This window comes from Chiloscyllium punctatum, chromosome 5 (genome assembly GCF_047496795.1).
Source record: "Chiloscyllium punctatum isolate Juve2018m chromosome 5, sChiPun1.3, whole genome shotgun sequence".
NCBI lineage: Eukaryota > Metazoa > Chordata > Chondrichthyes > Orectolobiformes > Hemiscylliidae > Chiloscyllium > Chiloscyllium punctatum.
Genome location: NC_092743.1, coordinates 107,191,088 through 107,434,880, shown reverse-complemented (window position 1 = coordinate 107,434,880; position 243,793 = coordinate 107,191,088). Strand labels below are relative to the sequence as shown.

At 42.0% G+C, this 243,793-nt stretch overlaps 1 protein-coding gene across 1 annotated transcript; it reads right to left on the bottom strand.

Annotated features, from left to right (window-relative positions):
* Nucleotides 1–9,150: 9,150 nt before the first annotated feature.
* LOC140476804 (fibrocystin-L-like) lies at nucleotides 9,151–242,278 on the bottom strand. Its single transcript, XM_072569598.1, has 79 exons — nucleotides 242,257–242,278; nucleotides 241,564–241,650; nucleotides 241,345–241,489; nucleotides 239,517–239,598; nucleotides 238,979–239,036; nucleotides 234,592–234,685; nucleotides 233,649–233,702; nucleotides 230,760–230,833; nucleotides 230,626–230,668; nucleotides 229,300–229,370; nucleotides 214,736–214,846; nucleotides 213,910–213,999; nucleotides 209,772–210,028; nucleotides 209,051–209,133; nucleotides 204,883–205,039; nucleotides 203,443–203,578; nucleotides 196,559–196,702; nucleotides 195,805–195,962; nucleotides 188,205–188,318; nucleotides 186,221–186,352; nucleotides 184,662–184,783; nucleotides 181,715–181,878; nucleotides 180,236–180,408; nucleotides 178,895–179,042; nucleotides 177,449–177,603; nucleotides 176,679–176,801; nucleotides 173,140–173,245; nucleotides 171,293–171,412; nucleotides 169,697–169,861; nucleotides 164,998–165,119; nucleotides 163,854–163,986; nucleotides 154,613–154,787; nucleotides 152,617–152,759; nucleotides 151,195–151,299; nucleotides 150,389–150,577; nucleotides 147,984–148,154; nucleotides 145,911–146,137; nucleotides 132,913–133,900; nucleotides 129,520–129,768; nucleotides 128,310–128,459; nucleotides 124,833–125,007; nucleotides 122,710–122,866; nucleotides 121,841–121,997; nucleotides 118,134–118,213; nucleotides 116,881–117,010; nucleotides 114,996–115,125; nucleotides 110,055–110,296; nucleotides 104,876–105,012; nucleotides 98,738–99,767; nucleotides 92,434–92,625; nucleotides 82,872–83,023; nucleotides 81,291–81,453; nucleotides 79,698–79,851; nucleotides 79,153–79,241; nucleotides 76,493–76,644; nucleotides 71,656–71,785; nucleotides 69,231–69,349; nucleotides 68,387–68,516; nucleotides 66,545–66,718; nucleotides 65,157–65,260; nucleotides 62,157–62,283; nucleotides 57,519–57,616; nucleotides 55,434–55,524; nucleotides 49,153–49,301; nucleotides 46,899–47,021; nucleotides 41,358–41,439; nucleotides 39,706–39,822; nucleotides 37,872–38,037; nucleotides 34,394–34,626; nucleotides 32,717–32,884; nucleotides 29,133–29,290; nucleotides 26,545–26,680; nucleotides 25,495–25,863; nucleotides 16,728–16,879; nucleotides 13,022–13,168; nucleotides 12,667–12,820; nucleotides 11,734–11,943; nucleotides 10,866–11,003; nucleotides 9,151–10,091 (listed from the first exon to the last, which is right to left on the bottom strand). Exons 1-78 carry the CDS (start codon nucleotides 242,276–242,278, stop codon nucleotides 10,888–10,890), a joined length of 12,633 nt encoding a protein of 4,210 aa, XP_072425699.1. The 3' UTR covers nucleotides 9,151–10,091; nucleotides 10,866–10,887.
* Between the last annotated feature and the right edge of the window lie 1,515 nt (nucleotides 242,279–243,793).

Sequence of the window (243,793 nt, the reverse complement as noted above, 5' to 3'; positions counted from 1 at the left end):
ATCCAAAGATGTGCAGGTTAGGTGGATTGGCCATGCTAAAGTGCTCATAGTGTCCAGGCTAGCTGGACTAGCCATGGGAAATGCAAGGATACAGGGACAGAGTAGTGGGGTGGGTCTGGGTGGGATGTTGTCTGGAGGGTCGGTGTGGACTCAATGGGCCAACAGTTTTCACACTGTTGGTATTCTGTAATTCTACCAATGGCATAGCTTTGAGGTGAAAGCAGAAAGATTTAAAAGGGATCTGAGGGGCATGTTTTTCACCCAGAGGGTGGTGCGTGTATGGAATGAGCTGCCAGAGGAAATGGTGGAGGCTGGTACAATTACAGCATTTAAAAGGCATCTGGATGGGTATTTGAATAGGGAGGGTTTGGAGGGATATGGGCCAAATGCTGGCAAATGGAGAATGAGATAAATTGAGAATGCCTGGTTGGCATGGACAAGTTTGTCTGAAAGGTCTGGTTCCATGCTGGATATCTCTATACTATCTCCTTTTCCCGAAACAACTCCTTTAGCTCCAAATACTCCCTCATTCTCTGTCTCTCCATTCCCCAATCCCAACTCTCTCCCCTTCTCCAATCCCCCCAACTCTCTACCCCCCCACTCCAATTCGCCATAAATCTCTCTCCCTTTCCAATTCCTGCTATTCTATCCAAGTACACTCCTTTCTTCAATTTCCCTCCACCCCCCTCTCCTAAGCCCTTCTTCTCTTTAAACTAGACCCCATCTCTCTCTCTCTCTCTGAACTCACCTCTCTAAACCCCTCTTGACTCACAGTCACCTCTCTCTACCTCACACACAATGTGCACACAACCTTTACGACCCACCGACATCCTTCGAACAGTGAACCAAACTACAGCAAATCATAACATTAAACCACAATTAAATCTAGGTTGCAAACACATAATCTATTTGAAAGTGATGTGGAGGTGCCAGGATGGGGCTAGTGTGGACAAAATCAGAAGTCGGACAACACCATGTTATGGTCCAACAAGTTTATTTGAAATCACAAGCTTTTGGAGTGTTTTCCCTTTATCAAGTGAAGTGAGAGAAAAGCACACAAGCACAGAATTTATAGGCAGCATGATAAATGGGCAGGGAGATCAAAAGATCATACACCTGTGTGAGTGGAGTGTCGATTGTTCAAATAATAGGTCTCTGCAGGCGATCAAATGTGTCAGTGTGAGTGAAGTGTCAGCAGCTGAATAACAAGCGAAGGGATAACCTAAAATCCAATTAAATGAGGCAGAGAGGTAATTACAAAAACAAATCAGGTGATGCTGGAGACCAAATGACTCAAATAGCTCAATAGGTATGAGTCGCATGCTGAGAGTCTAACCAAAGCGATAAGTTGTCCAAAACTGTACAAACTAGTTAAGGTAGAAAGTTCATAACAATTTATCAAGATAATAGTGTCAAGCAGGACAGTAAGGAAGATTTCACAGATATGGAATGGAGTGGTAGGGTCACATAGTGTGACATGAACCCAAGATCATGTTGATGGTGTCTTCATGGGTATGGAGCTTGGCTATCGGTGGTTCTGCGTTGTTGTGTATCTCGAAGGCTGCCTTGGGGGGACCACTTACCTGAAGATCGGAGGTTGAATGTCCTTGACCGCTCCAGTATTCCCTGACTGGGAGGGTTGCGTGGTGTCCATTCATCTGTTGTCATACTGTCTGCATGGTCTCACCATATATCATGCCTCGTGGCATCCATGCCTACAGCGTATGAGACAGACAACATTGGCCAAATCACATGAGTATCTGCCGTGTATAGGGTGGACAGTGTTCCCATGTGTGATGGTAGTATCCATGTCGTTGACAATAAATATCCAGCCTTCAGGAGAGCATCGACCACAACACCAACACAATCTTGCCATGGCAACCTCCGTAAGACATCTGAGGTCATCAATATGGACAGTACCATCACATGTGGGAATACCATCCACCATATACATGGCAAATACTCATAGACAAACCTTTGATCCCAGGAATTGGCCAAGTAAACCATCTCTGAACTGCATCCGATCTAAGTTTATCCCTGCTTAATAAGGACATTAAAACTGCACGCGATGCTTTCAAATCTTCCCTTATAATTGGCCCATTCTGATGATTTAAAATTGTCCCTTTCTCACTGACTTACAATCAGAGCAAAACAGTCTGTGGTGATAATTTCAGTATCTCTAATATCATTAGAAAATGGAAGTTTCTAGCTCATAACAGCAATGAGAATCACAGCGACAGCTATCCCAATTGTAAAATGGTGAATTCAGTGCCTGTATTAATCTTTTAAAGGTACAATGCCAATGCTGACTGATCTGGGAGCATCCCTTCCTTCCCCTCAACCCTCAGCAGTATCACAACTGTTGTCTCCCTTTTCCTTGACCCTGTTCCTACCTATATCACTGTAAAGAATTAATCAATTGGTTCGGTTGCAGTTAGAATACTGTGCCCACTTTCAGACACCTTTTTTTGAATAGGATTAAAGAGTATGCTAAGGGCATGAATACAAATATCCTTTATTGTCACTTGTTCTCCAGTACAGAAGTACAGTGAATTTACTTTTACAATGGCTGCCTTTTAATGGTGTCATCTTAGGTATAACTTCCTGGGTACAACTCTTGCAGAGTGAGAAAATAGTTTTGTTATATAAAAGAGGGATAAAAGGGAAGCAGTAGCATTGCTTAGTGTGTGAGAATGTGTTAGAAATGAAGTAGTTATAAAATTTTGAGAAGGATTTACATTACAGTCCAGCTCAGTATGTGGCACCCAGCCCAAGTCCAACAACTGTCCCATATTGCTCTAGCCTCCAGTCAGCTCCTCACAGGGACACAACAGCAACAAGGTAACTCACGCTGTATTTGGATTCACTTTACCTTGCACTGCTCTGGGACTTGGCATGCCCCACATGCTACTCCGGGACTCAGGATTCCCTAACTGCCATCGCCCCCCCCACCCCCCCACCCCCCCCCACCACCCCCACCACCACCCCCCCACCCCCCCCCCCCCACCCCACCCCATCAAAATCAAAATCAATTTGATTTTCTCTGGTACTATTAGCTAGAATAAAACATCTGCCATGTCTGTAATTAACTCAAAAATAACTCATTTGTTAGAAGTTGATATTTTCTAATCAACCAGTTCCGAGATGTGAAAACATACCTCTAGAGCAGATGGCTCTGGAAGTCAAGCCTCTTGGTCCAGAGGTAGGGACTATCACTGTGCCATAAGGGTCCTATTTATTAGAAGTAAACTTATTCTTCAAATAAGTGGCACAACCGGTGAGCAATTAAATGACTATATACAATTAGAGTCAAGCATATCATCACATGACAGACAAAACAGGGTGGCACGGTGGCTCAGTGGTTAGCACTGCTGCCTCACAGCACCATGGACCCAGGTTCAATTGCAGCCTCGGGTAACTGTCTGTGTGGAGTTTGCACATTCTCCTCGTGTCTGTGTGGGTTTCCGCCCACCGTCCAATGATGTGCAGGTCTGGTGAATTGGCCATGTTAAATTACCCATAGTGTTAGGTGCATTAGTCAGAGGGGAAGTGGGTCTGTGTGGGTTACTCTTTGGAGGGTTGGTGTGGACTGATTGGGCCGAAGGGCCTGTTTCCACACTGTAGGGAATCTAATCTTAAAAAAAAGACAATGAAATTTTATTGAGATTATTTTGGGCTTTTAAAAATGGTGAAAGGGAATTACCTCTGGACCAAGGGTCCAAACTCAAAGGATTTTGGTCCAGTGACCCTTCCTCAGAACTGATGGTAGCTAGGATAATGTGGGTTTATATACAGAAGACAGGGTGGGGCAAGGGGTAAGGAGTAAACAATAGTTGCCCAAAGAGAGAAAAGAACAGCTGATCAGAAAAAGGAATCAATAATGTTTTGGATGGGAGGGTGAATAGTGTGTGTGTGTCAGGAGGGGGGAGGGTGTGGGTGTAGGGAGCTAAGAAATGGGGAATTCAGGCCCTAAAATTATTGAACTGAATATTGAGTCCAAAGGGCTGCAGGATCCCCAAGTGGAAAATGAGATTTTGTTCTATACCAGCTTACTCTGAGCTTCACTGGAGCACTACAGCAAGTCTGAGACAGAGATGTTGCAAGCTGGAAGAGAGGGGCTGAAGGCAGAAATGCCAGAGATAGGTCAGATTCAACTGAGGGCCCTGTTGATGATGTTGCTGGGATATTCTCGGTTGAGGAAGAAGGTGGACTTTTTGGAGGCTCCCTTGTTGGAGTTGACCTCATCAGAACATATGTGACGGAGATGGAGGAACTGGGAGAATAGAATGGAGTATTTACAGGAAACAGGATGGGAGGATGTATAGTCCAGATCGCTGTGGGAGTCAGTGGGTTTATAGTGGATATTAATGACCAGGTGAAAGTGAGGGCAGGGTGAAAATTGAAAACGAAATCAATGAACACTTCCAATTCCAGATGAGAAAGGGAAGCAGCGCTGATGATGTGGATATATCGGAGAAAGGGTTGTGTTTAGGGGCCAGAATAGGACTGGAACAAGGAATGTTCCACGTACCCCATGAAGAGACAGGCATAACCGGGCCCATGCAAGTGCCCATGGTCACCCCTCTGACCTGGAGAAAATGAGAAGAGTTAAAAGAGAATTTGTTGAGGGGGTGAGGGTGAGCTTGGCCAAGTGGATGAGGATGGTGGTGGGTGGAAGCAGTTGAGGCCTTTGCTCCAGGAAGAAACAGAGATTCCTGAAATCATCCTGGTGGGGATGGACGTGTGAAGGAATTGCACATCATTTGGATACAGAACTGGCTCAAAGGCAGAAAACCGAGGGTAGTGGTGGAGGGTTGTTTTTCAGACTGGAGGCCTGTGACCAGTGGAGTGCCACAAGGATCGGTGCTGGGTCCACTATGTTTCATTATTTATATAAATGATTTGGATGTGAGCATAAGAGGCATTGTTAGTAAGTTTGCTGATGACACCAAAATTGGAGGTGTAGTGGACAGCGAAGAGGGTTACCTCAGATTACAACAGGATCTTGATCAGATGGGCCAATGGGCTGATGGAGTTTAATTTTGATAAATGTGAGGTGCCACATTTTGGGAAAGCAAATCTTAGCAGGATTTATACAATTAATGGTAAGGTCCCATGCAGTGTTGCTGAACAAAGAGACATTGAAGTGCAGGTTCATAGCTCCTTGAAAGTGGAGTCTCAGGTGGATAGGATGGTGAAGAAGGCATTTGATATGCTTTCCTTTATTTGTCAGAGTATTGAGTACAGATTTGGGAGGTCATGTTGCGGCTATACTGGACTTTGGTTAGACCACTGCTGGAATATTGCATGCAATTCTGGTCTCCTTCCTATCAGAAAGATGTTGAAAAGATTTACAAGGATGCTGTCAGGGTTGGAGGATTTGAGCTATAGGGAGAGGTTGAATAGTCTAGGGCTGTTTTCTCTGGTACATCAGAGGCTGAGGGGTGACCTTATAGAAGTTTATAAAATCATGAGGGGCATGGATAGGATAAATAGACAAGATCTTTTCCCTGGGGTTCCTCTTGTCCTTACCTACCATCCCATCAGCATCCACATACAGAAGATCATCAGCCCCCATTTCTGCCATTTCCAGTGAGGTGTCACCACCAGACATATATTTCCCTACCCTCCCTTGTTTGCTTTCCACAGACAGTGTTCTCTCCGGGACACCCCAATCCACTCTTCCTTCACTCCCAATATCCCCATCGTACCTTCCCCTGCAACCATCAAACATGTATCACCTGCCCATTGATCTCCTTCCTCCTCAGTATCCAAGGGCCCAAAATATCTTCCAGGTGAAGCAGCACTTTATCTGCACTTCTCACAATTAGTCTACTGCACTCACTGTTCACAATGCAGCCTCCTTTACATTGGGACAACGAAGTGTAGACTGGGTGACCACTTCGCAGAACATCTATGTTCTGCCCATAAAAAAGACCCCGAGCTTCCAGATGCCTGCCACTTTAACACACAACCCTGTTCACTGGCCAACATCTCTGTCTCAGATTTGCTGCACTACTCCAGCAAAACTCAGTGCAAGCTGGAAGAACAACACCTCACTTACCACTTGGAGATCCTGCAGCCCTCTGGACTCAATATCAAGTTCAATAATTTTAGGGCCTGAACTCCCCCATAACTTAGCTGTCTGCCACACACACCAGGCCTTATTAACACATAATCTGCCAAAAACACTACTATTGTTAGCCACTAACAGACTCCATTAACAGCTATTCACCCTCCTAGCCAGAGCATTATCGACTCCTTTGTCTGTCCAGCTGTTCTTCTCTCTCTTTGGGCTCTATTCCCACCTTAACCCCTGCTCCAACCCTATCCGCTGCATATAAATTGACATTTTCCTGGCTACCATCAGTTCTAAGGGGCACCAGACTGGAAACGTTAATTTTGATTTCTCTTCACGGATGCTGCCAGACCTCATGATCAGTGCTGCTTTATTATAGCTAACGATCATATCTCCTTGGGCTTTAAAAGTTGTAAGTTTTGAGATTTTACTCATTCCTGTGAAATTCGCAAATTGAACAATTCCCTGAAGTGAATTTTACCATGAAATGTAAATGAGAAATTCAAGGTACTTTCTCAAGATTGTTAAGGTGCAAACCCCTAATATTTTACTAAATTGTGAATGAACCCTGACAGGAAAAGCTGTTTGTGCAATGAATTGCATTTTGCATTTCAGCAGGTTTTCTAGTTTTCTGTTTTAACAGTTAATTCCACTGGATCCAGGGATTTGTAAGATTTCCTTGTAGAGTGTTCTAAAGTAAGTATTGCCTCAATTAACAAATGACTATTTTCTAGACATTAATGAGGCCAAATTCGTCTGGGAATTAATCTAAATAACCCATGAAATTTTTATAATTACCTTTAATGACTTGCCCTGCTATTTTTGTATGTGGATCAATTACAGTTTTAAAATGGAGCCATTTATCATTTTATTTTTACATAGAACCTAACAGTGCAACCCTTCAGCCCTCAATGTTGCGCCAACCTGTGAAACCCGTCTGAAGCCCATCTAACCTACACTATTCCATTCTCATCCATATGCCTAACCAATGATCATTTAAATGCCCTTAATGTTGGCGAGTCTACTACTGTTGCAGGCAGTACGTTCCACGCCACCAATTACTCTCTGAGTAAAGAAACTACCTCTGACATCTGTCCTATAACTATCATCCTGCAACTTAAAGCTATGTCCCCTCATGTTAGTCATTGCCATCTGAGGAAAAAGGCTCTCACTGTCCAAAATATCTAACCCTCTGATTATCTTATATGTCTCAAATAAGTCACCTCTCAACCTTCTTCTCTCTAATGAAAACAGCCTCAAGTCCCTCAGCCTTTCCTCATAAGACCTTCCCTCCATACTTGGCAACATCATAATAAATGTCCTTTGAACCCTTTCCAAAGCTTCCACATTCTTCCTATAATGTGGTGACCAGAACTGTATGCAACACACCCAAGTGTGGCACCAGAGTTTTACACAGCTGCAGCATGACCTCATGGTTCCAAAACTCAATCCCTCCACATAAAAGCTAATACACCACATGCCTCTTAACCCTAAATTTTGATAAAATAACTTCAGTAAAAGAAAAGTTAGTTAATTTGTGTGTGCCTGATATTTTATTGAAGAAAAATGACACTAGGATTTTTGTTGATGTGTAGAATACAAGGCCACGTACTACCATTCTGTCCATATCTTGTTGACTGCATGCTCCTTTCCTTTCAAAGCCAAGACTAACTGCAATAATGTAAACTGAAAAAGGAAGTTGCCAGGACATACAGACCTACTGAACATCCTGTATACTGCGGTATAGTTTGGTCTGTGGGATTTTCTGCAAACATGCATGCAGTCTTTTATTTATTCCATTATGCTTTATTGCAGTGATGTTATAAGTGCAGATCTATTCTCCAGTGAACCCAGGCTGTACATAATTTTCATGAAGTTTGAAGCTGATCCAAATATTAGTAGATTGCTCTTTTTTTTGCCAAACAAATTGTTTGTGACAACCGTTGGTGAAAACAGACTGCATTTACTCATTTGTTGCATGTCGGTGACTGAGAACAGACTGTTGCTACATATCTCCCTGTTCTACATCCTAACCTTTGATGTAGCTGCCTGCACGCCAGATGTGGTTTAACGTCTGACAAGATTTGCACTCAGTCTATGGATGCCAAAAATTTCTGCTTTACTGAAGTTACCTACTTCCTGTCCTCTAAATTCAGTTTGCAAACTAGATTTTTAGGAAGTCCAAAAAATTAGAGATAATTAGAGTCAGACAAGAAACATTTAACAGCTTGTGAGTAAGGTGTGACATGCTCAAGGCCCTGGTATGAGACTTTAAGGTGGAAACGTCTGATTCTGTGCTGAGTGCTGTCTGTGAAAACCTTTGTGGTTCCCTTTTGTTTGTGTAGGCTGGTGCTAGTTTTGAACATTTGTTGGGCAAATTACACAGAACCTCATTTACTGTGTTTTCTTTATTCTTACATGGAATGTGGATGTGTCTGGCATTTGTTGTCCATTTCTAACTGCCCTTAAACTGAGTGAATTGCTTAGCTATCTGAGGGGCAATTAAGAGTTGACTGTGGGTCTGGAGTTACGTGGAGGCATGAAACCATGCAAGGATGGTAGATTTCCCTCCTCAAGAGACATTAATAAACCAGATGGTTTTTACAACAATTAATAAGTTGTCACAGTCACCATTACTGAGATCAGTTTTTCATTCCAGATGTACTAATTAAATCTAAATCCCACTAGCTGCCATGATGCGATTTGAACCCATGCCCCAGAGTTAGCCTGGTTATCAGGATTACTAGTCTTTAACAGTGACTATCATAATGCCATGGTCTCCCCTAATCATCTGGTGCAGTTTCTCCCTAATTCTTTTGATAAAAAGATGAGCAGACCATGTGCACCAACCTCAGTCTGCTGGCAGAGTTGGGGGTAGAGCAAAGGAGTTTGTTCAAACTTTCATCACAAGTGCATTGATTCTACAGCCCATGAGACTGACTGACTTTATTTAAAGGCAGCCCTGAATATTAGTAAGCATAAACTCAAGTTATTTATGACCGAATAATGCAATTGATTAAGAATTCTTGCAAAATAAATGCCAAACTCAAAACATTTTAATTGGTATTGTATACTGAAACAGATCATTGTATTTTAATTGAACACAGCCATTCAATGTCATTGTAAACCAAAAATCAAACATTAGCAAAAATGTAAATCAGACCAACATCACTGTCTATCATTGACTTTAGTTGTCTGTGCATCCTCCACATGATGCAAAGTAATGTAATTTGTAAGGATGGACAGTTAACTATTAATTAGTGAGAATTGTGTGTGGACTTACGCTCCTTGTTATGTAACTGTTAGATTAAAGCAGAGAGGTAAACAAAATATTTGAGATTGGGAGAATTGCAACAGTAAAGTACTGGATATAGTTTGGGTATTTAAGGAAATCAACTAAGATTATTCAATATGTAAGCCATGTGCGAACTGGGGAATCCAAATATAACTAATTGGACTTCTGATTAATTATGGATTTCTGAATAATTAAACAGAATCATAGACACCATCATTCATGCCATGTGTTATATGACACACAATTATCAAAATCAATGTGACTTTTGACCTTTCTGTATGTTGATTGGGAAATGAACAGTCAAGTATGTGTTGAGCCAAATATTTACTGAATGATGAGGAATGCCTTCAAATGTCAACATGTGAATGATATGTACCTGGATTGTGCATTGTAATATGTACATTTTTCATTAAAATTAGAGCATTCATCTAAAACGATATCTCTTCTCCCCTTGCCAGCTCCCAACAGCTGCCCCAGCTGGTTCTTAATTTTGATTAAAAACATCGAGAAAATTTGCAGGAGAGTGACTGCCACAATGGTCAGTAAGTTATGAAGACACACACTTGGCAAAGACTAGTTTCATTGGATGATAAATCTGAAGGTTAACCTAATAGAAATCTCACTATTGTGTTGGGTTATAATCAACTTGCCCCGAAAATAAAAGACTGTTAGATTTCATTTGTTGCTTCATTTTCACTCAATTCTGGTTGCTTTCATCTGCAAAAGAATTGAACAGATTCAATTCAGATATTGAATATACTATTTAAATTGATATATGAAATACTGAAACTCAGACTTTAGTATCTTCCTATTAGATACAATCTCCCCAATCAGGTTTACTTGTGGGACTGCCCTATTTTTTTGCTCCATCAACTTCACTCTAATTTCTAGGTTCCCCCACAAAGGATAATGCTGTCCACATCTAGCATCAAGCCCCCCTCAGAATTTGAGATTGGGTGCAGTAAAGTACTGATATAGTTTTGGGTACTTAAGGAGATAAATTAAGGCCATTCAACATATAAGCCATGTGAGAACTGGGGAATTCAAATATAACCGATTGGATTTCTGAGTAATTAAACAGAATCATAGACACCATAATTCGTGCCATGTGTTATATGCCATAGAATTATTCTTCTTTCAGCCCAACCTGAAATATTCCTTATAAGACAACCCCTCCCTCCTCCAAGAATCAGGGGAGTAAATCGTCCATGAACTGCCTCTCAATAACAATCCAACTCCTCAAGATCATAATCTTCCAGGTGACAATCGGTGATGCACCAGGGAGTATAGGGGAACTGGAAAAGATCCCTGTGATTAAGATGGGACAACAGGGCAGACAGGATTCTCTGGTTCAGCTGAAGTTGGGATGAATTAAGGCTTAAAACATTTCACTTGGATATTGGGTGGCTAAAATAGTCAGTGATGAAGTGCTAAGTCTTAACAGTTTATTTTCTTTGTTCAACTGCAACTCGTGTAATGGAGGACATTTACCATGTTTCATGCTTTAAGCTGGTCAGTTTTGCACTGGTGGGAGGTTATGGTCTGGTTTATGACCAGCAACTGTGTCGGCTTGTTTCTTCTCTTGTGTCTCAGGCATGCCAGACACTTGAGTCTTCCTCGTGTTGCCAGCTGCGAGTAAACAGTAAAGCAGTGTGAAAATTCAAAGTCGTGAGCTGGACCATCAACCTTTACTGACCCTCTCTACAGCCCTGGCTGAAGTCACTTTATGTCAATGCATCTCTGCCAGAGCAACTCTGTGTGAGAAACCATTCAGGGGATGAATTAACAACTGGGAGGTGCCCATGCAGAGTGGATTAATATTGTGTGAAACTTATTCACTTATGTCCCTTGCAAAATATACTAAAATGAACCCCCTTTTCAAATGCCCCTCCTCCCACCACACCCTCCAGCACTGATGCCATTGACAAGATGCACTGCAGCAACTTACCTATCCTCCTTTGCGAGCAGCTCCCAAGATTGTCTCTCTAAGTGTTAGAGGTCACAAGGTCAGCCATGGTATTGAAACACTGCCACTTCTAAGCCACACACCCAGCTCAGTTGAAACTTTCTTCGTTGTTGTGACATCAAAGTTATGTAACTCCTTACCTAATACCACTGTTGGTGTCCCTACACTAGACCTACATTGGTTCAAGAAGGCAGCTCACCACTACCACCTCGAGAGCAATTAGGGATGAACAATAAATGCAGTGAAGCCCATATCCTGTGGTGAATGAATGAACGTAAATAGATCACTGCTCTGCCCTAAAATATATCACGTGAACGACAAAAGTCTGCTGTTGATTAACTAAATATAAAGGAATGAAAAAGTATTTCAGTGACAGCTAATTCCTATACCCACCTGTTAATTTCCAGGTTATGCCAGCAACGAGGAGGATGAGCACAAGGCCTCCCACAATGGAGCCACCAATGATGCCCTGTGAATTACTGAGAGCCAAGGATGGGCTGGGGCCTGAGGGATTCCCAGGGCTGTCATTTATTTGTTTCACCGAGAAGGTGCCAGAATAAGTTTTAATCGACCTCAGTTCGAATACTAGTTTGTAGCTGGTACCTGTGACATAATAAAAAAAAAACAGACCAACTGTTTTGGAGCGATATTATCATTTACATAAAATTTGTACAGCACAGAAACAAACCATTTTATTGTCTATGGCATAATGCTCTGATAAATTCTCTGTCCATTTGGAAAAGTAAGTGTTGTGTTAAACAATTCAAATCCTGATTCAATGCACTGAATGAATGTCTGAAAACCTGGGTACAACAAGGAGACTAGTCCAACTTTCAATCAGTGACCCCCCCCCCCCCACCATGCCTGTTCTCCCTTTTGACTGGGATCCCCACTGTTCATTCCAATAGGGCCCTCACCATTCTTTGCTCAAACATGGATATGACCCTTTTTACCCATCCTTCACCATGACCACCCCACCCACCTTTCCCTGGAATCAACAGTGGTGGAATGGGATAGTCAAGTGGTTAAAATAATCTTCCTAATGTGAAAATCCTGCACAACTCCTGACACCTCCCCCCTCCCCGCTTCCCCACTCCGCTCCACTTCACCCTACAGTCAGTAATGTTGTGGGAGGGTGTTGTTGCCTATCTCAATCTGACATAATTTCACTGTCCACGCCAGAAATCTTACAAATGCAGAGAAACAATATGAATGGTCACAGAGTCGGTATGAAACATACTATGTCTAGAAGTTAGAGTTTTACTTTAATTTGGAAACTCTGTACACAATGATGATGTGAGGACCCAAGCTGCAGATTCCACTTACCATTTGTGTTGATGGAAAGGTCTGTGTAGTTTGCCCAACAGCCTTTGAACAAGATACTCGTTGTCCCATTAAGTCCAGTAACAGTCACATTCTGAGAATTCAGGAGAACAGCAACCAACTCCCATGAGGTAACACCCACTGACACACAGTTACCCTGGAACACAGAACAGGGCCATCACATACTGCACTGCGACACTGTACCACAATACTGTGCAGCAGAATGCCACACACAATAGTTTGAACAATGGAGCTATCATTCAGATTTATGTGGCTCACCCACTTTCAAGAACAATTCTTTAAAAAAAATGGCTAATCAATAATGCAAGTTAAGCTTCTCAAATGAAACCAAACTTACAGCATCATCCACCGCCTTCACGCTGGGCTGTTGATTCAACAGTTGCCCGGTTTGTCCAGCAACTGGCTCTCTGACCACAACGAGACCAGTCACAGCAGCCACGTGGTTGGTTCTCACTTCTCTGTTCAGCACTGGTTTTGAAGTCATCTACAGCAACAGAAGCAATAACAGCCTGCGTTTATACTGAGTCTCTGACTGTAAATCCTCCCAAGGTATTTCACAGGAATGTTAAATAGAGTTGGACACCAAGTTAACATAATCAGACATTAGAACATGTCACCAAAAGCTTTGTCGAGTAAGTCAGTTTTAAGGGGCACCTTAAAGGAAGTAGAGTTTTAAAAAGGGAATTCCAGACCCTGTGGTCTGCATGTTGAAGGCAGACATCAGCTGTGGCCTAGTTAAAACCAGGAATGCTTAAGAGGACACGATCAGAAAGTGCAGGTATCTCAAAACCATGAGTTTGGAGGACATTACAGAGATAAGGAGTGATGAGGATTTGAAAACAGGTTTGAGAATTTTAAAAATTAAAATGTTGCTGAACAAATGTAGTTCAGTAAGTGGGTTGGGGGCTGGTGTAGGAAGATGGGTGAATGGAATTTAGGATTAGGATTAGGATTCGGACAGCAGAGTTTTGTCTAATTTCAGGTTTACATCTGGTATGAGACAAGCCAGGGGTGTGTTAGACTAGTCAAGTCTAGAGGTAACAAGGACAAGAATGAGGTTTACACATGATGGGATAAGATAGGGACTTATTCAGAATTTTGCCAAGAAAATTAATTGGTTAATCACAATTGGATTTATTGCAACAAAGACAGTGTTGGAACATATCCATCACTGCTGATGGTTGTGAATCATTGCTGTTATTAAATACGTCTTCCTCTATCAGAACTCACAGCCAGTGATCTTCTAGTGGCGAGTGCTTTTGATACAAGAGAGGAGGTTATCTCCTGTTCAAGTACACTGATTGTGGAAAGGCATCAAGTATATTCATTCATTGTTCAAATAATACATCATTTTGCAACCTCCATTTTGGATGTTGGGGCTGGCACTCACAAAGGCCGTGAATCACCATGATGATTCCAACCAGAATTTGATTGTCATTTATATGAAAGATAGCTGCACCATTTAATGTTTGTTAAATGTCAGGAAAGAACGTCAGCCCTTTTCAATATCGGCGAACATGTAGATAAGATGGGGTCAGGTGGAAATAGGCAGCTTCTGACAATTGGTATTGTAAACTGAGACAGATTTCCAGGGGTGCTGAGCCACTGTACTAATGATGATGCTTTCAATAAGTCCTAAAATTTGTGGAAATCAGAGCAACTAGGAAGAAGTTAAAAGAGAATACTCATCAGATAAAACATGAAACTAACAACATTAGAACAAATGTCTGCCTTTCCTTTCTTATTAGAGACAAAAGAACTGCAAATACTGGAATTCAAGGTAGATAGGCAGGAGGCTGGAAGAACACAGCAAGTCAGGCAGCATCAGGAGGTGGAGAAGTCAATGTTTGGTTGTAACCCTTCTTCAGAACTGGGGGTGGGTATACAAGGAGCTTCAGATAAAGGCAGAGTGGGGGGAGAGGTGAGGTAGGGATGGGTGAATACAGGTAGAGGGTACGACCTGGTTGGTCAATGGGAGGGTCTCAGAAGGGAGGTTATTGGAAATTGGAGAACACAATGTTGAGTCTTCGGCCAAAGGCTGCCCAGGCGGAGGACGGGGTGTTATTCCTCCAATTTGCGGTCTGACTCACTGTGGCAATAGAGGAGCCCAAGGATGGTCATATCAGAAAGGGAATGGGAAGGGGAATTAAAATGGGTGGTGACTGGGAGGTCAGGTCGGCCCCTGCAGGCCCAGTTGAAATGCTTGGCAAAATGTGCCCTGAGTTTACGTTTGGTCTCTCCGATGTAGAGAAGGCTGCATTGGGAGCACTGGGATACAGTAAACTGAGGCAGAGCGGAGAAAAGCACACTATTCAAAATAGGCAGACATTTGGGATGCTTGGGAGTGGAATGTCTCCTCATCCGAGCAGATGCACGGAGGCATTGGGAGAACGGGATGGAGTTCTTGCAGGAGGTGTAGTCCAGATAGTTATGGGATTTTGTGGGTTTACAGTAAATGTCTGCCTGGAGACTGTCACCACAGATAGAAATGGAGAGGTCAAGAATTGGGAGGGAGGTGTCTGAAATGGACCAAGTGAATTTGAGAGCAGGGTGAAAGTTGTGAGTGAAGCCAATGACCTGCTCCCATTCAGCCTGGGTGCAGGATGCTGCACTGATATAGTCATCAATGTAATAGCGGAAGCGTTGGTCACAGTGCCTGTGTAGGTACTGAAGAGGGACTGTTCGACGTGGCCGACAAAGAGGCAGGCGTAGACAGATTTGAGACTTCTCTTTGTGAATAATCTTTTCACGTGTATCTTCCATTATGCAAATTTGCTGAAATTCTTTGAACTCAGCATTTGTGCCATAAAGTCTTATTGCTTTACCTGTCACTCCCAAGTATCATAAGGAGTTTACCAAGTATGTAATACATTACAAGCATAGTATACTCATTTTAGACTATGTAGTCTTGATTATAATATTTCACAGCCTACGTGCCTTTTCAGAACACATATTGTTGAGTAAAGCAATTACATGGAAACGAGGCATTTGGCCTAACCAATCTGTGCTCTTCACATGAGCTCTATCTAACTTCCATATACCTTAATAGTTCTATCTGCTGTTAAATACCGTTTTTTGTGCCCTTCAAACATCCAAAGATATAAAGTCACTGAAACCATCTCCAGAAAGAGATAACAAATACCTGAGGGTACTCTTGTGCAGTTGCTAAATAGACAGCCAAACTTGGATTCTTACAAAGATGCAGATTATTTATTTTACATCTTTCACATGGAATGAATTCCTGGGCATGGTTCTGCCTATTACAAAGGCTGATTTCATCAGTGATATTTGGAGAAGTCTTTTTCTCCACTTTGAGGAATTCAGGCAGAAGTTTGAAAAGCAGCCACAACTTATGAAAAGGGTAAATACCAAGATTCACATCTACATAAATGCCTCCAAAACCAGTTTCAGTTCTCAGTTTTCTAACCAGGCGCAGAGTGTTTCTGATATGAAAGAAACTGGGACGGTGGGGGCGCGGGTGCATGGTGGTGGGTAACCTTTTTACTGAGACAGTTGCGATCAAACCAACCATGTACATTAGCCATTTCAATCCAGATGAGCTGGTGTTCAATTTCTAAACTGGATTTCAACCTCAAAATTTTGTTCCTATCTAAATGGCCAGAGGTCTGGGGCATCTGAACCGACATGCTCACTCAGTATTAAAGGGTGGATTTCTTCCAGGTTGTTCATTTTGGTGAGGGGTCAGAGCCATGGATTTAGTGTTGGGGCAACGTGAACTCCTTAACTAAAATTTGTGAAAGCACATTTATAAACTCATTGACAAACCTTAGTGCAAATGTAAGTAAAAATATTCATTATCACACTTTCAGGAAGTAAGTAGGGTGGTCATAATTGAAATATAACCTTGTAAACTAGGTCATAGACATGTTATTCCCAGTTACTGGTAAATATGGGGTGGAGGGGAGAAGATGTTTTTTTTATCCTGCCTGTTTATATAGCTAATTGCATTTTTTGCTGTGATTTTATTTCCACTAGAACAGTGTATATTTGTTGACAGAAATGAAATTCAGACAAAGTGTTACCTGAGCCCACTCTGCATCATCTGGAGGTGGCACTGGACTGGAAAGATCCATTGTAGAGATTGTAAAGGCCAGGGAAGCACTCAGGTTTCCAGTGAGCATGGCCTCACCAAGATTGCTGGCTATTTCCTCCAGATCAGAGAACTTCAGTGTGCCTGAATAATGTGAAATTTACACACATCAGGTCAGTGGACCAAGCTTTCCACAAATCTCTGAACATTTTCACAAGATTAATTCAGCATTTCACATGAAGAGTGACTGGTAGACAAACTGGGACCCAGGGAAATTGCACTTGCACTCAATCATCATTGAGTGGAGTGGCGAGAGGGGAGGGAAATTTCTGCAGACTCCTGACTTCAATGGGAGAACAGTTTAACCAGTGTCAAAATGGCTGACATGAATTCTTCTTTCAAAGAATAGTGAAAGTCTGGAACTAATTCCTTCAAAAGAGTGTGAATGCAGGAGGCCAAATTAAAGGATTGAGACTTCTTTCTTTCTACAGATGCTGCCAGACCTCCCGAGTTTCTCCAGCAATTTCTGTCTTTGTTGTGATCAAGAGATTTTTGTTGGACAATATAATTTGGATGAAAGGTGGAAAAATGGAACTGTGGTACAAATCCAATTAAATGGTGAATAATGTCTGAAAGGCTGAATGGTTTCCTCTTTGTATTTTCCATCTTTTTCCATATCACAATTAAGGGTGTGTGCTGCAGGAAACTATCAAAAGCATTAAATGTACACTGAGTGCTAGAGAATTGCTACACCAGTGATAGTTATACCCTCAGGAAATTAAAAGGGGGAAAGTTTCTATACAAGACAGATGCGTCAACACAATAAGCATGACAAAGGATGTGACAGTGTAATGGGGATGTCACTGGACTAATAATCCTGAACTCCAAACTAGTGTTCTGGGCACTTGGGGTCAAATCCAAATGCACATACTGAAAATTCAATTAAATAAATTTTGGAATTTATAAATGCAAGTCCAAAAACAACCATGTAACCATTGCTGATTCTCATAATTCACTGGTTCACTTCAGGGAAGAACATCTGCCATGTTTATGTGGTTTGACTTACATGTGACTCCTGATCCACAGTAATGTGGTTAATTATGTCCAATGAAATGGTCCAGCTTGACCTTCAGTCACATAAAACTGTTCTGAGTAATGAAATAAAATTGACCACTGACACTGCCATTGTCAATGACCTACACAACCCTGCTGACACTGTGAAGACCACATTCCCAACATCTGTGGAATTAAGCAATTCTATAACCAATGCATCGGATCTAAACTCTTTGGTCCTGCCATATTTAGTCATAAATGGTGGTGCCAAAATTGGGTCGGCTGTCCTACAGACAAGCAGAAGCTTGACATAGTTATACCTTCCAAATAATGCCGCAGGCACCTGCATCACCATTCCACATTATGTTCTTTCCCACCAGCAGGACACAGCAGATGTAACAGCACAGTGGTATACAGTAGAAGTGGAAGCCCTCAACATAAGGTCCAGACCACATGAAATATCATGGCATCAGGTCAAACATGAGGAAGGAAACAAGCACCACTTTAATCTAGACTCTGGTTTCCAGCATCTGCAGTCTTTGTTTTTACCTTATTATCACCAACTGCTCACCCACCATGCCCCAGCTCAGCTGGTAAATTGGTACTCCTCCACATTGAACACTACCTGGAGGAAACACTAAGAGTGGCAAGGGCACAGAATTTAATGTCCATCACCAAGTGCTTGTTATCTCCACTACTGACTGAGCTAACTGTGTCCTAAAAGTCTCATCTAGAGAGAAGGTTGAAAGAAGACTTAATTGAGACATATAAGATAATCAGAGAGTTAGATAGGGTGAACAATGCGAGCCTTTTCCCTCATATGGTGATGGCTAACACGAGGGAACATAGCTTTAAATTGAGGGGTGATAGATATAGGACAGAAGTGAGAGGCAGTTTCTTTACTCAGAGAGTAGTAGGGGCATGGAACGCACTGTCTGCAATAATTGTAGACTCACCAACTTTAAGAGCATTTAAATGGTCATTGGATAAACATATGGATGAAAATGGAATAGTATAGGTTAGATGGGCTTCAGATTGGTTCCACAGGTCGGCGCAACATCGAGGGCCAAAGGGCCTGTACTGCGCTGTAATGTTCTATGTTCACATTGAAGATACCCTTTATTATGTTAGGTGGCATCATCTATGTATTAATAGACATAGACTTTGAAGAGATCTAGCAACTCAAAACTGTGCATCCAGATGTAGGGTCTTGGCACTAGAAAAGTTGGATTCAATGACAATCTATATTTGAATGGCCTGGCATGTTACCCACTCATCCATTACCATCAAGCCAGGAGTTTAACAATCCTGGTTCAGTGGAGAGTGCACGAGGGCATGTGAGGGGGAGTACCAGAGAGACCTAACAATTTAGTGTCAACCAGGTGAAAAAACAACACAGGACAATTTACATGTTAAACACCAGAAACAGCTGCAAAAACAGGGTTAAACAATTCTACAAACAATGGATCAGATCTAAGCTCTGCAGTCCTACCATATTTAGTTATGAATGATGGTGGATAATTAAACCACAAATACCCCCATTCTCAAAGGAGCCTAGCACATGAGTGCAAATGATTTCAGTATTTGTGAACATATTTAGCCAGAAGTGCTAAGGCGATGATCATCTTGGTCCCCTTCAGAGGTCCCCAGCATCATGTGATATCAAGATACAGCTAAAAACTGGATACTGCAGGGTCTTTGAGTCTTTGACATAATTCCAGAAGTTGCTTCTGAAGACCTGTATTCCAGAACTTGCTGCAACCCTAGTGAAACTGTTCCAGTACAGGTACAAAACTAGAATTTACCCAATAATGTTGAAAGGTGTCCGCGAAATGTAAGACAAATCTAACCTGACCAATTACCATCCATCACATGTACAGTGATGGGAAGGATAGTCGACAGTGCTATGGAGAAGCACCTGAATAAGAGTAAGCTGCCCAGTTTGAGTCCCACCAAGGCCTCTGAGCTCCTGACATCATGACATCAAAACAATGACAAAAGAGCTGATTTCCTGAGGTGAGGTGAGAGTAACTGCCTTTGAGATCAAGGCTGCACATGACCAATTGTGGCATCAAGGAGCCCCAGAAAAACTGGAGTAAATGGGAATTGAGGGAAAGCTCTCTGTGGTTACAGTCATAACTAGTTCACAGGAAGATTGTTGTAGTTGTTGGAGGCCAGGTATCTCAGCTCTACAACTTCTCTGCAGGTGTTCCTCAGGGTAGTGTCCTAGGCCTAACCATTCACAGCTGCTTCATCAATGACCTTCCTTCCTTTAGAAGGTCACAAGTGGGTATGTTTGTTGATGATTGCACAATGTTCAGCACCGTTTCTAACCTGTCAGATACTGAAGCAGTCCCTGTCCAAATGCAGAATTACCTGGTCAATATCCTGATTTGAACTGATAATTAGCAAGTAGCATTTGTGCTAACAAGTGCCAGGCAACAGTGAGGACTGCAGATGTTGGAGATCAGAGTCTAGATTAGAGTGGTGCTGGAAAAGCACAGCAGGTCAGGCAGCATCCAAGGAGCAGGAAAATCGACATTTCGGGCAAAAGCCCTTCATCGGGAATCCTGCAAGAATCCTCTACCTTCAAGTACCCCTCCAAGTGACATTTCTTCTTGACTTGATATTATATTGCCATTCCCTCATAGTCGATGGGTGAAAATCTGAAACTCCCTTCCCAACAGCATTGATCATGGGTGTCCCTATGCCCCCAGGGGTGCAGTGTCTCAGTAACGTGACCCACTATCATCTTTGGAAGAACAATTAGGGATTGCCAATAAATGCTAGCCTTGGCAGCCATGTCTTCATTCTATGCCTGAATAATAATTAAAAAGGAACCAGAAAATGGTCTGGCATTTTTGAGCACTTAATGTTATGATGCTGTTGCTGTAAGAGGCGCAATTTGTTCTGGTTTCTTTTGAGACAGATTAAACAAGAGATGACGAGCAGCCTGTCGTAACATAAAGACCTTGTGAGGCCTTGGGGTATTCTTTTAAAGTTGAAACAATTCAAGCAGCAGATTGGAAGCAGCTCTAACAGACCAGGATTTCTAGTCTTTTTTTTAAGCTTTAAATTCAACAAAATGATTTTTTTCCCATTCTCTCGGTTACAGCAAGAAAGTAAGGTTTCTTTTCCTACTACAGGCTTTGCATGTGAGAAAATCTGAATTCTGAATTTTCCTTTTTGCCAAGGGGTGTGTTTCTGGGATGTTACTATATTGGAACAGTTCATTAGCAATAGTTACTGTATCTATAATTGCGTTAAGTTTTCCAATAGACTTAAGTTATTTAAGTTCTTCTTCCTTTTGTTGCATTTTAACTGGAGAGTTTGAATAAATTGCATTTTTACTTAACATTGAATAGTTTGACCAGCTGAATTACATCTGGAACACTGCACTTTACATTTGCCTTTGAAATAAGAAAACGTTAGGTCGAGGCTTAAAATATTTTGAGGGGGTCTGGTCTGGGCCATAAAAATGTACAAAGTATGATACTGAAGGTCAGAAGGTTAAATTGTAAGGAAAATATTCATAACTCTACTTTGTCTGAGACCTGCTAGATGATTTTAGAAAGTTATAAATATTTGATATGCTTTGATTATGTGAGCCACAAAGAAACTAGTTCTGCTGGTGGAGGGAGTCAAAAAGATGGTGAGTAACATTTAGGCCCAGTTCATTCAGGGTGATATCTAGAAGCAATTCTTCACTAAATGGAAATTGAAGATGTGGAATCCCAGAACATGTGAGGACAGAAATGATTTTGGGATTTCAGGACTAGGATTGATATTTTTTAATGAATTCAGAATATCTGGGGATACAACGTTATGACTGGGTAAATCAATGAGTCTACGCACCAACATATATTTTAATATCTTTACCACTTGTCTGACTGTTTAAGAAAATCAGATCAGTTTCATTAGAATAGAGGAGATTCAATGATAATTTGATGGAGTTTTGAGAAGATTTGGAGCTCATGTTGTGGTTCTGGATGTAGGTTTGCTCACTGAGCTGGAAGGTTCACAGAGAGCCACAAAACGACATGATCCTCTCTCACTAGTATCCTTACATACAGATGAGGAAGGACACTACTTTGACCGGGACAACACATTTTAAGACAAGCCAAATAGAGACACACACGAGAATTCCTAGAAGTATGGCATTCTAACCAGAACTCTATCAACAAACACATTGACTTGGATCCCATTTACCAACCCCTAAGAAAAAGAACTGGAAGTGACATCGCCACAGGAAATGATGTCACCAACCCAAAGAAACCCAAACATATAAATAGAAAGCAGGAATTATCAACAGTACTTTACCCAGAGGCCCACTGAAGATGTTACCTAGAAGGATGACGAAACATCTGGAAATGAACGTTCCAGCCATGAAGAATTGGCAGAGGATAAAAATAAACAAACTGTTTCCAGTGATTATAAGTACAGACTAAGGGAGAAATAAATAATAAAACTGAATGCAGGAGATATAGGGTCTGGAAGAGGGATTTATTTACAGAGAGGGTTAGGTTCTGTGAAATCACCATTGGTGTAAGTTGTTAAATGAGACACTATTTAAGAATAGATCTGATTGGTGGCCAAAGGAAAGTGGATAGAAGAATACAGGGGCACAATGGAAAACTGTAATTAGGATTTTGTGTTGAGGACGATAAACACCAACTGTGACTAATTGGGCTGATGGTCTGCTTCACTGTTGTAAGAATGTGCTGCTGGAGTAGGTTGTAATTAACATCTAAAGACAAGAGCCAATTTTTTTTATGTTAAGAAAATCTTGATCTCCAGGTGCCCAGCAATGGATGAGAAGGTGGTGATAAACTGCCTTCTTGAACTGATACAGCTCATGTGGTGATGCGGTGAGGAAGGGGAATCCCAGTGATTCAGTGGCTATTGGGGTGTTATGCCATTTCAGATAGCAATGAGGATTTATCCTCATCGTGTGGGACTGAATCCATGCCCTGTAGACAACAAGTTCACTCCCCAAAGGAGATTAATGACCCAGTCGGTTTTTGTTTTTAAGACAATCTCATAGTTGTCCTGATCACTTCCCTGGCATTGGCCTGGAAGTTGCCACATTTATTGAATTCAATCTCATAGCATGCTTTACTGGGATTTGAATTCTCAGTACAGAGGAACCTTGATTATCTGAATATCAATTATCCAAATTTCAGATTATCCGAAGAAGATCTCAAAGTCCCGATAGAAACATTACCTCAAAGAGGTGTTTCAACACTGATCCTGTCTTTTGTTTACAATGATTAAAAATGAACTCAGCTTACTGAAATGTTGCCGAGAACAGGCCTGGGCATCGATGGGAGCCCAGGCACCGTCTCCAAATGACTGACTGCCCACCTTCTCTCTCTCCACACTTTCCCTGGAGTTCTACACAGGGGTGTATCTTGAACCCCCTTCCCCAAATAATTTCTCCAACATTGTCCTATACAGGGCAAAGGTGGAACTTGTCAAAAGGTTACAGTAAATGTGTGTGTGTGTGTGTGACAGAGAGAGAGTGTGTGTGTGTCTGTGTGTATATGTGCGTGTGTGTGAGAGAGTGGGTGTGTGTGTGGCTGTGTGTGTGTGTCTGTGTGGCTCTGTGTGTGTGTCTGTGTGTGTGTGGCTGTGTCTGTGTGTGTGTGGCTGTGTGTGTGTCTGTGTCTGTGTGGGCTCTGTCTTTGTGTGTGTGAGTGGCTGTGTCATTGTGTGTGTGTGTGTGGGGCTGTGTGTGTGTCTGTGTGGCTGTATGTGTGTGTGGCTGTGTGGGCTCTGTCATATTGTGTGTGTATGTGGGGTGCAGTGTGTGTGTGGCTGTATGTGTGTTTGTGTCTGTGCGTGTGTGGCTGCGTCTGTGTGGGGCTGTGTGTGTGTGGGGGGGGTTGTGTGTGTGTCTATGTGGCTGTGTGTGTGCCTGTGTCTGTGTGGGCTGTGTCACTGTGTGTGTATGTGTGTGTGGCTGTGTGTGTGTGGTGTGTGTATGTGGGCTGTGTATGTATGTGGGGGGGCTGTGTGTGTGGGATGTGTGTGTTTGTCTGTGTGTGTGGGTGTGTGGGGCTGTGTGCGTGGGGTGTATGTGTGTGGTGTGTGTGTATGGCTGTGTGTGTGTTTGGCTGTGTGTGGGGTGTGTATGTGGGGTGTGTGTGTGGGGTGGGTGTGTGTGGGGATGTGTATGCGTGTGTGTGTGTGTGTGTGTGGGTGTGTGTGTGCACGCGGACACTATTTTGAGACTCACCTCCCAAAGGTAGCAGCAACTTACTGTTGGTGTCCAGTCCGGCTGCCCCGGGGGGAAGGGAGGAACAGGGTCTCATGGGGGCGGTGGCTCATGGGGCGGAGGGGGGGATGGGGCAGCTGGGTCGGATGAGGAGGCAGTGTTGGACAGTGATGGTGGAGGGAGGGGCGGGGTTTTGGTGCAGACGGGGGACCGTAGAAGGTAGAGTTGGGGGGGTGGACTGGGGCAGCTGGATGGGCGACGGTGTTGGACGGGGTTGGGGAGTGTGGTCAGTGGGAGGTGCAGACGGGGGGGTTGGTGTTGGACGGAGTTGGGGGGTGCGGACGGTGGGAGGGGTGGACGGGGGTCAGTGTTAGACGGGGTTGGGGGATGTGGACGGTGGGAGGGGTGGACGGGGGTCGGTGTTGGATAGGGTTGGGGGTGCACAGGGGTTGGGGGGTGCGGACGGTGGGAGGGGCGGACGGGGGCAGTGTTGGATGGGGTTGGGGGTGCAGACGGTGGGATGTGCAGATGGGGGGTGGTGTTGGATGGGGTTGTGGGGTGCGGACGGTGGGAGGGGCAGACAGGGGTTGGATTTGGACAAGATGGGGTGTTGTGGATGGTGGGAGGAGCGGACGGGGGTCGGTGTTGGATGGGGTTGGGGGTGTGGACAGTCAGAGGGGTGGATGGAAGGCGGTGTTGGATGGGGTTGGGGGGTGCGGACAGTGGGAGGGGTGGACGGGAGGCGGTGTTGGATGGAGTTGGGGGTGCAGATGGGGAGGGGTGGATGAAAGGCAGTATTGGATGGGGTTGGGGGGTGTGGACGGTGGGAGGGGTGGACGGGGGTCGGTATTGGGCGGGGTTGGGGGGGTGTGGACGATGGGAGGGTTGGACGGGGGTCGGTGTTGGATGGGGTTGGGGGGTGCAGACAGGGAGGGGTGGATGGAAGGCAGTGTTGGATGAGGTTGGGGGGTGGACTGTGGGAGGGGTGAACGGGGGTTGGTGTTGGATGGGGTTGGGGGTGCAGACGGGGAGAGGTCAGGGGCACAGACAGGGTGGCAGGGTCTTGCGTGTGGTGTGTTGCTGCCTAATCTTCTGAACAGGGAGCGGACTTAGCAAGTGCTTGCTGTTTCAATCCCACTGAAACTGATTTGGGGGGGGTGGGTGGGGGCTTCAGCAATGCTGCAAGTCCCTTACACACAAGTGTGTCTCTGCTCAGAAACAAAAACTGAGACAGAGAGAGGGAGCAAGGTTGGCAGAGCGAGGAAAAAGAAAACTTCAGAAAACTCCGAGCCCCAGGGGAGAGGCACTGAATCAATTAACCGAATAATCAATTACCCGAACGAAATATTGGCTGCCCATGTCGTTCGGATAATCAAGGTTCCTCTGTATTTGGATTACTCATCCTGGAGCTTATCATCAATTACTCTGGATATCATTCTTCAGGTACACACAAAGTGATGAGCAGCAGATGTACAAAGTCTCTGATTACCTTCAGTAGAGGTGGTGTTGGTAGAGTTACTATTGTCCACAGAAAAATGCTCTGATGGTGGGTCTCTGATTTCCACTTCAACTGTGATCCCTGTAGCACGCTTCCTGCGGAGCCCTGTCTCACGCACAATGTTAGTAATGCGGATCTTACTTTGAGGTACATTAAGGAACAGGGCAAGATTTTCTACTAGATTGGGGCCGTAAAATTCATCCACTGTCATTGCAGGTAGATTAAAGGAGATGTGAAGGACAGGAGCTGTATGCACTTCAATTGGAGTTGATCCTTTCACCAGAACATTAAGCATCTGATAGGTTCTGTCAAAGTAATTTTCTCCAATGACAGAGGAGTCCAACTTGGGAGTGAATTCTCCTGTGAAGACATAATGAAATGTGTCAAGAAAGCCCAACAATTATTATATTAATATAGAACCATGGGGTTGCACCACACTGTGAAACAATTCTGGTCACCGTGTTCTAAAAAGGATCAAGAAACATTGGATGAGACACAGAAAGGATCTGCAAGAATGACATCAGAAGTGAACAGCAGTGCACATCAAAAAAAAAGTGTCTTTTTTTTCCCAGAAAAGACACAGAACTCTGACAGAGAGTTCTTTAAGATTACAGAAAGGTTTGACAAGGTGACAGAGAAAATGTTTCCATTCATTACGAGACCAAAACAAGTGTCCAGATAGGTAGTCACTAATAAATCTGATCAGGAATTCAGGAGAAACACCTTTATCCAGAGGGTGATGAGAATGTGGAACCTGTTTAGAAACGGAGTGGTTGAGGTGAATTTAAGGGAATGCTGGGTAAACACGTGATGGAGAAAGGAAGAGAAGGATGTGCTGGTGAGGTAAGGGGAGGAGACTCGAGAAGAACAAAAACACCTTTTGGGCCAAAAGGCCTATTTCAGTGTTGTTAATGTTTGTGTTACATTCAACTAAGTCCAGTTAGTGAGACATTCATTTCATTGCAGATTCACTTGAAGTCTGGTGCACTTATTGCCAATATCCAGGTGATTCATAAAGAAAACAGTTTGACTTTGGTTTACCTTCATAGGTTGGGCCCTTTAGTGTGAAGTCAGTGTTGTCAGCATTCCATTTTGCATTAGTAGGGGGTACGAAGGTATTATTCACATACACATCCAGTCGTTGAGATGTGGAGTAATATATTGCCAAACGTATAACCTTTTTTTAAATAACAAAAATGATTATTAGCTTCAAATTTATTACCTTTCACTTCCTGCCACATAAATGCATTTCTTTCTATTTATGCAAAGTGAGATACATGGCTATTTAACTTGTAGACTCTCTGTTACATTTTCCCAAAAAAATGCTGCAGTTAACCCTTCTCTGGTCTCTTTTAGAAACACCCTATTTGATTGTGAGCTTTAAACACCTCACACTCTGTCTATAACAATACAACAAGCAAATAAAAAATTCAAGATAGCCAAAAACCTATTTCAGAATTTATCATCAATGTAATAATTTGTACATGTTCGTTAAAAGATAACAGGTAATTATAGATTAGATTACTTACAGTGTGAAAACAGGCCCTTTGGCCCAACAAGTCCACACCGACCTGCCGAAGCGCAACCCACCCATACATTTACCCCTTACCTAACACTATGGACGATTTAGCATGGCCAATTCACCTGACCTGCACATCTTTGGACTGTGGGAGGAAACCCACGCAGACAATGTGCAAACTCCATACAGTGAGTTGCCTGAGGCAGGAATTGAACCCGGGTCTCTGGTGCTGTGAGGCAGCAGTGCTAACCACTGTACCACCGTGCCACCCATCTCCTGTGTATGCCATATTTCTTGGTCATGCTTGAGGCTGGCACTTTCCTACGATTTCCCATTTTAAATTGTGAAATGATTTGTCACATGTTCTATCACATGTCCAGCAGATGTCTAATTCTAATCCCCTGGTCCCAATTTTAAGGGGGATAAGGGGAAGATTGAGAGTTAGAATCCAGATTTGTTTCTGATCTATTTTTACACCATCCAAATCTTATTTGAATCAAAACAAAAAGATGTTTTATCAAACCCTCCTGGTGCTGAATGTTTGAATCTTCCTGGGATATCCATACAATGCTCTGAATATATGTGGGTTATCAAGAGATTAATAGCAATAGCAGACAAGATGTAGGGCAGTGGGAACCAAGCACTAGGCATCAGGCAAGATAAAGATATGAAGAATAAAAATTAAGGTTCAGATTCACTGTGTGCTGATAGTGTTCAGAATTTGTGTCTTTGTCATTCACTGGTTTAGCAAAGGGGTTCCATTTTCACACACTGACACTGATACTCCCACACCAGACTCTGCTCAGTATTAATCCCTCTCCATCCATGTCTTCACTCTTTTACCATCAGTCTCCTTCATGCAGTTGATCACCTCTTTCTCAGTGAATGCAAGAAATTTTAATTCATCTTTCCAGATCTGAATCTCAAGGGAATTGGACCCAACCAATATTAACTTTAACCAGTGTAAAATTGGGTTAGATGTAAAACTAAAGTTTTACCATATGGTGCAGTTTACTGAAGGATGAGTGAGGTTCAGGTTGCCTCCTCTTGTGCATAACCCTTTTGTTGCCAACTGCTTCTGCGAGCCTCAGGTCCTCAGACACACACACACACACACACAGACACACACAGACGCACACACAGACACATACACAGACGCACACACACACACACACACACACACACACAGACGCACACACATACACACACACACACACAGACGCACGCACACACACACACACACACCACACACACACACGCACACACACCACACACACACACAGACACACACACACACACACACCACACACACACAGACGCACGCACACACATACACAGACGCACACACACCACACACACACAGATGCATACACACAGACACACACACACCACACACACCACACACACAGACACACAGACACACACAGACGCACACACACCACACACAGACGCACACACACCACACAAACAGACACACACACAGACAAACACACACAGACACACACACACACAGACAAACACACACAGACACACACACCACAGACACACACACCACACACAGACGCACACACACCACACACACATACACACCAACACACACCACAGACACACACACCACACACAGACGCACACACACCACACACACAGACACACACACACAGACACACACACACAGACACACACACTCAGACACAGACGCACACACAGACGCACACCACAGACACACACACACCACACACACACAGACACACACACTCAGACACACACACTCAGACACACACTCATACACACACTCAGACACACACACACAGACACACACACAGACACACACACACAGACAGACAAACACACACAGACACACACAGACAAACACACAGACACAGACACACACACACAGATACACAGACAAACACACACACACAGAGACACACACACACAGACAAACACACACAGACACACACACACACACACACACACACAGAGACAAACACACACACACCTGACCAATTAGGCAATGTTGTACTTACGCATTTGGTTAATGAGAAAAACATTCTGAAATTGGGCAAACATGGTATATAAAACATGAGCTCTGGCATCAACACCTCCTTACTTTGCTGTCATCTGTGTTGAGAAGAATTATGCGTAGGTTCTGAGGGCTAACGCCAGTGAAATATAACTCGTATGACTTGTTTGTGGCCACAACTGCGTGGAAGATTGAGGCTCTCTTGTTGCAAGCATAGGAAGAACACCAGCCATGATCCTGGGGGCCTGGTACAATAAAAAATAATCAAACTATTTCACACGGCCAAGCAACACAGCTTAAAGCCTGGGCAGGATTTTAATCAATCACGCTTCAACAATCATTGAGTAAGACCCATTTTATTTCGGTTTATGCTTTTTAAGGTGAAACCCTAACTCTGGATGTCGAAAGTGGTGCGGGAAGCATGAATAATTTGGGTCCTGACCACATGCCTCAACAGCCCCACAAAACTGTTTTAAAATCAAAATGGTCTAATAGATCAGAAGGTGATCAGCAGCCGATTCACAGCACTGGGTGCCCTCCAAGATATAGGCGCTGCCTTCCTGACCATAGCATAAATCAGGGACTGTGTCATCAGGCATTATTACTGACTTCCTGAGGAGAGCAGGAAGCATTTCAGAGGGTTAGTAGCATGACGGGCTGGAAGGTCTTAATTCATAAAATTTCATAAGAACCAGGAGAATGAGGCCATCTGGCCCTTCAAGCCTACTCTGCCATTCAATGAGATCATGCTTGATCTATTCATGGCCTCAGCTCCACTTACCGGCCCTTTCAATATAACCCTTAATTTCTTTGCCGTTCAAAAAGTTATCTATTTTAGCTTTAACAACATTCAGTGAGGCAGCCTCAACTACTTCACTGGGCAGGGAATTTTACAGATTCACAACCCTCTGAGTGAAAAAGTTCCGAATCGAGTGTGGTGCTGGAAAAGCACAGCAGGTCAGGCAGCATCCGAGGAGCAGGAGAATTGACGTTTCGGGCATAAGCCCTTCGTCAGGAATCGTGATGAAGGACTTATGCCCGGAATGTCTATTCTCCTGTTCCTCAGATGCTGCCTGACCTGCTGTGCTTTGCCAGCACCACACTCTCAACTCTGATCTTCAGCACTTGCAGTCCTTACTTTCTCCTAAAAAAAGTTCCTTCCCAATTCATCAGCACCCTACACAGCTGCAACATAACCTCCCTGCTTTTCAACTCAATCCCTTTAGCAATGAAGGACAAAATTCCATTTGCCTTCTTAATTACCTGATGCATCTGCAAGCCAACTTTCTGTGACTCATACACAGGGGCATCCAGGTCACTCTGCATAGCGGCTTGCTGCAATTTTTTGCCATTGAAATAATAGTCTTTTTTACCGTTGTTCCTATCAAAATGGATGACTTCCCATCTAGTAACATTGGACTCCATCTGCCAGACCTTTGCCCACTCACTTAAACTATGCATATCGGCTTGCTGACTGAGCTAGAAGGTTTGTTTTCAGACATTTCATCACTGTACTAGGTAACATCTTCAGTGAGCCTCTGGATGAAGCACTGGTGGTGTAGCCCGCTTTCTATTTATGTGTTTGAGTTTCCTTGGGTTGGTGAAGTTATTTCCTGTGGTGACATAATTTCTTGCGGTGATGTCATTTCCTGTTCTTTTTCTCAGGGGGTGGTAAATAGGATCCAAGTCAATGTGTTTATTGATAGAGTTCTGGTTGGAATGCCATGCTTCTTGGAATTCAACTCACCACAAAAAGACATGACCCACTTCTCACTACTATTTACATACAGAAGAGGAAGTAGTCCAGTTTGACTGGGACAACATATCCATCCTAGGACAAGCCAAACAGAGATACACATGAGAATTCCAGAAGCATGGCAGTCCAACCGGAACTCTATCAGCAAACACCTTAACTTGGATCCTATTTACCACCCCCAGAGAAAAAGAACAGGAAATGACATCACCAACCAGAGACTCAAACACATAAATAGAAAGCGGGCTATATCTCCAGTGCTTCATCCAGAGACTCACTGAAGATGTTATCTGGTATGATGACAAAATATCTGAAAATGAACCTTGCAGCTCAGCAAGCAAACCTACATCCAGAACCTCAACTTGAGCTACAAATTTTCTCAAAACTAACTATCACTTAAACTCTCTATGTTCCTCTGCAAATTTTCATAGTCCTCTGCAGACTTTGTTCTACCACTCATCTTAATGTCATCCGCAAATTTTGATACATTACACGAGGTACTCAACTACAAATAATCTTAAAAAATTGGTGAATAGTTGCAGTCCCAATGTTGATCCCTGAGGCACACCACTAGACACTGATCGCCAGCCAGAAAAGTACCCATTTATCCCCATTGTTTGCTTTCCGTAGTTAACCAATCCTCTATCGATGCTAATACATTGCCCATAACACCACGTATCTTTATCATGTGCAGTAGCCTTTTGTATGGCACCTTCTCAAATGCCTTTTGGAAATTGTGAAGTAATGATGAAGATCCAGCACTCACATCATACAAAAACATCAGAACAGTTTAAATAAAACAAAAACAGAGAAACCTTAATTGGCTGTGCAAAGAATGCCTCGGACTGCTCTGGTTCATTGAAATAGAGCTTGAAAATTTAGTTCTGAGTTAGATAGACCCCTCATTAACCAACTTCTCAAGGGACCTAAAGGGTCGTTAGTTGACAGCAAGTGGGCTTCCCATTCCCCACTTCCTGCCAGTCCTTGGAAAGTCCTGTCGGTAGTGGGAGCCCAAGATGGGCTCTGGGACCAAGATATTCATATTGTGACCATACTGTCAGCTTTATAGAATCATGGAGTCGTACACCATGGAAATAGATTGTTCATCTGCTCCAACCAGATATCCCAGTCTGACTGAATCCCATTTGTCCATATTTGGCCATATGCTGTAAACCCTTCTTATTCATGTACCATCCAGATACCTTTTAAATGTTATAATTGTTCTGCATCCACCAATTCCTCTGGCAGTTTTTTCTAGACACGGACCACCCTCGGTGTGAAAACATTATCCCTCAGGTCCTTTTCAAATCTTTCCCCTTTCACCTTAAACCTATACCCTATAGTTTTGGACTCCCCTACCCTAGGAAAAGGGCCATGGCTATTCACCCTACCTCTGCCCCTGATGATTTTATAAACTATTATAAGGTCACCACTTTGCCTTCCACACTCCAGGGAAAAAAGCCCCAGCCCATTCGGCCTCTCCCAATAACTCAAACCCTCCAGTCTCAGGAACCTTCTTGTCAATCTATTATATACTCACTCAAGTTTAACAACATCCTTCCTGTAGAAGGGCAATCAGAATTGTATGTGGTATTCCTTTGTTTGAGGTCAGCAGTAAGTGTTATTAGTTAATCGCTGATCATAAATTCCAGCTCAACATTTCAGGGCAAGCAATGAGCTTATATCAGAATCAAACACTTCATTGGAGATGCATTTGAAGTATCACAGTGAGGAATGCACGGGAAAATAACAAATAGAAAGCTCTGTGATAAAGTGGAGGGATTAAATGGCAAAAGATCTCTGACTTAGGGGTGCTGACCCATTCCAACTTCTGATTCCGAAATTGCCTGTGACTCTTTTACATTAAATATTTTGTAGTTTTGTGAAATATCTGTCGCAGATTTGAAATGATACATACCATTAATAAGGTCAACGTAACCCTCTGTAAGCAGAGCTACTGGGGACACCCGCCTGGTCTCTGAATCAGGATCCAGGCTTTCAATAACCAGTATTTCATAGTTTAACCCAAAGCATTTGTAGCTTTGCCAGTCGGGCATGTAGGTACAAGTGGAATCTCGAATAATTCCTGTGGGAAAACAACGTATGGTGATTTAGTACTGTACTGATAAAGATGGTCACCTTAAAGGAATGCTGTGACAGAGACAGAAATAACTCGTCCCATTTAAATACTATTCATTTTTCAACTTCAACCCAGGTAAAGGAGGTTTGTCCTTTTTCATAGATGGCCACAGATTGATAGAGCACAGATTGATAGAGCATAGGAAAGACCTATCAGCCCATTGTGCCTGTGTTCAACTCTTGGAAAGACATATCTAATTAATCTCCAATCTTCCCACTCTTCCCCAATCCTTCAACAATTACTTCAATTCCAAGTATTTATTTAATTCTTTTTTTAAAGCTGTAATGAACTTACTTCCATTGCCCTTTCAGGCAGATTCAGATCACTAAAACTTACAGTGCAAAAATAATCTTTCTGGTTCTTTTGTTAATTATCTTTAATCTGTGTCCTCTGGTTAGCAACCTTCCTGCTGCTGAAAACAGTTTCTTAGAAGCTTAGAATCCCTACAGAGTAGAAACAGGCCATTCGGCCCAACAAGTCCACACCAACCCTCCAAAGAGTCTCCCACCCAAACTCATTACTCTATATTTACCACTGACTAATGCACCTAACCTACACTTCCCTGAACACTATGGGCAATTTAGCATGGCCAATTCACCTAATCTGCACATCCTTGAATTTGGGAGGAAACCGGAGCACCTGGAGGAAACCCATGCAGACACAGGGAGAATGTGCAAACTGCACACAGACAGTCACCTGAGGCTGGAATCGAACCCAGGTCCCTGGCACTGTGAGGCAGTAGTGCGCCACCGTGCCACCCATAATTCACTATCCACTCTAAAACCCCTCATGATTTTGAACAACTCTGTTAAGTCATCTCTTATCTAAGAAGCACAATCCAGCTGTTCCAGTCTCTCCTTAGTTTCAGTTTAGTTTGGATCCCTGTAAACCATCACTGAGATTCCCTGAATGTTACTTTTCAACTTTGCTGCTGTCAGTTCTTTGGGTCAGAGCAAAACAACTGTCTGATTGGCTTATTGTTAGAGAAAGTGCACATTTGATGAGATCAGACCAGTCAATTTAAATGCACAGGAAATCATTCAGGGTGTGAAACAACCTGATGATTTGCTGCCAAGCAATAAAACTGATAACTCATTATTATCTTCCTTGGCAGATAATTCCACTCTCTTCACCCATCCCAGTAATCACTCATGTGGTCCACACACGGAACTAAATTCTCTGAACACATCATTCACTGATATGCTATGGATTTCAAGAATCTGAAATAAAAACAGAAAATACTGGAAACATTTAGCAGGTTTGTGGAGAGAGTTAGAGTTTTCAGACTAATTTAACTTTCTTCTGAACCTGAAATAAAGACTCTGCTGCTTTTCTCTCTTCCACCTTCATTCCTCATTACTCAACTTGCTCTCATTCTTCCTTCTTACACTAAAGTTTGACTGAAACACCAAACCACATACAGGGTCCAATCAATCAAAAGGTTCAGTTCCAAACCTTTGTGTGGTGCAATCTGAGAGACTGGAATACGATTGCCATTTAAATGTGTCAACATGGTTTTTGGAATTCGATAATCCCCAGTCCCGTAGCGACGGTCACCATCCCATTCATATTCTGACTGAGGGACAACTGCTCCGACTGCCCCCAGGAATGAGCCATCAAGATCTTTCAGCAGTGTCTTCTTCTTGGCATCACAGACCATGTCCACACAGTCCGCAGGGTTTACTTTCCTGTGAATGGTCAACAGCATCAAACACAACTGGGTCAGAATGGGCCTTTTTCTGAAGTGAGGTCGTCAAGAGAATGAGGAAACGAAGAATGCAACAATACATAGCAGACAGAAAGCTGAAAACAAAACAGAGTCTGCAGGAAACATTCAGCAAGTTAGCTACTATCTCAGGGCAAATGCAGGAGCTGGTTGGAGTGGTCAAACTGAATTTACAGATAAACAGTGCACCAATGGGAACACTACAAAAGGCAAAGAGAGGGACACTGCCCACCCCCACCACCACCCACCACCACAAACACACACACACAGAGACTCAGATACACGCACATACAAAACTACACATTCATTTACCCTCACATATACAAGTACATGAAACAGATACACCACTCCCACCTGTATACACACATACACATAAACCGAGAGTTACATCACAATGAATAGTCTGCCTGTCATGATGAAAATCCAATCACATCATTCCCAATATCCAAGAATTATAGTTTAGAGTTAGCCCAGCATTTACACATTTAAATGACCAACTATATCCAGTTAAATCCCATTTTGATATCCCTGTTGTCTGGAATGCTTAGTGCATACAGCAGACCAGACCAGAGCAGGTTTGTTTCAGTTAATTTATTTTAGATAACCAGGGTACCTCCTGTGGATATGGTTCAAAGACATTTTGGATGGGGGGTGGGGGTGGGGGAAGGGGGTTGGGGGTCAGGGACTGGAGAAGTTGAATTGGCTAAATGCCTTTGGGTCAGGGCAGTGTCAGCTCCTCTTTGAGATTGTTTCGGGGAGACTGGGCACCTCCTAGCAGAGCGCTTTAGGGAACATCTCCGAGACACCCGCACCAATCAACCAAACCGCCCCGTGGCCCAACATTTCAACTCCCCCTCCCACTCTGCCGAGGACATGGAGGTCCTGGGCCTCCTTCACCGCCGCTCCCTCACCACCAGACGCCTGGAGGAAGAACGCCTCATCTTCCGCCTCGGAACACTTCAACCCCAGGGCATCAATGTGGACTTCAACAGCTTCCTCATTTCCCCTTCCCCCACCTCATCCTAGTTTCAAACTTCCAGCTCAGTTACTGTCTCCTTGACTTGTCCGACCTGCCTATCTTCTTTTCCACCTATCCACTCCACCCTCTCCTCCTTGACCTATCACCTTCATCTCTTCCCCCACTCACCCATTGTACTCTATGCTACTCTCTCCCCTCCCCCACCCTCCTCTAGCTTATCTCTCCATGCTTCAGGCTCACTGCCTTTATTCCTGATGAAGGGCTTTTGCCCGAAACGTCGATTTCGCTGCTCGTTGGATGCTGCCTGAACTGCTGTGCTCTTCCAGCACCACTAATCCAGTATTTGGTTTTCAGCATCTGCAGTCATTGTTTTTACCAAGAGTATGCCTAAGTTATACACAAACCCATTGGAACTGTCAACGAACTGTCAAATAGCCAATGGATTTACCCACAGGTCTGAAGGTTTCTATGCCTCTTTCATTTTGCATGATTTCACAAGAAGCCATTTTCAGAGTGCAGTGTGTTCCATATCAGTTTGATTGACAGCTACTAGTAGCTTTGGATTTTTTGATGTGGGACTACAAATTCTAATTCTTCTTGCATTTGAATGAAATGTTTGTTTATGCAAAGTTTTATTAAGGTGATGGGGTTATGAAGCACCATTAAAAAAATGAATAGATGGATATTAAATAGCATACAGTGTATAGATGGCATAGAGGATATCAGGTGGTATTGCTTGGCATGGAAAGAGAATGGAGAGATGGAAAGAGTATGCACGAGGCAGTTGTGAGGAGGAGGGGTATTTTTGGATTTTGGCCTTATTTATTAAACACCAGTGCATGGGTCCAGGCATCACGCCCAGCCCACATCGGTTGTTAACAGCCTTGTCTCACATCCTGTCGTCTTCTAGCCCATCATTCAAGGAACCCTGCCACCTCAGAATGAACATCCAATCTCTGAGACCTGATTTTATTGGATTAGGTTTATAGAACCTGGAAATGTCCCCTCTCTGCATTCTCAACCTGGAAACAAAATTCAGGACCAAAAAATAACCCTTCACAATCACACAAATACGTATTTACAAACAATATGCACACATATATATTCACATATACAGTTACTTATATTTGCGCACACACACACACACACACACACACATTCTATATCAAGGTCTGTGCCTGATTCTAGACGAACTTTAGGTTTCACGTATACTCCCTGCAAACCTGTATTTCAAGCATTGTTGGAAGTAATATGAATTTTACATGTTTTTGACACTTTGCACAGCAACACAATATGCCAAAAGGCTTTTGAGCAAATTAAATATTTTAGGAGTGCAGTCATTGCTGTATTGTAGAAAATATGGCAGTTAATTTACACTAAGCAAACACTTACAAATCAACATGTAGCAATGACCAAATAATCTGTTTTTTGGGATGCTGATTGAGGCGTAAATATTGGTGCCAGCCCTTGAAGAGAACTCTCCTGATGTCCACCTGAGAGGACTAACAGGCCTTGGTTGAATGTCTCACCTCTGACATTGCTGCACTCCTCAAAATAAGCCTTGATGTTGTACTTAAATCCCAGTAGAGGGACTGAAATCCATTGCAGAATAGAATCATTACAGCACACAGGGTATCCAATTAAGTCCAGTCTTCCCATTGGGAGTTGAGCATGCTATCCAATGAAATATGAAGAGATTTTACCCACAAGACTAGAGAGTTCCACTCAGCTTGTGGAGCAGATAGGTGAAAGTGAGGACCGCAGATGCTGGAGATTAGAGTCAAGTTTAGAGTGGTGCTGGAAAAGCACAGCAGGTTAGGCAACCAACCGAAGAGCAGGAAAATCGACATTTCGGGCAGGAGCCCTTCATCAGGAGGACAGATGGCTTTGCATTGGATGCATATTCCTTGCATGGCCTATTATTCAGCTTCATTGGGGTCAGTGGAATTAAAGATCAGATGTTGTTTATAATGGGAGCCGGGACATCATCGTCTGAGTTGAATTTCTACTTCCTGCCTTTCTAAACAATATTAAAGGCCATTAAATGTATGGGAGTTGGGACTGTAGTCAGTGTGCAATTTCTTGGTGAAGAGATCAATATTTACACCTTGTTTATATGCAGCATGAGAAAACGAGCATTCATGACTGAGGTCAGCACACAAACACCTGTTAATGCTTAGTAAATCAGTTCTGAAACTATTGCTGATTTCAGTTTCACAATAACTCACGCCACATTAGGTCTGTGTATGAAGACTTTGCCTCGCTCCTCACTGTCCACAATAGTGATTCCCTTCACCAGAATGGGATGCTGAAAATCCTCATTCATTGGATTAGTGATAAACATAACATTCAGTTTGTTGGAACATGTGCCCTTGAATCCAGCAAAAGTCGTATCTTCAAGTAAAGGAAAGTATATCATTAGTTTCCTCACAAAGAACAAAACAGCAAATGTTTCAGTTTCAAATATCTCACAAACTTAAAGATGACACACGCCTTCAGTGCCCAATAGTGTTTCCTTCAAATTGATACAAAAATCTGACTTGGCGCACTGACTCACTAGTTCAGTGGGCACACTAGCTCACTGCATCATGAACTCAGTATGCAACTGATAATCTCAACAAATATCCTTTTGCTGCAGTCACGACACATGATCTCCTTTATCTTCCCTGCACAGAATCCCATGTACATAAAAGTATTTCCAAGGCTAAACAGGATCATACAGTACAGGAGTTGGAAGGTCATGTTGCGGCTGGACATTGGTTGGGCCACTGTTGGAATATTCTGTGCAATTCTGGTCTCCTTCCTATCGGAAAGATGTCGTGAAACTTGAAAGGGTTCAGAAAAGATTTACGAGGATGTTGCCAGAGTTGGAGGATTTGAGCTACAAAGAGAGGCTGAACAGGCTGGGGCTGTTTTCCCTGGAGTGTCGGAGGCTGAGGGGTGGCCTTATAGAGGTTTACAAAATTATGAGGGGCATGGATAGGATAAGTAGAGAAAGTCCTTTCCCTGGGATCGGGGAATCCAGAACTAGAGGGCATAGGTTTAGGGTGAGAGGGGAAAGATATAAAAGAGACATAAGGGGCAACTTTTTCACGCAGAGGGTGGTATTTGTATGGAATGAGCTGCTAGAGGATGTAGTGGAGGCTGGTACAATTGCAACATTTAAGAGGCATTTGGATGGGTATATGAATAGGAAGGGTTTGGAGGGATATGGGTCGGGTGCTGTCAGGTGGGACTAGATTGGATTGGGATATCTGGTCAGCATGGACAGGTTGGACCGTAGGGTCTGTTTCCATGCTGTACATCTCTATGACTCTATGACTCTATAAGTTCACCTTTTTCCACACTAGCTTACCCCTTCAAAATGCAAATTCAGCTGCACTATTTATTTAATTCAACGTCGTATGGAAAAGTATTCATTCCAAATCCTAGTTGCCAATTACTCAGGGGTCTACTGGGCTGTTTCAGAGAGCAGTTAGATAGATGTCTGATGAGAGCCTAATATTGGCTAAAAGCAACAATCCCAATTCATAAAGAGGATTTTAGTGGAACAGCTGGGTTTTTCCAACAATCTGACAGCTGTGTGTTCTGCTTTTTATTAACAGAGCTTTGTTTAAACTGACTCCTAATTCTCAAACTACCCCCAGTGGCAGTGATTTCTCGCGATATTTAGATTATTAATTCCAGAAGAGAAAGATGGAAATGCTGTGTGAATAGTTTGAATGTGTAAACATCTTTTTACCAGTTACACATTCTCATCAGGCAAAGCTTTGCTCAAAATGCATGTTATAGGATGTCACTGTGTCAACTGCACTGGGTGTGGGATCTTGCTTTACTTTTCTTGAATGTGTTGTATCTTTTGATTCTTGTGTCTAAAGATTCACACCTCACCCAGTTATATCATCTTTCCATTGGTATAATGTATTTCACTTTTAACAACTCAAATATCCTTCATTAATCATTTGAAATGTTACACAGGCAAAAAAATATTTCTATCCCCTGCTGATCAATTATATCCACAGTTCAGTTCAGACAGAGTCAGGGTTATTTTTTTTCACTTACTTTCTATGATCATTTGTCCACCGACTGCAGGGTAGGATGTCAAGCTATCGTGTGGCATATCAGGTGCGTTGTTACCAGCAGAGGCAAACGTTGGCCAGTATATTCCATTCCTGTCCACTGGTTAATGAAACAAAACATTGACTAATCATTAGGTTTTGCAGCTAATCTGCATTGGTCTTAACCAAGGAAGATGACATTACCTAATCCATGATATACAAGAAGTTTCTGGGAAACTGAATGGTTTCACTTTGGGTCAAGAAGAGGAGGCACTAGGGAGGCCGTCAGGAATTAAAATGGAGAGTTCACCCACTCCGGAAAGGAGAGCTGGAAGTAAGGTTAGAAATTGCAAAGCACTAACTTAAACCTCTAATTCTCCATAGATACAGGAACAGGAGGACTGCAAATGTTACCCTATTGTTCAAAAAGGATGTATTTAAATGCACATGGGAGAAGGGTGGATTTAAATGAAAGAAATTGGACCTTGCTTGAGTGGGCCATAAACACTGGCAAAGACTGATTGGACTGAATGGCCTGTCATGAGCATTGCAGATATGTTATAATGCAGAGGTTGGGAGATGATGACTACACTCTATGCCCTGTGCGAAGGGGAAATCTGGAAATTACAGACAGTTCAGTTTAATGTCAGTGGTGAGGAAGGTCTCAGAAACAATTTCCAGGAGAAAAATTAATATCCACTTAGAAAAGTGCAGATTATTAAAGGAAAGCCAACATGAGTTTGTTAAAGGCCATTTGTTTTTGACGAAGATGATTGAGTTTTTTGATGAGGCAGCAGAGAGGATGGACGACAGCAACATCGGCATTTATTACCCTTCAGGATTGTTAGTCTTAGTGAAGTCCAGAGAATAGGGACAATGCAACACAGATACAAAGGCATAGAAAACGTAGTTGTGAATGGCGGCTTTTTAGACTGAAAGGAAGATATAGATGAAATCTCCATAGTTCAGCACAAGGACCACTGCTGTTTATGATATACATTAATTACTTAGACTTAGGGGTAAAGGGCACAAGTTTGAAACTTGGAGATGGCATGAATCATGGAAGTACAGTAAACAGTCAGAAATGTGGTATCAATCCTCAATAGGGCATAGACTGCTGGACTTGATGGATACATAACAAATATAATCCAACTCAGAACACTTTGGCAAGAAGAATGAGGAGAGACAATACAAGCTGAATGGGAGAGTTTCAAAGAGGGTGCATTAAGAGAGAGCACCCGAGCAGAGAATCCATTTCTAATGGTTGAAAGCTTGATAACTGGAGAATAACTAGATTTAAAATGATTGATAAAAGTAGTGGAGGCAACATATTCAACAGTTACCATCTGCAGGAAATTGGATAAATATCTGAAGAAGAAAAACATTGCAGTGACACAGGGAAAGATGGAACCAGTGGAATGAACTGGGTTCAAAAGAGAAAATGCTGGAAAATCTCAGCCGGTCTGGCAGCATCTGTAAGGAGAGAAAAGAGCTGATGTTTCGAATCTAACTGATCCTTTGTCAAAGCATAAACTGGGTTATTGTTTGAAAGAACATGCACAAACTGAAGGAATTTCATCTGTGCAGTACCATTCTATGATTTTCCTTGGAAAAACAGATTGTCCTTACCTGAAGCTTTTCTAAAATTCTGCTTACCCTTTTTGTGGCTCAGAATAGAATCATCTGGTTGTAAATCCAAGCAGCTGAAGATGGGGCTAACTCCTACCAGTAAGGCATTCTAGGGACAAACAGATAGCAACACAGAGATTATTGTCCAATACAAGACCAAAGTCAATCTAGTTCACCCTCCACCAACCTGCACTATCATAATACAATCATAATGGAGTGACCATAGTGATACATTTCTGCCGGTGAGTCTGTAACAGAGGCCAACATGAGGAAAACCCCCTGTGGTCAAACAGCTTTGGAAACACGGTGTTCCCCTGTTCCTCCTGAGACACCTCCAATTACCACATGATATTTCTCAAATTACTCAAATCCCCTTCCCAGAATGTACTTTTATCAGGGAAATCTCTCTAATTTGCATCTGAATGAATCAGTATTCCCTTCTGTCTGCTTCAGAGCCCACTTGCACTGATTAACCACTCACTCAGTGAAATATTATTCCTGCAGATTGGTTCCTGGTTACCCCCATCTGTTAATTCTGGATTATTAATCCACACGACAAACAAAAAAAATCATTGATAGAACTTAACAACATTTCTTCTATTTTCTGCCCTTAGACTGGTCAAACCCCTCAGTGCCATCAATCCATGAGAGGTAGCACATGGAGATAGGTTGGCAAACCACCCATGTTGTTATTGGGGTGGACCACCGATGGGAGCTGGTTTACAGCAGCTCAGAGTCTACCGAAGGGAGTGTGAGCTGAGAATATCCTACAGCCGGGATAAGAGGGCAGTTAAACATCTGCTCGGCACCTTCTGAAACAGCAAGTGTTTGTTACACTCCCCAACCCTCAGCGCAGTGTTTATTTAGCCGCGTAGTAATTTTATAACACTCCTGCCAGCCCTGCATTTATATAACCTACCTAGTCCATGTTTTTAGTATTCTAATCACCTTCCCAGCAATTTTATAACAACCCCGGCTGAATAATTTTATAACACCTTCCCAGTCCAGTGATCTTATCCCTAAGAGCCCAGTGTTTACCTAAAGCCCCCAACCAGTTCAGTGGTTTTATAAACGGCCCCAAAATCAGTAATTTCATAATACCCTCCCAGCCCAGTGTTTGTATAAATGTATGCCTCTGCAGTAATTTTATAAACTATTCACCCCACAGTTCAGTGATTTTATAAACCTCTGACCCAATTTAGTGTTTTTTATAAATTCCTCCCAACCCCCACCGAGTAATTTCACAATCACACAATGAGAGTGACCAGCATGTGATAAGTACAATGATGGGGACCACGCTGTCCATCTCATCCTCTCCCAGCCTTCCACTCTCCTCACCTCAGGCCTTGCACTGCCTCAGTCCAAAGATCTATGAACATTGACCCCAAGATCCCTCTGCTCTTCCACCTTACTAAGAACCCTACCATTAACCCTGTATTCCGCATTCTTATTTGTCCTTCCAAAATGGACAGCCTCACACTTGACAGGGTTGAACTCCATCTGCCACTCCTCAGCCCAGCTCTGCATCATATCTAAGTCCCTTTGCAGCTGACAACAGCCATCCTCACTATCCACAACTCCACCAATCTTCGTATCGTCTGCAAATTTACTGACCCACCCTTTGACTCCCTCTTCCAAGTCATTAATAAAAATTATAAACAGCAGAGGACCCAGAACTGATCCCTGTGGAATTCCACTTGTAACTGGGCTCCAGGCTGAATATTTACCATCTACCACCACTCTCTGACTTCGACCGGTTAGCCAGTTCTCTATCCAACTGGCCAAATTTCCCACTATCTCATGCCTCTTGACTCTGCGCATAAGCTTACAATGGGGAACCTTAACAAATGCCTTACTAAAATCCATGTACAATACATCCACTGCTCTACCCTCATCCACATGCTTGGTCACCTCCTCAAAGAATTCAATAAGACTTGTAAGGCAAGACCTACCCCTCACAAATCCGTGCTGGCTGTCCCTAATCAAGCAGTGTCTTTCCAGATACTCATAATTCCTATCCCTCAGTACCCTTTCCATTACTTTGCCTACCACCGAAGTAAGACTAACTGGCCTGTAATTCCCGGGGTTATCCCTATTCCCTTTTTTGAACAGGGGCACAACATTCGCCACTCTCCAATCCCCTGGCACCACTCCCATTGACAGTGAAGACGAAAAGATCATTGCCAATGGTTCTGCAATTTCCTCTCTTGCTTCCCATATAATCCTAGGATATATCCCGTCAGGCCCGGGGGACTTGTCTATCCTCAAGTTTTTCAAAATGCCCAACACATCTTCCTTCCTAACAAGTATCTCCTCTAGCTTACCAGTCCGTTTCATACTCTCCTCTTCAACAATACGGTCCCTCTAATTTGTAAATACTGAAGAAAAGTACTCATTCAAGACCTCTCCTATCTCTTCCGACTCAATACACAGTCTCCCACTACTGTCCTTGATTGGACCTACCCTCGTTCTCATTATTCTCATGTTTCTCACATACACATAAAAGGCCTTGGGGTTATCCTTGATCCTACCTGCCAACGATTTTTCATGCCCTCTCTTAGCTCTCCTAATCCCTTTCTTCAGCTCCCTCCTGGCTATCTTGTATCTCTCCAACGCTCTGTCTGAACATTGTTTCCTCAACCTTATGTAAGCCTCCTTCTTCCTCCTGACAAGACATTCAACCTTCCTCGTCAAGCAAGGTTCCCTCACACGACCATCTCTTTCCTGCCTGACAGGTACATACATATCAAGGACACGTCGTATCTGTTCCTTGAAAAAGTTCCACATTTCAACAACATCCTTCCCTGACAGCCTATGCTCGCAATTTATGCTCCTCAGATCCTGTCTTGCAGCATCGTATTTACCCTTCCCCCAACTGGAAAACCTACCCTGTTGCATGCACCTATCTCTCTCCATAACCAAGGCGAAAGTCACAGAATTGTGGTCACCATCATCAAAATGTTCACCCACTAACAAGCCCATCACTTGTCCCGGTTCGTTACTAAGTACCAAATCCAATATGGCCTCCCCTCTGGTCAGACAATCTACATTCTGAATTAGAAAAGCTTCCTGGACACATTGCACAAACACTGCCCTGTCCAATCTACTTGATCTAAAAAGCTTCCAATCAATATTTAGGAAGTTGAAATCACCCATGACTACTACCCTGTGGCTTCTACACCTTTCCAAAATCTGTTTCCCAATCTGTTTCCCCACATCTCTGCTGCTATTGGGGGGCTTATAGTAAACATCCAACAAGGTGTCTGCTCCTTTCCTATTTCTGACTTCAGCCCATACTACCTCCAAAGGCAGATCCTCCTCGAACTGACTTTCTGCAGCAGAAGCAGTGCTTCAAGAAGATCAACATAGAGGTCGCCAAGAGCCGGAAAACAGAGCTTCATACAATCAGCTCCTCTCCACAAACCTAGCGAGCCCTAGCAACACCGAGTCACAGGATTTCAACAGCCTCTGGTCTGCCCTCAAGGCCACCATCATCAATGTCTGCAAAAACTCAATCGGTCACTTAACCAGGAAACACCAAAACAGCTTTGATGAGAACGATCAGAAGATCCGAGTATTGATAAGTATAAAGTACATGGCATTTCTGAGTGTAAAACAGCAACCACGCACGGAAGAGAAAAGGCAGACCAACAAGTGACCTAAGTTATTGATAAAGAGACCCATTTTCGCCTCTACTGTGCTAGTGCAGCCTTCAACCACCTGAGGGTAAGGTATTTGAGGACGTCAGATCATAGTATACAGAGCTATGGTGGTTCCCACCCTCCTGTATGCCTCAGGTGCTGGAACAGTACCACCAACAGTGCCTATGCAAGATCCTGAGCATCCATTGGGAACACAGATGCACCCACATCTGCATCCTTGAACAGGCCAACATCCCCAGAATTGAGGCACTGACCACCCTTGATCAGCTGTGATGGGCTGGCACATCATCCTCTTGTCTGAGATGAGACTCCCCAAAGTGGGTGAAGTGGGAGATGGAATGTGGCAGGGAGACACTAGGCACACAGACACACAAGGTGGCTGCTGAGCCATAAGTTGGCCACTTGACACACAAGATAGCCATCAGAGCACAACATGAAGACACACAGCAGAGCAAACATCTACATTGCCTGGGGCCACCAGAACGCCAGCACAATGCACTCACAACCTAATTGATTAGTTTAGAGTGGCTGGGGGACAGAATACACATGAGTAGCGTATACTGCCCACTGAAGTGTCTGGGTCCAGCCAACACCTTTGATAGAAATGCTAACAGTCTGATACAGACTCACTACAGCAATAACAGCCATGGCTGCAGTAACCATCCTTCTCAGGAAGAGCAATTAGCACCCCTTTTTACAGTAATGGACTTCCACGCAGACATTGAAAGTGACAATGTCTGTACTGAAACTGACAACGACGGCACTGAAATTAACAGAGACTGCGCTGGAACTGACAATGACTGCAGTGAAACTATCAATGATTCTGCAATATTTACAATTAAAAAAACCACGTTACAAAGACAAGAACCTCATCACTGACCTATTGTATCACAAAATGTATAAGAGTATCTTGATATGTGCTCCAGGTTGAGAGAAGAATCACAGCTGACCACGGTGCTGTTGGTGTCTTTCTCTCCCCGGAGCTTCAGTATTTCCTTGTACAATAAACACTGTCATTGAACCCCCAACTCTGACTCAGAGGCTGGTGGATTCTCCCCACAACACAGGCATTCTACCACCGGGTGAAATGGCAGGCGAGCCCCAGTTGAAAAAGGAAACACTTCAGGGATATCCACATGGGCTCAGTGGTGAAGTGCAGCATTACCACCGACACCTGGGAATCACTGACCCAAGATCATCCAAAGTGGAGGAGCAGCATCTGGGAAGGTGCTTATTGAGATGTGCCATCAGGAAAACGCAGAAGCCAGGCAAATATTAAGGAGCGCGATACCACACCAATACCTCACCCACCCCATCCCATAACCATCTTTTGCCCCAAGTGTGGCAGTGTCTGCGGAAGCTGCATTAGACTGTACAGCCACCTACAGACTCATCCTGAGAGTGGAAGAGATTGATCTTGTCTGAAAATGACCGCCAGTGATGTTGTTGGTACCAATTTGATTCTCACCCGTGGTCCAGCCAACAGGGCCCCTGAGTTGCTTTGATGTGCATTTTGGAACTGTGGATAGTGATGGTATCGACTTAAATTGCAATTCATCACATAGCTGACTAGGAATTACTCCCATTCTTAGTCAATGTCCAGTATTGGAAGGATTTACAAGTTGATACTCAACCTGTTTGGCAATGTTATGAATGTACCTTCCTTGGCTATCAAGTCCTGGAGTGGGACCTTAACCTAGAACATTTGGTTTGGAGGTTGACACACGACCAAATGTGCCACAAGACCTCCTATAATGTAATGATATCAAAATTATAGATGCAAATCAGTGCCAGTCTTGACTATATGAAAATAACCATGCCAAATTTCTGTAAAACTTCCAAATAAATATGAATGTAAACAGTTGAATGTTGAGCAATCATAATATAACAGGATAAGATGGCCTACACGAATAAGAATGTGCTTGCTCAATATCTCAGGTCCAGATGCTGAGGAGCCATATATCATTGAGAAAATACTCAGTTTATTCTCCATCAGAGTTACATTGGAAATTTGTATCGATCCCTTAGTCTGAAATAAAAAAAAAGATTTGTTAGGTTGTATTTTGGATGGTTTAAGTTGTGCCCCATTGGGCAGAAGATGCATTGCAATAACTCACTGAGCCTCCTTGAAGATTACCTTCCAAATTTGCAAACCCTACTAATAGATACATGGGACCACCATCTGCAAGTTCTCCTTTAAGTATCTCACCATCCTGACTTGAAAATATTATCAATGTTCCTTCAGTGTCACTGGGTCATAATCCTGGAACTCCCTAACAGCACTCTGGGCATCCCTCCACAACAAAAGCTGCAGTAATCCAAGAAAGTAGTCCACTGCCAACTTCCGCAGGGCAAATAGGAACAGGCAACAGATGCTGGATACCCACACTCCATGAAAGAATAAAAGAAAAAACTCTCATGCCAGAGGAAATAATTCCTCTCTATTTACCCAAACAAGTGCTATATTTTAAATATAGGGTCATATAGTATGGAAACAGACCAGTTGGTCCAACCAGTCCATGCTGACCATAATTGCAAACTATACTAGCCCCATCTACCTGTGCTTTGCCCATATCCCTCCAAACATTTCTTATTCATGTACTTATCTAAATGTCTTTTAAATGTTGTAACTGTACCCAAATCCACCACTTCTTCCAGAAGTTCATTCCACACAGGAAGCACATTGCATAAAAAACAAATTACCCCTCACGTCTTTTTTAAATCCTTCAACTTCCCCCTTAAAATATGCCGCCTCGTCTTGAAATCCCCTACCTTGGAAAAATACACCTGTCATCCACCTCATTATTTGGTAAACCTCTACAACGTTACCTTTCAACTTTCTGTGCTTCAGTGAAAAAGGTCCCAGCCTATCCAACCACCATTCCCAGCAACATCCTGCTAAATCTCTTCAAACACAGTCCAGCTTAATAATAATATTCTACCCATAACAGTTCAATTAGATCATTCCCTAACTTTACAAACTGAAGTGAGTTTTTTAAAAAAACTCAAAAATCACATTCCTTGCATCTTATCATTCTGGTGAATTTGTGCCACTGGCAAGTTGCTGCGTACACCATGACCTTATAGCAGTTGAGTATAAATACAAGTTGTTATGTCTATACATAATATGGATGCTGTCATTTTAAATGTTAATGATTTTTTACCCCTGCAATTTTGGTCTCCATTATTGTAAATTTAGTTTTCAATTCATTCTGCGCATTGATGAAAAGAAAAACATGTTGCCATAGCCTTTCCCTTTTCACTCATCAGGGGAAACTGAAGAAGGCCAAATTTCAAACAATCACACTATTTATTATGGCAGGAGAAAAGGCTTCTTTTTTTTTCCTTCTTTTTAGTGCCCTTCACATCAAAACAATCCTCTTTTGTTTCTTTTTTTAACCCCCACACTACCACCTAACTGTGGTAGTGCTTATTTTTCCCCAGCACCCATGCCGTGTGTGTGCAGGTGTGAGACACAGTGAGAGACACAAGGTGTACGAATCTTTATTCAATTTCCACCACCAGGAAGAAAGTACAACACCCGAGTGGCCAGTGACAAGCAGTGCCCTTCACAAAAGGCAATGCTGTGTGATCAAAAACAGTGAAGGGGAGGGTAGGGGCTAAATCAAAATAGAGTTGGAGGGGGAAATAATGCACTCCACCCCCTGCGGCGCCCACCTATCCCTGAACAACTCCAGGGTGTTGGTGGACACCACGTGCTCCTTCTCCAAGGACACCTGGGCCCTAACGTAACCGCGAAAGAGGGGCAGGCGGTCAGCCCTAATGACCCCCTCCACGGCCTGCTGCCTGGACCTGTTGATGGCCAATTTGGCCAGACAAAAGGCTTCTTATTTGTTGTCAAGTTGACTCCAATTGGCTAAGGCACTGCCATGGTGAAAGCAACAGGAATGTATAGATTCTCAACGCCTGGGTAATTCAAAGTAGACACAAAGCTTGAACATGTTTGTTTGATTTGTAGAGGAATGGATCTTTGTGCATGAATGCACCTCCAAACAACTATGTCTGAGTGATCTACACACACCAAGCATTCAGCATGAGATAACTTATGTTTCTATTATTGGCTCAAACAGCACTGAGTAAACATTTTTTTTTCAGATGACCTGAACCCAAAGAATTTTAAAATGATAGCATCCTTTCACCTGGAAGTATATTCCATATTCCCAGCATTTCCAGATCGTGAATCCTTGGATAAGGCTGCAAGTAGGAAAACCATCTCTGTTCATGTAAATACCATACTGTCCTCCATGGGCCTCATTATTAAACCAGGCCTCACCGGGATTTGAATGCTCTGTAGACAATGAGACAATAATTACAGTTGATGGTTCATTTCCTTTATAAATTTCAGTTCATTCAAAATTCTAGTGGCCATGTCTTAGTTTGTAATATATCTTATCCCCTGTCACCCCTCTGCTCACTGATATAGTTTGGCATCTGGTAAAGCAATTCCTCAATTTTATAATGCTCATCCTTGTATTCAAATCCTTCCAATGGGCTTCCCTATCCGAGAAATCTCAGCCTTGCATGCCTCTGTGATTTCTGAACTTGCTTTATTCTGGACTCCTGACTATGCGCAATTTTAATTACTCAACCCTGGGCTCTAAGTCCTGAATTCCCATACTCCACTCTCTGTCTCTCCAACTTTTGTCATATCTTTGATCATCTGTCCTAATTCTCAAGTGGCTTGATGTCTGACTTGCTTTTAAAGCTCTGATGAAATGTCTTCAAATATTGTAGAATGTTAAATTTGCCACATAGGTGCAAGTTTTTGTTGTATATCTTATCATCAAGCATTTATCATTTTGCTGTCTCTGCTGGGGAGGTGTGTATAAAGTTGCTCAATAATGGTTACCTGAAGTTGAACATATCCTAGTCCTAGTGCAACGCACAGCAGTAAGATGGTGATCAGAATGGAGGGAACTCACTTCACCCTTATAATCAAATGTCTCCTTTCTTCATCACTGTAATAACATCTAATCCCACAAGGATAAACACAATCTGGGACAGAGTTAATAATCACTCAGATGAATACAGGTTAATTAAAGAAGCCTGGCATGGCTTTGTTAAGGATTAATCATGTTTAACTAACTTACTAGAGTTTGTTAATGAGGAACAGTGAGGGCTGATGAAAGTAATGCCACTGAGATGGTGTACAGAAATTTCCAAAGAACCATCTGATAAAGTTTGCACAACAGACCTGTGAGTTAGAGCTCATGGAGTAAAAACAAAAGGAGCAACGAGGTTATGAAATTGGCTAAGTGAGAGGACACAGACAATAGTGAACAAATGCATTTTGGACTAGAGGAAAGTTCATAATGGAGGTGTCAGGAGTTTTAGGACCTTGGCTGTTCCTGTTTACATTAATCATCAAGAATTTAGTATACAGGGTTTTTAAATGCTCAGCAGTATTTCATTATTTTTATTTTATTATTTTATCAATTTTTGTTTGGAGCTACGAATTGGGAACTGTAAGCTAAAGATGATTTTGGACTATCAATAACAGTTTTTATTAAAATGGAAAACATACCAAACATGTTTTGTTTATTTGAGAGGCCATGTCTGGAAGTTAATTGCAAGTTTATTCCTGATCAAAGGTTCAGGAGATGTTTTGTCACCAGGGAACAGCAGTATGTTTAAACAGACAGCAGAAGTTGATTATTAACAAGGTCAGTACCTGAAAATTGGTTCCAACAAGTATGGAAAAGAACTTATAGAAAATACTGAATGATAAGTGGACCACATGGGGAAGATGATCAGTCTATCAGGGAGCGGTCAGAGTTTAAATTGGGTTTTGGACAGTATTTCTGTGAAAAGGAGTCTGGCTACTGATGTTATAGCATGAAGATTTGAAAACACTCTGCCTAACCTCCCAGGAACAGCTCTTTGAAGTTCAGAGAATAGAAAACCAAGTAATAAATATTACTGCCTTTATCTGAATGATCTATACAGATGACAATGATCAACATCTTCAAAAAGTATCACCTATGCCTGTGGAACAACACATTGTGAAAACCACTCAACTAATCTGGCCAGTTTGTTATTTTCTTTTACTTGACCATTAACCATGTTTTTCTGACAGTCTTTTTGAGTGAATGGGGTCGAAAATAAAGGTTTTGGGGTGTAAAACATAGACCAATTAGATGACTTTATCATTAATTTTTTTTTTGCCCTGTTAAAATTCTGATATTGTTCATAAGCTGCTAAGTCTTTAGTTTAAGATGCAGACCAATGTCTGGAATTGATTATTTACAGAGTCTGGGATTGTTTATTCAAACGTTTGGTTGGTAACAATTGGGGTCAATTTTGAGGCTACTGTATTTGAAAGTTTTAATTTTATTGTGTTTTGAATACAAAGACAGAAAGGCTGATTTGGTTCAGCTGTCTGTCTCCATGTCATAACAAGGGCACAATTTCAAAATTACTGGATAACAAAATAAAAGTGGACATTTTGTGGACTGTGACAAGAGGCTATGGAAAAACATGTAAAGGACACAGTCAGAATGGATGGACAACTGACAATTGAAATTTAATGCAGGAAAGGGTGAAGTGATTCATTTTCATAGGAAGAATGTGGCAAGGGAACAATTCTAAAAGGGTGCAGGTGCAGTGATCCTGAGGAGTATATCTGCAAAAATTATTGAAGCTGACAGAATATTAATTAAGAAAGCATATGGAATGAATAGAGGCAGAGGACAAAAACAAGGAAGTTTTGATACACCTGTAGAGAATACTAATGCAGCCTCTGTGCAGTACTGAAACGAATCCTCCCAGTCAACGTGTACATTGGTAGGAGAGTTAAGATCAGCAGTAATGAGATTCTCAGATTTATGAGCAAAATATCTGATTCTTCAACCAAGTATTGAATGGACAGACAAGAATTTTGATCGTGACTGTAAAAGGCTTATTTGCATGTACGGGCATGTTATTATTAACAGTTCCCAATTCTCCCACTGATCAGATTGAAACCTGACAGCAACAATTCCCAACATGAAAATCAGAGCAGTTAACTGGCTCGCCACTTGTTCCTTTTCGGACAGCACTTGCCAACACCACAGGTGGCAGAGATTGTTCTCCCACCCCCACCATAGCCTGACCAATTTACAATAAGGTCTTGTTCTTTAATGCTGTACTTTGGAGTGCACAATGCTGCCAGGTCACTTTGTGCATAGGGTCAAGCCCCATCTCATGAACTGGAGCAGGCTGTATTCCAGGAATCCTGTTTGCTCACTCATTTTCACTTCCTGTTCCCTATCTACTGTTTAGAGTAGACAGAAAACCTGCAGGCAGCATGTCAAAGTTGTCAGCACCCTGGCTGACCCATTGTCTCAGCATGCTCCTGCCAACATTAGCCAAGCAGTCATCAGTCAAGGATGTGGACATGCTGTTATATGGCACCATATTACATCAATTCCCCACCTGTGCCATGTAAGAGCAGCATTTGTGCTAACTTGGCCCCTTGCTGTGCTATCAGGATCCTGAATGAACTGTTCCATAGGGTGGTACAGAGGCATGACTTCCTCTTGCCCCAGCAGCAGCACTGGAGGCGACAACACCAGACCGTGCCAGCCTTGTCTGAGGTTACCTCCCGGTAAAGCAGTCTCAGCTATTTGAAGGAATGCCCGGCTTTATACAAACAAGGTTAATGTCCTTTTCCATTTCACTATCATGAGTACCACCATTTTCACTCTGATACCTCACACTCACTTGATCTCTGCTACTCATCCCACCTCCCAGCAAGACTCCCGCTCTACCACTCTCACTATTTCTTGTAACATCTTCCCTCACTCCCTTTACACCCCTAACCGCTGACAATGCCAACCATGTACGGCCTCTGCATTGATGCCTCACTCAGTCAGGACACTTGCCTTGCTGTTTGGAAAGTATTGTGTCACAAACTTTCATCCCCACAATATCAGCCACACCTTCATTCAAGGAGAGAAACAGACCCCAGGGAGGTAGAAAGAGCCAAGATGGGTGGAGGGCTGCACTACATTTAGTTCCTCACCCCTTTTGTGTACAGCATCCTGACTCTGACCCCCTTGAATGACTAACTGACCAAGTCCAATCCCCTGGTCTAATATCGAAGACTTGCTCTTAACTTACTGTATATCACGACATCCTGAGCAAAGGCTAGCCTCTCCAGTTCTGAAGAAGGGCCACTGGGCTTGAAACACTAACTCTGCTTCCTCTGCACAGATGCTGCCAGACCTACTGAATTTCTCTAGTAATTTCTGTTTCCGTTTCAGCTATCCCCCTGGACATAACCGAGACCTACTGATAACCATGACAAGTTTCCTGGTTTTGCATCTCTGCTAAATGGCAAAGCAAGGTAGAAGTAACATGAGGAGAAAGTGAGGACTGCAGATGCTGGAGATCAGAGCTGAAAATGTGTTGCTGGAAAAGCGCAGCAGGTCAGGCAGCATCCAAGGAACAGGAGAATGAAGAAGGGCTTATGCCCGAAACGTCGATTCTCCTGTTCCTTAGAAGTAATATGAGCCTGGTATCTCTGGCTGCAGGGGAAAAGTGTGCAATGATCAGTCCAATGCAAATCAGGTCGGAGAAGGTAAGGACTGCAGATGCTGGAGATCAGAGTTGAGAAAGTGGTGTTGGAAAAGCACAGCAGGTCAGGCAGCATCCGAGGAGCAGGAGAATTGACTTTTCGGGCATAAACCTGACAAAGGGCTTATGCCCGAAATGTTGATTCCCCTGCTCCTCAGATGCTGCCTGACCTGCTGTGCTTTTCCAGCACCACACTTTCAACCCCAATGCAAATCAGGCCTACTGCAAGCATCCAGGGAGGCTCAGCATGAGTGCTATTACAGCGAGTGAAGTGCCAAATCATGCAATCTGATCCAGTCCACAAGGTGGGTGCATAGTGGGCGGCACGGTGGCACAGTGGTTAGCACTGCTGCCTCACAGCGCTGGAGACCCGGGTTCAATTCCTGCCTCAGGCAACTGACTGTGTGGAGTTTGCACATTCTCCCTGTGTCTGCGTGGGTTTCCTCCGGGTGCTCCGGTTTCCTCCCACAGTCCAAAGATGTGCAGGTTGGATGAATTGGCCATGCTAAATTGCCCATAGTGTTAGGTAAAGTGTAGATGTAGGGGTATGGGTGGGTACGCTTCGGCGGGGCGGTGTGGACTTGTTGGGCCGAAGGGCCTGTTTCCACACTGTAAGTAATCGAATCGAATCTAATCGAATCTAATCTAATGTCCCTGAGCGCACAGTGTCCTTGCTGCAGCATTACATCACAGTGTCCTTGCTGCAGCATTACATCACAGTGTCCTTGCTGCAGCATTACAATGAGAACTGCCATTGTGCAGCATTGAAGTGCGAAAGCTTCGTGTAAATGAATTGGAGATGTGCCATGAGGGTTCTTAGAGGCTACCACATATCAGATGCCAGTGTCCATGCATGCGGGGTATTGTAACGCAACTCTTAAACTTTAGGATCTTTCTGGTGAGTCTACACAGTCTCCAAGATTTGAACTCCCAACTTCTAGCTTGCACATCAGACCCATATACATGGAGTTTAATCCAGCCAAATGCAAAATGATGCATTATGGAGCATCAAATGTAGGTATAAATTATACTGTAAATGGCAGAACCCTTAGGAACATTGACATACAGATGGATCAGGGCGTGCAAGTCCACAGTTCCCTAAAAGTGGCAACACAGGTGGCGAAAGTGATTAAGAAGACATATGGCATGCTTGTCTTCGTCAGCCAGGCATGGAATACTAGAGTTGGCAAACTATACTGACTATATAAAACCCTTGTTAGACTGCATTTGGAGTATTGTGCACAGTTTTGTTCGCCACACTGCCAGAAGGATGTGGTAGCTTTGGACAGAGTACAGACAAGGCCACTAGGATGTTTCCTGGTCTTGAGTGCATTGGCCATGAGTAAAGGTTAAAAAGACTAGGATTGTTTTCACTGGTATGACAGTGGCTGTGATGAGACCTGAGAGAGGTCTACAAAATTACAAGTGCGTGGACAGAATGGATAGTCAGAAGCTTTTTCCCATGGTTGAAGAATCAATTACAAGAGGGCACAGGTTCAACGTGGGAAAGGGGGAAAGTTTAAGGGAAGTTTTTCACACAGAGAGTGGTAGGAGCCGCGAACGCACTGCCAGAAGAGGTGGCGGATGCAGGTACATTGGCGACATTTAAAAGGCATCTGGATGGTGACATGAATAGGGAGGGAATAGAGGGATATGGATCGAGTAAGGGCAGAGGTTTATTTTTTACCTTAGTAAGGGCATGATTGGCACAGGCTTGGAGGGCCGAAGGGCCTGTTCCTGTGCTCTACTCTTTTTTTTATTCTATGACACAACGTTGTTTACCTGGGTCAAATGGGAACAATGTCAATGACACACAAGTGGTAGACACAAAGTGAATGCAAGTGGCTTTGAAGTTGAGACTTACTTGGACATGGTTCCCCATTGATTCGATAACCAGCTTTCTCAAATCCTGCAACAATGTTCCCTTGAAGCACAATATCAGAGCCTTCAATTATCTTTAAATATAAATAAAATCCAATTATAAACTTCACAGCATCTTGAAAACAATCGAGAGTTGTTTTTTTTTCCTGAGCAATGTAGAATGCAAATGCCTACAAAGAATTCACAACAAACACACAGGCCTTTCAGCCCAATTAATGTCAAGAGTAAAAATTTGTTACATTGCACACCCATTTGTCCCAATGTCTGCTCCTGAGGACCAGGTTTTCAAGGAACCAGGGAGACTCTGTAAACCTTTAAAAATGATGGGTGAGTTAGTTAGTTAGTTCAGAGAAGTTTCTCCTGAGGCAGGAGTGGTGTGTTGGGAAACTTTTCGACACAGGCTTCCTGCCGCAAGAATGAAATTCTGAGTCTGAGTCTCAGCTATGGTTCCGTGAATAGCAGTCATGCCTCTTGAGTCACAAAAGTCCGAATTTAGATTCCGCTCCAGAGTTTGATTACAAAACTCAAAGGTGACACTGTATTAAGGGAGTGCTTCCCTCTTACAGTTGCTGTCATTAAGATGAGACTTTAAACCAATTCCCGATCAGCTTACGTAGGTGGCTGTAGAAGATCACATCACCCCACTTTGATGAGGACAAGGAAAGCTCTCCCTAGCATTCTGGACAATACGTATCTCTCAATCAACAGTCCAAAAAAATATAACCTCCTTATTCTCACATTGTTGTTTGTGGGAGCTTGCTGTGAATAGATTGGTGTTGGGTTTCAAATATTACAACACTGACAATACTTTAAAAAGAACATTATGGCTGTAAGGGACTTTGAGGCAATTGTTGATCATGAAAATGTGCTATATACATGCAAGTGTTTCTTTCTTGATGCTTCTTAAAAGTTCTAAATATTCAAATGAATTATGATGATAGAATAAACAGTTATTGGGTCAGGATTGGGGTGCGTGGGTCATAGTGTAGGCAGGGCACAGGGCATAGGGTCTGGGTCAGTGTACAGAACGGAACAATTAACATCCTTGACTGATATTTTGAAAATGTCGAACTGGACAAGTTCTCATTGCTGCCCAGACTGAACCCATCACTGTAATACATTGTTACAAAGAGGATATATGAATAGGAAGGGAAAGAAAACTTTCCACCTTGGGTTTCGCAGTCATGCTTTCTGTGGAAACCTTGGTGCATAATCATTCCATTCACTAACATGCCTGCTTGAATCTGCTTTGAGTTAAGTTTTCCATCAGAGTAACTATAACTTGGGATCATTATCCAATGGGGATTTGATGAAATAGGAGATATGTTGGGTGAATAGGGAGCAGCATGAAAATGCAGGTTAGTCAGCAATATCCCAGTTAAGGTGTAAATATTAGACTGACCAGAACAAGGGAGACAGAAAATCTAGTACAAATGCTAGCAGCAGGATCATGTTAACCACTTGAGATGCTGTAAGGGATTATTTTCTAATATTAAGAAGAAAATATCAAATTAAATTGTTCAAATATCATGAAGGTTGTTATGTCAGCAGTCCAGCAATTTTGTGAGAAAGAACCTCATTTTGATATATTTTCTCTACACCAAGTGATATGATTCACATTAAAGAGGAAGGTTGTCGGAGGATACCTGGACAGCATTTTGGACAAGTGATACTTGGTAAAGAGGAACATATGGGAACAAGTTCTGACCGTCATGTAGCATAACAAACAGTCAGAATGTCCAGAAGATGATCATTGGTCAGTTGGAAACTAGATTGTGGGATTCCATTTATAACAGCTACTTTGTTATTGATATCTGAGCAGTTGAATAATATACTTGGCCTGCACCATGAAGAATCAGTTAATCGAGTGTGATGTATGTTTCATACAGCATCCATCCGAGAGTATACTTGGTTTTCATGCGCTGGCATTGTGATGGCATCCCAGTGGATTTGATGATGGCAAGTAATGACTCACTTTGGGGCAAAATCAAATTGAATTTCCCACTGTCAAAGTAACAATTTGGTTAAATATGCTTCACCCTCTTTTATTAAATACAATGGATTTGACCTCAATTGCTGCAGCCCAAGAATCGGAAAGTGGAGCCCGCAAGGTGAGAGCCACCAGATTCCTCCTCGCCCGATTCCTGTCGCCCATTAATGTGATACCTAGGACGGATCAGAACAACCAATTGATGTTGAACCACAAATCATATACTGAAGTTATTTCATAATAAACAGATACAAATTAGAAGCAGTTGTAGGTCATTCACGCTCTGCCCTTTTATAAGATCATAGCTGATCTGATCATGATCTCAACTCTGCTTTCTTCTTTTCCCTCATTTGTAACTTTGAAGTTGCTTGTGCATCAAGAAACTATCTAATTCAGCCTCAAAAATACTCAATGACCTAGTTTCTGCTGCTTTCTGGGGAAGAGGATTCTAGAGCCTAGCAACCCTCTGTGAGAAATTACTTTCCCCTCATCTCCATGTTCAATGGGAGATCCCTGATTTTTAAACTGTGTCCCCTAGATTTAGTTTCTCCCACAAGAGGAAAGATCCTCTCAGCATCATCTTGTCAAGTCCCCTCAGGATCTGATATTTATCAATAATGATCACCTCTCATTCCTCTAAACATCCTCATAAGGTGACCTTTTTATCACAGAACTCAGTTGGGTGCACAATGGTTTCTAGCATAATTATATCTTCATTAAAAGACAATTAGAATTGTACATATTACACTGGGTGCAGATTCACCAATGTACTGTACAAACATAGCAAAACTTATTGGCTTTTAACCTTTTTTCCCCTTGCAATAAATTACATCATTATATTTGTCTTCCTAATCATTTGCTAAATCAGCAGTCTAACTGTTAATTCACATTGTGGCAATGCTGTCACTTTAACAAGGTTATTTTGTCCCTGGGTGTTTTTTTTTAGAAAGAGAGGTCATAAAGGCCGAGGTGCTGAAATGTCCCACAAAGAGCCTAGTTTAACAATGGCAGGGGAGCGGCTAGTTCTCCCAGTTCAGGTTATTTTTAGTTTGGTTTAGTTGTAACAGAGAAACTGCTGGTAACAGGGACAGAAGCTGCAGTGGGAAAAGGTACCATGCTTCAGCAGATGATCCTTGTCTGATTTTTCTCTCTGAAATCTCTCCTGCCTGTAAGAACCTGTGTTTGAGTCTACCTTTTGCCAAGGGGTGTGTTTATGGGATGTTGCGGGAATTGGAACAGCTCCATAGTTATATTGTGGTATCGAGTCGGTTAAGTTTTCAAATAGTTAAGTTATTTTAAATTCTGTTTACTTTTGTTCGTGTTTCAACTGTAGTGTTTAAATAAATTCAGTTTTCATAGAATCCCTACAGTGTGGAGACAGGCCATTTGGCCCAACAAGTCCACACCAACCCTCCAAAGAGAATCCCACCCCACCCATTCCCCTACCCTATTACTTTATATTTTCCTTGACTAATGCACATAGCCTACACTTCCCTGAACACTATAGGTAATTTAGCATGGCTGATTCACCTAACTCATACATCTTTGGACTGTGGGAGGAAACCAGAGCACCCAGAGGAAACCTATGCAGACACAGTGAAACAGAATGTGCAAACTCCAGACAGACAGTCGCCCAACGGTGGCAATCAGTTTTTCTTAAAGCTGAGTGGTTTGACCAGCTACGTCACACCTGATATATCCACAACACACCTGCTTTAAAATAAGAACAAGTTATGGTCCAGGCTACCTTCTTGAAATATTTTGAGGGGGTCTGGCCTAGTCCATAACATAATCCCTCTGTTCCACAGAATTCTGCAATCTCTCACCATTTAAGTATTTTTTTCACTTGTTTTTGTCCTCCCTGCCAAAGTGAACAAGTATATATATTTCCCACAATTCACTCCATCAATCAAATTATTGCTCATTCAGTTGAACGATCTCTATCCCTTTGCAGACTCCTGATCTTTCTAATGCTGTACTCATTAAAAGTACAAACATTATTCATCCATATTATGGATGTAGGGTGTAAGTTGAATAAAGAGCTGAAATTGGCCTGTCACAAAGATGTTACTACAGTTGTTATGGGGGATTTCAACATGCAGGTAGACTGGGAGAATCAGGATGGTACTGGACCCCAAGAAAGGGAGTTTGTGGAGTGCCTCCGAGATGGATTCTTAGAACAGTTGGTGCTGGAGCCTACCAGGGAGAAGGCAATTCTGGATCTGGTATTGTGCAATGAACCAGAATTGATCAGGGACCTCGAAGTGAAGGAGCCATTAGGAGGTAGTGACCATAATACAATAAGCTTCAATCTACAATTTGAAAGGGAGAGGGTACAATCGGTAGTAACAATATTTCAGTTGAATAAAGGGAACTATGGAGCTATGAGGGAGGAGCTGGCCAAAGTTCAATGGTGCAATACCCTAGCAGGGATGACAGTGGAGGAACAATGGCAGATATTTCTGGGTATAATGCAGAAGATGCAGGATCAGTTCATTCCAAAAAGGAAGAAAGATCCTATGAGGAGGCAGGGGTGGCCGTGGCTGACGAGGGAAATTAAGAAACATATAAAGTCAAAAGAGAAAAAGTATAACATAGCAAAGATGAGTGGGAAAACGGAGGACTGGGAAGTTTTTAAAGAACAATAGAGGATTACTAAGAAGGAAATACGCAGAGAAAAAATGAGGTATGAAGGTAAACTGGCCAAAAATATAAAGGAAGATAGTAAACGCTTTTTTAGGTATGTGAAAGGGAAAAAAAATGGTTAAGACTAAAATTGGGCCCTTGAAAACAGAAAAAGGGGAATATATTACAGGGAAAAAAGAAATGGCAGAAGAGTTGAATTGGTACTTCAGATCTGTGTTCACTGGAGAAGACACAAGCAATCTCCCAGAGGTAACAGTGGCTGAAGGATCTGAACTGAAGGGAATTTATATTTGCCAGGAATTGGTGTTGGAGAGACTGTTAGGCCTGAAGGTTGATAAGTCCCCGGGGCCTGATGGTCTACATCCCAGGGTAGAAATCGTGGATGCATTGGCAATTATTTTCCAAAGTTCGATAGATTCAGGATCAGTTCCTGCAGATTGGAGGGTGGCTAATGTTGTACCACTTTTTAAGAAAGGTGGGAGAGAGAAAGCAGGAAATTATAGACCAGTTAGTCTGATCTCAGTGGTGGGAAAGATGCTGGAGTCTATTATAAAGGATGAAATTACAACACATCTGGATAGCAGTAACAGGATAGGTCAGAGTCAGCATGAATTTATGAAGGGGAAATCATGCTTGACTAATCTTCTGAAATTTTTTGAGGATGTGACTCTGAAGATGGACAAGGGAGATCCAGTGGATGTAGTGTACCTGGACTTTCAGAAAGCCTTTGATAAAGTCCCACATAGGAGGTTAGTGAGCAAAATTAGGGCGCATGGTATTGGGGGCAAAGTACTGACTTGGATTGAAAGTTGGTTGGCTGACAGGAAACAAAGAGTATTGATAAACGGCTCCCTTTTGGAATGGCAAGCGGTGACCAGTGGGGTACTGCAGGGATCAGTGCTGGGACCGCAGCTTTTTACAATATATATTAATGGTGTAGAAGATGGTATTAATAGTAACATTATCAAATTTGCTGATGATACAAAGCTGGGTGGCAGGTGAAATGTGAGGAGGATGTTAGGAGATTACAAGGTGACTTGGACAGGCTAGGTGAGTGGACGGATGCATGGCAGATGCAGTTTAATGTGGATAAATGTATGGTTATCCACTTTGGTGACAAGAACAGGAAGGCAGATTACTACCTAAATGGAGTCAAGTTAGATAAAGGGGCAGTACAAAGAGATCTGGGTGTTCTTGTACACCAGTCAATGAAGGCAAGCATACAGGTACAGCAGGTAGTGAAGAAAGCTAATAGCATGCTGGCCTTCATAACAAGAGGGATTGAGCATAGAAGCAAAGAGGTTCTTCTGCAGCTGTACAGGGCCCTGGTGAGACCGCAGCTGGAATATTGTGTGCAGTTCTGGTCTCCAAATTTGAGGAAAGACATTCTGGCTATTGAGGGAGTGCAGTGTAGGTTCACGAGGTCAATTTCTGGAATGGCGGGACTATCTTATGTTGAAAGATTGGAGTGACTGGGCTTGTATACCCTTGAGTTTAGAAGACTGAGAGGGGATCTGATTGAGACGTATAAGATTATTAAAGGATTGGACACTCTGGAGGCAGGAAACATGTTTCCGCTGATGGGTGAGTCCTGAACCAGAGGACACAGCTTAAAAATAAGGGGTAGGCCATTTAGGACAGAGATGAGGAGAAACTTCTTCACCCAGAGAGTGGTGGGTGTGTGGAATGCTCTGCCCCAGAAGGCAGTGGAGGCCCAGTCTCTGGATTTTATTTAAGAAAGAGTTGGATAGAGCTCTCAAGGATATTGGAATCAAGGGTTATGAAGATAAGGCAGGAACAGGATACTGATTGAGGATGATCAGCCATGATCATAATGAATGGTGGTGCAGGCTCAAAGGGCAGAATGGCCTACTCCTGCACCTGTTGTCTATTATGAACATTCTGAAGTGAAATTTTTTTTCAGTTGGTCTTATCCTTATTCAATGATGTAATTACAGGTGACAACCATGCTACATCATGGAGAACAGGCTAACTCACATGTGCCTGGGTTACACCTTCACGTAGAATTGATCAATATTTACATTTATTGACATGCTGAGATATGATTACCTCCATCATAAGTTTTGAATATGACATTGTCATCAATATTAAGCCCACTTGTTGCAAAGACTCCTATGGCAGCAGCAAATCCGTGATGGAAAGCACATCCACGAATGTAAGAATCATTTTCTACAATCTGGAAAGAGATAGTTAGAATTACTCAATGTCAACAAATTATGTCCTGATACATTTCTTAAGGTATCAAAGAAGATCAACAGTGTCTCTTGCAGTCACTGGCTGATCTTGAGGGATATCTCCTTCTGCTCCACTTCCATTATTCATCCTGTTTTATGCCAGGTCCTGCCTTTGTTGAAATTAAATCTCCAAAATTTTCTTTTGTGAATAAAAATGCAGAAATTATCAGTTTAGAAACCATTGAAGGAAACAAGTTTCTGACTATGTGCAAACCCTTCTCTCCCTACTCTCTCTCCCATTCTGAGACCCTCAGTCAGAAGTCTCGTGTTTGAACCTCACTCTGGGCTATAAACCTGGAGGTGCTGGAAATCTAGAATGAGAGCTAAAAATGCAAGCAATATTTATCATCTATCATGAGAGAGACAGACAAAGTTAATGTTTCAGGTTACTAGAAGTGTTGTGTGTGTGTGTGCGCCTGTGTCTGACTTTGTGCAAGTGTCTGTGGTGCTTTAGTCTGTGTGTCTGTTTTTTGGTGTGCATCAGATTACAACAGGATCTTGATCAGATGGGCCAATGGGCTAAGGAGTGGCAGATGGAGGTGAATGTGAGGTGTTGCATTTTGGAAAAGCAAATCTTAGCAGGACTTATACAGTTGACGGTAAGGTCCTAAGGAGTGTTGAGGAACAAAGAGATCTTTGAGTACAGGTTCATAGCACCTTGAAAGTGGAGTTGTGGGTAGATAGGATCATGAAGAAGGCGTTTGGTATGCTTTTCTTTATTGGTCAGAATATTGACTACAGGAGTGGAGGTCATGTTGCAGCTGTACAGGACATTGGAATACTGCGTGCAATTCTGGTCTCCTTTCTATCAGAAAGATGTTGTGAAACTTGAAAGGATTCAGAAAAGATTTACAAGGATGTTGCCAGGGTTGGAGGATTTGAGCTATAGGGAGAGGTTGAATAGGCTGGTGCTGTTTTCCCTGGAGCTTCGGAGGCTGAGAGGAGACCTTATAGAGGTCTATAAAATCATGAGGGGCATGAATAGGATAAATAGACAAAGTCTCTTCCCTGGGATGGGAGAGTCCAAAAATAGAGGGCATAGGTTTAGGGTGAGAGGGGAAAGATATAAAAGAGAGCTAATAGGCAACTTTTTCACTCAGAGGATGGTACGTGTATGGAATAAGCTGCCAGAGGAACTGGTGGAGGATAGTACAATTGCAACATTTAAAAGGCATCTGGAGGGGTATATGAGTAGGATGGGTTTGGAAAGATATGGGCCAGGTGCTGGCAGGTGGGAATAGATTGGGTTGGTATATCTGATCGGCATGGACAGGTTGGACCAAAGAGTCTGTTTCCATGCTGTACATCTCTATGACTGTGTTTGTGTGTGTGTGTGTGTGTGTGTGTGTCTGTATATGCATCTGTCTTTGAGTGTGTGTCTATGTGTGTCTTACTCTGTGTCAGTATGCATCTATCGGTTTGTGCATGTCTCTACCTGTTTCTGTATTTGAGTCTGTGTGTGTGCGTACAGCAAACTCAAAGCTTTGCATATAGTGGAGACAAAAAACTGCAGATGCTGGAATCCAAGGTAGACAAGCAGGAAGCAGGAAGAGCACAACAAGCCAGGCAGCGTCGGTTTCGGGTGTAACCCGTCTTCAGGACTGAAGGTGAGTTTAAGGGGAGCTGCTCCTCTTATACCCATCCCCAGTCCTGAAGAAGGGTTATACTTGCAATGTCGAATTCTCCACCTCCTGATGCTGCCTGGCTTGCTGGGTGCTTGCAGCTTTCTGCTTGCATAAACTGGAGTCCAGAGATGATTAAAGATCAAAAGACTTTGTGATGCAAAAGCCCTTATACTGGGTAAAAGTGAATAAAATTGGTTGTGTCCACATAAGACAAATTCCTATTAAAAAATTTGAACCTAAATGCAATGTGAAATAACAAACAAAGCAAATTGAGAAGGAAAAAAGCAAAATTAGAAAAAAAGAGAAACAATAAAAAACAAAATAAAGGCAGTGGCTATAATCTAAAGTTGTTAAACTCAGCGTTGAGTCCAAAATGCTGTAAAGTGCTGGGTTGAAAGATGAGGTGCTGTTCCCCAACTTTGTGTTGAGCTTCACTGGAACACTGCAGCAGGCTGTGAACAGAAAGGTCAACTAGGGAGCAAGGTGAACAATTAAAATGACAAATGTTCGAAACTTAGATCATGTTTGTTGACTGAAGTGGTCACTCAATCTGCGTTTGTGGTCCCCAGTGTGAAGGATGCCCTGATCAGTGGAAATCAGGGTCAAGTTTTCACTTTGAGGACAACAAACAGGATTTGGCACTGAACACACACTTAAGGAATTAAAGATGGCAGGCAAACACTTAAAGCTAGATGGTTAATAAAAGGCTGAATAACTTAAGAGGAGTGGCATGTTGCAATGAACAGTAAGTAACTGAGAGGGTACTTCAACATGGAGGTCCCCTCATAGCCACCTATTAAAAAATTCAATCATACAAGAGAAAGTAGCCAGCCCACTACCATGGTGGTGGTGTTAAGGGTTGGGGATAGCACTCTACATGGTGGGCCTCCAGGTTTGCCAGGAGCACTGGCACACTGGTCTGCCACTGGTGTCTACCTCCTGGCAACTTAACTACCCTCTGTCATTTGGGAAAACTGGAGACCAATCAGAACACTCTCTGCAAAGTTTCAAGTATTTGGGTAAATATCGGAAAACTTGATAAAAATGTCAACCTGACAGACTCATGTCTTCAAGTGAGGCATGCCATATCTCAATTTGCAGTATACACCCACGCTGAGGAACTGTCAGAAACACAAGCAAATTAATCTGCATGAAAAATATGAACTGTTTAAAAAAAATCTGTTACAAACCTCTCCAAGATTGAGGAAAGACACAGAATATCGTGGGCCAAAGTAACTTAAGTAACCATACTGTCCACTGTGATAAAATTCAACATCCTGTATTCTGGCATTACCTACAAAACATAGAAAAACATCAACAATTTAAATCATCTTTAACAGGTTGCAGAAATGAAAGATTTTTCAAGGACTGTATAGAAACGAGTAATCATCAGTAAAAGTAATATTTTGTGCAGAAACTTTCTTGGTTTAAAATTAAAAGAATTAAAGTGAAACTCTTTCAACTTTTGTCTAAAACTTCAACATAGTGTTCAGAAGACTTTCAGATCAATGCATCAGCGTTGTTGTTGCCAAGATCACTGCGTGCAATTCGAACACTGAAGTGTTTGTGGAGTTAACAAGTTGGATGGGAACCTGATACCCCATCTGCTTCAGAGCAAATTTTCATTTCTCTTACATGGACCAAAATACAAAGATCATTGATTGATGAGGATCAAATCTTAGCAGTTACAGTTAAATTGGATATATTACAAATAATCTCAAGAATTAATGATCTGACAAGAATTCAAACCTCAATGTAGGGATGAGGGTGTTTATTTAAGCAAATCTGGAATTTAGAAAAAACTACTGTCAGTAACTGACACAAAACTACAGAATTGTGTAAAAATCCACTCATTCACTAATGTACTTATGCGAAGACAATCTGCTGTCATTACCCTGTCTGGTCTATAAATGACTTCATGCTTAGGGCAATTTGGGTTGACACTTAACTCTGAAATGGCCTTGTAGGTCACACAGTTATACAAAACAGTTCTTACTGACTCTTTGTTGAAGCTTAATAATCTTAAAACATAAGTATATGGAAATGCAGCAATCACCAACTCCTACGTGGTCTATGTGTTAATTATTTTATTAGTTTATGAACAATGACTGAAGACTATATTAGTCGGTAGTGCACTCAAGTGAGCACTTTGTACATCTTGGCATATACATCAGAAAATTACATGCTTAGCCTCTGATTTTAATGGCATTATTTTAACGGTTATGTTGTTCTTCACCATTTAAAGCAGGAACATACAAATCGGATAATTTTTCTCAGTGTTCACTCCCAACCTGTAACCACATTTCTCATGCCTCCAAATGATCTTCAACTTCCCCATCACTAAATCTCTTCTCCGTAATTATGACTGGATGACAAGCTTTGCTTTTCTGAATACCTGGCTCTCCATTCTTAATCCAGCTTTGACAAATCTCAGTCCCAGCTGATGAAGTATCTGAGGTAATATGTCCACATAACATTTTTTTTTTGCCCATTCACAGGAGCACTGTCACAAGAGATCTGAGGGAATATGTTTCAACATTCTTTGGGAGATTTCATAACCTAAATAAGGACGAGATACCTTTGAACTCCATTCCGTTATGAAAGAAGGAACTGATCAAGACTCGTGCTCCAAACAATTCATCTGCCTTGTCAGGGTGATTATGGCCAATGATCTTGATGTTTCTGCTGAGCAGGCCAACATCTGCTGCCAGAGTGTAACTCTGGCCTCTTCCCTTCAATTCCTGTGTTTCCGCTTGAAGAAAATGAACAATCTCCAATCAGATTGATTCACAGACATGGACACAGCCATTAATAAAAATTGCACTCCATGAAATGGGTTCAGAACAACATAAATGGGCTATTTTCAATTGTCCTATTAGAATAACAAACTTAGTTACTAAAAATATTGAAATGCTTACTATGTAATGCAAATATGATTTTAAAATAGTATTTTTGAAAATTCATTATCGTTTTCGTCCCTCCCATGTCAATTTTAATTTCATTCATGTAAAGAATCTTTGGATCTTTTTTACTTAATTGAAGTTGCTATATAAATACACACTGCTGTTGCTGGGGAGGCTATAAGTCTCTGATATACAGTTGGTCACTTTCATACATCAACCAGTTATTAAGCTGCTCATTAGTAGTCTAATGTGGTCCTTTGAGTTCCAAATCCTCTGGAGGGAATAATGTACTTTAACTGCAAGATTGGTCTTCCTGAGGTATGTATGCTGAATTTGCTTCTTTGTTTAGGCTCTGGTCTCCATTAGATGAAAATGATAAAGAGGCACTGGATTAAGTATAAATGTTGATTTGCATGGAAGGCATCAGAATAATGGGAGAAGATGTACTGGGTGGAATTCATAAGACATAGGATCTGAAATTAGGCCATTCAGCCCATCAAATCTGTTCCTCCATTCAATCATAGCTGGTAAGTTTCTCAAACCCATTCTCCCACTTTCTCCCTGTAACTCTTGATCCCCTTGATACTCAAGAGCCTATCTATTTCAGTCTTAAATATGACTCAATGACCTGGCCTCCACAGCCTTCTGTGGCAATGAATCCCGTAGATTCACCACTCCCATAGTTTCTCCTTATCTTCATTCTTAAAGATTTTCCCTTTACTCTCAGGCTATGCCCTCGAGACCTAGTCTCTCCTACCAATGGAAACATCTTCCCAACATCTACTCTGTTCAGGCCATTCAGTATTCTATATGATTCAATTAGATCCCCACCTCATCCTTCTGAACCCCATCGAGTATATACCCAGAGTCCTCAAACATTCCTCACATGTTAAGCTTTTCATTGCTGGGACCATTCTCCAGGGCCAGTACATCCTTCCTGAGATATGGGGCCCAACATTGCACATAATACTCCAAATATGCTCTGACCAGAGCCTTATGGAGCCTCAGAAGTACATCCTGCTTTTATTGAAATTTCTTGGAAAGGGCTGAAGGTGACCTAATCAAGGCCTTTAAAATAATGAAAGGTTTTGAGACAATGGGTACAGAGAGAATGTTTTCTCCTGTGGGAAGAGCAAAACTAGAGGCCATCAAAATCTGATGGTCAACAGGAAGAGTGCCTTCCCCCCAGAGAATGGTGATTATGTGGAACTAGCTAAGACAGTTACTGATTAATAATTGGTAAATATCAGACATGCATTTCAGGGGAAATTATTCAAGCAAGTGAGGAAGAAGGGAATACAAGGTTATGCTGAGATGAAAGAGGAAGAGAGACGATTGAATGGAGCAGTAATGCCAGACTGGACTGGTTCCATGGAATGGCCTGATTCCGTGCTGTAAATTCTATGTCATTCTCTGTAATTCTCGCTCTTAATGATAATTTGCAGCAGAGGGTGACCAGATCTCATTTCTGACAGTACCAAGAGACCTATTAGAATTTCCATTCAGCTGAGACTTACCGACGTGTGTGTACGATAGTGCTTCATTCAAACCCAATGTCTTTCTATCAAAGGAGATAGAGTGGATCGTTCTGATTTCTGTCTGTGTGTAATTATAGCTTGTTGTTGTCACAAAGATCTCATCTCCTTCCTGAACAAAATTAACATCAATCAGTCGCTGAACCATGAGATAAACTAAACTGGGTTAAGTGGATTGATACAGCTCCCCCTTCCCCAGTGACTAATCAGCTGCCCAGTTTATTAGATTAAGTCCTGACAGAATCTGTTTGATTTAAAGATCAGCCCCTGGGCAGGATATCCTGCTGAAATGCTGGAGCAGGGTTCGGATGAGATTAGTGGGGGAGGTGGGTCAGAGCAAAAGATAAAACATACAGAGGGATAGACTGTAGTAACTGGCTCAGCTGGAGTGAAGAAAGGGTGGCTTGAGGAGATGTTAGGTGGCAGAGTTTTCATTCTCCAATGCCAGAAGAATCTGGCTGTCCAAGACATGTGTATATAAAAAGAGGAGAGAGAAGATGCCTCTATCCCTGCTCATAGAAGTTCAAGAGCAAACAATAATTCTTGTTTATTTTCAGAGATGGTGGTGGGTCCAGGAACAAATGATATTCTCAGTGCTGAAAAGTGGGCATCATTAAATAAGATGCACCCCAAGATTGAGGTCCCATTAACTGGCCTCGATGCAGAATCCTCCCAATTCAGCGAACTTTCACTACGTTGGGCTCCCTCTCCCCCCCGTTATTGATCCTAATCCTTGTACAAATTGGAGGAGGTTATGCCTCTGGAAGAATCCATCTCCGAACAATTAGTGTTAGGCTACTTACAGTACGGCCCCCATCCCGAATACCTGCCAATCGACGGCTTCAACCAGAGTTATGTTGAGGGAGCCGGCATGTGCTGTTGAACCCAGTTTGGTTTTATAGACCAAATGGGGAATACCGTGCAGATCCAGTCCTCCAAACACACCTACAGCACAAAGAGGCAAAGCAAAAACATTGCAGCCCTGAACTCTAGGAAAGAAAACTGGGCAACAGTTTCAGACAAACCAATCAACTAGCAAACTGAAAATACAGGCACTGAAACCAACATTGGAAACAAACAGGTACACGGAAAGTGGAGTGGGACAGTAAATGATGTCACATAGAAGTAGTTTTGGAAATCTCAAAATTCTTTCCAAATGAGGTTGATTCTTAAGGAAGAGGGTGGGGTGAAGTGAGTCAAACTGAGAATTTGAAACAAAGGTCAGTAGGTTTTTGTGAGGTAGGGGCAAGAAGGGATATGAAGCACAGGCAGATAAAAACCGCATTCCACCCAAATCCATCCCCTACCCTATCCCTGTAACCCTACAGTGCAGGAAGAGGGCATTCAACCCATTAAGACTTGTGCCGATCCTCCGAAGAGCATCTCACCCAAACCCACCCTCAATCCTATCCCTGTGACTCTGCATTTTCTATGGCTAATCCACCTAGCCTGCATATCCCTGGATACTATGGGGCAATTTATCATGGCCAATCCTGCATATCTTTGGACCACAGGAGGAAAGTGGAGCACCCAGAGGAAACTCAGGCAGACACAGTGAGAATGTGCAAATGCCACATGGACACTCACCCAAGGCTGAAATTGAATTCAGGTCCTTGGCACTGTGAGGCAGCAGTTCTAACCACTGTGCCATGCCAATGTACAGCACATGGACTGTAGCCATTCGAGAAGGCACCTCACCACTACCTTCTCAAGGGCTGCTAGGGATGGCAATAACTGCTGGCCAGACGGTGATGCCCACGTCACACAAATTAATTAAACAAAAGAAAAATTATTAACTGGGATAGACAAAGTATGAAAGGCTTAGAGGGTGCAGAACTCTTAAAATTTATCCAGGAGACCTTTTCAAGCTAACTCACAGGATGTCCTACAAGACAGGGGGATGTGCTGGACTTAATTTTAGGGAATAAAGCTGAGCAGATTGGAGAAATATCACTGGAGAAGCATTTCGGTGATAATAATCATTACACAGTAAGATTTAGAGTAGTCACAAAGATGGACCTGAAAAAGAAGTTCTGAACTGGGGCCAGGCTGCTTTTAATATAAGACAGGATCTGGCCACAGTGGACTGGGGCGGCTATTTATGAGAAAATCTACATTGGAGCAATGGGAAGTAAATAAGGAAATTGTAGTGCTCTGACATTAATTTTCAATTCCTTGCTGTCCACAGGAGATATGCAAGAGGACTAGTGAGCAGCTAATGTTGTCCTGTTCTTCAAGAGGGGTGGTAGGAATAAATGAGGGAACTATAGGCCAGTGAATCTAACGTCAGTGGTGAGGAAACTTTTGGAAAGCATTCTTGGAGAGGCAAGGATTAATTCAGGATAACTAGCGTGATTTTATCAGGGGGTGATTATGTCTGATAGGTTTGATTGAACTTTTGAGGAGATGCCAAGATGTGTACAGCAGATGTAGTCTACTTAGATTTCAGTAGGGCTTTTGACATGGTACTGCTTAGTGTCGACCATCAAGAAGGTAAGACCCCATGGCACCTAGGGTAATTTGACAAATTGATCCAAAATTGGCTTAGTGGCAGGAGGCAAAGAGTGATGGTCAAAGTTGGACAGTCATTTCTGTTATAATGCGGTAGTTCTATTCTTATGTAATCTTGTGTTATAATAGCAGCACCAGTTAAACTAATGGGGCCAGAATTGTGTTATAACCAATACATACTTTAAAAGTTCATACTTTAGAAACAATATCCTCAATTCATTAATCAGATTATCGTGAATTCTCATTAACGAAATACATGCGTAATAGTGGAATGACCTGCATGCAAAATTATGTGTGGCATAGACAAAGTAGATAGGAATACATTTTCCATTAAGAAAGTATCAGTCAAGGGACATAGATTCAAGGTAAGGGGCAGAGGTTTACAGGATACTTAAGGAAGTCTTTTTTCACCTAGAGAGTGGTAGGTATCTGGAACTCACTGCCTGATGGGACTGTGATGGGCCAGCCCTTTCTACCTGTTATACTGTATGACTTTCTATGTGACACGGCCATTTCATCATCAATCCCTCAAAGCAAAGTGATCAGATTCACAAGGTCAAGGTCAAAGTGGGAAACAGCCATATAAGAGGCTGCTGCTTCACTCACTGAAGCATAGAATGGGCACAGCTGATCCTCTCAGAATCAAGCGAGAAAAATCATTTCCTCAGTTTTTCTGCTTTATAATCTGAACATGATTCTGTTAAGAACTCATCACTAGTGAAGCTGTAAAAGTGACTTACCCAGCACCTTCGAACCTTGATTGGGCCCATTTCTTAAAGGCCACTCGGGGGTTGAATGGTCTCCCGTCAAAACAATCTGTAGCTCTCCTTGGAACGGTTTCTCTGGGCTGCCTGCAATCAGCCTCCCTCCCTGCAAAACAAAACACACCAACAGTAATGCAGCTGAAAATCCTGAGACTGTCTGAACCATCCCAGACCCAGGGAACGGGAGGAGTGAGCACTTTAGCAGAGAAGGCAGGAGTGCCTTCAGTTTAACTAGATTTTCCTACTCAACCCCTGTATGCTTTAATACCCAGTCTTATTTCACATCCTCCTTCACAATTTATACCCTTTAATATCTCACAGAAACTGAGCATGTCTGGCAGCACCTGTGGAGAGAAAACAGCTAAAATTTCAATTCCAGTGACCCTTCTTCAGAACTGATAGCAGCTAGGAAACACTGGTATTTATGCTGACGATAGGGGCAGAACAAGCAGGTAGATGGAATTGAAGCCCAGAGTGAGAAACAGAGTAAGAAATGGAGATTGAGAAAAATGTAGACAGACAATTGGAAGTTAGGGAGAAGATAAGCTAGATAGGTGATAATGGGGACGATGAGTGAGTAAAAGTAGGAACAGTCCATGGCCTGGGGTGTGGGAGTGGGTAAAAGACACAAGTGGAGGTGTTCAGGCTTTAAAATGATTGAATTCAATACTGAGGACTGTAAGTGCCCCAAGCAGAAAATGAGATGTTGTTCTTCCATCTTGCAGTGAGCCATACTGAAGCACTGCATGAGATCCGCATCAGAAATTTTGGCATGGGAACACAGTGGTGTGTTGAAGTGGTAGACAAAATTATGTCCCCATTGTTTTTTACCTATCTACTAAGGGGAACAGCTGTTTTTATTCATTGGTATGGGCTAGTTGAACCAAAGGATCTGTTTCCATACTGTATGACTCTATGATTCTCCATGCCCCTCATAATTTTGTACACCTCTATGAGACACCACTCAAACTTCGATGCTGCAAAGAAAATAGCCTGAGCCTCTTTTCTATCCTAGGAAGCACCTTGGTCAATCTCCTCTGCATCCCCTTCAGTGCAATCACATCGAATAGTGCAGTGACCAGAAATAAAATTGTACTCCAACTGTGGCCTAACCAAGGTCCTATTCAGCTCCATTATAACTTCCCTGCTCTAATAATCAGTGCCTCAACCCATAAAGGCAAGTGTCTAATATGCCTCTTTAACTACCTTATTAACCTGTACTGACACCTTCAGGGATTTGTGGATTAACACCCCAAATTCCCTCGACTCTGAGCTTCCTAGTGTCCCGTCATTCTTGATTTGTGCAATAAGGACATGTTGTTTCTGTAGGGTGATGACAATTTAATGTTTGTTTAGGTAAACTCTGTGGACCTCTTTCCTTGTAGGAATACTTTCTGTTAAAATGTCTTGGTTTTTTTGTCCTTTTCCCCACATGGACAGAAAAAGGATGAGAGACATCGGATGATTTCAGTCTGTGTGCTTGAATGTTTTTTTCAATCTGCTGCTCTTGGCATTTACACTTTAAACATCCTGTAGCTCAATTGGAGGGCTGTTGTCAGGCAAAATTGCATAAATTTGAAAGAAATCTCAGGCTCATTGAGTTTCCAATTTTCCCTCTTTCTGTTTTCAAAAAAGGTAACATTATACCATACAGATTAACAGTAAATGCAACACTTCAGTTTTCAATGCAAACTCTTCTGGCATTTTAGCCTCCTCCAGTGATCCCCAGCTTTACAGATACCAGGGTTTCACAAATTTGATTCACACCACAAGGTATCAAGAAATGGTTGGTGACACTGGATACTGCAAAGGCTATAGGCCCTGACAATGTTCCAACAATAGTACTGAAGACCTGTGCTCCAGAATGTGCCACTCCCCTCGCCAAGCTCTTTCAGTACAGTCACAGCGCTGGCACCTCGCCGATGATATGGAAAAGGACCTAGATATGGCCTGCACATAAACAGCAGGAAGAGCCCAACACAGCCAATTACTGCCCCATCAGTCTATTCCTAATCATCAGTAAAGTGATGGAAAATGTAATCAACAGTGTTATCAAGTAGTATCTGCTCAGTTTGGGTTCCACCAGGTTAGATACTCAGCTCCTGACCTCATTACAGCCTTGGTTCAAATATGGACAAAAGAGCTGAATTCCAGAGATGAGATGAAAACGACAGCCCTTGACATCCAGGCAGCATTCGACTGACTATGCAACCAAGGAATCCTAGCAAAATTGGAATCAATGGATATCACAGGGCAAACTCTCAGCTGACTGGAATCATAGGAATTTGGTCGTAGATGTTGCAGGTCAGTCATCTCAGCTCCAGTACATCTCTGCAGGAATTCCTCAGGGTAGCTAGCGTCCAAGGCCCAACCATCTTCAGCTGCTTCAAGTTCCCCTCTAAGCCACTCACCATCCTGGCTTGGAAATGTAATCAACATTCCTTCACTGTCGCTGCATCAACATCCAGGAACTCCCTCCCTTAGGGCATTGTGGGTCAACCCACAGCAGGTGGACTGCAGGGCAGTTCAAGAAAGGAGCTCACCACTACCTTCTCAAGGGCAACTGGAGCAGGCCATAAATGCTGGCCAGTCAGCAACACCCACATCCCACAAAACAAATAATAAAAAACAGTCCATTCCATTTCAATTTTTAGTTCTGAACAAAGTGAAGATGTTGTCTCAAAAACTGCTGATGTGAATCCAGTGGCTGCCCATACAGAGACAAATTACAGAATGTCACATCCATGATGGTAAAGAAGTCAAGTAGTCTTTTATGTTTCCCCTTTCAAGAATCCACAGGGACAGGGGTTAAAAATGAGTTTTAACCCTGGACTGTGCGTGTTAGTATCCTGGCCTCCTAGTGTGTTGACTAGTGTACCGGAAAAGTTATTGCTTTGAAAGCAGTCACTACACTTTTCCACCAAAGATAAAGAAAGAAAAAAGACACTCTTACCCTGACTGCGGGAAGCCAGCTTACCAGCAAGCCAGTCAAAAGAAAATGAGACTAGAAGGATTTTGAGCACTGCTAGATAGCCATCGTTGAAAGAAACCAGGACCAGAGAGTTTCAAACAGTCATCTAAGCCATCCCACAACTGACTCTTCAACTACGAACATCAAGAATAATATGACCAACATCACCAGTAGTATCTAATGTAATGGCCACGGCATCTCCTACCTACCTTTTTCAGTGACTTAGAGATTGACCCAAATATTGTTTTTAACTTTTTCTTTTGGACTCACGTCTTATTTCTTATCTCATGTATATGTGTTGCATTACTATTTCTGCGTGCGCTCAGTAACTAATAAACTCTCTTAATCAAGTCAAGTCAAGAAAGCCTGGCTCCTTTTAAAACATGAACTCATTTGGTCTAGGAGACAGGTAACTATTAAGGGAGGGGTGAACAAACGTGATAAACAAACGTGGTTCTGACCAACTGAGCAGCTGAGTGACAAAAAAAGGGGACAGAGTTCATCCCTCCTCAACCAGGCACATGACAATTCAAGTATACAGCTGGAATTATCAGAAGTTTTGGGAATCTTATCTGAATCTGGATATAACAAACTGGGACCTCATGTACACAATGTGAACCCATAGATGAAATGAAAATATTACACGAGCTAAATTGTCACTTTGAAACCAATTTCGAAAAATCTGCAAATGACTTTCTTGAGTTTGCACTGCTGCCGTAGAGAGATGTTTGTAGCTGATGCCAACATGTTCCTAGGAAAATTAGGGGAGTTCCTTTTGAGGATTTAAAAGTTCTGACCCTTGAACAGTTAATACATTTTGGGACTATTTGGAATTAGAATTTTGCCCAAAAATCAGAAAAAACTGAAATCATAAAAGAGCTTGCCAATGGTTTACAAGCAGAAACTGACAGAAATGACATGGAGAGAGGAGCATTTTTGCAAAGAAATGGTTTGGTTATAAAGAAGCCAAGTTAGTGAAGAGGTTTGCAGTCACCAGAACTTGGAGATAGATGCCTTCCCCACCAATTACACGCCTCCTACTATAGTCGGGTTTATGATTTTGTCAAACAAGCTTGCACCCTTTTCGACCAGCCCGGGGTCTTCAAACGTATTCAGTCATACTAATGAATACAGACGTGGTCCTCAAACATCAAAAGCTGGTGAGCCTGATTGGTTCTGTGAGCCTCATTACAGTACCTTTAAAACCCCAGAATGAAGTCCATTATATCCTTAAATTGTTAGTGTCTTTTTCAGTCCCTTTTCCTGGGGACTGTTTTAGTTCCTCCCTCCCCTTCACCTCCTGATTATTGCTGGGATATTACCTGTATCCTCTCCAAGGAAGACTGATGCAAAATATCTGTTCAATTTATCTAGTTCCTTATTCTTCCACTCCCCAAACTCACTGTCTACAGGACTAAAGCTCCCTTCAGTTAACTCTTTTCCAATATAAATATCTGCAAGCCCTTTCAATACCTATTTTTAACTTTCTGGCCTGCTTTTTTCCGTACTGTAATTCCTGCCTAATTTTTTAAAGTCATTCTTTGCTTTTTTAAATATTCTGTCCAATGTTCCAAATTAGTACAAATCTTTGTGGAACTGTCTAATTTTTATTTTAATTTGTTTTTTTAAAAACTTCTTTAGTTACCTGTGGGTAAGCCCTTCGATTAGACATTTTCTTTCCACTGCTGAGTGTCATGAAATATCTCTTGCAATGTCTATTACTATGTCTCCATTAGACTATCCTTTAAGTTAATCTCCCAGTTCACTTTAGCCAGCTCTGTCTTCAAACTCTGATAACTGCCCCGAATCAAATGCAAAGTTTTGACTGTGTTAGCAATTTACCTGAATTGAAATGTATGTTGCATTCAGGACGATTCTTGTGTAGGACGATGAACGATTAACTGACTTTAAGTTGTCATCCCTAATTTCTAAGGTACCAAGGATGGTAAGATTATAGAGTGGAGGAATTGGGCTATCCACCACTATCCACATTCCTGCAGGAATAATTTATTAAAACATGAATAATTAGTATTTAATTTGCCATCCTTTAGCTTGTTGTCAAAACTCCCCAAAACTCAGACTATTTTCCTGCAGCTTTGACCTTGACCCAAATGCAAATGAGGACATCATGAACATATCTGCTGGAGGAGATCATTCCAGTAATTGGTATAACAAGAGCATTCTCTTTGTTAAACAGTAGCATTTTGGAATGGCACTGTGGCACTCTGTTGGGAAGTGGAGATAGTCATTCTGACTAAATTCGGAGAATCTTTGGCAGGACTGGTTATTGCTTGTTTGCTCTGCACCCTCTGGAATATATCACCATTTTAAATCTTCAATTATATGGCATGGACCAATGGATGACACAACACATGTTTTGTCAGAAAATCACAGATTCAAGGTCCACTTCAGAGACATGAGCATATAATCCAGGACAACACTCCCAGTGTTTCACTGACAGGGTGCCTCACTGTCAGAGTGGGTGTTTTTGGACAAGATATGTTATGGAAAGCTTGTCTGCTCCCTCAGGTCATCACAATATATTCAATTTGAAGAGCAGCAGAGTTGTCCCTGGTATCTTGGTCAATAGCTATACTTTAAACAAACTAATAAAATGGAATGCCTGTTTATTATCATTTTGCTGTTTATGGGATGTGCAACTTGGGTTGCTGCTTTTCTTAGATATCAACCGTGGCTGCGCTTGATTGACTGAAAAACACTTTAGGATTATGTGAAGTCAGAAAAGGCACGACACAAATTCAGGTCTTTCTATTTGCTATTGAGAGTCTTGATGGCACTGCCCTTTCATCTGATTTGTAAATAGTTTGCAAAATTTATTCAAATTAAACATCTTTCCTGACACAGAATGTACATTTGGCCACAAGGTTCCAGCAAAACTGACCCAAAGTGTTTCACGTGCAGATCTTTTCTTTATTTGTCTGCTCATCTGATCAGCAACAAACTCTCTTTGGAACATCTTAACATAACTAGAAATCATTGCTGATTGGGATTCATAGAGTTTCCAGTGTTTCCATGATTAGGGAAATTGATTTAGGGAGTGTATTGTATTCTGGGATTAATGACCTTGCTCTAGGGAGTGTAAACTGAATTTAGGGAAATTAGTTTAAGCAGTGTACTTTGGCATGAAGAAAATTGATTTAGGGAGTGTTCTCTGGAAATGCTTTGTTGTATGCAGAGAGAGCAGGTTGACTGTTCCTGTATTTACTGAAGTTTAGAAGATTGAGATGGGATCTAATTGAAATATATAAAATTCTGTCAGGGCAGAACAGACTGGATGCAGGAATGATGTCTCTCCAGGCTGGGTGATCCAGAGAAAGGATTATAATGTCAGGATGTGTGGTAGACCACTTCGGACTGAGATAGGAGAAATTTCTTCACTCAGAAATGGTGAACTGGTGGAATTTCCAATCACAGAAAACTGTGCACCAAAGTCACCAAGTTGTATTTATAAAATAAATGGATCAATCTTTAGAAGCTAAAGTAATGGGAGTTTTGGACGAGACTGGGAGTATGGTGTTGATAGTCCAACAGCCATGATCATGTTGAAAGACATACTAGGCTTGATGGGTTGAGTAGTGTATTCCCGTTCCTAGTTTCTATGTTTCTGTACTTCTATGGCTTAAGGAGTGTACTCTGGGATTGGGGACATTGGTTTAGACCTTAATGCATAGGAGCGAAGGAGGCCATTCAATGAGATCATGACTGATCTGATAATACTTAACTCCACTTTTCTAACTTTCTCCATAAATTTTGATTCCCTTATTGACTAAAAGTCTGTCTATTTCAGTGCTGAATATACTTAATGACCCAGCCTCTACAAGCTCCACAGTCAAGAATTTCAGAGACTTGATACATTCAAGAGAAGAAATTCCTCCTCCTCTCAATCTTAAATGGACGATCCCTTACTCCGAAATTATATCCTCTAGTGCTATAGACCTGATGAAGAGGTTATGCTCGAAACGTCGACTCTCCTGCTCCTCAGATGGTGCCTGACCGGCTGTACTTTTCCAGTGCCACACTTTTTGACCCGTTAGACTCTCCCACAGTGGAGAAGCAATCTTTCAACATCACCCTGTTAAGCCCTCCCTAAGATTCTCATACATTTCAATGAGGTCTCCTCATATTCTTCTGAACTCCGATGAGTACAGGCCCAACCTATTGAACCTCTCCTCATAAGAAAATTCTTACAGGCTCAGGATCAACTAGTGAACCTTCTCTGGACTGCCCCCAATGTCAATGTGTCTTTCCTTAGATAAGGGTACAAAAACTGGTCGTATTCCAGTTTGCAGTCTGACTGGTGCCTTGTATAGTTTTTAAAAAACTCCCCTATTTTTATACTCCATTTCCTTGAAAAAAAAAGCCAACATTCCATTTGCCTTACTTATTACTCAGTGAATTTGAATGCTAGCTTTTTGTGATTTATGCATTAGGGACTGTACCCTGCGATTAGGGAACTGGTTGGTTTTGTCATCACTCTGTACCTTGTTCGATCATCACGCTGCTACCTTCAGTGGGAACAGTGTAATTGGATTCTGGCCTTGATTCCCAGAACGATGAGTTCGACCAAGTTCTGTAAAGAAAACATTTTTGAGAATGACAAAGTTTCCTGTCCCTAACTGGTGTTGATTAGATGCAAAATAATTGAAATTAGACACATAAAGAATTTAAAGTTTTGAAGTCAAGAAAGATGGTTCAAAAGCAATTGGTAAAATAACCAGAGGGGAGATGAAAAATGTTTTAGAACAGTGAGTGGTTATGATTTGGAACATATTAGTTGACAGGGTGGGAGAAGCAAATTCAGTTGTGATTTTCAGCTGAGAATTTGATAAACACTTAAAAGGGGAACTGTTTGCAGGAAGAACCAAAAGAGTGGGATTAATGAGATAGCTCTTGAAGAAAGCCAGCACAATGGTTACATGTGCTCTAAGGTTCTGTGAATCAATTGCAACAATCAGTTGAGAGATTTGTTTGAATATTAATCATCTCCCCTCTATCCTCATTAGTTTAACCCCATGTAATGTCTTACACATAATTAGAAGCATTGATCTCTGAGTCTCTGGAAGGTGGCTCACAGTTCTTGTAAAAGCAGCGGAATACTCGAAACTGAACATCGATGTCAACCATTGTTGGGTCGAGGTTTGACTGAAAGCTGTGTCGCTCTGAAACTCCCTTTCCTGAAACTGAAATGTTATTGAATGATATCAGGAACTGGTAATATTTGAACAACATGCCACTCTGCAGCAATATAAAGGGAACAACAGACAGACTAAGACAAAGCAAATGCCATTTCTTGTGACTTTCAAAGTAGAAAGTTTTGAAACATAATTCTGGAATTGTGATCTCTCCTTTGAGTATTTTAAGTGGATTTGAATGTGGACAGCTGTACAAGTACTGAACTTCCCCAGGTACTGTGTGGGTACCATGTGTTTACACAGCACAAATGTAAATCCAGAATAAGGAACAAAGCGTAATGTTCCTTTTAGAAAATATACCCATTATCAGAAAATGGGAACATTATTTAAAACAATTTAGCTTTTGCAAGCAAATTGTCTCTTTTAAATAGATGAGGAAAAGACATTTCCAAGACACTGACCCAGATATTCCGATGGTGGTCAGAAACTCTAGTTTACAGTGAGCTGTGTTCTCTGATTTAAACATCCAGAAACACAGCCAACCACTGTGAAAAGGTCAGTATGTAAGGAAAATGTTGTGCTAGAATGCCAGTTGGTTAGGGTGCTGGGCAGTAGGGTGCAGGTAAATACTGAGTAGGTCATGGGCAACACGGGTGCAGTTGGGGTCCTGACGGTTAGGCTGCAATGAGATGGTGTGTTGGATCGTTTGGAGGTGAGGGAGCACCTTGGTGGTGGCTAGAGGTCTTGAGTCTGGATTAGTGGAGTAAACACCAGCAGCAAAGTGTTTTGGGTCTGATAAATCAGTGGTCTCAGGGCACAGAGACATTGGGCAGGTAGGGGAAACAGTGGGTCCAGAGATGGAGGAAGCAAGGCGAGGATGCTGCTAGGATAGGAGCCAAAGTGGGGAGCAATGAGGGTATTGAGTTCAGTGAGAGTTGGGTCAGGGCACTGTTCTATTGGGGGTGGATTTCCAAGGATCTGCAGAATGTAAGGGTTGAGGAAAGTGTAGTTTTAGGATTAATGGTGAGTTGGGGAGGATTTTAGTTTATCAAACTTTTCCAAAGCTAAAGAGAGTCAGAACCTTGCAAATTCTTCGATTTTAACTGACTCTTTCGAAGAGTTCCAAATGCAGGGGAGCTGCTCACTAGAAAATTAAATTTCATGGCTAATTCTGGTGGAGTCAGCTGCTTTTGAAGTTCTGCATGGTTCTAGCACACAACTCCACACTCTGTAGCTTCAATAACTCTCTGACTATTGGAATAGCTGGGCCAATATTCCTGGCACAGCCCCAAATCCTCCTAATGTAGTCCATTCATCCCTGGGAGTTTCATGCTCCCCTAACTCCAGGACCCAAAGTCACCCACACCTAGAAGCCAGACTTAACCCCCTCCCCCACAATGAAAATATCAGTTCCCCCACACCCATGGCAAGATTCTTGACAGCCAGTGAGTTTGCTTGTAAAGTGCAGTCAATGTTCATAACCTTACTCAGATAATACAGGGTCAAATTCTCCTGGTCGAAGTACCAATCGCCATTCTGGTTGCTGGCCCAACTGAGAGGTTGGAGTGAATTATTCCGAACTGGATTCATGATCTTGAAATAGTCTGGTTGATGGATGAATTTGTGGGACAGTACAATAGAATCATTGTTCTAAAAAAAGAAACAAAACTGAACCATTACCAACTACCTCAAACTGTAAAATGAACATTCTTTCCCAAGTTTTCAAAGCAGCAGAACTGCTCCTTTACCAGCTCCTCTCGGTCCTGTCTTCTTCCCTTTAGCCCACTATGGTTCTCTCTTATCTTCCATATTCTTTGCCTTTCCTATCCTGTCCTCCTCTTTTCTTTCTCTCTTCTCCTTAACTTGCACACATCACTCTTTCCCTCATCTCTTGTTTCCTTTCTGCTATCTGCATCACTCTTCTATTCCCAAGCCCTCCTTCTCCAATCTCCTCCCGCTGAAAACTCCTCTCTTCACTCTGCTCCCTGCCTTCCTTCTCCTCTACTGTACATAAGGCATCTTTAAAACTCCTGGCTTAGAACCTGCTGAACAACATAATTTATCCAACCATTCTCCACCACCCTTCTGTTCAATTACCAGCCCAGATTAAGAGCCTCAGCTCTTCAATTGCACATTTAAATTGACAATAATTAAATGGGTCAAAATTTATTAAAAATGCTGTTTTAAAATCATTCAATGAAGCATGTTGGTAAACCAAAATAATAATTTGATAGCCCTTATTGACTTCTCTCTACCACCAAATAAATGGCAAAAGACTATAGGAGTGACAAAGGTAATTCAATCTGCAGCAAAAACCCTATCAATGTTTGCAAGGTCAGTGAGAGGGCTCCTCATTATAAGTGGACTCCTTGCTGGTTGTTCACCCAGGATCCCCAATCACTGACTTCAGACATCATCCTTTAGTGAATTCGATCCATTGAGATTGCTGGAATATGGTCGGTGGTCTGTATTTGCTAATTTGTGAATTGCCACCTCTTCTCACTTGTTGAGCCACATGCTCCTCCATTAATAAACTAATAGTTGACAGAGATCAAAGGGTCCAAAATTCTGACCATGGCAACAGAACCCAAGCCTGGAGCAATTTATTGGAGCGGTAAACCCTCTATTTACAGATCCATTGGCAAGAGTGCTAAAAACAGTCTTAACTCATACTTAGCATTGAAGCAGCAATATTAGGACAGGTTACCAAACATTTGATCAAAATGTAAAATTTCAAGGAAGGTTTTAAAGGAGGTGAGAATGATGGAGATGTTCATGGTGGGAATTCCAAGTTATCAAGTACAGGAAGCTGAAGGCAAGGCCACTAGTGATAGTGTGATGGAACTTGACTAGGTATAGGATGCAAAACTAGAGGATTGTGGATATTGAAAAGTTGTGAAGATGGAGGAGATTTCTGACAAAGCGAGAGTGAGAGGTCAATGTTTGATCTGAAACTGAGGACAAGAAATGTAGTGAGTTTGCAAAATACATAGCAATGTCCATGAGTAAGTAATGCAACAGTATTCAACCTGTTGTTACACTCTCCTCTAAATAAGGCTCACAAGTACCTTGAAGTGATGGAACATGGCTTTGTAAGAGATGTTGGTGATATGATCCATATCCTTAAAGTGCCAATTTAAGATCTCATCATTTGGAAAAAGAGCCATCCAACCACACTTATATTTGTTACACATGGACATATATGGGATGATACTGGTTCCTACATCAAGAACAGAAACAAAGTCAGCAATTTCATTCATTTGAATAAAACATAAAAGAGTTCCGCATTTGATCATTCCAGAGTGAAAGGATTTTCCACTCAAAGTCTCTAAGCAGTATATATAACATATTTTGAATACACACATACTAATCAAAATCTTAAATGTTTCATGTCTACAAACCTTACTTCTTGCGATCAAAATTTGGTAACATTTAAGAGGGTGCTCACCTGTGAAAGGTTTTATAACAAGGATTTTCAGCCTAAACAGTTGTTTGCCAAAATATGTTAATGAACCAACTAAAACACTAGAATAAAAACTGGAAGTACAGGACAAACCTAACAGGTCCATCAGAATGTGTGGAGAGTGAAAAAGAATTAACATTGTCTTTTTAATGTTAATGACTCCTGCTGAAGATGCTCCCCAGATGCTGCCTGTCTTCACTTCAGATCTCGAGCCTCATTACTTTTTTTAAAAGACCTAACTTTTTCTTTTAGGAAGAAGTAGTAAGTGAAATTTATATCTTAGATAAGACTTTAAACAAAATACATTTAGAAAGAAACACATCAGTCAATATCATTGCAAATACCCAAATATGTTTCTTTGCCTTTTTTATAGCTTGTTTAAAACACAATGAATTTGCAGTGGACCATTCTGCCCCTCAAGCCTGCTTGACCATTTGATAATATTATGGCTGATCTGATCATGGCCTCCACTTCTGTCTACCCTAATAACCTTCAACTCCTCTGATAATCAAAAATCTTTCTAATTCAACCTTGAATACATTCAATGATGCAGACTTCACTGCTCACTGGGGAAGAGAATTTTAGAGACATTGTACCCACTGAGAAAAAATGATTATTCCTTATTTAAATGGGATACTCCTAATTTTTAAACTGAGACCCCTTATTGTCAGCTCTGACAAAAGGGAAAACGCTCTCAGCATCATATGTGTCAAGTGCTTTCAGGACATTATATAATTCAATTATATTACCTTGCCATTTTTAAACCCCAGTTGGTTAAGTCCAACTTACTCCATTTTTTCTCATAATAAAAACCCTTCAACCCTGGAACTCAGTGAAACTGGATCTGCTGAGGGGGGAGAGACCTACTGAACACCAAAAGTAGCATAAGGGTCAGTAAGACCCTTGCTGTCTTTTGATTGACTGCATTCAGGAAAAAATAGACTCAGTCACAGGAAAGGGAAATAATTGATGAGTGAGTATTTAGCTAATTCTCTTTTTAATTTATTAGTAATTGCAAGTTGTTTTTGTATTGGTAAAAGTGTGCATGATTTATCGCAACTAGTGAAAGATATTTATTCTTTGTTAAATTTAATCAGTACTAATCTGGTCACATGGAATAAATGCCCTGTAGTAGCAAGAAGTTGTGGATGCTGCTGGTCACTTAGCTAATCACATATGCAAAAAGTGTCAGCTAATTGCAGAAACGTCAGCTCTGTGTTTCAGAGAGTGAGCAATGATTAGAGAAACTGTGGCACATTTGCAAGGCTCAGAGTTATGTGGCTAGCATAGTCAAATTTTGTCATATTGCAGGCTTGGAGCAGGGAGGTAGAAAGGTAGTCCAAGAGAAGCAGCAGATAATGTAGAAATCCCCCATAACCCTGCTCGCTAATCAGTTTTCTGCTTTGGACATTGATGAGGGTATTGCGTCCTTGGAGGAGTGAAGCCACAGCTACATGAGTACCAAGGGTGGCTCAGCTGTACAGGAGAAGAGGAAGAAGATGGCAAGAATGGCAGAAGTAGGGGATTCATTGGTTCGGTGTTACTGTGGCAATACATGTGACTTCAGCATTGTACGCTTCCTCCCTGGTATCAAGGTGAAGGATGTCATGGAATGGCTGCTAATCATTCTAGTGGGAGATGATGAACAGCCAAAGGCAACGGCCCATGTTGGTGGTCTTGTTCTATGTCATGACTTAGATATGAAAGGAAGCATTCTGAAGAAGAACAAGAGGCTACACTTGAAACATTAACTTTGATTTCTCTCCACAGGTGCTGCCAGACCTGCTGAGATTTTCCAGCAAGTTCTGTCTTTGTTTCAGATTTCCAACATCCACAGTCCTTTTGTTTTTCTTTTGTTTAGATATAAAAGGAGTTTGAATCCTGAAAGTAGATTTCAGCAATCTAGGAAACAGATTCAAAAGCAAATTTAAGAGTCATACTTCACTGCCTCAAAGTGATTATGAAATTCTGTCATGTTATCATTATGTTGTCCACAGGCTCAATTGTTATGGGATCATCAATTAACCTTGACTTATTGCACATGACATGTTTAAAATAGCCCGCTCCCTGGTTGGAACCAGAATTATTATTCAATAAAATCCATAAAATCCTTATTCGAAATCAATAAAATGATCAACTTCTAGGCTACCTTTGTTAATCTGATTCAACCAATCCAAGTTTATACACATACAATTATTGTAATACTTTTCTTTGAATCCTTATTATTTCTTCTGGTATATTCTGACCAACAGTGCTGTAATTGTGATGGGGACCAAAAAGTATTCCTAGAAGTCAGTTCTTATCTCTGCTTATTCTTTACTTAAACTGATTGGAGCTCTTGATCCTCTGAATTAAGGTAATCTCTTATTACTGTTCAAATATCATCCTTAACTCACAAACCATCTTTCCACCAACTTTTCCTAACTTCCTGTCCTTCTGAAATGTCAAATAGCTTGAAATATATTGTCACGACAATTTAATACTAATATTATTTAAAAGGATCAAAAATACTGCCTTAAGCTGGCTGATGTGATCATCTGATCCATCCAGATTTTCGAAGCCAATCTGCATTATACCAAACACAGTATGAATTAAAATTAATATTTTTCCCAAAGGCAACGAAATCAGATTGGGAGGTGTAAAAAAGTCTACATTTATAGTAAAATTAGAGACTTCTTGAGTTAGCAATGACATCTTGCCCAGATACAGAAACTTGGTCAGATACCAAATAAACAATCAATTGGCTTTCAAAGAGCTCTGCGGCAGACCAGCAGGAGATAGAATCATAAAGCAGAACTTGATTACAGGATCAGAAGGCTCTTTCTCTCCAGAAAGTTGTGACTTCTTTAAGCACTGACTGGGAAGAAGCATCGGAGAACTGAGAGTTTAAAAGCCAACTTCAATACTTACTACAGCTGACCATCTCCAGGAAACCAACTAACCAACCTTGGTCTCAGTTTAAAATCTCATACCTCAAAGACACCCAAAGATCTCTCAAACTTAATATCCTTTTATCTTCATTAATATTGTACTCTACCTCATTTTAACAGTGGTACCTGTGATAGTGTATGTGACAGCCCAAGTGACGGCAATGCAGAATCAATGTTTGACATCGTGTCTTTATTATTTTGCTTGTGTTCAGCAGGTAATAAGATTGCTGTTTCTTTTACTGACAAAAAAATTGTGCTTGACTCTTAATAGATTAGATTAGATTAGATTAGATTACTTACAGTGTGGAAACAGGCCATTCAGTCCAACAAGTCCACACCGACCCGCCGAAGCGCAACCAACTCAGACCCATTCCCCTACATTTCACTCCTTTACCTAACACTACGGGCAATTTAACATGGCCAATTCACCTAACTTGTACATTTTTGGACTGTGGGAAGAAACCAGAGCACCCGGAGGAAACCCACGCAGACATGGGGAGAATGTGGGCTTGCAGTGAAAAGTAGTTAACTACATTTTAATTGGAGAAAGGTGATAAAATGAACATAAATATTAATTGAAAACATTTTTCAACAAAATCAAGGAGATAGAAAGGAGGGGAGCCGGTTCACCTCTCCTAATCAAGTTGTAACAAAACTTAGATTAGTCTGAGTGGCTATCAGGCCATAAACGTATATTCTACTCTTTGTTATGAATGTTGTGAGCACTCTGTTGCAATGCTTTTCATTCTTACTTTATACAAAGACTGAAACTCCAACCTTATCCTCTGAAACATTATTAAGTTTACTTACTCTGTCCTTTGTCGTAATCCTGCTCTACGGCCTTAAACTCTCTCTTAATTTTAGCATACATGCCATCAAGTGATATCTCACTTGACTATGTAGTTTAAAGGAGAAAGTGAGGACTGCAGATGTTGGAGATCAGAGTCAAAACGTGTGGCACTGGAAAAGCACAGCTGGTCAGGCAGTAACCCAGGAGCAGAACAGTTGATGTTTTGAGCAGAAGGCCTTCATTAGGAATTGTTGGGTGGGCAAGGAGGCTGAGAGATGGGAGTGGGGCTGGGGGTGGGTGAGGAAGCTAGGAATGCGATAGGTAGATGAAGTGGGGTGGGGGTTGATGGTGATTGGTTGGAGCAGAGAGTGGAATGGATAGGTAGGAAGGAAGATGGACAGATAGTACAGTTCAAGAGGGTGATGCTGAGTTGGAGGGTTCCCAAAAAAACAAAACACATCAATGAGCTTGTCATTCCCATTGTGTCTAATGAATAAATTTGAATTAATGCCTCCAGTCATGCATTTGCTTACATTCTTACGTCAATTAACATGATAGTGACCCTGAGTGAAATGCCCTAGTGTAGATAAGTGAATATAAATGAACATGCTCATCAACCAATCCTTTGCTGACCCCCTTCGCCACCGCGTCACATTTCAATATTCTTTGAAATGCACTGAATCCTCAGTCTCACTATTATCCTACCCACCTCAATTCTCCAAACTCTCACTGTTGTCTCCAGGTTTCCTTCTATTTCTGATATTAACCTGTATTTCCTAGTAATAATGAGAGGCTGAGAAAAGGTAGGAAATAAATGCACCAATTTCTCTCTTTACCAAAATTTCCATGTAAAACAAGTTCCCAATGACACACGAAGTCTATGTCTCACTCTGATGTAGTGTCTCCTTGCATTCCTCTTGACTCCATCAGTTTTACAACATTTGTGTTCCATGCTTTTGCTCAATGCTTTTAGCCTGACTAAGTATGCCCAGGTTTCAGCTGAATATATTTATGTTGAAAAGTAATCCTGAGTTTTCAAATACAACCTGCACCAGGAACATGTACAGTTGACAGAGTTTCCCAGAAATCTATGCACCAACAGGACTTACAAAGATACCTTTGAACTTGTTCATGAACATCACTATATACAGCAATGAAGAATTGAACAAGCATAGGGGATAAGACTAGCTAACATTCTTATCCACAGGTTCAAATCCTTCCAAAGCTTTTCCCCTGCCTGTCAAACACCCCAATCAGCTGAGCTCTGTCTCCTCCTCCAAGTTGTTCATCCCAAATTTCCATCACTCTCATAGATGTGCCTTAAAATAAAGGTTAGCTTTAGAGGGATGGCAGTGAAGGCAGTGCAATGTTCCTCCTGCAACATGTATGAGGTGAGGGATGCCATGGACGTCCCTGCTGATTACACTTGCAGGAAGTGCACCCATCTCCAGCTCCTCCAAGACCGTGTTAGGGAACTGGAGCTGGAGTTGGATGAACTTCGAATCATTCGGGAGGCAGAGGGGGTCATAGATCGGAGCTATAGGGAAGTAGTAACTCCAAAGATGGCAGATAGATGGGTGACAGTGAGGGGGACTGGGAGGAAGCAGCCTTTCCCCTCAAGAACAAGTATACCGTTTTGGATACTTGTGGGGGGGGGGGACTTACCAGGGGTAAGTGACGGGGCTCAGGCCTCTGGCATGGAGCCTGTCCCCGCTACTCAGAAGGGAAGGGTGGAGAAGAGCAGAGCAATAATAATTGGGGACTCGATAGTTTGGGGCACAGATAGGCGGTTTTGTGGGAACGAGAGAGACTCACGTTTGGTATGTTGCCTCCCAGGTGCAAGGGTACGTGATGTCTCTGATCGTGTTTTCCGGGTCCTTAAGGGGGAGGGGGAGCAGCCTGAAGTCGTGGTCCATATTGGCACCAATGACATAGGTAGGAGGAGTGCTGAGGATGTTAGACAGGCTTTTAGGGAGCTAGGTTGGAAGCTCAGAGTTAGAACGAACAGAGTTGTTGTCTCTGGTTTGTTACCCGTGCCACGTGATAGAGAGTCGAGGAATAGGGAGAGAGAACAGTTAAATGCGTGGCTACAGGGATGGTGCAGGAGGGAGGGATTTCGGTACTTGGATAACTGGGGTTCTTTCTGGGGAAGGTGGGACCTCTATAAACAGGATGGTCTGCACCTGAACCTGAGGGGCACCAGTATCCTTGGGGGGAGGTTTGCTAGTGCTCTTGGGGGGGGGTTTAAACTAACTCTGCAGGGGCATGGGAACCCAGACTGTAGTTTTAGGGTGCAGGACCTGGAGTGTAGGGAGGTTAGGAATATGGCATCAATCTTAAAGGAGGGTGCCTGTAAACAGAAGAGTGGCTTGAAGTGTGTATACTTTAATGCCAGAAGTATACGAAATAAGGTAGGTGAACTTGCAGCGTGGGTTGGTACCTGGGACTTCGATGTTGTGGCTATTACGGAGACATGGCTAGATCAGGGACAGGATTGGCTGTTGCAGGTTCCAGGGTTTAAATGTTTTAGTAGGGTCAGAGGTGGGGGTAAAAGAGGGGGGTGTGTGGCTTTGCTTGTCAAAGATAGTATTACAGCGGTGGAAAGGAAGATGGACAAAGATTTGCCATCTGAGGTAGTTTGGGTTGAGGTTAGGAATAGGAGAGGTGAGGTCACCCTGTTAGGAGTCTTTTACAGGCCTCCTAATAGTCCTAGAATCGTTGAAGAAAGGATTGCGAAGATGATTCAGGAGAAGAGTGACAGTAATAGGGTGGTTGTTATGGGGGACTTTAACTTTCCTGATATTGATTGGGAAAGCTATAGCTCAAGTTCGTTAGATGGGTCAGTGTTTGTCCAATGTGTGCAGGAGAGTTTCCTGACACAATATGTAGATAAGCCAACAAGAGGTGAGGCCATACTGGATTTGGTTCTGGGTAACGAACCAGGCCAGGTATTAGAACTAGAGGTAGGTGAGCACTTTGGGGACAGTGACCACAATTCGGTGATTTTTACTCTCGTGATGGAGAGGGATAAGTGTGTACTACAGGGCAAGAGTTATAGCTGGGGGCAGGGAAATTATGATGCGGTGAGGCATGATTTAGGATGTGTGGATTGGAAAAGTAGATTCCAAGGCAAGAGCGTAATTGATATGTGGAACTTGTTCAAGGAGCAACTATTGAGTGTCCTTGATAAGTACGTACCTATCAGGCAGGGAGGAAAGGGTCGTGTGAGGGAGCCATGGTTTAATAAGGAATTGGAATCCCTTGTTAAATGGAAGAGGGCAGCCTTTGTAAAGATGAGGCGTGAGGGTTCAATAGGGGTGATTGAGAGTTACAAGGTAGCCCAGAAGGACCTGAAGAGAGAGCTAAGAGCAGCAAGGAGGGGACATGAAAGGTCCTTAGTTGGTAGGATTAGGGAAAACCCTAAGGCTTTCTATAGGTATGTTAGGAATAAAAGAATGACTAGGGTAGGAATAGGTCCAATCAAGGATAGTAATGGGAAGTTGCGTGTGGAGTCTGAAGAGATTGGGGAGGCACTGAATGAATACTTTTCATCAGTATTCACTCAGGAACAGGACATTGTTGTCGATATGAATACTGAGGCACGAATAAGTAGAATGGATGGCTTTGAGATATGTAGAGAAGAGGTGTTGGAAATTCTGGCAAGGGTGAAAATAGATAAGTCCCCTGGGCCTGATGGCATTTATCCTAGGATTCTCTGGGAAGCAAGGGAGGAGATTGCAGAGCCATTGGCCTTGATTTTTGTGTCCTCTTTGTCTACAGGAGTAGTGCCAGAGGACTGGAGGCTAGCAAACGTGGTTCCCTTGTTCAAGAAGGGGAGTAGGGATAATCCTAGTAACTATAGGCCAGTGAGTCTCACTTCTGTTGTGGGCAAAGTCTTAGAGAGAATTGTAAGGGATAGGATTTATGCACATCTGGATAAGAATAATGCGATCAAGGATAGTCAGCATGGTTTTGTGAAGGGCAGGTCGTGCCTCACAAACCTTATTGAATTCTTTGAGAAGGTGACTAAGGAGGTAGATGAGGGGAAAGCGGTAGATGTGGTATATATGGATTTTAGTAAGGCATTTGATAAGGTCCCCCATGGTAGGCTACTGCAGAAAATACAGAGATATGGCATTGAGGGTGAGTTGGAGGTTTGGATTAGGAATTGGCTGGCTGGAAGAAGACAAAAGGTAGTAGTTGATGGCAAAGATTCATCTTGGAGTGCCGTCACTAGTGGTGTTCCGCAAGGATGTGTTTTGGGACCATTACTGTTTGTCATTTTTATAAATGACCTGGAGGAAGGGTTAGAAGGTTGGGTGAGCAAGTTTGCGGATGATACGAAAGTCGGAGGAGTTGTAGACAGTGAGGAAGGATGTAGCAGGTTACAGCGGGATATAGAGAAGCTGCAGAGCTGGGCAGAAAGGTGGCAAATGGAGTTCAATGTAGCTAAGTGTGAGGTGATTCACTTTGGTAAGAGTAACAAAAAGATGGGGTACTGGGCTAATGGTCGGATACTTGGTAGTGTGGAAGAGTAGAGGGATCTTGGTGTCCATGTACACAGATCTCTGAAAGTTGCCACCCAGGTAAATAGTGCAGTGAAGAAGGCATATGGCGTACTGGCTTTTATTGGTAGAGGAATTGAGTTCCGGAGTGCTGAGGTCATGCTGCAGTTGTATAAGACTCTGGTGCGGCCGCATCTGGAATATTGTGTGCAGTTTTGGTCACCATACTATAGGAAGGATGTGGAGGCACTGGAACGGGTGCAGAGGAAGTTTACCAGGATGTTGCCTGGTATGGTAGGAAGATCCTATGAGGAAAGGCTGAGGCACTTGGGGTTGTTTTCATTGGAGAAAAGAAGGTTTAGGGGTGACTTGATAGAGGTGTACAAGATGATTAGGGGGTTAGATAGGGTTGACAGTGAGAACCTTTTTCCACGTATGGAGTCAGCTATTACAAGGGGGCATAGCTTTAAATTAAGGGGGGGTAGATATAGGACTGATGTTAGGGGTAGGTTCTTCACTCAGCAAGTCGTAAGTTCATGGAATGCCCTGCCAGTAGCAGTGGTGAACTCTCCCTCTTTATGGGTATTTAAGTGGGCATTGGATAGGTATATGGAGGATAGTGGGTTAGTGTAGGTTAGGTGGGCTTTGATCGGCGCAACATCGAGGGCCAAAGGGCCTGTACTGCGCTGTATTCTTCTATGTTCTATGTTCTATGTTTACGCTTTGAGCATAAACTTTTATGTCCTCCTTCTGACCCTTGCTCTCTCCTCCTTTAAGATGCTCCTGAAAATCTACCTCTGCAACTGAGCTTTTGATCAGCTGCCCTGGTGTCTCCTGCTGTAACCTGCTATCAACTGGAGTAATTCTAATGGTCAGCTGCAACAGGCCAAGGTGACCTAGTGATTTCTACCTGGACAGACTAAGAGTAGAACAAGTACACACCGTGAGAATTTGATAGGATGAGTTCCTTCCCTTTCAATGCAAGTGGTGAAGGCTGAGACAAAGCCAAGCGATGGATGGTAACGGTGGCATCACACACAACACCGGGGTACATATGGCTCCACTCTGCTGATGGGTGACATCGAGCCGGATCCAAAAGTGAGCTGTACGGAAGTACCTTGTTACCAGGGGTACCTGTGAAAGAGAGTTGGATTGTACATCAGTCTGATACAGTCTGAGCTAATTTAGCAGCCTGCATGAAGATCCTCTTTCTATATTTCTCCTTAGAGCAGAAAACAAATAAGGCTGAAGAGCTATGCACAGTATTTGCTAAATCATCAACCAATAAGTATACCCCTCAGGCAGATATAAATTATTCTGCGTCAACTGTTTGGAGGAAGAGCAGGAAGTTAACCCCAGTTTCCTGGCCAACATTTATCCCACAGTAAACAAAAATAAACTGACTACTTTAGTCATTGTCACTAAGTTGTACTTAATTGGCTGGTGTGTTTCCTATGCTACAACAGTGACTACATTCCAAAAGTGTGTTGCTGGTTGTAAAGCTCTCTGGATTATTGTGAAATTGAGAAAGGTGACATAGAAATACAAGAATTTCTTGGTTAGCTTGTTTAGGTTTGCCTAATTCATTCACGAGGTATGGGTGTCGCTGGCCAGATCAGCAACAATTGTCAATTCCTAATTGCCCTGGAGCAGGTGGTAGTGAGTTGCCTTCTTGAAATGTGATGTGGGTCAACCCCAGGATGCTGATAGATAGGGAGTTCCAGGATTTTGATCCTGTAACAGTGAAGGAATGGCGATGTAATTCCAAGTCAGGATAGTGGTGATTTGGAGGGGAACTTGCAAATGTGTTTGCTGTCCTTGTCCTTCACATGGCATTGGTCATATATTTGGAAGGTGCTGTCTGAAGGTTACTGATAAATTTCTGCAGTGCATCTGCAGATGGTTATACACTGTGGTTTCTGAGTGTTATTGGTGGAAGAACTGAGTGTTACTGGGTGTAGTGCCAATCAATCAGGTTGCTTTGTCTTGGATGGTGTCAAACTTGGGTGTTATTGGAGCTACACTGATCCAGGCAAGTGAGGTGTATTCCATCACACTCCAAACTTGTGCCTTGTAGATGGTGGACAGGGTTTGGGGAGTCAGGAGGTGAGTTACTTTTTGCAGGATTCCTAGCTTCTAGTTTGCTTTTGTAGTCACTATATTTATATTCCCAGCCCAGTCAGCTTCTAATCAATTGTAACCACTCAGGACATTGATAATGGGGATTCAGTGATGATAACAACATTGAATGTCAAAAGCAATGATTAGCTTATCTCATTGGAGATGGTCATTGCCTGGCACTTGTGCGGCACAAATGTTACTTGCTAGTTGTCAGTCCAAACCAGATAATTGCAGGTCTTGCTGCATTTTGGGTGTAGATGCCATCCGTATCTGAAGAGTCATGGATGGTACAGAAGATTATACAATCATCAGTAATAATCCCCATTTTTGACCTTATGGAGGGAAGATCCTGATGAAGCACCTGAAGATGTTGGACCTAGGGCACTACCCTGAGGAACTCCTGCAGAGATATCCTAGAACTGAGTTTATTGACCACTAACAATGACATTATTCTGAGTCAGCCAAGAGCTTTCCCCAGATTCCCACTGACTTCAGTTTTGCTAGGGCCCCTTAACATCACACTTGATGACAAATAACGACTTGATGTTAAGGGCAGTCACTTTCATCTCACCTCTGGGATTCAGCTCTTTGGCCTAATTTTGAACCAATGCTATAATGAGGTCAGGAGCTGTGGCCTTGGCAGATCACATACTTATCTTTCGCTTCAGGACCCTTCAACCCCATGACATCAATGTGCATCGCCACACCCTCACCACCTGATGGCTGGAGGAAGAATGCCTCATCTTCTACCTCGGGTCCCTTCAACCCCATGGCATTAATGTGGAATTCATCAATTTCACTATTCCCCTCCCCCAACCTTACCCCAGTTCCAACCTTCCAGCTCAGCACCGTCCCCATGACCTGTCCCACTGTAAACCTTCTTCCCACCTATCCGCTCAACACCCTCCTCTCTGACCTATCACCTTATCCCCATCTCCACCCACCTATTGCACTCTCAGCTACCTTCTCCCCAGCCCCACCCCCTCCCATTTATCTCTCCATCCCCAAGGCTCCCAGCTTAATTCCTGATGAAGGGCTTTTGCCCAAAACATTGATTTTCCTGCTCCTTGGATGCTGCCTGACCTTCTGTGCTTTTCCAGCACCACTCTGAACTTGACTCTAATCTCCAGCATCCGTAGTACCCACTTCTGCCTAAGTCACCCACTCAGTGTCAGTGAGGAGCCTATGGCTGAGCATGTGTTGCTTGAGAGCACTCAAATAAAAGCAAGGGGGAAAATCTGAAATAAAAACAGGAACTATTTGAGAAATGCAGCAGATCTGGCAGCATCTGTGGAGAAAGAAACAGCATTAATGTTGAGTCCAGTATAAAACCTTTTCAGAAAAGCTTCATAGCACTTTACTGAAGATTGAGAATAGACTGAAGGAACAGTTTTAGCCAGGTTGGATCTGTCCTGCTTTTTGTGAACAGGCCAACATTGTTGGATAGATACCCGTGTTGTAGCTGAACTGGAACAGTTTGGCTAAGAGTGCAGCAAGTTCCACAGCAAAAGCTTAGAGGGAACATGCTTCTTAATATCACATGGAATGAACTGACTTATTTGAAGACTGGTGTCTCTAATATTGTGGATCTGCAGAGGAGAATGAAATGGATCATTCACTTGGCATGGCTGGCTGAAGATGGTTGAAAATGCTTCAGCCATTTCTTTTGCACTGATGAGTGTGACTCATCTGTCATTGAGAATGGGGTATATTTGTAGAGATTACTCCTCCAGAGAGTTGTTTAATTGTTTACCATCATTCACAATTGGATACATAGGACTGCAGAGCTATGATCAGATCCATAGGATGTGGAACAGCTTTGATTTGTCTATCATTTGCAGCTTTCCATCACACTCCTGACTTGTGTCTTGTAGATGGTGGACAGGCTTTCAAGAGTCAGGAGGTAAGTTACTTGCTGCAGGATTCCTAGCCTTTGACCTGCTCTTGTTGCCACTGCATTTATGTGGCGAGTTCAGTTGAGTTTGAGATCAATGATAACTCTCAGGATGTTGGTAGTGGAGGATTCAGTGATGGAAACACCATTGAATATCAAGTGGCAGTGATTGGATTGTCTCTTATTAGTCTAGCATATCTGTGACACAAATATTATTTGCCACTTGTCAGCCCAAGCCTGGATTTTGTTTTGATCTTGTTGCATTTGGACACAGATTACTTCAGTGTTCAAGGAGTCACAAATGGTCCTGAATATTGTGTAATTATTGGCAAACCTCCTACTTTGGACCTTAAGGTAGAGGGAAGATCATTGATGAAGCAGTTGAAAATGGTTGGGCCTAACACACTACCCTGATAAGCTCCTGCAGGGATGTCCTGGAGTTGAGATGACTGACCTCCAACAACCACAACAATCTTCCTATGTATCAGGAGTTTGCCTCCTGATACCCATTGATTCCAGTTTTGCTAGGGCTCCTTAATACCACACTCAATTGAATGCAGTCTTGGTGTCAAGGACTGTCACTCTCATCTCACCTCTGGAATTCAGCATATGAATTGTGCATAAGTGAACCAAGGCTGTAACATGGTCAGGAGCTGAGCTGGTGGAATCCAAACTGAGCAAGTTATTGCTGAGCAGGTGCTGCTTGGTAACACTGTTGATGACACCTTCCATCACTTTACTGATGATCAACAGTAGACTTATGGGGTGATAATTGGCCAGTTTGGACTTGTCCTGCTCTTTATGTACAGGACATTCTTGAGTAATTTTCCATATTGTTGGGTACATGATGGTGTTGTAACTGTACTGGAACAGCTTGGCTAAGGGAATGGCAAGTTCTGGAGCACAAGTTTTCAGTGCTATTGCCAGAATATTATTAGGGCCCATAGTCTTTTCAGCATCCAGTTTCTTGATATCACGTGGAGTGAATTGAATTGGCTGAAGGCTGGTATTTGCAATGCTGAGGGCCACTGGAGAAGGCCGAAATGGGTCATCCACTCAGCACTTCTGGCTGAAGATGGCTGCAAAGCTTCAGCCTTCTCTTTTGCACTGTTGTGCTGTGCTCTTCCATCATTGAGGACGGGGATATTTCTGGAGCTTCCTCCTCCAGTAAGTTTTTTAATCATCCACTACCATTCAGGATGATTGGTAGTGAATGGTAGGACTGCAGAGCTTATATCTGATCAGTTGATTGTGGGGTCGTTTAGCTCTGTCTGTCACTTGTTCCTTATGTTGTTTGGCATGCAAGTAATCTTGTTGGACGGCTTCATTAGGTTGACACTTCATTAGGTTGATGCCCTGGCTTGATGGCAATGGTTGAATGGATAGTGCAGCACTCCCTCAGTACTGACCTTCTGATAGTCCTGTACTCCCTTAACAATCTCCTTCTGACAGTGCAGCATTCCCCTCGTACTGACCGTCTGGCAGTGTAGCATTCCCTCAGTGGTAACCTTCTGACAGGATGTCACTCTCTAAGTACTGACCTCTCTGACAGTGCACCACTCACTCAATACTGACCCCTCTGACAGTGCAGCACTCTCTTAGTACTGACCCGTCTGACAATTCAGCACCTGCTCAATACTGACCCCTTTGACAGTGCTGCACTCCTTCAGCAGTGACCCGCTGACAGTGCTGCACTCCCTGAGACTGATCCTTTGAATGTGTGCCACTCTCTTAGCACTGACTCATCTGATAGCAAAGCACTACCTCAGTACTAACCCTGATAGCGTAGCACTCTCTCAGTGCTGGCGCCTAAACAGTGCAGCACTCTCTTAGTGCTGATCCTCTGATAGTTTTGAGGGCTGCACTAACTCCTCTTACAGTGCAGCACTCCCTCAGTACTGACCCTTCTGACAGCACAACATTGCCACAGTGCAGACCATCTAAAAGTGCAGCACTCCCTTAGTACTGATTGCCTGACAGAGCAGTGCTCCCTGAATCCTGACTCTCTGACAGTAGTGACCATCTGATATTTTTGTGCTTCCTCAGTTATGTCCCTCTGACAGTGCAGACCTCACTCACTCCTTGATGTTCCAACAGCTCACTACCAAAACTCACCCTCTGACATTTTGCATATTCGTACAATTGTTTAAATTTAAATTATTTAAAAGCAATGACGTAGTTTGGTTGACAGAGTCAACTGCCCAGGACCTGGGTTTTCGATTCTAACTTCAGGTAAGTACTTATGTGGAGTTTGCACATTCTCCCTGTGTCTGCGTGGGTTTTCACTGGGTGCTCCAATTTTCTTCCACAGTCCATAGTTATGCAGGTAAGGTGGATTGGCCATGCTAAATTTGGGGCTGGGGTTTACAGGGGCCAGGGGATGGGCCGGCATACAATGCTCTTCAGACGGTCAGTGCAAATTCAATAAGCCAAATAGCCTCTATCTGCACTGTTGGGATTCGATGAATAGGAAGTTAAGATAATGAGTAAAGCTGAGGAAATTTCATCAAGAAAACAGAAAACTGGAGGTGGCTGATAGAGGTTTTCAAAGTCATAGACTTATAGAGTCATCCAGTGTGGAAACAGATCCTACGGTGTGACTAGTCCAGCCGAACATAATCCCAAACTAAACTAGCCCCATCAGCCTGCCCCTGGTCCATATCCCTCCAAACCTTTCCTATTCACATACTTGATAGGCTAGCTATAGTAAAGATTTTTCTACTCATGGCTGAGTCTAGATCTAAAGGTCATAAATATGAGACAATGATTAATAAATCCAATAGGAAATTCAGAAGAAACCTTCTTATCTATTGAATGTGAAAATATGTAATTTGTTACACAGGAAGTGGTTGAGTTAAATAGCATAGATACACTACACTTAAACACAAAGGAGAGAGCATTCGATTGATATGCTACTCAGCTGAGATGCACAGGAATGGGAGAAGACTCATGAGCAACATAAACACTACCATGGGGAAAATGGACCAAATGGCCTGTTTCTGTAGTGTAAATCTGTCGTAGTTCCACCAGTGCTGCCTCTTTCCAATGTGACTTTTGGAGTAAAGGGTTTAAATATGGAAATGTGATATGTCACCTACCACTTCCTCAATATTCCCCCAAGAATCAATGGGGCAAAATTGACAAACAGGACCCAGATTGTTTATAATCGGGCCATGGCCCAGCATAAACATTAGCTAGTGTCCTTCCATGTCCCAAATCTCTTCAGCTCACCTGTGAGAGATCCATCCAGATCATGGAGGACAATATCGTGCTCAGAGGAGAAGGCGCCCTTGGTGGTTGTGTTAAAATACTGAACGCCACTGAATCTCACGTTCCAACCACGATGTTGTATGGGTTCAAAGTTTATCAGCTCAGTCAGGGCTATTGCTGTGCAGTTTGGCTGGTCAAAATTTACCAACTTTATTGTGGACACCATCAACCCTTCAGAAAGTGGCAGAGCAATGCCTTTGCTGACGCAATTGATGGCATTAAAATCAAGTTCCTCAGTGTGACCTACAATTGTTGCATTCTTGATCATCGCCCCCATGGCCTCTCCCCATTCATTTACGTAGGATTGCTTGATGCTTTTGATATCTATGCCAGCCTTCTCATTGTTGACCATCACAAAGTTATGGAATTGGAGAGCACCACCTCCCACCCACTCTGCCCCTCTCTGACAGTTCCATGAGATCAGTGAATCAAATCTGGCTGGTTCGGCGATCAGGGAGTTGCACTGACCCCCTTTCTGTGGGTGATAAGCTTCAAAAATCCACAGTCCGTACCAGCCCTGGGAATGCACAGTGTTGTTTAAGAACTGACCGAGGGGTAGGTTGCGTGGGCAGACATCAGGTGTGTAGGAAGGTCCATCAGGGTGCTCCAGGAGACGGTACCAGAAGCCAAAGTGTGTACCCCCTGCAGCAGCGTTATGTCTGATTGTGTTCGAGGGATTGGTCACCCAGAATGCTGCAGGGGTGAGGTCATCATTCAGTAGGCTGGTGCTTTGCCGCACCATGACTGCCAGGTTGTACTGCAGCACATTGCCTTGTTCAATGCCATCCTCAATGAAGAACGCTCCTCCCATGATGTTGTAGGCCACGTTGCCCTCCACCAGGAGGTGGTGTGTACCATGGATAGTCACAGCTCTGTTAAATGTTTGGTGTATCGCACAGCCTCGCACATATGACTTATATCTCAGGTCTCCCATAAGGTGCCAGTGGATTGGGTAGCGTCCCAAACGGAAGGCTTGTCCCGCATGATATATCTGGGAAAAAGAGAAAGGAAAAGGTCATTAGAGAAAAAGGCAAGAAACTTTTGCATTTTCCTAACAGCATTGAAACATTGAGAGTTTGTGAATGGCAGTATTGAAATGAAAAATCTTTATATATTTGCAAACAGTAACTTGTTTCTATAGTCCCTTTAACATGGCAAATTCAGAATTTGTGTCATCTCTGCTCTTGGCCAGAAAAACAAGAGAATTCATAACATGGTCAAACAGACCTGAGTATTAACTTGGTTGTCATAGAGTCATACAGCACAGAAACTCACGCTTCTGTCCAACTTTTCTGTGCCGATCAGACATCCCAACCTGACCCAGTCCCATTTGCCAGCATTTTGCCCATATCCCTTTAAACCATTCCTATTCATATACCCATCCAGATGCTTCTAAAACGTTGTAATTGTACCCACCTCTACCACTCCCTCTGTAAAGATTCTATTCCATTCACCCTCGCTTGCATCTGTTCTGAAGATGCCAACTTTGATAAGGGGGCCTCTGAAATGTCCACCTTCTTCTTCAGCGGAGGATTCCCTAGCACCCTCACCCTGTCTCTTCCCTCTCACAAGAATGTAAGGGTCTTTTTGTATGCACCTGCCATCTCACCAGCATTGCCATCCAGAAGAACATTAGCCACCATTTCTGTTACCTCTGGCTGAATGCCGCACCTTCCCTTGTCAGTCTTCTGCAAGGACTGTGCCCTCCAGAACACCATTGTCCACTCCTCCTCCACTTTCAACACATTCCTTTGGTCTCATAGCACCTTCCCTTGCAATCGCAGAAGGTGTAATATTTGCCGTTTACTTCCTGTCTCCTCACCATCCAAGGCACCAAATATGGAGAAAGTGAGGACTGTAGGTTCTGGAGATCAGAGTCAGGTGCTGGAAAAGGCTGCATCTGAGGAACAGGAGTGCCAAAGTTTCGAGCATAAGATCTTCGTCAGGAATTGGAGGCGTGGGGGTGGGGAGGGGGGGGGGGGGGTGCCAAGGGAGCTGAGAGATAAATGGGAGAGGGTGGGGCTAGAGGGAATGTAGCTGGAATGTGTAGGTAGATGAAGGTAATAGATCAGAGTGGAGGGTGGAGCGGATAGGTGGGAAGGAAGATGGACAGGACAATTCAAGAGGGTGGTGCCGAGTTGGAGGGTGGGATCTGGAATAAGGTGGGGGGAGGGGAGATGAAGAAACTAGTGAAATCGACATTGATTCCATGTGGTTGGAGGGTCCCAAGGTGGAAGATAAGGCGTTCTTCCTCCAGGTGTCAGGTGGCTAGAATTTGACAGTGGAAGAGGCCCAGGACATGCATGTCCTTGGCAGAGTGGGAGGGGGTGTTGAAGTGTTTGGCCATGGGGCGGTGAGGTTGTTTAGAGTCTATGTCCCAGAAATATTCCGCCAGTTGGCGTCCTGTATCCCCAATGTAGAGGAGACCACATCAAGAGCAACAGAAACAGTAGATGACATGTGTGGAAGTGCAAGAAAATCTCTGTCGGATGTGGAAAGATCCTTTGGGGCCTTAGATGGAGGTGAGAGGGGAGGTGGGGGTTCAGGTTTTACACCTTTTGCAATGGCAAGGGAAGGTGCTGGGAGTGGAGGCTGTGTTGGTGGCGGGGTTGCAGGTGGTGTGGACCTAACAAGGGAGTTGCAGAGGATGATGCATTGTATCTGGTTGTTGGTAGGGTGGAAGGTGTGGACAAGGGGCGTTCTGCCCTTTTTGCAATTGGAGGGATGGGGTTCAAGGGCAGAGGTGCGGGATGTGGAGGAGACGCGCTGGAGTTTGAGCACAAGCTCTTCATCAGGAACATACCTGCCAGGCGAAGCAGCACTTTGCCTGCACTTCAGTCAATTGAATCTACAGTATTCGCTGCTCACAATGTGGTCTCCTCTACATCAGGGAAATTGAAGCACAGACTGGGTGAATATCGTCAAACACCTACACACCTATGTTCTGCCCACAAAAAAGACCGAGCTTCCAGTCACTTGCCACTTCAACATACCACCATGTTCTCTGGCCCACATCTCCATTTCAGGCTTACTGGAGTGATCTGGAGAAGCTCAGCACATGTTGGAAGATCAGTATCTCATTTTCTGCTTGGGAACCCTGCTGTCTTCTGGATTTTATATCGAGTTCAACAACCTTAGGGCTTGAGCCCCATTCCCCATGCTTTCCCCCCTCCCACACACCAAGCTTTATTGTCACATTGGTTGCCACCACACAGTAACCACTGTCAGTCACTAATAATCCCCACTAGCAGTGATTCATTCCTCCAGATTGACTTTAACTACCCCATGTTTGTCCAAGTATTTTTCTCTCTCTTTTGGGCTCTATCTCCATCTACCTTTTACTCTCCCCTTTCCTTCCACCCCAGCTTCTGTACAAAAGCTGGCTCCTAGCTACTATCAGTTCTGAAGAAAGATCACTCGACCCAAACTATTAATTCTGATTTCTCACGACTGATGTTGCCAGACCTGCTTAGCTTTTCTAGTAATTTCTGTTTTTGTTTCAGAAATAAGAAGGCTTCATTAATGTCTTGTCAAAGTGTTTTAAATTTAAGTGTATGTCTGTGAGGGTTGTTCTTGACTGTGACATCCATAAGGAACATAACTGAGATAAACAGAGATATTGAAGATTATGTCATTATATTTCCTGGAGCTGATATGTCTACACTTTGAGGACTGGGGGTCATCTGATTGGATACATGATGGCAGGACTGTCAGTGTGAATGAAGAAGTTTGAAGCCTATGCTGACAGCTGTGGTTGTTCCTGGATGGGGCTTTGGTGATGCAGAAAGCTCAGTGATGGGCCTCGTCGCTGCACATTGTTGGTTCTTTGGTGATGGAGACTTTCAAGATATTGCCTGATCGAACAGTAAAGACACATTATGAAGCCACATTCGAAACATAGCTTTCCATCAGTTGAGACTGAAGTTTCGAAGCAGAAGAGGTGGCTTGACAGAAACTGACAGTACTCTGTCAGAACTTGCTAAGATTTTTGATTTGATTTATTATTGCCACGTGTACTTAAGTGCAATGAAAAGTTTTGTTTTGCTTGCAGTACAGTAGATCACAAAATAAAAATTACAGGGTGATTGAACAGAATGAGGAATACAAAGTTATGGCTGCAAAGAAGGTGTATATAAAGCAAGGTTAACATTAGATTTGAAATTACAGAGGTCTATTCAGAAGTCTAATAACAGCAGGGAAGAAGCTGTTCTTGAACTTATCGATACGTGTGTTTAAGCTTATTGTATCGTCTGCCTGATGGAAGAGGTTGGAAGAGATTGTAATGATGTTGGTTTCCTTTCAGCTGAAATGAAATGGAGTCATTGGATGAAAGGTTGCCTTGCGTAATGATCTAGTATGTGTTCATTTTTTGCAGTTTCCTCGACTCCTGGGCAGAGCAGTTCCCACACCATGGAGTGAAGTATCCAGACAGAACGCTTTATCTGCAACAGTTGGTGAAGGTCCTTATGGAAATGCAGAATTTCCTTGATAAGGGTGGATTGGAAAGACTGTTTCCATTCGTCAGAAAACCTAGAACAGGGTGTCACTACTTAAAATTGGGGGTGGGCCATTCAAGACAGAGGAGTGAAGAAATGGTTTCTCCCAGAATCTTTAAAACTCTCTTCCTCACAAAGTCATAGGAGCAGAGTCTGTGAATATTTTTAACATAAAAAGTAATGAAAAGAAATTCTTGATAAAAGTAGGGGTTGAAAAGCCCTAAGTAGTCAGGAATATGGAGTAATTAGATCACTCATAATCTCTGTGAATGCCACAGCAATCTCGATGGTACGAATGGCTTACTGCTGCTCCTAATTTATTTTTTTGCAAAATCTGTTTAAATGTCCCACAGCTCTTCAGTGTGGTCAATGCAATAAAGAAAAGGTGCAGTTTGGCTACCCCCAGAAGTCCTACACTCCAAGGACCCAGCTGGATTAAAGGTATGCTGCACATTCTGAGGCCTCCAGCATTGGAAGTTAGGCTCAGAATTGTGGGAAACAGACCGAAGGATAAAAAGTAACTACGATGGTCAACAAGACCGCTCATGGCTGATATTGGACTGTGATGCACTGAACTCACTTGATACTCAGAAGATAAGACATAAATTCAGTCAGTTGGAGAAATATGATTTGTTAAATTTGTTTCCAAAGTTTATTGCTATATTTTTGTAAGGCAAGGAATCTAATCTACAAATTCCAAGCAGAAAGATCATGTACATGATTTTGATTGTTAATGGAGGGATATCATGAAAGATAGCTGATTGTGAGTGTGAGTATCAGATACTGTATTGTAATTAAACAAAAACTAAAAGAAAGACTCTGTATTACACAGGGGTTTCCTAGCCCTTAGGTGAAATGTCACGACACCACATGTAATGGCTTTAGAACCACTAAGAAGAAAGCCCCATTAAAGAGTCATTAAATCTTTGTTAAAAATATATTTGCGATTGCATGTTGTTCTTTTAGCTTGAAATATGACAACAGTGAACAGATTTTGTTTACAAAGTGGGATTAATAAACAACTGCATTAATGAACAAAACAGCCAGTAATAATCCCAGTTTCTTCTCCGTTCCTGCACACTGATATTTAACAAAGAACTACTGAATTCATTTTCAACTTATTCTGTCCACAAATGAAAAGCAAAATGTATTATGTAGAAAAGCCTGTCACACCTCATTACAGGCAGCTAACTTAGAATCTTGCCAGTCATGAACTGTCTCTGAGATGCCCAAATACTGACAACCTGCAACTTTCACTCTCCAAGGATGAATTCATGAGGTATAGATGAAATTGTTTTCCATTTAATGTACAATATAAAACGTGTTTTGTGAATAAGAAGTGTTGGCAATTTTGTCAATGTGACTAAGGAACATGTTCACCATTTACATGAGAGTAGCAAGTGTTTCAAAGATCTTCATTGATTCTCTTTCTTCCAAATTCCCAAGAATTATTCTCCAAGATCACTTTCGTAACTCTTGTTCCGCCACTTTTCTGTCTGCACTGGCCTCTCTCACTCTCCCTATGTCACTCGCACTTCCTGCATGCGAAAGCAGCCCCACAATTGCAGGTACCTAAGCCAAAGGATGGGGAAGAAATAGTTACCTCAACATATTCAATTCTCCCCACTACAAGATCCTTGCTGGGTTGTGGATTGTGGAACATGATGCAGCCCCCAAACTGGTCACTTCCAATTTCTTCACCAAAACGTCCCTGGAAACAAGTCTGTGTGGCAAATTCACCTAGAGGCAAAGGAAATTGCAGCTGAAAAATTAAGATCTCTAATTGGAAAACTTTTCATACTTACATGCTAAGTGCAGTTAGTGTCATTTGAGCACTGTTTTTCAGACAAAATTAACCCTTGGATAAGGTAACTCTTAAACAGGTCAGTATTTGTTACCCATTCCTAATTGCCCCTGATAAGGTGGTGGACAGTTGCCTTGAATGAATTGAAGGGAAGTACACAATGTTGTTAAGGGAGAGATCTCCAGGTTTTGATCCAGTCATTGTAAAGAAAGTGTGATGTAGTTCCATGTCAGGTAGTTGCATGTGGCAGCAGCACAGTCTGCAATGTCAGTGCTATGAGTTGGCCCAAAGTTGGTCATACGAGTTCTCCCTGTGGCTCTGAGACTTTCAGCAAAGTGCCCTGTCTCCAAGCATCATAGCAACTGGAATGCTTTCACATAAAAGCAAAATGCAGCTGATTCTGTTTTTATTTCAGTTATGCAGAAAGTGCTGGAGAAACTCAGCAGGATCATCATCTATGGAGAAAGAAACAAATTCATGCTTTGAGTCCAGTTTGACTCTTTTTCTGAACTCAGTGCATTGAAAGATGTCCTTTTAAATAAGGAATAATGGACGAACTATGATACACAGCTAGGAAAAATATTAAAAACAGGACCGACTTGGTGGAAATCTCCAGGTTACTTCCAGTGCCATGTGCTAATGAGGGTAAGAACTGCAGTTTATGGGAGATGAATGCATGGCTAAAGATTTGGTACAGGGAGCAGGAATTTGATATTTAGATCATTGGCATATTTTCTGGAAAAGGTGACCTATTCAAGAGGGCTCCAAGTGAATGAGTGGGGCGGGGGGCAATATCTTGGCAGCCAGGTTTGCTAGGGCAGCAAGGGAGGGTTTAAACTAGATTGGCAGGGGGTTGAGATCCTCACAGCAGGGAGGCAGCATCAACTGTCTCAGGAATTCTATAACTCGGTACACCAGCTCTTTGCTGTTTCATCTATCAGACAGCAAGCAGATTATAAAATCATGGATAGGGTAAATAGCCAAAATCTTTCTGTCTGGGGTGGGGCAGTCCAAACCTAGAAGACATAGGTTTAAGGTGAGAAAGAAGAGATTTAAAAGGGTCCTAAGGGGCAATGTTTTCATGCAGAGGGTGGTATGTGTATGGAATAAGCTGCCAGAGGAAGTGATGGAGGCTGATACAGTTACAACATTTAAAAAGCGTCTGAATGGGTACCTGAATAGGAAGAGTTTAAAGGGATGTTGGCCAAATGTTGGCAAATGGGACTAAATTAATTTCGGATATCTGGTTGCCATGGATGAGATGGACCAAAGGCTCTGTCTCCATCCAGTACATCTCTGTGATTCTAAATGCGAGACTTGAAGGAGATACAGTGATCAGAAATAGTAGCTGAAGAGACAGGTCAGACTGGAACATGACCGAGAGCAAGGAATGCCTTTTGGATTAAATTGCATTTCTTTCAATGCAAGGGATCAGACAGGTAAGGCCGATGAATTCAGGGTGTGGATAGATATGTGGAACTGGAATATTATTGCCATTACAGAAACATGGCTAAGTGAGGTTACAGATGCTTTAGGCAGGACAGAGGTGGTGGAAGGAGAGGAGGGGGAGTTGAAGTTTTGAATAAGGTGAGTATCACAGTAGTAGTAGTCAGAGCTGAAATAACTGAAGAATCTTCCAGTTAGGGTTTGTGGATGGAATTGAGAAATAAGAAGAGGATGCTTACCTAATGGGGTTGTACTATAGGCCTCCAAATAGTCAACGAATATTAGAGAAATAAATATGCAGAGAGATTGGGGAGACTTGCAGGCGTAATAGGATTGTCGTAGGAGGGGATTTTAATTTTCCTAACATAAACTGGGACTTAGGGTGGAATTTGTTAAGTGCGTTCAGGAAAGTTTCCTCAAACAGTATAAAGAGTGTCCTACTCAGAAAGGGACAAATGTGACCTACTTTTGGGAAATAGGGCAGGGCAGGTGCCAGAGGTGACAGTGGTGGAGCACTTTGGTACAATGACCATAGTTCCAGTCATTTTACAATAGTTATGGAGAGTGAGAAAACTAGTGCACAGGTTCAAGTTCTAAATTGGGACAAGGCAAAGTTTGAGTGAATTAGACAGGAGCTTGCAGGGGTTGATTGGAGTACTTTGTTCACAGGCAAAGGGACCCCTGGCAAGTGGGAGGCCTTTCAAAGTGAGATAGCTAGAGTTCAAGGTCTATATGTTTCTGTGAGGGTGAAGGGCAAGGTGGGCAGGAATAGGGAACCCTGGATGACAAGAGAGATTGAGGCTTTGATCAGAAAAAAGGAGGAGGCATGGCTCAGGATACAGGCCGCTGGGATCAAGGGAATCTCTGGAGGTACACGGAGAATACAAGAGTTTACTGAAGAAAGACATCAAGAGAGTGAAAAGAGGGCACAGGATTGCCTTGGCTGAGAAGATTAGGGTGAATCCAAAGAGGTACTTTAAGTATATTAAAGGAAAAAGAATTAATAGAGAGAGAGTATAGGCCACTCAAGGACCACAGTGGACATGTATGTGTAGAGCTACAGGAAATGGATGAGGTTCTTAATGAATGTTTTTCCACTGTGTTTACCATGGAGAAAGACATGAAGACTTGGGAACTTGGGGAGGTTAATGCTGATATCTTGGGGACAGTCCATGTCACAGCATGGACGTGTTGTATTGTTAGAATGTATGAAGGTGGATAAATCTCCTGGTCCTGACCAGATATATCCAAGAACACTGCAAGAGGCTAGAGAAGTAATTGCGGGGGCCCTGGCTGATATTTTTGTATCATTGTTAGCCATGGGTCAAGACTGGAGGGTAGTGAATGTTGTGCCATTATTCAAGAAGGGCTGCAAAGAAAAACCTGGGAACTATCGACCAGTAAGCTTAACATCTGTAGTGGATAAGTTACTTGAAAAGATTCTGAGGGATAAAATATACATGTATTTGGAAAGACAGGGTTTGATTAGGAGTAGTCAGCATGGCTTTGTGAGTGGGAGATCATGCCTCACAAATTTGTTAGAGTTCTTTGATGAAGGGACCATCAAGGTTGACGAGGGTAGGGTGATAGATATTGTCTACATGGATTTCAGTAAGGCCTTTGAAAAGGTTCCACATGATAGGCTGCCCTGGAAGATTAGATTGCATAATAGTCAGAATGAGCTAGCAAATCGGACACAAAATTGGCTTGATGGGAGTAAGCAGAGGGTAATAGTGGAAGGATGCTTGTTGGACTGGAGGCTTGTGACTAGTGGAGTGTCTCAGGGGTCTGTGCTGGGATCATTACTATTTGTTATCCATACAATGATTTGGTTGAGAACGTACAAGGCATGATTAGTAAGTTTGCTGATGACACTAAAATAGATGGTATCATGGACAGTGTGGAATTTTATCAGAAATTGCTGCTGGACCTTGATCAACTGGGGAAGAGGGCCGAAAAATGGCAAACGGAGATTAATATAGGTTAGTGTGAGCACTTGCATTTTGGAAATTCAAATCAAGGGAGGGGTTTCATGATGAATGGTAGGGCCTTAAGAAGTGTTGTGGAACAAAAAGATCTTGGAGTTCAGGTTCACGGTTCTCTGAAAGTGGAGTCACAGGTAGACAGGGCTATGAAGGTGACATTTGGCACACTGGCCTTCATCAGTCAGGGCACTGAGTATAGAAATTGGGAAGTTATGTTATAGTTATACGGGACATTAGTGAGGCCAAACTTGGAATATTGTGTTCAGTTTTGGTCATCTTCTTATAGGAAGAATGTCATTAAACTGAAAAAAGTACAGAAGAAAGTTACAAGGATTTTGCCTGGACTCAACGGTCTGAGTATAGGGAGAAGCTAAGCCATTTTTCTTTGAAGTGCAGGAGACTGAGGGGGGACCTTACAGAAGTGTATAAGATCATGAGAGGCATGGTTGAGAGTCTTTTTCCCAGAGTTGGGGAATCAAAGATGAGAGGGCATCAGTTTAAGGTGAGAGGGGAAAGCATAAAAGGGAACCTGAGGGGCAGCGTTTTTCACACAGAAAGTGGGAAGCATATGGAATGAGTTGCCAGGGGAATTGGTTGAGGTGGGTATATTAACAACATTTAAAAGTCATTTGGACAAATACATGAATAGGAAAGTATTTGATGGATATGGGCCAAGTGCAGGGAAATGGGTTCGCGAGGATAGACATTTTGGTTGGGATGGACTGATTCCATGCTGTAGGGATCTATGACTCTAACTACATACTGGTTTCTGAGGAATATTGCTAAGGACAGAAGCTGCGATTTATTTCCATTTCCCACCAAAAGCCTTAGTTTCCACAGAGATCAGCATTGAAACGTTTTTAGCAAGGTGTCCAAATCTTACCAGCTCCATATGGGAACAAAACAGAAATTGTTGGACAAACTCAGCAGGTACAGCAGCACCTGAGGAGGGAAAGCAGGGTCAACATTTCAAGTTCAGTGACCCGTCTTCTGGAAGGGAGTCACAGGACCCAAACGTTCACTTTGTTTTCTCTCTCCACAGATGCTACCTGACCCACTGAATTTCACCAGCAATTTCTGTTTGGTTGCAGATTTACAGCATCCGCAGTCCTTTGTTTTATTTTATCATATGGACGTGGTTTGTTTGCAACAGGCAGCTACAAGTGGAAAGGGTGCGATAAAGAATAACCTGAAGGTGGCTCTATAGATTCCAATCAGCCGATATTGATGGGTCACTGGAGCAGATGCTGAAAGTGGTGGACAGGGATACAGTCACACTCCCATCAGATATACACCACAGTAGGATGGGGACTGGGGAGATAGGATGAATAGATAGTGGCTGTGGACAGGATGACAACAGGGTGAAAGACCTGATATGAGGTGGTGAAACAGAAGATGCAGACATTTCCAATGGCCAAGCCACTCCTCTTCACCACATTTGGCTTAAGAAGTTTTGTATGACCCAATTTATAGTCCCTCCTGTCAATGTACATTAAAACAGCTTTATGAATTTGGATAACCAATGGCTAATGAACGGTTAACCTTACCTGTGTTAAACCCCTCAGGACATGCTTCGATTCGATCATTCCACTCAACTTGATTTGAGCCGCGAACAACAATATTACGGGTCAGTAAACCCACTTCTGCTCTGGCCTCAAACACCACGCCGTCAGGCAGGGGGATTGATACCCCCAGGTGCTGATACATGAGTGGCTCAGTTAGGCACAGGATCCGCCCATCATCCGAGACAGCCTCTATAATCCTGACCTCATTTTCTCTCTGGCTGTGGCTGCAAAGTTAAAGAAATATTTTAAAGACTGAAGAAACGCCCAAAGAGTTAAAGACCAGGAACAGAATGATACACCCATATTGTAAGGGAATGAAATATATTATATTTTCACAGGCCAGTATAAAGGATGATGATATAAATGATGATATAAATAATGTAATGTAAGGAAGAGTTTAGATAGATTAAACTTGGCAATAATGTTTTCAATTACTCTGGACAGATTTAAGGTGACTGGAAAATAACATGGAGGTAACATGAGGAAACCTTCTCTATACACGAGGTATTCTGAGGTGAAATGTGCTGCCTGAAAACCTCAATAGTAACTTTCAGAAGGTCATTGAATAAAAACACATGAAAGGAAAATTACTGGGATATGGAGTCAGAGAGGGTTAACTGGATTGCCCTTAGAAAAATCTGATATTGGTTCAAAGGCTTTATGGCCACCTTCTAGGATTATATGATAACTTAACCTTGTGTAACAAATTTGAATTCAACACAACTGCTGTGTTTTCAGATTGTATTGAAAGTCTGCAAAATTTCATTTTTATACTGCCTTTCACAACTTCAGGTCCCACAGGAAGTAAATGTACCAGGTTTCAAGGTTTACAGGATGAATAGGAAAAATGGCAGAGCGGCAGAAAAATGGCAGATCAGCATTACTGATTAGAAACAAAATTACTCCAGTGGTGAGGGAGGATATAACGAGCAGAAAGCATTCCGTGGACATTGTATGGGTAGCACTGACCGACAGCAAAGGATCTAAAACTGTAAAGAATTTTGTATTCAGACTCTCAGGCAGCAGCACTGAAGTGATAGATTGTATAAATGTAGAAATTAGGGGAGCAAAGCCAGAATAGTATTAATGGAAGAACTTTAACATCGGTGCTTGCTTGCCTTTTCCAATCTATCAGAAAGGTAGTGAATTTTGAGAGTGTGGATGTAGATTTGCTCGCTGAGCTGGAAAGTTTGTTTTCAGAAGTAATCATTCCAACATCCATAAATGAAGCTGCATTAGAACATTATTTCAATGAGCCACCACACACTGCAGCACAGAGGAACTATGCAGAGCAGAGGAAAATCACCTATTCAGTGTATTCAAAAAGAATGGATACCCAATGAACACAGTCTGCCGATTTCTGAACAACAAACTCAAACAAGCAGACAAAACATGTCCAGAAACCCTACCCACTCTCCCCTACATCAAAGACATCTTGGAAATGACTGCCAAACTACTCAGACCCCTTGGCATCATGGTAGCCCATAAACCCACCAACACACTAAACAGCAGCTGATGAACTTGAAAGACCCTATACAAACAACAAGCAAAATTAATGTCATCTACAAAATACCTTGCAAGAATTGTATCAAACACTACATTGGACAAACAGGCAGAAAACTAGCCACCAGGATACATGAACATCAATTAGCCAGAAAATGACATGACTGACTCTCACTAGTATCTTTGCATACAGATGAGGAAGAACACCACTTTGACTGGGACAACACATCCATCTTAGGACAAGCCAAACAGAGACATGCACGAGAATTCCTAGAAGCATGGCATTCCAACGTCTATCAACACATACATTAACTTGGATCCTATTTACCACCCCCTGAGAAAAAGAAAAGGAAATGACATCATAGGAAATCATCATCACCAACCCAAGGAAACTCAAACATATAAATAGGTGGAGGGCTACACCACCAGTGCTTCATTCGGAAGCTCACTGAAGATATTACCTGGTATGGTGATGAAACATCTGAAAAATGAACCTTCCAGCTCAGTGAGCAATCTACCTCAACCTGAGCTACGAATCTTCTCAAAACTCACTATTTCGAGAGTGTGTCCAGAATAATTTCCTACAGCAATATGCCCTTGTTGCAACAAGAGGACAAGCGATATTGGATTTAGTAATAAATAGAGATAATGCGTAAGTACTCAATTTGGCAGATGAGACCAGTGGCGTTCCATAAGGATGTGTGTTGCGCCTCAATTTTTCACATTATTTATTCACAACTTGGATAATGGCATAGAAAATGATGTGTCCAAATTTTCTGATAAGATGTTGGGTGGCATTATAGGCAGTGTAGAAGATAGCATTAAATTATAAAGGGATATTGCTTGAATAATTGCACAGGCAAAATTGAGAGTTCAATGCATGCAGGTGAGAGGTTATCCATTTTGGACCGAAAAAGAATAGATCAGGGTACTTTCTAGATGGTACGAAGTCAAAAACAAAGAGACTTGGGGGTTCAGGTGCATAAATCTTTAAAATGTAATTTGACAGGTAAACAATTAAGATGGCTGATGGAATGTTGGTCTTTATATCCAGAGTATAAGGATGCAGAAGTTATGCTGCAATTTTACAAAACACTAGTTGATTTCATTTTGAGTACTTTGATTAGATCTGGGCACCATGCTTTAGGAAGGCTACATTGGTCTTGGAAGGAGTACATCATAGGTTTACAAGGATGCTATCTGAACTTCAGGGCTTAAGTTACAGGGAGAGCTTATTCAAATAAGGTATTTTTCCTCTAGAATTTAGAAGATTAATGTCTGATCTGATCCAAATCATCAAGATATTAACAGGCAAAAACAGGATAAAGGTAAACTATTTACACTAGTTGGGTGTTCTAGAAATAGGGCTATTAGTCTGAGAATTTGGGTCAGATATTTCAGGAGAGATGTGAGGAAGCACTTCTCCACACAAAGGGAAGTAGGTATTTGGAACTCTCTTCCACCAATGGTGGTATATGTTGATCAGTTGGTAATTTTAAGTCTGAGAATGGTAATTTGCTTGTTATGCAAAAGTATTGAGGATTCTGGGCCAAAGGCAGGAATATGGAGTGAGAGGTTATGCTACAGTTATACAAAACACACCTGGATCCCATTTTGAATATGGTGAACAGATTCTTCCACATCTAAAGAAGGATATATTGACCTCAGAGGGAATACAATGTCACAATATATGCTGATCAGTTGGTAATTTTAAATTGGAGAAAGATTTTTTTTGTTAAGCAAAGATATTGAGGGATTTAGGCCAAAGGCAGGTATATGGGGTTATACCACAGATCAGCCAGGACCTCACTGAATGGCAGAACAGGCTCAAGTGGCTGAATGGCCTAATCCTATTCTGGTTTTCTTATGCCAAAATGCTTTTCAATGAAGTATCTTGGAAGTGTACTCAGTGTTGCAATATAGGAAATATGGTAGAGGTAAAAACAATGACTGCAGATGCTGGAAACCAGATTCTGGATTAGTGGTGCTGGAAGAGCGCAGCTTATCTCTCCACGCTTCAGGCTCACTGCCTTTATTCCTGATGAAGGGCTTTTGCCCGAAATGTCAATTTCGAAGCTACTTGGATGCTGCCTGAACTGCTGTGCTCTTCCAGCACCACTAATCCAAAAATAGGAAATATGGTAGCCAATTTTACCTCAGGAAGCTCGCACAAACCTGAATGAAATAAATAACTGGATTATTTCATGACCCACTCAGGAAACTGCGTTTTCAAACCTGTCTACTCCCAGGTTGTCACAAAAGTTAAACATTTTACCAATTTACTCAAATTTCACAATTTTCCCATCTGATGAACTCAAGTTAGCTGAAAATACTGACGAATTTTCTGTATTTAACAATAAACTATTAGTTATTGTGAAGAAATCAATTCCAACGACAGCAAATAAAACCATAAATGGTCGACGTATAAGTATATATAGGGAAATACAGTTCAATAGCACCAGTCCATAGGATTTGATAAGGTGTTCCCTGTGATTTTTTCACAAGACTTTCTGTTCTCCAACCTCCTTGTTTCCAGATTCTTTCAGTTCTTTGTTGAAGATACAGGGTGGTTGGCATACTAATGGTACAGTCTTTCAGTCACTGGTTAGAGGCAACATTCTATACATGGTCTGAGAGATTAGCTAGCTATCTTGCAGGTTTTGGTTATTTTTCTGCAGACAAACAGAGAGAGAGAAACCAAGCGAGAGAGCAATCTGCATTGTTTCACACACTTTCCATTCATCTCCCTTAGAAGCAGTCAGACTTTTTTGTCATGCTGATGTCTCCTGGCCTCCATAACTTCTACTGATTGTAAGAGAAAATCAGCAATCGATTTCTGGGTATAGCTTGCTTTGCACACTCCAGTAGGACTGTGGCATTTTATAGATCATCCCCAAGCCACTGTCCCAACCCCCAACAAGTGCTTGAACAAAGCAAAAGTGCAAACACAATTCACAATGAGTTCAAATGCCTTATTTTTACAAGTACAGTCACTCCTTGCATAGTCTTTGGTTTAAAACAGTTCTTTTCCCATTTTAGTTCCCAAAACAATGAAAGAAAAATAAAAAGACATGGCCTTTAGAATTATTTGTATGAAATGCTAGCTTAGAGATACATGTTTGCCCAAATTCCAGGGAGAGCTCCCTTATATTTCTTTACAGTAGGACCATAGCATCTTTTATATCCACTTGAAAAGGCAGAGGGGACCTTGAGTTAAGAGCGCATGAGAAAATCAGCACTTCCGATGATACAGCGCACCCTGTATACATCTCTAAAATGCCAACTTAGATTTTATGTCTAAGTCTCTCGATTGGGGACTTGATGTACAAACTTCAGATTCAGAAACAAGACTACTACCCTCTGAACTATGAAAGACAAAATTGAACTCATGCTACCTAAACACAAGTGTTCCAGAAATACCTGTCACCGGTTGATGCAATGACGATCTTATCCCCTGGTTTCCACGTCACAGCTTTTTGTAAAATGAGATTGGAGGACCCTGCTTTGGCAGTCTGAGCTAAATGAGTCCAAACTACAGGAACAGGAAGGCCTAAGCAGGAGAGAATAACAGCGCCTTGTCAAAATAGAAATAAAATTTGCTGCATATGCAACAAAGCCCCATTCCTTTTAATTCTTCAATTGTAAGCTTACAACATGGATAAAAAAATTGGCTTGCATTTCTGTAGCACCTTTACAAGCTCAGGATGTTCCAAATGCCTTATAGCCAATTAAGTACTTCCAGCTACTTTTGTAATGCAAGGAATGTGGCAACCAATTTACACACAGTAGGATTCCATAAAAGCAATGTGATTTTGATCGGATCATTTTTTTTAGCAGACGTAATCAGATTAACATAAGAAAAAACACAATTGACCATGCTGTATTTGCTTAAGACGAAAGACATAGGAGCAGAAATTAGGCTATTCAGCCCATCAACTCTGCTCTGCCATTCAATCATGGCTTATAAGTTTCTCACATTTTCCCCATTACCATTGATCACTTTGACAATCAAGAATCTATCTATTTCTGTCTTAAATATACTCAATGACCTGGCCTCCACAGCGTTCTGTGACAGTGACTTCCATGGATTCACCACTCTCTGGCTGAAGATGTTTCTCCTTGTCTCCATTCTAACAGGTCTTGTCTTTACTCTAAGGCTGTGCCCTCAGGTCCTAGACTCTCCTACCAATGGGTTATAGACTGGGTCTTCAGCTAATTAATGGGGTAATGTGGGGGTAGGGACGGAATTAGTTCATGATGAATGAGTTGATAGCACAAATACAAGTAAATGAATATGACTTTATACCTGTCACAGAGATGGGATTGCATGGTGACTGAGACCACAAACCCAGATTCAAATTTATTCAACATGCTGCAAAAACTGGCAAAAATGAAAATGAAGGTGGGGTAGCTTTGTCAATAAAAAGGCAGTATCAGTGTGGTAAAACAAAATAAAACAAAGAACTGTTGGTGCTGGAAATCGAAACAAAACAGATCTTGCTGGACAATCAAATGGAATTTTAACTTTTTGGAAAGGGGATTGGGGTTTAAAAACAGGGAAGTCTGGTTAAAACTGTACAGGATATTGGTGAGGCTGCACTTTGGCATTGTGGCAGTTCAAAAGTGATTCAATGAGCTGATGCCTTGGATGAAGAACAGTTAAAAGAATGAGGGGTGATCTTATTGAAAAGGCTCTGAGGGAGCTTGACAAGTTAGATGTTGAGAAGATGTTTCCATTAGTGGGGGGGGGAGTGGAAATCTCAAACTAGGGGGCATAATTACAGAACAAAGTAAATTGAAGTCACCATAGACCTTCAGGACCATAGGGCTTCTTGCATTAGAGACGGACATTTGGTAGTGGTTTAATCTGAGGGTCACCAAACCTCAGGAAGGGAAGAGCTTGAGAAGGGGATTAGTTCATGGTAACCTCAGCCAATGAAGGAATAACAGCACACTTATTTAAAACTGGATGTGAAGGAACTTCTTCTCCCAGAGGATAGTGAATGCCTAGAATTCTGTACCCCAGGGAGCTGTGGAGGCCAGACCACTGGAAGTATTTCAAGAGGAGCTGGATAGATTTTTGAAATACTGTAATCGGGGAGCTGAGAGCAATGAGGAGCTGGCATGAGAGAGAAGTTGAAGCCTGGGGAAGATTACCCATGACTTTATTGAATGGTGGGGCAAGTTTGAAGGGCCAAGTGGTCTAGTTATGCTTGTATTTATGTTCTTAAAAATGCTACATAAATGCACGTTTTTGTCTTTTGATGTTTATTTTGGGAACTTCAATTTGCACCCAAAGACTTACCATGAAGGTCCAGGGTTCCCTCTCGAACAGCCAGTGTCTTGGCTCCATACAGGGGCAATTCCTTTGCCCGAAGGTGACCATGCAGTGTGATTATTGCCTTGTGCCTGAATGGGGCGGATTCTGTTCCAATCTGGGAAATGGTTGAAAGCTAGTTTAATCAACAAGAACTTTCAATATCCTTTTCTATAAAAGCAAATTTCAACCCTCAGCATCCATCGTGTTATGAAACACCCAGAAAATGAGATTTGTTTCTTTTTCCTCTGTGCTGGAATTGCAAATGATCATTCCCAGCTTTTGGTGGGGGGAGTGAAGGTGAGGGTTATTGTTGGGAATAATCCTCACAGGAAGGGCTGTGTGGGGCATTCATGGCTCTGAGTCTCAGAACGTTTAGCCTCTGATTGGAACAGACATAGAATCAGCAGTTGCTGCCTTTGATTTGTAGTCAAGTGGGGTCTCTGAATGTGGATCTGATCCTGGAAATGATGCATCTGAGATTCAGATCCTTAACATCCCTTTGTCTCTGGCCAGAAACATGCAGCAAAATTAAAAATAATCAAAAGCTTCAGTCACTTCCTTAATGAAACTGTTAATGTGAGATTCAGCATTGTACCCACAAATAACCCTCATTACCAGGTGGGCATCTTGTATCACCTTGTTAATATCTCATTTGTCTAGTAATCCTGTGTTGTGTGGCTTTACACTGGGCTAGAAAGCCAATAGGACACATTAGATGGGTAGGGTTGAAACCTATTGAGCCTTTTGCAACTTTTTGTACAGGTGCAAAGTCAGGGGTAACTGATAACACAAAAACATTAGCTGATGGCCATGGCCAATAAGGACTACTTGGAAGAGGTGAGCTGAAACTGAAGTGTCAGCTGACCAAGAAGAGAGTCCAGACAAAACAGAGGCCAGAGGATGATGTATCTTTTCATTCCACTGTCTTCCTCTGTAGCTAATGTGGAAGAGACCACCATTTCCAGAATGGGACTCCTGAGCATGTGCTTAACCCCCATGGCACATACCACAATTGAGTGAGGCAGAAGACCAACATCACTCTCATGCTGCATATGTTTCTTTCACCAATGAAGTATCGTAGAATCTAAAGCTCAAGAGAAGGCCATCATCTGGTTCTCCACCCCCTTTCTTCAATCTTGTTGTTACTCTTTTCCAAATTCTTGTTCACATTTCTTTTAAATGGTGTATGGTAAGCTTATCCAATTTGTACCCAGAAACAACCTTCTATGTGTTGTTACCTGGAACACTCCTCCATCTGTGATGAGAATGTTTTCTGTTTGAAGCTCAATGTCGGCTTCATCGAACACAAGGGTTCCACCTGTGGACAGAAGGAATGTTGTTTGTTGTTTAACGTTGAGTGTGCTTACAGGAAATGCTGGAGAAATTCAGCAAGTCTGGCAGTCTCTGTAGAGAGAGAAAAACCAAGTTAGGATTTGTGCCCAATATGACTCTTTGGAAGTGAAAGAAAAGTAAAAATGAGATTGATTTTACACTATTGCAAAATATTGGGTTCAGGGTTGGAATAAAAATAGGGAAGATTGGGACAGAATAGAGGATAAGAGAAATAAATGATGAAATGGGGATCGCCATGATTGTATTAAATGCAGTAGCTTGCTGAAGAGGTTGAATTACTCACTCCTGCTCTTGCTAGTTCTGATGTTCCTAAAGGTTGCGGAATGTCATTCCCTGTTATGTTATGTTTTGTTCCATAACATTTTGCCATTTTCAGAGCTATTAGGAAAAAGTAGTGGCATGGTACAAATGGATTAGGTCTTTGACATGGGCCAAACAGACTATTTCTGTAATGTAATGATTCCAAAATGAAGAATTTATACCATTCAGTTAAGGATGCATAGGCTGGAGTCATTTTCTTCAGATTTGACTGGATGAAGGTCTCTAAGATCATCATGGGTGGGCATCAAGATAATTTTGCTCATGTTGGTGAGACCATAATTGAGACCCATTTTAAAAAAGATAGTCGCTCCAAATGGGAATTCATGAGAAATTTATTTACCCAGAGAATGCTGAGAATAAGGAACTGATGATCACAGGGCATGGAGGAGGTAAATAGTGTTGATAACTTTCAGGGATAGCTAGATAAACACATTAGATTGAAATGATTAGAAGGATATGAGATGAAGAGAGAGTGGGAGGAGGTTTGTGTGGAGCATAAAACCCTGCACAGAGGAGCTGAGCTCAATAGTCTGTTTCTGTGCTGTAAAGTCAATGCAATTTCTAGCTCTGTGCTTCTTTGGTGCTACTCATGGGAAACACTAGGTATCCCAGGTTGTTGAATGAGGCAAGAGAGGAAATAGCAAGGCATTTGCAAAAGTTTTCAATTTCTCTCTGGCCACAAACAGTTGCCAAAGGACTAGAGGACAGCCAACATTTCTACCATTATTCAAGGGAGCAAGGGATAACCCAAGAAATTGGAGGCCAGTTAGTTCTAACCTGGGTAATGGGGAAACTATTGGAAACAATTCTGAGGGACAGAATTAATCTGCACTCAGAGAGACAGGGATTAATTTAAAACAGTTAGCGTGGTTTTGTTAAGGGAATGTCATGTCTGACCACTTGATTGAATCTTTTAAAAAAAGTGACCAGGTGCATATATGGAAGTAATATTTAACTGGATCCAGAATTGGCTGAGCAATAGGAGGCATGATGTGGAGCACACAAACCAACAGCCACTTTCAGACAACAAGTCACCAGGACAAAGGACCCGATACCCAGCATGTGCAAAACCAACGTAGTGTACAAAATCCCATGCAAGGACTGCACAAAGCACTACATCGGACAAACAGGAAGACAGCTAACAATCCGTATCCATGAACACCAACTAGTCACAAAACAACACGACCAGCTATCCTTAGTAGCCACACACACAGATGACAAGCAACATGAGTTCGACTGGGACAACACTACTATTATAGGACAAGCCAAACAGAGAACAGCCAGGGAATTCCTAGAGGCATGGCACTCATCCACAGATTCTATCAACAAACACATCGACCTGGACCCAATATATCGGCCACTGCAACGGGCAGCTGGAACTGACAACCGGAAGCGGCAGAGACAAACCACTATAAATGCCGGAGGAAACAACACAGAAGCGCTTCACAGGAGGCTCCCAAGCACTGAGGATGTCACCTAGACAGGGGACAAATTGTCTGCAACACAAATTCCCACCTCGGCAAACAGAACCACAACAATGAGCACCTGAGCTACAAATCTTCTCACAAACTTTGAACAGGTCATAGAGTTCAAAGCAAGAAGATTATACTGGAAATGTAAAAAACACTAGCTAGGCCACAGCTGGAGAATTGTGTGCTGTTCTGAAATCCATATGAGAGGACAGCTGTGATAACACTGGAGAGGGTGCAGAAGAGATTTACCAGGATGTTTCCTGGGCTGGAGAGTTTCAGTTATGAAGAGAGATTAGGTAGACTGAGGTTGTTTTCCTTAGTATACAAACACGAGGCTGGAAGAAGGGTGGCATGGTGGCTCAGCATTTAGCACTGCTGTCTCACAGCACCAGGGACCCAGGTTCGAATCCATCCTCGGGTGACTGTCTGTGTGGAGTTTGCACATTCTCCCCATGTCTGTATGGATATCCTCTGGGTGGTTTTGTTTCCTTCCACAGTTCAAAGATGTGCAGGTGATGCTGGATTGGCCATGTTAAATTGCCCATAATGAGTAGAGATGTGCTGATTCAGTGGGTTAATCCTTGGGAAATGCAGTGGGTCTGGGTGGGATGTTCTTTGGAGCATCAATGTGGACTCAATGGACTGAATGGCCTGCTTCCTCCCTGTAGGGATTTCTATCCTATAAGGCTATGGATCAACTGCTGGAAAGTAGGAATAGGTGGTTGTTTGTGACCAGCGTGGACGCAGTAGGCTGAAGAGCATTTATTGGTACTGTAGGTCTCTTTACATCTATGACTAGCTTCTGGTCTGTACACCACATATCACTACAGTCACTCTTGGAGATACAAATCTACAGGTAAGCACAGGACTAGTGCTTTGATTCATCACCACATGTTGAAAGTGCAAAGTGGAGAGTGAGTTTGGAGCCCTACGTTCTCTCACTCTCGGTTTCCTGTGACTGATAACACAAAGGCAAGCCTACAACCATACATATGAAGCCAGGATGAACAGGAGCTCTCCGGCTGCATCCTGCATCTGATTGAGAATCCTCTCCCTTCAATATCCTGCAGACAGCTGTTGGTTAGACACAGGTTCAACATTCACTCTTAAAAAAAAGTTAAGTTGTCTCAGGTAATAGCACAGCTGCAGGCAATGTTCATGGCTGGTGAGCGGGGGTGGGGGTGGGGTGGGGAATGCCACAGTGGTAATGCTCCTAACTCTGGGCCAGAAGAGTCTGGTTCAAGTCTCACTTATTCCAGAGGTTTGTCATAACATGTCTGAAAATGTTGATTAAAATATCCACATGGACATTGCTTCCATTTCTAGTACGAAAACGTGGTTTAACGTCTTCCGCATTTCCCCTTATGCACACCCCATTCCCCATGTGGGGCCTTCCAACATTTCCACCTTGTAGAGTTCAGTACAAAGCAGAGGATATTTAAGGGCAGTTAAAAATAAAACCAACTATCTCAGTTCTAACAGAACAGAACAAAACAAACCCGTGAGTTCAATTATCTGCAGCTTCCTTCTGGATGTCTTTGGGTTCTTTACATTTGGACTGCTCATTACACTTTTTGCATAGGACCTTCACAAATGGATGAGAATGGAGACTTCAATCCAACAGAAATGATAGGCCAAATGGCCTGTTTCTGTGGTGTAACCATTTCATTAACTTGAGGTGTAAAGGTGAGTCCAATGTGCTAATGCATTGTGTAGCACAGTCTTTCTCAGTATCAGACCTTGCTCCCTGGGCTGTGCAGTGATACTCTGATTCCTTAATGAGGTTTTAGTGCAATTACCTTGAATGACAAGCATCTTCAGGACAGGGGTACTTTGGTCCAGGAGTATAGTCTGCCCTCTGGTGATAACGACAAGTGAGCCTGCCTCAGGAGGTGTGTCACCTCCCCATGTGTAACGTGAGGACCAGACGTCAATGTAGTTGAAATCTGCATTGTCCTGAAACAAAGAACATTCTGGTTGAATACAGACAATTCTAATGGCCCTGTACAGTTTCCTGAAATATTAGGTATACCTTTTTCAAAATCACTTCAATCAGAGCATTTTTTCAGACAAAGTTTATGAATAGAGACTTTGACAGTTCCTATAGGTATCCGACCCCTCAACTTGACAGGTTTACCCAAAGTCAAGTGTAATTTCAGTGTAAATGGAGAAATCGCTTTGTCCTCCACTTTCATCCTTAGCACTGCCCACACATTTTCATATGGGACAAGGTCACTAATTCTGTAGTCAAAGAAAATGTAAAAATAAACACATAAGCGCTTTGAAAGCTCTTCCGGTTCTAATTCTGATGGCACTGGAGAATGGAGACTTGCTACACTTTTTATTGCACTCCTGTACTTGAGTACCCGTGATAATAAAACCTATCTCTAATGCCAGCCATGTCTACCTCTTCAAACCTCAATGTGTGGAGTCTCCAGGGCAATCCTGGAGGGTTGGCAACTCATGTCTCAGTTTGAAGGTTGAATCATCTTCTGCCAAGTATTGATCCCAGACCTGGAACAGAGCCTGGAATTTAGAAAGGTACTACACTGCTATCTAACTGATGTCCCAGTTTCCGATCCCCAGCACCAAAATATCCATCACTTTGCCCCAAGAAGACAAACTCCATCAGCCAGATCTCAAGCCTTGGGAACACACTTTCTCTTACCAGCTTGGCGATGCCATTTCCCCGTACGCTCACGATAACTTTAGTTTGTTGTGATGGAAAATGTGCGCCGGTAACACACACAATGTTGGTTTCATTCACACACTGGATCTCACAGGGAGTTTCAGCTATAATGACATTATTCTCATTTATGTCTGAACTGAGAGGATAAACAAAACATTGTTAGAGAATTATATCTTTCTGGCAAGTCACATTCACCCTTTCTACAACAGAGTTACATTGACATCAGGTATTTGACATTATACACAAATAACATACATTAAAACAGCTTTCCATCCTTTATCCGTTTTGTTTTTATTCATGAAGTGGTATTGTTGATTTTAGAGATACTTTTGGATGCAAACATTTTAATTTTTATTTAAGATTTTTCAACTGTTATGTGGATTTCCTTTAAACAGTCTGTCTGGATCATGAGAACAAAAAAAAGACTGGCTGAGTTGGAATTTCTGCAGATGTTACATTGATATGCAATATTTTTGCTTTGTTTCCAAACCAATGGTGAAAGCATAGGAATTTAGGAATTGTCAGAGGAAAACAGACCAGGAAGAACTTCGTTTATCTTCTCCCAACCAGGTGGTCACTGATGTAATGATAAGTGATTATTCTGCTTCAATTAGTCTATTACACACCCAGACATGAGCTGAGGAGATCTCCAGTTTTGGAACCATAGCTCCAAAGTCACCCATTTTGCCTGAACAAAGCTACAATCACTGTATGTCATGTCTCAAATAATGTACATTATGTACATAGAAATTCTTTCCAAACTTTAAATTTATTGCCTTTGTTCAATAATAGAATTTGAGTGTGACTGGAAAGGCCAACCTTTGTTGTCCTTGAATAGAAATGTTTTAGGTCATTAGAAGTTAGCAATATTGCTGAGAGTCTGGAGTCACTTTTGTCCAGACCAGGTGAGGATAGCAGGTTTCCTTCCCTAAAGAACATTGGTGGACCCTTTGGGTTTCTACAACAATTAATGATTATCATATTGGTCATAACTGCAGCTAAAATGCAGATTTATTAATTGAATTTAAATTGCACTCTATGCTGTTGGGTCTCTGGAGTACTAGTCTAGTTGCATTACCACAACACCATTGCTTCCTCTTTAGTAATCTACCATTAAATTCGCACTGATATCTTAAATTAAACTTGTAGGTGGAGGACACTTGTTCCCTTGTTTGGAGAGTGACATGACTGGCAGTATATTTCTGACCTGTGGTCCGTCATCACTCCAAATTGGAATCTTGAAAAATGAGATGTAATGCTATTAGTCTGACGATACACACTCTGAGGTATCAGGTAGCAAGTTGGAAGTGCACCTCAGTGAGGAATCACTGGATTCTGGGAGGGGTGCCTGAGGCATGGTGACCCTCAGAATAAACTCACCACCAGTCCTCTCTCTCTCTCTCTCACTCTCTCTCTCGCTCTCTCCATCTTTCTAATAAGAGAGCAGCCCCATGATCCTCTGGGACTATCGTGACTTTACCCAGAACTACACAACCATGTTGTCATTTCTGCAAGGTCTGTCCTGTCAATGGGATGGAATGTTTACAAATATAGGGATATCTGCAGCATTATCTGTTGGGTGCTGATTTATTGAGTATGACTATGTTAAGCTTTTGCTGGACTAGTCTGTGGGACAGCTCTCCCAATGTTTGCACAAGTCCTCATATTTTGAGAATGAGGAATTGGCAAAAGCTGTGTTTGCTGTTTTTGTTCAGTGTGTCTACATCATTGTTGGGTGGTCTGACTACTTACATTCCCTTGCTTTGTGGTAGCTTGATAGAAATGAGGATAGATATGCTATGGTTCTAGAGTCACAGATCAGATGAAGTAAGTTAGCAGATGTGTTTTTTGTGACAGATGACAATGCTCATCATTTGGTTAGCTTTTAATTCAAGATAATGATTGAATATAAATATCATTACCTGTAATGGTGGGTTCTGAACCCATGTGCCTGGGTGTTAGCCTGGGGTTATGGATTACCAGTCCACTGATATTACCCCTGCACTTTCACTCCATGCTTATGAGCATTTAATATAAAAATCTGTTTTTAGTAATAATTGGTAGTAGAAGTTACTGCGAGTGTGATGAAGATCTTAACTCACCTGAAACCTGACCCTGTAATGGTCAGTTTGGTGCCTCCCCCAGTTCCTCCTCTCCTGGGGTTAATGGTTGTAATTATGGGGGTCAAAGCTAATTGGTAGGTGAAGCCATTGGACACTTTGATTGAATCATTACCGTTTACAACAGCCACGTCACACACCAGCTCAGGGTCAGTACCTGCGCAAGGAAGTTTTAAAAATGGATAAATTCCCAAGTTTCCAAGGCAGCACCTGGTGGTAACTCTTAAGAGACATTTTCTTTTAAAAATGTATTTGGCTGATCTCCACAATACGATTGGAGGTTTGTTAGGATATTCGGGACCATGATTCAAGCTGAAAGGCCTAGTAGTTTTTATTTGCCATATCTCACCAAACCTGCCTTATTATTTGACATTTCAGCCCTTATGGTGAGAATCACATCTGATTTCCATCACATCTACCCCATACCATTCGTGAAATAACTCATCATGCACAGAGATCCCAGAATTCACCGCATCTCTAGCTTTGGCAACATATTTATAAACCTATTTTGTACATTCAGGCAAGCAATGGCACAGTTTCTGGTATTTGTCCTGGACATGGCAGACAAGAGAATATTGGCATCTAGCATTGCAATCGGTAACCTGGAGGTCCTGTTGAATGGACTGGTACAAACGCGGGGCTTCTTCATCCCCAGCACCAACAATGCAGCCTACGACACCATATTATGTCACCCCGAGGTTTTCACCCAGGTTAAAGAGTGTCAGCCATCTAGAGGAGTGCCCTGTTCTGTAGGAAGAACGTCAATGCCCTTCTCTACTCTGTCAACACAAGTGTCACCATTTCTTTCTGCTACCTCATACTTACTCAGTCTCCTCGATTGGATTTGCCTGTTACCGTCTCATATTCTACTACTCTCACTATTGCCTGTAACATTTCTTCACTGACCTTCACTCCACCGCAATCTGAAATACCACTCACTCTGTGAGCCCTTTGCAATACCTATCCACTCGCTCGTTACATCTCCCATTCTCTGGTCAGCATGGATGGGTTGGACCGAAGGGTCTGTTTCCATGCTGTACATCTCTATGACTCTATAATAATAGATGCACCTTCCACTTTAATCTTCCAGAATATTTGCCACTTTCTTATTTCCAAGAGCAAAACAGCCTAAAGTAAATATGAACATTCAAGACAGGTGGCGTGCTGCCAGTCTTTTGGATATGTCCCCTTTATCAGCAGAAGATCATTATTCTGACTGTCCTGAGCAGTACCTGGACTCATATTGGAGGCTGCCCTTACTGTGCCAGGATACCCTGAGCAAAGGATGCCCTACCCCCATGACTGAACTGATGCCTGCAGACAACTGTAACAAGCTTGCTGGCTTTGTGTTTGTACAAAATGACAAGGAAAGACAGGAGTAATATGATTCTTGTATTCCTGGCTGAGGGGTCAAAACACAAAAAGGGCAGGCAGGCAAGGAACTGCATGGCAGGGATGCTGAGAGTATCCAGGTCGGGTCAAAATGAGTGAGCACTATGACAACAGCAAAGAGCTGTTACAACACGGCAGTGAACCCCTCTGCTAATTAAACCAACACCCAGAAAAGCTCACCTCGCTTCGCCTCATAATCTGTTCAAATATGAGTGACAGAGAACTCCCAAATTCCACTATTTAAAGAAATAACATCAATTTACTATTTAACTAAGAGTGAACATTAAACAACAACCATTCACAACTCTAAGCCCCCCTTTCTCTTAACTGTTCATTATCTGCCTCCAATTCTATAACAATATGCTGTTCCAATAAGACACTTATTAAAATTACATCAGCTTAATTTCAAAACCACACAGCCACTGTCATCTTCTGTGGCTTCACTCTTCTGGCTGCTGAATTCCCTGGGTCATCTTCTTTCTTTTTACTGTGAGTATGTTTCATATAAAAAGGTACCTTTGATAAAGAGTGTTTCCTAATTTCTAGTTTATATCTCAATGGCAGTTATTCTCTCTCTAATTTTCAAATTGTCTGCATTTTTATATCCTCAGCATTGGATTGTCTCATTGGTTTAAAGTTGGCAAAACAATAAATTCAAACATGATTGGGTTTTAGTATCTTGGGGCATAATTCAAACAGATTGGTTAAATTTGAATTGTTGTCAATACAGGAACCAAAACTCAAGTATCCATTTCACAGCCAAATGTTACAGATTTTCAATTTTCTAGTACACTCTGAGGCTGCCGTCTAGTCATATACACAGGTGCTTGTAATCTCTTAGTTCAGAACAGCATTCACTCTCTCTTACACCTTCAACTTCATAACAGTGCCCAGATTGCAGTCTGGTTCAGTCCACAAACTGGGTGTTTTCCCCTGAGCACAAAGTCTTTGCTGTAGCATTATCATAATAATAGCTGATGCAGCCCAAGGTGCAGCTTTGAAGTACATAAACATCTGATGAGTTGATTAGAGGTATGCCATGACAGTTCACAGAGTTTATGGATACCAATGTCCATGGGTGTGGGGTTTGTATGGCTGGTGCCATGGAACTTGTCCAAGATGTTAGTGCTCAGTGTCCAACATAGAGGTCTTTTAAAGCAAGTGATGTGTTAAGCTGACCAAGAACCTACTCTGGCTTCTATGTCATGTTTTCCTGATGGCAAGTTTGTATGATGAGTTGGTAAGATCACAATCCTTGGAGAGTTGGCTGTTAACAAGGTGTTTAACAAGCAATAATGAGTATCAATGAGGAACCCACTGCTGTCTAGTGAGAATCTTGCCATGCTGCTTGAGAAAAGAGTACAAGATGCAACTGGATGATCTTGATGTCAAATTGGGATTGCTGAAAGTTTCACCTAACTCATCTCACTATATTCTGTTAAATTTCTGCCTACTTTTTGATTTTGTTTTCATGTTTTTAATACTTACATTTATTATTTCTAAAAATATTGGAAAAATGAGAGTCAAGAAATCTCCAATAATTTGGAAACATTTCTTCAATATCCAACTGGGTGTCAGATGTTAGGTTGCTGACAGGATGGCCAAGTACAACAATCAATGGCAAGTGTGTGGGGGTGAAGAATTGGAAGTGAGAAGTCATGGGATGAAGGCTCCATTTGTATTTCCAATCATAGTTGGCCACCCTATCATGGAGTCTAAAGGTATGGCGTTGGAAAAGCACAGCAGCCAGGCAATATCCAAGCAACAGGAGAGTCAATGTTTTGGGCATAAGCTCTTCATTAGGAATGAAGAAGGGCTTGTGCCCAAAACATCAACTCTCATGCTCCTTGGATGCTGCCTGACCTGTTGTGCTTTTCTAGCGCCATATTTTTTGACTCTGACTCTCCAGCATCTGCAATCCTCACTTCCTCCCACCCTATCATCGAGATTATTACAGCACCAAAAGGGCCGAAGGAGTGATACAACCCACCTTCTGTGAAAAAGCCTGTTTTTTGTGGTCTGTCTCCTCACTTCACAATAAGAAACCAAATATTGACTGATACTCACCATTATGCAGTGGCACCTGACAGTACAGAGTTCTGGAAGTGGAGGCTGATGGCATCTTCTTGCATTCACCATCACACACAAACACTTTGGACTTTTCTTGGTCGAATCCAATGCCCGTTATTGTTAGCAATGCACCACCACCAAAGCTTCCTGTATATGAGAGGAAACAAAATTAAAACCTAATTAACACTTGTAGGTGCATGATGTAATGTGATTTCAATGTCTTTGAACCTAGGATTCATTTATTGTCATTTTACTTAATTCAAACATTTGGGATAGGTTATGTATTTGGGTTATAAATGGTAGTGTCTGTTCTGAAGTCTGGAGGCATGAATCTTCCTGTCGGAGGAGTTGAGTCTGTTCTTACATATGGCATCATCAGTGTATGTTCATCTTTTCAACAGAGGGCTGTGAAAGCTGGACCATTGAACATTTAAAGCTGTGATAGATGGATTTTTGATCGAGAAGATAATCAGAAGTTAAGGGGTACAGGCAGGAAAGTGAAGTTAAGGCTACAATCAGATCAAACTTGGCTGAGCAAACACTTAGCCTATGGAAGAAATAAGCAGAACGTGAGGCTTCTCTCCTTAGAACAGGGCCATGAAGATGAAATCTAGCACTCTGTCCCAAGAGACATCAGCTAAACTAACAGACTGAGGATCAAAACAACACTCTTGCAGGTCTGTGTCTCTCAGAAATAATTTATACATTAATTAATTAAAATATCTCATTAGTGATTTTTTCTCCATTTTCAGGACATAGGCATTAGTGGCATTTACAACTCATCCCTAAATTTCTCTCAGGGGTAGAGGTACAACTGAGTGATTCATGAGAACAAATCTGAGCACAGTCTGAAGTCAACCATATTGATGAGGAACATGAGTCATGAGTCACCTGTAGGTCCAGACCAGGTAAGGAGGACAGATTTCCTTTTGTAAAGTATGCTGAGGAAGCAGATTGGGTTGTATTCCAACCCAACAGCTTCAAAATCACTTTCACCAAGACAGTTTTATCTGAATAAATTTGTTAAACTGAAAGTTAACTCTCTGATTGCACTGGGACTCAAACCCAGCTTCCATGGGTTATTAGCCCTGGAATAAAACAACTACACTATCCCACCCTTCCACAATGAAACATTTCAATCCAATTATTTTCTTGTCTCCATAAAAGTACCAAAGAAATTTGAAGAAAATTGAAACTCCGTACTTACCTTCAGTTGGAAAGATACTGCTTATATTGAGTTCGTATTGAAAAGACAGATCAGACAATGCGTATCCCCACCTCTCGTGTTTCAGAAAGATAGGGAATGTGCCACCAGCATGATGTCCCACAATGCACTGAACACAACTGTCATTCATCATGGTCACTTTACACAAGACATTGTCTATTGAGACAGTGATGTCAGAGGCAGAAGATCCAAATTGAGACCCAACGATGGTGATTGTTGATTCACTTACACCTAAAAACAGTAGGGAAAGAATTCTGAGAATCTTTAGGCTGTTGATGTATTTCAGGGGATGTGTGTGAGGGAGAAAACAGTGGAATGAAATGCTAATAATGAGATGGAATTGGTTGTTATGAGGTTTGTATGGAGCTTATTCACCAGTGGACTGGATGGCCAGTTTCGGTGGTGCAAATTCTATTTACTTTTTTTGCCAACCATAGAATCCTTCAAGATATTTGCACTTCTCCAAATCTAACCTCTTGCACAGGCAATTGCTTGATAGGACAGAACTCAAATATTGTTAAACAGACACAAAATTTAGGTTTTTCATCAGATACTCATCAGATCTGACAAGCAAGAAACCAAATTTAGAAAAGGAACATCAATTCATACAGAATGAGAACAGGATGCTGATTGATTTGATCATTACTGGCATGGAGTTACAGCATGGCATGTTAACTGTCAATCTTAACTGATTTAACTGAGGCCAGGTGGGTAGACTCCGTTTGGTCAGGCCATTGCCCTGGGAAATGTAGCAGGGACTGGTAGTCTCCATAATCTTTTCCACAATGTTAAAGGTGCAATGTATGAACATATCTTTTTGCCTACAAAGAATAGGTCTTGTATGTGAATACCTATAGCTTCCACCATACACAAATGAATCACATAGGCCAGGTTTAATAATTTGGTTTCCAGTATAATTCCTAGCATAGTCAGGATTATTTGAATAATGTGTAATGTGGTATATGAGTTTCATTGACAACGTGATGCCAAGGATGCAGACTGAACAGCTCATGGGCTCTCAGATCATGTCAAATAACCTGACCCTTTGACTGTTCATAGCAGGCAGTATCTGTGTGAAAGGGACTGTCCATGCTAAAGGGAATCATGATATTGTACAGTATAGAGAAGCCCTTCAGCCCACTGAGTCAAGACCACAAAAAATATACTTATACTAGTCCCACTTTCCTGCATTAGGCCCATTGTCATGAATGGTATGACACTTCAAATGTTCATTCAAATATTTTTAAAAGCCTGTGAGGTGTCCTCCCTCAACTACCCTCCCAGACAATGCATTATATTCCCTCAGCACTCTCTGGGTGAAAAAGGTTTTCCTCAAATCCCCTCTAAATTTCTTGTCTTTTGGTTTAAAATTATGCCCCCTTGTTATTGATACATCAACTAAAGAGAACAACTGCTTTCTGTTCACCCTGTCCATGCCCCTGATAATCTTATACTCCTTAATCATGTCCCTCAACAACCTTCCCTTCTCCAAAGAAAACAATCCAAGTTTATCCAGTTTTCCTTCATAGCTAAAGTGCTCCATCCCAGTTATCTTGGTGAATCTCTGTTGCATCTCTTTCAGTGTAATCACATCCTTCCTATATATGGTGGCCTGGACAAGACACGGTACTCCAGCTGTGGCCTAACCAAAATGTTCTGTAAGCTCCAACCTAACTTCCATGCTCTTATAAACCATGCCGCAACGGATAAAGTTAAATGTCCCTCATAAGTTCTTTATTATAATGTTAACCTGTCTTGCCACTTCAGGGACCTGTGGACAAGCTCCCGAAAAACTGTTTCTCTGAGCTTTCTAGCTTCTGGCCATTCCTTGAGTACTCCCTTTTCTTGTTCCTTCTTCAAAGGTGCATCACCTCATATTTATCAGGGTTATAGTCCATCTGCCACTGATCTAACCATTCTGTTTATAACCTCCTGTAACCCAACACATTATTCCTTACCATCAACCATCTGACCAATCTTGTGTCATTGGTAAATTTACATATTATCTCCGCCTCTACCCCCTGCATTCACACCTACATCACGAAGAATAATGGACCCAGCAGAGATCCCTGTGCTAAGACACTACACACAATTACATAAACAATCTTCGATTGCCACCTTTTTTCTCCTGTCACTGTGTCAATTTTGAATCTAACATGCCAAGTTACCCTTCATCCCGTGAGCTTTTAACTTTTTTTAAAATCAGTTTTCCATGTAGGATTGTGTCAAAGGCCTAGCTGAAATCAATAAAAACTGGGGGTGAGTCAGTGGTTAGCACTGCTGCCTCACTGGCAGGGACACAGGTTCGATGAGACTGTCTGTGTGAAGTTTGCACATTCCCCCCCGTATCTGCGCAGGATTCCTCCGGGTGCTCCGGTTTCCTCCCACAATCCAAAGATTTGCAGATCAGGTGAATTGGCCATACTAAATTTTTCATAGTGTTAGGTGTATTAGGATAGGGAAATGGGTCTGGGTGGGTTACTGTTCGGAGGGTTGGTGTGGACTTGTTGGGCTAAATGGCCTGTTTCCACATTGTAGGGAATCTAATCTCCAGCAACTGCTCTACTCTCATTCAAACACTTGGTCACCTCCTTTAAAAATTTCACTAGATTTGTTAGGCATAACCTCCCTTTGGCAAAGGCACTGTGTGTCCATTTTGAAGTGATCACTCATGTGAAAGAGAATGTTATTGTGAATGAAAGCCTTCCTGGTAAAGTGTGTAATAATGTTAGAGTAAGCGTGGTGTTAAAGCCAGGGCCCACATTCAGGTGAGGGCCTATTTAAAGACAGTGTTTGTGGTACAGTAAGGAATTGGAATTTTTGCCCTTGCCACCCCATAGCTCCAACCAATACCATGTGTGCAAAAGTGTATGTTACTATCGCAACTGAGAGTTGCTGTTGTGTTCCTGGCCCACGAGTTGGTTCAATCAGCTGGATGGTTAGTGTGGATCAGATTGGTGTCAACAGCATCGGGCTTAATCCTATTCTGACTGGAGTAGATTTGAGGCCTGACTTGTTGCCTTGCCCAGTATGGAGATGGTAGTGCTGTGTCAGGCCTGACTGCTGGGATTTGGAGTAGAAGAATTAAAGACAATCTTAACGTGAGGAGTGTTTGTGTTCGAGGGAGAATTCACATCAGGGAGAGAGTTTGTGTGAGAGGGAGTGCTTGTGCTAGTGTGTGTGCTGGGATTAGGTGTGTGTTGATGAAAGAGGGAGTGTTCATGTTAGAACTGTTTGCATTAGGAGTGTTTATTTTAGTTGGAGTGTTAGTGCGAGGGCAAGTGTTGTCGCGAGTTTTAGAAGCATCCTTGATTTTGGGATTAGGGAATTACTTCAGGAACATATCATGGAGATCAAGTTCTAACAACTACTTACCTGTTACTGGAGATACAGCTAGAATTTCTGGAGTCTCTGTTTGGTTGTAGGTAAAGTTAAGGGCAGGATACATTGTAGAACGAACAATAATCTTTACATCGACAATGCCTGGGGGACCAGCGGGAGTGATGCACTTAACTTCACCTGGAGTGACCGAAAGAAGGTGGCATGGAGATCTGTGAACCATCACAATGGTTTCATCCTGGATAAAACCATTTCCTGTTATTAACAATGTGGTACCACCCTGGATACCTCCTGATGCTGGAGAGAGGGAAGCTATGGTAGCACTGGTGATGGGAATCCCTCTTAGTGACAGACCTTTATTCAATGTTAAAACCATGAGTGTGTGTTTGCCAACAGGCACAGGGCCTACTCTGCAGTTCATGCTGCTGTCTGAAACAGCACTTGGAACAAAACTGGCATTTCCTATAAGGACGAAAGCCTTTTCCACACTGTTCCCAAATCCACTGCCGCTTATAGTAAGCTCTGTGTAAACTGTAGTCAGGAGTGTAGAAGACACATTCAGTATGATTGGTGCTGCACTCTCTGTGTAGGAATAGTCACAGGTGCCACTACACACCGCTGGGATGCCATGGACAGAAAGTGTGACAATCCCAGTAAAGGCAATAGAAGCTGAAGAGTCACAGATGACATGTGTGTAGTTTGCAGAAACCAGGGTGCAAAGCACATTGGCTAACTGGACCCTGACAGCATTCAGGTCAGCTCCAAATCCTGACCCAGTGATGGTTACTCTGGTCTTTCCCATTGTGGACCCAACACTGGGGCTAACACCATCAATGTGAGGAAGCAGCACAAAACGACGACTCAATTCATTGGTTACTATATTGATAGCTGTGCCGAGGTTATGGACTGTCACGGACACCAGAGCTGCAATGCCAATATCCATCACTCCCTCAGGATCTATCTGACATAGAAGTTCATTCTCCGTGCTACTTTCAACGACGCATGGATGTATTCCAACTCTCACCTGAAACAGGACAACACATCAGAATGAGAATGTCTGCTGGCCAGCAATCAACTGATTTTATACCTGTAGACATGACACAATACTAGCTACTTGTAATCAGCAATGCTGGTAGTCCAGAGTGGAGAAAAATTTAAAAAGTAGCAGAGACAGAGGGGAAAAGATACTAACTGAGAATAAATATGAAGCATGAAGATTTTTCAATAGCACAACATGACGACAGGACTGAGAACCATTAATGGTACAAACACTTGCATCTGTCCAGCACGTCTGATGTAGAAAAGCATCACAGAGCTGGAACTGAGGAAGCACAACATTCAGAAGGTCCTCTGCAAAAAAAAGTCCCAAATAAAAGTAAAGATGAATGGGAAGAAAGTTGATATCTGGCTAAATATATTCAAATACAAAATAAATTTCAAGGACATTTATACCAGGCACAAGGAAGGAAAATTGTGAGGCAGTGACACAACTGATTCAATCAATAGGTGTGGAGCTCGTGCTGAGTGAGGTAGGCTACTGTGTTACTGCAATTCCAGGTTAAACAATGCAAGTTGATTATTAGTGCTAGCCTAAGGGCTTGGAGACCTGGCGTGGAATAAGATGAGGACAATGTTCCATTATCCTTGCAACTTCTTCGAGGAAGTGACAAACCAAGTAAACTGTGATGAGACCCCTGGTGTTTTGCACAAACTGCTAAGTTGTCAGCCCAGGGTCTGTGTTAGAAGCTTGAAAGCTCAAGACTTGTATTGGAGACTTGGGTGGCAATTGTCCTCTCACTAGAGGTGGTGAGGACAAACAAATTGGGCATTTAACACTATACAAGTGCCAGCTAATGATCATCTTCAATAATAGATATCCTAACCACGGACCCTTAACATTCAATAGTGTTAATATTACTGAATCCCCTACTGTTTACATACTTAGGGTTAGCATTGATGTGAAGCTCAACTGGGCAGGTCAGAGTCTCGGAGTACCTTGGTGAATCATTCTCTTCCTTACTCTCCAAAGACTATCCATATTTAGAAGACACAAGTCAAGCATATAATAGAATATTCCCCACCTATCTGGATGGGTTCAGCTCCAACAACACTCAAGAGGTTTTACATCATCCAGGATAAAGCTGCCCACTATTTTGGCATCACATCCAAATTTATGTGCTCTTTCCACCACTGATGCTCAGCATCGGCAGTGTGTACTATCTACAATTTGCACTGCAGCAATTCACCAACTATCCTTAGACCTAACCTTCCAAACCCATGACCATTTCCATCTAGAAAGACAAGGGCATCAGTGACATGGGAATACCCCCTGCAAGTTCTCATCGAAGTGATTCATCATCCTGACTCGGAAATATACTGCCAATCCTTCAGAGTCACTGGGTCAAAATCTTAGAATTCACTCTCTAAGGGTAGTGTGAGTCAGCATGTTGACTGCAGCAGTTCACTAGCACCTCCTTTACTGCAGCTGGGGACAGGCAATAAATGCTGGCCAGCCAGCAATGATCATGTCTCATGAGTGAGTTCAATAAAAAACTGACTCCGTCGAGATACTCACCTCCTTTCTGCCATAGCAGCAAAAAAAAACTGCATGAGTATGTCCATTGGAGACTTGCATGCCTTTCAAGAAGTTAAGGGCCTAAGTTGTCAATTAAGGTCATTGAAGGGCCCCATTCTGTCACTGGCCCAATTACCAAACAGAAGCCAGGAAGGTGTACACCTGAAGCTGATTGCTCTTAGCTAACTGAGCAGGTTGGAACTGGGAACAAGTTGCTGAGACACAGACACACAGAAAGAGGAAGATAAAGAAAGATTTACTATTGTTCTTGCCAGCAGAAGCTGCCTGTTCTCTGAAGTAAAACACTGAGTTTCAACTTGAAGAAAACCTACAGCAGTTGCTCTAAGCTATGAATTTTAAACTGATACATTAGAGACATTTTGTTACAAATCAGTCATGTTGTACCTTTTACAAACCCATGGAAGCTTCCAGAGAAAGAACATGCTCAGTTGTCTATCAACAAAAAATGACCCTGACCTTCCTGTTGCTTGCCACTTCAACACATGTTCGCTAACCAATGTCTCTGTCTTGGACTTGCTGCAGTGCTCCAGCTCAGTGCAAGCTGGAAGACCAACATCTCATTTTTTCCTTAGGGAACAACTCCAAGGAGACAGGTATCCCATCATCAAGTCACCCTTTGTTTACATGTGTACAGTACATAGGCCTTGACCAGCTCACTCAGAGTCAGTCCCGAGAATGAAGAGACTGTCTGAATCTCCTGTTTGGCCCAAGACTAACAAAGGGCAAAAGTGAGGACTGCAGATGCTGGAAACCAGAGTTTTGATCAGACTGGTGCTGGAAAAGCACAACAGGTCAGGCAGCATTAGAGGAACAGGGAAATCGATGTTTCGGGCAAAAGCCCTTCATCACTGCCTGACCTGCTGTGCTTTTCCAGCACCACTCTGATCTCAACACAAGATTAACAAACCCATTCAAGAATCTCATAATCAATGAGATCCACCTGGCCTCATTCCAATCACTGCATTCTCCCCACACAAAGTCCGGGGATGTAGGCCTGTTCTTTCTCGTAGCTTCTCCTGGGACTTTTCTGCCCAAGTCCAGTTCCTCTGAGTTGGACACAGCTGGTGTGTATAGGACCGTAGTCTGTCTCTTGCACCTGGAGCATCTCAGGAGAGTTTCCTCTTCTTCTTCAGGTGGTAATAGTATCGAGGCTGTATTCATCTCGGACTCTGAGGTTGCTTCAATGCTAGATAAGGAGTCACCCACAGTTTCTGACAGTCTTTCTGGCTGTTTTGTGACCCAGGTACATATTATTCCTGCCCCGTTTGTGAGGTAACAACTTTCAGGTAGTCCATATGTTTGTTGAGGGTTGCCTCACCTACCTAAACGTATGTCACATGACGTGACTGCTTGTTGACCTCGACTCAACCCATACAGGCCCATTTCCATGTTTTAGACACCAAACTGCGTCCCCTGACATAAAGTGTCTGTGTCGCTTAGGCATGTGGCTGGTGTTGGGGTTTCTGCTGCCACTTCACCCTCCACCACAGGTCTGGGAATGTCAGGATTAACCTGGTGTGGAGTCTTCTACCCCTCAGGAACTGTGCTGGAGCAATTCCTGTAGTTGTACGAGGGGCGGTGCTATAATAAAATAGGAACCTGGACAGTTTGGTATCAAATGAAGCTGTAGATAATTTCTTTAAGTCTGCCTTCAATGTTTGAACCGCTCTTGTCGCCGGACCATTGAAATTTAGGAATTACTCAAATTTTTTTGTTGCAAATGATGTCCTGTTGTCCATGATCAATACTTCCAGGAGTCTGTGTAACATGAACAACTTTCGCAGCTTTTCAATCATCATCTTTGAGTTTGCCAAATAAACTCTACGCACTTATTTAACCACTTTGAATGGCCATCCGTAATGACCAGGAACATTGAGCCCACGAAAGGACCAGAACAGTCGATGTGCAACCGAGTCCAAGTTTTACCCAGCCATTTCCACGAATGTAGGGTCACTGCTGGTGGTAATTTTTGCATTTGTTGGCACTCTAGGTATTGCCCCACCAGTGTAGCTATGTCGGCATCCAATCCTGGCCAACAGACATAACATTTTGCAATACCCCTGGATGACCCTGGTGGAGCTCAGCCAGTACCTGCGGTGACCTTTCCTTGGGACAATCACACTTATTCCTCATAGTAATATGCCATCTTCTACAGTGATCTGGTCTCGCCAGGTCCAGAAAGGTTTCAATCTTGGTTGTGATGGCCCTTTTGTTGCCCCCATCACTACCAGCTGTTTTAGTTTTGAGTCCACAGACTGATATTGTCAGCAGTGACTGGAAGAGTGCCCAGAAAATATAAAACCAGAACGGACTCTACCAGGGAGGCCTCATCAGGAGGCAGCTTAAGGCATCTGCATGTGCCACTTGGCCTCCTGAATGATGTTCCAACTTGTAATTGTACACTAAGAATAAAGGCCCACCTTAATTCGACCTTAAGCTATCGGTAGCATGGCCGTGTCCTTTTTAGCTAACCCGAGAAGGGGTTTATGGTCCATCATCCCAAATCCATGTCCATAAAGGTATTGGTGGAACTTTATCACACCGATGGCGGCACGGTGGCACAGTAGTTAGCACTGTTACTTCACAGCACGAGGGATCCAGATTCAATTCCAACCTTGGGCAACTGTCTGTGTGGAGTTTGCACATTCTCCCAGTGTCTGCGTGGGTTTCCACCGGTTTCCTCCCACAGTCTAAAGATGTGCAAGTTAAGTAAATTGGCCAAGCTAAATTGCTCATTGTGTTCAGGGATGTGTAGGTTAGGTGCATTAGTCAGGGGTAAATAGAGGGTGGGGGAATGAGTCTAGGTGAGTTGCTCTTTGGAGGGTCAGTGTGGACTTGTTGGGCCAAAGGGCCTATTTCCACACTGTAGAGATTCTATGATTCAAAGATGACCGGCCAAACTTTCCTTCTCTATCTGGGCATGTTTACATTCAGCATCAGCTGAAGTCCAGGAAACATATGCTATCAGGCAATCCCTCCATTGAACCACCAGTGATCCAACACTACTCCAAAACTGTATGGAGAGGCATTGCACGTGAGCACAACCTTTCACTTGGGATCGTAGTGGACCATCACCTTAGATGACGACAGCTGCTTTTTCACTTCGCTAAAGGCTACTTCTTGACAATGAAACCTTCCAAGCCTGACACCTTTTCAATAGTAGGTATAAGGGAGACCAGGTTATACATGAATTTTCCATAACAATTCACCAATGCAAGGAAAGACCTAAACTCCAACATAAATATGGGAACTGGAGCACTTTTGATCACGTTCACTTTATCTTCCAACAAGTGTAACCCAGTCGTGTCAACTCTGAAACACAAGTAGGTCACTTGGTTTGCCTAGAACATACATTTTCTATTCTAAAGCTTATACCTTCCTGGGAGAAATTTTTAAGGACCATGTCCAAGTTTTCCAAATGCTCCTTATTGGTCTTCCCAGTTAATCGCATGTCATCCAGATAAATGCAACCTGGAGTAGCCTTTGTGAAATGTTCTCCATGGTCCACTGGAAAACGGTGCAGGCTAAAATTGCAGTCTTGTATATTGATACAAACCTTTATGAGTATTAATTTTGGCATTCTTCTGGGACTCTCCATCTAGTCGCAATTGCAGGTATGCATGGCTTGTGTCCAGCGACATGAAAGACAACCCCCTTGCATACAAGACCTCCAGAGGGACTGGGTATTTATCCAACTGCGACAAATGGTTTACCATTTGCTCAAAACCTCACAAATGTGAACTGAATCATTAGGCTTCACTATCACTATGATCAGTGGTACCCATTCTACACACTGCATTGGTTTGTGATCCCTTCACTTTCCAGCCTCCTGATTTCTGCCTCTACTTTTGCTTGTAAGGCAAATGACAACAGGTGGGTCTTGAATTACGGAATTACTTCCTGGTCAATATGTAAGTGGTGTTGGCTCCTTTGATCGTTCTAGACCTTCCTGAAAAACTTTGTGTATTTTTAATTAGGACTTCACTCAGGCAGCCACGTTCTAGTTGAAAAATGTTGAACTCATCAAGATGAATCTTTCCCAACCAATTCTGCCCATCAAGCTTGGGCCCAAGCCTTTTACTACAATCAGTGGCAACTGCACTAATGCTTCTCATTGGAGACTGGAATTGAGGCCATACCCTTAATCCGGAATGGATTCCTGGTATAGGTTCTCTGTCTGGTTGAGGTCTTGGGCAAATTTAAAGTTTGGAGTCCAGAGCGAATCTGGTTAAAGACTGGTTCTGCAACACTGACATAGCTGCGCTGGTATAGACCTCCATGAGAACTGGGCTACCATTTACCCAGACTTTTATTTTGATTAGTACTGATTTGAATGTTGCTAAGCAATTTAACTTTAGATGGACTTTCCAGGGTGTGCATTTTCCTGGAAACCAGCCTATGAGTTCTCTTACTCATAGGCTTCCCTTGCTGTCCTGAGTCCACAGACTGACAGCAACTACAATGGTTTGTTGGCCTGGATCCTGAAGAATATTTCAGCTATTTGGCTAAGGCTCAGCTTTGTTTTGTGGACTTGCTGAGGGCTGGCCTAGGGTATCCTGCTCAGGATAATCTAGAACATAGGACATAGAACAATACAGCACAGAACAGGCCCTTCGGCCCACGATGTTGTGCCGAACATTTGTCCTAGCTTAAGCACCTATCCATGTACCTATCCAATTGCCGCTTAAAGGTCACCAATGATTCTGACTCTGCCACTCCCACAGGCAGCACATTCCATGCCCCCACCACTCTCTGGGTAAAGAACCTACCCCTGACATCCCCCCTATACCTTCCACCCTTCACCTTAAATTTATGTCCCCTTGTAACACTCTGTTGTACCCATGGAAAAAGTCTCTGACTGTCTACTCTATCTATTCCCTTGATCATCTTATAAACCTCTATCAAGTCACCCCTCATCCTTAGCCGTTCCAATGAGAAAAGGCCTAGCACTCTCAACCCATCCTCGTACGACCTATTCTCCATTCCAGGCAACATCCTGGTAAATCTCCTCTGCACCCACTCCAAAGCTTCCACATCTTTCCTAAAATGAGATGACCAGAACTGCACACAGTACTCCACATGTGGCCTTACCAAGGTCCTGTACAGCTGCAACATCACCTCACGACTCTTGAATTCAATCCCTCTGCTAATGAACGCTAATACACCATAGGCCTTCTTACAAGCTCTATCCACCTGAGTGGCAACTTTCAAAGATCTATGAACATTGACCCCAAGATCTCTCTGCTCTTCCACCTTACTAAGAACCCTACCATTAACCCTGTATTCTGCATTCTTATTTGTCCTTCCAAAATGGACAACCTCACACTTGACAGGGTTGAACTCCATCTGCCACTCCTCAGCCTAGCTCTGCATCATATCTAAGTCCCTTTGCAGCTGATAACAGCCGTCCTCACTATCCACAACTCCACCAATCTTCGTATCGTCTGCAAATTTACTGACCCACCCTTCGACTCCCTCTTCCAAGTCATTAATGAAAATTACAAACAGCAGAGGACCCAGAACTGATCCCTGCGGAATTCCACTTGTAACTGGGCTCCAGGCTGAATATTTACCATCTACCACCACTCTCTGACTTCGACCGGTTAGCCAGTTCTCTATCCAACTGGTCAAATTTCCCACTATCCCATGCCTCCTGACTTTCCGCATAAGCCTACCATGGGGAACCTTATCAAATGCCTTACTAAAATCCATATACACTACATCCACTACTCTACCCTCATCCACATTCTTAGTCACCTCCTCAAAGAATTCAATAAGACTTGTAAGGCAAGACCTACCCCTCACAAATCCATGCTGGCTGTCCCTAATCAAGCAGTGTCTTTCCAGATACTCATAAATCCTATCCCTCAGTACCCTTTCCATTACTTTGCCTACCACCGAAGTAAGACTAACTGGCCTGTAATTCCTGGAGTTATCCCTATTCCCTTTTTTGAACAGGAGCACAATATTTGCCATTCTCCAGTCCCCTGGTACCACCCCTGTTGACAGTGAAGACGAAAAGATCATTGCCAACGGCTCTGCAATTTCCTCTCTTGCTTCCCACATAATCCTAGGATATATCCAGTCAGGCCCGGGGTCTTGTCTATCCTCAAGTTTTTCAAAGTGCCCAACACATCTTCCTTCCTAACAAGTATCTCTGCATGAGGTGCTGCTATTGTCTACACTCAAGTGGTGTTCCTCAAGCTCAGTCAGACAGGTGAGGGTGTCCACTTCTATTGGGATGCCCTGTAGCTCTCATGGTCACCTGCTGCATTTTCTAATGCCAAAGCCAGTTGTAGTACCTGTTGAAGTCCAGTTGGGCTTTCGCTAGTACTTTTGCATGGTTATGTCATTAATCCCACATACCAAACGGTGTCTCACAACTCATTCAGGGTTAACCCAAAATCACACCCCTCTGTCCGTCACCTTAACTTCATCAAAAATCCTGGTACGGATTCCTTTGATTCTTGAACTGCCGAATAAAACTGATAGTATTTCAGAATTAGGGGAGGCTTGGGATCATAATATTCTTTAGCTAAATCCGTCAACTCTAGAGGTTTTAGTATTTGGTGCCTCAGGGAAAGTTAAGCTTCTAACAATCAAAAAAAAAGCTGCAGGTCCGCAAACACAATCAGAAGAATTACTCTTTGCTTTTCATCTGCCCCATTGTCATTTACCTGGAAATAAATGATGCATTTTTTTCCACATGCTGGGCCCAGTTTTCAATGGCAGGATCAAACAAGTCAAGCTTCATGAATAAAGGCATGGTACCAGAAATGCTTACCCCAACTCAAAGACGACGGTTGCGAGCAAATTATCTTTGAGTGTCCTGTTTTCTCTTGTTGCTACTGTAATAACTCCAAACAGGCAGGTTTGCCGATAGTGAGTCACCCTCTATTTATATTTACATGTTAAGCAGGCCCTGGCCAGCTAGTTCAGAGCCAGTCCCTAGAATTAAGAGATTCCCTGAACCTCCTGTTTGTTTTCTTTTTTCTTTCTTTTTCTGTTTTATTTTTGTTCCCCTACACTACCGCCATATAGCAATAGTGCTTATTTTGCCCCTGTCCACAAGTTGTGTGTCTAAAAATATTATGTGTAAGATAATTTTATTTAACATTTTCCACCACCAGGAAAAACACCCAAGGGACCAGAAACCATGCCAGGCAGAACTCGGTAGGAGCAATGCTTATGTGAAAGAAAAAGTGAAGGAGAGGGGAGGGTAGAGATCAAATCAAAATAGAGTTGGAGGGGAAATAAAGCACTCCACCTCCTGTAGCACCCTCCTCTCCCGAAAAGCATCAAGTGTGTAATCTCCTGTTTATACGGTTTTTCCCTAAACTACTGTCATACTGCAGTTATTTAACTCTGTCTTGCACCTACACACACACACGCACATGGGTACTGTAGAACATAAGTACTATTGACATACCGTAGAATATGAGTGCTACTGACATACAGCACTAGTGTTTATATTCTACAGCAGCCAGGTTGTGTATGTAGGTGCAAGACAAAGTGAAAACATTAAGTGTAAATAACTTTATTAATATTCCACCAACAAAGAAATCCCCCATGTGGCCAAGGAACTAATGACAAGCAAAGCCCAGAGCGAGCAATGCTGACATGAAACCACACATGAAGTGGACGGTAGGGATTAAATCAAAACAGAATTGGAGGGGGAATCAAACAGTCTGCCCCTGCAGCACCCACCTCTCTCTAAAGGCATCAACAATGTAACATCAACAATGTTTATATCTGTCAGACTTAACAACCCCAATCATGGATCTCATAGTCAATGAGAAACAGCTGGTCCTCATTCCAATCACCACTGGAACCCTGCAATGTTTACGACTCAATATTGAGTTCAATCATTTTAGGGCCTGAGCAAATCTCTGCTATAGGAAGGATGTTGTGAAACTTGAAAGAGTTCAGAATAGATTTATGAGGATGTTGCCAGGGTTAGAGGGTTTGAGGTACACGGAAAGGCTGAATAGACTGGGGCTATTTTCCCTGGAGCGTTGGAGGCAGAGAGGTGACCTTATAAAGGTTTATAAAATCAAGAGGGCATGGATTGGGTGGTTAGCTATAGAGGGTATAGCTTTAAGGTAAGAGGGAGAAAATTTAAAAGGGAACTAAAGGGAAACTTCTTCACACAGACAGTGATACATGTATGGTAATGAGCTGCCAGAAGAAGTGGTGGAAGATGGTACAATTACATCATTTAAAAAGCATCTGGACAGGTATATAAATAGGAAGGGTTTAGAGGGATATGGGGCAAATGCTGGCAAATGGGACTGAATTAATTTAAGATATCTGGTCAACATTGACGAATTGGTCTGAAGGGTCTGTTTCCATTCTCTATAGCTCTATAACTGTTCCCATGTTCTTACTCCAAGCCCCACACATCAGGACTTGTCGTCATATGGGCTGCCTCCATAACCAACCCATTGTCAGCTACTCGTGTCTCCATTCGCAGCTCTTGACCGTTATCCATTCCTTTGTCTTCCCAATTTCTGCTCTCTCTGCTCCCCATCCCCACCTGTTGTTTACTCCTCCCCTTTTCCCTGCCTCTGCTCAGCAGATATACCAAGCTTTTCTCAGCTACAATCAGTTCTAAAGAAAGGTCACTGGACCCAAAACATTAATTCTGCTTTCTCTCCACAAATGATGCCAGGCCTGCTGCATTTTTCCAACAATTTCTGTCTTTGTAACTGAAAACTAAGAGCCTCGTTAGCTAAAGCAGAACCATGTCAACATCAGCACTAGGAAGCAACACCGCTGATTTGACTTTCTGGTTTTCTCTACCTCCATCAATAATATATCTTCTCTATTTGTTTGTCTGTGCATGAGAAAGAAGAATTTATAAGATGATTAACGTTTTAGTTAATAGTGCTTACATACCAATGATTTATATCTGACTTCCTGTAGCTCTAGTCTAGTTGCTTTGAATAAATAACGTCTCTGGTTTAGTATAGAAGCCTGGTCCACGCTTCTAATAACTTTGGTATTAAAATTAGTAAAATTGGGTGCTGTGTGTATGTTAAAAGAACTTCAACATTTGGTATTATTTAATGAATAGCAGGCTTCAATTTACTGTGCACTTCCCCAGTGGATTGTTACACCTGCCAGCCGGATTGGTTTGTGAGAGAATGACCTCCATTTGCTCCAACTTGGGGCCAACCAGGGACAGGAATGGTGAGGTGTGGGTTAGGGGGCATTGAGTTAGAATCATAGAATCAATCCCTACAGTGTGAAAGCAGGCCATTTGGCCCTATCGAGCCCACAATGACCCTTTGTCTTACCCTATTCTCGTAACCCTGCATGTCCCATGGCTAATCCACCTAGACTGCACATCCCTGCCCACTAAGGGCAACTTAGTACAGTCAATCCACCTAATTTGCACATGTTTGGACTGTGGGAGGAAATCCATGCAGACACGAATATGCAAACTTCACGCAGACAGTCCCTTGAAGGTGAAATTGAGCCTGGGTCCCTGGTGCCAATGATCATCAATAATTCCCTTGTCCTTGCATCTAATTCCATGGGACACCTATCTTACAAATAGCTAAAGAAAAGGATTCCCTCCTCATCATAGCGATTAGCTGTCAAACTTTAGGACCCAGTCTCTGACAGCCAACATTGCTAGAAAGGTGGAGCCTCGCTGTCAAGACTTGCAATTGGCCAATAAGCTCACCGGTGCTTTACCAAGCTGATTGGAGCTTGATTCAGAAAGCTTTCTCTACCGTGAAGACAGCATATGAGTTGCCACTGAAAATGTCTGCTCCCACACTTAGACAATGTAGCAGAGAAGCACGACCTCGGTGTAATGGAATTCTTTACCCCAGAAAGCAGCGGACGCTGGATTGTTGACTATATTCAAGTCAATAGGAGCTGAGGGCAATGAACACCGAAAGCATATGAGTTGAGCGCTCAGTTAGATCAGCCATAGTCCTATCAAATGGTGAAACAGGTTTGAGGGGCCGAATGGTCAACTCGTACCAATTCCTGCATTCTTGAAAATCTGGTCCTGAAGGAGTGCTGCACTTTTGCTTGAGATGTTAAACCAAGATTCTGTTCGGCAGTTCTGATGGGTGTAAAAGATCCCATGGCACTTTTTTGAACAAGAGCAGAAGAACTCTTCAAATTTTCTGGGTTAAGATTTATTCCTCGATCAAGTAAATTAAATTATTAGGTAATTATCACATTGCTACAAGTCGGATCTTACTATGCACAAATTAGCTGCTGTGTTTCTTACATTACAACAGTGAACTACACTTTGAAGAGCTCTTTATTGGCTGCACAGCATTGGGATGTCCTGCGCTAAAGTGCTATACAAATGCAAGTTTTCGGAAAAATAAGGGATGAAGTCACAGATAATTACATTGTTAACATTTAGAATGCAAATTGAAATTTTCCTTAAGTTTTGAACATGTTAGTTTACCTCATTTGCACAGCCGATTTTACTGAATCCAGTACCGGTAATGGTTAGTTTGTCCTTCACTGTTCCTTTCGAGGGTGTGATGCTGTTGATTGTGGGGGAGTAGCAGGCAGACAGGTAGAATGTGAAGCTTTTGTCATCGGTCCTGTTCGATGCCTGGTTACATGTGGGGATTGGTGCTGTACAGTCACTATCACGTTTTTGTTGTGAAGGCAGTTTCTCAGAAGGCCCTAAACACAAACAACCAGCTGTTAACCAAGAGAATATGTGCAGGGACAGCGGCCAGTGGGGAGACAGAAAGCAACACATCAAGAAACTCAAATACATTCAGCTTTCTCGGCAGGAGAAGCTCAAAATCTATAGAATTGCTGAAAAGTATTCCTAATCTACCTAATTTTGTTTTGTTTTCCAGTAAGTTACAAGCTAAAGGGTGGATGTTGGGAAGTTGTTTCCGTTAGGTGGAGAGACTAGGACCTGTGGGCACAGCCTTAGAATTAGAGGGGGTCAATTTAGAATGGAAATGAGGAGACATTTCTTCAGCCAGAGAGTGGTGGGCCTGTGGAATTCAATGCCATGGACCGCAGTGGAGTTCGGGACGTTAAATGTATTAAAGGCAGAGACTGATAAATTCTTGATCTCGCAAGGAGTTAAGGGCTATGGGCAGAGTGCGGGTAAGTGGAGTTGAAATGCCCATCAGCCATGATTAAATGGCAAAATGAACTCAATGGGCTGAATGGCCTTATTTCCACTCCTATGTCTTATGGTCTTATGGTCTAATCCACATCAGTTTCCAGCCCAACAGTGTCTAAGGTTTTATATTTTCATCTTTGTTTTCAAATACCTTCATGGCCTCATTTCTGTGCTCCCCCCCAATCTGTGTCACCTCCTTTTTGTGCCATAACTCTCTGAGATCTCTGTGCTCCCCCAATTCTGGCCTCTTGAGCTTTGCTGTAATCCAATAACCTGCTATTGGTTACCATAAATCTTCTGCTTTGGCACATTGTGCTTTTGTGAAAAGAACTGCCTAAATATAAGGTGCTTCCAGTTTTTAGTTGTGATCTCATGCAAAATTATTTCTCAGCAAAAGATTTCAGTTCTCTTAATTTTCACTATAGTTCTACGTTTCGGTTGTATCTTTAACAGGATACAAATGATTAGAAAAATCAAGTTTAAATTTTAATAGCATTCTTGACAGGTTGAAAGAGAGAGTTTCAAACAACTTGCCCATTCTAGAAACAAACTGATTTAATTTCTATTGAATTCTGTGCTGATAAAAATCATACATTTTCTATATGTTACAACTGAGACATAATGCATGGAGTAAAGTTGAGAATCTATCCAGAATGGCCCCCAAATAGGTGTGCTGCTGACTGCTTTCTGATAAAGCAGTGTTCCTCAAATCCTATGTAACAAATGGTAGATCCAAATGTGATTGATGAGTAATGTACAAATGAGACTCCAATATTATGAATGCGATCTCAAAGCTCACACTCACATGTGAATTTTATCTGGATTTTTGGTAAAATGGAGATAGGAAACATAGACATCTTAATTGCATAAAGTAATCTAAAACAAATTAACTAAATCCAAAATAATACACTAGTTTCAGTAATGGTCATATTGGAAATACCAGGCTGTCATAAAAGCCAATCTGTTTGTTACATTCTTTGATCTTGTGATAGCTTTACTCCCTCAGTTACTGATGTTGGGAGAACTTTGTTTAACTAAGATCCACACATACATTACGTACATTATCCTGTGTTGGCTGTAAGATATTCTCTGCTGACTCAGTCTTGGTGGCTACTATGTAGTTAACATTTTTAATTGGACAACATTAATCGAAACACTGACTTGTTACTGCATTTAATAGATCCTCAGCATCAAACATAAACACCATCAAACCCTGAGTGATGGAGGCTAATCTATCCTCGGATCAAACATCACCTCACCCAGAGCGATGGGAAAGGGATTAACATTTTCAGGCTTTTCTTGTGTTGCTCGAGAATTGACTTATTGAGGAAATTTCCTGCACCAACACACAAACCCTCCAAAATATAAAGAGGACATGCATTTCACCTGGTACATATTCTGCTTCAATCCCTGCCAAATAAATATGTACACTTTCGATCCTTTCCTCAGCTGGCTTCACATTCACCGTTCCCTGGAGGATGATGCTTTGCTTCTGGTCCACGTAACCACTGCTGTAGTAATAAGTCCCGGGGGAGGTGAAATGATAAGAGAACGAACCTACACGGAAAAACCATCGTCCATTAGAGGGCCTGAAATCACCAAATTCATTTTATATTATACCTTGAGTACAATCAGAAGGCATCAAAGAAAGAAAGAAGAAACAAACTTTGCTTTTTCACTCCATAGTAGCATTAATACAGAATCTCCTATACAGCTATCTCAACAACATAGATGTCCAAATTCCAGGAGATTTTTAACAGCTGCTATACATTAAAGTTAATTTTTATTAATTTAGTAAAATAACTTACTGGCTTGTTTGATTAGATGCTGAATGAGTACAAACTAGTTATGAGCTTCACACACCAGAGTCTTCCTGTGCTCAGGGTGTTTAAGCAACCTTTGACCCCACCCAACATGGCTCAGCCTGATCTGGCTCATCCAACCTGGCCCTAAGCACCCACCCAAAAACTGACAAGGTTGAAAAGTTGGCATTGGCCCAGGCATGAAGTTGCCAGTATTGAGAAACAGTTTCTGTATTATGATTCCATTACTGGACTCATAATCCAGAGCACTGGACCAATGCTCCTGAGACCTGAGTTCAAATCTCAACATGCTAGTTGGAAAATTTAGATTTGATTAGTTAATTACATTTGGAATAAAAAGCTACTCTCAACGATGTTGACTGTGCAACTACCATACTGTAATAAAAACTCAAATGGTTCTCCAATGTCCTCCAAGGAAAGAAATTTGCTACCCTTACCTGTTTTGGCCTGCACGTGACTCCAGACTCACAGCCACGTGACTGATACTTAACTGTCCTCTAAATGGCCTAACAAGTTGTTAAGTTGTCATAGAGTCATAGACATACAGATGTACAGCACAGAAACAGACCTATCACTCAATAAAGGATTGGGATGGCCAACAGCTGTTGGCCTTGCCCAACCCTGTGAACAAATAATTAAAAACTTAAGTCTCTTACAAACTCGGAATGTCCCAAAATGCTTTACAGCTAAACGAGAGGCTTTTTGAACAATAGATTTTGCTGTTATGTAGGAAATTCGTCAGATGGACATAAAAGATGGCGTATTCAATATGTTGAAAATTAGGAGAGTTGTTGGTGGTGTCCTATAGCTAATATTTATCTCAACCAATGTCACAAAAGCAGGTGATCTGCTAATTATTACATTTCTGGTTGTGAGAGTTTGCTGTGTGCAAGTTGACAAAATAGTACAGTATGTCAAAAGTACATCATTGCCTGCAAAGCAGGGATGTCCTGAAGTTGTAAAATGTGCTGTAGAGTATCAAGTCTTTTTCCTTCATGTGAAAGTCTGATCGAAAAAATATGCAATAAGGATGAATTTCTACATGAGATTCTACGGTGCATCAATGCAATTTTACACAAAATGCTGCATGCCAATCTGATCTCTCTGCTATAGGGTAAATATTGTGAAACTTGAAAGGGTTCAGAAATGATTTACAAGGATGTTGCCAGGATTGGAGGGTTTGAGCTACAGAGAGAAGCTGGATAGCCAGGGCTATTTTCCATGGAGTGTTAGAGGCTGAGAGGTAACATTATAGAGTTTTATAAAATCATGAAGGGCATGGATAGGGTACATATGGTTAAAAAAAACTCCCAGGATGGAGAGCATAGGTTTAAGGTGAGGGGGAAAAACTTACGAGGGACCTAATGGATAACTAATTGTGGGCGGCCCGGTGGCATAGTGGTTAGCACTGCTGCCTCACAGCGCCAGAGACCTGGGTTCAATTCCCGCCTCAGGCGACTCTCTGTGTGGAGTTTGCACATTCTCCCCGTGTCTGCGTGGGTTTCCTCCGGGTGCTCCGGTTTCCTCCCACACTCCAAAAGATGTGCAGGTCAGGTGAATTGGCCATGCTAAATTGCCCGTAGTGTTAGGTAAGGGGTAGATGTAGGGCTATGGGTGGGTTGCGCTTCGGCGGGGCGGTGTGGACTTGTTGGGCCGAAGGGCCTGTTTCCACACTGTAAGTAATCTAATCTAATCTAACCTTTTCATGCAGAGGGTGGTGTATGTATGGAATGAGCTACCAGTAGAAGTGGTGGAGGTGGTAAATTGAAACATTTTTAAAAGCATCTGGATGGGTATATGAATAGGAGAAGTTGAGAAGAATACGGGCCAAAGGCTGGCAAATGAGACTAGATTTATTTATGATATCTAGTTGGCATGGACGAGTTGGATTGAAGGGTCTGTTTCAGCGCTGCACACCTCTACGACTATATCTTCCTGTGGCGTCAAATGCAACAGTTATGGACTTACCTGATAAAGTGCTCACATTGCCACTAATAAACCCACTGCCTTTGTAGTTCACATCACTGGGCTTGGAGACACTGAAGACTCTATATCTCAAACTTTGAAGTAAAGGTGGGGACTGCCACTGCCACTGTACTGTATCCCCAACAACGATGTCCAGGGTTGAAGGATTCCACTCATACCCCACTCCAATTGCTATTAGAACAAAGTAGTAACAAATGTGGTTAGAACGTATACTCAGAAAATAAACCTAAACATTTGTGGCATCAAGATTTGTTAACAAAATACTACAAATGTTTAAGTTGCAGTCACTGATATCCTCTAATTTTGACAATGTATATTATTCAGAAGAAAATATTTCATCTTCGCAATTTGCGAGTTTGATTCTTTATAGTGAGCATGCATCATAAATAGATTTTTCAGCATTTTTTGATATCGCCTGTTGCAGTCACCACCAGGCTTCAAAGGGAGAAGACCTTAAAAATTTAAGCCAGGATCTTTAGGGGAGATGTCAGGAAATATGTCTTCACACAAATGGGAAAATCAGGAACTCCTCCCCTCAAAGAGCTTTTACGGCTGGGGTCAATAGAAAATATTAAAACAGAGATGTATAATTTTATGTTAGGAAAGTGTGTTAACAGCTATGGAACCAAGGTCAGGGAATGGTGTTGTGCCACAGTTCAGTCACCATCTGATTAATTTAATTTGAGAGGCTGAATTACCTCTTCCTGATTTCAGCACTTCTACTCACAAGAAAGACGGAAGCAACACTGCACAATTTGAACAAAAATCTTCAAAAAGCTGTCACGTACTTCCACTGCTGCCATTGTTGGTGATGACAAATTTTCTTCCAGTTTGATCAGAAACACACTTGAGAACGTTTGAAGAAGCAAAGGTTATGTGACAGGGAACAGAACCTGTAAATATTGCACATCACAGAATTCCAGTCAGAATAAAATGTGAGTGATTGTTATAAAATCTCTGCTGTAATTCAACTCAATCAAATTACTATCTTTCCTCAAGTTATTAATGTGAAATATTAAGTTACTCCAATTATATATTCATAAAGCAATAATTTGAATCTTGAGGAAATAGCTAAAAAACTAATCGAAACTCCATGAAATTATTGCAGGTTTTATTTTTAATTCATTCGTAGGATGTGTGTATTCCTGGTTCAAGTATTGTCCTTATGGGTGGGAGAAACAAGGGTTTGCAAGGTGCTGCCTGAGGAGCTCTGGTGACTTGTCGCAGTGCACCTTGTGGATGGTGCACACCATTGCTAACTTGTGTCAGTGGTGAAGGGTTTGTTTTTAGATGGGGTGTAACTCAAACGGGCTACTTTATCCTTAATGGTTTATCCCTTAATGATTTATCCCTTCTTGGAGGTGAACAGATTTTGAGAAGTCAGGGGATGAGTTATCCACTGCAGAATTCTGACCTGCTCTTGTAGCCACTATATTCATATAGTTGGTCTAATTCAGTTTCTAATCAATGATAACCCCAGGTTGTTGATAGTGGATAGTTCTGCGATGTTAATGCCATTGAATGTCAAGGGGTAATACTTAGATTCTCTCTTGTAGGCAATGGTGATCACATTGCACTTGTCTAGTGCAAATGTTACTTGCTACTTGTCAACTCAGTCTAGATATTGCCAAGTCTTGTTGCATATGGAAATGGGGTACTTCAGTATCTGAGGATCACAAATGATGCTGAACATTGTGCAAACATCAGCAACATCTCGTCTACTGACCTTATAATAGAGACGGAGATTAATGAAGCAGCTGAAGATGGTTGGGTAGGACACTGCTCTGAAAGGCTGCTACAGTGATAGCCTGAGACTGAGATGATTGACCAAGGATGACAAGCTTCTTATGTGGTATAATACAAACAAAATATAGTGGATGCTGGGAATCTGAAACATATGCAGAGAGTGCTGGAGAAGCTCAGCAGGTCTGTAGCATTTGAGGGATAGAGAAAGAGAGCTAACTCTTCTTCAAAACTTCTTCCACTTATCACCAGTCCTGCGTTCCTCCGGCATTTTGTGTTTGCTCCTTTGTGCTAGGTATTACTCCAAGGAGTGGAGAGGTCTCCTCCACTGGACTCACCCACCCCTTTCCACTTCCTATTGTCTGCAGCTTTACTTGGGCTCCTTGATGTCACACTCAGTCAAATGCTGTTTTGTTTTCGTAACAGTCACCCTCACCTCATCTCTCAAGTTCACCTGATAAGCGTACCAATTTGAACAATGTTGTCCTCTGGGACGGGACTGAAACCAGATCCAGAAATGGTGATTTTCGTGCCTCCATACAATGAGCCCTGCTGAGGAGTCACTTCAGTCACTCGCAAGACATACTCGACTGAAGCATTTAGAGATTTGCTGCAGTGAAAGAGAAAAACAAACAAGATAAATCATAAAAAGTATTAATATGATTGAACAACAACCAAATGTACAGATGAAATCTTACAGGAACCATTGTCATTCAGTTCCCAACTTTATGTCAAATATAACATCTACACAAAGACATTGAGTTGACAAAGCAGTCATCTATGGGGTGTGATGACTTGCTGTGATCTGGAAGGCACTACCTAAAATATCTCTAGAAGCAGATCCAACAGCAACTTTCAAAATGGAATTGAGTGAATATTTGAAGGAGAAAAATTTATATGGCTTTGGGGATAGATCAGGGAAGTTGAACTACTTGAATAGTTCTTACAAAGAGTTGGCACAAGCAAGATGAGCAGAAAGGCTTATTCAGTATTGTGCCATTCTGTAATAGCAATCTCCAACAGGGCGACTTAGGAAAATATATTTGGAATTTACTTTTTTTTAAAAAAAACATTCATGGATGTGGTCATCATTGGCTTGGGCAGCATTTATTGCCCATCCCTTTTTATCCTTAAGGAGATAGTGGTGAACTGCCTTCTTGAGCCACTTTTGTCTGTTTGCAGTTAGTGGACCCACAATGCTGAGTGGGAGAGAATTCCAGGACTTTGACCCTATAACGCTGAAGGATCAGCATTATATTTCCAAGCCAGGATGTTGAGTAGCTTGGAGGGGAACTTACAGGAGGTCTTGTCCTTCTAGATGGTAATAGTCATGAGGTTGGCATTTGCTCTCTCAGGAGTTCTGGTGAATTTGTGCAGTGCATCTGTAGATGGCACAGATTGCTGCTACTGAGCTGCTGTGCAGGGAGTGAATGGTTGTGGATGTGATGCCAATCAAGTAGGCTACTTTGTCCTGTGTGGTGACAAGTTTCTTGAGTGTTATTGGAGGTAGAGCAACAACTATTCGATCAGTCCTGCCTTTTGCCTTGCAGATAATGGACTGGATTTGGAAAGTTGGGGGTGTATTTGTATGTGTGTTAGCGGCGGATGAGTGTGTTTAATGCAGCTGTATTCTCAGTCTCTGACCTGCTCTCCTAGTTACAGTATTTATAGAGCTAATCCAGTTCAGTTTCTAGTCAATGGTAACCTCCAGGATGTTGATAGTGGGGGATGGTAGTCAGTCATGGTAATGCCAATGAAGTTCAAAAGGGTGAATGGTTAGATCCTCTCCTTTTGGAGGTGGTCATTGTCTTACACTCATCCTACTTGCACACAAATCCTACTTATCACTTGTCAGGCCAAACCCGGATATTGACAAGGTCTTGCTGAGTTTGGACATGGACTGCTTCATGGTGCTAAATGTTGTGCAATTTGTGATGGAGGAAGGTCATTACTGAAACAGCTGAAGATGTTTGGTCTTAGGACACTATCCTGATGAATACCTGCTGAGATTACTCACCTTCAACAACCACAACCATTTTACTTCATGCCTAGTATGACTCCAATCTGCAGGCAGTTTTGCCCTGATCCTCACTGACTCTAGTTTTGCTGGTGCTGCTTGATGCCACAGACATTCAAATGCTGCTTTGATATCAAGGCAGTCACCCTTCCCTCTGCGCTGGTTATGAGTATCTTGGACTCGCCTTGCTCATGTTGCTTTGGTTGGAGAGGCTCCAGACCTGAAAGTTTGTCTGTAAAAATGCACCAATGGTAAGTGGGGAACTTTTAGTCTGACCTCAGAATCTGACTTTGAATCGATGATTCAAGCCAGTGAACTAATACAAAAGATTTTGCAGAAACTTGCACAATACAATTTGCACTTAAAAGTTTGCTATCTTTTGCACAGTTACATTGGATTGTAAAGAAAAATCAATGCAATGGAAGATAAGCTCTCAGTCTTCATACCCAACACGAGTTTGTACATAGATACTGTAATTCGCCGGAGGGAGGCTGGGCGGACAACATGTGATGTTGTTGGTTGACCATCGAAGAATTGCACACTCAGAGTTCCCAATAACTACAAAACTATCTTCAGATTTGTTGCCAAAATCAGATCCATAGATTGTCAGATTGGAATCACCTATGAAACAATTTTCATATAATTAATTCCCTTGTCACACAACAATATAAAAATGTCAGTCAATCTGTATGCTATTTTAGAATGTATTGCCAACCACCAGTAACAGCATGTGCTAATATGGTGCCTTTAACACAGGGAAATATGGAACTGTGGAGTAAGAGTTAAATGTATCTTTATTCTAAGGGTAGTTATTGAGCTTGTGCAGAAGGAGCTATTTCTTAGTGGTGTTGGATCTCACATACTGGGATCTCAGTGCAGGGCTCCAGACAAGATCTTTCTTGTATTTACTCTCACCTGACCTTTGGAATTCAGCTCTTTTGTCCATGTTTGGACTCAGGCTGTAAGGATGTCAGGAACTGAGTGGCTCTAGTGGAACTCAGACTGCATGCCAGTTAGCAGGTTATCATGGAGCAAGTGCTGCTTGATAACATTGTTGATAACCTCTTCCATCACTCGGCCAATGATCAAAAGTAGACTGCTGGAATGGCAATTGGCCTGTTTGGATATGTTTGATTTTAGTGTACAGAATATACATATACAATGCTCTACATTGCTGAGTAGATGCCAGTGTTGCAGCTGTACTGGAACAACCTGGTTAGGATTGTGACTATGTCTAGAGCTCCAGTACCATTGCCAGATTTTTGGCAGGGTCCATAGCTTTTGTAATATCCATTGCCTCCAACTCACATGAAGTGAATTGAATTGACTGAAGATTGGTATCTGTTATTCTGGAGATCTCAGGAGGAGGCTGAAATGGATCATCCATTCAACACTTCTGGGTGAACATTGTTGCAAGTGGCTCGGCCTTATCTGTTGCATGATGTACTGCATTCTTCCATAATTGAAGATGGAGATTCTATGGAGCTTCTTTCTCTATGGAGTTATAGAGTCAAAAAGGCCTACAGCACAGAGACAGGCCCTTTGGCCCAAACAGGTCCATGTTGCTCAAAATGTCTGTCCACGCTTGATCCCATTTCCCTGCACTTGGCCCATATCCTTCTAATCCTTTCCTATTCATGTATTTGTCCAAATGCCTTTTAAATGTTACCACTTCTGCTGGCAACTCATTCCATATGTGTACCATCCTCTGTGTAAAAAAGTTGCCCTTCAGGTTCCCTTTTATGATTTCCCCTCTAACCTTAAACTAAGTTTAAGCTTAAACTGGTCCTTGATTCCTGAACCTTGGGAAAAAAACTGAGTGCATTCACCCTCTTCGTGCCTTTCATAATCTTATACACTTCTATAATGGTCCCCCCTCAGTCTCCCTACACTCTAAAAAAAAAGTCCTAGCTTGTCCAACCTCTCCCTCTAACTCAGATCATTGAGTCCAGGAAACATCCTTGTAAATTTCTTCTGCACTCCCCCAGTTTAGTAATATCCTTCCTATAACAAGGTGACCAAAACTGACACAATATTCCAAGTGCAGCCTCACCAATATCCTATGTAACTGTAATATAACTTCCTAACTTCTATACTCAATGCCCTGACTGATGAAAGCCAGTGTGCCAAAAGCCTTCTTCACTGCCCTGTCTACCTGTGACTCCACTTTCAGAGAACTGTGAACCTGAACTCCAAGATCCCTCTGTTCTACTAGACCCCAATTCACCATGAAACTATTACCTTGATTTGACTTTCTAAAATGTAAGACCTCACACTTATCTGTATTAAACTGCATTTACCATTCCTTGGCCCACTTCCCCAGCTGATCAAGGTCCAGCTGATAACCTTCCTCACTGTCCACAATACCATCTATTTTAATTTCATCAGCAAACTTATGAATCATGCCTTGTACATTCTCATCCAAATCACTGATACAGATAAACAGTAATGGGCCCAGCACCGAGCCCTGAGGCATTCCACAAGTCACAGGCCTGTAGTCTGACAAGCATCCTTCCACTTTTCCCCTCTGCTTCCTACCATCAAGCCAATTTTGCATCCAATTTGCCAGCTTACCCTGGATTCCATGCTATCTAACCTCCAAACCAGCCTACCATGTGGAACCTTATCAAAGGCCTTACTGAAATCCATGTAGACGCAGTCATCAAAGAACTCTAACAAATTTGTGAGGCATGATCTCCCACTCACAAAGCCATACTGATTATACCTAACCAAATCCTGTCTTTCCAAATACATGTATATCTTATCCCTCAGAATCTTCTCAAATACTTTAACCATTCCAGGTTAAGGATGTTAAACTTACTGGTCTATAGTTCCCATGTTTTTCTTTGCAGTCCTTCTTGAATAATGACAAAACATTTGCTACCCTCCAGTCTTCTGGGACCTCACCCGTTGCTAACAATGATGTGAAAATATCTGCCAGGGCCCTGCAATTTCTTCTCAAGCCTCTTGCAGTGTTCTTGGATATATCTGGTCAGGACCAGGAGATTTATCCACCTTCATACATTCTAATACAGGCAACACCTCCTCTGCCATGATATGGACTGTTCCCAAGATACCACCACCAACTTCCCCAAGTTTGCAAGTCTTCACGTCTTTCTCCATGGTAAACACAGTGGGGAAATATTCATTGAGAACCTTACCAATCTCCTGCAGTTTTACACATACAGGTCCACTGTGGTCCTTGAGGGCCCTATTCTCTCTCTAGGTATTCTTTTTCCTTTAATATACTTAAAGTACCTCTTCAGATTCACCATAATAGTCTCAGCCAAGGCAATCCCGTGCCCTCTTTTTGCCTTCCTGATTTCCTTCTTCAGTAAACTCTTGTATTCCCTGTGTATCTCCAGAGATTCCCTTGATCCCAGCGGCCTGTATCCTGAGCCATGCCTCCTCCTTTTTTCTGGTCAAAGCCTCAAATCTCTCTTGTCATCCAGGGTTCCCTATTCCTGCCCACCTTGCCCTTCACCCTCACAGGAACATATAGACCTTGAACTCTAGCTATCTCACTTTGATAGGCCTCCCACTTGCCAGGGGTCCCTTTGCCTGTGAACAAAGTACTCCAATCAACCCCTGCAAGCTCCTGTCTAATTCCCTCAAAATTTGCCTTGGCCCAGTTTAGAACTTGAACCTGTGCACTAGTTTTCTCACTCTCCATAACTATTGTAAAATGACTAGAATTATGGTCATTGTACCAAAGTGCTCCCCACTGTCACGTCCGTCACCTATCCAGGCCTATTTCCCAAGAGTTGGTAAAGTTTTGCCAGTTCTCAAGTAGGACCCTCTATATACTGCTTGAGGAAACGTTCCTGAATGCACTTAACAAATTCCACCCCTTCTAAGCCCTTAATGCTCTGGCAATCACAGCCTATATTCGGAAAATTAAAATCCCTATCAACGACAAGCCTATTGCTCTTGCAAATCTCCCCACTCTCCCTGCATATTTGTTTCTCTAATTCCCATCGACTACCATCCTCACGGTGATCGATGGCATCACTACCGCCCCCATCATGGCCACTTCCACAGCCACTTTTGCCCCTCACAATTCCTCATGCATCACACATGACATCACTTCCGTCCCTCACATCATCGCTGATGTCACACGCTCAGTGACTTCTGCCCCCCCACTGCCGTGTTTGCAACCACTTGCACCCCCACCAACGCCACTCACTTGCATTCTACTGACATGCCACCCACAGATCCGACTGTCACCATCCCTGCCCCCCAGAACCCTGAGGGGAACACCACCCCTGTTCATGACTCCACCCCCATTCCCTCCACCACCACACCCACTCCAGTTACAAGCTCTGCTGCCATTCCCAGCTCCACACGCACACCAGGTCCCAGCTCCCAGCCATGCCGAGTTTTCACCATCCCTCCAGACCTCCCCCTCACTGAGGATGAATGATCGGTCCTCAGCAAAGGCCTCACCTTCATCCCCCACTGCCCACATATCAATGAATTCAAACACGCCTTGACGTCGAATGCTTCTTCTGCTGCCTCTGCCTCTGAGCTTACTTTTACAATCAAGACTCCTGCCCACCTTCCGAGGACCCCTTCGCCCACCTCCAACACACTGCATCCACCTGGACACCCCGTACTGGCCTAATACCTGCCCTTGACCTCTTCATTTCCAACTGCCGCCGGGACATTAACTGCCTCAACCTGTCGACCCCCCTCCCCCGACTCCAACCTCTCACCCTCACAACGCGCAGCCCTCCAATCCCTCTGCTCCAATCCCAACCTCAGCATCAAACCACCGGATAAAGGGGGCGCAGTAGTAGTGTGGTGCACTGACCTCTACACCGCTGAAGTCAGACGCCAACTCAAAGATACCTCCTCCTACCACCCCCTCGACCATGACCCCATCCCCCATCACCAAACCATCATCTCCCAGACCATCGAGAATGTTATCACCTCAGGAGATCTCCCACCCACAGCTTCCAACCTCATAGTCCGGAAACCCCGCACTGCCTGGTTCTACCTCCTTCCCAAGATCCACAAGCCTGACCACCATGGCTGACCCATTGTCTCAGCATGCTCCTGCCCTACTGAACTCATCTTTACCTACCGCAATACTGTCCTATCCCCCCTAGTCCAGGAACTCCCCACATACATTCGAGACACCACCCAAACCCTCCACCTCCTCCAAGACTTCAGTTTCCCCGGTCCCCAACGCCTCATCTTCACCATGGATATCCAATCCCTCTACACCTCCATCCTCCATGACCAGGGCCTCCAAGCCTTCCGTTTCTCCCTCTCAAGACATCCTCAACAGTACCCTTCCACCGATGCTCTCATTCGTTTGGCTGAACTGGTCCTCACCCTTAACAATTTCTCCTTTAAATTCTCCCACTTCCTCCAGACCAAAGGGGTAGCTATGGGCACCCGTATGGGCCCCAGCTATGCCTGTCTCTTTGTTGGCTACGTAGAACAGTCCATCTTCCGTAGTTACAGTGGCACCACTCCCCACCTCTTCCTCCACTACATTGATGACTGCATTGGCACCACCTCGTGCTCCCGCGAGGAGGTTGAGCAATTCATCAACTTACCAACACATTCCACCCTGACCTTAAATTTATCTGGACCCATCTCTGACACCTCCCTCCCCTTCCTGGACCTCTCCATCTCCATTAATGGCGACCGACTTGCCACTGCTGGATTTCACCTCTTCCCACCCCACCTCTTGCAAAAATGCCATCCCATATTCCCAATTCCTCTGCTTTTGCTGTATCTGCTCCCAGGAGGACCAGTTCCACCACAGAAAATACCAGATAGCTTCCTTCTTTAGAGACCACAATTTCCCTTCCCACATGGTTAAAGATGCCCTCCAATGCATCTTGTCCACAATCTGCCCCTCTGCCCTCAGACCCCACCCCTCCAACCATAACAAGGACAGAACGCCCCTGGTGCTCACCTTCCACCCTACCAACCTTCACATAAACCAAATCATCCGACGACATTTCTGCCACTTCCAAACGGACCCCACCACCAGGGATATATTTCCCTCCCCTCCCCATTCTGCCATCTGCAAAGACCATTCCCTCCGTGACAACCTGGTCAGGTCCACGCCCCACAACAACCCACCCTCCCATCCTGGCACCTTCCCCTGCCACCGCAGGAATTGCAAAACCTGTGCCCACACCTCCTCCCTCACCTCCATCCAACGCCCCAAAGGAGCCTTCCACATCCATCAAAGTTTTACCTGCACATCCACCAATATCATTTATTGCATCCGTTGCTCCCGATGCGGTCTCCTCTACATTGGGGAGACTGGACGCCTCCTAGCAGAGCGCTTTAGGGAACATCTCTGGGACACCCGCACCAATCAACCACACCACCCTGTGGCCCAACATTTCAACTCCCCCTCCTACTCAGCCGAGGACATGGAGGTCCTGGGTCTCCTTCACCGCTGCTCCCTCACCACCCGACACCTGGAGGAAGAACACCTCATCTTCCGCCTCGGAACACTTCAACCCCAGGGCATCAATGTGGATTTCACCAGTTTCTTCATTTCCCCTTCCCCCACGTTACCCCAGTTCCAAACTTCCAGCTTAGCACTTTCCCCATGACTTTGGAGTGGATAGGTGGAAAGGAAGATAGGCAGTATCTTCCTTTCCACCTGTCCACTCCACCCTCCTCTCTGACTTATCACCTTCATTCCCAACCCCATTCACCCTTTGTACTCTTTGCTACCTTTCCCCACCCTCCTCCCTGACCTATTACCTCCATCCCCATCCCCACTCACCTATTGTACTCTATGCTACTTTCTCCCCACCCCCACTCTCCTCTCATTTATCTCTCCACCCTTCAGGCACTCTGCCTGTATTCCTGATGAAGGGCTTTTGCCTGAAACGTCGATTTTCCTGCTCCTCGGATGCTGCCTGAACTGCTGTGCTTTTCCAGCACCACTCTACTCCAGAATCTGGTTTCCAGCATCTGCAGTCATTGTTTTTACCTATTTCTTCTTGCAAGTGTAGTCATTTAGTTGTCCACCACTGTTCATGACTGGATGTGGCAGGACTGCAGGGTTTATATGTAATCCATTAATCGCGAGATCATTTCGGTCTATGACTCGCTCCTTATGTTGTCAGGTTACCAAGTAGTCCTATGTTGTAGCTTCACCAGGATATGACCTTATTATTAGATAAGCTGATGCTGCTTCTGTCATGGCCTCTTACATTCTGCATTGAACCAAGAGTCTTGGTAAGAGTAGAGTGGGGAATATGCCAGGCGATGAAGTTGCAGATTGTGTTGATATGCAATTTTACTGTTACTGATGGCCCACAGCACCTCAAGGATACCCAGTCTTGAATTGCTAAATATATACAAAGTGAAAAGCTATCCAGGGAAACGGATAAGTTTAAGTTCATGGGTGTGTGGGGTGCAGTTATGGTGTCCTTACCTCTAGAACAGTAGGCCCAGGTTCAAGTCCTTCCTGCTCTAGAGGTGTGTAATAACATACCTCAACAAGTTGATTAAAGTATCTACCTTTCAGCCCAAATTATATCTTGCCAATATCAAATGTTCAAAGGTTATTAATTTGCATAAATACTTGTTTAAATCTTCATTTAATGGTTGTTTCAGTAAACATGCATAGGGCCCAACTATAAACCACCAACCCCCACCCCCAGAGTGGAGGAAAGTCTTTAGAAAAAGCTTAATATTGAACATTAATAGGAGTTGATCATATCAACATCAAATGAGCATTGGAGAAGTCCAAGTACCTCAATTGAGACCGCTAGGGACTAGTAGTAACACACAACATTATTATGTCCCAGAGACTGGGAAAGAAAAGCTTACGCAGCATTTCTGCAAGTCCTTTCCCTGAGATTGCCTTTTTCCATTAAACAACTGACATAAGAAACAGATGCTATGACGAAGGAAAAGACCTTTCTTATATCCAAATATTCAGAGCTCACAGATCATTATGTATTTTTTTCTCAGGAACTAATCCTGCTTTAGTTGATAAGTGATGATCTTACATTTGAGAAACAGGAAACAGAAATTTTTATTCACAGTTACAGAAGGCAGTCATGGAAAAGCAAGCCTTCATTAAGACAGAGATCAGCTATTAATAAATGTGAACTTTTGAAGAATGAATTAGAAATTAGTGGGAAAGAAATGCTGAATTTCAGTCCTCATCATCTAGCTAGTCCAAACATTTGGCTGAGATTAAGACTGGTAGATAGTTGATTCAAAATGTCCTGATATTGTCCACTTTTTGTGCAGCCTGCAGACAATGCTATGCAGTTACCACCACCATCCCCCTCCCCTCAAAGGCCTCAATAAATCTTGAGTCCATTGTTATGGAGATCTTGAATTGTTTTTATCTGAAGAGGAGCAGCCTCATGCTGAAGCTCGTGGGGAACTAGTACCATTACCAACAGAAAGAGAAATTTCTCCTCAGTAGTCCCTCATCTCCAGAACTGTTTACAAGCTGTTCTTTGTTTTTCTTTCCACCTACCCAGATTTCTCTGGGCTCAGTATGCCACAGATGAGATATGAAAGGGAGAATTTTAGTTTATTGCCTTCCTCTTCAAGGGATTGTAATAATTAAAGCACTGGACAATTATATTTTTGATCATTTTTCCTCCATTGCTCTTCACTGCTATTACATTCATGCCGCCAAATATCATACTCCAGCTGTGATGAGAAACTACCATCACATTGCACCAATGAAATCACCTTCCAAAACAAAGATAAGGCCACACATAGTCTTATACATCTCCCAAGAGGGCAAAGAATATTGTGGTAGATTAATGTCTCAGGCAAAAGAGTCCAGCATGGTGACAAAGATGAAACCGAAGTTTGTAAGATGAACAGGTTGTGGGATGAGTGAATTTGGGATTGATGCGAATTAAAGGGTTAACTATTTTGTTACTTTAAGAAACGCTGCTGCACATATGTATAAGATGCAATGTCATAGTGATGTAAGATCACATGAAACTGGGATCTGGGATCTGACTCTGTACAGTTCAAGAACCTCTCTTCTGACCCTTGCACATTTTTATGAACAATAAAGCCTTTTAATATTCACTTTATATTTGCTTTATGGCTACCAAATCAAACTCTTTCATAATCTTGAAGACTTTGCTCACATCTTTTTCATATCTAGGGAAAATATTCCCAGGTGCTTCACCAGACTGTAACAGTCAGGAACTGGCTGCAAGCTAAAGCAAGGGACAATTCACTTCAGGATGTTTCCCAGTGTTAAAAACAGAAAATTTTAGATTCCTGCACAACAAACAGAGAAACTTAAAAATGGAAAGTATTGGAAATAAACTACAGGTCTGGCTGCATCTGACATTTGTATGAGGTCCAAAGGTCAGTCATACTGGACTCGAAACATTAACTTGGTGTTTCCCCCAGCAATGCTGCCAGACCTTGTTGAGATTCTCCAACACTTTTTGTTTTCATCTTAGATTTCTAGCATCTGCTGTATTTTACCAGTAACATCCCGAGAAGAGGCAGTCTGGGTCTTTTGTTGGCTCTGCTGGGGTAAGGGAGACTCCCCAATTCTGCAATAAGATTCCACTCATTAACTCTTCTTTCTTTCTTCACACATGCTGCCAAATCTGCTGAGAATTTTAACCATTTTCTACCTTTATTTCAAAGTTCCCAGCATATGTAATATTTTATTTATTTTAAAAAGGTGGAACTTTGACTTACCTGCCACACTGCTTGTTTTTGGAATCACTTCTGAGATTACTGGAATCTTTGCATCAATGTAAATGAAGGAGAAGGGAACTAGGTTGGATACTCCAGCAGCAATCACTGAGATGTTATATATTCCAGGTGGGGCCTGTCAGATAAGCAGAAGTGAATTCATGATTATTTCTCTTTAGTGCTTTTCATAGGGCATTCAGAATATAATAAGCACTTCAATAAGCCATTATAATTTGAATAACACCCTGAAGGATCAAACTGAGACTAACATTTATACGTTTATAAGCAGCCATTGCTCAAGAAAATGAGCCTAGTTTGAGCACAGACATCAAATTCACAATTAGTGCAGCATGCATTACTTAGCTCTTTGATAAACTGTAACTCATTCAGCTTTATAAAAGGTTTGCCATATTTCAATCACATTCTTCAGTTCCTTTATTATAAAGGTGTGTTTATTTAAAGCATGCTACATATTTTATAGATTGTGTGTTGACATAGGGTTAATGGCCATCGCAAAGCTTCTTTGATTTATTATACATAACTGAATTATTTCACTTTAGAGTTGTCTCATTTTCTGCCACACTCAGTCACCATTGCAATCATTATTATATTTTTAGGTCCATTTGTAGCTCATCTAAAAGTAGGCACGAAAGCCAAATGTGTCCCTTACAAAGAAAATTATCTATGTTATCATGTCATTTTGTTATAAAGGGAATTCTGTATTCAACCAGTGAGAAAAACTTTCTAAAACATAATAATCCTCAAATTATACAGATTGTCAATGTCCAAACATCTGTATAAAATTCTGTTATTCGCTATTGGGAAGGAGATGCAAAGCCTTTTAATCTAAAACAAATAGAGATAATTTCTCTGTCAAGGTAGCCCTGACATCAAATGAGTGAGAGTAAAATGGTTAAATTTTCAATTGTATTAATTGCTAGATTTGTTTATTATATTTGAGAATGTAGGTCTTGGCACCAACAATAGATATGGGTAGCTTGCATACAAACACTCTTCAGAAATATTGTGATATTTATGCATCCAATTTCACTGAAGTGCTCCTGGAAAGAGCAAGAATTATCAAAGCATCCCCACAGACTAGTCACTCTCAAGACTGAATTGCCACCACACAAGATTCTCCACTCACCTCTGGAGTTCTGCATTTCATCTTGACAGGACTTTCTGTAAGTTGAAGGCAGGTCTTCCCTCCAATTAAAACCGTTGAATTAGGAACAAATCCATAACCAGATATGGTCAGAATTGTCCCTCCTGAACATGGAAATAAATTCCAATTAAGTAGATCAGAAACTTAAAGACCAAAACACAAATTAAATGCCTAAAGAGATTGATGTACAAAGAAGAGAAATGGGGATTAGGACAAGATTATTCAGCTCCTCAAGCCAGTTCTGTATTCTACTTGATCCTGGCTGACCTGCACCTCAACTGTCATTGGCTGTCATTCCTACAATCCTTCTGTACCTAAAAGAAATCAATCATTCTCTTTTGAAAACTGCATAAAACCCAACATCTAGAGTAAATACTCCAGATTTCTGCTCTCCTTTGTCTGAAGAAGTGCTCCCTGCCATCACCCCTGATTGAAAAAAGTGAGGACTGCAGATGCTGGAGATCAGAGCTGAAAATGTGTTGCTGGAAAAGCGCAGCAGGTCAGGCATCATCCAAGGAGCAGGAGAATCGACATTTCTTCAGGAATTCCTCAAGAAGGGCTCATGCCCGAAACGTCGATTCTCCTGCTCCTTGGATGCTGCCTGACCTGCTGCGCTTTTCCAGCAACACATTTTCAGCTCATCACCCCTGAATGACCTGACTCAAATTTTAAGATTGTGTCTTCACTGTCCCCTAGCATCCAGTCTTTTGGGAAATGAAATGTTTTCATTTAGACACCAAGTCCACGTCTTTTCATCTGGCTGAGAATATTAAAACTTGATTTTAAGAACATGTTCAACAAAGTTCCATAAAAGGCTGGTTAACTAAATTGAGGTTTATAGAATAGGAGGATTAGGATTCAATGACATTTTTTTAAAAAGCTATGAACAGAAAATAACAAATCTGGTAAATGGTTTATTTTTGGATTGGAGGATAGTAAACAATGGTGATCCCAAGGATCTGTGCAACGACTACTGTTTTTTACCCTTCATATAAATGACATGGACTTTAGAACAAAGGGATACAATTTAAAAGTTTATTGATAAAATTTGGTGGTGTGGAAAACAGTAAGGATGAAACAAATTGCTTGCAATATAATTTTTTTGCATTTTGGCATAAAGGGATGGCGGGTGGAAGCAAGGTGGAGGGGTGAGAGCAATCTGCTTCTTTGATAGTCCCTCAGGATCATGAATGGTTTCCACTCCATTTCAACAGTTTCTGAGATGGCAGTTAAGTCTGGTGCAGATTTTGCAGACTCTGCTATATGTGGTGCTTAAAATTTGGGGAAGGTTGTTTGGAAGTTTTGTCTGTTCCTTCAAATTCCCCTACCTTGCTCCTGATTACATCTTTCAAGGAGTTTGTTGCCTTCTGAGATAAGCCTTTTTCATTTTGGTTGGTCACAAGTAAAGGAATTACAGGAGTCATTGGGAATGGCTGACCTCTTTATGGATGCTTTAAGGACATCCCGAAAGAGATTCTGGTGTTTCCTGCTGCAACCAAGCTCTGAGTCGAGAATTTGCTTTGAGAGACTGCTAAATTACATTTAAAGACTAAATCTGGAATGTAAAATGAGTTCCAAAAAATATGACCATCAACTGTCATAAAAACCCATCTGGTTTAGCAATGTCCTTTAGGAAAGGAAATCTGCCATTCTTACCCAGACTGGCCTACATAGACTCCAGACCCACAGCAATGTGGTTGGCTCTTAACTGCCCTCTGAAATCACCCAGCTAGCCACTTAGCTGAAGGACATTTAGGAAATGGTAATCATTGTTGATCAGTCAGCAATAGCCTCATCCCATGAAGAAAAAAGGGATTCCTCCTCTGTGATAAATGAGTCTATGAGTCACAGCAGGAGTGTGATTCTCTCTTCCATTCAGGTCAGGTTTAAAGTGACATTCTGAATGCAAGCTCAGGCTGGAATTACATTATAACCACAATTTGAAAAATAGGATTTATATATAGTTGAAGAGGTAAGGAATGCTTATGGATTGTCAGCATGGTTTTGTGAGAGGGAAATCGTGTCTCACAAACTTGATTGAGTTTTTTAAAGGAAGTAACCAAGAAGATTGATGAGGGCAGAGCAGTAGATATTGTTTACTTGAAATTTAGTAAAGCCTTTCATAATGTTCTGCATGGTAGACTAACTAGTAAAGTTAGATCACATGGAATTAAGGGTGAGCTTGCCAGTTAGATACAAAATTGGCTTAATGGCAGGAGACAAAGTGATGATACAGAGTTGTTTTCAGACTGGAGGTCTGTGACCAGCATGTTCCATAGAGCCCAGTGCTGGGTCCATTTTTGGTTATCATTTATATAAACAATTCAGATGAGAATATAGAAGACATGGTAATAAGACTATGGATGACACCAAAATTGGTGGTATAGTAAACAGTGAAGAAGGTCATCTAAGATTACAAAGAGATCTTGATCAATTGGGTCAATGGGCTAAAAAGTGGCTAATGAAGTTTAATTTGGATAATTGCATTTTGGTAAAACAAACAAGGCAAGACTTAAACATTTAAAAATAGGGCCTTGACCAGTATTGTCGAAAAAAAGAGAAACCTAGGGGTTCAGGTTTATGTCAAATATAAATAGGGTGGTGAAGACACCTTTTAGAACATTTGCCTTCATTGCTCAGACCTTTGAGTATAAAAGTTAGGACGTTATTTTGTGGTTGTACGAGATATTGGTAAAGCTTTTTCTGGAGTACTGTGCCCAGTCTGGTCATCCTGTTATAGGAAGGATATTATTAAGTTGGAGAGGGTTCAGATGAGTTTTACAAGATGTTGCTGGGAATGAAGAGTTTCAGTCATAAGGAGAGGCTGCTCAGGCTGAGACTTTTCTCACTGGAACTCAGCAGGTTCAGGGGTGACCTTAAGGGGATTTATAGGATAATGATAGATAAGGTGAATGGTAGGTATCTTTTCCCTCGGGTGGGAGATATCAAGATCAGAGGGCACATTTTTAAGGTGAGAGGAGAAAGATTTGAAAATTACATGACAGGCAATTTTTGTACACAAAGAGTGATTCATGTATGGAATGAACTTTCAGAGAAAGTGGTGGATGTGGGTACAGTAACAACATTTACAAGACATGCAGATAAGGACATGAATAAGAAATGTTTGGCAGGCTATGGGCTAAGCAAAGGTAGGTGGGACTACATTAATTTAAGATTATGGTTAGCATGGACTGGTTACCACAGGATCTGTTTCCATGCTGTATGACTCCATGACCAAGACTCATAACACGGAAGTGAAACAAAGCTCCTTAACAGCAACTTTGCAAGTGCAGAGGAAACAAACTCTAAAACATTTATATTTTGTCTGGTGGGAGGGGGTCCTCTTTGAAATTTATTTACTCTGTGTATGCTGTCAAAAGGGCAGGATCAGTAAAATTAAAAACCAATTCAGGTCTGAGAATGTCAATTTCCTACATGCAAACCATCTGGCTAAAAGTATTTTAAAGTCTTATATCATCTATTAATTCAACAGAAAGTCAAAAGAAATAACAGTAACAGCTTGCAGCCTGTTATAGAGTCATAGTCATGTACAGCATGGAAACAGACACTTTGGTCCAACTCATCCATGCTGACCAGATATTGGAAACTAATCTATTCCCATTTGCCAGCACTTGGCCCATGTCCCTCTAAATCCTTCCTATTCATACACCCATCCAGATGCTTTTTAAATGTTGTAATTGTACCAGACTCCAAGACTTCCTCTGGCAGTTTATTCCATACATGCACTATTCTCTGCATGAAAAGGTTGCCCTTTAAAATCTTTCCCCTCTCATCTTAAACCTATGTCCACTGGTTTTGGACTCACCTCCCTTGGGGAAAAGACCTTGACTATTCACCTTATCCATGCCCCTCAAGATTTTATAAGCTTCTATGAGGTCACTCCTCAGCCTCCAATGCTCCAGGGAAAATAGCCCAAGTTGATAGTTTAAACCCTGAATCCTGGCAACATCCATGTAAATTTTTTTCTGAACCCCTTCACGTTTACCATCATCTTAGCTGGGAGACCAAAACTGAACACAGTATTCCAAAAAGTGGCCCAACCAATGAACTGTACAGGCGCAACATGAGCTCCCAACTCTTACACTCAATGCACTGACCAATAAAGGCACTACCCTGTCTTCACTACCCTGTCTTCCTGCAACTCCATTTTTGTATGAAAAATGATTAACCACAACATTTTTAAAAATTTGCTGAGGAACACTTAATCTTACGCTTGATCAACTCTTACCACAACAATTGTTTCATCTAATTTTTCCTGAGTGTTTGCTCGATCACCCAGGACTCTAACCTTGTTGCTTTCAGTGCCCAGAGTTTCGAACAATGTATATGGTCATAATTCATCCAAAATTATATTGTCCATAATGTTACAGAGGTAAAAATATGTTAAAAATGCTTTTTTACCCCAAATACTATCCATCATTATTATGAATGGCAGAGGGTGCTTGATTATATTCACCATGAATGGACACATTTCTTTTTATCCAAAATAAGTACAATGCATAAGATATCTAAACGGTGAAAGACTTTAACACAAATGATCATTACTCAGACACAAATTCCCATTTTAAACATGGATGATTTAAGTTTTGGTCAACTGAAAGAAAACGCCTTAATGTTTACTAGTGACTTATATATCTGCTCACTTATCAACAGTCAGTACCTTCAGTGCTGCCTATGGATGGATATATGCTTGTTGCCTCAAACTGAAACGTAAATGTGTATGCCTGGTTGCTGGAATAGTTTGCAAAGCCAAGCCCAGCGATGTAAACAATGAGAGGAGATGATGTATTACTGGCAACTCCAATCATACAGGTTATTTCGGTATCTGAAGACAAAATAACAAAGAATGTAAATGATCAAATCCAAACATGAAGAAAAAGCATTTTCCCTCCAAATAACATGCTCTTGATGTGTAATATAAGAGATCCACATCTTTGTATTTGCATGATGAGGTAGATATCTATGTAACTTCTTCAACCCCTCTCGGATCTCAGACCTCTGCCCCAATTCTACCTTCTTATGTATCCCTAATATTCTTTGCTTCGCCTTTGATGGCAGTGTCTTTAGTTTCTGGGGTCCTAAGCTCTGGAATTCCCTGTCTCCTCCTTTCACCTTTCTTAAGATGCTTCTTAAAACTTTTTGGCCAAACCTTTGGCCACCTGTTTGAATTTGTACGTACAGAGCTGAGTGTCATATTTTATCTGATTACACTCATGTGAATTAATTTTCTACCTAAAAGATGTTATATAAATGTAAGTTGGTGTTGTGTGTTATATAATATACAAAAACCAGATCATTTATCACCTTTAGTTAAAAATCACTGTACAATAGATAACCCCAAACACAGCATTGCATCATGCATCTCCCTAGCAGCCTGGAACATTTAGGAGAGGCCCTGCCAAACTCATGCAGTGTTCTCAATGAGTGTTGAGCTGCTTCGAGATCTGCATTCTCACTCAAGAGTGTCTGCTGTTCCAACAGACTTTCTCTTATAACTATTACCACAACTCAAACTCAGAGAAAACAAAGACAACATTTAATCCAGGTTTTGCAACATTTTAAGGATTTGAAAGTGAATCAGGGAATGATAATTCCCTCTTCCTGGTGGTGAGTTCATAGCAATGGCTTATCAATTCCTAAACATCATTAAGAAATGAGAAGAGGAGTTAGGCACAGGGTCCTTGGGAACATGGGGATATTTTACCACAGAGTGATTGAGGCAGAAACCATTTGCTTCTTGTACTGAAACGTGGATAAATATATGAAACAAATCATGAGAATTGGTATCTACAGAACATTAGGATTAATTTTAGATTTTTGCAGCAAAATGTAACTTGGAAAGATATGTTGTGCTGCAAAATGTAATGCTGTGAAAACATTACGGCATTTCCTTCTATGTGTAGTCACTTTGCTGGGGTTTATACTGCGAAGGAGAGCATGTGTCACACAGATATTCTCAGTGCCAAAGGATCTCAGAGATTCCATCACTTGCATCATGGGATAGGTGATCCCACAGCTATGTCCATGTAAATACTCTCTCCCAATAAAATACTGACAATGCTGGAAATCTGAAACAAAAACAGAAAGTGCTGGAGAAAATCAACATGTCTGGCAGCATCTGTGGAAAAAGAAACAGAGTTAAACACTTTGAGTATGGTACGACTTCTTGAGAACTGGGGTAAGTCAACACAATTACTCCCTCACATCACACTATTCAGCATTGACTGAACTTCATTTGCTTTGAATGTTTTCTCACCGGTTAATCCTGTGATTGGACAATGGGTACCTCCAATCGAAACCCAAGTGGTATCAGTCGTCGAACTGTTGGCGAATCTGAAGCCTGTTATGGTCAGAACAGTCCCACTGGACCTGGATCCTGATAAAACAAAATGACAGTTTAAATGAGAATTCAGCAACTATTCTCTGCTATGGTCTCCATTAGGCATGGATCCAGGAAGAGATTTGCCTGAGGACAGAGTAAACCGACTGCCTGATGGCCTCACAAACTGAAAAGTGAGATGATTGGGAGAGGATCCCCTTGAAGCAATGGTCTGGACATTCACTCAGGCCAGTCAACCACATTCAGCACCTTGTAATCTGTTTCACCCCTGTACTGCAAACAGAGGTCACTGGTTAGAGGATATCCTCAGCAACTTTTAACATTATAGATTATTTTGAGAGAGAGAAAACATAGTAAACAGAATGAAAAAAAGGCAAATAGATTGTTAACTTTAATCTTGAGAAGACTGAAATACAAAAGGCATCAGTTACGCTTCATTTGTATAAGGGAATTCTTGTACATCAGTCACTGAAAGTAAGGATGCAGGTACACCAAGCAGTGTAGAGGACAAATGGTATGTTGGCCTTCATAGTAAGAGGATTCATGTACAGGAACAGGGATATCTTGCTGCAACTATGCAGGGCCTTATAAGGTCATATCTGGATTATTGTGTGCAGGTTTGGTCTGAGGAAGAACGTGGTTGGACACGTAGAGGAAGTGCAACAAAGTTTTATCAGACTGATTCATTGGAAGGAAAGATTGATGCATGAAGGAAGGCTGGATCGGTTAGAAATGTATTCACAGGAATTTAGGAAAATGATGGGAGATGTTATAGAATTAGACAGGTAAATACAGGAAAAGGTGTTGATCAAGGAGTTTAGAACCAGAAGTCATGATCGAAGAATACAGGGAAGACCATGTAGCACTGAGTAAATGATCCAACCAGAGACTGGTGAATCTGTGGAACTGTCTACCACAGAAAATATTTGGAGCCAAAACATTGAGTGTTTTAGTTAGTTCTTAGGGATAAAGTGATCAAAAGGCATGGGGAGAAAGCAGGAACATGGTACTGAGTTGGAGGATCACCATGGGTACATTTAAGGTGCAGCAGGTTTAGAGGGCTGAATGGCCTACTCCTGCTCTTATTTTCTATGTTTAGACCAACCTACAATGACAATGCTCACTTGTGGGCCCTGTACCTCAAGAAGAATGTAGTGAACTTGGAGTGGTACAGCAAAGGTTCACCAGAATGACAGTGTGGCTAAAATGGTTAAATGATGGGTTACATTGACTAGGCTTGTATTCTGGCAAGTTTGGAAGAATAAATTATGGTTTAATTGAGGGTGTTGAGATGAGTGAGGAAATGGATAAAGAGAATCTATTTTCTCAGATGTGCGAAGACCCAAATTAACTGGTGCAGAAAATTAAAATTGGAGCCAGGCTGATCAAGGGTGATCTCAGGAATTGTTCCTTTGCACAAAGAATAGTGGAAATCTGGAACTCACTCCCCAGTAAAGCTGTGGAGGCTTGGAGGAGAAAATGTCAAAACTGAGATTAATAGAATTTTGGTGGTAAGAGGATTAAGGAAGGTAATTAGTGCTAGGATGAACATGAGCTAGATTCTCACTGAATGATGGAACAGGCTCAAGGGCTGACTGGCCTCATCCAATTTTCCTCGAATGATGTTAGTGATAATGATCAGTCTAATTATTTCAAACACTGTCTTAAAAGTCGGCTGTGAGTGATTTCAGGCACTTTCACAAGTTCATTAGATTTAAATGGATGACATGGTTTAGAAGCCTACCTGAATTTCTCACATTTACCTGTTGTTGGGGTAATGCGTGAAATGACAGGGGTTTTCTCAGCATTCCATTTATATCCACAATTCCCGGAACAATTACTGGGAATACCATTGATGAAAACCTCCACCTGTGAGGAAGAGAAGAGCTTCTGTTGCTACAGATTTGCTTAGTTTTCAGGGAGCATGCTCCTTGCAGATTTAATTATACCTCTTGTGTCAAGCTCCAACTGCTAAACTGTTTATTAGAAAAAACACCCAGTAGAACTGAAAGAAGTTATCCTGGTCCCAGCTGTGGTTGAGTGATCTTAAGCGTGACTGTACAGCTGGTCTCCTGCTCAAGCAAAAATAATTATCCAATCACATCATTACCTCCTGGTTTGCAACTTTGGGTTGAGAGTTTTTGGTGCCTAGGTGACCAAAAGGTGACCTTTTGCTATGTCGTGTAACCCATATTTCTTGAGTAATTATTTAGCCTTGTCATTCTCAGCAGTTTAAAGAAATCAGACTGCTTGTGGTCTGTCAGTAAAATATTAAGTGTTCATAAGTGTGTGTAAATGTATCCAGGTGTATACAGATATGTCCACATGTGTCTAGGTGTATGCAGGTATGTGCAGATGCATACAGGTGAAACTAAGTGTATGCAGTTGTATATAAGTTTATCTAGGTGTGTATGGATATGTGCAGGTGTATGTAAGTATGTGCCTATATATATATACACATGTGTCTAGATGTATGCATGTGTGTGCAGTGTGTTTAGCAGCACGTAGTTGTGTTGAAGTGTCAATGGTGCAGGCAGTTTATGTGCAGGTGCATACAGTAATTATTTGTAGATGTGTCTAGGTGTGAGCAAATGTACGCAGTATGTTTCTAAGTTGGTCAACGTGTATGAGATGTATACAAGTGTGACCAGATGCATGCAGGTGTGTTGAGGTGCTTTGAGAAATGTGTGCAGATTTATACAGGTGACAAGGTGAATGCAGATGTGTCCAGATGTATTCATGCGTGCGCAGAGTGTCTAGGTGCATGCAGGTGTCTTTAGGTATGCACAGATGTATATAGGAATGTCTAATTGTATTCAAGTGTGTCTAGTTGTATGTAGATGTGTCTAGTTGTATACAGGTGTATCTGGTTGTATGTAGGTGTGTCTGGTTGTATATAGGTGTGTCTAGTTGTATACATGTGTATCTGGTTGTATGTAGGTGTGTCTGGTTGTATATAGGTGTGTCTGGTGGTATACAGGTGTGTCTGGTTGTATACAGGTGTGTCTGGTTGTATGTAGGTGTGTCTAGTTGTATACAGGTGTGTCTAGTTGTATGTAGGTGTGTCTAGTCATATGCAGGTGTGTCTGGTTGTATGTAGGTGTGTCTAGTTGTATGTAGATGTGTCTAGTTGTATGTGTGTCTAGTTGTATACAGGTGTGTCTGGTTGTATACAGGTGTGTCTGGTTGTATGTAGGTGTGTCTAGTGGTATACAGGTGTGTCTGGTTGGATGTAGGTGTGTCTGGTTGTATACAGGTGTGTCTGGTTGGATGTAGGTGTGTCTAGTCGTATACAGGTGTGTCTGGTTGTATATAGGTGTGTCTGGTTGTATGTAGGTGTGTCTAGTTGTATACAGGTGTATCTGGTTGTATGTAGGCGTGTCTGGTGGTATACAGGTGTGTCTGGTTGTATACAGGTGTGTCTGGTTGTATGTAGGTGTGTCTAGTTGTATACAGGTGTGTCTGGTTGTATGTAGGTGTGTCTAGTCATATGCAGGTGTGTCTGGTTGTATGTAGATGTGTCTAGTTGTATGTGTGTCTAGTTGTATACAGGTGTGTCTGGTTGTATGTAGGTGTGTCTAGTTGTATGTAGATGTGTCTAGTTGTATGTGTGTCTAGTTGTATTCAGGTGTGTCTGGTTGTATACAGGTGTGTCTTGTTGTATGTAGGTGTGTCTAGTCGTATACAGGTGTGTCTGGTTGTATATAGGTGTGTCTGGTTGTATGTAGGTGTGTCTAGTTGTATACAGGTGTGTCTGGTTGTATGTAGGTGTGTCTAGTTGTATACAGGTGTGTCTGGTTGTATATAGGTGTGTCTGGTTGTATATAGGTGTGTCTAGTTGTATACAGGTGTGTCTGGTTGTATGTAGGTGTGTCTAGTCGTATACTGGTGTGTCCGGTTGTATATAGGTGTGTCTGGTTGTATGTAGGTGTGTCTAGTTGTATACAGGTGTATCTGGTTGCATATAGGTGTATCTAGTTGTATACAGGTGTGTCTGGTTGTATATAGGTGTGTCTGGTGGTATACAGGTGTGTCTGGTTGTATGTAGGTGTGTCTAGTTGTATACAGGTGTGTCTAGTCATATACAGGTGTGTCTGGTTGTATATAGGTGTGTCTAGTTGTATGTAGGTGTGTCTAGTGGTATACAGGGGTGTCTGGTTGGATGTAGGTGTTTCTGGTTGTATACAGGTGTGTCTGGTTGGATGTAGGTGTGTCTAGTTGTATACAGGTGTGTCTGGTTGTATGTAGGTGTGTCTAGTCGTATACAGGTGTGTCTGGTTGTATATAGGTGTGTCTGGTTGTATGTAGGTGTGTCTAGTTGTATGTGTGTCTAGTTGTATACAGGTGTGTCTGGTTGTATGTAGGTGTGTCTAGTTGTATGTAGATGTGTCCAGTTGTATGCAGGTGTGTATAAGCATGTCTAGATGTATGCAGCAGTATGCAGATGTACACACGTGTCTAGATTCAAGTGGGTGTGTTTAGGTGTACCTACGTGTAGTCAAGTGTGTGCAGAAGTATATTGGCGTGTCTAGGTGTTCACCTAAGTGTATACAGGTGTGTGCAAGAGTGTGTGCATTCAGGTGTGTCTAGGAGAGTCCAAGTGCATCTAATTATATGTAGATATATCTAGGTGTGTGTGCAGGTGAGTCTACATGTGTGTACATGTACATGGGTGTGCGTAAACTTGTGAAAGTGTGCACGGTTCTGTACATGTCTGCCGACATATTTCCAGGTGTGTATGGGTACTTTTAAATGTGTAAGATCTGTGCAAGAATTTCCGAGTTATCTAGGTATATGCAGGTTCACGTGTTGGTGGGTTAAAGTGTGTATAGGAATATACAGATATGTAGAGGTATGCACAGGTTTGTGCAAATCTGTACTGTGTTGGTAGGTATGTACAGATGTGTGTACATGTAATCTTAGTTTATAAAATGCTGAATGGTAGGAGTCCAAAACAAGGGGTGGAGGGAGGGGTGGGGGTTTGGGGGAGGTGTAAGTGATTGGTGTGGAACCCTAATATTGGAATTGGCTCACTCATGTGAAGAAACACATTCTCACATAAAGAGTAATGGAAATCTAAGAACGCTCTTGCCCAAAAAATCTGTGGATGGCTAGGGCTCAACCAGAGCTTTTCAAGAATGAGGTTGAGAGATTTTTGTAGAAGGGTAATCGAGCTAAGGTGGGTAAACTGAACTGAAGAGCAGACAGCCACGTTGTAGCAATCCTGAGGAGCTGAGTGCCTCCTCCTTCTTCTGTACATGTAACTCACAGACATGTTTAAGGCAGAACTGCATGTACGTACCTGAGGCTGTGTGTGTGGTGTCCGAAACAGATCGCCGATCAGATGTTCACTGAATAGCCCTCCTTGCTGCTTATTATAAACCTTTACTGTTGCATTGACTCCAAAGACATTCAGATCATTAATCTGTTCAACATGAAATCAAAACATATTTTACTTTGTGATATTTTGCAGCATCAAGCTTATATTTACCCCATGCTTAATTTTACTCCCTATATATCCCTCAAACATGTATTATGTACAGCTGTTATTTAAATAAGTCATTGTCAGGATGAGGGCACCACTGGTTAGGTCAGCAATTAATGCTCGTACATAATTGAAATAGAATGGCGGTGAACTGCCTTCTGGAACCACTACAATTTTTGGGGTATACAGACAATGCTGTTAGGAAGGGAGGTCCAGGAATTTGACCCAGTGACACTGAAGGTGATTATTGTTCCAACACAGGACTGAGTGTGCCTTGGAGGGGAACTTACTGGTAATGGTAACTCGAAGAACTTCCCTTGACCTTCTAGTTGGTCAAGGTCATGGGTTTGGAAGGTGGCGCTCAAGCAATTTAAACCACTAACAGATATAGGATTGAAGAGAGACAGAATGAAACTCCAACTGTTGAAATGCAGCAAAATGCTTGGCAGAGGGAGCAGAATACTTTATTCCAGCATTTGCTTCTTTGGTTGCGTCTAGTCAAGCCAACAAGTTGAATAGCCAAGTTGAAATGTGTTGGGGTTTAAATCTAAGGGATTATTCCATTATGCTAAGAGTCTGGGTCTCACCTTTAACCTGGGCTGATTGCCCGGCTTGCTGAGCCATTTCACTGTCCACTCAGTGGCAGAACAGTTGCCTGATTTCGTTACAGAAACTGTCCCAATCTCAGAGATTGTTTGTAAGGCATATTGCATTTCCGAGGCTGTAGCATTAACTGGCAAATCTTCAAAAATAAAACATTTGAAAAATTACAGAAAGGGTCAAATACTGATGAGCTTTGATGATAGTGCAATTGTGTAATACTGTCCACAAGAGGGCCATTCTATGAGAGATTTTCTTGAAAGAACTAATTATTCCTATTCATTCTACTCTCCCACATACAACTTTTCAAACTTTTTCCCCTTTAAGTATTTATTCAATTCCCTTTTGAAAATTACTATTGAATTTATTGTCATGGAACTTTCACTTATTTTTTGATCTATTGTATTCCAATGAATCACACACTGCATAAAAACTTTCTTCATCCAGCCTTTTGATTCATTTATAAAAATATCTGTTCCTTTATTTACACATTCTCCCTGCATTAGAAATAATTTTCCCTTCTGTACTCTCTCAAAATCCCTTATGACTTTGGACAATTCTATGAATCTCCCCGTTAACTTGCTATGCTTGAGGGAGAACAATCTTGTAACGAAAGAATTTTGGCACTTGGTGTAGCACTTTTCCACCTCAGAAACATTCCCCAGACTCTTGCTGGAGTTCCAGTTGGAGGATGGTGCTTCAGATGGAGGTCCAGATGCAGGCAGGGTGGTGCTGTAATCTTTCCATTGAAGGCAGGAGATCTCAGGGGAAGAAATGGGAAAGAATTGCCAAGAATAGGGCTCAGTGACTATGTGGCACAATAGTGAAAACTGGTACTTTGAGTGATATGAAGGGGAATTGTCTTTCAGGCTAGTATGCAAGAGCTAACTGCAATGTGTTTGGATAAAGTACTTAAAACTTGGAGTGGGATTTGAACTCATAACCTTCTTGGAGGCAAGAGTACTTCCCGCTAGGCTGTGGCTGACGTAGATATGTGGAGGACAGTCAATGGGAAGAAAACTCAGATGTGAAAGTTTCATTAAATTGAGCTGCAGAAAGCCAACAGAAATGTTTGAATCCTGCTAGCTGCTCTAAATCAAGAGCTTATTCACGTTATCTGGATCCACTGACACTTTAATTCTAAGCACAAGAATTAAAAGATGTCCTACACAGCCCCTGGACACAAATATAGCAGGCCATCTATTTAGAGGATACATTCCCCAACCATGACCAGTGAATTTACCACATAGATCATCGTGCCCTGATTTTCCTGAATTAATTGGAAAAATCTAGAAAATTCCTGTAGTTTGAGAATCATCACAGAGCAGAACCTTGTGAGATTTCTTTGAATGAAAGAATTTCCAGCAAGCAAATGGTTATAAGGAGGTTTCCAAAAGAAAAATTCCCTCACAGTTTCAGCATTCACTACTTACCTTTCATGGTTTTCCCAAAGTACTCAATATCCAAGGTACCAGAGATTGGAGGAGATGCTGCTTGTGTTCTCCAAACTCTTAGAACGGCCCCCTGAGGCCAAGTGCTCCCTCTGTAAACCATCCCATCCTTTGTACCATTAGGCAAAGCCTAAAAGAACATCCATCACAAACAAGATTTTTTATTTGCATTTCTAGTTGACCTTTTTCGATTTCCCACTGTCAACTCAATGAAATATCAGCAAGAACGCCCACAGAAACTAGATCCAAATTCCCCATCCTTGTCAACTCTCAAATTCTCTCAATCCACATTCCTCTCACTTCTCAACTCCACACCTTTCTCTTACTCTGCTCTTCTCCAAAGACTAATATTCCAGAATAAACAACCTTTCCCGATGACCCAATCCTCTTAATCTCTTAAATTTAGCACTGAATTTTCAGTACGCAGAAGTATGCTGTTATAATGCACTTTAGTTTCTGTGGGTTTATGAGTAAATATTAGTTGTATCTATCCCTACTAGAAGTGTCTCTGGAGTATTGTAGTCAGTTTCTCTCTCCATACAGGATGGATAAAGAATGATTGGAGAGAGCTTTGTGGAGGTCTCAAGGTACATTTCTAAATTTAAGAAATTAAGACGATTGGGTGGAGGGCAAGGTTGTTTATTCTGGATCATTAGTCTTTGGAGAAAAGCAGAGTAAGAGAAAGATGCGGAGTTGAGAAGTGAGAGGAATGTGGATTGAGGGAATTTAAGAGTCAATGACCATGGGGAATTTGGATGTAGCCAAAGAGTTAAGTTGAGAACTAGTCATTCAATATTATTAGTTTTATTGGAAATAGGAAATTTACAAATCTATTTTTAATAAGAAAGGGATAGACTCAAGGAAGAGTTTAACAGTACAAGAATAGAAATACATAGCAGTTATCAAATAGAATGGGAAAGATTTGAATGAGAAATATTAAGAATTACAGGAAGTATTACACAGTTTGGCAGTGTATGCTAGATGTTGCTCAAAGCATAGACAAACATAGACTGGAGAGACAATATCTACGATAGTAAAGTCAACAGAGAATGTGTGAGAGTGAGTTTGGAGAGGTGACGGTTTAATCTGAGGGTAACTATACCTAAGTTGAAAGGTGCAATTAAAAATAAAAGACCCCATGCTGACCTCAGCCAGTGCAGGAATTGAACCCACATTGTTGGAGTTACCCTGCATCGCAAACCAACCACCCAGCCAACTCAGTTAATCACTTTCTGAAAATAATATGTATTGATAAAATATTCTCTTAATCAACACAGACTGAGTCAACTTTCAAATGCTACCCAAATACCACATTATACTGACCTGAGCAAAGGCAATCTCTAGCAACGGAATGTTGCAGCCACAGTTGATGATAACCATAGTTACTTCATACTGACTGTTCACACCATCTTTTTTAGTTCCTCCTTCAGTAATTATGAACTCCTCAATAAGAATTCCTTTGTCAAACAATGGAGGGTAAGCTACTATTGGTACATCTGTAAATGAAAGAAGTCATTCACATAAACTGAAAGAAAAAAGTTACAAACAATTTATATTTTATGCAACTTCCATATATCCTCTGAAATTCACTTCAAATATGAAATGCTTTAAATTAGAGATCACACTAAAAATGGCTAAGAAAACTGAGTTCTCAGGAAGGGTCACTAGACCTGAAACATGAGCTCTGATTTTTCTCCACAGATGCTGCCAGACCCGCTGAGCTTTTCCAGCAATTTCATTTTTGATTTTTGTTTTAAAAAACTCTTAAAGTACCTAACAGGAAGAAAGGGAATCAAGGGTTACAGCAAAACGACAGGAAGGTGGATGTGAGGATTATCAAATGAACCATTCGTTCAAATGTGGAGCACACTCAACGTGTTGAATGACGTACATTTTCTCCAACTTCTTATTGTATCATAATCTTTTAAGAATTCTGTGCCAGTTCCATTTACCACAGGCTCAGATGGTAGATAGCGACAAGTGGCAATGTCACTGGATTCGTTGTCCAGAAGCCCGGACTTTTGTTTTTGGAATGCACAGGTTTGAATCTGGGTTCAACCACATGGTGAAATGTGAATTCATTAAAAATCTGGAATGAAGAGCTGACCATTTTTGATTATTGTAAAAATCTATCTGGCTCAATAATGTCATTTAGGGAAGAAAATTTGCTGTCCTTAGCTGATGTGGCCTACATGTGACTTCAAATGCACAGCAATTATAGGCGACTCTTAAATCCTCTCTGGGCAATTCGGGATGAACAATCAATGCTGGCTTAGCCAATGATGTTCTATCCCATGAACAAAAAGAAAATCACTGGTATTAAAAAAAAATCATAATCCATGCCTTTGCAATTGTGGGAACAAAGTAACAAGCCAAGTCCATTTGACCCCTCATATCTGTTCTGTCATTTCGACCGTGATTGATCAGTTCCTCAATCTTGTTTAGTTACTTCAAATCCATTTTCCTAGATACTTAGCTGAGAATAGTGCACAATTTCTCCACCCAATATGAAAGGCAAAGAGAGCATCAGATACAAAATAGTAAATTGTACAAGTTCAGGGTCCATGTTCTTTCTGCAGAGCTATTCACAACAAAGAGGTCTCTGAAAATTTAATCTTCTTTTTTCTTACATTGTGATTGTTTCTGTTCCTTACAGTTTGGTGTTGATTTAGGTACTGCTATGCTACACAAAACCGACTGGAATCTACATGAATTCTGTACCACAATACCATTTTATCACTACCACAGTAACCAAATTCTGATCAGTACCTCGCTCAGGTTTGAAATACAAAATAAAAATACCATCTTGATTCTGCACTGTAGGCTTCTGTCCAATATACACAGTATCAACAAAGAAATCTTGCTCTCTTGCTGTCCGCAGATATATCGCCTTCAACAAAAACCTTGTTCCTCTGGGAAATCTGGATATCACAAGTTCATATAAATTGATGCAGGTGTAGGTCCATCTGGAGTCAAGAGACACTTAGTTAAGGTTTTATACAGCACAGCATATCAAGCTTTAACAATATCCTTCATTTAGTTCCTTACTAAATTAAAAAGCCACATTCATAAAAAGGTTCTACCAATTTTACGTAGAAGTAAAATCAGACCATTTGGCCCTCAAAACCTGTTGTGTTATTCAGTAACATCATGGTTGGTCTGTTTGTATTCCTAATTCCATCCATCCTCGATAATTTATCACTCTTTTCCCTTACAAGAATCTCCTTTACTTCACTTTAAAAATATTCAATGACCTTGCTTCCACTGCCTTCTGAGGCAAGGAGTTCCAAAGTTGCACAACAATCAGAGAAAGGAAAATTGCCCTCATCTCTGTCCTATGAATGCAATCCCTCCTTCTAAAACAGGTACCTCTAGTTCTGGACTCACCAACAAAAGGAAATGTCTTTTCCACATCCACCTTGTCAAGACCATTTAGGATTTTATACACTTCAATCAAATCATCCTGGCTCTTCTAAACACAAACTCAGTCTGTCCAATTTTTCCTCATTAGACAATCTACTTATTCTGGGTATCAATCTAGTCATACTCCATAAAACTGCCTATTCTTCCTTCAGTAAGGAGACCACGACTGCACACTACCTTCAAGATATGGTTTCACTAAAGCACTGCATAGCTGAAGCATAACCTCCTTAATTTTATGTCCAATTCCTCTCGTAATAAAAACTAGAATCCCATTAGCCTTCCTGATTACTTGCTGGCAAAATGTTGAAAACCTACTCTGAAGCACAAATATGCAAACTTTCTGTCAGTCAGCTGCACAGAATCAGACGGAATCTTGATATGAGTATATGCTTCATTTTTCAGAATTGTGTAGATATGATACCAGCTTCCATATGTCTGACAGGTTCTATTCAGAATCCTCTATAATGTGTTCTTCGTACTTCAGCTCTAGCTTGATGGGCTTTGGCGGGCTATATACAGGCTTAACCAATCAAACACAGTGAATATCAATAATAAACAGACTCACACAATCAATCAGAAAACAATTGAACACTATAATTCACTCTGTGGTTCTACTAATGCCCTTATATCAGGTACTAAAAATCTTGTAGTTCTAATTTAAGCTTTATTATGAATGGAATTACATTCATTCCCAAACTTTGCAATATAGTTTATACAAAGGAACGCAACAAATAAATGTGCAAACAGGCATGTTTCATGGGTTTCAAATTCCAATTGCCGATTGATTTTTCCCTCACCCTTTCTCTAACCATATCCTAAAAGTAGTCCACTCAATAGTAGCTCAAACAATAAATTTTCTCAGATGATTAATGACAGAAACTCTCTTCTTCTGGAGCAGCATAGGTTTATTTAGGATCAAGCTTCACTCGTAAAGTTGATCAACAATGTAGTTATATACTTTTTTTTACAACCTTAAAATGTTTCAGAGTACTTACAGGTAGTGAAGTATTTTTGTTGCATGTTGTAATGAAGGAAAAGTAGCAGCAAATTTGTGCACAACAAACTCCTCCAGACAGCAAAGAAATAAGTAACCAAACAGTCTAATTTAATGAAGGAATAAATATTGGTCAGGACACCAGGAAGAATTCTCCTGATTTACTTTGATTGGTGATATGAGAAGTTTTAATGTCTAGCTAAGAAAACACGCAAGGGTCAGTTTCACATCACATTAAGACAACACTTCTGTCAGTGTAGCACTGCTCCTAGTATTGCATGGGAAGTTTCAGACTGGGTTATGGGCTCAAGTCTCTGGCGTGGACCTTGAACGTACAAACACATGGTCAAGATCTTCCAATGAGAAGATTGTTATTACTAGTGTAGACTAGAGTTGTGCATTGGGACCATGTGGAAGTCCTGATACAGATGATTCCATGGGATTGCCCAGGAAGTGAACATCTCTAATGGGTATTTGCCATGTCTGGAACACTCAGCTTAAATCCTTATTTCTGATTTAGAGATTGCTTCAGAATGGTTGGAGGATTCTGACTCATTCACCTGAATACGTACCTAAGAAACATTAGAGGAATTAACATCAGTTCTCACTCCTTAATAACTTTAAAACTAAATGCCCTAACTCATCATGGAGCCAACCACCATCTCATTCACACCTCCACATCCTCCAAAATACTCCCTCACTTCATGCCCTCTCCCAACTCAAATTCCCACATTTATGTTACATGTAAATTTGGTAGATGAAGAAATAGGTGGTCAGAGTATAATGTAGAATTGATCAGGATAATTCAAGGGATGGGGAGCTTCAGATATGTGGATGGTTTGGAGATGCTGGGGATGTTTTCCTTTGAGAAAAGAAGGCCAATTAGAGATTGGCTAAGAAACCTCTAAAGCTTATTTGAATAACCACAAATGATAGGGTGTAAGTTAGTGTAAACAAGCAAGGCCAAGAAAAGTGTCCTACCTCCAACACTGGTTGGTTTCTTAGAGTGAGGAGTCTGGTCAGAGTCTGGATAATGCTATACCCAATGGTTAAAGGAAAAAGAATCACAGATTTAAGTTGATAAGCAGAAGAGGCATCAATGATTTGAAGTTACAGACTCTCAATCACTAAGTGATTATGGACTTGAGCGCACTGCCTGGCAGTCTGATGGAAGTGGATTCACTCATGGCCTTTAAAGAGAACTGGTCTGATGAGAAAACATTTGCATAGTCATTGGGAAATTGTGTAAAACAAGAGTGGACTCTTTTAGTACTGTATCCATACAATAACTCAAAATTCAAATTAAATAATATTAAAAGCATCAGTGCTTACTGATTATCTTGAACAAATCTGTATGGAAACCAAAGATTCTTTGCTTTTCTTTCATCATCAACTTGGTAAGTAAACGATAGACGAAAATTATTTCTCAAATGACCTTTATATGCAAAGCAAAGCTGAACACATGGTTAAAGTGACATGAGTATCCTTTGATTATTATTGGGATATCATATTCAAGAGTAACATATAACAACAAGAATAAGTGACAACTACATAGCAAGATATCGTTGTACATATTCTGTAATAGTGGCCCATGTATTGAGTAGAATAAATGCACAATAATTCATCACAAGAGTGGAATTCATTCAAGACATATTAACTGTTATTAAAATCATGCAAAGGAAATTAAATGTGCCATCACCTGACTAGAATTAATGTTTCCTCCTTAGTTACAATCTGAACTTAAAATATGAAAGCATTGATATGATAATTTTTCCGATGTGACGTTATGGCCAAAGAAACCTCTCAACCTCATTTGAATAACCGTAAATGATAGGGTGTAAGCTAGCGTAAACAATCAAGGCCAGAAAAGTATCCTATCTACAACACTGGTTGGTTTTTAAGAGTGAAAATCAATGTGCTAATTTACCGAGCAATTTTGCAAGTGGTAATTTGCAAAGCCAAGCTCTCCTTGCCACTTCACACTTTTCTTCCCTCCTGAATGAAGGTCGCAAGAGCCATCCTTTCTGACTCCATTTCCTTTTAATACTTTATCACAAAGCAAGTATTTGCAGATATTGGCCCAGGGTAACACCAAAGGCCAGCCTGTTTCTAGCAGCACACATTGGATAATGGGCCACTGAGGAGGTTCTAAGCCTAAATGGCTCACTGCCAAAACCTGGGCAGTTCCTACAATTACTGAACTAACAAGGAAACAGAGTATATGTATGCGATTATATTCTCTTGGGTTTAATAAAAATTTATAAGAGTTGAACTCATTGAAATGCATAATCCTTAGAAGGTGTAACTGGGGTATGGGGTAAAGGGTATGAATGGATACCGAGATGCTGTCTTCTTCAGAACTTGGAGTTTCATCTCATCAGGATAGGCAATTTAGGACTAAGATTAGAAGAAATATCATCAGTCTGAGGGTTGAGAATCCTTGCAATTCTATGCCTCAGATGTGGATGCTCAATAATTGTGCATATGTAAAGACTGAGACTGATAGATTTTTGTGGACTCGGTAATGAAGACAAATAGTGATAGCTTGCAAACTAGAATTGATTTAGAAGTTCAGTCACATTCACACTGAGTGGAGGAGCAGCCTTAAGGGCCTGAATTGCCGCCTCCTCCTATTTATTTTTTTTTATTCATAGGCCTGCCATGAGCCTTTAGAGGAAAAGTGCCATTGAGTGACAATAGATGCAAGACCCAGAACATGGATGGAACAAAAACCAATAGAATAGTAACAGAAGTAAACACAAGTTATAAAAGCCTGCCTTTCTCCCTCTTCAGAGTAACAATATAATAAAACCAATTTAAGTGTAACTAATATCAGGTGACAGCACTCTTCAGTAATTATTTGTTTCATCTCGAAGAAGTTTCAAACTTACCACTCTGTATGTACGTAATGAAAATGGTTGATGATAACTTGCAAAGCCAAACAAAGACGTGGGATTTTTTACACAATAGCGTCCACAAAAAGCATTAGTTTTCATTGTCACTTGGCCACCTTGAAAGATATTCTACAAGATTAAAAGTGAAACAGAAAATTGTATTCCACTGCTGGACTCCGCACTAACAATCCTAAAATCAGAGTTCTAATCCCAGTGAGGACACTTTAATAATTTGTATATATTATGCAAATTGCTAATATTTTATCTTTCTTTTTCTGGAATGCAAATCCCCAGACCCAAGTAATAGCTTCCAATTTACTGTGTATAAGGTGATTAGTCCGTGGTAATCGCACAGTGGTAATGTCCCTCTGATTTTGCAGCCCTTCCTCAGTACTGACCCTTTGACGACGCAGTACTACTCCATTACGATCCCTATGACAATGCAACACTGCATCACTCTAACTCCGCAACAATGCAGTATTGCCTCAGTAAATGGTAAAGTTGCCATAGTCTTGCTGTCTCATTAGAGAAAGAGATGTTTGGTGATGGTTTATTTGGAGGGTCACCACATTTCAGGCTATGAGACGTTGAAAAGGAAAATACTCCATGTAACCTCAGTCAGTACAGGATCTGAATCCACGCTGGTGGTATCACTCTGCTTTGCAACCAGCTGTCCTACCAATTGAATTAACTGACCCCATGTACTGTAATCCCTCAGTACTGACCATCTGATAGTGCCAGTAACATACTGAGGAACTAATATATCATTGAAGTATGAGTCCTGAGATCGCACTGCATCATCAGTGGGTCAATTCTTTCAGTACTGACCCTCCAATAAAGCTATAATCCCTCAGCATTGACCCTATGACAGTGTACTGTTACTTCAGTACTGACCCTTTGGAGGTGCAGCATTATCACAGCACAAATTGTTCATTAATTCAGTATTCCCTCAATGCTGGTTCTCTGACATTGCAGTACTTTCTTGGTACTGATCTTCTAACAATGTAGCAGTACCTTAATACTCATACTACGATAGTGCAGCACTCTCGGAGTACCAATCCTTCAACAGTGTAATGTTGCTTCAATACAGAACTTCTGATCATGAAGCACTCTCTCTGACAATGCAGCACCCCATCAGGACAGACCCTTCAATGGTGCAGCACCCCATCAGGACAGACCCTTCAATGGTGCAGCAGTCCATCAGGACAGACCCTTCAATGGTGCAGCACCCCATCAGGACAGACCCTTCAATGGTGCAGCACCCCATCAGGACAGACCCTTCAATGGTGCAGCAGTCCATCAGGACAGACCCTTCAATGGTGCAGCAGTCCATCAGGACAGACCCTTCAATGGTGCAGCACTCCATCAGGACAGACCCTTCAATGGTGCAGCACTCCATCAGGACAGACCCTTCGATGGTGCAGCACTCCATCAGGACAGACCCTTCGATGGTGCAGCACTCCATCAGGACAGACCCTTCAATGGTGCAGTACTCCATCAGGACAGACCCTTCAATGGTGCAGCACTCCATCAGGACAGACCCTTCAATAGTGCAGCGCTCCATCAGGACAGACCCTTCAATAGTGCAGCGCTCCATCAGGACAGACCCTTCAATAGTGCAGCGCTCCATCAGGACAGACCCTTCAATGGTGCAGCACTCCATCAGGGCAGACCCTTCAATGGTGCAGCAGTCCATCAGTATTGACTGTCTGATAGTATGGTGCTCCCTTCATGCTGACCCACTGATAATGCAGTGGGATGCTAATAATGATATTTCAGCAATACATTAGTCCCTTAGTATGGCACTGGCAGTGACAGTGACAGATGGAATATTGATCAAGTCTCTGTCATGGATTTTGAACCTAAGATCTTTGGACTAAAAGCTGAGTGGTCAACACCAGCCCCTGCAGACACCTTTAAAATTATTTGTTTTCTGAGGCATGTAATAAATTAATCATTTGATTTTATCTGATGCACATACCTTGGATATGTCATCCTCAAAATTGTTGAAATAATAGACTGCGTATCCCTCCCTGTAGTTGACTATGTGATCTGGACATTTTACATCCAACATTCCTTCTAAAGCAGCTTTGACCTGTGATGAAAGATTTTTATTAGCCGAGAAGATCCTCAGTTACCCTGACTTACTGGTGCTGTTCAAAGCAGCCAGAGCTTCTATCTGTCCTCTATTGCTTTCCCTATCAATGGCTCATCTAAATTTATTGTTAGGCAATGCCACATCATACTATGCAGGTCTGATGTAATGGTTGGGTTTGGAACGTTATTTTCCCCATTATTCATTCATGGGATGTGGGTGTCAATGGCAAGGCCAGCACTGGTAGACCATTCCTATTTGAAGCTGAGTGGCTTGCTAGGCTATTTCAGAAGGCAGTTCTGAGTCAATCACATGGTTATGATCTGGATTCTCATGTAGGTCACACCAGATAAATATGGTAGGATCTTTTTCCTGAAGAACATTAGTGAACTAGATTGGTTTTTACAACGAGTTGTTAGTGATCATGGTCACTATTAGTGAGATTATAGTTTCATATTTCAGACTTATTAACTTAATTAACTGCTGTGGATGGTGCGATTTAAATACATGATTAACATTACTAACCCAAAGGCACGAACACTAAATCACGCTGGGGGAGATGGTGGTAATGTTACTGGACAATAACAAAAGGTCTGAACTAATGAGGAGAAAGTCAGACAAAGGCATTGACTATAGAGTCAGAGAAAGAAATCTATGCTGCTGTCTGACACAGCAGTGAATCTGCAGTTACTACCTTTGCTGTTTGAGTTCAAGTATTACTGAACATCAGAGTGCATTCAGGAAAATTAACAAACAGCGAAACTCACAGCTGACCTTGGAGGAAACTCTGTGGGAGAGCTCACAGCCATAGGAACAGATAAGTGCATAGTTTCTAAGTGTAGCCTCACTATAAATCTACAATAGTGAGTGGAGTGGGTTGTTTCTTGATTATATGTTTTATTGAGATCAGTCTCTTTATTACATTTTTAAAATATAAGCCATAGGTATTAAGTTAGCCTGGAGCAATGTTTTCTTTTAGTACAATAAGCTGGTGCTATTTTCTGGGTCTGTAGACTGTGAAGGAGCAAAGATGGCCCTTAGTAAAGTGATATGCTGTTCTTGTTGGATGTGGGAGTTGAGGGAAAATTTCCATGTTACTGATGATTATGTTTGCAGAAAGTGTCTTTGGTTGAGAATCCTATCAGATCACATGTCGGTTGGAGCGGCAGTTAGAGGCAATAAAGAATTTACAGGAGCTAGGGAGTGTGATAGATGGCAGTTATAGGAATGGAAAAAAGCCACAGATAGAGTTAGGTAGTTGAGTTAACTCCAGGAAACGTAGGACATGTAGGCAGGTTGTGCAGGTATCTCTTGTGACTATCCCCATCTCAAATATGCTGTTTTGGAAAATGTAGAGGGTGATGGACTCGCAGGGGAATGTATTACAAACAGCCAAGGTTCTGGTACCGACAATGGCTCTAATGAGGGATACATCGGGTTCCAAGCGATAGACGGTGAGAGGGGACACCCTAGCCAGAGGCACATAGAGACATTTCTGTAGCCAGCAGTGAAAAATCAGAATGGTGTGTTGTCTCCATGGCGCCAGGATCAAGGATATCTCGGAGAGGGTGTAGAATGTTCTCAGAACAGGGGAGAGGGACCAGCAGAAGGTCTTTGTACACATTGGAACTAAGGAAGGGAAAAGGATGAGATTCCAAAGGGAGAATATAAAAAGTTAGGCAGGAATTTAAAAAGGAGGTCCTCGAGGATAGTAATATCTGGATTATTCCCAGTGCTATGTGCTAGTGAGGGTAGGAATAGGAGGATAGAGCAGATGAATGAGTGGCTGAGGAGCTGGTGCAGGGGGAAAGTGTTCACATTTTTGGATCATTGAAATCTCTTCTGGGATAGAAGTGACCAGTACAAGAAGGATGGATTTCACCTGAATTGGAAGGGGATTAATGTACTGGCAAGGAGATTTGTTAGAGATGATAGAGAGGATTTAAACGAGCAAGGTGGGGTAGGGGGGAGTCCAGAAAAATAGTGAGGAAAGAGATCAATCTGACACTGCTACAGATGGGAGGAGTGAGTCAGGGCAGACAGGAACAACGCAGAGAACAAGGGAGGACTGATAAATTAAACTGCATTTATTTCAATGAAAAAGGCCTAGCAGAGTAGGCAGATGAACTCAGGGCATGGTTAGGAACATGGGACTGGGATATCATCACAATTACAGGAATGTGGCTCAGGGATGGACAGGGCTGGCAGCTTCATGTTCCAGGATACAAATGCAGGAAGGATAGCAAAGGAGGCAAAAGAGGAGGCAGAGAAAGCATTTTTGATAAGGGATAGCAATACTACTGTACTTAGGGAGGATATTCCTGGGAATACATCCAGGGAAGGTACTTGGGTGATTAGATTAGATTCCCTACAGTATGGAAACAGTCCACACTCCGAACAGTCACCCACCCAGACCCATTCCCCCGAATGATGCAGGTAACACTATGGGCACTTTAGCATGGCCAATTCACCTTTGAATTGTGGGAGGAAACTGGAGCACTCAGAAGAAATCCACGCAGACATGGGAAAAATATGCAAACTCCACACACACAGTTGTCAGAGGCGGGAATCAAACCCGGGTCCCTGGTGCTGTGAGGTAGCAGTGCTAACCACTCAGCCACCATGGCACCAGTTAAAACTGAGAGATAGGAAAGGGATGATCACCTTATTGGGATTGTATTATAGACACCCCTCTACTCCTGCCAACACACACACACACACAAAAGCTGGAAATTAAGCAACAAATTTGTAAGGAGATCTCAGTTATCTGTAAGAATAATAGGGTGGTTATGGTAGGGTAGGTAACTTTCCAAATATAGATGGGACTGCCATTGTGTTTAAGGTTTAGATGGAGAGGAATTTGTTAAGCATACACAAAAACATTTTCTGATTCAGTATGTGGATCTCACACTGTAGATAATCTAACCTAATGTGTCTACTAGAAAAGCTGTGAAATTGACCTACTCTTGGGAAATAAGGCAGGGCAGGTGTCTGAGGCATCAGAGAGGGCAAGAGACGATAATTTTATTAGTTTTAAAATAGTGATGGAAAAGGATAGCCCGGGTCTAAAAGTTGAAGTTCTAAATTGGAAGAAGGCCAATTTTGATGGTATTAGGCAAGAACTTTAAAAGTTGACTGAGGAGGGTGGATGGTTTCAGGTAAAGGGACATCTGGAAAATGGGAAGACTTCAAAATGAGATAACGGGAGTCCAGAGACAGTATATTCCTGTTAGGGTGAAAGGCAAGGCTGGTAGGTGTAGGAAATTATGGATGACTAGGGAAAGAGGTTTTGGTTAAGAAAAAGAAGGAAGCATAAAGACAGGATAAATCAATTCCATCCTTAGAAGAGTATAAGGGCAATATGAGTATTCTTAACAGGGAAGTCAGGAGGGCAAAAAGGGCATGTGAGATAGCTTTGGCATATAGGGTTAAAGGGAATCCAAAGGAATTTTATAAATATTTTAAGCACAAAGGGTAACTACAGAAAGAATAGGGCCCCTTAAAGATCAGTAAGGCAGCCTATGTGTGGAACCACAGAAGATGGAGGAGATACTAAATGAGTATTTTGCAACAGTGTTTACAGTGGAGAAGGACATGCAAGATATAGAATATTGGGAAATAGATGGTGACATCTAGAACAATGTCTATATTACAGAGGTGGTGGTGCTGGATGTTTGAAAATGCATAAAAGTGGGTAAATCCCCAGGAACTGATCAGGTGTACCCTAGAACTCTGTGGGAAGCAAGGGAAGTGATTGCTGGGCCCCTTGCTGAGATATTTGTATCATCGATAGTCACAGGTGAGGTGCCGGAAAACTGGAGGTTGGCTAACGTAGTGTCACTATTTAAGAAAGGAGGTAAGGAAAAGCCAGGGAACTATAGACCAGTGAGACTAACATTGATGGTGGGCAGGATATTGGAATGAATCCTGGGGGACAGCATTTGGAAAGGCAAGGACTGATTAGGGAGGGTCAATACGGCTTTGTGTGTGGGAAATCATGTCTCATTAACTTGATTTGAGTTTTTTGAAGAAGTAATGAAAAGGATTGATGAGAGCAGGGCAGTGGATGTGATCTATATGGACTTCAGTAAGGCGTTCAACAAGGTTCCCCATGGTAGAAAGTTATATCTCATGGAATACAGGGAGAACTAGCCATTTGGATACAGAACTGGCTTGAAGGTAGGAGACAGAGAGTAGTGGTGGAGGGTTGCTTTTCAGGCTGGAGGCCTGTGACCAGTGGTGTACCACAAGGATTAGTGCTGGGTCCACTGCTTTTCTTCATTTATCTAAATGATTTGGATATGAGCATAGGAGGTATGGTTAGTAAATTTGCAGATAACACTAAAATTGGAGGTGTAGTGGATAGCAAAGAAGGTTACCTCAGGGTACAATGGGATCTTGATCAAATGGGCCAATGGACTAAGGAGTGGCAAATGGAGTTTAATTTAGATAAATGGGAGGTGCTACACTTTGGAAAGGCAAATCAGAGCAGCACTTTAATGGTATGAGTCTAGGGAGTATTGCTGAACAAAGAGACCTTGAAGTTCAGGTTCCTAGCTTGTTGAAAGTGGAGTCACTGTCAGATAGGATAGTGAAGAAGGCATTTGGTATGCTTTCCTTTATTGGTCAGGGTATTGACTATAGGGGTTGGGGTGTCATGTTGCAGCTGTACAGGACATTGGTTAGGCCAGTTTTGAAATATTGTGCGCAATTCTGGTCTCCCTCCTATCGGAAGGATAGGGTTCAGAAAAGATTTACAGGGATGGTGCCAGGGTTGGAGGATTTGAGCTCCAGGGAGAGGCTAAATAGGCTGAGGCTTCCCTGGATTGTTGGAGGCTGAGGGTTGACCTTATAGAGGTTATTAAAATCATGAGGGGCATGGATAGGTTAAATAGACAAGATCTCCCTGGACAACAGTTCAGAACTAGAGGGCATAGGTTTAGGGTGAGAGAGGAAAAATTTAAAAGGTACCTAAGGTGCAACCTTTTCATGCAAAGGGTGGTCTGTGTATGGAATGAGCTGCCAGAGGAACTGGCGGAGGCTGGTACAATTATAGCATTTAAAAGGCATCTGGATGGGTATATGAATAGAAAGGGTTTAGAGGAATATGGGCCAAATACTGGCAAATGGGACTAGACTAGGTTAGTGATAGCTGGTTGGCATGGACGAGCTGGACCAAAGGGCCTGTTTGATTTTACCATATCTGTTAAAGGAGGAAAGTGAGTTCGAGAGGGGAAGAGGTTTAGGCCAGGAATTCCAGAGTTTGGGACCTATGGCACACCAACATGGTGATACATAATTGGGAATGTACAAAAAGCCGGAAATGGAGGAACACAGAGATGCTGTACTCTATGACTCTATAATGATCAAGATGCATGAGTTCAAATTCCACCATGGCAGTTTGAATTAATTGAATAAATTCAGAATAAAAAAATAGTTTAAGTAATGATGACCAAGAAGTACTAGATTACTTTTGACTAGTATCCTCTAGGGAAGAAATCTGTTGTCGTTCCCCATCCTGGTCTACATGTGACTTCAGATCCACAGCAATATGGTTGTCCTTAGTTATGTTCAAGAAGGTGGCTCACCACCACCTTAAGAGCATGTGGAGGTGAGAAATCTGCTGGTCTTACTGTGAATGAACGAATCAGTTGTTCATCAGCTAAGTATATTGAATCAGGAGCGCATTGTGAAAGAATCAAAAGGAATAAAATTTAGGGTCTGAATCTCTTCCTTTTTGTAAATATTCCAATCTGAAGATAAGAATAAATAATGCACTAAGTGGGAATAGAATACAATTTCAACAACAATGTCCCAAGGAACTTCTAATGAGAATTAAAAAACAAAATATGCCACCAAACTTTCTAAGGAGATAATTACAACAAGTGACCAAAAGGTTAGTCAAAGAGTTTGATTTTACCATATCTGTTAAAGGAGGAAAGTGAGTTCGAGAGGGGAAGAGGTTTAGGCCAGGAATTCCAGAGTTTGGGACCTATGGCACACCAACATGGTGATACATAATTGGGAATGTACAAAAAGCCGGAAATGGAGGAACACAGAGATCTCACAGTGTAATGCAATTCAAGGAAACTACAGAAGTGAGGACATGGAGAGATTTGAAAGCAGGGGATGAGAATTTCAAAATGAGGTCACGTCTGACCATGAGCCCAGGTAGCTCAGTGAGCACAGAGATGAACAGGATTTGTTGAAAGTTAAGGAACGGGATGCAAAGTCCTTGACATCCTCAAGTTTACAGAAGCTGGTGTGTGGGAGACCAGGCAGGAGTACATTGAAATAATTAAGTCTCAAGATATTGAAAGCACGGATGAGGGTTTTAGCAACAGATGGGCAGAGACAGAGGGAAGTCAGGTGTGTTGCAGAAGTGGAAATTGACAATCTTAATGATGGCATTGCTCTGAGGTCAGAAGTGCACCTTAGGATCAAATGTGACACCAAGGATGCAAGAGACAAGCTTGATCTCAGACTATTGTCAGGGAGAGGTATAAAGTCGGTAAACAGAGAGTAGGAATTCAAGTGGAAACTGAAAGCAATAGCTTCAGTCTTCTCAATATTTAATTGGACGACATTTCTATTCAGTTCTGGGTGTGGGATAATAAGTCTGATAATCTATCAAGAGTGCAAGAGCAGAGAGAAGCACTGGTGATATGGAGCTGGCTGTGGGAAAAGCAATCTGATAACATATTACCAACTGTGAGAAAGTGAGTACTGCAGATGCTGGAGACCAGAGTCAAAATGTGTGGCGCTGGGAAAGCAAAGCTGGTCAGGCAGCATCTGAGGAGCAGGAGACTCCTGCTTATGCTCGAAACGTCGATTCTCCTGCTCCTCAGATACTGCCTGACCAGCTGTGCTTTCCCAGCACCACACTTTTTAACATAGCAACTGTGTCAGAAAGAGGTGCTGGTGAGATGGAGCTTGTGTCGTCAGTGTACATGTAAAAATTGACACTGCCTTTCAATGGTGCCACATGTAAATGAGGAATGGCAGTACAGTCAGGCATTTCCAAAACACAATGATTAATTTTCTACTAGGCCAGATATTGTTGCAAAGAGCAATAGATTATTGTCATTCACTGTCATTGACATTTACATTGTCCATTGGCTTGTGACAAGAGTGATACAAAATAAATTGTCAATTGGGACAAGTTACTGGATGCAAGTTGTGCCAGCCTGCCATCAGTCTCATGGAAATGACAGTTCACCATCAAAATCCCCAACAATTCTTAAAGAAATTCAAGGATTGCACAATAATTGCTCATTAATCTGACTGTAGAAAGTTAAGGCATCTACTTAACCATCATTGCAGAGTGTCAGCCTCCATTACTCCACCTAGCAGTCTATTCCAAATCATTATATCAATAAAGTTAATAAGATTTTGTAATCACTAGCCATGGGGAGCACTGTGTAGGTGTGCTCTCTGTTACCCACCAAGTTTAGGAAACCGATACTTATAACAAGGTGGGACATACCTCAGTAACACTTGCTTTATGTGAAATAGGTTTCGAGCTGATCCCATCCAACATCACTGTAAATGTATCCATTTTGGGCTTCCCTTTAGTTCTTTCCACCACTTCAATGGTGACATCATATCCACTCTGGATCTCATATTGTAGTAAATCAAAATCTCCTGTGGAGGAATCAATTTGAACTAAATGATAAAATGTAACAAAGAAACATCTTTCAAAATTCCATTTGATTTACCCTCGAAGTTTATCGTGGATCCTCCACAATTGCCTGTTCTCCAACATACTCTTCACACTCTGAGTGGATTTGGAAATAAATGTTCCAGAACCTTTGCTTGCCATATCTCCCTGTATTCTTCCTCTAGCATTCCACTTCTTCAAAGAGATTTCATGTTGGACTGGGAGGGTCCTCATTCAAAGGGAAGAAGTATTCTGTCATGTCATACCAGCCATCATGATGCGTGGGGTAGACAGGGGTGAACCAGCTGGTCTTAACATGTCTGTTTTGTAAGTTGGTGGGATGAATTGTTACTTATATGAGGAACACAGCTCCTGTGCATCAAACAGTAACACAGAACAGCCTTGGAAGGCAGAGGAAAAGGAAAGGTGGGAGAAAGAATTCAAAAGCCATATATTTTCAACACAATCAAGTTTGAACAAAGAATGAAGAACAAGTCTTTGAAGAGCAAATCCAAGCTAAATTCATCCATGTACTTTATCACACTGGTGAAGAAGCAATCAGGGTTCAGATGCATTTTACCTCGTGTGGATGTGAAGGTCACTTTATAGATAATGTTTTTGTTGGTTGATTTTCTTGACACTTGAACCTTATCTGGTTTAATTGTCCACAGATCATTTAAAGCTTGTTGAACTTTTGCAGCATTGGCATCCATAGGAATAAGGACTAAGGCAAGTAGAGAGAACAGGTTACAGAATTAGTACCATTAAAAACCATGAGAGGAAGCCCTGCTGTCCTTAACCATCACCCATACCAACAGTGTGAAAGTCCCCTACCACAGCGGCCTCACTAAATTAAATCCATTGCAGTCTTCATAGAGTAATACAGCATTGAAACACTTCCTTCGGCCTAATTCATCCAGGCAAATCAGGTTTCTTAAACTGAACTAGTCCCATTTGCTTGTGTTTGGCTCATATCCCTCTAAACCTGTACCTGTCCAGATGTCACTAAATATTGTATTTGTATAACTCTAGCATTTCCTCTGGCAGATCATTCCATATATGCACCACCCTCTGTGTGAAAAAATTGCCCCTAAGGTCCCTTTTAAGCCTTTCCTCTCTCACCTTAAACCTTTGCCCTCTAGTTTTGAATTTCTCTGCCCTAGGAGAAAATTCTTTGCTATTCACCTTCCTCATGATTTTATAAACTATGATGTTTCTTCAGGTTGGGCAGAGTCCCAAGAATGGCCACTGCTTTGAGTGGATCAACTGAGGATTGTAGAACTGTTGGCCTTGTGATTGAGAGCGGGATCTCTATCCTTAGGGTATGAGAGCCCTTTGGATGGGCTGTTATTGCATGATAGATATAAAATTATTGTCAGGGCTCCCAGAAAGTATGGTTACCCCTGACTTCCCAGATGGCAAGAAGAATAAGGCAATTTTCAGACAGCAAACTCTGACAAACATTAAATTCAAGATACAATCAGATTACATGATTTGCTGGCATTGGTCAAGAGAGGAAGGTTGGCCAGAATACTGGAGAAACCTCCTGTGGACCTCTTCAAAATGAGACATTTGTCATCTATTGGACAAACCTGTTAGACTTTAATTTAAAATCCAAATGATAGTTAGCATAGAATACCAACCTCCTAATTCATAAACAAGCAGATTGAACACAGTTAATCACTTAAAAGAACTTTTTTTATACATGATTCAGTTTATACAGACAGAGATTGAGATATAGGTCATAAGCTTGCTCTTTAATTTCATGGAGCAAGAATAGAAATGAATGAATGAATGAGTAATTCTTGAGTCTATATTTAATATAATTTGCTCCAGACCTGCCCGGTATCAGTAATTGAGTACAGAATGTTACATTAAAATATATGCATGCTCTCATTCCTAATTGTTTGAAATCTTAATTTGATGGTAATTCTGATCAGTAGATTGATTAAGGTCCACTTATACTAATTTGAATTAGAATGGCAGCTTATAGTCAATAGTCAATATTACATTCAACGAACGATTGCTGGGTATTCCAAATAGATGAAAATAGTCTTTGATTTTCAATTGCTCAAAGAACTTAAATGAGGATATTGCAATCAAATGCTTCAACACAAACAACAAAGGAAACACAAAGTACCTCCAATTTATAAAGAATCAATTGAACAACTAGTCCATTAATTAATAACAGCTGTATTGCAGGGAAATCAGCTTGAAAATAGACTCTGTTAACAATTGGAATTATAGTTCTGAATGGCTGGAGGGTAAAGCAGTCCATTGGCTGGAAAACAAAGGCCAGAATGAGTATTAATCCCAATTAGATACTTACCCACCTACCCATCCTGGTTCCCAGCACTTCAGGACAAGGATCTTGGTTCTAGCCAAACAGGCCAGAAACTACTCAGTATTGGAAGGAGAGGCAATTATTGGAAATAAGAGAATCCCAGAAGGAGGATATATATTGGAATCCAGGAACACAATGGGCTGGACTTACCAGGGCAAGTCAGAGGGGTCCCAGTGGAGTAAGGGGGGTGTGGAGAGATCACCTTACAGGGGCGGCCCTTGTCAGTGGCATGGTTCTCTGGTGAGCACAGAGTGCCTAAACAGGAGGACATTTCCACTAGCTAGACACCAAGGGATGCTGGGCAGGCTTGCAGCTGGCATAGGCCCCCTCACTGCTCAGCAGTGGCTGATGTGATGGTACCTTAGTCAGCTTTGGCAGTCAATTAACTGATCTCTGGTTGAGAAAGCTGTCCTTAAACCTCCCCGCCTGCTGAAGGGCAAGAGTCGGGAAAGCAATGGGTTCCCCAACCAGCACCTTCCCACCCAATTCTCTGTACAATCCAGCTGGATCCAGATGGAGAGGGGCATTCAATTCCATTCAGAGCATCACATACACTGAATGAAACCATTCAGTCCATCGAGTATGTGTTGGGTTTTTTAAAAGACCGATCATATAGTTAGGAATTGGAATGTGCTACATAAAAAGGCAGAGAAAACAGATTCAATAATAGTCTTCAGGAGCCATCCAAATACATATTTGGAAGAAAAAAAGTGGCAGGAAGATAGTGAAAAAGGGAGGGGTATTCTACTCTTTAATTCATTAATTAGCACTTTTCCCTCTTTCTCCGGATGCTTTCTTTTTCATAAATGTATCCAATCCACTTTTGAAAGTTATTGTTGAATTTATTTCCATTGCCATTTCGGTAGCACATTCCAGATCACAACTTCCATATGAATGAACCCTCCTCAGATTCTTCTCTGGTTCTTTAGCCAATTATCTGAAATTTGTATGTCTCTACTATCAGCCTTCCTGCTAATGGAAACAATTTCTTCTTATTTACATTCAAACAAACCCAGAATTCTGAACAAAAATGGTAAAATTTCAACTGTTGCTTGTGATTTTGCCATTAATGTTTTGCCACTTGATCCGATTTACAGTACCAATGTCCAAAAAAAGTACATTTCTGTTTTTATATACCAGATTATTACATGTTTAAGAAACAATAGTCTGTGTTGGGACATTGGGAAGTGAGGAATTTTATGCATTTAAATCTGTGTTAATTAAGTACAACATTATGCCTTGCATTGCTTACATTGTAAAACAAGCTTAAAACAACCCTTGTGTTCATGAATCTGATGTTAGAAATCTGTGTATCATGTGGTATCTCACAAATTGCTACTGGTACTAAAGACCTATTGAGAAAGGGGAAACAGGCTCTCAACAATAAGGGATATTTTGGATTTTCACACTCCTAACAGGTCAAAACTAGTTTTAAGTTCCTTTGGGCATTGTTGAAGAATCTGGGTGCCAACAAATATAAAAGTTAACGTGTGAAGACCATTTTTATTTTTTAGACTATGGATTTAAAAATTGGAAAAGATACTGTTTTAATTCAAAGTACTTCAAAGAGACCTAGAGACACAATGTGTATTGTTCCTTGAAAGTGGAGTTACAGGTATACAGGGTGGTGAAGAAGGCATTTGGTTTAGCTTCATTGGTCATAACATTGAGTTTAGGAGTTTGGGCGTCATGTTGCGGCAGTACTGGACTTCTCTGAGGCCATTTTTAGAATACTGCATCAATTCTGGTCATCCTTCTATAGGAAGGATGCTGTTAAACTTGAGAGAGTGCAGAGAAGATTCACAAGGTTGTTGCCAGGACTGGAGGGTTTGAGTTATAGGGAGAGGCCGAATAGGCTGGGAATTTTCTGGTGGATCAGAGGTTAAGGGATGAACCTATTGATGTTTATAAATTATGACAGGCATGGATATAACAATTAGCCAAGGGCTTTTTCCAGGGGTGGGGGAGTCCAAAACTAGACAACATAGTTTAGGGTTAGAGGGGAAAGATTTAAAATGACGCTAGGGGTAACTTTCTCATGCAGATGGTTGTGCATCTATGAAAGAACTGCCAGGGGAAGTAGTAGAGGCAGGTAGATTAGATTACATTAGATTACTTACAGTGTGGAAACAGGCCCTTCGGCCCAACAAATTCACACCAACCCGCAACCCACCCAGACCCGTTCCCCTACATTTACCCCTTCAACTAACACTATGGACAATTTAGCATGGCCAATTCACCTAACCTGCACATCTTTGGACTGTGGGAGGAAACCGGAGCATCCGGAGGAAACCCACGCAGACATGGGGAGAATGTGCAAACTCCACACACAGAGTCGTCTGAGGCGGGAATTGAACCCGGGTCTCTGGCACTGTACATGAAGGCATCTGAATGGCTGAATGAATAGGAAGGATTTAGAGGGATATGGGCCAAAATCCGGTAAATGGGGCGAGGTCAGATAGGAATGTCTGGTTGGCATGGATGAGTTGGACCAAAGGGTCTGTTTCCATGACTCTAAGACTTTACTTGGAAGGATACATGGCAGTTTCAAAAAAAGGAATTTTGCGTTGAATCAACAAGGTTCCCTTGTTCAAGCAGTGGGGGATGTATGATGGATGGCTTGGCTCTGTGGGGTCTATATTCAGGGTAGCTTTTCTCAGACAGTTGATTCATTTTTCAAAAGCAACTGATTGTGCATGTTCAGCGTTTCATGATAACAATTTCTTGATTGGTTCATGGGCAAGTATTTAAAGCTTTACATTGGACAATACAGCAAAAACATCCAGCTTGTGAAGGACAACACATTTCTCTATTTCCCTTCTGTGAGTGGAAGTAAAGAAAAATCCAGATGGTTAGCTACTCTTTCTTTCTGCAAGCCCCCTTCTTAAACTGAAACATGTGAAGCCACTTGCTGAAACACTGAAGTAGCAAATCCTAAACCAGGGAATGTAAGGTTTAGAGTTAGTGTGCCCACGGTCTTGTGCCCTCATGAAAACAATTGGAAGGGAACTGAAGGAAAACATCTCCAAAGATGTGCAGGTCAGGTGAATTGACCATGCTAAATTGCCCATAGCATTAAGTGCATTAATCAGAGTGAAAATGGGTCTGGGTGGGTTACTCTTCGGAGGGTCAGTGTGGACTGGTTGGGCCGAGGGGCCTGTTTCCACACTGTAGGGAATCTAATCTCATCTCATCGATGCCTGTAATCCAGACTGGTGCAAGAACTTTGCTTCATGATATTTTTATTTGCTCTTTCCCCAATCGTATTACTTGTGCCTTGTCTTGATTCTGTGTATGCCTGTGTGATTGTGTTTGGGTTTTTTAAAAATCTAGTTATGTTCTTGGAGGGAGTTATGAGTTAGCAATTTATGCCATCAATTAAAAATAATCGGGTTGCAATAATTTTCTGTATCCTTAAATACAAAAAACCTAATGAGCATTTTTTTTTCATCCTGAGTTCATCAGTCACATAATTTGGGGACTTAAATGATTTGACTAAATCATTTCACATTTGTAATGACTCTGGGAATAGTAGACATGATTTCCAGTGCACTACACCAATGAACTGTGACACAAGGAATCCTGGAAATGGGCAAGAACCCCACTAAACCCTTGCTGTGAAGCTATAAGGAGTCAGAGTGGTTACCCTGATTTCACAGCCATACCAATGAGCACCTCATCAAGCCCAATCCCTGCATTCTCCCCATTCATTAATCTAACCACCCACCTAGGACAAATTTTCAGGCTTCTTAGTGAGGGAATCTGTCTGAGTTACTGAATTAATTTTTAAGGGACTCCAGCCTAGAACATTAATTTATCCTGGGCCCCAAATATGGCTGGTCTAAGGTCTTCACAGTTCAAGTGTAGCTTGGTGCCATGAAACCTTGGCCTGGAATGTGACCCTCAAGTTTCAGTGAGCAGACTCTGAGTCAATTTGTCTCTAAGCTAATGCTGTGCTCCAGGCAGCAATGTATCATGTAATCTTCAAATGTCACAACTAAAATACCAGTACAGAGGCTGGTGCTACAGCTCTGTAGTCTCTATGCAGGCTAAAATTATGCTTGTGATAATCAGGTTTATTACCTAAGCCCACGTAAAAACAAATCAGATCTTTCCTGGACTGTGCAACTGAAATTACACGATTCAGTCCTTTCACTTAACTGAAACTTCTTTAACAGGCCTCTGCAAATTGCATTTATGAAACACATTTAATTTAATGCTATATCCCAAGGTGATTCATAAAATCGACTGTCCATCAAAACTTGAAAAAAATTGAAAGCAAAATACTGAAAATACTGGAAATCTGAAATAAATACAGAAATTGCTGGAGAAATTCAGCAGGTCTGACAGCATGCATGAAGACTTAAAAGACTCAAAAGCCAGTTCAGAAGAAGCCCCTTTAGACTCAAAACATTAACTTTGTTTCTCTCTCCACAGAATCTGCCAGACTTGCTAAATTTCTCCCACATTTGCTGTTTTATTAAAATTTGACATTGAGCCACATAAGACAATAGTGGTGTAATGACAGAAAGCTTGGTCAAGAAGTTAGGTTCTAAGGAATGCTTAAAGAATGGGAGTGAGACAGAGAAGCTTAGTGAGGGAATTCCAGAGGTTTGGGGCGGCACAGTGGCACAGTGGTTAGCACTGCTGCCGCACAGCGCCAGAGACCCGGGTTCAATTCCCGCCTCAGATGACTCTCTGTGTGGAGTTTGCACATTCTCCCCGTGTCTGCGTGGGTATCCTCCGGGTGCTCCGGTTTCCTCCCACAATCCAAAAATGTGCAGGTTAGGTGAATTGACCATGCTAAATTGCCTGTAGTGTTAGGTGAAGTGGTAAATGTAGGAGAATGGATCTGGGTGGGTTACGGGTCGGTGTGGACTTGTTGGGCCGAACGGCCTGTTTCCACACTGTAAGTAATCTAATCTAAAATCTTAAGACTCAAGCAACTGAAGACACAACCACTAACGTTGGAGCAATGGAAATCAGAGATGCTCAAGATACGAGGATTGCAGTGATTGTGGAGGATTTTGAGGTTAGAGGAGGTAATACAAGGCAGACAGAAGAAGCTTAAATGGCCCGTACCTCCATTTACATATCTGCTGGATTCATCAATACTGTACCTGTGCGGTCTTGATTATAGATGAGTCTATACCAAATGTACGAACAGGTACTGGTCTTTTGACAAGAGCTGCTGATGATGATCTCCTGAACCTCACTGACTGCACGTCGTATATTCCAGTTCTCCAAAGCCAAAATCTAAAATCGTAAAATCAAACACAAGCTGAAGTTGCCATCAAATGTCAGGCAATAAAGATGGAGTATTTTTGTCTTGGAATTAAAATAAGAAAAACTCCTCATAATGGGAAATGGTGCCAGATGATATCGGAATTAAAGAGTTATATTATGTGGGCATAGACTAGGCATTTATTGTCTGCATTGTTGAATGTGAATCTAGTTGATGCATGGGAATTGGTGTAATGCTGGAACAACATGCCTCATGCTTCAAGGAAAGGGTGAAAATTTTAGGACTGGGGGAACAAGAAACAGCAAGGAACCAGAAAAAATGATAGTTATTTTACAATTTTATAATTCTTACAATTCTGACTATAACAGAAGTATGTTATAATAATCTGTTGGTTTATATTTTACTTTTTAACAATAATATGTGTGCACCCAGAAAAGGTGAAATTATAATCTGGAGTTATATCTTTTGGTAAATGCAGTCAAGCAAAATTGGCAAAACTTGATAAATTGGGAAAATTAGATGAATATTCAAAGTCGAAGATGCACAGGGGCATGGTGCATGACCTACACAGCCAGAAGTTTTGCATTTCTCTAGTAATAAGATGAGTAAAGACACAAAGAGGAGAAAGTGAGGACTGCAGATGCTGGAGATCAGAGCTGAAAAATGTGTTGCTGGAAAAGCGCAGCAGGTCAGGCATCATCCAAGGAGCAGGAGAATCGATGTTTCGGGCATAAGCCCTTCTTCAGGAATGAGGAAAGCCTGAGCAAAGCCTGCAACATCGTTTGAACACTGTATTAATTTCAACTGGAGCATTTCAACTAATTTCAATGGGTGCTGGAGGGTTCACATTATAAATTTTGGGTGGAGTGCTTGCAACAGTGTGTAGCCCAAGTGGGAGAAAATCATCTGAAGATCAAGACCATGGGGAAGATGTTTGTGAGACTGGAGTTAGCACCTGTGCCTGGGCAGAATACAATGGGTGAATGAATGGTCCAGTTTACCCACCCCCAAAGGTTTAGAGAATCACACTTTATCATACACCACAACCACCCCACATAGCCCATCTCTGACCATCACCACACCATACACCCCCATCCCTCAGCCCAACAGCCCATCCCGTATCCTGCCAGGAAAGAATGAAAGCAGCAAACCTTCAGCAGTGGGGAAGCCATGTCACTGGGGTCTCTTGGATCATCTTCCCTGAAAATAGCACTCAGCAGGTTTTCAGTTCCATCTCATCCCCATTAACCAAACACCACCACCCCCTCCTAACAACCAGCCGTGCCCAAACAATAATTGAAGATTCAGCATTGACCTGTTTCTCATGGAGAATGTGAGAGTGTGATTTGATGAGCTGGACTTCACTGACGGAGTCTGCTGTCTGTTGTTCCGTGTAGGAGATGTTCTCCCTGTACATACCAATACTAAAGGAGGTGCTGGTGGTTTCCTGTAGCACCAATTCAATGTAATATCTGTGGAGTGAAAGAAGATATTCAGTTTGTGGCATATAAACATCACAAGCACACAGAGCTCAGTCTGCAAAAAGGTTAATTAAAAAGTTCCAAAGGTTTAGGATTACACCATATTTCATAACATCTCATTGAGTCATACCAAAGGGCTTTAAAGTGTTGGTAAATATAACAAGGATCTTACAAACAGGAAGACTCCCTAGTAACAATAAGTTCAATGACTAGGTATTAATGTTGTTGATTTACAGGGAATTACTGACTGAGCTGTCAGCAAGGACTTACTGGTGCTTCAGTGAAATGCTGCAGGGGGATCTTCAAAATCCACCTGAAGTGAATGGCACATGCCAAAGATAGTTTGTGGGAACGCAACATCCAATTCTCCTTTCAATCCTGATTTAGATTCCTATCTCTAGCCTACCTCTAAGGTTGCACAATTGAAATTCATCATCACAGTTTTATCTCCATCAAGTGGAACAAAAAGGTGTCTGGGGACACAGCTTTGCTGAAACCATGCATGGACAACGATCTATATACTGACACTGCATACGCAGCTGAGAATCCAAGCTAACATTCTGGTGCATTACTGAAGGAGTGGTGCACTGCTGAAGGTGTCTTTTCTGGTTTATACACTAAACGAAGGTTGTGTGCATATTGTGTGTGATATATATATATATATATATATATATATATATAGGATATATATTTAAATAGGCATGATTTGAATGGAGCATTGAGATTCTAAGTGTCTTGGCCATTGCTCAATGTAAATCACAGCACAGGAAGAAACCACTTGGCTTTTTGTGTCTTCCGCCTAGGAACCCTCCAACCACAAGGGATGAATGCAGATTTCTCCAGCTTCCTCATTTCCCCTCCCCCCACCTTATCTCAGCCCCAACTCTCGGACTCAGCACCACCTTCTTGACCTGCAATCTTCTTCCTGACCTCTCCGCCCCCACCCCCTTTCCGGCCTATCACCCTCACCTTAACCTCCTTCCACCTATCGCATTCCCAACGTCTCTCCCCCACGTCCCTCCTCCCTACCTTTTATCTTAGCCTGCTTGGCACACCTTCCTCATTCCTGAAGAAGGGCTTATGCCCGAAACATCGATTCTCCTGCTCCTTGGATGATGCCTGACCTGCTGCGCTTTTCCAGCAACACATTTTTCAGCTCTGATCTCCAGCATCTGCAGTCCTCACTTTCTCCTCTTTGTGTCTTTACTCATCTTATTACTAGAGAAATGCAAAACTTCTGGCTGTGTAGGTCATGCACCATGCCCCTGTGCATCTTCGACTTTGAATATTTATCTAATTTTCCCAATTTATCAAATTTTGCCAATTTTGCTTGACTAAGTTTCTGGCTTAACCTACGGCAAAGCAATCCATAATCTAAAGTTCCTGCATAAAAATATATTTCTCTTAATGCAGTTCATAAGAACATTAAAAAAGATGGGAGCAGGAGTAGGCCATTCAGCCCCACAAGCCTGCTTCACCATTCTATATGATCCTGGCTGATGCTCAATCTCAGAGGAGAAAGTGAGGACTGCAGATGCTGGAGATCAGAGCTGAAAATGTGTTGCTGGAAAAGCGCAGCAGGTCAGGCAGCATCCAAGGAACAGAAGAATCCTGAAGAAGGGCTCATGCCCGAAACATCGATTCTCCTATTCCTTGGATGCTGCCTGACCTGCTGCGCTTTTCCAGCAACACATTTTCAGCTCCGATGCTTAATCTCAATCCACTTTCTACTTCTGCTCTCTTTTCCAAAGATTTGATTCCGTGAGACATCAAAACCTAACTTCTTTAGAATATGCTCATGGGGGAGCGTCCACTGGTTCAAAGTCCTCTGGTTTACAGAATTCCAAAGATTCAGAACCTCATTGAAAAAAAAATCTCTCCACATCTCACCTGAAATAACCACACCATGATCCTAAGATTCCAATCCTGTGCTCTACATTCTTCAGTCCTGTTTCAGGATCCACCCTACCTTGCTCAATATTTTACATTTTCCTCTGATTCTTCTGGTCCATTGTACTCAGTCTCTCCTTATACAACATCCCAGGAATCAATCTGCTGTAACTCCTTTGCACCTCTTAAAAAGCAGAACATCCTTCAGTACTCCAGTTAAGGGCTCACCAAGTATATTTGTCAGAATACTTCCTGATTCCTGCACTCTCATACCCTAATGAGGTTGACGTGCCATTTGCTTGCCTGAAGGCTTTGTGTGTCTGTTCATTAACTTTCCTTCTTGGTTTTGTGTACAAGCTGTTTTGAGCCAACCTCCCTGACTGACTCAGTGGCAAAATTTGAATGAATGACTCCTTGGCTGTGAATTTATTCAGGGATGCTCTGGATTTGTTGCTGTAACTTCGGTAGAATTCACATTTATGCTCATTATGGAGGGTTTGATTGACCATCAATCCAATAAAAGTGAAATGGTGAGAAGGGGCGACATGGTGGCTCAGTGGTCAGCACTACTGCCTCACAGCACCAGGGTCCCAGGTTCAATTCCAGCCTCAGGCGACTGTCTGTGTGGAGTTTGCACATTCTCCCCGTGTCTGTGCAGGTTTTCTCCAGGTGCTCCGGTTTACTGCCACAGTCTGAAAACATGCTGGCCAGGCTAAATTGCCCATAGTGGATACGTGCATTAGGCAGAGGAAGGTGGGTTACTCTTCAGAGGGTCAGTGTGGACTGGTTAGGCCAAAGGGCCTGTTTCCACACTGTAGGGAATCTTATCTGTTCTGACAAATTTGTCATAATCTTTTGATTGATTTATTTTATAAACAGTCACTTTTGGACAGTATAAACTGACTGTTCATACAATTTATCTTTCCTTTCCTTTATTCACCCCATTGAGTCATTTAACATCCTTACTCATTGTCCTTGAAAAGGTGGTGATGAACTACCATATCAGAGACTAGTCTGGTAAGAACAGTCACAGTCTTGGCAAAGGTCACAAATATCACTTTATTATTGGAGACTCTTGTTGTGCTGCATGGAGATGTTGCAGTACACTGCAGCACCATCTCTACCATTAAAGTACAGCAGCTGTATATTTTACACTGATATGTAAATGGTACAGGCATTTTCCTGTACAAAATAAAAAACTATCACTTTGCAGTGGGTCCAGAATCACATAAGGATGGCTCATTTATTTTCTGAAAGGGCATCAGCAAAGGAGTTGATTTTGTTTTGCGACAGCTCAGTCGTTTAATGGTGATTATGATTGACTTTAATTTTCACTTCCAGATGAAGGTAATTAATCAAATTTAAAATCCCCAATTCCTGTGGTGGGATTAGAAATCATGGATTATTCACCCATCAGTACAATTCCAATATGAACAAACTCTACTGAGAGGTGCTGCATTAAAATGTGCCTTCAGCATAATATCCACACTCATGCTGTTTTCTTATTAATTCATGAGTAAGACCTTACTAACAGCATATAACTCATTAAATCAGCCTTGTGTTAACAGTTTCCTAATGAACAGTGTCAATTTCACTATCAATGGGCAACATGTGAAGCAGCTATTAAGAAATTATTGCTAATATTCACATTATCAAATGTACAAATATTTGGTCAGAGATTTGTGTAGCTGTTACATTCATCTAAGTACAGAGCTGCAGCGGGTATAAATGGACTGTTAGATGCTGAAGTATCTCATCAAATATATTTTGTTGATTTAATTCATTTTGTTACCTGTAATTGTTATAATTTGATTTTTTTCAACCAGTCAGGTATTAATTTTTGTTTCATTGTGGAAATTGCATGTGTAAATTTATAATTCAATGTAAAACACAGATGTAAAGTTTCATTGGCATACATAGAATGTGTCAGCAAATGTAAATATGTAATAAAACACAACACTGTCCAATTATCTAGGTAAAGTAAGCATGAAAATTTCCATTTAAACAAATAAATTATCATATAATTGCATCTGTAGGTTTGATATGTATATTTTCAATCATAAATGTAAAGTATAAAATCCTTGAAGACTTGTTCAGGTGGATGATACTTACGCTTTCCCTTTCTGAAGCTGCATAGTGTCAAATTCTTGGTTACCATATCTCCGGAGATTCTGAGGCCTAGAAGCAATGTTCACCTAGGAAATAGTACAATGACAGAATGTGTGAAATTATCAGATGATCTGCCAAAATGTCTTCTTTATTCCTAATTACGCCTAGTTTCTGAGACCATTATCAAAATGAATTGTATGGCATCATCTGTATTGCTTGCTTTCCTATCTTCAAAAATTGTAATTGATCAAATCTGAGTTCCCTCTTCTCCAAAACACTTGATATTAATCTTGTTTATCTCAGCTTGCTGCTGGATCCTGGATCCGTACATTTTTCCATGTGCTAGCCCACCACCATTTGATGCCAAGTAGCTTGTGTCCCCTATACAGTGTTCCCTAGATCTCTCAGAATTATTCTATAGAACATCTTTTTGCTTGGTGATTGCAATTGAAACCTAAATCAGGCTAAAGGCCAATACCTTATTTGGTATTAAAGGATTATTTTCTCCAAATGATTATTGTCAGAATTCTCAAGAACAAACTATTGTTAAATTTAGTTCAATCCTTTAAGAGGTTGGAAAAGGTTTTCAGAAGGTTAAAGCACTACACTGAAGAATTGAAATCTTGCACTCCATATGACACTTTTTACATTAAATTTTCATGAAAGTTGTGACTAGCCAAGTCAGTAAACAATCAAATACACTTGCATGTATTGGCTAACGCACCTTGTCCTGAGGGATCCCAGTTAAACTGAAATACAATTGGAAATAACCCCACTTTTTGAGATAGAAACGGTAATTGTCAGTCTCTGGAGCAACGAAGAACCCACTTAAGCGTGTTACTGATGGACTCTGTGATGTAGAGGCTGGAACTAAAGCCTCATCAGTCCAAGTTACTGAATACCCTGGAGTATTTTCATTGTAGTCTGGTAAATCATTCAGTTTGCCACCTTGCCATGTTTCTATCTTCAATCCTCTTCCTCCTAAACCAAGAGGAAAATAACTCATTAAATAGCAGTAAGAAAAAATTAGCATAATATTGTTAACTCTTCCACTGACACTTCTTCAGATAGGAGGATTATGTTACTTAAGCACAATGAATGTGACTACATTTTGAACAAAATCCATCAATTAGTTTTGCAAACGTCATTGGTATAGTTCATAGGTCTGTCCTGTGTGACTCAGACCCAGATAGTTTTTTTTTAAATTTATTCATTTTGTGGGATACCGATGTCACTGGCTGGCCAGCATTTATTACACTTGAGAAGGTGATGGTGGGCTACCTTCTTGAACTGCTGCTGTCAACCTGCTGTGGGTTGACCTACAAGCCATGAGGGAGGGAATTCCAAGATCTTGGCCCAATGACAGTGCAGGAACGACAATATATTTCCAATTCAGGATGGCGAGTGGCTTGGAGGTGTTCCCAGATATCTGCTGCCCTTGTCCTTCTAGATGGAAGTAGTCATGGGTTTAGAACATGGTGTCTGAGGATCTTTGATGAATTTCTGCAGTGCATTTTGGAGATAGTACACACTTCTGCTACTGAGCGTCAGTGGTGGAGGGAGTGGATGTAGTGCCAATCAAGCAGGCTGCTTGGTCGTGGATGGTGTCAAGCTTCCTGAGTGTTGTTGGGGCTGCACTCATCCAGGGAAGTGGGGAGTAAGTCATCACACTCCTGAATTATGCCTTGTACATGGTAGACAGACTTTGGGAAGTCGGTAGGTGAATTACACATCGCAGTATTTCTAGCCTCTGACATGCTTTGTGGCCACAGTGTTTATGTGGTGAGTCCAGTTGAGTTTCTGATGAATGAAAACCCCAAGCATATTGATAGTAGGGGATTCAGTGATGGTTACACCATTGAATGTAAAGGGGTGGTGCTTAGATTGTCTGTTGTTGGTGATGGTCATGGCCCAGCATTTGTTTGGCGCAGATGTTATTTGCCACTTGTTAGCCTAAGGAGAAAGTAAAGACTGCAGATGCTGGAGATTGGAGTTGAAAAGTGTGGCACTGGAAAAGCACAGCAGGTCAGGCAGCATACAAGGAGCAGGAGAATTGATGTTTTGGGCGTAAAGATGTTTCGGCTTATGCCCGAAACATCGATTCTCCTGCTCCTCGGATGCTGCTTGACTTGCTGCACTTTTTCATTGCCACACTTTTGTACTTGTTAGCCCAAGCCTGGATTTTGTCCAGATCTTGTTGCATTTGGACATGGACTGCTTTAGTGTCTGAGGAATCGTGAATGGTGCTGAACATTGTGCAATTATCGGCGAACATCCCCATTTCTGACCCTATGGTGGAGTGAAGGTCGTTGATGAAGCAACAGAAGACAGTTGGGCCTAGGACAGTACCCTGAAGAACTGTGGAGATGAGATGACTAACCTCTAACAATCACGACCATCTTCCTATGTGTCAGGTTTGACTCTAACTACCAGAGAGTTTGCCCCCGATACTTATTGATTCCAATTTTACTAGGGCTCCTTGATGCACACTTGGTTGAATGCAGCCTTGATATCAAGGCTGTCACTCTCACCTCACCCTCTGGAATTCAGCTCCTTTATCCATCTTTGAACCAAGGCTGTCATAAGACAAGAATGGAACCCAGATTGGGCATCACTGAGCAGGTGCTGCTTGATAGCACTGTTGATGATATGTTTCATCACTTTACTGATGATCGACAGTAGACCGATGGGACGGTAATTAGCTGGGCTGAATTTGTCCTGCTTTTTATGTACAGGACATACTTCAGCAATTTTCCACATTGTGGATGGATGCCAGTATTGTAGCTGTACTGGAACAGCTTGGCTTAGGAAGCAGCAAGTTCTGGAGCATGTCTTCAATGTCTTACGATTGCCAGAATGTCATCAGGGCTCGTAGCATTTGCAGTATCCAATATTTCCAACCATTTCTTGATATCTTGTGGAGTGAATCAAATTGGCTGAAGACTGGTATATATAATGCTGGACATCACTGGAGGAAGCTGAGTGGGATCATCCACTCAGCACTTCTGGCTGAAGATTGCTGCAAAAAATTCAGTCTTATATTTTGCAGTGATGTGCTGGATTCTTCCATCATAGAGGATGGGGGTATTTATGGAGCCTCCTCTTCCAGTGAGTTTTTAATTGTCCACCACCATTCTCAACTGGATGTGGTAAGACTGCAGAGCTTATATCTAACCTGTTAGTTGTGGGATCGCTTATCTCTGTCTATCACTTGCTGTTTATGCTATTTGGCATGAAGTAATCCTGTTTGGTGGCTTCACCAAGCTGACACCTCATCTTCAGGTATGCCTGGTGCTGCTCCTGGCATGCCCTCCTGCACTCTCCACTGAACCAGGGTTGATCCCTTGGCTTGATGGTAATGGTTGAGTAGGGTCATGAGGTTACAGATTGTGCTAGAATCGTGCTGCTGTTGATGGCACACAGTGCCTCATGGATGCCCAGTCTTAAGTTGCTAGATCTGTTTGATATCTGTCCATTTAGCATGGTGATAGTGCCACAAAGCACGATGGAAGCTACTAACAATGTGAAGGCGGAAGTTTGTTTCCACAAATACTGTGTACTGATTGCTCTGACCGATACTGTCATGGAGAGATTCATCTGTAGCTGGTAGATTGGTAAGGATGAGGTCAAATATGTTTTTCCCTCTTGTTGGTTCCCTCACCAGTATTTGCACGAACATTTCCTGTAATACCCTGCTAGTCCATTTTAAACTGAGAAGATTTTAGTTACTGGACAAATATAATGCTGCACAAGAATTACATAATACATTGACACTGATCAACCCAACTAATCAGTGCCAGTGTTTATGCTGCACAGGAGCCTCCCCCTTACTTTCCTTACCTTGCAATTTTTGACCCATTTCTTCTTCACGTTCATCCAGTTTCTCTCTTAAATTCTTTTTGGTTATACATCTCAATTACGCCCCATGATGGTGCCATGAGTATAGTGAATGGCAGAAAAGGCTCAAGGGGCTGAGTTTTCTACTCCCCTTTCTATTGTCAATGTTTCCATGTAAGATATGTCTTTCGAATTCCCTATTGGATTTATTAATGACCATCTTCTATTGATAGTCACTAGTTTTATTCTCACCAGCAAGTGGTACCTCGATTATCCAGTATTCGATTATCCGAATATCGGATTATCCGGCAACATTGCAAGGTCCCTACGCTCAGCTAAATATATTATCCGGCATTCGATTATCCAGAATTCAATTAAATGAACAAAATACTCCCTGCCTGAGTCCTTCAGATAATCGAGGTTCCTCTGTATTTATATTTTCACATGTGGGAAAACCTTCAGTATGTAAACCTCTTTCATAATTTTAAATGCTTTCACCAGGTTCTCGAGGATAGAGAGATATTGAGGGATATTTGGTGACAGATAACTTACAAGTAAGCTTTGCCGAAAGAAGAATACCTGAATGGGGTGTGGTGCCTGGTATAGATAGAGCATGCAGAACAGTTAAATCACAATTGAATTAATCTATTTTACTAACAAGTGTATTAATTAAGACAAATACTAAAAAGGAAGGGTTTAGACAGACACGGGCCAAATACTGGCCAATAGGACTAGACTAATTTATGATATCTAGTTAGCATGGATGAGTTAGATCAAAGGATCTGTTTCGGTCCTATATATCTTGATGACTCGGTGACTCAAAGTAGTTTGCAACTTGCTTATCACACTGTGTTTTTGTTATATTGTCATACATGTGTGTAGTCTTATCCATTTTCATTAACTGGCATTGTTACTTATATACCATTTGACATTAGCAGAACATATAATTTACTAACTGGTTAATGAAGATACAAAATTAAAATTCATTACTAAAAACGATCAATGAACAACAAAATATACATCACCTGGAAAAACTGTTCTGAGATGACTGGCTTCCTTTGGGGTCTGACAGATTATCTGAGTTGTGCTGACACTTAGAACCTCACAGCTCTGACCTGTGAGAAAGATGGAGAAAATGGGATTTAGAGAAGAAAACTGGGGGAATGGGTTTAATTCTGTGTACAGTGTGAAAAGGGCTGTTTTGTGACGTGAAACAAGCTTTATTTTACTAATCAGCATGCATTAGATGTCAGATTCATTACTAATGATCAGAGATATGTTCAAATAAAAATAGGCTCACATCAGAGACTATGAACTGCATTCTCCAGTATTACATTTATATTTGATGAAGAAATTATAGTTAGTGTTAGAGAATAGGACCAGGCTCAAGCGAAGAACTAAGTGGATTTGGGAATTCCCTTCCATTGAGTGAAATTTGCAGATGTCTTAGACTATCCATTGAAGAAACAGCTTTTTGCTGTGCCAGCCTTGGATCAATCAATCTAGCATTTTCAAAACTGTATCAGAAACATTTAGGTTCAAGTCCTAAATCAAAGGTGTGAAAACCAAATTTGGGTTAACACTTCCAGTGCAATACTGTGGAACGCTGCACTGTTGTAGGTACCAGGATTGGAAAAATAGCAGGAAGTTCTACTTGGTCTTCTGGCTAATATCACATCATTGAAACAGATTATCTGTTCACTATCACAGTACTGTTTGCAGGAAGATTGGCTGTGACATGCCCTACACTAAAATGGTTACTACACATTAAAGTACCCCAGTGTCTATAAAGTAAGTTGGGGTGGTGAAAGGTGTGATATAAGTTCTTCCATTCTTTTTCATTTTACATACCTCCTACAGTAACTCTGGCAGGGGCATCTGTTTCATCAAAGAACCGGCCGGTCACAGTCAGGAGAGTTCCTCCTTCCACACTCCCTTCAGACGGATAGATCCCAGTCACCTCTTCAAAGATAGAAACACACATTATGTTTGGCCTTGCAAGCTTTCAGGACTATAATGCACTTCAAATCAATCTCAATCTTAAATATTTCAACTTCAACTGTTCGTATTTGATATTAAATGAATTTTATTCAATGTTAGGATGGCTTTAGTCTTAATTAGTTCACAGGTTTAAATTGCAAGTAGCTGAGACTGGGAAAAAAGCATTAGATCACATTTGCTGAAATTCTAAAACAGTGGGCGGCACGGTGGCACAGTGGTTAGCACTGCTGCCTCACAGCGCCAGAGAGCCGGGTTCAATTCCCGCCTCAGGCGACTGACTGTGTGGAGTTTGCACATTCTCCCCGTGTCTGCGTGGGTTTCCTCCGGGTGCTCCGGTTTCCTCCCACACTCCAAAGATGTGCAGGTCAGGTGAATTGGCCATGCTAAATTGCCCGTAGTGTTAGGTAAGGGGTAGATGTAGATGTAGATGTAGATGTAGATGTAAGGGTATGGGTGGGTTACGCTTCGGCGGGGCGGTGTGGACTTGTTGGGCCGAAGGGCCTGTTTCCACACTGTAAGTAATCTAATCTAATCTAATCTAAAGTAATCTAATCTAAAGAAGGGTCAGAATATTCTGGAAACACTACGGCACAGATTTTCCCACTGGACAGTCATTGTTCCATTTGTGGGTTGGAGTTGCACATGGAGACCCTGCAGAAACCTCAGTGCAGCACACTCCCAAGGAATTCCCTGGGAAATTGAAGATTCCCGTAGAGGGTAGTACATGTATGGAATGAGCTGTCAGAGGATGTGGTGGAGGCTGGTACAATTGCAACATTTAAGAGGCATTTGGATGTGTATATGAATAGGAAGTGTTTGGAGGGATATGGGCCGGGTGCTGGCAGGTGAGACTAGATTGGGTTGGGATATCTGGTCAACATGGACGGGTTGGACTGAAGGGTCTGTTTCCGTGCTGCACATGTCTATGACTCTATGATTCTATGATTCCGCTAGTCAATTCCCCTGCGCCTGGAACGCTCGGATTTAAATGATACATTCTGAGAGTTCAGAGGGCTCTGATGAAATAAAGTAAAAAAGTTGATTTGGAAAATTTAGCCTATTAAATACACAGTCTAATTCCTGAGTAATTATTCAACTGATCCCACAGATCGTTACATCACAGATCCTCAATTAAACCTCTCCAGACAACTTACACATCCCAGACACTGATCTAACACCTCCCAGGACATGAGCTCCTTTATCAATTCTGGACCAGAATCCCCTCCATCCAGTCCAGACCGAATTCCACTCCACCCACTCCAGACCGAACACCCCTGCACTAGCTGTGGACCCGACACCGCTGCACCCCTCCAGACCCAAATCTCCTGCAGCACCCACTCTGGACCTGACTCCCCTTTACCCATTCTGGATCTAATCCCTCTGCGCTCAGTCTGGACCCAACTGCCCTGCATCCGCTCCAGACCCGAATGTCTTCCACCCACTTCAGAACTGACTCTCCTGCACCTGGTCTTGATCTGACTGCCCTGCACCCTCCTTGGACCTGAAACCCTTTCATCTTTTCCATAAACTACCTACTTGCATCCATCTCACACTTCAGACCCAAAATGTCTTCACCATCTGCAATCTTACCTTCCTTTATCACACGCGACCTGACCCATCACTCATTCCAGATCTGATATGCCAAGTGACTACCCACCCTGTAACCCCCGCCCCCCCGACCCTTGCCCTGCCACTGGACCTGATCACTCCCACCCCACACCCCAACCCAAAACCCACATACCCTTGCTCCTGCCAGACTCGTTTTACATCTAACTGACCTTAGCACAGCATCATTTACTTGCCCGCTTCCTCCCACCAACCTTGTGAACTGCAACTTGGCACCTTACACCATCTGGCTGCTTATGCCCTACCCAGTAAGCAACATACTAAGTTGGCACCCCACCCTCTACGCTTCTAGTAACATAAAATTCACACTTAACTCACATACTTTATGTTTGTCAGCAGCTGTCAAAGCTGTTGCCTGTGTTTCTAAATGTTTATATCAGAAAACAATGAAAAAAAGTTCTACATTGTCAGAATTGAAGCATTGATCCACATTTCTGAACGATCTCTGATTGGAATCTTCTGTCAAAAATGCGGACATGTCTCTGTTTTTAGAGGAAAAATGGATAATTTGGCAATTTACGTGAGGTTACCAGTCATAGAGTCAGAGAGCTGTACAGCACAGGAACAGGCCTTTTGATCCAACTCATCCATGCCGATCAGATGTGCTAACCTAATTTTGTCCCATTTGCCAGCATTTGGCCCATGTCCCTCCAAACACTTCCTATTCATATACCCATCCAGATGCCTTTTAAATGCTATAATTGTACCAGTCTCCACCACTTCCTCTGGCAGCTCATTCCATACATGCACCACCCTCTATGTGAAAGAAATTGCCCCTTAGGTCCCTTTTATATCTTTCCCCTCTCACCCTAAACCTCTGCCCTCTAGTTCTGGACTCCCTTACCCCAGGGAAAAGACTTTGTCTATCTATCCTGTCCGTGGCCCTCATAAACCTTGAAAAGGTCACCTTTCAGCTTCCGACGCTACAGGGAAAACAGCCCCTGGAGCTATTTAGCCTCTCCCCTTTAGCTCAAACCCTCCAGCCCTGGCAACTCCTTGTAATTCTTTTCTGAACCCCTTCAAGTTTCACAACATCCTTCCGATAGGAAAGAAACCTGAATTGCACACAATACTGTATTCCAAAACTGGCCTAACCAAAGTCCTGTCCTTGCAAAGTCCGGCCAACCCTATAAGTGTCTCTGGAGAGAATAAATAAGAACAGGTCAACATCTAAAACATCAATTTTTCACTTCTCTCCAAGGATACTGACTAACCAGCTAAGTGTCTTCCTGTTCTTCAACATATAGACAAGATGATAAGGGATCTGCACATTCACAGCTCTGACTAGGGAGGAAGAGATCAGTCTAGCTCCAATCCATTGACCCCCATCACCATTTAACATAAAAATGTAGGCTAAGAAAGGGACTGAGGGCAAGACTGAGGGATATCTGTGAGGCAGAGGGAATTTCACTTTGAATCTAGAAATTTACACAGAAATAGTGTGCTTGGGCCAAACAATGTTAATCTCCACATGACATACAATGTTACCGACCCAATAACTATCCTGTTCCCAAATATCTTTACAGGTGTCTCCTTTTCATTTAACCACATACCAAACCTGTTGACATGGTCTCAGTGAGCAGTGAAGGAAGTGAGGTATGTGTAAATATGAGGAACACAATAAAGCAGTGTGCATGGATCCAGAGTGAAAGCTTAAATCATGGGAAAGATGAAATCTTTGCACATTTGTAAATTCTTATATACAGTTATGGATGTGGAATTTTCTCTCTGTTTGGAGCCCACAGGCTTGATCATCCACAACTGATGCTTCAATCCAAATATTCTTTTATGGCACTTCATGTTCTATTGGGATTTCTTTGAGCAAACAAACAAAACTTTTATGCTTTCAACTAAAATACTATTTTTACAGCTTTGCTACAATATTACAGCAAATGAAGATAAATAAAGCAAGTTAATGGGTTTTGCTAAACTTCCATCTCTGCTTTCAGAGTCATCCCACATTGAGGGCTCTAGTGAATAGTTCTCAACTGCACTCTGATCTCTAGCCCAGAGTTAGACCCGGTTCCATGTAACATGGGTTCAGTCGAGGCTTGGTGGGATCACAATTAAAACAATAGCTGCCAACAGCTGGTGAGGGGCAGAGTCACCTGGAACAGGAAAAGATGGGTTGGTGCAATTATTTAATTGAAGTTTAAAGATCCGCAGGAAATTGGAGAAAACATTCTCCCTCCACCTAGGCATTGTTTGACTTACTAACTGTCCAATCTGTGGATGAATTGGGATGGGGGAGGTTGGTCAGTCTATGTGCAGAGTGAGAAGATGGCGGAGGTACATGACCAGATCTGTCCTTGGAGAAAGTGAGGACTGCAGATGCTGGAGGTCAGAATCAAGAGTTTGGTGCTGGAAAAGCACAGCAGGTCAGGCAGAATCTGAGGAGCAGGAGAGTTGGTGTTTTGGGCGTAAGCCCTTAATCAGGAATGAGTCTTGTGGGCCAAGGGGGGAAGGGGGGCTGAGAGATAAATAGGATGGGGTGGGGGGGGTGGGGGGAGGCTGGGGTGAAGATAGCTGGGAATGTGATTGGTAGATGAAGGTGGTGGTGGGGGAAGTGATAGGTCGGAGAGGAGAGTGGAGCAGATGGGTGGGCAGGAACATGAACAGGTCAAGAGGGCAGTGCCGAGTTGGAGGTTTGTGACTGGGGTAAGGTGGGGGAAGGGGAAATGAGGAAACTGGTAAAAGCCACATTGATCGTGTGTGGTTGCAGGGTCCCAAGGCGGAAAATGAGGCTTTCTTGCTCCAGGCGTTGGGTGGTAAGGATTGGGCAATAGAGGAGATCCGAGGGGGGAGTAAAAAAATGTTCAGCCACAGAGTGGTGGGATTGGTTGTTGTGGGTGTAACAGAGATGTTCTCTGAAATGATCCACAAGTTGATGTCCTGTCCCCCGATGTACAGGAGATCACATCGAGTGCAATGGATGCAGTAGATGACATTTGTGGAAGTACAGGTAAATTTCTGTTCGATGTGGAAGGATCCTTTGGGGCCTTGGATGGAGGTGAGGGGGGAGGTGTGGGTGTAGGTTTTGCACTTCCTGTGGTGCCGGGGAGTGGGGTGTGGGCTGGTGGGAGGCATGGATCAGACAAGGGAGTTGTGGAGGGAATGGTCTCTCCGAAACGTTGATACGGATGGGGAGGGAAATATATCCCTAGTAGGGGGGTCTGTTTATAGGTGGCAGAAGTGGTGGAGGATGTTGTAATGTATACAGATCGCATTATCCTCCACCACTTCTGCTACAAACAGACCCAAAATGTCAATTCTCCTGCTCTTCAGATGCTGCCTAACCTTTTGTAATTTTCCATCACCACACTCTCGATTCAGATCTGCTCTTGGTAGAGTAGGAACGTGCCATCACCATTCTAAGACAATGATGTTCCCCTTACCTCAAAGCACACTTTAATAGTAGAGATCCCAGGATGGCACATGAGCCGATTCCCCGCAAGACCAGGTCTCACCATAGAATATTGATGCCAAGGGTGGAACTTTCCACTCCTTTAGTGACAAGGGCAATGGTAAATATGTTGGGAAAATACTGTGAAGATGGAAAAGTCAGATTCTTGATGTAGAGAAAATAATTCTGATTTTTCTCCTTTTTGTTTAACCAGATTCTGAACTCTCTGTTTAATGAGCAGTGACTACATAATTTCCATTATGTAATCCTCCAATCTGAAAAACAACCCTCCATCATCACCCTCTTTTACCTTTGAACCAGTTCTGTATCCAAATGGCTAGTTCTCCCTGTGTTCCGTGAGATCTAACCTTGCTCACCAGTCTCCCATGGGGAACCTTGTCGGAAGCCTTACTGAAGTCCATATAGATCACGTCTACCGCTCTGCCTTCATCAACCCTATTTGTTTATTCTTCAAAAAACTCAATCAGATTTGTGAGACATGATTACCCATGCACAAAACCATGTTGACTATCCCTAATTAGTCCTTGCCTCTCCAAATACATGTACATCCTGTCCCTCAGGATTCCCTCCAACAACTTGCCCACCACCGACGTCAGGCTCACTGGTCTATAGTTCCCTGGCTTGTCCTTTCCACCTTTCTTAAATAGTAGCACAATGTTAGCCAAACTTCAGTCTTCCAGCACCTCACCTGTGACTATCAATGATACAAATATCTCAGCAAGAGGCCCAGCAATCACTTTGCTAGCTTTCCACAGGGTTCTAGGGTACACCTGATCAGGGCCTGGGGATTTATCCACTTTTATGCGTTTCAAGACATCCAGCACTTCCTCCTCTGTAATATGGACATTTTTCAAGACATCACCGTCTATTTCCCTAAATTCTATATCTTCCATGTCCTTTTCCAGGATAACTACTGATGCAAAATACGTGTTTAGTATCTCCCACATCTCCTGCAGTTCCACAGAAATGCCTTGCTGAGCTTTGAGGGGCCCTATTCTCTCCCTAGTTACCCTTTTGTCCTTAATGTATTTGTAAAATCCCTTTGGATTCTCCTTAACTCTACTTGCCAAAGCTATCTCATGTCCCCTTTTTGCCCTCCTGATTTCCCTCTTAAGTATACTCCTACTGCCTTTATACTCTAAGGATTCATTCGATCTATCCTGTTTATACCTGACATATGCTTCCTTCTTTTTCTTAACCAAACCCAGCATTCTCTATACCTACCAGCCTTTCCTTTCACCCTAACAGGAATATACTGTCTCCGCACTCTCGTTATCTCATTTCTGAAGGCTTCCCATTTTCCAGCCATCCCATTACCTGTAAACATATGCCCCCAATCAGTTTTTGAAAGTTCTTGCCTAAAATTGTCAAAATTAGCCTTTCTTCGATTTAGAACTTCAACTATCCTTTTCCAACACCATTTTAAAACTAATAGAATTATGGTCGCTGGCCTCAAAGTGCTCCCCCACTGATACCTTAGTCACCTGCCCCACCTTATTTCTCAAGAATAGGTCAGGTTTTGCACCTTCCAAAGTAGGCATACCCACATACTGAATCAGAAAATTGTCTTGTACACACTTAACAAATTCCTCTCCATCTAAACCCTTAATACTATCGCAGTCCCAGTCTATATTTGGAAAGTTAAAATCTCCTACCATAACCACCTTATTATTCTTACAGATAACTGAGATCTCCTCACAAATTCGTTTTTCAATTTCCCTCTGACTATTAGGGGGTCTATGATACAATCTCAATAAGGTGACCATCTCTTTCTCATTCCACCCAATCCCTACAAGGCTATTCAGCCAATCGAGTCCACACCAACTGTCCAAAGAGCATTCCACTCAGGATCACTCTCTTACCCTATCACCATAACCCTGCATTTCTCATAGTTAACCCATCCCTGGACACTGTAGCATGACCAATCCACATAACCTGCATATCTTTGCTGAGCTTTGAGGGGCCCTATTCTCTCCCTAGTTACCCTTTTGTCCTTAATGTATTTGTAAAATCCCTTTGGACTCTCCTTAACTCTACTTGCCAAAGCTATCTCATATCTCTTTGAGGAAACTGCAGCATCTGGAGGAAACCCACGCAGATACAGGGAGAATATGCAAACTCCACAGAGTCACCCAAGGGTGGAACAGAACCTGGTCCCTTGTGCTCTGGGGCAGCAGTGCTAACCACTGAATACCCATGCCCCCTACACTAACCTCTGCCCCCGATTCTCTTGAATTTCTGGTATGCTGGTGGTGTTTCTCACTGTGAAGACTGATGCAAACTGCTTCTTCAATCCCTCTGTTATTTCTTTGTTCCCTATTCCGAATTCTCCAGCCTCATTTTCCACCAGTCCAACATCTACTTCTACCTCTTTCTTACCTTTTGCATATCTAGAAAACCTCTTGCAACCATCTTTTATATGACTCACTCCCTTACACTTATTATTTCATTTTGTCCCTAATTATTGATTTTTAGCCATCCTCTGTTAGTTTTTAAAAGGCTTCTCAATACTGTGGCTTCCAACTAAACTTATCACATAGTTTGCTTTTTCTTGTGCATTTATTCTGTTCCTGACTTCCTTTGATTCTTCTTCCTTGGAATAAATTTATTCTGTGCCTCTCGAATTACTCCCAGAAACATCTGCCATTGTTGCTGCACTATCTTTCCCACTAAGCTCTCTTTCCAATCAACTCTGGCCAGCTTCTCCCTCATGTCTTTAGTTACCAATTACACAATTGGAAAACTGTGAGATCTGATTCCAGCTACTCCCTCTCAAACTGCAGGGTGAATTCTATCACATTTTGGTCACTGCTGCTTATGGGTTCCTTCACCTTAAGCTCTCTGAACAAGTCTCCATCATTACATATCACCAAATCTGAATCACCTGTTCCTAAAGTGCTCTACCACAAGCTGCTCCAAACAATGCCATCTCGTAGACATTCCACAGATTCCTTTTTATACTCTCAACCTGATTTTTCCAGCCCATCTCCAAATTGAAGTTCCCATGATTATTGTAATACCTTTTCTATCTCCTAATTTATTTTCTGCCCTACGTCTTGACTGTTGCTAGGAGGGCTGGACATAACTCCCATCAGGGTCTTTTGCGATTCGTCAACTCTACTCACACAGATTCTATACCTCTGACTCTAAATCACTTGTTGCAATCAATTTAACTTTATTTCCCATTAACAAGGAAACCTCATTCCCTCTGTTCAGCTGACTGTACTTTCAATAGGATAAGTACCTTTGGAAATTTAGATCCCAGCTCTGATCCCCTTTCAGCTGAAGTCCCCTGAGATACCCAAAACGTCATACCTTCCATTTCAATCAGCATTAGAAGCTCATTTATCTTGTTGTGTATACTGCTTGCATTTAAGTATAACACCCCCAAGTCCAGCAAAGACCACCTCCTTCTCATAGTTTACCCCTCGTCTGTTGTACCTAAAGTTAGATTCTTGACCTTTTCAATAGACTCTGTCCAATTACTTGTTCTGGAAACTTTAATAACCTCTCCTAATCTCTCCCTCCTTTAACCAGTTTAAAGTCCTTATGAATCCCCTGTTCAGCCTTTTCACTAGGATCCTTCTCCTGAAATGGTTCAGGTGGAATGTGTCGCAATGTCCAGTTCCCTCCTGTCTCAATGGTTATGCTAATGCCCCACGAAATGGAATCCCTCTTTCCCACACTATTCCTTTAGCCAAGTGTTTACTTCCCATCCTATCTCTTTGCCAATTTAGTTCCAGGATAGCCGAGTGGTATTATTGCTGGAATGTTAATCCAGAGATCCAGAAAATGTTCTGAGGCTGTAGGATTGAATCCTGCCATGGCAGATGGTGGAATTTGAATTCAACATTAAAAAATCTGGAATTAAGAGTCTAATGATGACCATGAATCCATTGTCGATTGTCAGAAAAAAACCATTAGTTCATTAATGCTGTACAGAGAAGGAAACTGCTATCCATGCCTGGTCTCACCTTAATGTGATTCCACACCCACTCTTACTTGCCCTCTTGGCACTTAGGGATGGGTAATAAATGCTGATCTAACTAGCAATGCTCATATCCCAGGAATATTAAAAAAAAGGACATTATGCTTATGTTGTTGGTGCTAATATACACCACAACAACTAGATCTTGCTTCTCCCTCTCCTGTATCCTTTCAAGCCAACTCCGGGTGTCCTTTACCTTGCCACCAGGTTGGCTTGATCCTGCTCACAAAGGATGCTATCTGTCCCCATCATTATAAAATCCTCTACCACTGTCAGTTTTCATTGTGCTCCCCCTCTGCTCCCACCCGCCACCCCCCATCCCCCACCTGCCTGCTTGAATGGTTTTCTGGACCATGGTGTAGTGATCAGAATGAACATCCTCCCAATTGATTCTTTCCTCATCTATACAGGAAGCAAATACCTCACACCTGTTGAACAAGGTCAAGATCAAAGGTGCCTCCAATGCAATGTTCAGGACCCCTCTACCTCACTTGTTATACTCTCCTGTCCCTGATCAGCAGTCAAATTTGAAATATTTAAGCTATAGGGTGTGACTGTCTGAAACACAGAATCAAGAAACTTAAGTTCCTCAAGTCCCAGAGACTGATGTCATGGTTGTTCACAGTGGAGTCCACTAGCTCCCACATCATGCCACAGCAACACATCGCCTGACCAACCATTTCCAGTGTAGTTATTTAGGTCTTATTTATTTGCTTAAAAATATTCTCATACAGTCCCTAAATTATTGTACTCATTTCTGAATCTACTACAATTTATTACGATGATGAGTTCTGAAGAAGGGTTACTGGATCCAAAATGTTAACGCTGCCTTCTCTCCACAGATGCTGTCAGGCCTGCTGAATTTTTCCAGAAAATTCTGGTTTCGTTTCTGATTTCTACTGTCTGCTGTTTTCTTGGGGTTTTTTTTGTCTAGTATTAGTTTAGGTTAGTCCCTAATGTAAGATCCTTACCAGGCGATCAGGCGTGGCTTCTCTGTGATGCCTTGCCCCCACTCACACAAGTCTGGACATAGTCTCTGCTCCTTCCCAGAAGGCTTCACGGGGACACCAACGCCAGGACACTCTTCTCAGAATGTTTCATGGTGACACTAACTGCCAGGATACTCTTCCCAAAATGCTTCAGTGATAACAACTGCGAGAACATTCTTCCCAGATGCAATGCATTTTGTCTTCCTAGATCTCCTGACTAACTGTTCTAGTTCAGTGGAATGGCTTCAGTTAGAATCTAGTTTGGTGTGTAAGTACGGTGTACCTAAACTATGTGGGATGCAGAGGTTCAAGAAGGCTTTCCTCTACCTTTTGAAAGGTAGTTACGGTTGGATAATAAACGCCATTTTGCTAGCAACAGCCACCATCCCATGAACCAGAAAAAGCAACTCAACGCAGTGAATTCATTCAGGAATACCGATTTGAGAGGGACCCATCAGCTCTGCACAAGCTCAACTAATCAGATACGATCGCTTCAGTTTGAAGTATTGTAATCACCAGCTTGTAACCAAACATGTAACAAAACAAGCTTGTTATAGTCACTGAGATTGTACCCAAATTGTTTATCCATCAAATCCTCATTAGCAGCCAGTAATAGGGTACAGACTTCCATGGATAACGAAAAATGCTGCTGCGATGTAATTCTCACATCGACTGTGAAGGACCACCAGATCAGACCAAACCACTCAAAAGAAAAAAATGGGGTTTACCTTGCAAGTATGTGGATCTGCAGGAAGCGAAACCATGAATAACGAGAAGTGAATAATTTGATTTACAACATGTTTTAACAGAGTAGAGAGATTTTAACAACAGAGGCCGAGTGGCAGGAGGGACGGTAAACAAAGGCACACAAATGTAAGATTATTGGTAATCAGAGGAGAAAATGGGTTTTTTTTAGTGCAGTGAGTTGTGATCAGGAATATATTGCCTGCAAGACATGGCAGAAGCAAACTCAATAGTAACTTCAGGAGTATTTTGGATCAGTACTCAAATTAGCACAAAAACAGCTATGGTGAAAGGGCAAGGGAAATGGGATTAATTGGGTGATGATGAGCTATGTGGTCTTCTTCAAAATGATAAGATTTGATTACATAGTCATATCTAGACAACAACATCTCACTTCAGTAACACACAATACCTTTCTTTTTGTTCTTTTCTTTTTCTGCAATTATTGCAAAGTCAATAATATCCTTTGAACACCAGGAATTTTATGGATATATCTTGAAACAAATCCTGCACCCAGATAAGAACAAAGAACAAAGAAAATTTACAGCCCAGGAACAGGCCCTTTGGTCTCCAAGCCTGAGCCGATCCAAATGTACTGTCAAAACCTGTCGGTCAATTCCTAAGCATCTGTATCCCTCTACTCCCCATCTACTCATGCATTTATCCAGATGCATCTTAAATGAATCTACCATGCCTGCCTCTACCATCCCTGCTGGCAACGCGTTCCAAACGCCCACCACCCTCTGTGTGAAGTTCTTGCCACGTGTATCCTCCTTAAACTTTCCACCTCTCAGCTTGAAAGCATGACCTCTCGTTATTGAATCCTTCACCCTGGGAAAAAGCTTGTCTCTATCCACTCTGTCTATACCCTTCATGATTTTATAAACCTCAATCAGGTCCCCCTCAATCTCCTTTTTTCTAGTGAAAATAAACCTAACCTACTCAACCTCTCTTCATAGCTAGCACCTTCCATACCAGGCAACATCCTCGTAAACCTCTGCACCCTCTCCAAAGCGTCGACATCCTTTTGGTAATGTGGCGACCAGAACTGTACACAGTATTCTAAATGTGGCCGAACCATGTCTTATACAATATTCACATGACTTTCCAGCTCTTATATTCAATACCCCATCCAATGAAGGCAAACATACTATTTGCCTTCTTGACCACTCTATCCACCTGTGCAGCAACTTTGGGTACAATGGACCTGCACTCCCAGACCTCTCTGCCCATCAACTTTTCCCAAGGCTCTCTTCCGTTCATTGTATAATTCGCTCTAGAATTAGTCTTGCCTAAATGCATCACCTCACATTTGTCTGAATTGAAAACAAACTGCTACTTTTCTGCCCAACTCTCCAATCTATCTATATCCTCCTGTATTCTCTGACAGTCCCTTATGCTTTCTGTTACTCCATCAATCTTCGTGTCATCTGCAAACTTGCTGATCATACCAACAGTGCCCTCTTCCAGATCATTTATGTATATTACAAACAACAGTGCCTCAACACTGACCCCTGTGGAACACCATTGGTCACCTTTCTGCATTTCAAGAAACTCCCTTCAACTACCACTCTCTGTCTCCTGTTACTCAACCAGTACTTTATCCACCTAGCTAGAACACCCTGCACACCATGTGACTTCACTTTCTCCATTAGTCTACCATGGGGAACCTTATCAAACACCTTACTAAAATCCATGTATATGACATCAACAGCCCTTCCTTCATCTAACAATTTGGTCACTTCCTTGAAGAACTCTATTAAGTTGGTAAGGCACGATCTCCCCCGCACAAAACCATGTTGCTTATCACTGATAAGCCCATTCTTTTCTAAATATAAATAGATCCTATCCTTCAGTACCCTCTCCAGCAACTTTCCCACCACTGACGTCAGGCTCACTGGTCTGTAGTTACCCAGAATATCCCTACTACCTTTCTTGTACAGGGGGACAACATGAGCAACCCTCCAGTCCTCCGGCACCTCATCTGTATTTAAGGATGCCACAAAAATATCTGTCAGGGCCCCAGCTATTTCTTCTCTCGCCTCCCTCAACAACGTGGGATAGATCCCATCCAGTCCTGGGGATTTGTCCATCTTAATAACCTCTAGCCTACCCAACACATCTTCCCTACTTATGTTAACGTGATCCAGACAACGAAACTTTTATCTCTAATCTCAACATTCATCATGTTCTTCTCCTCAGTGAATACTGATGCAAAGTAATCATTCAGAATTTCACCCATACTCTCAGGTTTGATACACAGCCTTCCTTCATTATCCTTTAGTGGACCAATCCTTTCTCTAGTTACCCGCTTGCTTCTTATATAAGAATAAGATGCTTTGGGATTCTCCTTAATTCTGCTCGCTAAAGCTATTCCATAACTCCTTTTAGCCCGCTTGATTCCTCATTTAAGACTTGTCCTCCTCTTCCAGGGCCCGTTCTGTTCTTAGCTGCCTAGACCTTATGTATGCTTCCCTTTTCCTCTTGGCTAATCGTACAATTTCTCCTGTCATCCACGTTTCACAAATCTTGCCCTTCCTATTCTTTGCCTTTAACAGGACATGCCTATCCTGCACTATCTTTAACCTATCTTTGAAAGCCTCCCACATCTTAAATGTGGACTTCTCTTCAAATAGCTGTGTCCAATCCACATTTCCGAGCTCCTGCCTAATTTTGATGTAATTGGCCTTGGCCCAGTTTAGTACTCTTTCCTTAGGACCACTCTTTTCTTTATCTACGAATATTCTAAAACTTATAAAATTGTGGTCACTGTTCACAAACAAATTCCCCACCACAACTTCTACCACCTGTCCTGGCTCATTCCCCAGTACCAGGTCCAATATGGCCCCTTCCCTCGTCGGACTATTGACATACTGCTCTAGAAAACTCTCCTGGACGCTTCTTACAAATTCTACCCCATCCAGACTTCTGACGTTCAGTGTATCCCAGTCAATGTTGGGAAAATTAAAATCTCCCATCACCACTACCCTATTGTCTCTCCATCTTTCCATAATCTGTTTACCTATTTGTTCTTCCACCTCACGTTCACAGTTGAGAGGCCTGTAATACAGCCCCAACAGTGTAACTGCACCCAGTTAGTGCAAGTTAGTGCAAGACATAGCATTAAAGTAAAGAAATGCAAATAAAGATCTCAAGCAGACCACAGAGGTCTCACTGACCCTTCACCATCTCAAATCCAGTCTCTCAATAGACTGTGGGGGTAGGTTTATTTATTCTGCTGATTCTAAGCATGGAGTTACTCAAACGAAATATGCATTCTAACTGGAACACAGAACACCAATATATCCTTTGGGTATAATACCCACTGGGAAGGTGAGATCATTGGCTTTGCCGTGTGTTGACCATATTCTCAACTTTTTCTCTACTCCTTTTTATGGCCATCTGCCCTCATATCACTTTTTATGACTCAGTAATAGTTTTTGTTTGTCAATACTCCTTTGAAATGCCAAGAGACTTTTCAGTAAGCTAAAGGTTTTATGTAAAATCAAACTTATTGTTATTGTTTGACTACCGTGAATCATGTCAATCACCGAGTGTTATGGAGACAATGCTGGTGGATCATCCACACAATGTGAGGTAAACAATCACAACCAGTTCCCCAAGTAAATTGTGATGCTCTTACCTGCATAGGTTTGGAACATGCTGAGTTTATTCAGGGAAGAAATGAAGTAAGTGTTCAGATTGGGCAAAGACCTGCAGTAAGAAAAAGTCAGGAAATTGTTAGAAAGAGAAAAGGACATCTATCAGACCTAAACATGTACAGTATTGTCAATTTGAAAACAGTTTTAATCTAATCTTGTGAAATAGAGCAAATACAAGGTAGTTTGGAATATATAGGAGAAAGCGAGGACTGCAGATGCTGGAGATCAGAGCTGAAAATGTGTTGCTGGAAAAGCGCAGCAGGTCAGGCAGCATCCAAGGAGCAGGAGATTCTTTTTTTGGTGGTGGGAGGTGGGGTCATGGTCAAGGGGGCAGTAGGAGGAGGTGTTCGCGAGCTGGCCTTTAGCCTCAGCGGTGTAAAGGTCGGTGCGCCAAACTACTACCGCGCCTCCCTTGTCTGCCGGTTTGATAGTGAGGTTGGGGTTGGAACGGAGGGTGTGGAGGGCTGCATGTTCTGATGGTGAGAGGTTGGAGTGGGTGAGAGGGGTGGAGAAGTTGAGGCGGTTAATGTCACGGCGGCAATTGGCTATGAAGAGATCGAGGGCAGGTAAGAGGCCAGCACAGGGTGTCCAAGTAGGTGGGGTGTGTTGGAGACAGGAGAAGGGGTCGTCAGAGGGTGGGCGAGAATCCTGGTTGAAGAAGTAGGCACAGAGGCGAAGGCGGCAGAAGAATTGTTCGATGTCTCGCCGCGTGTTGAACTCATTAATCCGAGAGCGTAGGGGAATGAAGGTGAGGCCTCTCCTGAAGAAGGGCTCATGCCCGAAACGTCGATTCTCCTGCTCCTTGGATGCTGCCTGACCTGCTGCGCTTTTCCAGCAACACATTTTCAGTTTGGAATATTTAGTTTGAAAGTGAACATTCTTTAGATGCTTGAATAACATCAGACTATATATTGCACGTACATACACACAGACATGTCATTCTTGTATGCTTACCATACTGGATGTATGTTATATCTAACAAAAAAATAAAGAACTGCTGGAAATCCGAAACAACTCGGGATAGGTAAAATAAGCAAACTATTTCACTACCAGCTCTATGTTAAAAGTTGAAAACCTTCAACATTTATTAAAATATCGACTGAAAATTAAATTCTATGCTTTGTCCACAGCAATAATGTATGTGGGGCATGTGAAAAACAAGTAGTAACTGGTGCTATGTAATTTCTGCTGTACAATAGCTTACTGGATATGCACTCTAGTGCATTAGCGCACAACACTTGTTGCCATGTAATTACTACTGCAGAAACTTTAAATTCATACCTTATTACTTTCACTCCATGTCTTACCTTCCATGGCCATTGTCCAAAATAAAACTCACATTGTGGTGACCTGAAACAAACATTTATAAGATGACATACTGTACCAGATACTGCATTTAGAATATAATATGGATCACAAATGCAATAAATATGAAACTTACCAACATATGTTCCAGTCATTTTACAAGTCATCATGCCACTGTCACTGTACACATTGTCAAGTTTCAAACCGTACCTACAGTTATAAAATAAAGTCTTGCAGTTATTCAATAATTATATAAATATTGCTAATACAGCTCTTTGTACAGTTCATTAGTTTAATTTAATGACTGAGTTTATGAAGGAAACCCTTTACTCATGGAGTATGCCTTACAACATGTTGTATCCTAAACTTCCAGAAAGCCTCTGCCAATGTTCCAGGTGAAATGCTGCCCATCAAACACAAAGGGCTGAATTTTACCAGAAGTCAGCTGAGTATCGATTTTGTTCAGGTTTTCTTCCCATGACCTCAGGCAACTTAGTCATAGTGACACAGCACAGAAACAGACCCTTTGGTCTAATCAGTTCATGATAAACTGATCCCAAACTAAACTCATCCCACCTGCCTGCTCCTGGCCCATATCTCTCCTTCTTGATTCATGTACTTATCCAAATGTTTTTTAACTGTTGTAATTGTACCTACATCCACCATTTCCTCAGAAAGTTATTTCACATGCGAACCACCTGTGCAAAAAATTTGCCTCTCATGTCTTTTTTAAACCTCTCTCCTCTCACCTTAAAAATGTGCACCCTAGTCTTGAAATCCTCCATCCTAGGGGAAAAATCAACTACCATTAATACTATCTTTACCCCTCATTATTTTGTAAACTTCTATAAGTTCCTCTTTCAACCTCCTATACTCCAGTGGAAAAAGTCCCAGCTTATCCAGCCTTTCTTTCTAACTCAAACCTTCCATACCCAGCAACATCCTGGTAAATCTCTTCTAAACCCTCTCCAGCTTAATAATATTCATCCTGTAACAGAATTGGACACAGTATTCCAGAAGAGGTCTCACCAATATCCTGTACAACCTCCACATGATCAGTCAGCACTGCTGCCTCAGTGCCAAGGACCCGGATTCAATTCCATCCTTGAAGGATTGTCTGTGTGGAGTTTGCACATTCTCCCTATGTCTGCTTGGGTTTCCTTTGAGTGCTCCAGTTTCCTCCCACAGTTCAAGGATGTGAGGTTAGGTGGATTGGCCATAATTTGTCCAGGGGATGTGCAGGCTAGCGAAATGTACGGTTGTAGGGATAGGGTAGTGGGGTGGATAGGGTGGTGTACCATTCAGAGAGTCCGTGTAGACCCAATGGGCTGAATGGCCTGCTTCTACACTGTAGGAATTCTATGACATACTCAAAGGACTGAGCAATGAAGGCAAGCATGCTAAACGCTTTTTTAACCATGCTGTATACATGCAGACTTCAAAGATTTATGTCCCTTGAAGTTGCTCTGTTCTACAACAATTCTCATCACCCTACCATTAATTGTATAAGTCCTATCCTTGTTTGTTGTACCAAAATGCAATATCTCACACTTGTCTAGACTGAATTCCATCGATCATTCTCAGCACATTGTCTCATTTGATCAAGATCCTTTTGTATTCTTAAAAAACTGTCTTCACTTGGAGATAGTAAGAACTGCAGTTGCTGGAAAGTCAAAGTGGAGCTGGAGAAAGCACAGCAGGTCAGGCAGCATCGGAGGTGAAGGGGAGTCAATATTCCAGGTTAGAACCTTTCATCAGGACTCTCTAGTATGCCACCAAATTTGGAGTCATCCACAAACTTACTAACCTCACCTCAACATGAATGCACCGTGCCGCTAAGGAGCTGCTCTTGTGCTAGTTTCTGCTCACCAGTGGTCAGAGGTACTTGCCATTGCTGAGGCTGCCTGGGATTTCTGCTCCTCGTTCTACTCCTAGTGAAAGTCCAGCTATGCACCATGTGAATCAGTGCCAGCCAGCAATGGCCAAACTGCAATTTCTCTGTCTTTTAGAGCCAGGTAGACAGAAAGTGCAGATCAGGTTTCAATACTGCATAAGAATGATTATTTGTAATGGTTTCAAGCTATGCTTGTTCTTAGAAGGAAAGGGATTGAAAAAAATGTCAATGTATTGAATGGCTTTGTTGTCAGTAAATATGTTTATTTAATCAGACATCAGTATCAAAATACATCATTTTGATTCATGTCATCTTGTCTCTTATGGTCTGTGAAGCTGAATACTAGGTCAGTTGGCATTGAGGAGATAAAGGCAATGGATAGTGATTTGGCATTGTGGTTACATAGGGGAGTGTTTTGTGTGAGAGGCCGTGAAAGGTGTGGGCTGTTTTAGTTTTAATCATATTTTAATAACTTCAACACCGTGCCAGAGTACTGAGGCAGGCCTTCCATACAGTTTGCCTTTGCACCCAGAAGTCCACATAGTCATGCCAGTGTTGTCTGGCCCAACTCCTAGGGATTCCATCATCCTGGATGAAAAGCTAAGTTTTTGGGGCACCTTTTCCAAAACTGGCTTGGAGAGCTGGAATACGTCCTGCAAACATTTCAGGTAAAACTTGGGCATGGATAAAAAATTGACGGTGTTCATGAGTTTAATGCTAGAACACAAAACAAGTTGATGTGAAGCAAGTTGATTGAAATGAAAAAATGGGTATGATGCTGCATAGTTTGCAAAGTCAAAATCATTAAATTATGCTGCTGCCTAGGGCAAATTCATGTCTTTTGGCTGAAGGCTGAAAAATAACAGAAGACAGATAGGGTAGGGACAGGCAGAATATTGAACAGAGTGCCTGAGGGAGAATTGTTTTGTTTATAATCACAATGATACATGTACAGAAACCCAGACAAGTAACATTTGCTAATAGCACTAAGTAATGGTATTTAAATTGGAAAGGGCAAATCTGGAATTACAGGAGTGATTACACTTCAGTGTCAGATGAGATGAATGAATTAAAACATGCTAAATGGAACCTGCTGATCTATAATAATTTTGCAATGCGTTACAAACTCACAATGTATCAGAATCAGGTTGAAGGAGGTCACAAAACATCCCTCCAGCGTAGACCCTGCAGTTGAACACATTACAAGCTGTTATTTGTAGTTTCTGTTTGTTACTTTAATTATCAAAGCTTTTCATTCTAATTATAGAAGGACCACATTTTGAAAAACACATGTAAGTGATCTTTAAGTGTAACAGTTACCCCAACCTACAAAAGCCACTAGATTCCGCATCTTAAAAGTCAGGAATTAAGATTCTAAACAGAGAGCTCTTAGAAAAGCATTGATACACTGAGCACTCTCTGATGTGCTTTAAAAAAATCCCTATTGTGCTATTTTAGCTGGAGAATTCTCAAGGACATGAACAACCCAAATATAACTGCCTTAAAAGCAGACCATTATATCCTGATTATAAAGGCAGAATACTGGAAGTCGGAACTAAAATAGAAAGTTGTGGAGAAACTCAGTAGGTCTGGCAGCATCTGAAAAGAGAGGAAAACAATTAATATTTCAAGTCTGATAGTTCTGAGGAAGAGTCCTGTCATATTGCTATTTATGGGATTTTGCTGAGCATAAACTGGCAGTTGTTTTTCCTGCTTTAAAAAGGGACTAAGTTTCACTAAGTACATAACGGCTGGAAAGTGCTCTGAGATGGCTGTGCAAGTGATCTTGCTATCTCAACAAACTCTGCAACCTATAATCTTATTAGTTAACAAGTTCAAGGACTTCAACACAGCCACGATGAAGGTCAAACGTTTAAAAGGCAAATCATCATAATTTATTTAAGTTGAGATTTTTGGCGGAGCTATGTCCAAATTCCAGTTTGAGAGTTTGCTTTTATATAAAAGACAACATGGGGACAGGAATAACCCACTGAATCACTTGAGTCTGATCTAAACTGCATTGTATGTACAGCAGGGCTGTGACTACACACTTTACTCAAAGTTATACTTTTACCTCAAAATCCTGGTTTTTCTGAGATTGGAGTCTATCGGTTTGTTGCTGCCATAGATATCAGTAAAAATATCTCCAGAGATGTCAATGAGTTGACCTAATAGTGAAGAGAAAATTAGAATGAATGAAGGAAATAAAAAAGTGAAACATAGTACACAGGTAGAACACTTCACAATATTAATACAGGAACGATTTTAAATTTGTGAGTTCAGCCCCAGTCTTTGGCTTTGAGCTCATCGTTGAGGCTGAGACCAAGATAACGGCATCTTTCAGATGAGATGGTAGATTGAGATTCCATCTGATCCCTCATAGATATGAAAATATCCCACAGCAACTGGTGAAAAGTCAATTGAGTGGGACTGGAGAATTAGTCATTTGTGATGACAGAGAAGCTGCAAAAGATGGAAAATACTGGAAGATGCACAATGGTCATCTCCATCAATTTGTCAGTAGTTTAAACAGCTGTAAAGGAACAAAAAAATTGACTCTGAAAGACAAGAAACAGATCAGTAAAGGACTGAAATAAAATGAGATGAAATAACACAGAAACGGAAGAAGTGAAAAGATGCTTTTGAAGATGGTAAGGAGACCATTAATGTAAATGAGAAGGACAGCTGGTGTATGGTGTGTGAAGGGACAGCTGAGATGTAGTGCTACTGAAACCATTGGCTCAGAATTCCCAAGATGAGGGAGCTGTGTTGTGAAGGAGTTTATTGCCGTTGCAGTGCTTCTTCAGCAAGAGATCACAGAAGTTCTGTTTTGATGGTTCTTCAAGCTGCTAAACTGCGAAAAATGAAGCCAGAGGTCATCAACCTGAAGAGGCACAAGTCCCAGCAGTACACCCTGTTTTTTAGTTTAATGAACATCTGTGACACTTGCCAGATAGTTCAAGATTTTACACTGGCAAGACTGACTCCTGCACTCTCCACCAGCTTTGACACTTACATCGCGATGGGTATTTTAGCTCAATGAGAGTCGGGAGCTATGAGTCCTTCACTGCCACATCTTTGCAGCTGGCTGAGGAAAAAAACCTCCCAAGTCACTGGCACTTGGACAACTGCAGGAGACCAGGCACTTGTTCAGCTTCAGGGAGTGGGTGGGGTGGCGCTTTCTGGTGTTGGCCAGTCATGACTTCAGAGAAATTCACAAGCAGACACAAAGAGTCAGTAGCTACTCATTTCATCCTTTCGTCTATGGAAGATGAGTTAGGGATAGCGATGAGAGGCTTCAGTGCCTTTAAGTGCATTGATTGGCAGCACAGAGACTCACACAGAATATAGTGAAACATTTAATATTTTATCTATATAATGTATCCACAGGCAGATGTCATCCATGCCAACAACGTGCCCCCAAAAGATTTCTTCTTTCTTTCCCTCTCACTACATCACAGAGCAGTTGTGGATTCCATAATTGGTGTGGAGGGAGGCCACCTGACAGTGGAGCCAGTTGGCCTTGGAGCTTTGGTCAAGGAACCCAGGGTATGTTTGTATCATAGCCAGAGGGAGCTGCACCCTCCTCGGCTGAAATTCCTGCAGGGCTGGGATTGGCAGATGAGGTGAAGATGGAAGACACAGCTATCTCTGGAGTGACCCGAGGGAGACTTCGAGCGGCCTGGGTGTGATTCTTCCCTGGCTGGGTGCTTTCTGGCACTGCCCTGTCTCCATGTGAAGAAGGAGCATCTGCAGTGAAGTCAGGGTTCTCTGTCCCCCTGTGACCTTGCCATTGGTTCTGGGGACCACCAGCAAGGCCAATGAAGTCCTTAAGATTGGTGGATCCGGCTCTCCCTGGCGGCCCTGTCACTGGACGCAGTCAGACAATTGCATTCCTGAGGCAACAGGGTTGTTGCGACTTTACTGCACTCCTGCAGTGGTTGTAGTATCATGGCCATTGCCTTCCATAACCTGCCTGCTTTCCTTGTGATTGCGACTTCTGTAACTACAGTCCATCTCTGAGCGATGCACAGATTATTGCTATTGCATCACAAGCATCAGTGAGGTCCACCTAGCAGCCTGCTTCAAATCATCAGTAGGGCCCGAATTAAGGAATGGGACTCCACACTGGAGACTAATTAGTCTATTTGTCACTGGGAAAACTGAGTTTGCAAGTGTATTTCACCCTCAGTGTCTGGGTATGTGACTACTGGTGTTATCCTTTTGAAGAGCTGCACACAGCTGTGAACTACAAACCCCTCCATCACAGACCAGCTGGTCTGACCATAGTCAATGCCTTCAGGGACTTAGCTATACAGCCCCAAACAATGTGTGACCAGACCCCTGACTGAGATTTGGGCAACACTTGACTGTATTCCTATGACTCCCAGGATCGGCTGATTGTAACCCATTCTCTGAACTGTGGAGGTACAGGTCCACTGAGTGTGCCTTGATCAGAGCCTGACTGTGCTCAAACCCCTTGACTGATAGCAGAGGCTTATCCTTGACTTACTATATTGAGGTGCCTTCCAGAGACAGATGCCTCCCGCAACATCAGTGAGGACTGTTCCAGTAAGATTTTGAAATTTGGCCTTTTGCTTGAAACACAAGATGTGTTTTTGACATGTATGTGGCTGGTGAGATTGACATAGCACAGTGCCGTACACCAAGGTGATCACATCCTTGAATGTTGAATGCTAAAAACAGTGACAAGCTGCCTGGTTTCATAAGCTGCCTTTCAGCAATAAACAGTAAGGCAGAATATCAGTAATACATTGGCTGAGGGGCATAGCACAAAAAAAACAAAGCAAGGCAAGACAGAGATGCTGTGAGCATCCAGGTAGATGCAAGGAGAATGAGTCAAAAAGCGTGGTGCTGGAAAAGCACAGCCGGTCAGGCAACATCCGAGGAGCAGGAGAGTCAATATTTCAAGCATAAGCTCTTCCTCAGGAACTCATTGATTCCTGTTGAAATGCTTATGCTTGAAATGTCAACTCTCATGCTCCTCGGATGCTATCTGACCGGCTGTGCTATTCCAGTGCCACACTTTTTGCCTCTGATCTCCAGCATCTGCAGTCCTCACTTTCTCCTTTGCAAGGAGACTGAGTGTTTAGAGAGTAAGAGAAAGATTCCTGAGGTGAGTGAACTGGGTACCTATCCATGCAGCACTACTACAATGACAGTTGTTGGTACAATGCAAAGTTTGAAGTACAGAATTATTGTAAATAGATCAGAGAAGTGTCATGGTGGCACAGAGACGCTGGCATGTGTTGGATGCAAGTGCTTGTGGAATAGGGTGTGTGCAGCCATGGAGAACAGCTCGAGACGGTGCCAGGTGTCCAAGTTGGTAGTCTGAAGTATCAAGCAGCAAGCTGGAGTCATCAAGTATCTGCTCTGACTGTCATGTTGCGAATTCTTGGCGTCTATGTTCTACTATTCCAAGATCTAATTGGAAGCTGCATATTAATAAGGCAAGATTTACTGTTAATGAGGTGAAATGAACTATGATCCACTTGAATAGACCTTTTATCACTCCCTCTGATGAGAATCTTGTCTCGATGTCCAGAACTCTGTTGGAAAATGTAAGTAGTCACTCCCAACTTTGGGAAAGATCTCATTGGACTTCTTGCACAATTTGTCCAGCTTTCTAGTCATAAACCATGTCACTTCAGGGCTGGCAAGAATGTTGTTAAGAAAATAAAGAGTTGTCAATATTGAGAAGGATCTGCTGGTATAAAATGAAATGGCAAACCCAATTTAAGAGAAAAGCTGGCTACTTTGCTGAACCTCAGCTGTATAGCTCCTACTCCACTCCTGAACCATACAGGTTTGTTAATCAGTCTGTAAGTTTCATCTATTCATTCCTTGTATTCCCTATGTCAGTAGCATGTGGTGTATTTGAAAAGATATTGTGAATGAATTATGCAATTAATTAGAATGATAGGGTCATTGTGGCACAAATGATGCTAATTTAGCCTATTGCATTTGTGCTGGTCTCCTGTAGGAACAATTCATCAGTGCCATTCCCCTGCCCTTTTCTCATAGACCTGAATATTTTTTCCTTTTCTTTTTGAATGCCTCAATTGAATCTGCCGCCAGCATATTCTCAGGCAAGTTAGAGTAGTGCTGGAAAAGCACAGCAGGTCAGGCAGCATCCCTGGAGCAGGAGAATCGATGTTTCAGGCAAAAGTCCTTCATCAGGAATGATGCCCGAAACATTGACTCTCTTGCTCCAGGGATGCTGCCTGACCTGCTGTGCTTTTCCAGCACAACTCCAACTTAACTCTGATCTCCAGCATTTGCAGTCCTCACTTTCGCCTATTCTCAGGCAATGCATTCTAAATCCTAACCACTTGCCGATCATTTGACTCTGTGCCCTCTCATTCTTGAGCCTTTGATGAATGAGAACCATCTGTAAAAAAAATTTTGTAAAAATCTAAGAACATGATGCCAGCACAAACCTGGTAATCCAGACAAGGGCGAAATCCTCTCAATGGTTGGTGTATAATGGTCTTCTGACTGTTAAAAAAAAAAGTCAAAATTTAAATACTAATGATATCATAGTCTTGACAATGATTTGGAAGGTGGCTTTTTGTAGCCCATCTATTCCTAATAGTTAATTTTGTCCTGAACAGAATGAGGAAGGAATGTCTATGATCGGAATGAAAATTGGGTAGATCTACAAATGGGAGAATGAATGACTCCTTCAGATCATAATTGAGACAGCAAGATTATAAAATGTAATCTTTAAGTAAGGAATGGAACACTGGTGAGAGATAAATGGGGAAGAAAGACCTTTAATGAGCCAACAGTGACTGCAGCTAAAGTCTCAAATTTCAATGTAATCTTACATGGCAATATCATTGTGTGTTTTGTATTTGGTTGATACCTTGGATTATATTTAAAAATCAACAACTTTATAGTATGAGCTGCACCCTAAAGGCCAGGTCTGTGAGAGCTCCATCTTGTAAATAATGAGTGAAAATGTGTTGCACTTACTTTAAAGACCATCATCTTGTTGGCATTAATTGGAACCCCGTCTACACTCACTACAACCTGATAGCTGTCTTTTGGTAGTGGTCTAAAAAGAAAGGAAAAATATGCATGAACACCAAAGGAACACAAATCAACAGTGTATTTTGAATAGATCATCAGAAAAATTCTCACCATTGTTTGTGACTAGTCCCTGGGTGAGGCTGCCCAATTTGGTTTGATTTCAGATGGGATAACCTAGATAGTTGAGACCCACCTAATGAGGATGAACTGGCTTCCCTTCTTTATTCACCTGTGCCCTTTGTTGGTCGCGAGAACATTTATTTAAGAAAAGAATCCCTTCACCTTTCTTCCAGTCTTAAGGAATTTAGGTTTTAAAGGGAGCCAATTTAATCAGACTTTCTGAAATTAATAAAAGAATTAGATTTGAAACATGAAAAGAATGGGTTATCTCCTCCATTTTAATATTTCTGGTTGAAGTGTCCCTGATTCCCTACAGGAATGACATTCCAGAATTCCTCACCAGATAATCACTGAATTTACATCATGTAACCCTATGGTTGCATCTATTTCTTAACAACATCACGTGTTGAAATTGAAATTTAGTATGTCCCTAGATGTTGCCAGTTGATCCATTGTCATGATACTTGCCCTGTCTTTTCTCCCACTGGATGAAGAATGACATTAGATTATCCAGGCATGGTGATGGTAGTGTTGGGGAGATTTTCTGTAAGGTATAATTCTCTGAGTGTGACTATGTCAAGCTGTTGTTTGACTAGTCTGTGAGACAGCTCTCCCAATTTTGGCACTAGCCCCCAGTTGTTAGTGAGGTGGTCTTTGCAGGGTTGACAGGGCTGTTTCTGCCATTGTCTTTTTCGGTGCTTAGCTTGATGCCAGGTGATCTGTCCGGTTTCATTTCTTTCACAAGTCGTAGCAATTGGTACAATTGAATGGCTTGCGAGGCCATTTCAGAGGGCAGTTGAGAGTCAACCATATTGCTGTGGGTCTGAAGTCACACCTAGGCCAGACTAGGTAAGGTTACCAGGTTTTGTTCCCTGAAGGACATTAATGAACCCGATGGGTTTTTTCTGACAACTGACTTATCTCTCCACGCTTCAGGCTCACTGCCTTTATTCCTGATGAAGGGCTTTTGCCCGAAACGTCGATTTCGAAGCTACTTGGATGCTGCCTGAACTGCTGTGCTCTTCCAGCACCACTAATCCAGAAAATGATTTCATGGCCATCATTGCATTCTTAATTCCAGAATTTGTTTTTTATTATTGAATTCAAATTCCACTATCTGCTGTGGCAGATTTCAAACCTGAGTTCCCAAAACATTACCTGAGTCTCTGGATTAATAGTTGAGCAATAATACCAACACCTTCCCTTTATCTCCTTCCATTTTAGACATTTTGTTTCAGGTGTCTCTGACTCTGCACTGATGTGACATTCTAGAATTTCTCTCCAGTCAGCCACTGAACTTGCATTTGCAATCATCCATTGATTGTAACTCCTTTTAAAAAAAAATGCAGGTTGCAATGAAAAATTCAGTTATTTCCCTCGGTGATCGGAGTTTATGATCCATTGTCATGACATCATGAAAGAAAAGCAACATTTAAAATTCCTGTTGGATTGATTGGGTGTCGAAGGGATGGACAGTAAATACTGACATTACCAGAGATACCCAGATCCCATGAATGAATTAAAATGAATTTAAATCAAATCTATCGATCTCACTATTTTATTAACAAGAAAATTAGTTATTTAACCTTTAGTCATCCAGTTCCTTATGAATTGCAATATGACCCTGCATAGAGAGACTGAATATATCTACCTGGTGTAGCAAATAATCTGTGTTTCATGGCTGGAATCTTTCTCTACGTCGCAGGGGATGGACCTGGATTCTGATAGGAGCTGCACCTTATTGCCCAGTTGTCCATTTCCTCCAGTGAAGTCAAATGGCCTTGGTTTTAAGAAACCTGTGAAAACAGCCAAAGTATATTAGACGCAGCAAGAGTAAGACTCATCAAAGAGGGAGAGTAACCTGCCTTACCTTTCCCTTTAATCGTCAGCCTGGTTGCTCCATTGACACTACCGTGGTAAGGAGTGATGTCCGAAACAATAGGAGCACTCTGGGAAACTAGGAAATAAATAAATACATAGATTTTATGGGAAGTGGTGATGTAATCACTGAATTAGTAATCTAGAACCCGAGGTGAATGCTCTGGGAACATGGGTTTGAATCCCATCATAGCAGATAGAGAAATTTGAATTCAATTATTTTAAAAAACACAGGGGGACAAAATAAATGGCATTTATGTAACCACATCTGCTTCACTAAAACCATTTCACAAAGGAAATCTATCCTCCTTACCCAGCCTGGCCTACATGGGACTCTGGGCCCACAGCAATCTGGTTGATTGCCCCTATGGGGCAATCCTAGCCAGCAGCATCCACATAGAAACAATTAAATAAATAAATGACGGGGGGGAAGGTGGAAAGGTAGAAATGCAAAGGTTAGTTCATACAGGTGGATATGACAGAAACAGAAAGATAGGAATAGCAGACAGACTGATAGATAGATACTTATTGGGGAGGAGAGAGTAGATAATTGATACTTCAACAGTGAAGACGCCCAGTCAAATTTGTTAAAATTCAGATTTAATTCAAATTCAGATTTAATATTTTGATAAAATACAGATTAATAAAAATGTTTTAGAAAACTGGAAATCTACTTGCTAAATACCGGCAGTGATCTGTGATAACATTTGGCTGTTTTGAGCTGAACTGCAATTACCTGCATTGGTCAGTGACCAGAGACTCAGTACAATGGCCACGCCCCATTGCACTGACTGGCCCTTCATGTTATCCCACAGCTCCCGTTCCTCCCTCTGGATCTGTCTGTTGGGAGGAGAAAGAGTATATCAGGCTGCGTGCTGACAGATTACACACACCACTGTAGTTGAATTGCCTCCTTCTATTTTATCTCTGACATTTCCCAGTTTGCTATCCCCTTCCTTCCCGGGGCCCTGTACTTGCTAATAAACTGTTAAACTTCCAGATTTGATCAAATCTGATCAACCTGAAATGTTCAGCCTGTTTCTTTCTCTGGATATTGACAGATCCACTGAGTATTTTCTAGTATTTTATAATTCTAGAGCTAGATGGCTTTAAATAAGTATTTTTTTTTATTAATAAGTAGTTTTTAATTCAAGGGTCAGAGTTAGTTAATTTTTTGTATTTGTCCTGAATTAGTGAAAGAAAAATCATGTCTCACCAGTTTGCTGGAGTTTTTTGAAGAGTTAACAGAGAAGATTAATGAGTTCAAGACTGTTACTGTGATGTATATGGACTTCTAAAAGGCTTTGGTACAACGTTACACAAAAGATTTATGAGGAAAGTATAGGTCATGGACTAAGAGGAATTGGAGCATGTGGATTTGAATTTGGTCAAGGGATAGGAAACAAGGAATAATCATTAAGGAGTATTTTTTGGGCTGGAAGAAAGCTTGTAGTGGAATTCCCTAGGATCTATATTGGGATCCTTGCTTTTTCTGATTTAAATAAATTATCTAGATCTTGGCCTGCAAAGGACAATTTCAAAGTTTGTGGATGACACAGAATTTGGAAAAGTTGACCTGTGAGGAGGACAGTGACATTGACACAGTGGAAGAGCGGGTGGATAGGTGACAAATGAAAGCAGAATGCAGAAATGTAAGATGACACACTTTGGTCCAAGGAACATGGAGCGACAGTACAAAATAAAGGCCACTGGCTAAGTGTTGCAGAGCAGCAGAAACACCCGGGCATTTAAACCATGAAAGGTGGCAGGACTGGCAAAGAAATGTTTAAAAAAACACAGTATGTTAGGCTTCATTATTGGAGATGTAGAATACAAAACAGGGAGGTCATGCTGAACTTATATAAGCCATTTGTTAGATCTCACCTGTAGTATTGTATACAGGCAATTCCCAGGTTGGAAATGGATCTGTTCTGGACTGCATTCACAGGTCGATTTGTTTGTAAGTTGGAACACAATGCAGAACATTAGAAAGTAGCTGTCGTAGCACAAGGTTCGTATGTCAGGTCTTATAAAATTAAAATCCATATATGGGATCACACTTGGAAGTACTGGCACTTGTAAGTTGGACTTTCAGAAATTGGGCACCCCTGTTTTTTTCTGGGTGCCACACTATAAGAGGGATGTCTCATAGACTCAGACAGTTACAACACAATAAAAGGCTTTTTATTCCACACTATTTAACAATGAGCTGATTACAGAAA

Coding starts and splice junctions, on each gene's coding strand:
- LOC140476804 (XM_072569598.1), bottom strand. CDS start 242,278: ATGTTATCACAGATCACTGCCG. Junction 83,024..92,433: donor CATCCTATCAAATTCTCACG/GTGTGTACTTGT, acceptor TTCTTGATGTAG/GAACCAGTATCATCCCATAT. Junction 62,284..65,156: donor CTTTCCTCAATCTTGGAGAG/GTTTGTAACAGA, acceptor ATCTCTTTCCAG/ATTGTAGAAAATGATTCTTA.